This window comes from Theobroma cacao, chromosome 5 (assembly GCF_053813885.1).
Source record: "Theobroma cacao isolate CCN51 chromosome 5, ASM5381388v1, whole genome shotgun sequence".
Classification (NCBI taxonomy): domain Eukaryota; kingdom Viridiplantae; phylum Streptophyta; class Magnoliopsida; order Malvales; family Malvaceae; genus Theobroma; species Theobroma cacao.
In genome coordinates this window covers 47480224-47732723 of record NC_142643.1, presented here as the reverse complement: position 1 = coordinate 47732723, position 252500 = coordinate 47480224, and the positions used below count along the sequence as shown (strand labels likewise).

At 36.6% G+C, this 252500-nt stretch overlaps 24 protein-coding genes, 2 long non-coding RNA genes and 2 pseudogenes across 48 annotated transcripts; 17 read left to right on the top strand and 11 right to left on the bottom strand.

Annotated features, from left to right (window-relative positions):
- Positions 1–26649: 26649 nt before the first annotated feature.
- EMB1138 (DEAD box RNA helicase (RH3)) lies at positions 26650–34080 on the bottom strand. Its single transcript, XM_088806742.1, has 10 exons — positions 33479–34080; positions 32964–33103; positions 32448–32862; positions 31538–31636; positions 30156–30380; positions 28967–29344; positions 28325–28468; positions 28140–28235; positions 27720–27967; positions 26650–27060 (listed from the first exon to the last, which is right to left on the bottom strand). The coding sequence occupies exons 1-10, from the start codon at positions 33881–33883 to the stop codon at positions 26982–26984; spliced, it is 2229 nt and encodes a 742-aa protein (XP_088662868.1). The 5' UTR covers positions 33884–34080; the 3' UTR covers positions 26650–26981.
- Positions 34081–34229: 149 nt separating this feature from the next.
- LOC18600660 (organic solute transporter ostalpha protein (DUF300)) lies at positions 34230–40000 on the top strand. Of its 2 annotated transcripts, XM_007031243.3 has the most exons (7): positions 34230–34500; positions 34622–35048; positions 35177–35250; positions 35461–35610; positions 36788–37073; positions 38873–39106; positions 39220–40000. In XM_007031243.3, the coding sequence occupies exons 2-7, from the start codon at positions 34893–34895 to the stop codon at positions 39583–39585; spliced, it is 1266 nt and encodes a 421-aa protein (XP_007031305.1). In that variant the 5' UTR covers positions 34230–34500; positions 34622–34892; the 3' UTR covers positions 39586–40000. The 2 variants fall into 2 exon arrangements, with proteins under 2 accessions (XP_007031305.1, XP_088662869.1); XM_088806743.1 differs by having other exon boundaries at positions 34230–35048.
- A 140-nt stretch (positions 40001–40140) lies between these two features.
- LOC18600659 (uncharacterized) lies at positions 40141–42081 on the top strand. Its single transcript, XM_018121407.2, has 2 exons — positions 40141–40409; positions 40881–42081. The coding sequence occupies exon 2, from the start codon at positions 41472–41474 to the stop codon at positions 41808–41810; it is 339 nt and encodes a 112-aa protein (XP_017976896.1). The 5' UTR covers positions 40141–40409; positions 40881–41471; the 3' UTR covers positions 41811–42081.
- Positions 42082–55314: 13233 nt separating this feature from the next.
- Positions 55315–57109, bottom strand: LOC148763038 (uncharacterized). Its single transcript, XR_016026194.1, has 3 exons — positions 56987–57109; positions 56254–56337; positions 55315–55418 (listed from the first exon to the last, which is right to left on the bottom strand). It is a non-coding gene; the product is annotated as an uncharacterized LOC148763038 (long non-coding RNA).
- A 38171-nt stretch (positions 57110–95280) lies between these two features.
- On the top strand, positions 95281–95698 carry LOC148763037 (uncharacterized). The gene is made up of 2 exons (XR_016026275.1): positions 95281–95494; positions 95602–95698. It is a non-coding gene; the product is annotated as an uncharacterized LOC148763037 (long non-coding RNA).
- Positions 95699–96933: 1235 nt separating this feature from the next.
- Positions 96934–103096, top strand: PHYA (phytochrome A). Of its 2 annotated transcripts, none has more exons than XM_007031239.3 (5): positions 96934–97563; positions 98324–100376; positions 100573–101389; positions 102012–102302; positions 102562–103096. In XM_007031239.3, exons 2-5 carry the CDS (start codon positions 98330–98332, stop codon positions 102770–102772), a joined length of 3366 nt encoding a protein of 1121 aa, XP_007031301.3. In that variant the 5' UTR covers positions 96934–97563; positions 98324–98329; the 3' UTR covers positions 102773–103096. The 2 variants fall into 2 exon arrangements, with proteins under 2 accessions (XP_007031301.3, XP_017977103.2); XM_018121614.2 differs by having other exon boundaries at positions 98318–100376.
- Positions 103097–103522: 426 nt separating this feature from the next.
- On the top strand, positions 103523–107404 carry LOC18600655 (Glutamyl/glutaminyl-tRNA synthetase, class Ic). 2 transcript variants are annotated; one of them, XM_007031238.3, is made up of 7 exons: positions 103523–103649; positions 103793–103966; positions 104074–104170; positions 104298–104451; positions 104745–105847; positions 105966–106433; positions 106996–107404. In XM_007031238.3, the coding sequence occupies exons 2-7, from the start codon at positions 103812–103814 to the stop codon at positions 107212–107214; spliced, it is 2196 nt and encodes a 731-aa protein (XP_007031300.3). In that variant the 5' UTR covers positions 103523–103649; positions 103793–103811; the 3' UTR covers positions 107215–107404. The 2 variants fall into 2 exon arrangements, with proteins under 2 accessions (XP_007031300.3, XP_017977494.2); XM_018122005.2 differs by having other exon boundaries at positions 103535–103639.
- A 902-nt stretch (positions 107405–108306) lies between these two features.
- On the bottom strand, positions 108307–110054 carry LOC18600654 (germin-like protein subfamily 2 member 1). Its single transcript, XM_007031237.3, has 2 exons — positions 109634–110054; positions 108307–109058 (listed from the first exon to the last, which is right to left on the bottom strand). The coding sequence occupies exons 1-2, from the start codon at positions 109740–109742 to the stop codon at positions 108514–108516; spliced, it is 654 nt and encodes a 217-aa protein (XP_007031299.3). The 5' UTR covers positions 109743–110054; the 3' UTR covers positions 108307–108513.
- A 12139-nt stretch (positions 110055–122193) lies between these two features.
- LOC18600653 (MBOAT (membrane bound O-acyl transferase) family protein) lies at positions 122194–130268 on the top strand. Of its 7 annotated transcripts, none has more exons than XR_001928226.2 (19): positions 122195–123109; positions 123206–123264; positions 123453–123634; positions 123727–123775; positions 123908–124011; positions 124095–124159; positions 124941–125011; positions 125676–125735; positions 125826–125939; positions 126604–126728; positions 126831–126882; positions 127474–127536; positions 127730–127834; positions 127919–128021; positions 128118–128199; positions 128874–128951; positions 129711–129786; positions 129875–129924; positions 130043–130268. XR_001928226.2 is itself a non-coding variant. In XM_018122062.2 (19 exons), exons 1-19 carry the CDS (start codon positions 122977–122979, stop codon positions 130082–130084), a joined length of 1632 nt encoding a protein of 543 aa, XP_017977551.1. In that variant the 5' UTR covers positions 122477–122976; the 3' UTR covers positions 130085–130268. The 7 variants fall into 7 exon arrangements, 4 of the variants coding, with proteins under 4 accessions (XP_088663034.1, XP_017977552.1, XP_017977551.1 ...); XM_018122062.2 differs by having other exon boundaries at positions 122477–123109; positions 127730–127839; positions 127929–128021; positions 128850–128951; XM_007031232.3 differs by having other exon boundaries at positions 122491–123109; positions 127730–127839; positions 127929–128021.
- Positions 130269–130638: 370 nt separating this feature from the next.
- Positions 130639–137125, bottom strand: LOC18600652 (5'-3' exonuclease family protein). 6 transcript variants are annotated; one of them, XR_016026489.1, is made up of 19 exons: positions 136896–137125; positions 136695–136811; positions 136494–136552; positions 136283–136342; positions 136082–136135; positions 135919–135967; positions 135775–135822; positions 135541–135606; positions 135398–135448; positions 135001–135126; positions 134841–134925; positions 134652–134733; positions 133882–133996; positions 133728–133784; positions 133584–133630; positions 133447–133501; positions 132788–132969; positions 131545–131651; positions 130639–130847 (listed from the first exon to the last, which is right to left on the bottom strand). XR_016026489.1 is itself a non-coding variant. In XM_088806891.1 (18 exons), exons 1-17 carry the CDS (start codon positions 136905–136907, stop codon positions 131577–131579), a joined length of 1158 nt encoding a protein of 385 aa, XP_088663017.1. In that variant the 5' UTR covers positions 136908–137125; the 3' UTR covers positions 130639–130847; positions 131545–131576. The 6 variants fall into 6 exon arrangements, 4 of the variants coding, with proteins under 4 accessions (XP_088663017.1, XP_007031291.1, XP_088663018.1 ...); XR_016026490.1 differs by having other exon boundaries at positions 135001–135120; XM_088806891.1 differs by lacking the exon at positions 132788–132969.
- A 2187-nt stretch (positions 137126–139312) lies between these two features.
- LOC18600651 (protein NRT1/ PTR FAMILY 4.5-like) lies at positions 139313–141966 on the top strand. Its single transcript, XM_007031224.3, has 6 exons — positions 139313–139432; positions 139497–139566; positions 139714–139931; positions 140063–140491; positions 140602–140726; positions 140817–141966. Exons 1-6 carry the CDS (start codon positions 139316–139318, stop codon positions 141745–141747), a joined length of 1890 nt encoding a protein of 629 aa, XP_007031286.3. The 5' UTR covers positions 139313–139315; the 3' UTR covers positions 141748–141966.
- A 2294-nt stretch (positions 141967–144260) lies between these two features.
- On the top strand, positions 144261–149654 carry LOC18600650 (Pectinacetylesterase family protein). Its single transcript, XM_018121423.2, has 12 exons — positions 144261–145203; positions 145945–146027; positions 146344–146473; positions 146576–146649; positions 147096–147182; positions 147388–147512; positions 147616–147676; positions 147923–147976; positions 148109–148186; positions 148327–148432; positions 148540–148685; positions 149045–149654. The coding sequence occupies exons 1-12, from the start codon at positions 145017–145019 to the stop codon at positions 149150–149152; spliced, it is 1239 nt and encodes a 412-aa protein (XP_017976912.2). The 5' UTR covers positions 144261–145016; the 3' UTR covers positions 149153–149654.
- Positions 149655–151410: 1756 nt separating this feature from the next.
- LOC18600649 (transcription factor MYB61-like) lies at positions 151411–153542 on the bottom strand. The gene is made up of 3 exons (XM_018121422.2): positions 153187–153542; positions 152944–153073; positions 151411–152813 (listed from the first exon to the last, which is right to left on the bottom strand). Exons 1-3 carry the CDS (start codon positions 153317–153319, stop codon positions 151751–151753), a joined length of 1326 nt encoding a protein of 441 aa, XP_017976911.2. The 5' UTR covers positions 153320–153542; the 3' UTR covers positions 151411–151750.
- Positions 153543–160791: 7249 nt separating this feature from the next.
- PIF3 (phytochrome interacting factor 3) lies at positions 160792–165599 on the bottom strand. Its single transcript, XM_007031216.3, has 8 exons — positions 164592–165599; positions 163234–164464; positions 163028–163132; positions 162855–162920; positions 162482–162547; positions 161867–162367; positions 161216–161337; positions 160792–161127 (listed from the first exon to the last, which is right to left on the bottom strand). The coding sequence occupies exons 1-8, from the start codon at positions 164681–164683 to the stop codon at positions 161121–161123; spliced, it is 2190 nt and encodes a 729-aa protein (XP_007031278.3). The 5' UTR covers positions 164684–165599; the 3' UTR covers positions 160792–161120.
- Positions 165600–170586: 4987 nt separating this feature from the next.
- Positions 170587–173794, bottom strand: LOC18600644 (putative pentatricopeptide repeat-containing protein At5g52630 pseudogene; annotated as a pseudogene).
- Positions 173795–175184: 1390 nt separating this feature from the next.
- On the top strand, positions 175185–176489 carry LOC18600643 (hydrophobic protein RCI2B). The gene is made up of 3 exons (XM_018122381.2): positions 175185–175432; positions 175546–175654; positions 176218–176489. Exons 1-2 carry the CDS (start codon positions 175343–175345, stop codon positions 175630–175632), a joined length of 177 nt encoding a protein of 58 aa, XP_017977870.1. The 5' UTR covers positions 175185–175342; the 3' UTR covers positions 175633–175654; positions 176218–176489.
- A 3256-nt stretch (positions 176490–179745) lies between these two features.
- LOC18600642 (agamous-like MADS-box protein AGL80) lies at positions 179746–180902 on the top strand. Its single transcript, XM_007031211.3, has one exon. The coding sequence runs from the start codon at positions 180134–180136 to the stop codon at positions 180755–180757; it is 624 nt and encodes a 207-aa protein (XP_007031273.3). The 5' UTR covers positions 179746–180133; the 3' UTR covers positions 180758–180902.
- A 15221-nt stretch (positions 180903–196123) lies between these two features.
- Positions 196124–197279, top strand: LOC18600640 (agamous-like MADS-box protein AGL80 pseudogene; annotated as a pseudogene).
- Positions 197280–204784: 7505 nt separating this feature from the next.
- LOC18600639 (D111/G-patch domain-containing protein) lies at positions 204785–208265 on the top strand. Of its 2 annotated transcripts, none has more exons than XM_007031208.3 (8): positions 204785–204909; positions 205714–205795; positions 206085–206280; positions 206662–206816; positions 207063–207206; positions 207336–207439; positions 207584–207731; positions 207995–208265. In XM_007031208.3, the coding sequence occupies exons 2-8, from the start codon at positions 205724–205726 to the stop codon at positions 208070–208072; spliced, it is 897 nt and encodes a 298-aa protein (XP_007031270.3). In that variant the 5' UTR covers positions 204785–204909; positions 205714–205723; the 3' UTR covers positions 208073–208265. The 2 variants fall into 2 exon arrangements, with proteins under 2 accessions (XP_007031270.3, XP_017977347.2); XM_018121858.2 differs by having other exon boundaries at positions 204798–204909; positions 205709–205795.
- Positions 208237–212269, bottom strand: LOC18600638 (aspartic proteinase-like). Its single transcript, XM_007031207.3, has 14 exons — positions 212033–212269; positions 210901–211244; positions 210759–210819; positions 210546–210640; positions 210328–210440; positions 210084–210252; positions 209946–209985; positions 209804–209868; positions 209552–209665; positions 209406–209470; positions 209031–209187; positions 208813–208932; positions 208635–208723; positions 208237–208543 (listed from the first exon to the last, which is right to left on the bottom strand). Exons 2-14 carry the CDS (start codon positions 211228–211230, stop codon positions 208459–208461), a joined length of 1503 nt encoding a protein of 500 aa, XP_007031269.3. The 5' UTR covers positions 211231–211244; positions 212033–212269; the 3' UTR covers positions 208237–208458.
- Positions 212270–213585: 1316 nt separating this feature from the next.
- Positions 213586–216666, top strand: LOC18600637 (Pyridoxal phosphate (PLP)-dependent transferases superfamily protein). The gene is made up of 2 exons (XM_007031201.3): positions 213586–215365; positions 216357–216666. Exon 1 carries the CDS (start codon positions 213733–213735, stop codon positions 215359–215361), a length of 1629 nt encoding a protein of 542 aa, XP_007031263.1. The 5' UTR covers positions 213586–213732; the 3' UTR covers positions 215362–215365; positions 216357–216666.
- A 614-nt stretch (positions 216667–217280) lies between these two features.
- Positions 217281–221539, top strand: LOC18600636 (uncharacterized). 2 transcript variants are annotated; one of them, XM_018121331.2, is made up of 5 exons: positions 217281–217498; positions 217744–217821; positions 218174–218523; positions 218610–220568; positions 221061–221539. In XM_018121331.2, the coding sequence occupies exons 3-4, from the start codon at positions 218177–218179 to the stop codon at positions 220558–220560; spliced, it is 2298 nt and encodes a 765-aa protein (XP_017976820.2). In that variant the 5' UTR covers positions 217281–217498; positions 217744–217821; positions 218174–218176; the 3' UTR covers positions 220561–220568; positions 221061–221539. The 2 variants fall into 2 exon arrangements, with proteins under 2 accessions (XP_017976820.2, XP_007031260.3); XM_007031198.3 differs by lacking the exon at positions 217744–217821.
- Positions 221540–221887: 348 nt separating this feature from the next.
- LOC18600635 (uncharacterized) lies at positions 221888–222910 on the top strand. The gene has a single exon (XM_007031196.3). The coding sequence runs from the start codon at positions 221986–221988 to the stop codon at positions 222736–222738; it is 753 nt and encodes a 250-aa protein (XP_007031258.3). The 5' UTR covers positions 221888–221985; the 3' UTR covers positions 222739–222910.
- Positions 222911–223193: 283 nt separating this feature from the next.
- On the bottom strand, positions 223194–227468 carry LOC18600634 (uncharacterized). Of its 3 annotated transcripts, XR_016026310.1 has the most exons (4): positions 227365–227468; positions 227077–227253; positions 224136–226990; positions 223194–223773 (listed from the first exon to the last, which is right to left on the bottom strand). XR_016026310.1 is itself a non-coding variant. In XM_088806354.1 (3 exons), the coding sequence occupies exon 3, from the start codon at positions 226518–226520 to the stop codon at positions 224337–224339; it is 2184 nt and encodes a 727-aa protein (XP_088662480.1). In that variant the 5' UTR covers positions 226521–226990; positions 227077–227253; positions 227365–227468; the 3' UTR covers positions 223194–224336. The 3 variants fall into 3 exon arrangements, 2 of the variants coding, with proteins under 2 accessions (XP_088662480.1, XP_088662481.1); XM_088806354.1 differs by having other exon boundaries at positions 223194–226990; XM_088806355.1 differs by having other exon boundaries at positions 223194–226990; positions 227080–227253.
- LOC18600633 (nuclear envelope-associated protein 2-like) lies at positions 227438–232036 on the top strand. 3 transcript variants are annotated; one of them, XM_007031191.3, is made up of 6 exons: positions 227438–227579; positions 228303–228646; positions 228804–228911; positions 230412–230873; positions 230999–231100; positions 231598–232036. In XM_007031191.3, exons 2-6 carry the CDS (start codon positions 228443–228445, stop codon positions 231763–231765), a joined length of 1044 nt encoding a protein of 347 aa, XP_007031253.3. In that variant the 5' UTR covers positions 227438–227579; positions 228303–228442; the 3' UTR covers positions 231766–232036. The 3 variants fall into 3 exon arrangements, with proteins under 3 accessions (XP_007031253.3, XP_088662482.1, XP_088662483.1); XM_088806356.1 differs by lacking the exon at positions 227438–227579 and adding an exon at positions 228035–228199; XM_088806357.1 differs by lacking the exons at positions 227438–227579; positions 228303–228646; positions 228804–228911 and adding an exon at positions 228920–229438.
- A 675-nt stretch (positions 232037–232711) lies between these two features.
- On the bottom strand, positions 232712–235661 carry LOC18600632 (uncharacterized). The gene is made up of 4 exons (XM_018121333.2): positions 235326–235661; positions 233588–235072; positions 233378–233474; positions 232712–233288 (listed from the first exon to the last, which is right to left on the bottom strand). The coding sequence occupies exons 1-4, from the start codon at positions 235393–235395 to the stop codon at positions 233102–233104; spliced, it is 1839 nt and encodes a 612-aa protein (XP_017976822.2). The 5' UTR covers positions 235396–235661; the 3' UTR covers positions 232712–233101.
- Positions 235662–236332: 671 nt separating this feature from the next.
- On the bottom strand, positions 236333–242516 carry HASPIN (Protein kinase superfamily protein). Of its 3 annotated transcripts, none has more exons than XM_007031186.3 (16): positions 242357–242516; positions 242124–242262; positions 241949–242038; positions 241515–241605; positions 240780–241267; positions 240196–240319; positions 239952–240061; positions 239507–239618; positions 239242–239334; positions 239026–239087; positions 238816–238946; positions 238650–238720; positions 238499–238551; positions 237819–237885; positions 237609–237742; positions 236333–237213 (listed from the first exon to the last, which is right to left on the bottom strand). In XM_007031186.3, the coding sequence occupies exons 1-16, from the start codon at positions 242370–242372 to the stop codon at positions 237066–237068; spliced, it is 1929 nt and encodes a 642-aa protein (XP_007031248.3). In that variant the 5' UTR covers positions 242373–242516; the 3' UTR covers positions 236333–237065. The 3 variants fall into 3 exon arrangements, with proteins under 3 accessions (XP_007031248.3, XP_007031249.3, XP_017976804.2); XM_007031187.3 differs by having other exon boundaries at positions 236333–237150; positions 242357–242515; XM_018121315.2 differs by lacking the exon at positions 236333–237213 and having other exon boundaries at positions 237428–237742; positions 242357–242514.
- Positions 242517–247075: 4559 nt separating this feature from the next.
- LOC18600628 (putative receptor-like protein kinase At5g18500) lies at positions 247076–251832 on the top strand. The gene is made up of 8 exons (XM_007031182.3): positions 247076–247729; positions 248069–248770; positions 248853–248957; positions 249171–249293; positions 249363–249533; positions 249648–249777; positions 250499–250711; positions 251331–251832. Exons 2-8 carry the CDS (start codon positions 248106–248108, stop codon positions 251451–251453), a joined length of 1530 nt encoding a protein of 509 aa, XP_007031244.2. The 5' UTR covers positions 247076–247729; positions 248069–248105; the 3' UTR covers positions 251454–251832.
- Positions 251833–252500: the final 668 nt, after the last annotated feature.

Below are 252500 nucleotides of genomic sequence, written 5' to 3'. Positions count from 1 at the left end.
ACCCTAAACCCTAAACCCTAAACCCTAAACCCTAAACCCTAAACCCTAAACCCTAAACCCTAAACCCTAAACCCTAAACCCTAAACCCTAAACCCTAAACCCTAAACCCTAAACCCTAAACCCTAAACCCTAAACCCTAAACCCTAAACCCTAAACCCTAAACCCTAAACCCTAAACCCTAAACCCTAAACCCTAAACCCTAAACCCTAAACCCTAAACCCTAAACCCTAAACCCTAAACCCTAAACCCTAAACCCTAAACCCTAAACCCTAAACCCTAAACCCTAAACCCTAAACCCTAAACCCTAAACCCTAAACCCTAAACCCTAAACCCTAAACCCTAAACCCTAAACCCTAAACCCTAAACCCTAAACCCTAAACCCTAAACCCTAAACCCTAAACCCTAAACCCTAAACCCTAAACCCTAAACCCTAAACCCTAAACCCTAAACCCTAAACCCTAAACCCTAAACCCTAAACCCTAAACCCTAAACCCTAAACCCTAAACCCTAAACCCTAAACCCTAAACCCTAAACCCTAAACCCTAAACCCTAAACCCTAAACCCTAAACCCTAAACCCTAAACCCTAAACCCTAAACCCTAAACCCTAAACCCTAAACCCTAAACCCTAAACCCTAAACCCTAAACCCTAAACCCTAAACCCTAAACCCTAAACCCTAAACCCTAAACCCTAAACCCTAAACCCTAAACCCTAAACCCTAAACCCTAAACCCTAAACCCTAAACCCTAAACCCTAAACCCTAAACCCTAAACCCTAAACCCTAAACCCTAAACCCTAAACCCTAAACCCTAAACCCTAAACCCTAAACCCTAAACCCTAAACCCTAAACCCTAAACCCTAAACCCTAAACCCTAAACCCTAAACCCTAAACCCTAAACCCTAAACCCTAAACCCTAAACCCTAAACCCTAAACCCTAAACCCTAAACCCTAAACCCTAAACCCTAAACCCTAAACCCTAAACCCTAAACCCTAAACCCTAAACCCTAAACCCTAAACCCTAAACCCTAAACCCTAAACCCTAAACCCTAAACCCTAAACCCTAAACCCTAAACCCTAAACCCTAAACCCTAAACCCTAAACCCTAAACCCTAAACCCTAAACCCTAAACCCTAAACCCTAAACCCTAAACCCTAAACCCTAAACCCTAAACCCTAAACCCTAAACCCTAAACCCTAAACCCTAAACCCTAAACCCTAAACCCTAAACCCTAAACCCTAAACCCTAAACCCTAAACCCTAAACCCTAAACCCTAAACCCTAAACCCTAAACCCTAAACCCTAAACCCTAAACCCTAAACCCTAAACCCTAAACCCTAAACCCTAAACCCTAAACCCTAAACCCTAAACCCTAAACCCTAAACCCTAAACCCTAAACCCTAAACCCTAAACCCTAAACCCTAAACCCTAAACCCTAAACCCTAAACCCTAAACCCTAAACCCTAAACCCTAAACCCTAAACCCTAAACCCTAAACCCTAAACCCTAAACCCTAAACCCTAAACCCTAAACCCTAAACCCTAAACCCTAAACCCTAAACCCTAAACCCTAAACCCTAAACCCTAAACCCTAAACCCTAAACCCTAAACCCTAAACCCTAAACCCTAAACCCTAAACCCTAAACCCTAAACCCTAAACCCTAAACCCTAAACCCTAAACCCTAAACCCTAAACCCTAAACCCTAAACCCTAAACCCTAAACCCTAAACCCTAAACCCTAAACCCTAAACCCTAAACCCTAAACCCTAAACCCTAAACCCTAAACCCTAAACCCTAAACCCTAAACCCTAAACCCTAAACCCTAAACCCTAAACCCTAAACCCTAAACCCTAAACCCTAAACCCTAAACCCTAAACCCTAAACCCTAAACCCTAAACCCTAAACCCTAAACCCTAAACCCTAAACCCTAAACCCTAAACCCTAAACCCTAAACCCTAAACCCTAAACCCTAAACCCTAAACCCTAAACCCTAAACCCTAAACCCTAAACCCTAAACCCTAAACCCTAAACCCTAAACCCTAAACCCTAAACCCTAAACCCTAAACCCTAAACCCTAAACCCTAAACCCTAAACCCTAAACCCTAAACCCTAAACCCTAAACCCTAAACCCTAAACCCTAAACCCTAAACCCTAAACCCTAAACCCTAAACCCTAAACCCTAAACCCTAAACCCTAAACCCTAAACCCTAAACCCTAAACCCTAAACCCTAAACCCTAAACCCTAAACCCTAAACCCTAAACCCTAAACCCTAAACCCTAAACCCTAAACCCTAAACCCTAAACCCTAAACCCTAAACCCTAAACCCTAAACCCTAAACCCTAAACCCTAAACCCTAAACCCTAAACCCTAAACCCTAAACCCCAAACCCTAAACCCTAAACCCCAAACCCCAAACCCCAAACCCCAAACCCCAAACCCCAACCCCCAACCCCCAACCCCAAACCCCAAACCCCAACCCCAAACCCCAAACCCCAAACCCCAAACCCCAAACCCCAAACCCCAAACCCCAAACCCCAAACCCCAAACCCCAAACCCCAAACCCCAAACCCCAAACCCCAAACCCCAAACCCCAAACCCCAAACCCCAAACCCCAAACCCCAAACCCCAAACCCCAAACCCCAAACCCCAAACCCCAAACCCCAAACCCCAAACCCCAAACCCCAAACCCCAAACCCCAAACCCCAAACCCCAAACCCCAAACCCCAAACCCCAAACCCCAAACCCCAAACCCCAAACCCCAAACCCCAAACCCCCAACCCCAAACCCCCAACCCCCAACCCCCAACCCCAACCCCCAACCCCCAACCCCAACCCCCAACCCCAACCCCCAACCCCCAAACCCCAAACCCCAAACCCCAACCCCCAACCCCCAACCCCCCCCAACCCCCAACCCCAAACCCCAAACCCCAAACCCCAAACCCCAAACCCCAAACCCCAACCCCCAACCCCCAACCCCCAACCCCCAACCCCCAACCCCAAACCCCCAACCCCAAACCCCAAACCCCCAACCCCCAACCCCCAACCCCCAACCCCCAACCCCCAACCCCCAACCCCCAACCCCAAACCCCAAACCCTAGACCCCCAAACCCCCAAACCCCCAAACCCTAGACCCTAGACCCTAGACCCTAGACCCTAGACCCTAGACCCTAGACCCTAGACCCTAGACCCTAGACCCTAGACCCTAGACCCTAGACCCTAGACCCTAGACCCTAGACCCTAGACCCTAGACCCTAGACCCTAGACCCTAGACCCTAGACCCTAGACCCTAGACCCTAAACCCCTACCTCTAACCCCTAAACCCCAACCCCAAACCCCAAACCCCAAACCCCAAACCAAACCAAAAAAAAAAAAAAAGTGGAGATCTCTCCCAACTCCCAAGCTTTCCCACCCCTCCGTCAACTTCAAGGAATGGTGGCAGGTCGGCCGCCAGACCCTCCAAACCACCCCCTGCCGGAGTCGTCATCCCCCCCAATGATGTCGACACCAACCCCAAACCTTATGGCGGACAAAAATGGTGGCCTGCAAGCTTCCGACATCCACACTCAGCCGCCAACGTCCCCAAGGTTCCAAAAAAAGTCTTTTCTTTCCATTGCAGCAGGAAGCAAGCCTCCTGTTATCCCACTGAACCGTGACCCCATGGTCTACAAGGATCGGCCTGCTGCCGTCTTTTTTGAGGATGAAATCTGTATTCTTGCAAAGCCGTTCTCGCTCTGCCTGGTGGATAAATTTACGCGTATGCCGAAACTACAGGAAGTCAGATCTGCCTTCAAAGGGATCGGTCTTTCAGGGGCCTACGAAATCAAATGGTTGGACTATAAACACGTCATTATTCATCTCTCCAATGACCAGGACTTTAACCGAATCTGGACAAGACAACAGTGGTTCATTGTTGGCCAGAAAATGAGGATCTTCAAGTGGTCACCGGAGTTCGAAGCAGAAAAAGAATCACCAGTAGTTCCTGTGTGGATTTCCTTCCCGAACCTAAAAGCTCATCTTTATGAAAAATCCGCCTTGTTACTGATAGCAAAAACGATTGGGAAACCACTTTTCGTGGATTAGGCGACTGCTAAAGGATCTCGGCCAAGCGTGGCTCGAGTCTGTGTGGAATACGATTGCAGGAAACCGACTATAGATCAAGTCTGGATTGTAACTCAAAAAAGGGAGACAGGTATGGTTACTAATGGCTATGCGCAGAAGGTCGAGTTCTCTCAGATGCCGGACTACTGCGACCATTGCTGCCATGTGGGGCACAATGAAACCAATTGTTTGGTCCTAGGGAACAACTCTAAGTCATTAGGTTCCATGAAGTCACAGCTGAAGGGACAAACAAAACAAACTCTCAATATGTCGAAGACTCAGACTCGAGAAAAGATAGATGGGGAGAGAGAGGACAAAGCGAAGGGAATAATGGTTGAAGAGATTCGGCCTGCAACAAAACAGACAGATTTGTCAAAACAGAGCATCTGGAAAGTGGTCGGTAAAGCAGGAAATAGTGGGGCAAAAGATGCGTCCGGGAAGGAAATAGACGTTGAAAAGAGAGATGCCGACTCGGTTATTCCAGTTTCGAACAGATTTTAGCAGATAATGGAAGTTGAAAGTCATGAGCAAACACGGAACGCAAAACAGGGTCGCACAGATACAACATACAACAACCTCGAAACAGCGAACCAAGGCAAGCAGAACGACGGGCATCCAAAATCGACAACCCAACACAGCAGCGGTGGCCGAAAAGATACGACAACCCAACACAGCAGCGGTGGTCGGAAAGGAGCTGAACTCGAAACGATGTCTGCTGCTCCTCCCGAGGGTGTTACACGGGTTGCTGATTTCTCTGAGCAGCTGCAGATAGAGAGCAGCGATACGCAGAACCTCTTGCATGGAAATAGAATGCATGGGCAAAAAGGAACTATCGTGGGAGAAAGGATGCAGAAATTGCATGCAATAAGCTGTTCTGACGTGGAAAAAAGAGAACTGACAATGCCTGCCACAAGGGGATACACAGAAGCTGGGACCTGGTTGCAAGAATTACCGCAAGTGGATACACAGAAGAATTCAAAAAATCAATTTTTAAAACTTCCAGCGCGGGCAGAAACTGCAGAGGTGCAGCTTGAGAGTACAGAAAATGTTCTAAAAAATAAAAATAGAAAAGGCCAAAGAATGCAGGATTTAGGGGAAGCAAACCCTAGTCTGCATGAAGCGGGCAAACAGTGCCCAGATAAGACCCCTTTGGACCGGGAGCCATTGGCCTTTGTGCCAACGCCTGGTGATGTTGATGGCACAATGCTTCCAACTACGAGAAGGCAAGACACAACTCCCTCTTCCTCTCTACAGGACCAGCGGGCCCAAGGTAGATCAATCACGGGGGCAAGGGAAAGTTTGATAGCCCCACTTGATGGGACATTGATGCAGGTTTCTATGCAAAACAGTGCAGATGACAAGAATAAAAACTATTTATCCTTCCCCTTGGTGAGGCAAACGGGTACATTGCATAAGGAAAGCCTACAAATATCAGATACTGGGGCGGGAATTCAAAACGTGATAATTGACAGTCCTGCAGTTGTCATTTCAGCGTCGGTGGAAAGCCTACAGGATTTGTTGCCTTCGCACGGTTCAAGTGACGCCTCTAAACAAAGACCTTCCCATGCACAAGCAGAGACGACTTCGGGGAATGAAATTAACTTGCCAAAAAGCACGGAGACTGCCAGTAATGCCTTAAATGCTCCGACGAACGACAGAGCAGTGGAAGGAATGAGAATTGATGATGATCAAACTATCGCTGAAAACGACCAGCTTATCACGGTTCGCAAGCCTATACTGAGGAAAAAAGCCAAGCCAGCCTTGGTTAACTTAGTCTCGGCAATGAATATTGAAGAAGCTGAGGTCGTATTGGAACAAGTGGATCCCACTGCAACCTGTACAAGAATTGAAACAATGGAAGTCGAAGGAAGCAGAGAGGTTTTTTCACGTGTCGAGCCAGGTACTTGTATGCTTAATATGGAAACTGACTCTGTTCCCTCCAATGAAGCTATACGCAGTTACACACAACAGGCAAAAAGATCGGCTGGCCACGTCGACTCCCCCATGCAGTCCCATACAACACCCGAAAGCCAAAACTTAAACACCCATCCATGTGTCCTTCGTAGAAGGAAATCCGACAGCTCGCTCTGCTCATCAAATAATTGGAACTCCTTGAATGCATCAGAACCCTTAGAGGTAAAAGATGGGACAGCAACAGCTGATTCCATCTCACAAACTCCCTCTCTCCATACTTATCCATGATAAACTGTATGCTATGGAATGTTCGCGGCGTTGCTGGTGCAGTAGTGCAACGGAGGTTAAAAAAATTAAAATTGATGCATAACATCAAGTTGTTGGTAGTCTTAGAACCTATGGTGAATATTAGTAGAATAAATTACATCAAACGAAGACTGGGTTTTGATACTGTTCGTGCAAACTGCTCTCATAAAATATGGTTGTTCTGCTCTAACGAAATAAGCTGTGAAGTTATGATGGACCAGATTCAATGCCTTCACGTGAAGCTGTCTTTTCCATGGCTTTCCCATCCAGTTTTCACTTCTTTTGTTTACGCTAAGTGTACCAGGATTGAGAGAAGGGAACTTTGGAGTACTCTGCGAATAATTTCTGATGGCATGCAGGCACCATGGTTTGTGGGAGGAGATTTTAACTCCATAGTGAGCTGTGATGAACGGTTGAATGGAGCTATTCCCCACGATGGATCTATGGAAGATCTTTCCTCTACATTATTCGATTGTGGACTTTTGGATGCAGGATTTGAAGGAAATTCTTTCACTTGGACCAACAACCGAATGTTCCAGAGGCTTGACAGAGTGGCATACAACCAAGAATGGGCAGAATTTTTCTCTTCCACAAGAGTTCAGCATCTTAACCGAGATGGGTCAGACCATTGCCCACTTCTCATTTCCTGCTCGAACACAAATCAAAGGGGTCCTGCCACATTTAGATTTTTACATGCTTGGACAAAACATCATGATTTTCTCTCCTTTGTAGAAAAGAGCTGGAACACTCCTATTCATGCAGAAGGATTGAATGCTTTTTGGACTAAACAACAGCGATTGAAGAGAGATTTAAAGTGGTGGAATAAGCACATTTTTGGAGATATTTTTAAAACCCTCCGATTGGCAGAAGTCGAAGCTGAACAAAGAGAATTGAATTTCCAACAGAATCCTTCAGCAGCTAATAGAGATTTGATGCATAAGGCTTATGCCAAACTTAACCGGCAATTAAGTATTGAAGAATTTTTTTGGCAACAAAAGTCGGGCGTTAAATGGTTAGTGGAGGGGGAACGCAACACCAAATTTTTTCATATGAGGATGCGTAAAAAGAGAATGAGAAATCATATCTTCCGGATTCACGATCAGGAAGGGAATGTGCTTGAAGAACCTCACTCAATCCAAATTTCGGGTGTTGATTTCTTTCAAAACTTGTTGAAGGCAGAACAATGTGACATCTCCAGGTTTGATCCTTCTATTATTCCACGAATTATCTCCACCACTGATAATGAATTCTTGTGTGCAAACCCATCGTTACAGGAAGTGAAAGAGGCAGTCTTTAACATTAATAAAGATAGTGTTGCTGGGCCTGACGGTTTCTCATCCTTGTTTTACCAACACTGTTGGGACATAATCAAGCAGGACCTTTTAGAAGCAGTGCTTGAGTTTTTCAAGGGGACCCCGCTACCACGTGGCATTACCTCCACAACGCTTGTCTTGTTGCCTAAAAATCAAAATGCCAGCCAATGGAGTGAATTTCGGCCCATTAGTTTATGCACTGTCTTAAACAAGATAGTAACTAAACTTTTGGCCAACCGGCTAGCCAAAATTCTTCCATCCATCATCTCAGAAAACCAAAGTGGCTTCGTTAATGGAAGGCTTATAAGTGACAATATCTTGCTTGCACAGGAGCTGGTTGGTAAGATTAATGCAAGATCAAGGGGAGGTAATGTGGTTCTAAAACTTGATATGGCAAAAGCTTATGACCGTCTGAATTGGGAATTTCTTTATCTCATGATGGAGCAGTTTGGTTTTAATGCACTTTGGATAAACATGATTAAGGCCTGCATTTCCAACTGTTGGTTTTCATTACTCATCAATGGATCCTTAGTGGGCTACTTCAAATCTGAGAGGGGATTGAGACAGGGCGATTCTATTTCTCCTTCGCTTTTTATCTTGGCTGCAGAATATCTATCAAGGGGACTCAATCATTTATTCAGCCGCTACAACTCTTTACATTACTTATCTGTGTTCCATGTCTGTCAGTCACCTTGCTTTTGCTGATGATATTGTAATTTTTACTAATGGTTGCCATTCAGCCTTGCAGAAGATCTTAGCTTTTTTACAGGAATATGAACAGGTATCGGGGCAGCAGGTTAATCATCAGAAAAGTTGCTTCATCACGACCAACGGATGTCCACTATCGAGGAGGCAAATAATAGCTCATGTTACGGGTTTCCAACACAAAACACTTCCTGTCACCTACCTTGGAGCGCCACTTCATAAAGGACCAAAAAAGGTTTTCCTTTTTGACTCCTTAATCTCCAAAATTCGTGATCGTATTTCAGGATGGGAGAACAAGATCTTATCACCTGGGGGTCGAATAACGCTTTTGAGGAGCGTTCTCTCCTCATTACCGATGTATTTGTTGCAAGTTCTCAAACCACCAGCAATAGTGATCGAGAAAATAGAAAGGCTTTTTAATAGCTTTCTATGGGGTGACTCCAACGAAGGGAAAAGGATGCACTGGGCAGCTTGGAATAAAATCACTTTTCCATGTTCGGAAGGGGGTCTTGATATTCGGAACCTGAAAGATGTATTCGATGCCTTCACTCTGAAATTATGGTGGAGATTCTATACAAGCGATAGCTTATGGACCCATTTTTTGAAAACAAAATATTGCCTTGGCCGAATCCCCCATTACGTGCAACCGAAGTTACACAGCTCTTCCATATGGAAACGGATAACAGGAGGTCGGGATGTGACAATTCAGAATACTCGATGGAAGATAGGTAGAGGGGAGCTTTTTTTCTGGCATGACTGTTGGATGGGAGACCAACCTCTGGTAACCTCGTTCCCTTCCTTTCGTAATGACATGTCCTTTGTTCATAAATTCTACAAGGGTGATAGTTGGGACGTGGATAAATTGAGATTATTTCTCCCCGGGAATTTGATTGATGAGATACTGCTGATTCCTTTTGATCGAACACAGAAAGATGTAGCATACTGGACACTAACATCTAATGGGGAATTTTCTACAAGAAGTGCTTGGGAGATAATAAGGCAGCGGCAATCTCATAATACCTTGGGCTCTCTCATTTGGCATAGAAGCATCCCTTTATCTATTTCCTTTTTCATATGGAGAGCTCTAAACAACTGGATTCCGGTCGAGCTTCACATGAAGGAAAAAGGTATTCATTTGGCTTCCAAATGTGTGTGCTGCAACTCTGAGGAATCATTGATGCATGTTCTATGGGGAAATTCGGTAGCGAAACAGGTTTGGGCCTTCTTTGCAAATATTTTCCAAATTTACATTTTGAATCCCCAACAGGTTTCGCACATCCTATGGGCATGGTTTTATTCTGGTGATTATGTTAAAAGGGGCCACATTCGTACTTTGCTCCCAATTTTTATTTGTTGGTTCTTATGGTTAGAAAGAAATGATGCAAAGCATAGACACTCAAGATTGAACACTGACCGAGTTGTATGGAGAATTATGAAGCTTTTAAGACAACTCAAGGATGGCTCCCTTTTACATCGATGGCAATGGAAATGTGACACAGATATAGCAGCCATGTGGCAATGTACTTTCCAATTGAAACTACGAGCACCTCCTCAAATTGTTTATTGGAGGAAACCATCCACAGGTGAATACAAGTTAAACGTGGATGGTAGCTCTCGACATGGTCAACATGCAGCTAGTGGTGGAGTGCTTCGAGACCATACAGGTAAGCTGATTTTCGGCTTCTCTGAGAACATCGGTACTTGTAATTCCTTGCAGGCAGAGCTTCGCGCATTACTCAGAGGGCTCATCTTGTGCAAAGAACGTCACATAGAAAAGCTGTGGATTGAAATGGATGCTCTGGCGGTAATTCAATTACTCCCGCATCCCCAAAAAGGCTCTCATGATATCAGATATCTGTTGGAATCTATAAGGAAGTGTCTGAACAGTCTTTCTTATCGTATTTCACACATCCTTCGCGAAGGCAACCAAGTAGCTGACTTCTTGTCAAACGAAGGACACAATCATCAAAACTTGCGTGTTTTCACTGAAGCTCAAGGTAAGTTACATGGTATGCTGAAGTTAGATAGACTTAATTTGCCATATGTTCGATTTTAAAATTGTGAAGGAGTAGTACTCCTAATTTATCGCTCTTCCTCTGTTATTCACATAGAATTTTGTAATATGGTAGTGTTTCAATTTTATGTCCATAGTAAAACATATTGTCATAAAATGAAACACTCCATTCTAGGGATTTTCTTATTTACAGCTTCAGTAATTTAATTTTCAGTAATTTAATTTTATTCTGATTTGATAGATCAATGTAATAGTAATGAATACTTGTTTTATAGTAGCATCAAAAGTTATGCATATAAAATGGGTTTCTTACTCTAAGTATTTCTCCTAAGATTTCATATGAGCATGTAATTTGGAGGTACGGTTCACGCCCCCCTCCTTTGTACCTTTTATTTCGTAATCAATAAAATTTAACAGGGTTGCTGGGCCCTGCGTGAATTTCCAGCATAAAAAAAAAAAAACCCTAAACCCTAAACCCTAAACCCTAAACCCTAAACCCTAAACCCTAAACCTTAAACCCTAAACCTAAAAAAAAAAAATGGAAAACGCTCTCAACTCTCAAGCCTTCCCCCCCCTCCCAAACACCTACGGTACAGTTGCTGGCAGGCCGCCTGACCCCCCCCCAAGACCTCCCGCCGGCAGCAGCAGCTTCCCCATCTGACCAACCGCCGGCCACATCGCCCTCCAACCAACCCCCTGTCTCCCCACGTACTCTCAAAAAGTCTTTTTTGTTTGTTGCTGCAGGAGAAAAAGCTCCTGTTATCTCCCCAAACCGTGAAGTTTTTTGGTACAAATATCGGCCAGCAGTGTCCTTCTTTGACGATGAGCTTCAAACTCTAGCGATTCCGTTCAAACACTCTGTTATTGGAAAGTTCACCAGGATGCCACGCATGCAAGATATACGGCTAGCGTTCAAAGGGATCGGACTCGTTGGAGCTTACGAAATCCGGTGGCTTGATTACAAACATGTCCTGATTTTCCTCACGAATGAGCATGATTTCAACCGTGTTTGGATCAGGCAAGTGTGGTTTATTGCAAACCAAAAAATGCGCGTCTTTAAATGGTCCCCAGAATTCCAGCCAGAGAAGGAATCATCGGTTGTTCCTGTCTGGATTTCATTTCCAAATCTGCCGGCCCACTTGCATGAAAAGTCTGCCCTGATGATGGTTGCCAAGACGGTTGGCAAGCCACTCTTTGTGGATGAGGCAACCGCTAACAGAAGTCGCCCGAGTGTAGCCCGTGTCTGCGTCGAGTATGACTGTCAGAAGCCGCCTCTGGACCACGTATGGATAGTGAGCCGAGACAGAAAAACAGAAACAATGACTGGAGGGCTTTCCCAGCGAGTTGAATTTGCCAAGCTCCCTGAATACTGCCGACACTGCTGCCATGTTGGTCATGCGATAACCGAATGTATGGTTCTAGGAAATAAGCCGGTCGGAACGAAGCCAAAAAAATTGCAACAACCACGTTCAGAGCAAGAGCCGGAGGGCTGCACTGCAAAACAAAACCCACAAACTCAGGAACAGAAATCTGCTGCAAAGAGAGAACAAAGAGAATTCATACCTAACGGTGCCAACCAAACTGATGAGGCTCGGATTTCTGCCCCAAAACAGAGCAAAGTATGGCATGCGGTCAGAACAAGCGGAGCAAACAACTCTAAAAGTGGAGACAAAGTCCTGTCGGGATCAAAACTAGTGCAGACGGCTGTTTCTAACAGTTTCGAAGTAATCCGAGAGGAGAATATGGAGGAACAGAAAAATCCTGAAAAACAGGGACAAACAGATATGAACAGTGACCAGTCAAATGCAGAAAACGTTAGCAGTAAACAGATTATCCGGCGGACCGGAGACACCACGACGACGGCGGACGACAGGCAACCTTTCCCAGTGGACGACTCCTCTGCTGGAAAGTCAAACACTCGCATTGAATGCGTGCAGAAACCTGCTACTGACAGCCAGCAACTCGCAGCAGACAAAGGGATGAGGAACGTACAGGATTTCGGTACGAAAGAGGGACAGAATGACAAGTCGAGTATGCTGATGGGCAAGGATGAATGTCAAAGAAAGGAAAGTTTTCAGTTTGATGGGATGAGACGTGAAAAAAAAATAGAAAATAATGCTACAAAAGAGAGCCAAAATAGATCTTTTGAATTTGACAAGAAAGACAAGACCTCCCCTGGACGTAGGAACATGCATGAAGCCTCGGGCAACAGCATGCAGGAGCTACAGCCTCAACAAGGGGAACGTTCTGCAAGTGAAGAGGATAAAGCTGAAACTGCAGCTCCCAGGTCGATCTTCGGGAGTTGCTCACAGCCTCTGCAGCTATTGCAGGGGGAACGTAAAGCCTCGGGACAAGCCCCCTCCTATGCCTATGACGAGAAAACAAATGAAGAAAAAGGCCATGATGGGGACAATTTAATTGCTGGAAATGACCACCTCATAACAGTGCGGCAACATAAGCTACAGAAGAAAGCGAAGCCGATTCTCTCTAAGCTAGCCCCATCCTTCAACGTGAATTTTGCTGAGATTTCTGCAGCTCTTTTATTCGAAAAGACAAATGACAATGATGGAAGTCAAAAAAGGCCGGCTAAGGAAGTCACAAATGAAGACAATAGTGCAAAATATTACAAAAGCGTGCCATCTGAGCCAGGTATATGCATTTTAAATAAACAAACTGACTCTTTCCCTTCGGGTGCAGAAGCATGTCACAATTCAGATTTGTAAATTTCTGTGAGCCATCCACGTGTCCACAGAAGACGAAAATCAGACAGCTCCCTCCCCACCTCTACCTACTGGAATTCCGTTCACGCCACAGATCCGCTAGAGGTAAAAGATGGATCAGAAGAATTTGATTCTGTCTCCTTTAATCCTTCTCTTCAAACCTTTCCATGATTAGCTGTTTAATATGGAATGTGCGAGGGGTGTCGGGTGTCGGGATACAAAGACGATTAAAAAAATTAATACTAATGCACAACATAAAATTATTGGTAATTTTGGAACCTATGGTGAATCTAAGCAGAGCGGATTATTTTAGAAGAAGATTTGGGTTTGAGAGGATGATTAGTAATTGCTCGCAAAAAATATGGGTTTTTTCTTCTATGGAAATTGACTGTGAAGTTATAATGGATCATACACAGTGCCTTCATGTGAAATTATCTTTACCTTGGCTGCCTCACCCTTTATATGCTACTTTTGTCTATGCGAAGTGTACTAGACAGGAACGCTTGGAACTGTGGAATTGCCTGCGGTCGTTATCTTTGGATATGCAAGGACCATGGATGGTAGGTGGGGACTTCAATACTATTGTCAGCTGTGCAGAAAGGTTAAATGGCGCCCCTCCCCATGGAGGATCAATGGAAGACTTTGTTGCAACCTTGTTAGACTGTGGTTTAATCGATGCAGGCTTTGAGGGAAATTCTTATACTTGGACTAATAATCACATGTTTCAAAGGCTTGACAGGGTGGTCTATAACCCCGAATGGGTTCATTGTTTTTCCTCTACGCGAGTTCAGCATCTAAACCGAGATGGTTCAGATCATTGCCCCTTGCTTATCTCCGGTGCTACTGCTAGTCAGAAGGGTCCCTCCACTTTTCGCTTCCTGCACGCTTGGACAAAGCACCACGATTTTCTTCCCTTTGTTGAAAAAAGTTGGCAAGTTCCTTTAAATAGCTCGGGCTTAACGGCTTTTTGGATTAAGCAACAGCGATTGAAACGGGATCTCAAATGGTGGAACAAACAATTCTTTGGGGATATCTTTGAGAAACTGAAGCTTGCTGAACTAGAGGCAGAAAAGAGAGAGATGGATTTCCAACAAGACCCTTCCCCAATCAACAGAAATCTCATGCACAAAGCTTATGCCAAACTCAATCGTCAACTGAGTATAGAAGAGTTATATTGGCAACAAAAATTCGGGGTGAAATGGTTGGTGGAAGGAGAGCGCAACACAAAATTCTTCCATTCGAGGATGCAAAAAAAGAGAGTGAGAAACAACATATTCAGAATTCAAGACTCAGAAGGAAATGTTCATGAAGACTCCCTCTACATTCAAAACTCTGCGGTTGAATTTTTTCAAAAATTATTGAGAGCTGAACAGTGTGACATTTCCAGGTTTGATTTCTCTCTTATTCCTCGAACTATCTCTACCACAGATAATGAATCTCTTTGTGCAACTCCATCACTTAAGGAAATCAAGGAGGTGGTCTTTAATATTGATAAGGATAGTGTTGCTGGCCCAGACGGCTTTTCTTCTCTCTTTTATCAACATTGTTGGGATATAATCAAGCAAGACTTATTAGAAGCAGTGTTGGATTTTTTCAAGGGGACTCCAATGCCTCAAGGTGTTACTTCCACAACATTGGTTTTGCTTCCCAAAAAGCCTAATTCTTGCCAATGGAGCGATTTTCGTCCCATCAGTCTCTGTACTGTCTTAAATAAGATAGTCACTAAACTTCTGGCAAATCGGCTATCCAAAATTCTTCCATCCATCATCTCAGAAAATCAAAGTGGTTTTGTCAATGGTCGTCTCATAAGTGACAACATTCTCCTTGCACAGGAACTCGTTAGTAAGCTTGATGCTAAAGCACGGGGAGGTAATGTGGCGTTAAAACTTGATATGGCTAAGGCATACGATCGACTGAATTGGGATTTTCTCTATTTAATGATGGAACAATTTGGTTTTAATGATCGATGGATAAGTATGATAAAGGCTTGCATTTCCAATTGTTGGTTTTCCCTTCTCATCAACGGGTCCTTAGTCGGTTATTTTAAATCTGAGAGGGGGTTAAGACAAGGTGATTCTATCTCCCCGCTTCTTTTTATCCTGGCTGCGGATTACCTGTCAAGAGGGATCAATCAATTATTCAGTCGCCATAAGTCTTTACACTACTTATCTGGTTGTTTAATGCCCATTAGCCATTTAGCTTTTGCTGATGACATTGTCATTTTCACTAACGGTTGTCGTCCAGCCTTGCAGAAGATTTTAGTCTTTTTACAGGAATATGAAAAAGTGTCTGGACAACAGGTTAATCATCAGAAAAGTTGCTTTATCACAGCCAACGGATGTCCAATGACGAGGAGGCAAATAATTGCTCATACCACTGGTTTTCAACATAAAACACTGCCTGTTATCTATCTCGGAGCACCACTCCATAAAGGTCCAAAAAAGGTTGCCCTCTTTGATTCCTTAATTACTAAAATCCGAGATCGTATTTCAGGATGGGAGAACAAGACTCTTTCACCTGGGGGTAGGATAACTCTGTTAAGGAGTGTCCTTTCTTCACTTCCTATGTATTTGCTGCAAGTTCTCAAACCACCCGTGGTAGTGATTGAAAAGATAGAGCGTTTGTTTAACAGCTTCCTTTGGGGTGATTCCACGAATGGAAAGAGGATACATTGGGTGGCTTGGCATAAACTCACTTTCCCATGCTCCGAAGGGGGACTTGATATTCGGCGATTGATTGATATGTTCGATGCTTTTTCTATGAAATTATGGTGGAGATTCCAAACATGTGATGGCCTATGGACAAATTTCTTGAGAACCAAATATTGCATGGGCCAAATCCCTCATTATGTTCGACCAAAATTACATGACTCCCCAGTATGGAAACGAATGGTAAAAGGTCGGGAAGTGGTAATTCAAAATACCCGGTGGAGGATAGGCAAAGGCAGTCTTTTCTTCTGGCACGATTGTTGGATGGGAGACCAACCCTTGGTAACCTCTTTCCCGCTTTTTTGTAATGATATGTCCACTGTTCATACTTTTTTCAATGGTCACAATTGGGATGTGGATAAATTAAAATTGTATCTGCCTATGAACTTGATTGATGAGATTTTGCAGATCCCTTTTGATAGATCGCAGGATGACGTAGGCTATTGGGCATTAACTTCCAATGGGGAATTCTCCACATGGAGTGCTTGGGAGGCAATCAGGCTACGACAATCACCTAATGTTCTGTGTTCACTTTTTTGGCACAAAAGTATCCCGTTATCCGCTTCCTTTTTCTTATGGAGAGTTTTTCATAATTGGATCCCAGTTGATCTCCGCTTAAAGGAAAAAGGATTTCACCTCGCTTCTAAATGCATTTGCTGTAACTCTGAGGAGACTCTTATTCATGTTCTTTGGGACAATCCGGTTGCGAAACAGGTTTGGAACTTCTTCTCAAACTTCTTTCAAATCTATGTCTCAAATCCTCAAAATGTCTCTCAAATTTTATGGGCTTGGTATCTCTCGGGTGATTATGTAAGAAAGGGCCACATCCGTACTTTAATTCCATTATTCATATGCTGGTTCTTATGGCTGGAAAAAAACGATGCTAAACACAGACAATTGGGCATGTACTCAGATAGAGTGGTATGGAAAATTATGAAACTCTTAAGGCAGTTGCAGGACGGCTATCTGTTGAAAAATTGGCAGTGGAAAGGAGATATGGATATAGCTGCTATGTGGGGATTCAAGTTCTCTCCTAAAATTAGAGCGGCTCCTCAAATCCTTCACTGGGTAAAACCAGTTTTAGGTGAACATAAATTGAATGTGGATGGCAGTTCTCGGCAGAATCAGAGTTCAGCTATTGGGGGCTTGCTCCGTGATCATACAGGTACGCTTGTCTTTGGTTTCTCTGAGAATATTGGACTTTCTAACTCCTTGCAGGCTGAATTACGTGCATTACTTCGGGGTTTACTGTTATGTAAAGAACGAAATATCGAAAAGCTGTGGATAGAAATGGATGCATTGGTGGCTATTCAGATGATCCAGCAATCTCAGAAAGGGTCCCATGACATACGATATCTGTTGGCATCCATCAGAAAGTGCTTGAGCTGTTTCTCCTTCAGAATCTCTCACATCTTTCAAGAAGGGAACCAAGCCGCAGATTTTTTGTCAAACAAAGGGCACACACATCAGAATCTCCATGTCTTTTCCGAAGCACAAGGTGAGTTGCACGGTATGCTTAAATTAGATAGCTTAAATTTACCTTATGTCAGATATGGCTAATTGTGAAGGAGTAGTACTCCTTATTTATTTTTCCTCGAATTGTACTCCTTTACCTCTTTGTAATAGTGGGAGACCTCCCTTTATAGTAGCATCAATAGTTATGCACATAAAATGGAGTTCCCTACTTTTAGTACTTTCTCACTCTTAACTTATGCTCATGTAATTCTGGAGGTAAGGTATACGTCCCCCTCCCTTTTGTCTTTCATTTCGATTATTAATAAAATAATTACAGGGTAGCTGGGCCCTGCGAGAACTTCCAGTTTAAAAAAAAAAAAAAAAACCCTAAACCCCAAACCCCAAACCCCCAACCCCCAACCCCCAACCCCAAACCCCAAACCCCAAAACCCCTAACCCCAACCCCTAACCCCTAACCCCTAAACCCTAACACCTAACCTCTAACCCCTAAACCCCTAAACCCCTAACCCCTAAACCCTAACCCCTAAACCCTAACCCCTAAACCCTAAACCCTACCCCTAACCCCTAACCCCCAACCCCTAACCCCCAACCCCCAACCCCAACCCCAAACCCCAACCCCTACCCCCAACCCCCAAACCCCCAACCCCAACCCCCAACCCCCAACCCCCAAACCCCCAACCCCAACCCCCAACCCCCAAACCCCAACCCCCAACCCCCAAACCCCAACCCCTAAACCCTAACCCCTAAACCCTAACCCTAAACCCTAACCCCTAACCCCTAAACCCTAAACCTAAACCTAAACCGGTTTTACATCATTTTTTTACCAGCAATGTTGGGAAATAATCAAGCAGGATCTTTTAAAAGCAGTGCTGGATTTTTTCAAAGGGTCCTCACTTCCGCGCGGTGTTACTTCCACGACATTAGTCCTACTACCTAAAAAGTCGAATGCATGCCAATGGAGTGATTTTCGCCCCATTAGTTTGTGTACTGTCTTAAACAAGATAGTTACCAAAATCTTGGCAAACCGATTATCCAAATTTCTCCCATCAGTTATTTCAGAGAACCAAAGTGGTTTTGTTAATGGGCGGCTCATCAGTGATAATATTCTTCTAGCACAGGAGCTTATCGGTAAACTGGATGCTAAATCGAGGGGAGGTAATGTGGTTTTAAAACTTGACATGGCAAAAGCATATGATCGGTTGAATTGGGATTTTATTTATTTAATGCTGAAGCATTTTGGGTTCAATACACAGTGGATCAATATGATTAAAGCATGCATCTCTAATTGCTGGTTTTCCTTGCTTATCAATGGATCTTTGGTGGGATATTTTAAATCTCAAAGGGGACTGCGACAAGGAGATTCGATCTCCCCTTTACTATTTATATTGGCTGCAGACTATTTATCAAGGGGACTTAATAATTTATTCAGTCGCTACAGTTCTTTGACTTATTTGTCTGGTTGTTTAATGCCTATCAGTCACTTGTCTTTTGCTGATGATATAGTTATTTTCACTAACGGATGCCGTTCAGCCTTGCAGAGAATTATGATTTTTTTACAGGAATATGAACAGGTGTCAGGACAGCAGATTAATCACCAGAAAAGTTGTTTTATCACAGCTAATGGATGTGCGATATCGAGGCGACAAATTATATCCCATACCACTGGCTTCCACCATAAAACACTTCCAGTCATCTATCTCGGAGCTCCTCTATACAAAGGTCCTAAGAAGGTATTCTTGTTTGACTCTTTAATCACTAAGATTCGAGATCGCATTTCAGGTTGGGAAAATAAGATCTTATCACCTGGGGGCCGAATCACATTATTGAGAAGTGTTCTATCATCTCTCCCAATGTACTTGCTGCAAGTCCTAAAACCTCCGATGTTAGTAATTGAAAAAATAGAACGGCTTTTCAATAGTTTCCTTTGGGGAGATTCGAATGAAAGTAAACGGATGCATTGGGCGGCTTGGAATAAAATCACCTATCCATGTTCGGAAGGGGGATTAGAAATCAGGAAACTGACTGATGTTTTTGAGGCATTCACATTAAAATTATGGTGGAGATTTCAAACTTGCAATAGCCTATGGACACAGTTTCTTAGGACTAAATACTGCCTTGGCCAAATACCCCACTATGTGCAACCGAAACTCCATGACTCTCAAGTGTGGAAACGGATGATAGTGGGGCGGAATGTTGCAATTCAGAACACACGATGGAAGATAGGTAAAGGGGAGCTTTTTTTCTGGCATGACTGTTGGATGGGTAACCAACCTTTGGTAACTTCATTTCCTTCAATTCAAAATGATATGTCTCTTGTTCATGAATTTTATACTGGTGATAACTGGGCTGTGGATAAATTGATTTTATATTTGCCGAGGAGCTTAATTGATAAGATTTTGCAGATCCCTTTCGATAGATCACAGGTGGATGTAGCTTATTGGGCTTTAACTTCCAATGGTGATTTTTCCACATTGAGTGCTTGGGAGGAAATCAGGCAAAGGCAATCTCCAAATGTTGTGGGATCCTTTATTTGGCATAAAAGCATTCCCTTATCTATCTCTTTCTTTTTCTGGAGAGTATTAAACAATTGGATTCCGGTGGAACTTCGAATGAAGGAAAAAGGTATTCATCTCGCCTCTAAATGTGTATGTTGCAATGCTGAGGAATCCTTAATACATGTTCTGTGGGAGAATCCAGTAGCAAAACAGGTTTGGATTTTCTTCTCTAAATTCTTTCAAATCAACATTTCCAATCCTCATCATGTTTCTCAAATAATTTGGGCATGGTATTATTCTGGTGATTACACTAAAAAGGGGCATATCCGCATTTTACTTCCAATTTTTATATGCTAGTTTCTATGGTTGGAAAGAAATGATGCAAAACACAGACATCTGGGTATGTATCCTGACAGAGTGATATGGCGTATTATGAAATTATTGAGACAATTACATGCAGGCTCTCTCTTAAGTCAATGGCAGTGGAAAGGTGATACAGCCATAGCAGTCAAGTGGGGTTTCCATTTCCCTCCCAAATACAGGGCTCCCCCTAAAATTATTCATTGGATAAAGCCAACAATAGGTGAATACAAATTGAATGTAGACGGTAGTTCACGGAATGGTCAAAATGCAGCAAGTGGAGGGGTACTACGTGATCACACAGGTACACTCGTTTTTGGTTTTTCAGAGAATATTGGACCTCGTAATTCTTTACAGGCGGAACTGCAAGCTTTACTTCGAGGACTACTCTTATGCCAAGAACGACATATAGATAATCTGTGGATAGAAATGGATGCACTAGTGGTCATTCAGATGATCCTACAATCCCAAAAAGGGTCCCATGATATCCGGTATTTGTTAGAATCCATTAGGAAATGCTTACGAGTTATCTCGTATAGAATATCACATATCTTTCGTGAAGGTAACCAAGCAGCGGATTTTCTGTCAAACAACGGATATTCACATCAGGATCTTTGTGTGTTTACTGAAGCACAAGGCGAATTGTTTGGTATTCTTAAGCTAGATAGACTAAATTTACCCTATGTTCGATTTAAATAATTGTAAAGGAGTAGTACTCCTTATTTATCTCTCTAGTTATTTTAATTCTTTGTCTCTCTGTAATAGTAGGCGATCTCTATTTTATTGTAGCATCATTAGTTATGCACGTAAATTAGATTTCCCTACCTTTAGTGTTTTTTCGATTCTATCTCCTACTCATGTAATTCTGGAGGTAAGGTTTCGGTCCCCATCCCCTTTTGTACTTGACTTCAATTATTAATAAAATAATTAAAGGGTAGTTGGGCCCTGCGGGAATTTCCAGTTTAAAAAAAAAAAAAAAAAAAAAAACCCTAAACCCTAAACCCTAAACCCTAAACCCAAACCCCAAACCCCCAAACCCCAAACCCCAAAACCCCTAAACCCTAAACCCTCAACCCTCAACCCTCAACCCAAAACCCGAAACCCCAAACCCAAAACCCGAAACCCCAAACCCAAAACCCCAAACCCGAAACCCTAAACCCGAAACCCCAAACCCAAAACACCAAACCCCAAACCCCAAACCCCAAACCCCAAACCCCACACCCCACACCCCACACCCCAACCCCCAACCCCCAACCCCCAAACCCAAACCCCAAAACCCCAAAACCCCAAAACCCCAAACCCCAAACCCCTAAACCCTAAACCCTAAACCCTAACCCCTAACCCCTAACCCCTAACCCCTAAACCCTAGACCCCAAACCCCAAACCCCAAACCCCAAACCTTGAACCTTACGCAGAGCATCCAACCGAGTCCGCCAAGGCTGTTAAAATTTTGTATACACTTAAAATATATTTTTAGTTTGAGAAAATTACAGCCGTTCTTTGGCATTGGCTGAGTTTCCCTTCACGTGGTGGTTTGACGTGAAGTGAACCCTAAACTTTACCCCAAGAAATACCCTACGCGCCTCTCCGTTCGAGGTAATAATATAATGGAGTTTACCGTGCCCCTTTAATAGGCTGGTCCACGGAATCCCCTCTATAGTAAATAATTAATATATACTCCACCAATTCAATAAAATTCATTCTAGCATGGCATGACAATTTATCGCAATCTAGCATCTCAAGGCTGAATACACAATATAAATAATTCTGACACCAAAATCAGTTTAGCCATTCATGCTCATATATTGTCATAAGCCATTCAATTTAAAACAATAAATTTACAACACAAGCAAGCAGTCTCCAATTACTCTATTTCCAAAACCAATATTTGATTTTTCAGAAATTTATAAAATCACAATTTCTCTTAAAACATAGCAATTTACCATTTAAACCCATTTTCTATAAAATCACACAATTGTATAAAACTACTATAGATAATTAAGACGATAATAAGTTTACTCACAATATTAGGAGTAGAAATACTCCTATCTTCCACCCTCGGGTGCAGTCTCTTACCCGAAACAATTGACTCACCACCTATCCATAATCCATGACACAAAATTCAGTAAATTGTGTCAATTTATCATAAATTATTTCAGGCTCTTATCCATGCGCATGCACTAGATAGGATTTGAAATATCTAGACAATCGCTTAATTGCGGTGTTCGACCTAACTCGCCTATACAAGGTGTAAATTCCTAAAATCTCCAATTCGACTCCAATTCCATCCATTTCAATTTCAATTATCCAATTATATCCACAATACCTCAATGACTGTGAATTTGATCTAATTTATCAGTTCAGACTATAAATTACGCTTTTACCCCTAGTGGATAAAAATTTCAATTTATTGCACCGAAAATTTCCATTTAATTTCCAACCTCATAATTCATCATTTTTTCACCCAATTCTCTTAAAATAAAGTCAACCTCATCCTCACATACCATTGGCTAGATTCGGCCTAGGGAAATTCATGGAGAAGATAAATATTTTTCTTATTGTTTTACTCATAAACATGCTACACTAACACTAAACACTAACATAGCTCAAAATCAAATTTATCTAACAACTTTCTCTCTCTAAACCCATATGACCAGAATTGAAATCATCCTCAAATCACATGATTCAACCATGAAAAATGATGGGAAATGCATGGGAAAGGTAAAGCACAAGACAAATTTAAGAAATGTTACCTTTTTTCACTTGATTTTTGAATTTCAACCTATTTTCTCTTTAAATTTCTTGGCTAGGGTTTTATTTTCTCCTTTCTCTCTCTTGTTTTTTGCTTGGCCGAATGTTGAAGAAGAAGAATGGGTTATGGGCTGATTTTTTTATGCCTTTTTTTTATTAGTTTAATGAATAATATTATTTTATTCATATTTTGAATATTTTATTAATTCATTTTTTTTTTCTAACCATCCACTTGTCCTACTTTTTTTTTCACCATGCATTCCTTTTGACTTATCCAAGACTTAAGTGAAATTTTCAGATTTTTTTCAAAGTTTTGCTGGAGCAAATTTTTTAAAATTACACTTTTGCCCTTAAACTTTTCAAAAATTACATTTTTACCTCAAAAATTGAAAATTTGTCATAATGCATAATTTTCACTCCTCATACTCATTTCACACTCCAAATAATTAAATTTGATCAAAATCCTTTCAAAAATTAAATTTTTGATTTCGGTTGGCAAAATTACCATTTTACCCTTTTACTCCAAATTATACCGAAATTAAAATTTTTCACTTCTAAACCTCAAATCTTACTCCAATAAGTCAAATGGGGCCAAAAATCTTTTCTAAAAATTACCATTTTGTCCTCAGGTGGTAAATGACCATTTTACTCTTGGATAGTGAAAATTTCGATTTGACTCCAAATTGATCCTCGAACTCCGAATTACCATATTAAACAATTCTGGGACATTAAAATTCTTAATTTCATCGTAAATTCTCTATTTGATCTAGTTCGAGGTTTAAATCAACTTTGTTTCACCTCTAGGTACAATACCGATTTTTGTAAATTTTTTTTTTCGGGACTCTCTTAGCATGCAAACATGTTATCCATCACATGCATGTCATGAGAAATATTTTTATAGAGTAGAGCTTGTCATCTTCTCCCCCACTTGAATCAACCATATGATCCTTCTTCATGACTGATTTCGATATCCGGCTAAATATTAATATTTTAATATTATTTTATTCTAAAAATTTTATCTTGTCTCCTTGGTACCCAAAATACCTTATTATGCCTCACTTGACTTCCGAATCGCCTTTTATCTCACAAATTCTCCTCCGATAAAATTATTATTATTTTATTATTATTTTCTCACTTTCGGAATATTTTATCATAAACTACTCTTTTCGTCTTTTATCACTTTTAAACATTTTAATTGACCTCAATTTGCATTCGATCAACTTTGTTTATCACCATATCAAAGTATGGGGTATTTCATTAACTCCCCATAAAAAGACCCTCCACCTATTTAGAGAGTCAGTTACATTGTAAATCAATATCCAAGAGTCTTTAGATTTTCCTCTCCCTACTTTCTTCTAAAACCCGAGAAGCCCTAAGAAAGAAATTCCCATGAAAAAAACTTTTCTTACCCACAAAGTAGTTGAAAAGGGAAAAAGAAAAAAGAAAGCTGATGATCCTCTATCATATTCCCGTAAGAAGAAAAGAAAAATCAAAGAATCTTCAATAGAGAAGAAGAAGAGAAGCAAAAAGAAGGCAATAAAGAAAGGGAAAAGGATCAGTTAAGGCAAGAGCCCCCACAAGCAAAGATAGTGATTCATCCGTCGGATTTCAAAATCACTTTCATGTTGATAGGTTTAGAAAGATTGAGAATTCTACAATTTCTTGTGGGAAGTTTTTTGATTGGGCTAGTTTCAATGATGCCCTTGTAGTGAAAGAGGATTTAGAAAATTATTTTGAAACATTAAAACTGAAGTTCATGAGTACATTTGGAGATAGGATGTTCAGACAAGGCTCCTAAAGGACTTAATGGTCGACAAGGTCCTAGAGGACCCAAGGTTGAAGTAGAAGGTCAGCTCGGTTGTTGACGGGCTTTAAAAGGACCTGTTATGGGTCTCAGAGCCCCGACTGTTGTTGAACAAGGAACTAGAAAAGAATATCAGCTCAGTGGTCCAACACTGCATAGAAGACCCGAGAAGAAGGTCGACTTGGTAGTTTACTAACTCCTTTAAAACCTAAGTAAGGTCTTCGAGCCTCGAAGGTTGTCGGACAGGGAATGGGAAAAAAAGCTCAGCCTGGTCGTCGACGAGCTCTTGAAAGAGTCGACAAGGGTCCTAAGCATCGACAGTTGTTAGATAAGGGTCAAGAGGAAAAAGTCTTCTCAGTGGTTAACCTTAAACCCGAAAGACTCGAAAGGGTCCCAAAGCCTTGATGGTCTTCGGACAAGGGACGAGAGAAAAAGGTTCGCCCCATAATCCACGGATTATTGGAGGAGTAGGTAAAGGTCTCGAGCACCGAAGGTCGTCAGATAGGGACCGAGAGAAGAAGGTCTTTTCGGTGGTCGATAGGCTCTTAGTGGACCCAAGAATGGTCTCAAACCCCCGATGATCATCGGACAAGGGACAAGAAAGAAAGGTTGACCTGGTGGTCTACGAGCTCCCAAAAGATCCGTGAAGGTTCTTGAAGCCTCGACGGTCTTCGGATAAGGCATTAGAGAAAAGGTCGATTCGGTGGTCTACGGGCTCTCGTAAAACCTGGGAAAGGTCCCTAAGCCATTATTGACGATGGAGAGGGAATTGGTAGGTATTTAAAGGCATACACTAACTACACCATCACCACCTAAATAAGCTCCATTGTCTCATCTTGTTTTATTAATAATGTCCACTTTTGTTGTTCATAACCATGGGCACCATTACGTTTATATGAGTTGAAAAGTTATGAAGTTATGATATGAATATGTGAAATAAATGTGTGGCATGTGGTTATTAAGAATGGAATATAAGATATGTATTTAAATTATGAATGTTGAAATTATAAAGGCCAATGGATATGAACTTGATGCAAAATATGAACAAGTTGTAGGCTTGCGTAGGCCTCATGGGTTATATCCATTAGGCCTTCGTGTTTATCATGATCCGATTGTTTGCTAAATCAACAAAAATTTAAATACTATTATTAGTATAAAATTTTTAAAAGATGTTTCATTTTTGTTTGGATTTATTTAATTTTAATATTTGAAATCGTATATAAGTTCGAAGCAGATTTGTTTCACTTTATTTTATTAAATGATTGAAAATGACATGAATATCTTTTATAACAATTTTAATCAAAATTAAAACTTATATAATTTATTTTATCAAATAATTTTAATTTAATTTTAAAAATTATTATTTTATATAAAAATTTTATAATAACTTTTACACAAAAAAAAATTAAGCAAAACAAATGTTAATCAGTATAAATAGTATTTCTGCACCTTTAATATCTACTCCAAAACCTTCTTGGTCATTGTGCTCAACGTCTTGAAAAAGAAAAAGGTAGAACCCATCAGGGACGTGCTGTGCTTGGATTTGCCATGAGAGGGTGGGGGATACCTCCCCTTATATTTAACTTAAACCATTGAATTCACTCCCAAGGACCCACCCAAACGTTTCAAGGATAGTGAAACCGATATTTCCAGCTAGGAGTCTATATAAATAATAATGAATTCATTCTATGGGGAGATAGAGAATTGTTACCAGAGAATTTTCAGCAACAATACCCGTGTAATTGCATGATGCAATCATCCTAAGGTGAGGAATCATAAGTGTATAATAACTCCGAGATTATCTTTTTTTTTTTTAATTCAGTTTTCTCTATTTTTCTCAAGAAACCAGATTACAAAATTTCCACTAACTCTACGGACCTAGCTGTCCTTCATCAATTTGACATCATAGCTAAAAGATCCAAAGGTTGTTGCTTTACTTGTCAAAAATTGTCAAAACACAGAAGGTTGAAGCTGTTAATCAGGATCATGAAATAAAAAAAAGGGTAATGTCTCATAGAATATAACCTTCATTCACGGTACTTTCATACGACACTTCTTCCATTTTGATTTTACACATTTTATGGTAACACGCGCACAAAGCGCGAGAGAACGAGCCCCATAGCTAGCAATTGGTTGATTTATACCAAAGAACAACCACATAATGTGTTTCCCTCGCAGATATATCAATTTTTGCAACTCCTGCAGGGGACCACCTCTCTCCTTGACCAACTGAATGCCAATATCTGCCAACAAGCAAATGCCCGATAACAGCTTTGTTCCAAGATCATCCAGGTTTTGTGGAGGACTGATACCCAAGCAACACACTAAAAGTCTAGCTTCTCAGGGCAGTCTGATGCCCTATGCCCAGGACGTCCACAGTTGAAACATGAACCTCCAAAGCTTCTGTACACAAATTCAGAGGTCAATGTCAATGTTATACAAGTTGTACGTGTTCCTATAAGATTGAAAACTAATTTAATAGCAACTGCCTTATCTGGCTATAAACGCTTCAAGTAATTAGAGCTTCCACCAAAGTAATCAAACATCAAATTACAAAGTTACATGTCAATGACAAAATAGAACAGCACCGTGTTTCTGTCCATGAAGGAAAAATAAGTCTATTGGTTCATCACGCATGTGCCCTCCGCCATGAATGGCAAAATAAGTTCTGGTTAAAATGGACTTTATTTCCATAATTACGTTACCAACTATTCAGCCTTTTTACCTTTCTTTAAGATGTGGACAATAAGTAAGATTTAGAATAAAATCAGGGGAATATGGATCACTCCATCATCCAATACCAAACAGATTTATAAAAGATGTACAGGCAGGATCATAGGCAATTGCTGCTTTGTTACAGAAGAGTCCAATCTGATATTTTCTCCTTTCTCATTTATTACTTCGCCTTTAAGACCAAAAACCATTTATAGTAGTTTGGTGTTCCTTCCTTAAATGATGATTTCTATAAAACAGAATGGCGCATGTATCTTTTCATAAAACTTAGTACAAGTAAAAAGGTTCAAGATAGTGTACAGAAAAACAATTGAAGAGAAGAGACATGCCTGTCATGGGATGATGACCTTTTTGATCTTCTACTACCAATTAGCCAGTCATCCCTACTGCTTTTTGAAGTCCGAGACCAGCTACTTCTTCCACCTCGGACCTCATCATCAGAGTTTCGGCCACTGCTCCAACTCCTGGAGCCTCTAAAACCTCTCCGATCCTTAGATATTCCCCGTGGAGAGCGATCCCTGCTAGAAAATTTTCCATAATAATCACTTGAAGGGCCATCATCTTGCAAAGGAGGCAACTGCCAGCAGAAATAAATACACAAAATCAGCTTAGTTTAGCGCATCAAAACAATGCTTAAGTGGCTGCCAAAGGAGCATAGCAAGATGAATTAGATGACAGTAATGTAAGGAACATGACCATCATGCAGAATCACAATTAATGAGCAACAGTGACCAACATCTAGCATTGACCTTTGTGATCTTTGAGATTGTGTTCCCAGGTGGTGTTTGCTTATTCAGCAACTCTTTAGCAATCTCCTCTGGGAGATCAAACACTGCACCTTGAACCTGATATTAAACACACTCCTTAAGTCTCAAGCAAAGAGATCAATCAAGATTAACAAAACAAAATGGACAGAAATCTTTTGCACACAAACCCTCTCATCTGCGATTAGATATACTTTCCCCACTTCATCAGCAGCCACAGGGTAAACATCAGAAAGAAACCCAGTGACAGACCTGGCAGACAGGAAACCTCTAGAATAAGATGAATCTCTTGTCAATTGCAGTGTTACCAATCCCTGCAACAAAACATCCGATTAAGCACCAGGATAAATTAATTTATTGAAAGAAAATAACCTCACAAACAAAATGAGATAAATCCTATATGGCTGGTGAGATGAGGGGTCTTGGCATTTGACAATTTAGTTGGCAGCATGCTGCCTATACAGACATGGGTTTACGGTTATATAATAAAAATGTATAGGATTTACATAATAGAAGAAGATGAAAAGGGCCGAAGTTCAGTATACCAATAACAAAAAAGCACTGAATTCCCATCATCCTCAGGGGTTTGAACTTAGTACATGGAGACTAAGTTGTGGTACACATGGAGACTCACTAATCTCCTCCCATAAACTCGCACTCCTTTCAAGGGTTTGAACTTCAAACCTCTAAAATGAAGTCCCAATATCAAGTGCTACGTTATCCCCCCACGGGACAAGCAAACTTGAATGTAATATCACAATTAACTACTCCAATTAGGATTAAAAAGCAACATAAACTGTATTATAGTTTACCTGTTCATGACTAATAAGAGAGCGCGATGAAGGAGGGCGGGAAAATCCACTCAGGTGTGCTAGTGCTGCAGCAAGAGCGTTTATCCCTTCTTCTTCAATCAGTCTTTGAGCAGTCGGAGTAAAGAACTCTATAGAGTGAGGATGAACTCCATTAAGAGTAGCAACAATTTGCTCAGCTGATGACTCCAGAACTTCTTCGATAGCTGGAGCACTAATGAACTCAAACTTACACCCGACATCACGTTCAAGGGATCGGACTGTTCTCCTTTGGCTATTAGTAAACATCAAAATTGCAGAACCTTCCTTCCCTGCCCGTCCAGTACGTCCAGAGCGATGCACAAAAGTCTCTGCATCATTAGGAAGCTCATAGTGGATGACCTGGAGAAAAGGGTGATAAGATCCATCTTCTTAGTGCCCTTTAGAAAGCACATTCCAGATTTTGAAGTCAAAGATAGATAAAATATTATGATAGTTTTTCATATATGATAATATTTTTTAGCATGAAAACTGGAAAAAAAAAATAAAAAGAAAAAAAAAGCCAACATTAGCTAAGAAACTTATGATAATCATCAACATAGCATGCATGTCTATTATATATACTTAATTGACACAAGCTTTTCCCAGTTTCACAATACCAAACAATAACTCATCTTCTTTAAGCTTAAGTAACTGATGAAATGGACATTGGATAGCATATCATTGATTTTTGTTAAGTATATAAACATGATAGAACGAATGACTTAAATCGTTAGAGTTTCAAAAATAAGTACTAGCTTATTTTGTTTATAGTTTGTTGAAAAGCACAATATCATCCTTGAACCTTAAAAATAGTATTTAATTGGTACCTTTACTATTGCTTTTTGCTTCCAAAAGAAAAAACTCAATAATGTCTTTTGATAAAAAATAAACAAAAAATTTAATGAGGAACTTAAAAATACCTCAATGAATAGCAAAATGAATGCTTTTAGTTCTACATGAAGAAATTTTGTTTAATTCGTGTAACATTTTAACCATTCACTCATTTTTCATCAAACGTAATTTTGCTTGCGGAAGCAAAAGCAAAAAAAAGTAATATGAAATAACTACCAAAAGTATCAACATGATGGAGCCTAAAGTAGCAATGAAAACATAATGAAAGACCCAAAAGAAATTATAAAGTTTAAAGAACTATAAAAGTTTGGTAACATACTAGCTCAACATTTGGAATATCAAGTCCACGAGATGCAACATCAGTGGCAACAAGCACAGTAAATTTTCCTTGCCGAAAACCATTCAATGTTCTCTCCCTTTGATGTTGAGATATATCACCATGCAATGCCTCGGAAGCTATGCTGTTTGTTAAGGCAATAGAAACATCATCAGCATCTCGTTTTGTTTGTGTAAAAACAATTGTCTTCCCACCTTTCGCATAAACCTGAAAATTAGGAAAAGAATTATTTTCTTTTTCAGTATGGTGGTCAGCTTGTCACTTTTGGTTTGATATAATTTTGAATAATGATAAAATATGGTAGCATAATAACATTGCATTCATGTTAGCATAGCCAAATGATAAAACAATTTCATTTAAAAAATGTTTACAAACTAAAAACATGAAATAATAAGATCTAATGGAGAACTGGGGGTGCAAATAAAAATTTAATAAAACTTTAGGGTTTAGAAAGGCCCTCTAACTTTAGGAAGTTGGTGGTTTTCAGAAAGGCTTACATCAAATTAACTTAGTAGGCCAACCCACATTCTTGCAGCATAATGTAAATATAAAACTACCAAGGACTTAACTAAAGCATCTTTGAGTACCACATGCTTGAAATAAGAATAATAATCCAACATTTGAATGAAATTCCATCCTGAAGAATAGCTAACAGACAAAGAATGGATCACCAGCTGATGCCACAAAGGAGCCAACTTTGTAGATGTTGCTTACATAGAACAATATCAAAACATGTACATTATGTCTTCTGATATACAATATTACTGCATACTATGTTCAACACAAAAAAAAAAAAAAAAAAATCCAATAAGAATGATGTAATAGGCTTTAGAGTTTAGGGTTTAGGCCAACCCACATACTTGCAGCATAAAGCAAATATAAAACTAGCAAGGACTTAAATAAAGCAGCTTTGAGGACCAAAGGCTTCCACTAAGAATAATAATGCAACTTTTTGAATGAAATTCCATCCTGAAGAAACTTTAGCGGAGAAAGAACGCATCAACAGCTGACATGACAAAATGAACCAACTCTGTAGATGTTGCTTACACAGAACAATATCAAAATATTTACACTGGAATAACTATCTCTATTATGTCTTCTGATGTAAAATACACAGCATATTATATTCAACACACACAAAATTATTTCCAATAAAATGATCCAATAGGTTCATGTTTTATATGATAAAATTCTATAAAGAAAAAAACAATTCTTATGTTACTCATTAGTCTTCACCAGAAAGAGACATCTATGAAGGAAAAAGTCATTACATGTAATACACTGACTTCACTGATAGCTTCAATCTATACCAAAAATAAAAGAAATATTGAGACCAAAGAGAAAAAGTAAGATAAATTAGTTACTGTTATAAGATCACTAAGAATGGTCCGCTTTGCAGTTGATGTGGTTGATATTGCATAAAGTTTGATCCCTTCAGCAAGCTTTTCATCTTGATCTCCAACCTGTGAAAGGAGAAAGAACCAAAAAAATAAATCAAGGTTTCTTTCTGCAATAAAAAAAACTCTGGACATAATACTGATAACAGAAATGTGCTACTCCAAGATCAGCACATCACACAGTACTTATTTATACATGTAGATGTGTATAATGTTTTTCTCCAAGTTTCTTTAATAATATAAATAAAACATATGATTCCACTTATTCTTCAAGAAGAAAATTATTATTCTTGAACTTCTCACCAAACTAATTATTCAATTTCAATCTCTAAACAGATCATAATTTTTTTTTCCAAAAGAAAAAGAACACACTTTTCACTATGTCTCAAATGAAGTAATATTTGCCTTGCAGAAATGGTGGAATACAATAGTATGCTGGATTTAGATCTAAGCAGATATATACCACAGCGTTTTTCAGGATGGCACTGTTTTCTCTTGCAGATGAAGTGGTTGAGAAAACAATTTTAAGATGTTGGTACCCACATTCTGAGCATGTTGAGTATCAAAGATTAAATCAACAAACTCAACAATGTATTAATCATCCCAACCCAAGAAAGTGGGTGGGAAGGGGGACAAAGAAAATTTCACCATTGACAATCACCAACAGAGAGTTTTGATCTTTCACTAATGCTCTACAATAACTAGTCATCCATCAAACACGCAGAAATAACTACCTGCAATACTCCAGACTCAAAACTTGTAAGCTTTTGAGTTTAGACATAAACTTGTCCATCATTATCCAATGAAGAAATAGATGTAACATCTCAAAACACCAGCATACATAAGCGTTCTGAAGAATTCGTAGAAAAGAACTTACCAAGTCAATATTCAGAGGATTATCCAAGTATTTTCTTGCCAACTTTTTAACCCAAGAAGGCATCGTTGCAGAGAAAAGCATGCTCTGCCTCTTTGATGGAAGATTCTCTAAAATTTCTTCGACATCTTCCTCAAATCCAACTGCAAGCATCTGATCGGCTTCATCAAGGACAAGATATTCAACTTCCCCCAATTTGAGGTCACTACTTTCTATGAGGTCAATGATTCGACCAGGAGTCCCAACCACTACATCAACCCCACGGGAAAGAGCATTTCGCTGTGTATTATACGATACCCCTCCATAAACACAAACAGTGTTTAAGTAAGGAGCAGACTCTTTAATTTCCTTCTCCACTTGCTTGGCTAACTCCCGAGTAGGGGCCAAGACCAAAACTCTGGGAAGCCGACCAGACATCCTAGAAAAAGAAAAGTAGAAAGGTGAAAACATTAAAAAAATAAGAATAATAAAACTATTGAGAATGGAGGAAATCTAAGTTTGTATTATAAAGTGTGTTACCGCCGCGGACTTGTTTGTTGGGGAGCATCATGAGTAAGGCGTTTGATTATGGGGATCCCAAAGGCTAATGTCTTGCCAGTTCCAGTCTTCGCACGAGCAATGATGTCTCGACCTTGTAATGCCGGTACAAAGACAGCTCTCTAAATCAATGAAAGGGGAAATATAATATATAGAATGTTAAATTGGTATTGAAAGAGAAGAATTGAACCCAACTTAAGTAACAAAACAAGAAAGAAAGGCACAATAACGGCTATGTAGAAAACAATGCCAAACGCAACATAAAGATTAGGAGATGGTATAATAGTCTAAGGATGTAAGATAGAAGCAACCAACTGGCGCATTTGAAATGATAATTAAATAGCATAAGACAAGCAAGTTGCTTACATGGGAATTGTCATTGTCTACTCTAGGACAGAATAAACGAAATAGAGGGATTGGAGTTAGAGGAGCACAAGACTGAAAAGCAAAAGAATCTAAATAGGAAGTCATCAAGTAGAAAAGAGAGAAAATTTGACCTGAATTGGGAAAAGGTGAGTGATGCCTCGCTGGAGTAGGGAATCGACGAGGCGTTGAGGCAAACCCAACTTTGAAATGTCAAGTTCGTCGTCGTGGTTGGAGGAAGCCGCAGCCTCATAGACGTCCTGGCCGTCTTGGTCTTGGTGAAGAGAGAGGCCCTTGAAGGCCTGTTCGCTGAGCACGGAATTGGGAGTGGCCACAGCGCGAGGAACAAAAGAGTGCTTGAAGCTGAGCAATGGCCTTCCAGCTACTACGAGGGCGTTGAACTGAGCCTTATCAGTGAATGGTAAGGGCAAGCAAGAAGCTGCTGCTGTAAACGATGTTATCCTTCTATTAGAGATGGAGAAAGTGTCTAGAGACGGGGTGTGGTGTATGGAGGACGAAAGTCCTACTAAGGAGGCCATCTTTTTCTTTCTGCTTCTTGTTTCGCCTTTCGGTTGCTAGAAGAAGATAGGCTAAGGGGATTTGAGATATTTCAAACGCCGGGTAGGGGGAGTTGAGTGAGGGAGATAAGGCCACACTCCTCCCCAAATGAATGGCTTCGCTGCTTCTACTTATTACCGATCCACAAAGCCGTAACAAAACCAAAGCGACACCAAGGTCCCAAAAAGAATCGCCTCACTTAAATATCAATAAACTAGTTTTGGGTTGAGCCGAGGCCCATGACGCAGGCATCCTCTTGGGCTCTCGTGGTCTCTCCTCTCGGCCCTCCGAATTGAAGAAAACTAAGAAAGGGGAAAGCGATGATGCTGCTGTAGGAAAAAGCAATTATACTGTTGGTTTTTTTATTATTAAAAAAAAACAAAAACAGACTATTTTTACGGAGGAAGAGAGCCGCCATTATTGGCTTCCAGTGGAGCATTCTTCTTTGTAAAATTTGTTAAAGGCCTTTTGTACTTTCTGAGCACACACGACAAGTCGCCAACCGCTGCCAGATCTGCCTTTTCTTTTCCTTCCTGGGTACCTTGTGGACATTATCCACCTGCATTTGATCGTTCTCCATTTTCCGTTCATTTTAAAGGTAATTCTTTTAACTTGGTTGTTGATTTCTACGTGGAATCTTCGTTATCGGTCTCGTTCGGTTACTGTCATCTACCGCTACCGCTTACCCATCCATTTATCTTCTGTGAACAATCCAACAGGCCTCAGACTTTGGTTTTACTCCTTCTCAAGCCTCCAATCACTACTGATTACCCTACGATACTGATTCTTTCTTTTCAAATTTTCCCTAATTCGGCAATTTAGTTGTCGAAGATCGAATTAATCCTACTTTCTGTTTTTGACCGTGGCGGTCGGTGGAGGGTTGGTTTAGGGTTTCCCTCCTATTGGTTTTGGGCAATCTTCCCGTGTACAGCTAGCGAACCACAAAAGGAAAAACAAAAAGAACAAAAGAATAAAAAATTCGCGTGACAAATGGGTGATTCCCTTCCTATTTACCTCAACATTGTGGCCTTTTTGTGTACTGCTGGAGCCATTGCTTTGGCAATTCTTCACATCTACAGGCACCTTTTGAATTACACCGAACCTATTTTTCAGAGATACATCGTGCGCATCATCTTTATGGTTCCGGTCAGTAATTTCTTCTCTACTCTCTTATTTAGTATAGCGCTTTTTTCTTATACTGCATTCATTTTCGTTGTGCCTAAATCTTTTTGCCTTCTCTATTACAATTTATTTCAGTTTCTTGTCGTTGACAGGTTTATGCGTTGATGTCTTTCTTGTCCCTTGTTCTACCACAGAGTTCAATCTATTTCAATTCTATCCGGGAAGTGTAAGTAGGTCTGCCTGTGTTTGAATTCAATCATCAGTTTCTCATTTCCACTTCTTTCCTGAATTCCATGTTCCTCCAACCCATCATCACATTAAAAAAATTATGCTATATATATGTAAATTGATAGATGGATGGATTGATAGAAATGATGTATGTATGCCACAGTATGTTTATGTTCTAACTAACATCTTTCCTCTTTAACTGTTTCAGTTATGAAGCTTGGGTCATCTATAATTTTTTGTCTCTGTGCCTAGCATGGGTTGGTGGTCCTGGAGCAGTTGTGCTCAGTTTGAGTGGTCGAGTTTTAAAGCCATCTTGGTATCTGATGACATGCTGCTTCCCTCCCATGCCACTAGATGGGTCAGTTTTGAATAGAACCCTACTCTTTTGCACATCACATTGCTATGCATGTCAACACATTTAGCATTATAAGCTTTTTCTGCTATCAAGAATATATCTGCTTTCAATTTTAGTTTGGAATCGACATTGGATAGTTTGATTGATTTAGAGTTGCAGATGTTGGGAGAAGTCATGCATTCATAATACATACGCAACAAAAATTTAAAACTTTTCTCTCAAACAAGATCAATCTTTGGTTGTTTAATGTAGATAACCCTAACTAGTTGGTGGATGATTGTTATACTTTTAAGCCTTTCATGTCGAAGTCAAAAGGTCGCAACTCTTTGTGAATGAAATCTTCTAACCGTCAAGCTTAGGTTGTTGCAAACCTCAAGCTGTCAAAGCATCCAGCTTCCAATGATGATCCACACAAAGTAAAAAAACACCAAGGGTGATTGGGGTTTGCTTAATGCTACTAAGCCTAGGAAATAGATACTCTTTGTTTCTCAAATTCCTAAGGTAACCTGAATATGTCAAAGAATCAAGGAGGAAAGAGCCACTGTCGATGTCCAGGGAACTCCTACAAATTGATTTGCACGATTTGCCTAGTATGTTGATATGCTGTATTTTAATAGCCTCTCTTTTCTTGTTTGTGTCATAAGTTTCAAGTGCCTGTATTTATATGCAATTCAAATCCTAATAAGTTTAGCACAACTTTTATGATTATTGTAAAATTGACCCAATATTACACACACACACACACACACACATTCACACACACAGAGGGATCGACCCATTTATTATATTTTATACGAGTTATGATTTATATTTTGTTAATACCACTGTAGCATTTCATTCTCTACTCACCTGTATCATGTAGGCCAAATTTCGAATTAGTTGAAATTGTCTAACTGTTTCTTTGATAAGAATAAAATTTTAATCGTTATATACATATTTGATAATGATTCTATTCTTGACAATGTGATATAGATATTGGATTGACTTAAAATTTTATATGTATGACTAGTGCAGGTAGGATGTAAATCCAACCGTTGATTTTTTGAAATAGTAATTGTATCAGAAGTTATAGGCAGGTTTAACAATTATTAATTGCTACACCAGTGCCAGTTGATCCTTTCGCATTATGCTTCTGAACTCAGCTTACGGATGATTGTTTGCACCTGAAATTGCAATGCAGGCGTTTTATACGGAGATGCAAGCAAGGGTGTCTTCAATTTGTCATTCTGAAGCCCATTTTAGTTGCTGTTACACTCATATTATATGCGAGAGGAAAATATAAAGATGGAAATTTTAGTCCCAGACAAGCATATCTATATCTTACTATCATCTACACAATATCATACACAATGGCTCTATATGCTTTGGTGTTGTTTTACATGGCATGCAAAGATCTTCTTCAGCCATTCAATCCAGTTCCGAAGTTCATCATAATAAAATCTGTGGTTTTCTTAACCTATTGGCAGGTAAAGTCTCATGCTGCTGTTACTTCCTCACATACTTATGCGTGCAAAACAGAATAATAGGAAAAAAACCTTTTGTTTGCTTTGGCTTATAGTAACTGTTATATCTTTCCCTTTTTTCTTTCCATTGTGTCATCCCTTTGTTGCTTTTTGGTCAAGTAGTCATTATTGAGTAATCTTGTGAGCATCTTTGTAAGTGACCTTGGGATGGTCAACTTTAGGTTACCGCAATGTGATCTTTCCTAGCCTGTTTGCTGTGTACATCATCTTTATGTTTCTTTTTAAAGGGGGAGGGGGGAAGGGGGGAGGCTGATTTTCTTATTTCCTGCTTTTAGGATTATATGGTCTTTTTGCTAAAATAGAATTGTACCCATCTCCATAGCTAACTGGAAAATTTGAAGAAAAAGTTAAAGAAGATAGCTGTAGAACATAGTTGTTTTGGTTTACAAGTAGATGTAGATGTGGAAATTAATTGTTCTACTTTGCATATGAGAGTTAATTGCTAAAGAAACAAGTTGCTGATAGTACTTGCCTTTCGCTTTTTTTTTTTTTTTTAAACTCTGATTTGAAATAATAAGAATTATAATTTAAGCTCTGGAAGTGCTGCATTCCAGTCTCTAAAAGCAGCTGTTACATGCTTTATTAGTGGTTTGCTTAGATGCTTAGTCTTTGAAAGGCGTATGCCCTTATCTTTTGATCACTAATTAATGTGTTTTGTAAATTAGAGTCTGTTTGTTTTGACGTAAAATAATTTCTGGAAAATATTTACAAGAGTTATACTTGTTTGGAAGATAGAAATTTTATTCCAGATATAAAACATTTTATAGGTCAACATGAAAAATACCCATTGATCACATAAAATGTCTTACGCCCTTAACAGGTGTAAGACATTTTTCGGAGAATTGAAAAAATGCTCTTAGACTAAGCCTAGTAGTATAAGTTTGATGAATATTAATATTTAACTTAAAATATCAAAAGAGTATTAATATTTAACTTTAAAAATTTTTTGACTTAAAATATTAATATTTAAATTATTCAATGCTATTAAAATTAAAAAAAATTAACGAAATCATTCAATGCAATTAATATTTTTATTCATAAATTGAATAAATCTTACTAATAATTATAACAAAAAATATTTCAATGATAGTCATTTGATGAGTACACATTTATAAATATAAGTTTTGGATGTTTTACACAATTGATGAATATTGATATTTTATAGTGTTATGGTAAAAAATGATGAAATGGAAATTTTTTTTGAAAATTAGAGTTTACTTTCATTACAATATGTGGTTAAATGCTTTGGAAAATATCACTATTGATTTTTCCCATTTTCATTTTCTATCTTAATTTTCATGTGAAAACAAATGACACTATTGTTTTGTAATAAACTCATATTTATGATTTTAACACCCAAATAACTCCACCAATGATGGTGTAAAATATTTTCTATAGGATGATTCAAACAATAAAAAATGTTTTCGACAGTTTATCTAAATAACAAAAAACATTAAATTTTCTTGTAAAATATTTTACATAGAAAAAATTTCCCCCCAGCAAGTCATTTTCCGGTTACTAAAAGGATCCTTAATTTATTGCAAATCATTCAAATTTTGCTCATGTAAGTACCAGGACATAGAAGTTACTGTTGGTGGTTTGATTTTATATCAGCCAAGAGATATTTAGCAACAAGTGCTGTAACAGCATTGTACCATGTATAAAACCTCATCTAGTTGCATCAGTTGGCGAATACATGCCAAAAGAGCTCAAAAGTTCAGTTTACATTTTTCCTTTTTCAGGGTGTTCTGGTTTTTCTCGCTGCTAAGTCTGGATTCATAAAGGATGCAGAAGCAGCTGCTCAATTTCAAAACTTTATTATATGTGTTGAGATGCTTATAGCTGCCGTGGGTCATCTTTATGCATTTCCATATAAAGAGTATGCTGGTGCAAATATTGGTGGGTCTCGTGGTTTGACAGGAAGCCTTGCACATGCCTTGAAGTTAAATGACTTCTATCATGATACTGTTCACCAGGTGAGCCTACTACTTGTTATTATCATTTGTCTGCCAAAATGTTCCTCTATTGGACTATTTTCCCCTTTTTTAGGCTCACATATGGTGTTACTAATTGTTTACTGATTTTACAGTTTGCACCAACATATCATGATTATGTATTGTACAATCATAATGATGGTGATGAGGGAACAAGAAAGTACCGGTCGAGGACCTTTGTGCCAACTGGGCCAGAGATGGATGCTGTGAGAAGAAACAAACTCATGTTTGGAAACAAACTGGATGACATTCAGCTATCCAGTCTCTCATCGTCTGGTACAAGCACTCCCCAAAACCCTGGCTCTGTACCAGATTCTGCACGTGGTGATGCAATAAAATCATCACTGCTTGTGGACCCCTCAAATTCTTATACAGTGCCATATGATATGTCACTTATAGACATGGATTTATCAAATTACCCTCAAAAAGTTCCTGCAGCAAAAGAAACTGAGACTAGGTGACTAGCGTGTAGTAGTATCCTTAAGACAGGTGAGAAGAAGCTAGCATCCTTGGGGACAACGGGGGAGAGCAGATGGAAGGTGAGGAGGAGGGGGGGGGGGGAGGGGGAGGGAAAGGTAGAGTGTCTGACAATGACATTATTTCTGACTTTGGGAGAGCCTTCTATTCAAATTGTGTGCTGCAATTAGTGTCTAATTACTGAAGTGTTTGCTGGAGTCCTCAGTTCCCAGTATTTTCTTTTTTGCCTGTATTGGTTTCAATCATTGTAAATTGTAGTCACTGCTCTTAGGTTTCACACTGGAACTGTGTGGCCCGTCTGTCAATGGTTGTCTGAGTTTGTTGCTGTCTGCTCTGTAGATACAAAGCACTTAGTTCATAGTTGAAGGATCTTAATTTGAGTCATGAAATTTGGTTTCATCTTTTATTCACTTGGCTTGTTTCAAGCTTAATTTTTTTTTTTGCATGTTATTCGAATGATGTCACCAATGGGTATATTGCCCTATTATAGCATTGAAGGGTTTCTCTAGTTTCTGTAGAGTAATGTTATTGATTACTTTCCCCACATTGTAGTTGTTTTTCCTTTGTTAATGACATGGAAGGGGAAGAGGGAAGGGAAATTGGAATTTGGAGAAGGTGAGGACTGATATTTCAGTTGAATGGCATTGGTTGGATGAGTTGCAATGTTGTTATGAGACAAAAGAATAAAGATGGATGCTATTATTGTCATCCTGATGTCCATGGCCTCTAGCTCTATCTTGACTCAGCTGCTAAATTGCAGCCACTGCTCTTACACCTCCCAGTGAAATTGCTTCAGCACCTTGGTCAGGTAGCAATTCCATAGCTGAGCAAGCAATCTAATTTAGTGCAGTTGCAATCTAGCAATATCAATACTGCTAGGTTGCTTGTTATGTTCATTCTGAACTTATGACCTTGAGGTATTGAAGAACCATTTGTTTATTGCTTCTATATACGTTATAGCATTCCAACACGCCTTGCAGATAAAATTAGTACTTGGACTGTATTCTTGTGAATATTTAAAGTTTGGTTTGTGCTTAGTTAAGATTTTCTTTTGCTTCTTTTGATGGTTACATAGTTGAGAATCAATTGTTTATTACCAATTAGTCTTGCTCTTGCTGTACAAGTTGGCTCAGCCGTGGTAAGCTCTATTGGGAGGTCTTAAGTTGTCAAAGTGCAAGGCAGAATGTGGTGCAAATATAGCAGTTAGCTGCACCCGTCTTGATTATCTTGAGTCTTAATTCCTAATCAAACTTCTAATTATAGCTTTGCTTTTCGACAGCGTCTTTCCCGCAGGCTTTACGTCAACTGCTTTGGGTGGATGGACTGAGGAGTTTTAATAAATTGGGGCAAAGTGTGTACATAGCCTCTTGATGTTACGAGAAATAGTAAGTCATAGCTGACTTTGAGTTCGAGTTTTTGTCATGGATCTGAAAGTCAAAAGTTATTTTAGAACCAAACCCTCTCTATCTCTCTCCGCGTCTAGAGTCTTTGGTGAGATAAGAAAAGAGACGACAAGGGGTGAAAGCTAAACACAAAACACAAGGCACGTGACCGCCCATTTTACAACATCCGAGCCCACGTTTTAATGTTTATATAGGAAAATCCAAAAAAAGTTTGGCCCTTTGCCCTGGCTATGACAGTTGCGTCCTGCGGCGGCGCTACGCTCGCAAGCAAACCAAATGCTAAGCAAGCGAATTTCTTCACTTGATATCCACCTAATCTCAAATTCAGTCTTTCGTCTACCTTCCCTTTAATATGATATAGATAGTATCCAAAGAGCTTTGCGTCCTTTATTTCTTGGCTTTATAGTTTAGAGCGGTAGTCTTTCCATCGTATCCTGCTCTAGTCTCTCGCACTTTGCCTGGGTTAAATGGCTCTTCTAAGTGGTGTTGATGCAAATCCAGTATCATCAATATGCAGGACCGAGTCCATGTTATATGGCTACATGGAACACAACTACATGATCATGGAGAAGAGACAGCTGTTCCTGAGGAGCTACCAGTTCTGCAGAAAGAGGAGCCTGGCGGAGAGAATCAAGAGATCCTTGGTTAGGGTTAAGAGGGTGATGTGGTTTAGGCTACGGTCTGCCCATAAACTGAGAAGGTCGGTCTTGTCCAGACTCCGATTCGCCTTGTATCGCAGAAGAAGATTTATCCGTCTGAGGAATAACCATCACCGGCACAGTGGTAACTCCGGCTGCTTCTGGTAGGACTTTGCTGTGGTATTTCTAATTTGGGATTATTATTTGTGAGTGGAACTTGATATATCAGTTGATATAACCCTTAATACCTATTCCCTTATGTTCCTTGGCGCAAGACGAAATTTGCCTCTCTTGGAGCCTTAAAAGAAAAAGGAGTATTGTCCTTTGTGTGATTAGTTGCTTGCTTGCATGTAGTAAATTTGATAGTGGTATGACTAGCATTTCTTTGATCCAACTTGCAGACTTTATGTTGAAATTTAATATACTTGTCTTGTTGAAATTTGATCGTGTTATTGAAAGCTTTAGACTTTTGGTTATATCAATTTATGAAAATTATTGTGAAAATTCAATTCCGAGCCGCAAGTCGGAGGCATAGCTAGGATTGCAAAAAAGTCAAAGCAAATCCGGGAGATCCAAATTAAGTCGTGACTTTTACTTTTGCGCATGCACGTGTAATTGCTGTTGAAAAGGATAACAAACGCCCACCCTTTTCTCCTTGGTGATGAGTCATTCCCAACGCCATGGCACATTCACAGGCTTTCCCCTTTTGCTAGTTGCTGTGACCAAAAGAAATTCGTTACTTTATCCCCAACTCGTGTTGTGTACAACTTGCTTTTTCTCTTTTTTTTCTCTTTTTGCCCTTCTTGTCTTGTGTTGTGGACATTTGCTTTCTTTTTTTTCGAAGATTTTATCTTTGAAATTTATTGATTTTTCACACTTCTGGTGCACCAATTCTAATAGGAGTATCTACAATTGATATATGAGATTTAGTTATTCTTTTTACATCAGTAAATACGTCTAGTATTTGATTTGTTATATTTTACAAATGAATTATCTTTTGAATTTCAAGTTTACATTGATTTTTGCGACGATTAAAAGTAGATAATGATAATGCATTTCAAAAAATTTCTTTTTACAACTACTTATTTTCTCCCCTTAATATTGAAAAAAATTGTTTTATCAAATGACTATAGGTAAATTTTATCGTGAATAAATTTTCTGTTAATGGTTCTGGACATTTAATTTTAGACGGAGATTCGTATCCAATATATATTCTTAATCTCTTTTGAGGAAGCATCTTTGTGCATTGTGGTGGAGCAATTGGGACAAATACGCACATATAAAAATTATTAATTAGGAAATATTTGATTCCTATCATAAATCAATTGTATAGAGAAGAATTTATGATAACCCATTGGCTTGATGCATACAAATGTTGCTACATGCAAAATGGCATGCCCTTCAAGTATAAATGATGAGTTTAGTTTTCATAAGCAAGGGCTTTGTAATCAGTTGGAAGTGTTTAATAAACGATTCTACTAAACCATTTTGTGTTGAACATGAGCAACAAGTTGTTTAAAAGTTATTCCAACTAATATGCAATATTCATTAAAGACTTAATATGTAAATTCACTAACATTATAAAGACAAATAGTCTTAATTTTATAATCAGAAAAATGTGCTCGACAAAGAATGATTTGGACAGGTAATGTTGCAAATGCCAAATTGCAAATTGATAATAAATACACATGTGACAATTTAGTTGGGGAATATAATAAAAATGACCCATTTTGTTCTCTAAATTGTATTACACATCACCCTGAATAGGTTTAAAAAATATAAGAGATTCAGTCTTAACTTTAGTTGGGGTCTGCTTTATAACTAATTTGCCTTGAGAACAAGCAATACATGAAAATTCATCAAATTGAAAAATCTTCTGGTTTTTCAATGGATGACTGCAAGAACTTTCAATAATTTTTTGCATCATATTAATTTGAGATGGCCCAACCGGTTATGCCAAATATTAAAATCATTAGAAACTTCTGGTTTACTATACCATAAGTTTCATTTTAATATTTGTGTAATAGAATTTAGAGAACAAAACAGGTCATTTTTCTAACTCACACTTCTTACCCCAAGATAATAGATGTAAAATAGAGATATTAAATATCTTTTTCATTCATTGTCTCAATATAATATCTTTTGTAACGTGCAAGTTCGAGAACCCGATCGCTAGACGTGGAAAAATGTGTTAGGAGTCGCCACCAATCTTTTTTATCTAGGTGCGATTGGGCACATGTTAAATTTGTTCTATTTGACGGAATCCTAAATTGATTTTAGGTTTATCTAAAAAACAATAAACTAATCTGTGAATTTTTAGAGTTAGGTTCAGGAGTACGGTCACACACGGGGAAGGATTAACACCCTCATGACGTCCATTCCACGAACAGTACCATTTAATCATAGGTTATCCTATTATAGCGTAAACCATTGATTTTATTCCTATGTTTCCCTAATCTTTGTTTATTTATTTTATTATTATTATTCTTTAAACCAAAGTTTGATTATTCAGTTTTACAGATGCATATAATGCAATTGTGAAATGAGGTAATGATTTATCAATTTTAAGTAACGGGAAGCGAAAACCTTGTATTGAAAAATCATTCGTAGACCATCCCAATACTTTGGTGAAATCTCGAAGTTTTCTTCACCTAGGGATGTCCTTAGAAGAACTCATCTCTACAAGTCCTTGAAGGAAATCCCATCATTGGAGTTCTCATCCCATGAACAAAATATGTGTTATATGCTATGCCAAAATAAAAATCATGAATGATGCCAAATGAGCACGTCTATAAATATAATTTAGTTGATTTATAATTTATATACATATTTAATAGTTTAATATAATTAAATATCTCATTTATTTTTACTATATATATTTTAAAGGAAGATTTTATTTAAATTTGTAATTTTTAATTAATATTATAGGTCAATATTATTTTTTTGTATTGAACTATTTTTTGAATAAACAACTAATCTTTTATTTACAATAATTGTTTAAATTGATTAAATAACTATATCAATTTTAATTTAAATAGAATATTATATGAATTTATTTCTCGTATGAATTTCAAGGTGGTTTCTTAAGTTAATTAGAATATCACAATACAAAATTAGGATTTATCCTGACACTTCAGAGAAAACCGTGATTGAAACCCCTTCCTAGGAAAGTCATCCCAAAAATAGCAACTCTTTGCCTTTTGGGATGAAATTCCATCATTGGAATTAATCTAATCAACCACTCTATTTTTAATATTTATAATTTTATATTATATCATATATTTTCATTTACATAGGTCTGTTTTTTAAAAAACTAGGTATTTTCCATTTTTCTACCTAAATCTTCTTTTTTATTTATTACCAAACATTTCTTTCTTTTCTATATATTTACCTTGGTTAAATCTATCACCATGAATAAATTTTATATTTTGACATTTACTTTCTATTTATATATGTATATATTCTAGTTACCTAAACCTAGTTTTAACACTAAATTCTCATCCAGGTCTATGTTCTTTTTATAGCTAAACATACTTAAAACATTTTTATTATTTTGCTATCTTTATTATTATTTCTATTTTTTATATTTTCTGTTTGTTTTAATCTCTTAACACTAAAATATCATCTAAAATTTTTATGATATTTCCCTATAGTGATTTTAATTAAACCTACATCACCAAATTACATTTATTACTAAGTGAAATGGGCCATATCTAAAATAAACCAAACCAACAGATCTAAAAAGAAATAGAAAAAGGGTTTTTACCTTACTGAGATAGATTAGCCTGTGGAAAGGAGCCCAAGCTTGCTGCAGCTCACCAAGTCTTCTCCCCAAAACGCATCGTCTGGTGCCTACAATAGCAGCTCCTTCTTTTCTCTCAAAACTACATCGGTTTAGGCTAAAATCTACTTCCTTTTCACTTTTCCAAAACAACACCGTTTCAACCCATAACCCTAGGTATAAATCCCTTATTTTCCTCATTTCTCTTCATTTCCTCTATTCATTTTCTCTCTCTACTTGGCAGTACTCTCTCCCCCCTCTCTAAACAGATTCCTAAGCCTTCGTTCACCCCAAATCCTACTTCGATCTATGCCACTTCTCTCTTCACTAGATGAAAAATCAAAAGCCCTTGAAACCTCACTTCCTTAACTCCAAAAAGTAAAAAAAGAAACCCCTTTCCCTCATTTTAATGTTCGACTTATCCTAAGGCTTTTTGGGTTTTTCTTTTGTTTGTTTTTTTTTCTATTTTATGTGATTTTGATTGTGATGCGGCTAGTACTGAAAGCCAGAGTTTTTCTTGGTCTTGGGATTTAGCTCAAGGGATTTTTTTTGCAAAGGTTTCTAAATTTTTGTTCAAAAAATGGCTAAGGTAAAAGTCGAGAATTTTAGGTTTCTCTTCAAGGGATTTTTAGGGTTTTTACTCCCTAAAATTGGTTGCTGCTAAGGTTCTTTTTCAAATTTTTGGCTCCCCCTATGAATTAAGACAAAGGCAGCTTTGTAATTGTCTTTTGATGCTGGGGATGTAGCCACCTGCTATCCCTAGCATCATGAGGCCATTGCCAGACATGAATTTTTCACGTCTGGTATAACAAGGGTGTCCTGGGTAGGGTGCATTTGCACCCTACTGAGTTGTTCATTCTCTTTTTTTTTTTTTTTTGTTCTTCATGCTTCCAGAATGTTCTGTAGTTTAGTAAGTTTTAATCCTTGATTATTGCTTTTAATCTTGTTTAGTTTGTTTGATCTAGAATTCTGATTTCAGTGTTTTCTGGGTTTGTTTTTGGGTCACAGACCTAAATAACCTTTGAATGTAATTCTCAGTGAAGCCCAAACCTATGGAAGACATGGGAAGCGCATTTTCAATTATGGGGCATAATATCAACCCACAAAGCCAATAAATGCAATTAAGAAATAAAATAAAGTAAAATTGAAAATAACAACCAGTGACAAATAAAGCTATGGCAATAAGTATATTAATTAAAAATTACAAAATTAAAATTAGTGTCTACAATATCCATTAATGGATATGCAGACTAATATCTTTAAAAATTAATAAATTTCTTTAAGATTTAATAGAAAATAATGCATCTTTTTTTATAATCTTTGTTCTTTCGAGTAGTAAAATATTGGCTCTTCTAGAACCTTCAATTAATCTTGTATTACCATATGAATATCAATATTTGTCTTTAATAAAATGAGATATATAGTAAAAAACTTGCAAGTTAACATAAAAGAGTATTAAATATAGAATTTTTTTTGAAAATTCATTAAATATAAAATTAAAACAAATAATAAGAACATATTAATTAAATATAATGAGAATATATAAACCCCTCTTCATAATAGAGTTATACTAAAATATATCAACAAACTATAAGAAATTTTATTCTTGGATATTTCTATTACCAATCAAATGATCAATTTCCCTTTCAGAGTGGACATGAAAATCAGTAACATCTTGATATATTATATCAACTTGGCCATGATTAAAATCATTTTAAATAAAATTTGTTTCGATTTTTTTCTTTTATCTTTTAGTGATACTTGATAGAGCTCAACAAGATGTTTCGACGTACAACAAGTACATGAACAAAGTCCTTTCATGCCACAATTATGATTTATTCTATTAACTTTTGTCTTTTTCTTATATCTATTCACTATTTGTTAATTCTGGTGGGTTAAATGTATTAATCTAATTTAATTGGATTAAATGTATCCATCCACTCCTAGTGGAAAAAAATATTTATTCACTTTTTTTCAAAAAAGCATATTCATTTCAAAAGAAACTTTATAATCTACTTTTAGAGATAGTGTCAATTGTTGGAAAAATAATAGCTAGACCATGGATCTTTACAAAAAAAAAAAAAGAAGATCAACTTGAAACAATGGTTGTGTATGAGATCAAGATGCTACAGCCCTATCAACATCTCATAGCAACCGAATACCCTCTACAAGTAAGCAAAAGCCTAGACATATACAAAAATCCATCCATCCTATTCCCCTTAAGCAAGCAAAAACCAAACATAAAGAAAAATCCATTAATTCCATACCCCTTTGTGATCACAACTTAGGAGTAAGTCTTGACCCAATAATAACATTCAATAGCCCTCTGTCAATTCAAAACCACAAGAGAAAAAACCAGTGAAAGGCAGACTTGCACATGCGAAAAAGGCACACAACATAACAAGCAAAGGCAGAAGAAAACACAACAAATGCAAGAAATAAGCCAGTTAAGCGTTATCAAATCCATATCCCCCTATACCAATTATCTCCTCAAAATCTTTTTCTCTGCCTACTTTCGGACTTCCATTTATCACCTCATCAACATTGAACTTGACTTCTCCCTTTTTCAGTTTCTTCCATGGGGTGTTAGGTCTCACTTTTTTACATTTCATATTTCTCATCATCATGTTGGGTTGTCTATGGATATCTAGAATTGAGAAATGCCTGAATGGCCATCTTGTATTTGCCTACATCGCCACCTTAAATTTGATAATCTCTTTCGTCCTTTCCCTATTTCATTCCTTATTTAGGAAAACAACTTCGTTCCTTCTCAGACATATAGTCCAAGTTATTACGAAGATAACTATTTTCCATATTCTAAAATCACCTTCCCCAACTTTAATGGTGTTCCACATAACTCTCAACTCCTTGAACCTCTTTAGCATCACCTGAAGTACACCGTAGACATTAAGCCATGCATTCCACAACACCAACCTTTATAGTAGCCCATAAATAAATGGTCCACAGTCTTTTATTCCTTGTTGCAAATTGGACACTTTGCCTTATCTTCGGTTAACATCCCTTTCTTAAAAAGTTCTCCTTTAGTAACAACCTTACAATGGACAAGTTGCCAAACTAGTGCCTTAGTCTTGTGTGCTGCTATGCCCCTCCATAGCCACTTCCACACCTTGTCTCTGTTATCTTCTTCTCCCTTAACCATAAGACAATAAGATTGTGCCATATAAACCTTAATTGGAGTTCTCTTCCATATGACTACGTCTTTCATTTCTTGACAAAGGAAATATCCCCCATGGTGTTCAAAAACAACTCATATTGTTCTTTTTCCTATCCCAAGGTTTGTCTCATAAGCTCAATTCTCCATTCCCACTTTTCACTCACTCACTTACCAAACTCCTTTACTTTCCCCGTCTTATTTTTTGCTAAAACACAGATTTTAGGAAACAGCTCTTTTATAATTTCTCCCTCGACCCAACCATCCTTCCAAAACCTAATACTCTCACCATTCCCCATAACATACCCAAAATTTGTTGAAACTTGTATAAAAAAGGGTTAGTGGGAGAAAAGGGTTTGGTGATATTATTCCAAATATATGAGGCTTTTATATTACTTCCTCCTTGTGGCAGCATAAGAGAAGGGTCTTCCTTGTTTTTCTCAGCCAAAATTTCTCTCTAAAGACCTTTTTTTCCCTTTTGTACCTTTATAGCAATTTGTTGAACATAGTTCTAATTTTGGTCCCCAGATTAACGATATCAATCCTTCTTTTCTCCCTATCTTTGCATATTAAATTCTAGCTACATAATGCACTTTTTTCTTGTTATTATCACCCCTTAACAAAAAATTTTTTTTGGTATTTTCTTAATTTCATTCCTCACCCCAACTGGTATAGTGAAAAGCAACATAGAGAAATTGGGAAGGCTTGAGAAAATTAACCTTAACATAGTGATTTTGCCTCCCATCAAGAGAAATTTTGTTTGCCAACTTGCAATCTTGTTTTGAAAATGCTGAATCATTAGCTACCATATTTGCCAAAAGTGTTGTTTCGCCTCAAGGGGCAGATAAAGTAATAAGAAAAGAAAAGTGTCACACTTGCATCCCATCATAGCTACTCATTCATCTATAACCTTAATAGCAATTCCCATCAAACTATTCTTCAAGAAATTAAATTTAAGACTTGAGATAGCTTGGAACATGCTTTTTATTATTCAACATTTCTTCTAACATTGGATAATAGAAAATCATAGTATCTTCTGCATATTGTAGATTCGATACAAGTAACCTATTTTTCTCAACCGTTATACTTCTACAAGCACCAATATTCTCTATTTTTTTATCATGCAGGTAAACACTTCTACCACTAAATTGAAAAGAAAATGTGAGAGAGGGCATCTTTGACGAAGCCCCCTTGACGAAGCCCTCTCTATACATAGAAGTGTTTTGTCAATGAACCATTTACTTGTATCTAGATCCTTGCCATTGAGATGCACTTGTATACCCAACCCCTACATTTTTTTAGAAAACCCATTTTTGTTATCACTAAGTCCAAAAAACCTCAATCCACACTGTCATAGGCCTTCTCAAAGTCCACCTTGAAAATCAAGCCCCATTTTCTCCTTTATGAACATATTAATAAGCTCATTTGCAACTAAAATTGAGTTCGTAAGCTGTCAGCCTTAGATAAAAGTAGACTGATTCTATCCAATGACATTACCAATCACCAACTTCAACCTATTTGTCAAAACTTTAGCCACAAGTTTGTACAAACGTCACACAAGACTGATAGGCCTATAATCCTTTAATTCTGATGGATTACAAACCTTAAGGATGAGGGTAACAAAAAAGTTATTAACTCTCTTCCCTAACTTCCCTATTTGATAGAATTTTTATATAAAATCTATCACTTTCACCTTAATAGTACTCTAATACTTCTTAAAGAAACTCATATTAAAACCATTTTGCCCCGGTGTTTTACTTCCTTTACACTTACATATAGCATCCCATATTTCCCTTTTAATAATGGGTGCTTCCAATTGCATTGTAGCATCTTGACTCAATGCTCTCAACCCCCAATCTAGCTTTGAAACCTCAAGACCTTTTTATTTTTATATAACTTTTCAAAGTCACTTGTAATAATCTCTTTAACCTCTTCCGAGTCCTCAACAATACCTCCCTCAGATCTAACCTTGTCAATGTAGTTGCCTCTTTTCCTAGAAATCTTGTGGAAATACTTAGTATCTTTATCCCTTTTTTTCACCCATTTAACTTTGGATTTTTGACACCTTTCTTTTTTTGAATTTTGTATAAATTCCACAACTCAACTTTCTTTTCCAACAGATTTTTCTTAAAGTCCTTCTCCATTACCTCAACAATAAATCCCTAATTCAAGTTGCATAAATCTTGTTCCAAGACAGCAATTCTCTCAATCACATTGCCATATTTTTGATTCTACCATTCACAGATCTTAAGCTTCAAACTTTTCATAAAATCCCAAGCTCCACTTTCCCAATTAGTTTCCCTACACTCTTTTCCCCTATGCTCCTCAATCAGCTCCTTAAAACACCTCTCGTCCATCCAATGACCATACAATCGAAATGGTTTGAAGCCCTAGTTAACTTCCATAGAACCAATCTTAACAAGGCTGTGGTCAAATATAGAGCAAGAAAGGCAAGTTTGCAACATATTCTAATAGCAACTCAAGAAATCACTATCCACAAAAAATCGATTTAATCTGTTCAAAGCGGCCTCACCCCAATTATTGCACTATTTGAACTTGGCTCCTATCAACGGTAAATCCATCAGCCCTATGTCATTGATAAATTTATCAAACTACGTTGTAGATCGTCCAATGTCTTCTTACCAATTCTCTCATATTCACATCTAACCTTCTTGAAATTACCCCCTACCACCCACCAAACCTCATCTCTTTTAATCAATATTATTATATCATCGTAGAGCTCTTTTTTTTTGGCTTTGTTATTCGGTGCATAGATGTTGAGAAAATCACATTTTGAATTGATACCTTTCACTATTCTTATTAATAACTGATAGTGTTTTGTATCCCTACTCTCTTCAATACTAAAAAAGTCCTTCTACCACACAATAATAAAGCCACCTGATCTCCTTTCTACTACTACAACCTTTCCCTCGATCCCATCCCTTATAAAGTGTCTTTTTCATAATTTACAGTTTTGTTTCTTACAGAAATACTATACTCGGTTTCTCAACTCTAACAACTTCCCTAATGGCTTTCTTCTTTTCCTTTTGCCTCATGCCTTTCACATTCCATGCAATCACAATCATGATCCTCTAACCCACACATAGGCGACACCTCATGAACATAAACCTTCACCTTGGCTGAGGTCTCCCTTAGACCCTCAACCTTTCATTTCCTTTTTCCATCTCATGGAATCTTTGCATCATTACCTCTTTTCATGCCCTAAACTTCACCCTAACGCCTCCACTTAAATTCCAAGTAACGGTTAATTCTATGAGATGATAAGGCATCCATCGCACACTTTCACTATCCGATTCTATATTATTTCTTTTATTCTTTCTGTACGACTGTTTCTTTCCTTCAAACATGCCTCTGATACCTTCTCGAGCCATCTTTCTCTAAATTCCTAACATACGATTATTGGCTTTGCACAGTTTGATCCCCTTTACATGATCCCGACATTTTAACTATTTTTTTGTCCCTCGATTAATCTCGAATCTCCTTTAAAAATATGAGCTTCTACCTTTTCCCTCCTTACCAACCCCTGTAACCCCATTGGTAGATTTCTTATCTTTTTGTCTACTACCCTCGTTATGCTCTCCCTCTCTTTCTTTTTTTTTCTTTATTTAAATCTTCAGAGTTTATGTTGATCCTCATTTGCCTATTTTTCCCCACTAGTCATCTTATCCATTCAACTCTAAGGCTCTCTACACCTTTCTCTTCACTTTTCTTGTAAAACTCGACCTTATAAATACATGTCATGACATACATGCATTGAGTAGCATGTTATTACGCTAGAAAATCACCTAAGAATAGACGAAACCTGATATTGTACCTAACGGTACACTTAAATTGATTTAACCTCGAACTAGTTCAAATAGGAATTGTAGGATGAAATTTATTATTTTATAGCCTAAGAATGACTAAAAATGATTGTTCGGAGTTCGAGGGTTCATTTGGGGTAAAATTAGAAATTTTGATATTCAATGGCAAAATCGTCATTTTGCCACCTAAGATAATAATTTGATCATGGAGTGAAATTTTTGACCAAGATTAACTATTTGGAGTATAATTTAATGATAGGAAGTGAAAAAGTTTAATTCTGGTGATTTTTGAAGTCTATGGGCAAAATCGTAATTTTGCCACCCACGGACAAAATTTGAGATTTTGAGAGAATTTAGATCAAATTTGACAAATTGGAGAATGGTATGAGTATAAGGGATGAAAAATATATCTATGGGCAATTTTTCAATTTTTGGGGCAAAAATGTAATTTTTGACTTTTACGGGGGCAAAAGTGTAAATTTCAAAAATTACTCCACCGAGACTTTGGATAAGTCTGAGAATTTTATCTAAGCTATGGATATGTGGGACAAGTGTATGGTGAAAATTTGGAAACAAATGGATGAAATTTTAAAAATGGGCCAATGAGAAAGTGACACGTGGTATTTTTAATAAAATAATATTATTTTAATGAAAAGTCAGCCCATTTAAACCCAAATTTTAAGTGCTGGCCGGCCATAAGGAAGAACAAGAGAGGAAATAGAGAGGAAAGGAAGAAAAAAAGAAAAACCAAAGAGAAACAAGAAAATTCAAAGGGAAATTCACAGTTTTCGACCGTTTAAGCGTCTAACGGTAAGATTTTTCGATTTTAGCTTGATTTCTACCTTTCCTATGCCTTTATTTCCATTTAGCATGCTTGAGGAGAGAGATCAAAAAGTGATATCAAGGTCTGGACGAAATTCTAGGGGAGAGAAATTGAAATTTTTAAGTTTTGATTTTTAGTTAAATTGATAGTTTTAGTTAGTTAAATGTGTTTAGAAATTAAATTGGGCAAGAAATCATTAAATTTTCACAATACCCACTCTTGGCTGGATGCTCAATGCTGTACAATGATGATGAATTGATTTTATTCTAAGGGAAATGAAGAGAAAATGATGAAAAACGATTAAACGTGATAGAAAAACAAAGTAGAAAATTAACCGAGTTAATGTCCCATTTTTGGCCGAATTTTCCAAGGAAGGGAGTGAGCTGATTTTGTTGTTTTTAGAAGGTTATTGGCTGATATTTAATGGTTAGAAATGTTGGAGAGAGAATGAGATGATTTAGAGCTAAAATGGAGCGCGTTAGCAATTTATCGGGCAAAGTGCCAAAAATAGGTTAATACCGCGTTTAAGCCGTTTTAGGCTATTGCATTTCATACCATGCATTAGTATAGGATTTAAGTTAATTATATAGTGATTTAGCATCAATGTGATTAATTGTGTAAATTTTTGTAATGTGTCTAGGAGGAGAGCCTTCCGAAAAAGGCAAAGAAGTCGTACCCGACGAGTAGTGATCGGGGCGCTTAGAAAGCTTTTAGTTTGTACAAACGGTGAGTAAACTTATTATTATTGTAAATTATCTAGAGTTTATTTTAAATGCCCTTTATGTATTTTATGAAATGAGAACGAGATTAAAACGAGATTTTTGATGTTTTAGGAATAAATGTGACAAATAAAAATATATTGTATTGATTATGAAATTGAGTAATTTGAGGCTACAAATTGACTTGAAAAATATATATTTTCCTAGGAATGGCTTATGAGAAATGAGTATATGTGGCTATATTTTGTGAATGCATTGGGAAATTTATGTAAGTTGTTTTACTATGCAAGCTGGATAAATAAATAAAAGCCACGTTATACTGTCGAAATTTTATTAAAATTGGTGGGTTAGTCACTGCAGTGACGGATTTTCGTGGACTGCCTATTAGAGGGGCACGGTAAACCTAGTTATATAGTTACTCTGGTTGTAGAGTCGAGGAGGGTAACTCCTGGGGTAGTATTAGAGCTCACTTCACGTCGAACCCCCACGTGAATATGTAACTCGGCCAACGCCAAGGAACGGCTGGTTTTTAAAAATAAAAATGTGTTTCACGTGTGAATATTTTAACACCCTTGGCGGACTCGGTTAGATGCCTCGGTCAAGGTATCCCCGAGGATTAGTTTTGGCTTGAGCCTTGTTTTAATAAAAGACATAAGCCTTAACAATTGTTTTGGTAAATTACAAATATTTTATGGTTTAAGAAAATAAATTGAAAACATTATGAAATGGGTTGAAATTTGTTGTTTAAACTTGCCTCCTTTTTACTCACCTTTAGATATTTATGATAATGTCAGTTTACTCATTGGGATTGCAAAATCTCACCCAACTCCTTTTGTCACGACTCGGTACTCCCCTCGAGCCCGTGACAACCGTGGCGGTGTCCCGGTAGACACTTATTGCCCGGAATGTCAACCCGAAACCCCGCAAGGCTTTACTATCAGTTTCTCTATTCCCTTGTGAGCAACCATTGTCAAATATCGTGTTCTAAAAGATTTTAAGCTGTTTCCAACTTTAAAAAAATAAAATATTAATTTTTCATCTCACAGGGGTAATTTGGTCATTTTTCTCAAAAATTTTGAAACTGGCTAAAACGTAATATACAAGTACAAAACACACAATTCATATTCAAAATGAATTTAAAAGTCTAAAATCTTCATTTAAAACGAAATTATGGTTATTTGAATATAATAAGAAAATAAAAGAAATATTAAGTAAAATATTCTATTTTCTTATAAAACAATATTTATAGAGTTATACGTGAATAATTTTTATAGCGTAAAAGCTAAATAAATTTATACATACTTAAATACAGTAAGCCAAAATATTTAATTTAATTTACAATAACAAGAGTGCCCCCGAATAAACAAAAGTAAAGAGGACTGTGAACCTACGGTTTGGAAAATGCAGATCCCACTGTAGTCCTCGATGAGATCAGCTATCTACAGTCTATACTGAACCTGAAATGGGTGGAAATGAGGGTGGTGAGATTATAAAATCTCAATGAGTAAACAGACATCATCATAAACATCTAGAGTTGAGTACATGGAGACAATAAAGTAAATCATCATAAACTGGGTTATACAATTAGAACACATTTCGTTCAAAATACGTAAAAAGGCTTATGAATATCACAAAAATCTAGGCTTATGCCATAAATCTATTCTCGGGGACACCTTGGCCGAGGCATCCTACCGAGACCGCCAAGGCTATTAAAATTCACATTTCACATAAATCATATTTTTGTTTTGAAAACATAGCCGTTCCTTGGCGTTGGCTGAGTTCCCCCTCACGTGGTGGTTTAGCGTGAAGTGAACCCTAAACTTCACCTCAGGAGATACCCTACGCGCCTCTCCGTTTGAGGTAAGAATATAATGGGGTTTACCGTGCCCCTCTAAAAGGCTGGTCCACAGAAACCCCCTACTGCAGTGATTAATTAATATATAATCTACCATATAATAAAACTCAATAACATGATATGGCAATTTTGTAATTCGTAGTTTTTCAAGGTAACCAAACAATTCGCATTTCAATACAATTGCCAACTAGCCAATCATGCTCGATTTACCATAAGCCAGTTAATTTAAACAATCAAATTGCCACAATTAACAGTCTCCGTGTACTCTATTTTTCAAAATCACTATTAATTTCAAAACAATTTATAATTTAATTTCATTGAAACTCATTTATTCATAAAACATGAAAATTTATCTTTTTAAATTCCTTTTTCCATAGAATTCATGAAAGCATCTAAAAACCACCCTACATAATTAAAATGACAGTAAGTTTACTCACAATGTCTAGAATGCAGACTTTCGAAGCACTCTGTCTACTGGTCCTCGGATGCAATTTCCTTGCCTTTATCGGAGGACTCACCACCTTGACACAGTAAAAAATCGAGAGTTTCACCAAGTTGGTACTAAATCAAAATTAAACTAATTTAGATTACCAATGCATGATATGGAATGCAAAAATGCACTGGTAACTATCTAAACCCCGTATTGGCCTAATTCGTCTTATCACCCAATTAAATTCCTAACGGGTCCGTTTAAACTCCAATTTAATTCTTTACAGTTTCTATACCTCAATTGCACCCAAATTAACTTAATGTCCCTCAGTGTGATGTAAATTATCAGTCCCAACAGTAAATTACCAAAATACCCCTAATGGGTAAAAATTCGTATTTTTGCTCCGAAAATTCCCATTATTTTTCTAGGCTCATAATTCATTATTCCTTAACCAATTCTCCTAGAATAAAATAACACTCATCCTTACTCACTACATGGTAAATTCAGCCATTAATGGTTGGGGGAGAAAATAAATTCTTTTCTTGTTGTTTTGTTTCTAAATATGCTAAACTAACTAAAAACACTAACATAAATTAAAATCAAATAAATCCAACAACTTTCTCTCTCCTAACCCATTTTTCCAGAATTGAATTCATCATGAAAACATGTAATTTAATCATGGAAAATAAAGAGAAATGCTTGGGAATAAGAAAACTCAAGCTTAATAGAAAAAATCTCACCTTTTTCACTTAATTTCCTTGAAAATTCACTCTTTTTCTTTGATTTTCTCTCTCTAGGGTTTTGTTTTTGTTTTCTCTCTCTTCTTGCTGGTTTGGCTGGCCATGGGGTGGAAGATGGGCTGATTTTGTGCCTTTTAAAAAGGAAAATAATAAATTAATAAAGGCATGACACATGGCATCATGTCATTGGCCCGTTTTTAAAATTTTCAAAATTTAAATATTTTATCTCCACCACATGTTTAGTCAAGGGTCAAAGATGAAGACAAAGGAAGACCATGTGCTGGAAAAAATATCCTGGTGGTGGAAAATTACAATTTTGCCCCTGAGGTGGCAAAATTACCATTTTACCCCTATACTCCAAATTATACCGAAATTAAAATTTTTCACTTCTGAACCTCAAATCATACTTCAATAAGTGAAATTATACTCCAATAAGTCAAATGGGGCAAAAAAATTCTTTTCTAAAATTCCCATTTTGTCCCCAAGTGGAAAATGACCATTTTACCCCTAGTTAGTGAAAATTTCGATTTGACTCCAAATTGATCCTCAAACTCCAAATTACCATTTTAAGTCATCCATGAACTGTGAAACTCTTAATCTCACCTTAAAATTCCTATTTGATCTAGTTCGAGTATTAAATAAACTTTGTTGTACCTCTAGGTACAATACCGACTTTTGTAAATTTTTCGGGACTCTCCTAGCATGCAATCATGCTATCATCACATGTAAGTCATGAATAGTATTTTATAAGGTCGGGCTTTACAGCACTACCCTCCTTAAAATAAAATTTTGACCTCAAAATTTCACTTACCTGATTCGAATAAAAGATGTGGATATTGGTTTCTCATCTGGCTCTCGACTTCCCACATCATCTCCTCCATTCGAGTATTCTTCCACAATACTTTCACCATTGGAATGCTCTTGTTCCTTAGCACTCGATCCTTTCGATCTTCAATACGTACAAGCTTCACCTCGAACTTCAAATCCTCACGCAACTCAATGGGAGGTGTCTCTAAAATGTGAGAGGGATCGAGAACATACTTTTTCAACATCGAGACGTGGAAGACATTATGAATCCGATCTAACTCTGGGGGTAATTCAAGTCTGTAAGCCACTGGCCCAATCCTTTCAATGATACGAAAGGGTCCAATGTATCTTGGATTGAGCTTTCCCCTCTTCGCGAATCGAATCACACATTTCCAAGGAGAAACCTTAAGAAAAACTTTATCGTCGACTTCAAACTCCAAATCTTTCCTTCGTTTATCCGAATAATTCTTCTGTCTATCTTGAGCTGTCTTTAATCGCTCTCGGATAACTTTGACCTTATCGTTTGTCAAATCAATCAATTCCACATTCACCAATTTCCTCTCACCTACTTCATCCCAACAGAGCGGAGTTTGGCATTTGCTTCCATACAAAGTCTCGTATGGTGCCATCCCAATACTAGACTGAAAACTGTTATTATAAGCAAACTCCACCAATGGCAAGTGTCTGTCCCAACTCCCGATAAAGTCAATGACACAAGCCCGTAACATATCCTCTAATGTCTGAATAACTCTCTCAGATTGACCATCTGTCTGTGGATGAAAGGCAGTACTAAATCTCAATTTAGTTCCAAGAGCTTCCTAAATTTCGGCCAAAATCGAGAAGTAAATCAAGGGTCTCGATCTGACACAATAGAAATTGGGACTCCGTGTAATCTCACAATCTCATCTATATAAAGTCTTGCCAGCCTCTCAATAGAATACGTGTTATGGATAGCCAAGAAATGGGCGGACTTAGTCAATCTATCCACAATCACCCAAATAGCATCCTTCCCACTTTGTGTCCGCGGTAAACCCAATACAAAGTCCATAGTCACATGTTCCCACTTCCATTTAGGAATCGGTAAAGGCTGAAGAGTACCTGACGATTTTTGATGCTCCGCCTTGATCTGTTGGCATGTGAGACATTTTGCTAAAAACTCTGCTATGTCTCGTTTCATACCCGACCACCAATAACTTTCTTTAATAGTCCGATACATCTTGGTGCTTCCGGGATGTAAAGCGTAGGCGGAAGAATGAGCTTCCTCCAAAATAGCTCGTCTCAACTGATCATCCTTAGGGACACAAATTCGGTCTCTAAGCATCAAAGTACCATCATCGCTGAGTCTAAACTCACTAGCTTCTCCATCTTGCAGCTTTTGAACTTCATGTTTCAACCAATCATCAGATTTCTGCAATTCTCTGATCTGATTCAACAATGAAGGTCTCACGACGAAACTAGCAAGTAGGGTTCCATCCTCACCATTATTCAACTGGATCCCTAGAGATTTCATCTCAAGTAACATCAAAAAATAAGAACTCCAAAGTGTTGCTAACGACGATGAGGATTTACGACTTAAAGCATCTGCTACAACATTTGTTTTTCCCGGATGATAATCAATCACTAAGTCATAATCCTTAATCAACTCCAACCATCGTCTCTGTCTCAAGTTAAGCTCTTTCTGGGTGAGCAAATACTTCAAACTTTTATGATCAGAAAAAATCCGACAACGCTCACCATATAAATAATGTCTCCAAATCTTCAATGCGAATACTACTGCTGCTAACTCCAAGTCATGAGTAGGGTAATTCGTCTCGTGCTTCTTCAACTGTCTGGAAGCATAAGCTATTACCTTCTCGTCCTGCATCAACACACACCCTAATCCCAACTTAGATGCATCGCTATATACCACAAATTCTTTTCCACTAACAGGAAGTGTTAAAACAGGAGCAGAGGTTAACCGGTTCTTTAGCTCCTGAAATCGACTCTTACAAACATCATCCCACTCAAACTTAACTCCTTTACGAGTCAGACGAGTCAGAGGAGCTGCTATCAAAGAAAATCCCTGAACAAATCTCCGATAATAACCGGCTAAGCCAAGGAAACTACGAATCTCTGTAACCGTTCTTGGTTGCTCCCATTGCAAGATTGCCTCTATCTTCTTAGGATCGACATAAATTCCAGCTCCAGACACCACATGTCCCAAGAAAACCACTTCCTTCAACCAGAATTCACATTTAGAGAACTTGGCATAGAGTTGTCTCTCGCGCAAAGTTTGCAACACAATGTGCAAATGGGCAGCATGTTCATCATCATTCTTCGAATAAACCAGGATGTCATCGATGAATACTATCACAAACTTATCCAAGTATGGATGGAACACCCTGTTCATAAGATCCATAAAAACTGCCGGGGCATTAGTCAAACCAAACGGCATCACCAAAAACTCATAATGCCCGTAACGCGTCCTGAAGGCAGTCTTAGGTACATTCTACTCCTTAATCCTCAACTGATAGTACCCAGATCTCAAATCAATCTTAGAGAACACCATAGCACCTCGTAATTGATCATAAAGATCATCTATCCGAGGTAAAGGGTATTTATTCTTGATGGTCACTCGGTTCAGCTGACGGTAATCGATACACAATCGAAGAATGCCATCCTTCTTCTTTACAAATAGGACTGGTGCTCCCCAAGGAGAAATGCTAGGGCGAATGAAACCTTTATCCACCAAATCTTGCAACTGGACTTTTAGTTCCTTCAACTCTACTGGAGCCATTCTATATGGAGGAATAGAAATAGGTGCAGTACCCGGAAGTAAATCAATAGGGAACTCAAGCTCTCGATCAGGAGGTAGTCCCGGTAAATCATCAGGAAATACATCAGGAAACTCACTTACTATTGGGACATCCTCTAACTTAGGTTCCCCCTTTGAAGTATCGATCACGTATGCCAAATAAGTCGGATACCCTTTTTGTACTAATTTCGAAGCTTTGATGGCTGAGATTACACAAGATGGTAATACTCGACGTTCCCCTACAAACACAATCTCTGCTCCCTCCGAATTTCGAAGAACAACTTCTTTTCGAAAACAATCCACGTTCGCCCGATGTGCAGTTAACCAGTCCATACCCAATATTAAATCAAAATCCAAGATCTCTAGAGGAATTAAGTCACCCCTAAATTCTTCCTCACCTACCCTTACCCCACAGTCTCTATAACAAGTATTTCTAATCAACTGTTCTCCTAGAGGGGTATGCACTACAATTTCTCCCTTTAATGGTAATAGGTTTCTATCAGCAATTGATGCAAATGTCGTACTCACATAAGATCTATCTGAGCCAGAATCTATCAAAACATAAGCATCTTTATCAAATAAAGACATAGTACCTGTCACTGCTCCAGGTCGGACCTGTGCCTCATCTTCTGTCAAAGCAAAAACTCTTGTCGCGGTACAAGTCTGTGGTCTCGAAGGTGGATGTGACGGGGTATTACTCTCCACACCGGACCGTATGGCTACTCCCTGTCTCGGTGGTAACCCAAAAGAATCTCTCCTTTGTATATCAGTGCGAGCTGGTGGAGATGATGCAGCTACAGTGGCTCGTCCTAACTGTGGGCAATTACTCCTAATGTGACCCGTCTGTCCACATTGGAAACATCTTGTTGGCCCTCTACATAGCCAACTATGATAATTCCCACAATTTATGCATCTGTCAGAACCTCCGAAACTCTTCCCAGAACCAGTCATAGCAGATCTGCTAAACCTCGAAAGTCTCTGCTGTGATGGTGAAAATGGAGGTCGAGGAGATGTCACGGAAACAGAAGTAGTGCTCCCTGAAGTCATTGAGTCCTTGCCTCTTTTTACTGGCTGACTAGAAGACATACCAGGATTCCTCCTTTTTGCAAAGTCAGTCCGAATCCTCCTATTCTCAGTCGCGAGCTTCTCAGCTCATAAAGCCATCTGTACCACCTCCTTATGTGGCTCCCTACCAGTCACTGTCATTCGCTCTTTAATCTCATTACGGAGCCCTTCCTCGAAATAGCTGGCTGATCCTGCTCAGATTTCACCAGATCCGGCACATATAACATCAACTCGTTAAAACGAGTCTCGTACTCCTCTACAGTTAGATTTTCCTGTTTCAAACTCAGAAATTCTCTCTTCTTTTCTTTTTGATGGAAATAAGTGAAATACTGACCATCGAATTCCCTGAGAAAATCAGACCATGTCTGAGGAGTAGCGGAACGGGACTTCACCGAATTCCACCAAGTACGAGCCCTCTTCTCTAATAATCTTGTAGCCACCATCAGCTTCATGTCGTCATCTAATCCCATATCAGAGAGAGTCTCTGAAACTTGATTAATCCAGTCCTTTGCCACAGTGGCATCCAACTCACCCGTGAAAGATACACAACCCAATTGCCTAGCCTCCTTCAACTTCTTGAAAATGGATACATCCTGTACTGGTGGTGGAACTAAAGGAGTAGTTGGAGGCACTACAGGTGGAACTTGACCAGTCTGAGCTTGACCAGCCATTGCTGCCAAAAAAGCTGCCAATGTTTGTGCTGCCTTAGTAGGCATGGCGGGAATACCTATAGGTGGCTGAGGAGATGGAGGATGTGAAGGACTATCGGCCTGCTCAGCAACAGGTGCTGCCCGAATGGTAGATGCAGTTGATTCCTCCTCTACTGTATTTGGCTGATGACGTTGGGAACGACCTCTTCCCCTCCCAACCGATCTAGTGAGAGGTGGGCGTCCGCGTCGAGGAGGCATTGTAATCTATAAAAAATACGAGCAAGTTTAGGTAACCTTAGGCTCTATATGCAGATGCATGCATTCTATTCAACCTAACCTAACTTAACTTAATCCGGGGCCACACTGATATTGTAAATTTTTAAAACAACTTTAAAACTAAAAACTTTGATCTTTAAAACCAAAAGCTCTGATACCAATCGAATTGTCACGACCCGGTACTCCCCTCGAGCCCGTGACAACCGCCGCGGTGTCCCGGTAGACACTTATTGCCCGGAATGTCAACTCGAAACCCCACAAGGCTTTACTATCAGTTTCTCTGTTCCCTTGTGAGCAACCATTGTCAAATATCGTGTTCTAAAAGATTTTAAGCTGTTTCCAACTTTAAAAAAATAAAATATTAATTTTTCGTCTCACAGGGGTAATTTGGTCATTTTTCTTAAAAATTTTGAAACTGGCTAAAACGTAATATACAAGTACAAAACACACAATTCATATTCAAAATGAATTTAAAAGTCTAAAATCTTCATTTAAAACAAAATTATGGTTATTTGAATATAATAAGAAAATAAAAGAAATATTAAGTAAAATATTCTATTTTCTTATAAAACAATATTTATAGAGTTATACGTGAATAATTTTTATAGCGTAAAAGCTAAATAAATTTATACATACTTAAATACAGTAAGCCAAAATATTTAATTTAATTTACAATAACAAGAGTGCCCCCGAATAAACAAAAGTAAAGAGGACTGTGAACCTACGGTTTGGAAAATGCAGATCCCACTGTAGTCCTCGATGAGATTAGCTATCTACAGTCTATACTGAACCTGAAATGGGTGGAAATGAGGGTGTTAAGATTATAAAATCCCAATGAGTAAACAGACATCATCATAAACATCTAGAGTTGAGTACATGGAGACAATAAAGTAAATCATCATAAACTGGGTTATACAATTAGAACACATTTCGTTCAAAATACGTAAAAAGGCTTATGAATCTCACAAAAATCTAGGCTTATGCCATAAATCTATTCTCGGGGACACCTTGGTCGAGGCATCCTACCGAGATCGCCAAGGCTATTAAAATTCACATTTCACATAAATCATATTTTTGTTTTGAAAACATAGCCTTTCCTTGGCGTTGGCTGAGTTCCCCCTCACGTGGTGGTTTAGCGTGAAGTGAACCCTAAACTTCACCCCAGGAGATACCCTACTCGCCTCTCCGTTTGAGGTAAGAATATAATGGGGTTTACCGTGCCCCTCTAAAAGGCTGGTCCACAGAAACCCCCTACTGCAGTGATTAATTAATATATAATCCACCATATAATAAAACTCAATAACATGATATGGCAATTTTGTAATTCGTAGTTTTTCAAGGTAACCAAACAATTCGCATTTCAATACAATTGCCAACTAGCCAATCATGCTCGATTTATCATAAGCCAGTTAATTTAAACAATCAAATTGCCACAATTAACAGTCTCCGTGTACTCTATTTTTCAAAATCACTATTAATTTTAAAACAATTTATAATTTAATTTCATTGAAACTCATTTATTCATAAAACATGAAAATTTATCTTTTTAAATTCCTTTTTCCATAGAATTCATGAAAGCATCTAAAAACCACCCTACATAATTAAAATGACAGTAAGTTTACTCATAATGTCTAGAATGCAGACTTTCGAAGCACTCTGTCTATTGGTCCTCGGATGCAATTTCCTTGCCTTTATCGGAGGACTCACCACCTTGACACAATACAAAATCGATAGTTTCATCAAGTTGGTACTAAATCAAAATTAAACTAATTTAGATTACCAATGCATGATATGGAATGCAAAAATGCACTGGTAACTATCTAAACCCGGTATTGGCCTAATTCGTCTTATCACCCGATTAAATTCCTAACGGGTCCGTTTAAACTCCAATTTAATTCTTTTCAGTTTCTATACCTCAATTGAACCCAAATTAACTTAATGTCCCTCAGTGTGGTGCAAATTATCAGTCCCAATAGTAAATTACGAAAATACCCCTAATGGGTAAAAATTCATATTTTTGCTCCAAAAATTCCCATTATTTTTCTAGGCTCATAATTCATTATTCCTTAACCAATTCTCCTAGAATAAAATCAAACTCATCCTCACTCACTACATGGTAAATTCAGCCATTAATGGTTGGGGGAGAAAATAAATTCTTTTCTTGTTGTTTTGTTTCTAAATATGCTAAACTAACTAAAAACACTAACATAAATTAAAATCAAATAAATCCAACAACTTTCTCTCTCCTAACCCATTTTTCCAGAATTGAATTCATCATGAAAACATGTAATTTAATCATGGAAAATAAAGAGAAATGCTTGGGAATAAGAAAACTCAAGCTTAATAGAAAAAATCTCACCTTTTTCACTTAATTTCTTTGAAAATTCACACTTTTTCTTTGATTTTCTCTCTCTAGGGTTTTGTTTTTATTTTCTCTCTCTTCTTGCTGGTTTGGCCGGCCATGGGGTGGAAGATGGGCTGATTTTGTGCCTTTTAAAAAGGAAAATAATAAATTAATAAAGGCATGACACATGGCATCATGTCATTGGCCCGTTTTTAAAATTTTAAAAATTTAAACATTTTATCTCCACCACATGTTTAGTCAAGGGTCAAAGATGAAGACAAAGGAAGACCATGTGCTGAAAAAAATATCCTGGTGGTGGAAAATTACAATTTTGCCCCTGAGGTGGCAAAATTACCATTTTACCCCTATACTCCAAATTATACCGAAATTAAAATTTTTCACTTCTAAACCTCAAATCATACTTCAATAAGTGAAATTATACTCCAATAAGTCAAATGGGGCCAAAAAATTCTTTTCTAAAATTCCCATTTTGTCCCCAAGTGGCAAATGACCATTTTACCCCTAGTTAGTGAAAATTCCGATTTGACTCCAAATTGATCCTCAAACTCCAAATTACCATTTTAAGTCATCCATGAATTGTGAAACTCTTAATCTCACCTTAAAATTCCTATTTGATCTAGTTCGAGTATTAAATAAACTTTGTTGTACCTCTAGGTACAATACCGACTTTTGTAAATTTTTCGGGACTCTCCTAGCATGCAATCATGCTATCATCACATGTAAGTCATGAATAGTATTTTATAAGGTCGGGCTTTACACCTTTCCACCAATTTCAAGTTCAGTATAGACTGTAGATAGCTGATCTCATTGAGGACTACCATTGGATCTGCATTTTTCAAACCGTAGGTTCACAATCCTCTTTACTTTTGTTTATTTGGGGGCCCTCTTGTTATTGTAAATCAAATTAAATATTTTGGCTTACTGTATTTCAGTATGTATAAATTTATTTAGCTTTTACGCTATAAAAATTATTCACGTATAACTCTATAAATATTGTTTTATAAGAAAATAGAATATTTTCCTTAATATTTCTTTTATTTTCTTATTATATTCAAATAACCGTAATTTCATTTTAAATGAAGATTTTAGACTTTTAAACTCATTTTGAATATGAATTATGTGTTTTGTACTTGTATATTACGTTTTAGCCAGTTTCGAAATTTTTGAGAAAAAAATGACCAAAATACCCCTGTGTGGCGAAAATTTTATTTTGATTGTTTTTGATCTAAAATAGTGTATATTCTCTAAAAACTAGATATTTAACAACGATTGCTCACAGGAAACGAAAGAAACTGATATGTAAGCCTTGCGGGGTTCCGGTTGGCATTCCGAATAATGAGTGTCAATTAGGGACGTTGCGGCGATTGTCATGGGCCTGAGGGAGGTTTCGGGTCGTGACATTTCTGTAGCTTTTCCTTTCCCTCAATTTCACTAAACTTCAATTGCGTTTCACAACATCAAGTCTGATTAATTCTCCTAGCCTTCATCTTCTCTTTCTTAAGCTTCCCCCCAATTCTCCCCATCCCCTCAACCTCGATTACCACTCTTAGATTTTGATTCGACATGACTGCTCCAACTTCGCCTCCCACACATTTGACCACCTCTCTGATCCTTGATTTGAGGAATACTGCCTTAAGTCCATAAGTAACCCATCCTTGAGATCCTGAATTTAGGTCTCAATCCCTTCCTTCTGTTTTTTATGGACTTCATTAAACAGCCCAACTCTACCTTCCTCTATTGGGCTTATTTCTTTATTTCCCCAAGCCTTAGCTTTTTGGATCTTTTGTCTTTTCTCCTTCTCATTCATGAAATCCAACCTACACAACCCAGTCCTCCTCGGCCCATTTTCTTTGGTGATTGGACCCTTATCCCCCTCAACTTCCCCCCTATGCTCAAAATTTGAAATTTGAACCATATTTCTTTTACACCTTTCAAATGACTTCTCCACATCATCCCTTCCAAGATCCTTACTGTTGTGGTTTCCCAAGGCATGTTGACTATTGAGCTCAGTTTGAGGACTTTGACAATCACTTAGTAAAAAGTATTCATCAACTTCTAGTAAAAAATATTCATCCATTTTTGGTAGGAAAAAAGTATTCTTATTATTAGAATAGTGATTACTATAACCACCACAATTGTAATAATTATAACGACCTTTTCAACATCCATGACCATAATTATTAAATGATGTCACATTTACTTTAGAGAATGGATGGGGTTCATGATTTTTCATTAGTAGCTTATTATTTTGCCCAACCACAAAAAAACATTAGATCCAAAACCAAATGTATTTTCAAATTACCCAAAGTATAGTATATTTACTCGTTTATAATATATATATCATACAAAGTCAGATATCATACAAAACTAATATCATATGTTCAATTCAAAAATGCTTTATGCAAAATCTCATAGTATCAAAATATATTTACATATGTTGAGCAAAATCATAATGGGGGTTCAGCAAATAAATCATATATTGAGCAAATCATATTCCAAAACTAGAACAAAGACATCATATATAATTATATATTTTTATACTCAACCTGATTTAATAAATCAAGGGAGAAAATATGATAAATACATTAAGGTTGATCTTTAAAGAATGAAAACACTAAAGAAATATCAAGTGACTTACATAACTTGTTAAAACAAAAAAACACAGACCAACCATTGAAATCCTTTTGAAGCCTCAAGAAATGGAACTTTGACTTAGAGATAATGATTAAAACTAAATAATACCAAAACTTGAGAAATTAGAGAATCGTTCTAATAACGTGTTATAAAATATAACTTGAAAGAAAAACAATAAGAGAAAGTATTTAGAGAGAATAAAAAGATCTTATTTGAGTATATGTATTTACAAATAAAGTAAGTGTCTTATTTATACACTGATAACCCTTATTTAGATTAACTTTTTAAGATAAAGATAATGTTAAGGGATTTAATTTAAATGGATTAAATCCTAATCTCAATCCAATCTAATCTACGTTTAAATCTAAATATATATAATCAAATATAAAAGTTCAAATAAGATTACACTCAGGGGCGGAAGGCCCCTCCAAAATTTTTAAAATCATTTCTTAATTAAATATATTTTTTAATAAAAGGCAAAGGGTAAGCCATCTTAAATTTTTAAAATTTTTTATTTATTATATATTTTTTAATGGCCCCCTCAACATAAATTTTTTATTTAATAATTAATACAAAAAATAATAATAAAATGACCCCACAAGTCCTACTCAACTTTACCCTAATTCTTAAATTTCTCCACACCTTTTTCTCTCTCCCTCTTTTTCTGTTTCTCTTCTTTTATCCTTTTATTTTACTTTATTCTCTTCTTTGTAGCTCACTACTAAAACACATTTCATTCTTCAAAAGAGATTTATGACCTTGTGAGCTTGGATAAAGATAGAGACCACTAACTACCATTGTGTGAAATTAAAAAGAGGTAAAGTTTTCTTTTATCTTCTTCTTTCTATTTATATTATTTAACGATTTATTTATTTAATCATTTTGTAAAATCTTATATATCATATTTACCTATTTATATTTTATGCATTATAGTTTTATATTTAGTATTTTAAGTTTAAATAAAAATATTGGATGTTGATTGTATTAATTTTCTTTTCATGTTTGATTAACGTATGTGCAAATTGAAAACAACTGACAAATTCTTTAAAAGAAAAGATGCAATTGTCCAAATTATTCTCCTACACTTTAAGCACCAAGCCTCAATTCTTCAACTCATAAACAAGACCAATGTGAATCAAAACGTTCAAAGATCAATCCTGAAAAAATATATGCTTTTCATATAGAACTTGATCTTGGATTACAACTAATGATATGAGAATTTCCTATCAATCAAAGGGATGAAATTCAGCATGCTTATCTCAACTGTAAGTCATGTCCACCTATTCTTAAGAAGTATCATTTATCAGATGATGATCATCCTCGTTGTTTTCAAGCTTCTTGGTTTGAATTATATCTTTCCTAGTTGGAGTATTCTTGTGACAAAGATGCCATATTTTGTTTGTCACGCTACCTTTTTGGTAAGAATGCCTCAAATCATCCAAGTTCAAATGCATTTATTAAAAAATGGTTTCAAAAGTTAAAAGAAAGTAAATAATGGAGAAAATTGTCCACTTTTAAATCAAGTTTGGAAATATCTAAATTCCCCACATATTGTTACTATAAATCTTGTGAGGATTTATTGAAAAAGTCCCAACATATTGATAGGCTTATCGAAAGACAAGTATCAGAAAAGATCTTGAATAATCGACTTAGGTTTAAAGTTTCCATAGATTGTGTTATACGATTAACTTTCAAGCTTATGAAATTAGAAGTCATGATGTAAGTCCATCCTTAAAAAATAGAAAAAATTTCATTGAAATGTTGACATTGTTAGGATCTTACAATGATAAAGTTCATAAGCTTGTGTTAGAAAATGATGCACAAGTTGCTAAGTACACGTCCAATGATGTTCACAAGGAGATTTTTCATATTTAGGCTAATATGGTGAGAAATTCAATTAGAAAGGAGGTGGCAAAAACTAAATTTTGTATCATTATTGAGGAAGCTCAATATGAGTCTAAAAAAGAGCAAATAGTTATTATTTTGAGATATGTTGATGGTGATGGTTTTGTTCAAGATTGTTTTTTTGATTTTGTACATTTTAGTGATACTAGTGCAATAACCTTGAAGAAAGATTTTCCATACTAGTGCAATAACGTGTTTAGGGAATGCAATGGTTTATAAACTTTGGTACTTAACGATTGTCCACATGCATATTATATGCATTGTTATGCTCAAAGATTATAATTAACATTGATTGCAACATCCAGATAAGTAGTTCGTATTTATGAATTTTTTTACATAATTGAATTTTATTATAAATATTGTTAGTGGTTCTTCCAAAAAGCATGACCAACTACTATATACATCTATCCCCATAGACCCTAAATAAAAAATATAATAATAATTAACAAAAGAAAAAAGAAAAAGAGTGCGTGATTTACTCATCCTCCTTCTCCCCACAATCAACTCACTTCAAGCTTATGACCACCCTATGGTTTTCTAATTATCACCAATTACATGGGGCATTTAATGCCCTTTGGATAGCCAAATTTAGAGGAAAGGGAGGCACCTCCGGCTGACACCCCTAGGCTTCCTTTTACTTGGAGCCCTTCACTTTTGGATTGTCAAAAAATTTGGACAATCGAGTTTTATAAGAACCTTCAAATTCATAGAGAAAAAAGGGAGGAAAAATTTTAGCAGTAACCATATCAAAAAAATCCTAAAAACCATACTGAAAATCCTAGGAATCCTTGCAAACCAAAAAAACCAAAAAAGTCAAAAAAAATCTAAACTTTCCTATTCTACTAGCCAGTAAAATACCGTAACAAACAAAAAAAACCAAAAAAACCTTCCTAAAAAAAACCCTAGGTTTCCCTTTTCTAGCAACCAGTAAAATACCCAAAGGAAATCACAAAGAAAAAATGAAAATAAAAGCACAAAAATGAAAGGAAAAGAAAAAGGTTTCGGGTTTTGAGTTTTTAGAGAAAAATCTCGAAATTTTTGGGGTTTAAAGCGTGTGAGGTGCTTTTGGTGTGAAGGATCCATCGTTCAACGGTGAGAAGTGGCAGAGGAGAGAGGGAGAGAGAATGGTTGAAGCTTCGGGTAGAGAGAATGTGGAGAGAAAAGCCGCTGGAGAGAGAAAGTGGAGAGGGGAAATGAAAATGGAAAGAGAGAAAAAAAGCTTAAATACCTAAGTTTTGGGTCTTTAAAACGGCGTCGTTTTGCAACCGTTTGGAGAGGAGAAGGAGCTGCTGTGCAAAGCACCAAAACGGTGCATTTTGAGTAAGGCCCTGTGGGCCTTGGGAAGCAGATTTGTTCAAATGGGCTTGGTTGTCTTGGGTCGCCTCTTGCCTAAGGAAGGTAAACCTTTTTCCTTTGTGGGTTTGATTTTTATTGTATTGTGCTTGGTCTAAATATTTGGTAGGAAAATAAATTAACTTTAGCATGTGATTTAATTAAAATAAAAAAAATTAGAAAAATTGTATAACGTTAGGGTAGGAATATTAAATGAAAAAGCAAAAAATTATAAATAGAAAGTAAATAAATATATAGTTTCAAAGAAAGAATAGGTTTTGATAGATGAAATAAATAGAAAGGCAATAAATGATAATAGACTTAGGTAGGAAATAGAAAATATAAATAAATATTTAGCTAAAAAACAGGTCTAAAAGAATAGAGAAATAAATTTAGATAAAGGGAAAAATATAAAACAATATATATATTTAATTATAGAGAAATTAGTTTAGGAAGGAGGTGAAACTAATAACAAAACATGTGGTCATGAAAAACAGGTTAAGTAAGTTAGTAAAAATAAGATAAAAAAATAGTAATAGAAAAGGTATTTATTTTAGTGAAATAGATTGGTTAAAATATATAAATAAATAATCATGGTAACAATAGAATAGAATATTTGGTTAAAAAAATGGATATAGCTAAAAGGTGAATATTTTATAGAAAAATAGATAAATAGTTGAATTCAAAAAATAGTAAGGTAGAGAAATAATAATGGTTATAATAGTAATATATATATATATATATATATATATATATATATATACATTATAATACCAATAACTCTAGAGATGATATGAATTGCCGATGATGGAATGTTCTTTCGGAACGCGAGAAGTTACAATTTCAAATGAATTTTTTTTAGGTTACGGATTTCGATTAAGACTCCACCGGTATTATGGGAGGGTTTTAATTTTAAGTCTCGATGTTTACAATCTTAAGTGAATAAAAAAACGCATTAACTTAATTACTAATAAAAAAATATAGAAATAAAAAAGAAATAATGAAGTAATGAAAATAATAAATATAATGATCACAATAAATGCAAAAGGGAATAAAGGAGATATAGAGTTCATAAAAATACATAGGATTATGAAAAATAATGATATTCTTGATGATAAATAAATAATAGTAAAAAATAATAAAAAAATTTCCAAAGATGGTAAATTCATGATAATGAGTATAACTAAAATATAAAACAGCAAATGTTTAGTTATTAAAAAATAGATTTATAAGAATATAGAAAAGGGGAGAAAATAATATAATAGTTATTCAAAAAGAAAATAGGATAGGTAATTAAGAAATAGGAAAGATGTTGAGTTAAAAAATATATACACGTCAATAATAGTAATGAAATAAAATATTTTATTTAAAGGATATAATATTTAGGTGAAAAGAGAATCTATATAGCAAAGTAGACAGATGCTTAAATAAAAAATATACATAATAAAATAACATAAAAAATATAGTTCATGATATATATGCATACAAAAAACAATAATAAAAAAGAAATCTCAAAGAAATGACAAAAGAGTTGTAGAAAGATTAAGAAACAATATCGAAATTTATGAGCACTTCACATATCATTGTTGCTGTTGGGATGAGCCTTGCAGCCAATTGGGATTGGTTAAGACTTGATTCCAATCATGCAACAGTATCATTCAGGTTTAATAATTAGAGGTTTTCCTTCATCAATAAGACATCAATTATAATGAGTTATAAGTTTAATTGGATGAAGTCCATGAGATTAATATGCCTTGCAAGAAAACTGTAATAGGTTGCAGTTATGAGATTCCTATGCAGTAAAACATAATCTCAAAATGTTCCTGGTCAATGTATCATTGAGACTGGACATCAATGATGCTGAGGGACATCAAAATATTCTATATTCTTTACTTTGGAAGTAAACAATCGATCTCATAGATTGAAGTGTAGAGATACTTGGAACTAGGATATAGGTGCTTGCCTGGGAGAGCAAGTTCAATGAACATGACCTGCCATGAGAAGTGCATTTGGTAATACACTCTAGTGTCTATGCAACACTTCTCATGTGTTAGTTGTGCAAATACTCCCTAGACTTGAGGCATCTTGTTGTCCTATATATGGAGTGCTATACTTTGATTTCATCCCTACGAATGCCTAACTAAGGATGCCAAAATAAGATGTTTTTGGGTATAGTATGAAGCATGTGAAGGCAAATAAGTGGCCATGATAGGAATCATCACCTCAAGTGTTTTAGAGGACATATCCTATCAGTTCTTGGTTAACATTAGCTTATTGAAGTCCTTGGCCAAGGCGACATGGAGATTATGAAAAAGGCTTCATAACTCTCTATAAAGCTAATGTTATAATTGCAAGAACAAATATAGAGGTAAAAAAGAGTAGACATTGTACCAAGCTCTTATCATCTCCGGGATATATGATGAGCGAATGAATTACACTGATAAACTGTATATTGAAAGATTGTCAAAGAATCCTTTGACTATCCTAACAATTGGGTGGCCATGATGCATTGCTAGATGCCAATCTTGGTCTATGGAATTGATTATAGATTAATTGATTGAAATTTATATTAATCAATTCCATTGCCAACATGTTGAGAACCTAATGAGTCACACACAATGATTGCATTTGAATTAAATTGGGAGAGTGATGATTTAAGTTAGACTTAAATCAGATGCTAGGTAATTCACTTCTATAAACTTAATTAAAAGAGTTTAATTAAGCTTTAGGCATAATTATAATAGTTATAATTATAAGGCCTTGATTGTAAAATATAAAAAAAATTAATTTTGATTTTAATTTTCAAGGACTTAATTAAAAGAGTTTAATAAGTAATGGGCCCAATATTATAATGTCTTATAATATTAAGGGCTTAATTGCAAAATTGAAGTTATTTTAACCTAACTATATAAGTCGCCTTTTAACTATTTTTCATACGAGAGTTTTTCACAATTGAAGAAAATGTAGTTTTTGTCAAAAAAAGAGAAACGTTTTCTTTCTTTGCCACCACTCCTTTTGTGTGAAAAAGAAAATTGCTTATGAAGCAATTTTCGAGAAAAGTTCGGCTAAGATTATGAAAAAGAAGAAAAAGACAATTGTTGTCCTCTTTGCTAGCACAAAGTATAGTTAAAAACTCTTTCCTTTGTTGAAGGTTCAAGTACAATCGTGTGTACTACCATTAGAGGCCAAGCACTTGATTGGCTAGGGTTTTTGCTTCTTATGGTGTTCGCAGGATTACTTCGAAAAGTGCCATCTTGATTACGAAATTACATGGCAAGGTAACTTTCTAAACAATAATTTATTTTGTGCTTTTATGTGTTAAATATCACCAAGATGATCGATGGGTGGAGGCATATTTTGTTGTTTAGTTATAAAGTTTTTTAATTTTCTTTCCGCTGCGTATTTTGAGCATGTCATCCATAGCCAAACCCATTAGTTACATCATTAAATGTTATGACATGTAGACATATTATATGCACGAATCAAAGCCCAGAGGATGGGACTTTTCAAGGGAGCTTGCAAAGGCAAGTTTCTTCGAAAATTTTCCTAAGTGAAAAGATACCTCCGAGTCCCACCAATACAATAGGAGAGCTCGGAGAATCTTTTTAAACAAAAGTTTTTGCCAGTAATAGGTTTGCATTTAAAAAAATATTATTTTCAAATGCGAATGATTACTCCGATGATGGGATTTACTTAAAAGACTTGCGAAGGCAAGTTTTCTCGAGTAATTCTCTAAGTGAGCAAATATCCTCAACTCTCACCAATGTGATGGGCAGATCCAGTGAATGACCTCAATAAAAGGTTTTCATTCAACATTTTGCTAGTTACACCATGCATTTCACAACTGCATCTGTCACGACCCGGTACTCCCCTCGAGCCCATGACAATCGCCGCGACGTCCCGATTGACACTCATTATCCGGAATGCCAACCGGAACCCCGCAAGGCTTACATATCAGTTTTTTTCCTTTCCTGTGAGCAATCATTGTTAAATATCGAGTTTTTAGAGAATATATACTATTTTAGATCAAAAACAATCAAAATAAACTTTTCGCCACACAGGGGTATTTTGGTCATTTTTTTCTCAAAAATTTTGAAACTGGCTAAAACGTAATATACAAGTACAAAACACATAATTCATATTCAAAATATGTTTAAAAGTCTAAAATCTTCATTTAAAACGAAATTACGATTATTTGAATATAATAAGAAAATAAAAGAAATATTAAGGAAAATATTCTATTTTCTTATAAAACAATATTTATAGAGTTATACGTGAATAATTTTTATAGCGTAAAAGCTAAATAAATTTATACATACTGAAATACAGTAAGCCAAAATATTTAATTTAATTTACAATAACAAGAGGGCCCCCGAATAAACAAAAGTAAAGAGGACTGTGAACCTACGATTTGGAAAATACAGAACCAATGGTAGTCCTCGATGAGATCAGCTATCTACAGTCTATACTGAACCTGAAATGGGTGGAAATGAGTTGGGTGAGATTTTGCAATCCCAATGAGTAAACAGACATTATCATAAATATCTAAAGGCGAGTAAAATGGAGGCAAGTTTAAACAACAAATTTCAACCCATTTCATAATGTTTTCAATTTATTTCTTAAACCATAAAATATTTGTAATTTACCAAAATAGTTGTTAAGGCTTATGTCTTTTATTAAAACAAGGCTCAAGCCAAAACTAATCCTCGAGGATACCTTGGCCGAGGCATCTAACCGAGTCCGCCAAGGGTGTTAAAATATTCACACGTGAAACACATTTTTATTTTTAAAACCAGCCGTCCCTTGGCGTTGGCCGAGTTACACATTCACGTGGGGGTTCGACGTGAAGTGAGCTCTAATACTACCCCGGGAGTTACCCTCCTCGCCTCTACAACCGGAGTAACTATATAACTGGGTTTACCGTGCCCCTCTAATAGGTAGTCCACGAAAACCCGTCACTGTAGTGCCTAACCCACCAATTTTAATAAAATTTCGACAGTATAACGTGGCTTTTATTTATTTATCCAGCCTGCATAGTAAAACAACTTACATAAATTTCCCAATACATTCACAAAATATAGCCACATATACTCATTTCTCATAAGCCATTCCTAGGAAAATATATATTTTTCAAGTCAATTTGTAGCCTCCAATTACTCAATTTCATAATCAATACAATATATTTTTATTTGTCACATTTGATCTAAATTCTCTCAAAATCTCAAATTTTGTCCGTGGGTGGTAAAATTACGATTTTGCCCCTACACTCCAAAAATCACCAGAATTAAACTTTTTCACTTCCTATCATTAAATTATACTCCAAATAGTTAATCTTGGTCAAAAATTTCACTCCATGATCAAATTATTATCTTAGGTGGCAAAATGACGATTTTGCCCTTGAACATCAAAATTTCCAATTTTACCCCAAATGAACCCTCGAACTCCGAACAATCATTTTTTTCATTCCTGGACTATAAAATATTAAATTTCATCCTACAATTTCTATTTGAACTAGTTCGAGGTTAAATCAACTCAAGTGTACCGTTAGGTACGATATCGGGTTTCGTCTTTTCTTATGTGCTTTCCTAGCATAATAACATGTTACTCAGTGCATGTATATCATGACATGTATTTATAGGGTTGGGTTTTACAGCATCATTTGTACAATGCCATAATAAGTTGTAACCCTATTTAATAAAATAAATAAATAATGGTTAAGGAAACACATTGAAATAAATTTTAAAATTAAATCTTCAATAGGATAACATATGATTAGATGGTACCGTTCATGGAACGGGCGTCACGAGGGTGTTAATCCTTCCTCGTGTGTAATCGTACTCTAAAACCCAATTCTAAAAATTCACAGACCAATTTATTGTTCTTTAGACAGACCCAGAATTAATTTAGGACTCCGTTGAATAGAAAAAATTTAATAAGTAACCAATCGTACCTAGATAAAAAAGATTGGTGGCGACTTTATAAATTTTCCACATCTAGGGGTCAGGTTCTTGGACTCTCACATTACGACAACTACAAGCTGCTCAAGCAATTGATTTGGCAAACATAATTGCTAGTGATGAACTTGAAACAGGTAGAGGAGCAAATCATGTGGGAACCTTACAAAGAGCTAGAGATACTAGATGGAGCTCACCTTTTCATTCTATTTTTACCTTGATGAGAATGTTTGATGCAACTTGTATTGTTATTGGAAATATTATTGATGAAAGGGCCACTTATTCACCAAGAGATGATGTTTCTGTTGCTAGTAAAATATTAGCATCATTTGAATTTATTTTCATATTACACTTGATGTTTGAGATCATGAGAATCACTAATGTTCTTTGTCAAGCATTACAATTATGCTCAAGATATTTTAAATGCAATCCATCTTGTTTTTACTACAAAATCACTCCTTTAGTAATTGAGAGATGATAACTAGTCTAATTTGCTTGAGAATGTGAAAAAAATTTTGTCACAAACATGAGATAAAAATTCCTGATATGGGTTTACGATATATCTTGGGCAGAGGTCAACCTTGTCAACCAGATGCAACTGTGGAGCATCATTACTGAGTTGATGTATTCTTAGTGGCAATAGATTCTTAGTTACATGAATTGAGTTTGAGATTCAATGAGTTAACTATGAAACTTTTAACAATTACAAATCATTCAACATTGATGATATCTGTAAGTTAGCAAAAAGTTTCTATTCTCAAAATTTCACGGAGCAAGAAATATTTCTTTTCAGGTTACAATTGAGGCATTATGAGAATGATATACGTTATCACCAAGGTTTTGAAGATATTAAGACACTTTTTGAATTGTGTCAGAGATTAGCAGAAATAGAAAAGTCAAAAAATTAACACTTGATTTATAGATTAATTTGCCTTATGCTAACTCTTCCTATTTCTACAGTAACTATAATGAAAGCCTTTCTAACAATGAAAATTATGAAAGCAATACTTCGAATAAAATGGATGATGAGTTTCTTGCAGATAATTTAGTTGTTTATATTAAGAAAGACATTATTAGTCTTTTCAATACAGTGTCAATAATTGATTAATTTGAATCTAGGAAATATCGTCAAGTGCAACTTTCTTAAAAGATTATTGTAACTCTTTTTTTTCTTATTCCTTTTGATTTATATGTTATATATAATTATTTTCTATTAAGAATCTTTTGATTATTGGTTAAGTTCAATGTATTAGTTTTAAAAAATTTTAACCCTTATTCCCCTTTGTCTTTGACCTCCCAACACAAGTTGGCTAGCTAAGTCCCTAATTACACTCTTATATCTAGTCTACTAAACTGTTTGCCCTATCTGAAAGTTGCCCAACCTAGTCTGAAATCGTAAATCATGATATAATGGACATTTATATATATATATATATATATATATTCATAATAAATTTGATTAAGAAATTATTGATAACTGTTTTGTTCGATGGGGTACAAATTAGACCTAATCCTGACTTTTCATTAGTCATTTATCAGCATATAGATTCATAGAATTGACCCTATTATGAACTTAAATGTAATCTTTGTCATATGATAAAGAAACAAATGTTGAAGATGATATATATATATATATATATATATAGCCAGGTATACACATTCCTTTCCTATGCAAATGATTGGATTCGACTTGCATCTGAACATGGCCATTAATCATTGCACATGCCTCCCATATATGTCAAAGTTCCTTTCATCCAAATTAACTAAATTAATAATCGAGGGAAAAGGGAGATTGAACACGTACAAACTACAATCACTGTATATGGATGCTGGCCATGTGTGCAACTGAAGAACTTCAATATGCTGCTTCATTAAATTAAAACGAGAGGCATGAGGTGTAAGGCCAAAATTAGTCTCATCGCTTTCTTTTACTAGCTATACTATGTATTTGAAACAAAACAACGTCCGTTGTTTGTCCCCCGCAGGCCTCTCTCTTCACGTACATATATGATTCACCCGTGACATCATTAAAGTCCATTGAGCTCACAACCCGTTTTCCTGGTTTCCTTTATTTCTCTATTTTTGCCCCACGGCCACCGGCTACCTAGGTGTACAATGCTGCAGATCCATTTCCGACATACTTTGGGCGGGCACCCCGTGCCATGCCGCTACGAGAAGCTGAGGAATGTTGGCGATGCAAGGCCTAGAAGGCGCTGGGTGAAGAAAATGAGCGGAGGTCTTAAGGGCCTACGCTTATCACGTTCCAGAAAGCTCAAGACACTTTGCAGTGTGGTATTTGCAAACAGGATTACAAGGATCTATGCTGATATTGCACATCGACTGAAGATGGATGGTACTCTATGTCCCAATATCATCTTCGCCACTCACTGGGGGCTTCCGACCTTATCTCACACCGGAAGGCTGTCATCTCTCTCAACACAAATTTGACCTGCTTTTAATTAGTGACAAGTTTTGTCCTCCAGGCTTAATTCACTTGTCCTTTTAGCTGCACTTTGTGATTCATGTACGGTAAACCACTATATATCTTTTTATCATGTATATTGAAGGAAAACAAATAGATTTAGCCGTTCAGGGTAACTACTCTATTCGGTTACTCCAATGCCAGTGAATTCTCAAGATTTGTTCAATTGATATTCATTTCGCAAGCTTTCAAGAATTTGTATCTTGATATACTCTTGGAGTAGCAAATGGAATGGCCGACAGTCTTTCACACATAGTTCCATTAAGAATGAGTAACCTAATTAAGAGTTAGATATTTGCGCATGTGAATGTACTAATGAGTTTGGATCCACTTTTCCTACAGTACATGTCAATAAATATAAATATAAATATACATTATATATATAAATATATATGTATAAGCACCATTCAAAATCGGAAGTAATTAATTTACTAATGCTTAGAGTATAGTTATTAAATCGGATTAGGTTGACAGTCAGACTTATCCAACTAGTTATTCAATTATGAAAACAGTTCGGATTTTATATTAGATCTTGTAAGTAAATAATTTGATCCAACTTGACCAAATTCGTGATTCTTTTAAATTTTTGCATTACCCTTCAAACAATTAAATCGATTTTGACTTCCAAGGACTTGGTTAGCTAACATGACCACCTTCGCATCCGCATCACTCCGCCGGTAATCAGTCTATGGTTTTGTTGATTGACTGGTCATTGGACCTTGTTGTATAAATAAGTACAGATTATGAAACAAGTTTACTAATGCCTAGTGTAGGGCGATACGACCACAGGTTGACAAACTTAATTGTGATTCTGTAATGCCGAGTACAAGTACACGGCAGATGTTTGCACAAGGCAGGGGCGGAGCCTAATAGGACTACTGGGGCCATGGCCTTCCTCAAAATTTTTAAAATTTTTTATTATATATTTTTTTATATTTTTATTCTATTTGTTCATATATTTATTGTTTTCATAGATTTTTTTTAAAATTTCTATGAACCATAAACCATGTTCTTCTTCTTTCTTTTTTGTTATGTAAGTTTTATCTTTTACTTGTCATGTTATTCTTTTTTCTGTTATATATTTTTTATTTTATATAATTTTAATTTTTAAAAATTAAAAAATTATTATATAATTTTCAAATATAAGTTATTGTGTTACACTATTGGCTGTTGCTTAAAATTTTATCAATATATTATTTTTTATTAATCTCGCTTGATAGATTAATTCGTCTTGTTTTGACTCTTTTGGTTTTTACAACAACTGAAAAGAGAATCTTTTCATCAATGAAAATTATGAAAATAAGACTTTGGAATCAAATAAATAACGAGTTTCTTGTAGATAATTTAGTTGTTTATATTAAAAAAGACATTACTAGTTTTTTCAGTATAAAGTTAATAATTGATGAATTAAAGTTTAGAAAATATCGTTGAACACAACTTTTTCTAAAAAATTATTATAAGTCTTTTTTTTATTTTTTTTATTTACTTGTTATATAAAATTATTATCTATTATGAATCTTTTGATTGTTGGTTAAATTCAACATATTAATTTTAAAAATTTTTAGTTCTTATTTCTTTTCGTCTTTGACCTCCTCAACAAAAATTGGCTAGCTCCACCCTTGGCACAAGTTTGTGCTTTATGAATGTATATATAAATGTGACGCATTAAAAACATGAATTTTAAAATGGTGAGTACAATTACTTAGTGAAGATAATGGGGGAAACAGCAACAGCCAAAAGATAATTTACAAACAATACACATTTACTTGAAACCATGCACATTTTTTCTATGCAAATCCGTGATGTAAATGGGTCCCATCCACCAAAATACACATTTTTACTTAAAAAATCATCTTTTGGTATTTAATCATGAGCTTTGGCGTCTTACTGAGCTCTCAGCTTACAAATAAGTATTGAACAGCCCACTTTTAGTGAAAACAAGGCAAGAAGAGTATCGAGACATCTTGCTCAAGCCTTGGTACTTTGAGAAACTAGGAGTGTAAATGACCAAATTGCCTGAGAGGTCTTGAGACTTACCTTGCTTGTCTGAAGACCTTATTCAAATATGCAAATTCTTCTGCATGTATGTTATAAATCAAGGCTGTCCAAGCCCTTCCGTTAAAAGAACCCAAGATTTCAACTTATATCACCCTGTCTTACATTTCCATTCCAACACTTATGTCGTTAGAAACCATTTACACTCCTTTGTTCTCCAATTACATCACTTAAACCCCAACATACCATACTAACATAGTTCATTTGTCAACAACAATGCCACAATTAAAATGCATACATAAACATGACAATCAGTGGTATTCCTACCCCACTAAAGACAATGCACATAAGGTACTCTGACGCAAGCACCAGTGCCATTTCCTCCTCACTGTAGGCAATGCATCAAGGGTACTCTGACCCACACACCAGTGGTATTTATACCCCACTGAGGCAATGCACATAGAGTACTCTGACCCAAACGCCAATGGTATTTCGCCCCACTACTGACAACGCTATGCATCACATGACATAATTGTCAGTTAAAATTTTACTATGCAAGTATATGTATCGAATAAATAGTATATAAGCAAGCAGAATATTAATCCTACAGAGAATTCATGTAAAATTTTGCTAAGTGCCTGTTTGGCTTAACTTATTTTTAACTTATCTACTATTTAAAAACAAAAGCTGGGTCAAACAGTATTTCATGAAAAGCTCTTAAAAAAAAGTAACTTTTTTTTAAAGAATAAAATCTAAAAAAAAAGAGCTTAAAAAAAAGCTCAAATTAGGAGCTTTCTCTTCTCTTTTTTTTTTAAAAAAAAAACGTCAACTTATTGGGAGAGCTATTTTTTTCAAAAAGATCCTCTTTAAAGAAATACTCCCTATCCTTTCTTCCTTTCTGCAAATCATCATTCTAGTCTTTTTGTTCTTACAAAAATTAAGAAAAAAGAAGATCCAAAATTCAAAACCGCATTCAGGTATTATTTCTTCTTTTTCTTTCTATTTTGCTTTTTGTTTTATTTTTTATCTTTTTTTTTTCATTGAAAACTCTCTTTATTAGTTGATATTTCTCAGTTTATTATTTGATATGACAATTATATGATGTTTATTTATTCTTAACTTATTTATGATGTATATAATATTTGATGATTATGATTGAAATAATTAATCAAATAGGTCAATTGTTGTGAGATAAATTAGATGAAAATTGAGATAATATTTGTTGATTATGGTTGTTAAGATAATATTATTCATAAAGGTGAACTTTGTTGGTAAGGACATCAATAGCTGAACATGATTTTCCTAAATTATTACTCCCACTTTATACTTCTCTTCTTCTTTTTTTTGGTTCTCCTTTATTGTTAGGGTTAAGAGTTCTAGTAGTCGAACTCCCTACTTTTTTCATCTTTTTTTTTATGATTTATTATTAATTATAAACTTTATGTTATATAAAAATCTTTTTTATATTTTTAAAAATTTATTTTAAATAAATAAAAAAATAAAGTTAATTTTTTTTATTTTGAACAAAGAAATTAGTGATTAATAAAAAGTTATTTATTAAATACCTTTTATAGTAATTTTAATTACAATTAGAGTTTATATAAGTTGTTTTGCTAAACAATTTATTTATAAAACAAAGTTTATAAAAAGTAAATTTACCAAACAACTTTAGCTTAATTTCAAAAGCTATTATTTTTTATAAGAGCTTTATAATGGGTTTTAAGTTAAAAAAAAAAAAGTTAGGTCAAACATGCTCTAAGTACTAAAATTAGAACAATTTAATCTTATCCAAAAAATCAATATCAAATAACTAAATTAACTAACTAAGAATACTTAACCATAATTTAAATTTAAAAAAAATCAAAATAATAACAACTTGAGTAAATATCAAATCAAATAAACGTAGGATTATAATATCCCCACACTTCATCTAAATCTTAGCTTTCTTCCTTAACTTATTTCAATAGGTTGAATTGCTAACCTATAGGCCTAATTTATTTATAAGGGTCTCCCGACTCATCTTATAAAAATATTTATTTTAACCAAAATACTATATCTCTATGTGAATTGAAATTAAAATAGATTCAATAAGTCCAGGCTCTAATATGGCTACATATGGCCTATAGGTATATCCCTATTGTATATACAAATCAATTAATATGATCATATACTATCCCAATTTTAGTCTACACTAAACTCCCTTTCCCAAATTTATTTAGGTTCCTAAATCAATTTAATTGATGGCTAAGCAATTAAAAACATTAACAACAAATTGGAATAAAAAATTTAATTCCCATTAAAGCTAACTAAAAAAGAGATTAAAAATTAGATTACATGTGAGTTCAATTGCAATCATAGAAAAAGAAAATTAGCTACTCATGATTGCAAAAACAAATAATACTATAATAATTTCAACCATTGAGAGTAATAGGAAAAATAAAAGTCAAGGAAGAAAACAAAAGAAATATTTGTCGCCTTCCTCTTCAAGTTTCAGCCTCAACTTCTAGCTTCTTAAATCTCCAAAAGTTATCTCCTTTAATGTTCTTAAAAATATCCTATTCATACTAATAAGCTTAACCTATAGTTCCCTAAGTTGCCCTATGATTTAATTGGGCTTAAAAGTGTAATGAGAGATCCTAAAAAATTCAATTGTCAGCCTTTAAAAATTTCTATTCCCGCCACAATACGTCTAATCAATTTCTGACGTGATTTTCTCTATCTTTGAAGTAGAACTGGATAAAGTGATCTTCAAGTAAGTTGTAGCTCTATCTCTTAGCTCTCCAATGGTCAATGAATTGCATCATTTGGTGTTCTGTAGCACAAGTTATGGCTAAAACACTGAAGTATATGCAATTAAACTTTTGGGTTTTTCAACACTTTACTCTCCAAAATTAAGCCCAATTCCTTTAGTTCCTATGAAAAATATAAAAACTAATAAATAATAACCAAATTAAAAGAAATAACATAAAATTAAAATAACTCACTTAAAATTAAAATAATTATAAAAACAACTAAAAATAAGTACAATATAATTGAAAATTAAGGACTTAGCTAATATTTAATAATAAAATTGAACTAAAATAATTCTATAAAATAGAATTATCAATAACAACGATCTCATTCACAATTATATTCACACCAATATAATTTCAGCTTAATAAATCACTAGGCCTAGCACAATAACACCTAGTCAAATAATCATCCAACTTTAACATATATACACATGTAAGAACATCACACCACATTCAAGGCTTCATACATCATCATGTAATATCAATAAATAAAAGCTTGTTCTTTTCAAAAAAATAAATAAAAGTTTTTTCTTATGCATTTTTTGTAAAATCATTTACATTGCATTATACAATTAAAATCCCATTTCATGCATTTCCAAAATCCTTTATTTGCAACATCCACTCACTTGATAACTGTTTATATCGTAGCTCAGCTAGCAGAATCGAGCTTCTAGCCACCAATTTCATGAGCCCCAAATGCACCCTCGTATCCATAATATTATAGAATTCAATTTCTTACTCATTCTTCCATGTTTAGCAGCTCATACTCACCCAACAACTTGTTAGTGTGCCCGTTAATTACATTCAACATATTCTAGCTCAATTTTCTACCAATTACCCATTACATAACCATCCTTACCTTTTTCATAGCTTACTTCCTTCTTTGGTGAGTCTCCCCTCACCAACCCAACACTTAAAATATGAAATTATCTATAAAACTCAAAATTTCTTTAGTGCATTAACTTGCTTTCTAATTTGAAAAAAAGTGAAGTAAGCTTACCTTACTCAACTCATCTTTCAGCCCAATACTTTCTTTAAGAACCTTTACCAGCTAAATTTAAACCTAACCAAAAAAAAAAATCCATAAGGATTCAAAGACCCTCATAGGGCAGCAAACTTCATTTTTCTTCAAACCAAATCAATAAAGACGCTTAAAATAGCTAAATACTTATTCAATTGACTCATTTTTGACTTAAATCCACTTGAAATTTGATCCTAGAATTTGTCCTTGAAAGAAAAGTTACTGCTACCTTTATTTTCAAAATAAAACCATATGAGCATTCAAACCAAAGAGAAAGAGAGAGAGAGAGAGAGAGAGAGAGAGAGAGAGATATATATATATATATATATATATATATATATATATATAAAGGGGGATCTTCACTTTTCAGAACTACCTTATTCTCACTCAAAGCTTCTCTCTGACTTCTCTATATAATTCTCTTATTCGCTTTAATTCTCTACTTATTCTCTTCCTCCTACCACGAAATTGAGTATTTCAGAAACTTCTTCAATCTTCTTCTCCACTATTTTTGATACATCCTTTACTTGTTTTCAGCACTTTCTCTCCCTATCATAAGAATCCCTTTTACATTTTGGCAACTTCGCTAGGGAGGAGTGATTGCATTAAGTAAAACTCTTACTACCACAACTTTGCGTTACTAGAAGAGATAGAGAGTTCCATTAGCAACCAAGATGCACATGTTCCCACCTATTTCGAAGAGCTGATGAAAATGATCCAAGCTTCTTAAGAAAGAATGCCAACATTGGAAAACAAAAATAGGCAGATGTTGGAGACCATATCTCAACTTGCATCCTCCACTACCACCACTTCTCATGCTCAACTCGTACACCTTAATGGTGATGAGAATGCACCTAATGGATCCACTCCTTTAGTTGTAAATACAAATGGGAATAGAGGGAATGGAGAAAATGCAACCCAAGGCTTTGTGACAATGGAAAAGTTGCCAAAAGTTACTAGATCAGAAAAAAAAAAAAACTTTAGCTTTTTCGAATTTGTTCCTTAAGTTTCTTTACCTAGTAAGTGTAGTTGTTAAGCCATATTCTAAGGACTACACTAGTTCTAAATTTAAGCAATTCAATGGTAAGACTAGTGATCCACGAAACACTGGTTATATTTTCGAATTTGTGCCTACTTAGAGCTGTTAGCAACCTCTCTCGGATGACTCATACCTTATCCGTGGCATCTTAGACCAAATTTTGTCCCATCAACTATTGTTCCCCGACCTTGAACCATTTGATGGGCGACCTACATCTTTGCCCATACAAGACCATGTAAGGTGTCATTTGTATACTAGCTTGATAGCTATTATTGTATGCAAACTCAACTAACAATAAGTGTCAATCCCAAGCAACCCAAAAATCAATTACACATGCCATAAGCATATTTCTCATTGTTTGTATTGTTCTTTAAAATAGCCTATCTGCTTGAGGGTGGAAGGCTATATTGAAGGTCAATCTAGTACCTAAAGCTTTTTGTAACTTCCCTCAGAATCTACTCATAAATTGTGCACTTCTAGGACCCATAAAACCTTATTACCTCGTCTATATAAATCCATGTATACTGAGTAACTCAAAATGTGGTCTTAACCGGTAGGAAATGTGTCGACTTCATCAACCGATCTACTATCACCCATATTGAATCATAGCCTTAATTACTTCATGGCATCCTTGTTACAAAGTCCATCTCAACATGTTCCCACTTCCACTTACGAATGGGTAAGGGCTGTAATTATCTTGCAAGCCTTTGATGCTCTACCTTGACCTGTTGACATGTCAAACATCGAAAGACATAATTTGCTACATCCTTTTTAAGCCCTTCTTACCAATATACTGCCTTTAGATCCTTCTAAATCTTAGTGGCACATGAATACGGTACATAGGCTACCATATAAGCCTTTTCCAATATCTCTATCCTTAGGCCATTCTTATCTAACACATAGATATTGGTGTCATACCTTAATACCCCATCAAAACTTCAAGTGAACATATGGCCTTTCCTCCCCTCAGGGTCTTCCAAAATTTGTATAGCCCATTGATCATTATCTTGGGCTTCTCGAATTCGACCAATCAGTACTAACCTAACTTTGAAGTGTGCCAATAATATGTCTATCTCTAGAACCTTAAAATGCACTCCTAGGTTTCCAACAACACGCATCTCTCATACCAATGATTTCCTCTCTATAGACACATGAGCTAGGATCTTTATGGATTTTAAGCTCAAGGCATCAACTACAACATTCACCTTACTGAGATGATAAAATGTAATACAATCGTAATCTTTGACTAACTCCATCCACATCCACTACCTAAGATTAAGATCTCTCTACTAGAATATGTACCTCAAACTCTTGTGATCCGTATATATCTCACATGTCTCATTGCACAAGTAATGTTGTCATATCTTAAGGGTGAATGCACTTGTTGCCATCTCTAGATCGTGTGTGAAATAATTCTGCTTGTGCCTCTTCAACTACCTCGAGGCATAAGCTATCACTCTTTCATGTTGTATCAATACACACCCAAGTCCAACCCTCAATGCAACACAATACATAGTACAAACTCCCAAACTACATGACAAACGTAATATCGAAGTCGCAAGTCTCCAATTTCTGAAAACTCTCATCACAAGCATTAAACCATATAAACTCTACACATTTCTATGTCAATTTAGTCATAGCTAAGGTGATCTTGGAAAAGTCCTTAACATATCTCCTATAATACTTGGCCAACCTCAAAAAACTACAAATCTTCATCATTGTCGTGGCCTTTAGCCATCTCTCTACTGCCTGAATCTTACTCGAGTCTACTTGTACCTTACCTTTAGACACTACATAACCCAAGAAACCAACATTCTCTAGCTAGAACTTACACTTGGAGAACTTGGTGTACAACTGATGTTCTTTCAATGTTTAAAGCACAATCCTTAAATGTTCCTCATGCTCTGTTTGGCTCTTTGAATAAACCAATATACCATCTATAAAAATCACGACAAATCTTCCAAATAGGCTTTAAACACCCTATTCATTAAATCCATGAATGCTATGAGGGCATTAGTGAGTCTAAACAACATCATTAAAAACTTGTGATGCTCATATCTTATACGGAACGCAAACTTGGGTACATCCTCCTCTATGATCTTTAACTGATGATACCTGGACCTCAAGTCAATCTTAAAAAAGCACTATGATCTCTACAACTAATTGAACAGGTCATTAATCCTTAGGGGTGAATACTTATTCTTAACTGTCATCTTATTTAGTTGCTAGTAGTCAATGCATAACCTGAGCAATTTATCTTTTTTTTTTACGAATAACGACGGCACTTTCCATGGTGAGGCACTAAGGTGAACAGAGCTATTGTTCAACAACTCCTCTAATTGTCCCTTGAGCTCTTTAAGCTTCATTGGTGCCATTCAGTATAGAGGTATGGATATTGGCCTCGTATCTAATACCAACTTAATACAAAATTTAATCACCTGCTCAATAGGTAAACTTGGTAGCTTATCCGAAAATATGTCTAAGAACTTGCTTATTACTGGTACTTGATCAACATTCCCAACCTCTATCTGAATGTCCCATACCACCACTAGGTATCCTTGATTACCTTGTCTCAACATCCTCCTAATGGCTATAGCGAATATCATGCTCATCGGAGCCATTTCGCAATCTCTATACAAGCAAAAAAAAAAAGGTTCTATAGGAAAATTGAACCTAACCAGTTTGTGGTAACAGCTCGCACTAATGTATCAAGGTGATAACTAATCCATTTCGAGGATTACATCATAATCTAGTGTGTCTAATAACACTAAGTCGACGAAAGTGTCATGGTCTTTAATTCGGACTACACAGGACCTAAACTCAAATTCCACAATAAATACTTCCTTTACAGGGGTAGACACAATCGATCTCTCTTCCATACACTTGTTACCTAATTGTGGTGCAAAACATAGAGAAGCAAAAAAATGCATTGACGTTAAATTAAATAATACTCTAGCATTAAAATCACAAATAAAGAGTGTACTTGTAACCATTGCATTCAAGGCTTATGCCTACTGCAACATCAATGCAAATACCTTAGCCTGATCATTATAGGTGGCACCCTGTTGTGTCAGCTTTCATGGCCTACCTTAAGAAGTGGAAGCTATCTTTTTGCCTCTATCCATACTAGTATATTGGCTTGATTGAACTGTGGCAACTAGAGTAATCTAAGTATACTATGAAACTCCATGAGACATCCCCTACATCTATCGAACCTTCAAGCAATTCGTCTTCTTGTGCCCAAATTGCCCACAAGCAAAACAGTTCCCCAATACTCAAAAACATCACCCTCTATGTCATCCACCACAAGTAGCACAATGGGGGATAACTTGACTACTCTACCCTGATGTTGGGGCCTCAAGGGGATAAACATCCTCTACTCAAGTTTGGCACTAGTATTAGACAATGTACTTCATCGATGCGATTCCCGTGAATCCCTCTATGGGCCTTAATGGCCTTGTAATGAGAAGCCTCTACTCACATTGAAATTCCCACAGCCCTGCTAGCCCTTTGTCTTGGCCTTTTTATACCTCTCCCTAACAGCCTTAGCCTCCATAATCCTCGCTTCAATCAATCTGGCACAATTCACTACTGAAGAATATGTAGTAAAGCTTTATGGAGCAACTGCCCTAAATAAGGGCTCCACTAGCCCGTTAACGAATCTTTTAATCTTCATCTCTTCCATAAAGACAAGATATGAGGCGTACCTCGATAGTTGGGTGAACTAAATGTCATATTCCATCACTGTCATAGTAGATGTCTACATCTAGGCCTTAAGCTTATGAGCTTTAGCATCTTGCATGCTTGTCAGCATAAACCTATCCATAAAAGCTATGTCAAACTTTTTTCAAGTCAATGGGGCCAACCCTACTGGTCTTACTATTAGAAACGAATCAATCCATAATTGTGCCATATCTTTCAACCGGAAACTAACCAACTCTTTAAACTAGGTACTAAAGGCATTAAGGGCCTTGCAAATCCTCCGCAAACTATCTAGAAACCTTTATGGATCTTCTGTTGTGTCGAATCTAGAGAAAGTAGGTAATTTAAGTTTCATAAACTTTAATAAAGGTACTTTTTCTGCCTCTTGGATTGGGTTGACTTATGGTTGATCATCCGTACTCGGTGCATTACTGGTTACCTACTCTAGGGGGCATCCCCTCCTCCGTAACTCATCCAATCCAATGGCTAACTCCTCCACGACTCTACTCACTTTCTGTATACCAACCGCTAACCGTTCTAAGGCAATACCCTATACAGGTTGATTACCTCTTGCATCCTGGGACTGTGCTCTAACCTAGCCACCTCTGGGTGTTCCCTCTCTAACGGATTCAACACTTCCTCCTCTACTGCCATGACCTCTAAACATAGAGGTTCGTGGTCCAAGTGTATTACCACTGAGGGCTTCTTACTCCCCAGTCTCTCGAGTGGTGGCTCGTTGTCTGGGCAGCATTTATAACCTAGATAAGAGCAACACCAATTATTATCTATATATATACATGCTAGAAACAGAAGAATGAGAGCAATTGAAAAATGGTTTGTTCTTTTTTTGTGATTTCAACTTTGGTCGATGACTTGAGATTTTGAATATTGATTTTGTCACATGATCAAGATCAAATCACGTCATATGCCACGTGAAAAAAAAAAAAGACAAGTGACATTAGGTTTAACAATGGTTACATTTTCATTAAGTCGAAAGGTTTTTTTATTCAAAATAAAAGTTTAAACATTCATTTGAAGATAAAAAAATATAAAAAAGTTAGTTGAATCAAAAGAATATAATGTAAGACTTTTTTAAGGTTTAAACTTGAAAAGGTTGTATTCCGTAAATTTTATAGGAAGATTTGGGCTACGGCCCTTTGACGTTTGGAAAGGCCATGAGCCAGCACTATCAGGTCAAACTATCAAAGATAGCTCAGGCTTAGCCATCACCAAGAAAATACTAGAAAAGGCCCACGCGCCCTCATTTCTATGACATTCACGATAATAAATTAAGCTTATATTAAAACAACGATAGGGAATTGTAATAACGTGCAGTGGAGCACGAAATATTAGATTAAACTACCATGTAATAAAATATACTTTGATAATGTTAAAAGATCTACTTAATCGATGCTTATAAGTAAGGATAAGCATTATTCTATTAAGATCATATTAACTAGAAAATTTTAGTTTTAACTAATGTATCCGATTTATTTAGTTTTAATTAATTTCAAAAACACTTTCCAGTCTCTATTAGTTTGACTAAATTGATCAGTGCCCATTATAAAATTAGAAGATACCCGTGCTATGCAACTAGATTTATAATGGGTAAATACTTTCATATAATAATATCATGATTTTCTTAAATATTTGAGCAATTGATGTTAAAAATTATGAATAATATTACAGTAAAATTTTTATAAATACTTTGAGACCATGAAAATTATTAATTAATCGATATATTATTTAATCGATAAGTTAATAATTTATTAATTTATACATTAACTAATAAAAAATTAATTTATCAATGTATTCTTTATTTTTTTCAAAAGATTGAACTTAATATATGTATTGTGTATTATGATCAAACCAATATTACTAATTGTAGACAAAGACATAGAACTTAGATTTTCTCCTACTTTCTCACTAACCAAATAAACTTTTAACTCCAAACTCCTCTAATTTATTTTGTCTTGATCCTTTTCTCACCCTTTTGAAAAACCATTTTAGTGAAGGTTTTAGAAACCTTCCTTAAATAAGCCATAGCCTGCCATGCTCTAAATTGGATGAGTTGAGATTTCAAACTACCAGTGCAATGGTTACATAGCTCTAGCTATCAATTTCATACTTAACGTATTCTTAACAAAAGCACCTTCGACTCTTACCAACCTCGCATCCTCACCCATTTCCCCTAACCCTTCCCTTGTCCCTTGTAATTCTCTCATTAGTTGAGAAGGTTTGAATTAAGAATGGGGATGAGTTGAAGGAGAGATGGCGAAAGAGAGGGATGCTCTAATCAGATGGACCAAGAGATGAAGGGAGAATGAGAAAAAAAAAGTTCAAAAATACCTTTTAAATATTGTAAAATTTCAAAATTAAGTGATAAATGCAAATAATTTGTGTAGCTTAGAATCATTATAGTTTAGATTGTAGTTCAATCCACCATAATATTATAAGGCAAATGGTAAAGAGTGCTTAGGCACTTGTTACAACCAATAATTACACTATATATACATGAAATTAAGGTAAAGTAAAAGAGGAAAGAGGAAGAAGAGATGACTAAATCAACTCTTAGCCAAAAAAAGCCATGCTTAAAGGCATAACATGATTGTAATACCTTAGCATTTTAATGATGACATTTAAGTCCATAACCACTCAAAATATTAATAAAAAAATCAAAAAGATTAAAATATCTTTTAATTTATCAAAAAAAGTTTATGATCATAAAATCCTGATTCAATACATTGGTTAAGCCCACTCAGTGGAAGTGGACAAGTGTCATCCATAAAGCGCCTTCGAAAGTAGGAATCAGTATACTTTAGATTGGACGACACTTTATTATTTGTTAATTAGCAATCAATAATCTTAATTTAGTTAGTTCGATTTAGGTTTAGCCTTTTAAAAACAAATTAATGCCCTTTTCATATTAAAAAAAAAAAAAAACTAATCAATGACCTGCAACACAAAGACAGAGTTTGCCCACCCGGCAGGCGCCTCTGGCGAAGAAATCTACGTTAACTCCATCTCTGTTTTTGTGTTCAAAGTTCAAATTTTTCAGGAGATCTCCACTTGTCTATTGAGTTTCCCCCCTGAATTCTGATCAATCTAAAATTTTATCCGCTTTTGGTTTCTTTTTTAAGAATTTTTAGCGCACCGCCAATGGCTTCCCTTGATGATGCTTATCTGAATTTCTCTTGTTCCGTGCTAGACCACCGGCCTTGATCTCTCCTTCTTTCTCTCTCCAATCCCGATAAGTCTATACATTCTTTTATATGTTGACGTCTGAGGCGGAAAGGCAGATATCCCAAGTTAGTGGCGGAGTTGCTGATGATGACGATGATCAAGATACTGGCGGTGGAGCGTCCCACTCCCGCAGAATTGATTTTGATGGATGTGCATGTAAAAGGGATTTCATAGAGGAAAAGGTCCAGCAGGTTGTCCTGTTTCCATTTGCAAAGTCTAAGAAGAAGAAACAAACAAAAACCCGTGCAAAGCTGTCTTCTTTCTCATCTTCAGGTAAAAGGGTTGATGCCGGTGGTGGTGTTTGCAGTGGCTTTTGCTGCACGCGACCCCGTACTTTGGAATCACCTGCTGATTCCAAAAGAAGCGACCCCAATGATCCCACCTTCACATATGAGATGCTCAAAGCTTTGATTGAGAGCAATCATTTCTACTGTAAAGAATGCAATCCCCATTCAGTTTAATAATTAATATATCAATAGTATGAAATTCTTCCGTGATGCCGCTATTATTCTTTCGGTTGTTGCCACTTGCGGTGTGCTTGTGATGGTTGACATGCTTTCCAGAACGGCGCACAAGTTTCAGATTAATTGCAAATTTTTGTTGAAGTCGGTCAATATGTTCTGGAATCGCAAATCATCAGCCGAAAATAGATCAGATATTATAATTTACAGGAGACACCAATTTTAGCTGCCCTGCTCTTGCTAGATATGGCTGAGTTCCTGAGTCACATAAATTTTAAGCAATCACACTATGACAAACCTCGCAGCACGTTGCTTTGTTCCTTGAGAAACCTCTACCGCCAGGTTTTGCCAATTCAGCATGACAAGCGTGTAAAATGGTCGAAGAAAAAAAAAAGAAGAGTGCTTTATTCAATTTTCTTTTGAAGTATGAAAAAGGTGGCTGAAACTCTTCAACTCTTTCAAAATGTAAAGACTTTTTTTATCTGATTATTCTTCATAGCTTGTGAATAATAGTGCCATACTCCTCTCTCTTTATTGCTTCAAAGACCTGATTTGAGTGTTCTATAGGTTATTTTTCAGTGTTCTTTTGTGAAGGAATCTGAAGTTCCTCTTTCTTATTTTCAATTTCTAGTCCTTAACAGTTGCCTCCGTTGTGTTTGCATGCATATTTCTTTAAAAACTGTGTTGAGATATTTGTAGTTTATCAAACTTATATATTCAACTGCTGCAACATGTTACCTGTAGAAGGGTAGTCATTTGTCAGAAAACAACTATTATGCACTTTATTTATAATTATGAATTCAAGTTGCATATAAAAAAAGTTGGTTAATTTCGTTGGGACATATTGTAAGGTTGCTCTTGAAGATTCTCGACCTTGTGGATAAGAGATGAAGGATATATCATCTGATGATAAAACATAGTTTCTTTCTATTGGAAGAATTACAACAGCAACAAACAAAGACTCTTCCCACTTCGTGTTTGTGGCTTTTGGATTTAGTTGTCTTGTGTATGATTGTGAAAATTCTTGTTTTGTTTGTATTACATGTTTCATGGAAAAGTTAGGACTCCTCTAATTGCGTTTGCTATCGTGGTGAAGGAAGCAGTTTCTCTGGTGTTTTGCAGACTTTGATTTGAGTCTTCGTGTTCTTTGTACTTCCTAGTCACTAATGAAGTATATTTTCCTTTTGGCGCTGAGCAAAAGGTAGAAAGGCTTTCTGATGTTACTAAAAAGTTATGTATAGTTTCTCTGCCAATAGAGAAGTTGTGCAATATTTGTATTGCTAATGCCACTTTCTTATTACTTCTTCCCCTCGGATAGATATGTGATCTCAGTGTTGGAATTTTCTAACAATTCTAGATGTTGCAGTGATCACTTAGTAGCAAATCTCACGAAAATGAAGGGAGTAATCCTCATTTCCTCATATAACAAGTATTAAAACATATCCACTGGACGTGCTATATCCTTTATCCTTTATTGGTAAGGAAAAGACATCTGCTGGGCTTCGTGTTGATTCTGCTATCATGATTCTTTCCAATACACTGCCTCGAAAGATACCAATAGTAGAAAGGAGATCGACAGGCCCTGAAGCATTTATTTAAGGAAAACGCAAGTACCTGTTATTACAATAGAATTTGCGCATATACAGTTGTGTGCGCTGTTGATACATCTTGCTTTTGATTCGTGAAATAGGTTGACAAGGAAACATCATATCAACACATTTCTAGCAAGTTTTAGGCGGGTCCTGATGTTATAATTGCATGAGCGGATATCCTTTGATGGAAATTAAGAATTTTTGGCAAGAAATCTGAAGAGGAGCCCATACAAAAAGAAATTTGAAGTTTGGTAGAAATCACTCCTAGCTTCTTCTTTTGATTATTAATCTCTTTGCAAGTAATCTGACCACAGATAAATTGCGGTGCCCCAGTCAGCAAGCAGAATATGAGCTTGTTAAAAGAAGCTTTTGACCAAGTTTAGCTGCGGTTTCATACTGGTAATAACGCAAGCCCATTCGAATAACCTTGTTAGGACATGCTCAGGGTCCTGTTATAATGATGATAGGGCTTACACTGTTGACTGAATTCTTGTGCTTGATTTCAGGATATTCAACCAAATAAATGCATGGTAACCGGGCCAGGCATGATAGATTAGTGGGAAATAAGGAATTTTCTCAACTTTTTATCCCCTAGTGGCATCATGTAAGCATATTTGATATGAAACTAAACAAATTCAGGCACTTGGATGCTCTATTTGGCAGTAAATGTTAAGGCTGTCCGGACTGAACAAGCAAACCTTATGGATGGAATAATTTAAGGATGGAATAATTTAAGGATGGTAGCTATAAACAATTGACAGATTACTGTAACCCTGCAATCATACCGGAAATTGAATCAGTGATGCCTGTAGTCCTATGCTTAAGGACTATAGGCATGCTTTGTAGGTTTTGACATGCCACTTACATTTTGGAGTACGTAATCAGTTCTCGTAACAGGAGGATACTTGCGGAATATAATTATTAGTCTATATATTGTTACAAGCGTACAAGGTACGGGGAAAAGATGAGATGAAAAATGAGGGAGATGTGTGTCTCTGTCCGCTGGCGCTGTTCAAACTAGAAATCCTGTTACCGGATGCAAGCTAGGCTGGCCTAAACAAAGCCAAGTTCTTATTTAATCTTACCTCTCAGCAGTAGAAGCTACATGACCATTCATATTTGGTGTGCGATGCAATTGGGTCTGTCCTGCAGAGCTTCCAGTAGAAACAGATTCCTCCGAAGTCTTATCGAGATTGTTTCTCTCCTTCTAGAACAAACCCTCAATGTGAAGTGCTCAGGATGAGACAGGGCTAAAAGCCTTGAAACACTGTATCCTTCTCTATCACTAGGCGAGATCTTAACTCTGTTGCTCATGCCTTGGCTCACTTTATTTTGAGCACAAAATTTGATAATGATGGCTTGATGAGCAAGTGAGCCACCTGCTTTTGTGCATAATTTCTTCTAGTCAATTAATTTTCACGAAGCTGGCGTTGGGGGATGGAGCCAACAAAGGGTGGTTGAAGATGACAATCGCAAAGGACCCATCACCCATGTATCATGTATGTGGTTGTAGATCAACAGGTGTCCCTAACCGCTCGCAGCTCAGAAGCGCTGTAATGAGGAAATCCTGTTGAAGCGAATAAAGAGATAGAGTTAGGGGGAAGGAAATAGGGCGTGGACCCTACACAGGCAACGAGTCTACCAACCATTTGTATTTGTTTCTAGTTTGGATTGTGGTATGGGCCAAACTCTGTCTAACTCACGTGAATGCCGTAACGCATATTTTTGTTGGTATTAGGTCCAGTTTTGATTAAGGCAAAGGGAAATGGGCACCCAAAGGAAAAGCACAATTGGGCATGGGCTGCCTCTGCGTTGCTACTAGTTGCTAACCAGAAGACACCTTCCTCTTTTCCTTGGATCCCATCTCGGCCTCACGCCTCCTGTACCTCTCTGCCAGTTTCTTTATTTTATTTTATATTTATTATCATCCATAAACGATAATTCCATCATTCCATCATTCCATATCTCCCACTGGTGGATTTTTCCTATTATGTACTATATTTTATGGGGAACAACCAAGTGATCCAATATAGAAACTAGATTTTTTTTATTAAATGAAGCCACAACCCACAAGACTTGATTCAATAAACAAATATGGAAAGCCAATGATAACGTAACTGCCACTGTTATCCTTGTTTTGGAAACCCATACTGCTTATTTTATTATATCTTCGTGTTGGAGGATGCCAATTGCCATGCCACCATGAAATTCGTGTAATTATTATATTGTTATTTTATGTTATCATGGTGGTCCCTGCTAGCTGGTAATGGTAAAGTGCTAGTCTTTCAAGGCGGTGGTCGAGTTTTTTTGTGCGTTGCTTCTATAATGAGATTGGAGATGGATTCTGGGTTTACTGGCCGAGCTTGGGATTCTCATTTCCAAGCTCTTCTGCGAACTACCTCTTCTATTTCCCATCACAGTTACAGATAGCAGTTGCCCTTTTCCTTCCTCTGCTCATATCAACAAAGGTTAGCCCCTTACACACCCTTTTTTATCTTTCTTGTTTGATGAGAGTGTGCGTTCATCACTGAATGAATTAATCGCTACTATTACAGCTTAATAGCTATGTGGATTATTGTTTTGCAATAGCCAGTTTGTTCTCTTACTTTCTCTCTACCATGTCTGATGAATTATGATGGGAGAGATTCCTTTTAGCTGAGCCACTTTTTTCGTTTCTTTTGTTTTTTTGGGGGAAGGGGGGGTGGTGTTGGGGATGATCATGATTAAGGTTACTGAATATTATAGCAACCGTAAGTCTGGAACTTGGGTAATTGGTCTGCTCATATGCTGCAGTTATTGATGGAAGAGGACATCATTTCTATTGAACAAAAATCATTCATAGGGCTCGTTTGCGACTCTCTAAAATTTTGTGCTATCCTAGCTTTTCTCACAATAATTCAAAAAAAAAAAAAATCAGACGGGGCAACTTGCTTTCTGTAATGCTATAGAAAAATCAGGATTATTTAGGGGTTTAGATGTCAATATTCTCGACTTCTATGTTTTCTTTTCATGAATTGGTGATAAAACGTGTTAGAATTTTTGGCATTTTCAGGCTCTGCTACAATTTCAATTGATAAACTTGTTATGATAATGTTCCTGATCCTGATCATGATCAAGAACAGTGACAATAATGTCAATACCTGTTTCTACTTTCAATAGTTTAGCGTTCTTTCCTGGTGGTTGTTATTCATGGAGATCTCTTCTTTTGCTTATATAATTAAGTTTCAGGAGAAAATGTCTTCTTCAAGGCCAAGTCATTCATCTAGCAACTCTGGGAGATCAAGGCACAGTGCCAGGATTATTGCTCAAACCACAGTTGATGCAAAACTCCATGCAAATTTTGAGGAGTCCGGTAGCTCCTTTGACTATTCAAGTTCAGTGCGTGTAAGTGGAGACCAGCAACCTAGGTCAGACAGGGTTACCACAGCTTATCTCCATCAAATACAGAAAGGCAAATTCATCCAACCCTTTGGGTGCTTGCTAGCCTTAGATGAGAAAACTTACAAGGTCATAGCATACAGTGAGAATGCCCCTGAAATGTTGACCATGGTTAGTCATGCAGTCCCAAGTGTTGGGGACCACCCAGTTCTTGGCATTGGAACTGACATAAAAACTATTTTCACAGCCCCCAGTTCCTCTGCATTGCTAAAGGCCCTAGGAATTGGGGAGGTTTCTCTTTTGAATCCAATCTTGGTCCATTGCAAGACTTCTGGGAAGCCCTTTTACGCAATAATCCATCGGGTAACAGGGAGCTTGATCATTGATTTTGAACCTGTGAAGCCCTATGAAGTTCCCATGACTGCTGCTGGGGCCTTGCAGTCATACAAGCTAGCGGCAAAAGCAATTACTCGCTTGCAGTCTCTGCCTAGTGGTAGCATGGAAAGGCTTTGTGATACAATGGTGCAGGAGGTTTTTGAACTCACTGGTTATGACAGGGTGATGGCCTATAAATTTCACGATGACGACCATGGGGAAGTGGTTTCTGAGATAACAAAGCCAGGCCTAGAGCCTTACTTAGGTTTGCATTATCCAGCCACTGATATCCCTCAGGCTGCTCGATTTTTGTTTATGAAGAATAAAGTCCGCATGATTGTTGATTGCCACGCAAAACATGTAAAAGTATTTCAAGATGATAAGCTTCCTTTTGACCTAACCTTGTGTGGTTCAACCCTAAGGGCCCCACACAGCTGCCATTTACAGTATATGGAGAACATGAATTCCATTGCTTCTCTGGTTATGGCTGTTATTGTCAATGATGGAGATGAAGAGGGCGATGGCCCTGATTCTGCACAGCCACAGCAAAAAAGAAAGAGACTGTGGGGTTTGGTAGTGTGCCATAACACCACTCCTAGGTTTGTTCCATTCCCCCTCAGGTATGCCTGTGAATTTCTAGCTCAAGTCTTTGCCATCCATGTCAATAAGGAGATAGAGTTGGAAAATCAAATTATCGAGAAGAATATTCTGCGTACCCAGACCCTTTTGTGTGATATGCTTTTGCGGGATGCACCCATGGGCATTATCTCACAAAGCCCAAACATAATGGATTTGGTGAAATGTGATGGGGCTGCATTATTATACAAGAACAAAATATGGAAACTAGGAGTAACTCCTAGTGATTTCCAGCTGCATGAGATAGCATCATGGCTTTCTGAGTATCATATGGATTCCACAGGTCTGAGTACTGATAGCTTGTATGATGCTGGGTTCCCAGGGGCATTGGCTCTTGGTGATGTAGTATGTGGAATGGCAGCTGTGAGGATAACCCTCAAGGATATGCTTTTCTGGTTCCGGTCCCATACTGCTGCAGAAATTCGATGGGGTGGTGCAAAGCATGAACCTGGTGAGAAGGATAATGGCAGGAAGATGCACCCAAGGTCATCATTCAAGGCTTTCCTCCAAGTTGTCAAGACAAGGAGTATGCCATGGAAGGACTATGAAATGGATGCAATCCATTCTTTGCAGCTTATTCTAAGGAATGCATTCAAAGATGTTGAGACCACAGATACTAACACTAGTGCCATACATTCAAAGCTCAGTGACCTCAAAATAGAAGGGATGCAAGAACTGGAGGCAGTGACAAGTGAGATGGTTCGTTTAATTGAAACAGCGACAGTGCCAATTTTGGCTGTTGATGTTGATGGCTTGGTTAATGGGTGGAATATGAAAATTGCCGAGTTGACTGGTCTTCCTGTTGATAAAGCAATTGGAAAGCATTTACTCACACTTGTTGAAGATTCTTCTGTTGAAACTGTCAAGCAAATGTTAGTACTGGCATTGCAGGGTATGTAATATTCCATTTCTTCATATTTTATTAAGTTGATTTACTGAGTGTGTTTTGATGTACATGAGTTCTGCAGCATGTTAGCTCACTAACATTAATGCTGAATGTGAAAGGTTGTTTCTTCTTGCTGTTTTTTCTGTTTCCCTGTTTCCATCTAGTTTCCTTTTATGTCATTAAAAAAGCTTTTCCTGATCAGGCAAGGAAGAAAAGAACATCCAATTTGAGATCAAAACTCATGGGTCAAGGATTGAGGCTGGCCCCATCAGTTTAGTTGTCAATGCTTGTGCAAACAGGGATCTTCATGAAAATGTTGTGGGGGTTTGTTTTGTGGCACAAGATATAACTGGTCAGAAGATTGTCATGGACAAATTCACCCGGATTGAAGGTGATTACAAAGCAATTGTACAAAATCCAAACCCACTGATTCCTCCCATATTTGGTATGGATGAATTTGGCTGGTGCTCTGAGTGGAATCCAGCTATGACGAAGTTAACTGGGTGGAAGCGAGACGAAGTGGTAGATAAAATGCTGTTGGGGGAGGTTTTTGGGACCCACATTGCATGCTGTCGTCTCAAGAGTCAAGATTCTTTTGTCAATCTTGGTGTTGTACTTAATAATGCCATGACTGGTCATGAGCCTGAAAAGGTTCCTTTTGGTTTCTTTGCTCGCAGTGGAAAGTATGTGGAATGCTTGTTATGTGTAAATAAGAAATTGGACAGAGAGGATGCTGTCACTGGTGTCTTTTGTTTCTTGCAGCTGGCAAGCCATGAGCTACAACAAGCACTTCATGTCCAGCGATTATCAGAGCAAACTGCCATGAAAAGATTGAAAGCATTAGCTTATCTGAAAAGGCAGATCCGTAATCCTCTCTCTGGGATTATTTTTTCAAGGAAAATGATGGAGGGCACAGAATTGGGACCAGAACAAAAACGCCTTCTGCAGACTAGTACCCTGTGCCAGCGCCAGCTCAGCAAAATACTTGATGATTCAGATCTTGATAGCATCATTGACGGGTATGAAAACATCCTGTAAAACATGATCTTATTATTATTATTTTTTAATATCAGCAATAAACAGCTGCAGCATAAACTTTTGAAACATTATCTTACTGTCAGACATAAGACTATGTGTTACAAAGCTTTACATGAAACTATTAACTTAAACTTGATACATTTTATTAGCCTGAATTTTGTTGCTTCAGGATTAATGCGGCTTTGTATTCTTTGGAGCTAAGCCCAAGCATATAGCGATAGCATATTTTCTGAGTCCAAACATTAGGGGTTTCTTCAAACTTGGTTCACCAGCCACATGGATGGCTTTTCTAATATTCTAGACTTGCTCTTTCTTGATGCATAATTTCTCTACATCTTTTCCCTCTCTTCCCTAGAGAACCATAAATCCTTTATGCATAATGACATCAATTTCCTTAAACTTCTGCTATGGTTTCTCTCATCTTGTTCTCCGTCAGAATTGAAATTTTTAACTATATAACCATTTCCTGCTCTCTTGATAAGCCTCTCCGTTTATATAAGTCTTGGTTGTGTAACCCTCAGTACGTTGGATGTGTGATTTTCATAGTCTAGTGCTTAACTTTCTTAACTTTTTCCCTTCTTTCTGTTTTCTGAATTCTAATAGCTACTTGGATCTTGAAATGATTGACTTCACCCTGCATGAGGTATTGGTTGCTTCTATTAGTCAAGTGATGATGAAGAGCAATGGGAAAGGTATCCGCATAGTCAATGATACAGAAGAAGAGGTCATGACTGAGACCTTGTATGGAGACAGTGTTAGACTTCAACAGGTCTTGGCTGATTTCTTGTTGATATCAGTTAATTTTACACCAAATGGAGGCCAACTTGTTGTTGTAGCTAGCTTGACCAAAGATCAACTTGGACAGTCAGTTCATCTTGCACATTTGGAGCTCAGGTACTGCTTTCTTTCAAAAATATGCATTCATACTGATAGTTGGAGATGTCCTAAATCTACATTAAAAAAAAAAAAAGGAGAATGTGCCTGCACACCAAATTAAGTGCATCATGTTCCCCTTTTTTCTTATTAATTCATCAATAGTAAGTATATGTAGCTGGTATATTTATGTGATATGCCTTAGCTTTAGGCACAAGTGAAGTCTTCCTTTTATGAAGTCAGCCAAAGTAAAAGGATTTTGTATATATTTTGGGGGCAGGATAACACATGCAGGTGGCGGAGTGCCAGAAGCATTGCTGAGCCAAATGTTTGGAAGTGATGGAGATGCATCAGAGGAGGGTATCAGTTTGCTCATCAGCCGAAAGTTGGTAAAACTCATGAATGGAGATATCCAGTATTTAAGGGAAGCAGGCAGGTCAACTTTCATCGTGACCGTCGAACTAGCTGCAGCAAATAGGTCCAGAACCTAACTGATATTCTTGGAAATAATGAAACAATGGTTTTGTACAGTGAAGGAGAAATTTGGAGTTTGGCAATGTATCATGCCACAGCATGTGGTTTTTATTTGTTGATTTGCATTTGAAGTTGCAGATAGAGGTATTTGGATAAGTTTTGTGTTAGTGGGAGTGTAGGATTTGTTTTCAGTTATTAAGGGATTGAATGGGCAGTAAGGGTGAGAAGGGTAGTTGCAATCAACTGCTTGCATATTGAGGGCGCTGAAGTTGTACTCTGAAATTGTAACATGTAATTGTTTCAGTGATATCCGATAGGTTGGAGTCATTTTTGTGTGTTCATGCTGGGTGAGCTTGTAGCTGTAGACTGCAATGAGAGTTGGTTGTTAAGTTATGCTTTTTGAGCTGGTGAAGGCTAAGTTTAAGGGCTGATATGAATTTGCAATCCTAAGATATAATAAAAAACACTTGAATCAAATGTTTGGGTGTATGAGTTGTGGTTATTAAATCAAATGTTAGAGTACGTGAGTCGTGGTTATAAAATACAAATTGTTTTCAAGGTCAATTTCCAAAACATGTTGTGGACACAATTACCAAATGGTACCACATGCAAACGTTGACGTTCTCAATTTTCTCCTCATGGAATTGGCAGTCTAGAAGAAAAACAAACGAATGGAGAGGCCACTGTTTTTGACCAATGACCATTGAAGTCCAAATCAGGCAAATGCCTAATGGGCCTTGAAAGAGGAAGTTCACATGGGGTGTGGATGTTTTAAATCTCCAAAAGCATATCCAGTCCACTACCAAAACCAGCCTCGTCTCTTATTTCCTCTCCCTGCTCTGCTTCTTACACTATTCTTTCCTGGCGGCGCCTCAGCAGCTCAGGTTTATTTGGGTATTCAAACCTTGTTTTTTCTCTTCACCTAACCATCAACTTAACTTGGGAATTCATTTTTCCTGTCCTGTCCGATCGCCACTGGTTTTTACAATTAGTCCTTTCTTCTCTCTATAAATAGAAAATTTCCTTCTTGATCGCAGGTGTTGTCGTTCCTTAAATATGGAGGAGCAGGGGTCGAAACAATTTTCATTTCCGCCCGATAGCCCTCCACTCTCTGTCATTGCTGCCGCTAAGATTGCTGGAATCGATTTACCAATTCAGACTTCCTCTTCTTCTTCTTCTTCTTCTTCTCCCACTCTGTCTTTCTCAAACGGGTATACTTTTAGCTTTCCTTCTTAGTTTTAATTTTCAACTTTACGGTTTAGTTTTTTTTTTATAAAAAAAATAAATTCAATCCCTTCTGTCTTTGTGTAATAAATAGGCTCAAATTGCATGGAACTAATGTAATTCTCCGCTACGTCGGTCGCCTTGCTACCATTCGTAATTTCTACGGCCACGACGCTTTCCATGCCGCCCAAGTATGTTCTTTTTCTTCTCTTTTTTGTTAGAAAGAAAGCTCCGTTTGACTTGATGGAAAATATAGTTTTTATTAGAAAGAAAGCTTCGTTTGAGTTGATAGTAATATATTTTCTTTCCGTTACCCAGATTGATGAGTGGCTGGAGTATGCTCCTATCCTTTCATTTGGTTCTGAATTTGAGAATGCTTGCGGTTTCCTGGACACATATTTGGAGAAGCGTACCTTTCTGGTTTCTCATTATTTCTCCATTGCTGACATATCTATCTGGTCTGGTCTTGCTGGTAAACTTTCAAAATTCATCCTTTTTGTTGTGTTACACCATGCCATTTGGTTCATCCAACTTTTTCCCCTTTATCACGTATGCCTTGCAGCTTATATCTCTGTTAATTCCCTGACCACCAACGGAAAATGACCTGCTGCTTTTATATCTTATCCTTCTTTTTTTTTTCTTTGGTTGACTAGCCCATAAAAGATTCCATCTTGTATACCATCATACTATAACTTCATTTTTCTCAATGTAATCTCTCACTGCTTTCCATCTATCCGTACCTAACAAATATTCTATGCGCTGTAGGAACTGGGCTAAGATGGGAAAGCATGAGGAAGTCAAACAAGTACCCAAACCTTGTTCGCTGGTACAATTCTGTTTCTGCAGAATATAGTGATACCTTGAAGCAAGTCACAGCTTTTTATGTTGGCAAAAAAGGCTTGGGAAAGCCAGTGGCAGCTAAACAAAAAGAGCAAAAGAGTGTAAATGGGGATATTTCCGATAAGGCAAAAGTTGCTAGCCGGCCTTCAGCTGAAGTAGATCTTCCTGATGCTGAGATTGGGAAGGTGCGGTTGAGATTTGCTCCTGAACCTAGCGGTTATCTTCACATAGGGCACTCTAAAGCAGCCCTATTAAATCAGTATTTTGCTCAAAGGTACCAAGGTGAAGTAATATTGCGCTTTGATGATACAAATCCAACCAAAGAAAGCAATGAATTTGTAGAAAATCTTATAAAAGATGTTGAGACTTTGGGTATCAAGTATCAAAAGATCACCTATACTTCTGATTACTTCCCAAAGTTAATGGAGATGGCTGAAAAGTTGATACAGGAAGGTAAAGCCTATGTGGATGATACGCCACGTGAGGAAATGCAGAAGGAAAGGATGGATGGCATTGAATCAAAATGTAGGAACAACAGTGTGGAGGAGAATTTGAAGTTGTGGAAGGAAATGATTGCTGGCTCTGAAAGGGGCTTGCGGTGCTGCCTTCGTGGGAAGTTAGACATGCAAGATCCAAACAAATCTCTAAGGGATCCAGTGTACTACCGCTGCAATCCAGTTTCCCACCATCGAATTGGATCCAAGTACAAGATATACCCAACTTATGATTTTGCTTGTCCATTTGTTGATGCTGAAGAAGGCATAACACATGCACTCCGATCTAGTGAGTATCACGATCGCAATGCTCAATACTATAGGATTCAAGAGGATATGGGAATGCACAAGGTACTCATATATGAGTTTAGTCGATTGAATTTGGTCTATACGCTTCTTAGTAAGCGTAAGCTGCTCTGGTTTGTGCAAAACGGTAAAGTAGATGGATGGGATGATCCCCGTTTCCCAACTGTCCAAGGAATTGTTCGCCGAGGTCTGAAAATAGAGGCCTTGATACAATTTATTTTGGAACAGGTGAGTTTGCATGATTCATTCACAATGTGTAAATGAATTTTCTGGAGTACCATAGTTTGCTTTAGAGTATAAGCTTTGATTCCAATGAATATTAATTTTTTTCATCCTTTTGTTTTAGGGAGCATCAAAAAATCTCAATCTTATGGAATGGGACAAACTTTGGACTATTAACAAGAAGATCATTGATCCTGTTTGTCCTAGACATACAGCAGTTATTGAAGAACGACGCGTGTTGTTGACCTTAACTAATGGTCCTAATGAGCCATTTGTTCGCATTATCCCAAGGCATAAAAAGTATGATGGTGCTGGAGAGAAGGCAACTACATACACAAGGAGGATATGGATAGACTATGCTGATGCAGAGTGCGTCTCAGTGGATGAGGAGGTTACCTTAATGGATTGGGGAAATGCCATCGTGAAGGATATCATTAAGGACCAGGATGGAAACATCACCCAGTTAGTAGGAATTTTGCATCTTGAAGGATCTGTCAAGACAACAAAGTTGAAGCTCACATGGCTAGCAGAAACAAGCGAACTCGTTAACCTTTCATTAGTGGAGTTTGACTATCTAATAACAAAGAAGAAGGTATCTTCTTACTATTAACTTACAGCTATACTTTTTGGTTCAATTTTGTCCTTGTTCAAAATTAATAATTGTCACAAGCTAAATAGTGGAATACTGTTCACCATGTGCTCCTGCAGATTTAAAATTAGTACCGACTCATACAATTTGACAGAGAAAACATCCTGTCTTGAACAGGAAATCAATCATAGTTCAGGGCTGTTTCTCTTCCTTTTTATGCCAAAATCAATCGAGGATTATGTTTGTGCCTGCATGCAAATGTACATGTATACCTGTTTGTAATGTCACATGTGCAATGAACATGGCTGCATCATAAATCATATGCAAATGTTGCAGAATGATTGTTATGTTGATTGTTATTTGTTGACAATTATGCAATACGAATTATGTGCTAGAAATTGAACCCAGTGTTGTAGGATTTTTCACCCTGCTTCTCCATGGGAGGGAGTATCATATATTTTAGTTCATTGTTGTCCCAGGATGGTTCGATACTTGGTCAAGGTGCGTGGTGCTTAGTATGAGGATTTACGGGTTTCCTTTTTTTTTTTATTTGTTGTGGATGCAGCTGGAAGAAGGAGAGGATTTCCTAGATGTACTAAACCCATGTACGAAAAGGGAGATAGCAGCAGTTGGAGATTCCAACATGCGCAATTTAAAGCAAGGAGAGATATTGCAGCTGGAGAGGAAAGGCTACTTCAGATGTGATGTTCCCTTTGTTAGAGCTTCAAAGCCTGTGGTTTTGATCGCAATTCCTGATGGCAGGCAGCAAAGTGTGTTGAAGTAGGCAATTTTACCCTATCTTATTCAGATCCTGAAACACTAGAGGAGAAATTATGAGCTCTTGCTATTCTCTCTCTCTCTCTCTGGCTGATATTTGGACATGCAAGTTTACAAGTTTATGAATATTGTGGATGGAACATTTTCTGGTTCGTGTTTTATGGTCATTATGAACATAAGTGTTTTCTTTTTTTCAATTCTTCTGGTACAACTATTAACATGGGTGGGTTCGTTTCTATTCGAGTGACATTCAAAGACATTGATTTGTTTTGGACAACTATTAAGAGTAATCCAAAACAATGGCAAGTGTTGGTTACAATGTCATAATTACTCTAACCGTGATTACAGTTGTTGGTTGGTGGCCACTTTTGGTTATTCCGTATTAGGCCGTTAGTGTCTTGTTTAAAAACAGAAAATAGAGAAAAGATGGGTGCGTTAAAACAAACGAAAAATGTCATAATTGCTATTAAACAGTTGGGTACATCACCAGACAAACAAGGAACAACGTGGTGGTTCATACAATTCTACAAATCCTACTCCTAATCCCTCATCTGTTGGCGTAAAGGCATTACGCCACTTTCCATTTCAATTCAAGCTTACGGTAATAGGATCACACATCTAGGCAACATTTTTTACGTTTGCATACATTAAATGATGGGCATGCCCTGCTGATTTGTCTACTACTGTCAATACAGGTTGTTCATTAGTCTGGAAATCGGATACAATAATGCCATGCCCATCATTTTTAGCTGGCGCCAATAGAGAATCAAATCCAATAGAGTAACTGGAGCAGGGCCCTTGAAATTACCAAAAATGCAGTATTTTAATGATTGTCTTAAACTAATCAGTACTTTAGGATCATTTTATTAGTTTGTGCTTTTAAGATAACATGTTTGAAGTTGAGCTACGCCTTTTTATCTTTTTTGTTTTTCTTTGATCACGTTCACAGCAACCCCAGAGAAGCTGCAATTAAATTAAACCAACAGATGGGGCTGATGAAACATTTATATTCTTTCCCAATGTTAACCCTTGCATCTTGAGTGTTGTTTACTTATTTGTTCATAAATCGTTATTAAACATAAACAATACTACACCAAGGTTTTATCCCATATGATGGAAGGGGTGTACACAATCCATTTATTGCGATATTTATTGGCTTTTCACAATGAAAACAAAGCTTGGAGTTTGAGACATGATAACTCTTTTTCCCCCTGCTTGAGACGAGATTCACATAAAAAACTGCCCACCAATTCTCCTTCTCCAACTATTAAACAACAGCAGCAGCAACAGCAAAGCTTAATTTAGTCTACTTTTTGGGTGCTAACCTGGACTTAATTTTCTGAACCTGTTTTGTACCAATCTGGAATGCCTTGCTCAATACATCGTCAGGCACTGTTGGCGTGGCTGCAAATAGGGTGGCAGCAAGGGACTGTGTTCCGGGCAACTGGCTATTGAAGGCAGCTATAACAGAAGCAGGCATCATCCCAATGTTCTTCTGGAAATGCACCAATCCTTTAGGGAACACAAATATTTCACCCTTCCTGATCGACTTTGATATCAATACGTTGGATGTGGTTATGAAGCCAACCTCCAGCTCCCCTTCCAGCACGAACACTACCTCGGTTGCTCGTGGGTGGGTGTGGGGAGGGTTGAGCCCACCGGGGGCGTAGTCAATGCGAGAGAGGGAGACACCGAGGGTATTGAGACCTGGGATCTTTTCCACATTGGCCCCTGTGACAAGTGACCCCATGGTGTTGTTGGTGAAGCCTGGTTTGGCCAGACCGGCAAAGAAGAAGTCATCTGCTCCTACGCTTGAGGGGTTCTTGCAGGGGAATCCATTCACTTTCACTCCTGTTTATGTCGGCACATATATGTATTTACAAGCACATAACAATAAGCATCAGCGAGCTAGTACATAACTAATACTGTAACTGCAAGCCCATATATTTTTGTTGGAATCATCCAAATATTGAAGCAAAATTCTTCAAAGATTTCATGTTAATTTGATTCTGGTAGAAAAAGAGGTCATGATGAACCATCATGAGGCTTAGCGACTAGCAGAGATCAAATAGAATCCGCTCGTGAAGAGGTCAATTAAGCTGTCAATCGAAGCAACATACGTCATTTCAATTGTGCAGCTGGAGAAGTGGGTTAGTTTTTATCAAAAAAACAAAACAAAAGAAAAAGGTGGATCTAGTGAAAACTGAATAACAGCTACCAAAAACAGTATAGCAATTAGCGGTAGCATGCAACGTTTTCCAAGGCCTTTGTAATTTTTTTTTTTTTCTGGCTGAGCCACTCTCCTTTGAATAGCTGAAACTTAATTGGCTGACATTTTAAAGGTAGAAATGATAGTAGCAGTAATAAAAAGCTAATCATTACGGCAAGTGGCAAGAAGAAAAGATAGAGGAGCATTAGTGCAGTACCAGAGGAGAGATCGGCAACACATATATCCTGAAGCAAGTCGGGGTCAGCAACAGCGGCACCCAACACCAAGGCAAAAGTTGTAAGAAACAGCGCAACGAAAGCCTCCATGGGTTGCCTCTTCGAAACAGTGGATGTTGCTGTTGTTTGAATGAAAGAGAATGAAAAGAGGCAGTCAGGAAAGACTTAAGAAAGGAGATATAAAGAGAAATTATGGTAGGATTGAAGACTATGGATGAAGGAGAGAAAAAGTTGGGAAGCGTATTTATAATTGGTGGGTCGGTTTTGGGTTTTGATAATTGATGGACGGAGACCGTGGCAAGAAGAGCACGAAGCATGCCTTGCCTTGCCTTGCCTTCGCATTTGCCAATATATGCAGAACTGAAAAGTCGTCGCAAGCAGCCAGGCTGTGGCTTCTATTTTGAGCTCTTTGACCTCTTTCCCAGCCCCTTGTGTTTAAATCCATCACATGCCCTCGTATCATTTAATAATTCCTGATGACCACAATTTCATCCTCGTTCACTCTGCCTTAGGATTTACATACTAATATTGCTTACTTTTACTAGGTATCGTGCCATGGACCATGCTTCATGGTTGGTCAGTCCCAATCCCAGAGTCGTAAACAAATTTTTGTTCTGTGTTGGGTGTCATGAGCTAATCTTGTATCGGACTATGATAGAGTTGTCTAAAAGATTGAATCTTTTGTACTTGTAAGGGAAATGTCCATCTTTCAAATATTGTAATAGTTCATGGTAGCATATCTAAAAATACTAGTTAAGTCTTTAAGGGAAATGACCTTTTAGGAAAAGAATGTCTTCATTTTAAGCGTTGTAATGGCTATTGGTAGAATACGTGTAAAATCTCGTGAACTCTTTATAAGTGGTGAGCAGTCGACGGATTGTTGGGCTACTTCACTAGTAAAGGTATATTTGTAGCAAATCATCTAAGGCTTCCCTTATGACCCGAAAATGGCTTGTCTTGGTCCCTTTATAATTATTTTCATATTAATAAAATATTTTTCTATTTTATGACTTAATGGTTGCATATATGGCATTCGGCATGCCCTATAATTTTGATGCGCATTCTCTTAGTCTGATTTGTTGCTATTATTGATGTTTGATGAGACATAGCCAAGTATCAACTGGCTTGAGTGGAAGTGTCCATTCAAGTACTTAGGTGAAGGAACGTAGCTTATGACAGTTAGTATCAGAGCACGGGGGAGATGTGTTGATCTAAAGAGTAAAAATGGTGACCGCGCAGAGTGCACCAAAGGATCATTGGAGGATTGATGAACCAGAGGCCACGGTGGGGGCAGTAAAAGCTCAAATGGTTCCTTGTGAGCGAATAGACAAATTGAGACAATCTAGTAGAAACTGTTTGAGATTATTAATACCCTGAGTGATGAGGTTAGGGATGCGTTGAGCACTCTCCAAGGCGAGATTGGAGAATTGAAAGCTCAGGTAAATCTTTTAGTTATTATTGCAGGTAATGCTAGTGCAAATTCAGAAGATCCAGGTAAATGAGCCAAAGTGTCAGAACCCAAGCGATACGAAAGGTTCAGAGATGCTAAGGAGTTAAATAACTTCCTTTTTGATATGGAGCAATATTTTCGAGTTATGCGCATGGAATCGGAGGAGGACAAAGTTGCGATGGCTTCAATATATCTTTCTAGGGAAGCGAAGTTATAGTGCCGTTAAAAAAATTCATTAATGGTGAGTGTCGCAGCAATATTTGGGAGAATCTAAAGCAAGAATTGAAGAACCAGTTTTTTCATAAGAATGTTGAGTATATAGCGCAACGGAAGTTGCGAGAGTTGTCATAAACAAGATCAGTGCAGGAGTTCGTAAGAAACTTTTCTACTTTATGTTAGATATCAGGAATATAACTGAAAAAAGATAGATTGTTCTATTTTCTCGAGGGTCTAAAACAACGGGTGAGGACGAAGTTACAACGATAAAAGGTATATGATGTTGTGAGACCTCAACACCTATAGGCTCATAACTACGCATAGACGTAATAACACGGATCAGGGGTAGTTTCGTTATTTTCTCCAAAAAGCTTCCAGAAGAAGGTTTTATAGTATTTTAAGGTCTAAATAGGCATAGTAAGATATTTTGGGTGCCAAGGAGACAAGAGGAGGTAAGAGGAAATTTTTTAAATAAAATGATATTTTATTAATAAAATAATATTAAACTATTAATATTTTATTCAGTGTCAAAATTTTTCATGAAGAAGGAGTATATGATCAATCTAAGTGGAGGAGAAGAAGAATGAAAGAATTTTGGAGAAAAATGACGTTAATGGGGCCGCGTATCTTTATTAAGTAAAGATAACGCGGGCAAGTAAATATTTAATATTATGGGAACACCGCGTTGGAGTACAAACTTCATACCTTATTTGTACATGTGTACAAGAAGGTAATAGAAGGTAATAGAAGGAAATTGGAGTTAAATGAGTGATGGGAGGACTAAGTTAAAATGGAAGGAAACAAAAAAGGTAAAATGGTTATTTTGCATCTCGAGTCAAAATTTTAAGTTTTCGTAAACACGAGTAATTTATATCATTGTGGACCTTGTCCCAGTGTCAAAAGAATAAAAAGATTGCATAAAGGATGGAAGAAAAACAAGTTAACTTGCAAAAGGGCATTTTCGTAATTTCTAAGGGAATTGGATAAGCTTGGGCTATAAGCATCTTGCTTCTAGCAGCTTCTCACATTTTTTCCAGCAGCTTTTCTCCTTTTTCTTCTTCTTCTCCTTTTCACGTTGCTTCCATCCTCCATGGAAGCTTGATATCAAGCTTTATAACCTCTCTCAAATTAGCTTAAATTTTCATGCTTTTGGTGCACCTTTTCATAAATCCTTAGGCTCTTCCACTCTCTTTCTTTAAAACCCTTGAAAAATCTTGTTTTTATACTTTTTCTCACTAGCTAGGTGTTTAGAGAGAGAAAGAGAGAAAAAGCCTTATAATAGCTTGGGAATTGTTGGAAAGAAATTCAAAGTGTTGATAAGTAGTAAATTAGTATTGGGTTTTAAGTGTTGATAATGTTTAGTAATTGAATTGTGGGTTTATTGTTGAGATTGTGTATTGACTCTATTGTGACTAGGATAATGGGAATAGATAGCCATTTAAAATGGTAATTGAAAGCTAGCTAAGGGGTAACTTTTAGGGTTTATAAGTATGAATTAACATTATGGTGATGTTAATTTGATGGTAGGTTCCAACGAAGCTCCATTATCCCAATTGGACCATTAGGGAGGTTAGAGTTGGCTAAAGGCTCAACTATTACCGGTGAGTGAACTGCATCTCAAAACTTGTTTTGAGAATGTGAATGAAACTGTACAAAGCATTTGAATGATTTTATACAACTTTATCTTCAAACAAGTGCCTTGGGAACAAGCTTTTGCTAAATAGTTTTATGTTATGATATGTGGTTGTTGTTGATTCATGCACCATTTCATTATGATGATATATATATATATATATGTTGTGCATGATAGTTGATATTGTGTATGATGACTATAATCGTGGGTGTGCACGATGTTGGGGGATGCACATGCCGGTGATGATGGCGGTGTGGGAGATGGATAATGATAGTGCCCGTGTGCATGATGTGGGGGGATGTACACGATGGCACTAATTGTGCATGATGTGGGGGGATGCAAATGATAGCGCCGGCTATGTGCACGATGTGGGGGGATGTACATGAGCCGGGTGTGATTATACTGATATTGGTGTTTATCTATGCATTTATATATATACATCTATGTTTATGAAATCAAAGTTCATGAGTATGGTATATGGTTTTGCATATGTGAATCTTGCATGTTGAACATTGAAAGTTGCTAAGTATTGTCAAATTGGTGTTCATTGCAATAAGGAATTTGGCTGCAGCGAAATGGATTCTCGTTGCCGCCAGAAATTCTCGGTGGTGGTACAGTATTGTCACTTTGACAGCGATTTTGACCACCTTTCAATTAGAACTGGGCAAAGTGGTAAACAGTAAATTCTTAGCCCTGTCTCTTAGCTTTCTAATGACCTAACAAGAATGTCAATTGAACCCATGTAGTGGAAGATATGCTTCAAAAACCAAACCATATGCAAACCGAGAATGCCTTTTTCTACAGTGAGAAACGTGCTGTCACGTTGCTACCTTACTCGGGTTCTGATATAATTTCCTCCACTCCCTTATCTTCATGATTGAGCATGGGTCTTTGCAATACTAAGAGTCCACTGATCAATGTCCAAAACAAGGGGGTTTTAGGAAAGAAATTATACCAAATTGCATTGTTTTCAAAACAAGTGCATCACGATTTCCAAATTCTTCCTTATCAATTGCTTGTTCCCTTCCTTGTTCACTCACTAGATTTATACTCACCATTTTCAACTTCATGTTTTCAGATTACGAGGCAATTGGTAACTAGGTCGAGGTGCCTTTGCAGACACAACTATTGGTAGGTGTCTCGGCATTCAGTAACTGTATGTTCGTCGAGTTTTTTTGCTGGACATCGAGTCTCCTTTTGATATGTATAGATAAACTTAATGTAAATTAATAGAATACATGATGTAGATAATGTATGTATATTTTAAATGAGTAACGCCAGTACGAGTTGGTAATGTCCATCACCATTTTGATCCAAAGTTATAAAATGTGACTTAGCAATATTTGATGGAGTAATGAGCAAGATACATAGTAGGCTTGCTTGGGCTTAGTGGACTATGTCCATTGGGCCCATGAGCCGATCATGGCCTGAAATTTGGGTCGTGACAGATGTGACTTTGACGATGATAGTTACGAAGCGCCTTACTGATTATAGTGAAAACTCTAACAAAATGAAAGACCCTTCATCTAAGACTAGTAGCTTTAGCTCAAACAGTAGAGTAAAATTTTCAAGAATAAGCAGACTCTCAAGTGGGGGAGGTGATAAGAGACCACCTGCTAGAGACTCACCCCAACCGAGAACAAAAGAGCCATGGAACTTCAAGCCACGACCTCCAATATTTTATTTTATATGCAAGAAACCTCATCAAGTATCTGACTGTCCTTACCGAGCAACTCTCAGTACGATATGCACTGTCAATGTTGAGACACCCCCACTCCACACAACAATCGGAGAAGCTGAGGAAGAGCTAGCACTAATGGATTCTATTTGTTTTCTTAGCGCCTTACAAGCGCAATTAGAAAAGATGGAGAAAGAACCCCAATGAGGTCTAATGTATGTAAAGGTGTTTTTGAATGAGAAAAGTACTAAAATCATGCTCAATACGGGGGTTTCAGACACTTTCATTATCCCAAGTGAGACAAAGAGATACGGTCTTAAAGTTGAGAAAGACTTTGGACAAATGAAAGTAGTTAACTCACCAGCTTCAAATATAATGGGAAATGCCAAAGACGTAAAAGTTAAGATTGATTCTTAGGAAGGGAAGATAAACTTGACTGTAGCCACTATAGATAACTTTGATTTTGTTTTAGGCTTGGATTTTATGACAAAAGTACAAGCCATCCCTTTCCCTATTGCGAGTTGTTTAATGTTTTTTTAAGAACGATTATATGTGGTACCGACTACAATTCTACCTAAAAGCGAGAAGAAAATTATATCAGCTACATAGTTTAAGAAGGGGATAAAAAAAGGTGAACCGTCCTACATGGCCATGCCTATCTACAAAGACGAAGATAACACAAATCCAATACCCAAAGAAGTGAAACTGGTTTTGAAAGTATTTCAAGATATGATATCAGAACAACTATCAAAGGTCCTACCGCCTTGACAAACTGTCAATCATGAGATAGAATTACTTCTAAAAGTCAAGCTACTTGTAAAATGGCCATATAGCATAGCTGCCTTAAAGTTAACGGAGCTAAGGAAATAATTATACAAGCTGATTCAAGCCGGATCTATCTGATCATCAAAAGCACCTTTTAGAGCTCCAATACTTTTTCAGAAGAAGCAAGATAAGAGTTTACGATTGTACGTGGATTATCAGGCTTTGAATAAAGTCATAGTTAAAAATAAATGTCCTATCCTTTTTATAACAGATCTCTTTGATCAGCTAAGTGGTGCAAAGTACTTCTCCAAATTAGATTTGAGATCGAGATACCATCAAGTAAGAGTGGCTAAGGTAGATGAGCCGAAAACCACCTACATAACTCCGTATGGCACATTTGAATTTCTTGTTATGCCTTTTCGACTAATCAATGCTATTGTTACCTTTTTCACACTGATGAATCAAGTATTACATGATTATTTGGATAAGTTCGTGGTATCTACTTGGACGATATCGTGGTGTATAGTTCGACCTTAGAAGAGCATCAACTGCACTTATGGCAAGTCTTCCAAAGGCTACGCAACAATCGGTTATATGTGAAAAAAGAGAAATGTGCATTCGCACAAACCCCAATCTGGTTCCTTGACCACATAATTGAACAAGGGCACATTCAGATGGACATGTAGAAAGTAAAGGCTATCAAAGAATAGGCCACCCCTAAGAATACAACTAAGATTCGTTCTTTCTTAGGGCTTACCAATTATTATCGAAGATTCGTGGAAGGATATTCAAGAAGGACAGTAACACTAACAGAATTGTTAAAAAAGAAATAAAAGTAGAGCTAAAAATTGCAGCGCCAAGGAGTTTTCAAAGGCTTAAAGGACACGATGATGACGGATCCTGTTTTATCACTCTTCGATATTGCAAAGCCCTTCAAGATACAGACGGATGCATTAGACTTTGCCCTTGAAGGAGTGTTGCTACAAGAAAGACACCTGATTGCATTTGTAAGTCAAAAGTTGAATGAAGCTAAGAAGAGATACACGACACAGAAAAAAGAACTACTTACAGTGATTCACTATTTACAGGCCTAGCGATATTACTTGCTAAGATCACAATTTGTGGTTAAGATCGAAAATGCAGCCGTAAGTCACTTCCTCACACAACCAAAACTTATAGCTAAGTAGGCAAGATAGAAAAAGTTCTTAACCGAGTTTGATTTCTCCTTTGAGCATAAAGCTGGAAAAGCAAATTGTGTGGCAGACACCCTAAGTAGGAAGGTCGAATTCGCAGCTCTAAAAGTGATCGCGCCAATGATAGCCAGTAAAGTGACCACAGATATCCATAATTTAATTAAGAAAATTTGAATTAAGACCCCCAAGCAATGGCCATTAAGAAGTTGGTGAAGAGTGGAAAGTCAAAATACTTTCGAAGGGAAAATGGACTCCTACTAACAAAGAAACCATGCACATTTGTTCCAAGAGCAGGATAGCTTAGGTAAAAATTAATGCAAGAATGTCACGACACTCCTTAGGCAGGACATCTAGGTTGGCAGTGGATCGTTGCGCTATTAAAATAGGGTTACTATTGGCCTCATATGCGACAGGATGTGATGGATTATATAAAGACGTGCCTTATTTGCCAACAAGACAAAGTAGATAGATAAATATAGGCAAGAATACTCAAACCTCTCCTAGTGTCGACCAAAACATGAAAAAGCATTTCTTTAGATTTTATTGTAAGATTTCCTAAAGTGGGAGATATGACAGCGATCTTGGTAGTGGTGGACCGGTTTTCCAAGTATGTGACGTTCATTCTAGTGCAGAAGTTTGGCTTCACAGAAGAAACGACGCACACAATTTTTAAACATGTGGTAAAATATTAGGGTGTTCCTAAGAGCATTATCAACAACGGAGATCCATAGTTTATAGGCTTTTTGTAAAAAGAGATGTTCAAGCTATTGGGGTCAGAACTCAACATATCTTTCAGTTATCACCCACAAACAGATGGTTAGATAGAACGTTTCAATGGGTTATTGAAAGAATACCTATGACACTTTATACAGGCGAACTAGAAGAATTGGCCCAACCTATTAGATGTGACTTAACTATGTTTCAACTAACAAAAAAGCTCAACCACCAATAGAACCCCTTTCGAGGTCATCACCAAACAATAACCTAGACTTCCTCATACTTCAGTAGAATCGTATAGCGGGAAGAGTCCACGAACGTTCAACTTTGCTAAAAAATGGAGACAAAACACTAAAATCACCAAAGCTTATTTAGAGAAAGTCTCCAACAACATGAAGAAGTGGGCAAATAAAGGTCGAAGGGAGCAACATTTTCAGATGGGAGATCTAGAGTTGGTGAAGTTGGTACCTGAACAACTTCAATTTCTAAGGAAGAAAGATTGAAGATTAATACGAAAGTATGAAAGTCCAATACCAATTATAGCCAAGGTAAGAAGGACTTCCTACAAGATTGATCTACCCAAGTAGATGAAGGTACAACTCGTGTTTCACGTCAGCAATTTGAAGTCGTTCCATGTAGATCTAGTAGAAACAAACAAGAGTCGAGCCACAAGAGCTGCCATCAGCACCAAGCCACCATCACAGCTCCTAGTGGAGGAGATTTTGGCAGAAAGGATGACGATAATCAACCGACGACCGACACAAGAGTACTTGGTGATATTATAAGGTTTAGGGCCAGATGAAATCACCTAGGAGAAAAGAACCCGATCTCCGTGACTTTCAGCAAAAGATTGAAGAATTTCAAGCCAACCAGTCAATGAGGATGTTGACAAATTGAGTGGGGGAAGATATCGTGAGCCCACCTTGTATCGAATTATGATAGGGTAAAGTTGTCTAAGAGATTGAGTCTTTGTTCTTGTAAGGAAAATGTCCCTCTTTCAAACATTGTAATGGCTCGTAGTGACATCTCTAAAAATACTTGTTAAATCTTTAAGAGGAAAGACCCTTTTATGAAAAAAATGTCCTCATCTTAAGCGTTATAATGGCTATTGGTAGAATACATGTAAAATCTCGTAAACTCTTTATAAGGGGTGAGCAATCGGTGGATTGTTGGGCTGCCTCACTAGTAAAGGTATGTTTGTAACGAATAATCTAGGGCTGCCCTTATGGTTCAACTATAGCTTGTCTTGGTCCCTTTGTAATTATTTTCAAATTAATAAAATATTTTTCCTTTTTATGACTCAATAGTTGCATATATCATATTCATTATGTATTGTAATTTTGATGTGTATTCTCTTAATCTGATTATTACTATTATTGATGTTTGATCAGATATAGCTGAGTATCGACTAAAGTGTCCACTCAAGTACTGCACAGACTATTTCATACTTAGATAAAAAAAATGTAATTCGTGACACTAGGGGTTACTTTTTCTCTGCCATTACATACTGCTATCATTTTGGAGAATGATTGTCTATGGTGTTGAAGCGACGCACTTTCGAATGGAGCAAAAGCCCACAAATCAAAACAACTTGGGCTAGAGGGGGAAGATAACCCATGATAGCAAAGTTTAGAAATTTTGGGGGAAATGCAAATGAAGGAGAAGAACAAAATCAGGAGTGTCGTAACATGTCAGGTCCGAGAACCCGACCACTAGACATCGATGAAAATAATATAACTAGGAGTCGCCACCAATCTTTTTTATTTAGCTGTGATTGGTCACCTATTAACTCAATGCTAATCGACGAAGTTTTAAATTAATTTTAGGTCCATTGAAAGAACAAGAATTGGTCCACATTTTTTAGATATGGGTTCGGGAGTGCGGTTACGCACCGAGAATGGTTAGCACCTCCGTGGCGCCCGTTCCACGAATAGTACCATTCAATCTTAAGTTATCCTATTGTAGCTTATCCTTAATTTTATTCCTATATTTTCTTAATCCTTGCTTATTAATTAATTCTTTATTATGTCAATTGATTGAGTTTTTTATTCGGTTTCACGGATGCACATAGTGCGATTGTAAGATGATGTTACAATTTGTCCAATTTTAAATGATGAGGTCGGTAATCTTTTATTGAAAAATCATTTGTACACCATCCCAACGTTTTGGTGAAGTCTCAAAGTTTTCATCACCTAGGGATATCTCGAGAAAGACTCGTCTCTACGAGTTCTTCGAGGAAATCCCATCATCAGAATTCCCGCCCCATTAACAAGATAAACGTGGCATGCTATGACAGAATAAAATTATCGATGATATCTACATGAACGCGCTTAAACATGGTTTAATTAATTTCTAATTTATTATTTTCTTATAGTTTTCCATTTAAATCTATATTCTTTAATTAACATTATTGATTAGTATTTTACTTAATTATATAGTTTATCAAATAAACAATTAATTTATTTTTATTGGTTAAATGAATTTTATTTAGTGATATTTATTTAAGCTAATTAACTAGCTATATTAATTTAAGTTTAAATGCAACATTATGTAACTTTAGTTTTCTTCTAATGTATATTTTAAACAACGATTATTTGAGTTAATGAATATTGGAGTATGAAGTTCGGATTTATCCTAACGCTTTAGTGAAAATTCATCTCGAACTTCGTACCTAAGAAATCCACCTGAAAGAGGCAACTCTTTGCCTTTTTTTTAGGTGAAATTCTATCCTCGGATCACTCAAAATAATCATTTCATTATTTTTATAATAATTATTTACATAATGTATTTTATTATTTATTATATTTTGACAACGATTATTTGAGTTAACGGGTATTAGAGTTTAGAATTCGAATTTATCCTAACGCTTTGGTGAAAATTCGTCTTGAACTTCGCACCTAAGAAATCCTCCAGAAAGAGGCAATTCTTTGCCCTTCTTTTTAAGGACATTGGCGTAGTGTGACTGTTGGCAATGTGCCCATCTTTTTTAAACTCATTATTTTTTGTTTTAAAATGAGAAAGCTATTTGCAAAATTAACATACGTGATTTAGTGTTTACTAGTGCGAGAAGTTAGCTATTAATTTTTAAACAATTGAAATGTTTCATTGCTATTTCATGAAGCAAATTGCAAGAAACTAATAGGGTTTTATCAACAAAGACTTTAACAAAAGAATATTTTCGTTAATGTTATTCTCGAAGTTACGAACAAATTGTTGATAAAATTTTTACTGATCAAATTTGATGATATCATTGATGGAGTTCATATTCAATTAAACATGTTAACTATCGCAATCCACATTTCATATTGGAAACAAGAATGTAAAGCAATACTAGAAAAATAAAGACGTTATGTGATGAAATGAATGGATTTGGGTCTATTTACTTACACCTTTCTTTTCTAATTAATGAACAATGCAAAGAATAGAAATGATAAGGTAGGACCCTGTTGCGCTAAATTAGTTATATATCCGATACCCTAACTGCACGTTTGGTACAGGGAATAGCTAAGCTATTCCCTGTCTATTCCCAAGGGAATAGCTTACCTCCGTTTGGTATGGCAATATCACAAAAAATAGCTATTACCTAGTAATAGTTATTCTCTCAAAAGGGGTAAAACTCAGGCATAGCTAAACCTGAGCTTCCCCATGGTTTTTGCTATTCCGTGACCATAGGAATAGCTCTGAATTATGATAATACTAAAATGCCCCTTATCACTTAAAAATATTACAACTCTAGACCTATATATATATATTTTTTTCTTCTCATTTTCCCTTCTTCTTTCTCTCTCTTCTCATGTTCTTTCCTCTCTCATTCTCTCTCTAAGTGGCACCAACATCGGAGATGATGTTAGTGGCGGCGGCGACGGCAGCGAAAATGACGGCGACTGCGACGACGAAGGCGACAGAAGCGGCTACGACGGCGATTTTATGACCGAATATGGTCGGATAAGATTCAAACGGAGGATTCAGCTAGATTTGGCACTCAACAGCCAGATCTAGCAACAGGAAGCACCGGATCTGGTGCTTCCCGACCAGATCCCACAGTTGGATCTGGCCACGTGGTGCGCCAGATAGGCGTTTTGTTATACCGATCGCCTTTCCAGCGACCGACCCATGAAAAAGAAAAAAAAGAAAAAGGAAAAAAATAGAATAAAAAGAATAAATTCTTTATAAAATATAAAATATTAATATTTTATATATAATTTAAATATTATTAATATTAATATGATTAAAATATTAAATATTAATATTTTAAACTATTAATGTTTTATTTATTAAATTATTAATATATTAAATTTTGAATGAATATAAAAAATAAAAATTATTAATATTTTAATCATAATAATATTAAATTATAAATAAAATATTATTAATTAAAATATTAGTAATTAAATTATATTAAAATATTAATATTTAAATTATTAATTATATTAAAAAATAAAATAAAAAAATAATTATATATAATAAAATATATTTTTATCTTTTTATTTTCTATTCTTTTCTTATTCTAAAGCTATTGTTACCAACCAAACACTATAATAAATCATAATAATTATTTCTACTTTATTCTATTCGTCATACTAAACTACGTAATACTTATTCTATTCTATTTTCACTTCATTCTATTTTCACGTAATAACTATTTTATTCTATTCCTATCTATTTCGCGAACCAAATGTACTATAAAGAGAAAGCACATTAATAGTTGAATTAGTTAATAAAAATTTCAAAAACCACAAAGCTTATCATATGGGTTTCCTAATTACAGTAAGTTATGATTAGATGACTCCTTTTGGAGCTTACGGTTTTGATTAGATAATAGACAATAAGGGAAGTCCTACCAACTCTACTGATTTATTCACATCCCACCGTTCTCCAAGCAGCAAATCATTTACCACTATTTCCAAATAGAGACAAGATTTTACAGCTTTTTGTTTGTAGATTTGAATTTAAAACACTTGGATTTGTTACTGCATCACATGCATGATTCATAGCATGGGGAGCTAGAAACGTCTATCAATCTCATTTTGAATCACTGAGCATTTTGCGGACATGATTATCAATTTGAAAGTAAATTTTTTAAAATATTTGATTCAATGATTCATGCATATTTATTTTATTAAAAGAGTTGAATTTAAATTTTTTTAAAATTAATAAAAAAATATAAAAATTAAATTAAATACTAACAAATTAATTCTTTCAACAAATGAGCTATAGAACCCAATTGTCTCTGGTTTTTCTTTTGATCCTTCTCTCTGGTTTTTCAAAATTTCTAAAAAAGTTCTGTTTTTTGTTCCTCCCTCCTTTTGAACCAGGGTTTTAAGGTTCTTATAGAACCCAATTGTCCAACGCAATCATGCTCTTCTCAGCATGAATTCCGGATGGGTAGCCTTCAAGACAAAGAAGATCACTGGGAGGTGACCTTCAGATCAGCTGCCTCAGAGAGCATGCTCTGAAGGCGGTTTGACAATGGAGGCCTCTCTGTTTTTTTTTTTTAATTTTTAATTTATTTAATTATTTATTATTTATTATTATTTTTGTATTATTATAAAAAAAGGTGTCTACAAGGAGAGTGCAGCGGCTGTGGGTTTATTAGTTAATTAATAATTATTACTTGCTGCTTGCTAGGGCAGAGATTTTCTTCACCTTCTTCTTCTTCTTCTTCCGTGAATATGAATAATAACAATAATAATAGTAAGGGTAAATTAAAACAGAAGCAGAACAAAGTGGAGCTGTCCCTTCTAATACTTTATGCAATTGGCTTCTACGCCTTTTGCATCCGTCGTTCTCTTCACCTTTCTCGACGTACTTCTTTCTCAATTTTGAATCTTTTCCGCTTTTTTTTTTTGTTTTTCATATACTACTGTATTATGTAAACCCAATTTGCTTTGATTGCTGCAGATCATTTCTCCAAACTGTACGGTTTGCGTGGCGGATGGCTTTTCCCTCCTCGTCTCAATGTATGTAATGTTTACTATCATCGGTGCTCTTCGTTTACTACATTTTGGGATTTCCCTGCCAATGATAAAGATCCAATTTTGCACTTGCAAGTTCTCGCCTTTTACCACTTGTTTCAATGTTGAGTTTATGATTAATTTCTATTGTTTCAGTCATTAGACCAAAGCTCACTTTGTCTTCTTCTATGTAGGATGTATCTGATGCCCAGTGGAGAAATTTCCGCGCAAATTTACCCCTTCTTACCCTTGTCTTTGGAGTCTTTACCATGCTTGCTAATATCTCAAGACAATGTTTCCATTTCAGAGCCAGAGGGATGTCCATTGTTTGGCTTTTCCTTTCTCTCATTTACCTTTCTTATCTTCATGGAGCTTGGTCAGTTCCCTTCATTTTACTCATCACTAAAACTTGTCTTCTTCTTTTCTTTCTGCGGTAACGTTAACCCTTTTTCCCCATTCTTTTCGCAGCGTCGTCTTTATCCTTTTGATTGCTTCAGCAAACTTTCTTCTAGTAAAGGTTCATTTCCTCCAACTCTTTCCTTTCTAATTCATTTTTCTTCTCTAAATTCTAGTTTGTTTTTGCATCTTTCTATCGTCATTATTGCCTGCAAATGCATCTAATTCCATTACTAGATTTCTGTTTCCACAGATATTTGCGAAGGCAAAGTACTTCCCTCTTGTACTTTGGACTTTCAACCTATTTTTTCTTTTTTGCAACCGTGTTTATCAAGGATATTCGTTCTCCAAATTTGGGTGAGTAGTCTAAGCTACATGATTTTTACTTAGTTGGTATGCTAATCTTGCTTACTATAATTGTCTTTTTTTGTTTCGTGCAGGCAACGCTGGACATATTTGGACAATTTTCGGGGCACATTTAGATGGCACATTTGCTTTAACTTTGGTACATCCTTGCATTTACATTTTATTGATATTGGAATTCAGTGAATATAATGCAATCTTAGTAGATGCACAAAAGAAATGATACAATGTTCCTGTTAGCAAGCTTAGAACCTTAGTTGATTAGCACACTGACATTGTGACCCAATAGCAGAAAAAGCACAGTATTGGTTTTGTTTTCTTTCTTAAAAACAAATTGCTTTCATTTATTTTAGATGAGTTAAGTAAATGGTGTATAGATCAACCAGGAAGTTAGTAAGCCTTTGTGCCTGGAATGGTCCATGTCTGGCATGCTGCTGTTGTTCTTGGATTGACCATATATTCTTTGGGTGGACCATTAATATTAACTCATAAGTTCTATTCCATAAATTGGTTATAAAATATCACGAATTGCTTGTCGGTGGTATCAGCATTCACTAAAATTTAAGGCCTCACAAATAAATACCTTTGATGTTTGAAATTCACCTCTGAAGGACAAATGCTTATGCCGAACCTCCTTAGTGCAGATTGTGTTTTTACAAACAAGGGTCAACTTGATAAGACATGTATAAAGGCGATTTACGCATTAGCAGTCTGTCCTGATTCCAATAATAAGAATTCTGAGTAAAAGATTACTATTTATAACAAAATTATTTAAGGTTCTCAAAGAAGAATGTTCCTCCTATCTAAATCAACGATTGATGTTCATTAACTAGCTTCCTGAATCTTAAGATTGTGTGTGACATTTTACACACCATCATATGGTACATTTTACAAGTATTTATTTTGATTTATTTGTTTGAAAGTTGTTTTGCGCATGATAAGTTTTGGCTACGATTACCACTGGGCACATCAAGATTCTCGTTTTGATCAAGAGGTAGTTTCCTCTCTTTCTCTCCCTCTTCCTCCCCCCCTCCCCTTCCCTTCTGCTGCCACTTCTTGTATCTCCACCATGCATGATTCCTTGGTTTCTGTCAAATTTATATCAATTTGACTATTAGGTCTGTTACTCTATCTGTTGGGCAAATGACATAAAAAGTCACTGAACAGTGGACAATTATATCATAAATAGTCTAGGAATTGTAGCTTTGTACTTCAGAACCTGTCTGTCTTGTAAAAGGAAATAAGCCATTCTTTGCTTCCTTTCTGCATTTCTGGGGCATCCTTTAAACTTGGTGCAGCTATGATTAAGTACAGCATCATCGTTATGTCTTTTTACAAATAAGTTAATCTACTGTCGAAACTCTGGTTTCAGGTGTGTACTGTTTACATGTTACCTAACTTCACATACTTGTCACAAAGATATCTGGCATACTTGTACCAAACTTTCCCAGTAATATTAAGATATCCTGCATTACAGATCTATCCATAAAAAATAACTCTCTATGTCTCCATTTTTCTTTGGAACTTTTCTGGTTTCTAGGTTTATGCATGGCATGTTTGCTTGAGAGTTTTTCTATACACATGTGAAAACTCAGATCTGTATATTTTGTCCAATTAGAATCAAGTTGTCAGGTAATTTCCTGTTTTGGTATTTGCAGAAGCATATCCAAAGATGCCATGTTTGTAAATCAGGAAAAATTTGTTATCAAATTCTACAGGTTAGTTGCTAATTAAATCGGAGGCCATCTTCTTGTTGCTATTGCTTGAAAGTATAACTTTATTTTCTTATAAATATATTTGTCATGCAGGAGAGAAATGTCCATACCAACAATTTCACCTTTACTATATACCTTAGTTATCTGGTGTATGCACCTTTTTACATTTCAGGGCCAATCATAAGTTTTAATGCATTTGCCTCCCAGGTTTGTCACTTTCACGACAGATACTATTGCTTCTTCTTCTTCTTCCTCTTCTCTCTCTCTCTCTCTCTCTCTCTCTCTCTACACACACACACACACAGAGAATTTCTCATTAATGATGAGAGTGTTAGACTTTAGATACCTTTCATTGTAAAATTCTCCTAGTTTCCATTTGGTCACTTGAATTTGAAAGAAAGGGTTTAGTTTTCCAACTTAACATAATTTGTGTTATACATGCAACTCAAGAAAGCATGACTTTCATGATTATTTCCAAATTTATAGATTTGTTAGATCTCTACTTAAGGATAGAATTGAAATACCTAAACTAAATAAGGGAATTTTAAATTTATCTTATTATTCTTTTTCAAATTTATAGGTTTTTCTAATCTTCACTACCTTTTACATAATGCTTGCATTCTTCTTTCACAATTTATATAATAAACTAAATCTAAATCCACCTCTCAAATTTATTTTTCCCAAACACGGAACTTTTACCTTTTATTCTTAGTTTATTTACCTTGCTCATGAAATAGTTGCAAAGTTTCCCAATTTAATAGGTACATATTTTTGTATTTCAGACTGCATATATTTCCATTCAAACATACTTCTACTTATCATTGACATGTGTTATAATATCGTTAGGTCCCCTTTCTACTAATTTTTGCAGTTAGATGTGCCACAAAATCATTACTCAATCAAAGAGGTGACTTGGTACGGGCTACGTTGGGTATTTGTTCTGTCTCTTATGGAACTAATGACTCATTTGTTTTACTTTAATGCCTTTGCTGTCAGGTGACTCTCTTGGAACTCAAAGTTCAAGCTTGCATTTTGATTTAGGAAATCTTTAGAGGCAGTCTTATTGTATGGTAACTAAATTTTTTTCACAATGACCAGTGGTTCGTGGCAAATGTTATCTCCTATGGACATATTCATCATTGGTTATGGGGTAAGGAGTTATAAGTCTAATCTTTCTTGGCAAACTTTAAGATAAATTTCTTTTTTCTTTTTATTAACAGGATATTTTTCATATGATACAAAGTCAGGATTTTTCGCATTGATTGTATGATGGGGTACATGTTCATTGGTTAAGAAAATTACAGAGCCTTAAGTTCTAGTATGATATGTGAACAGAACTACTCCAGGCCTTGCCCACTTTGCCTAACACAGAAAGAAGTGCTCAAATCAATATTACCCTTTATAAAATGTTGCCTTCATTCTCTATCTGTGTAATTGGTACCATTTGGACTTGTCTGGGTGGAAATAGCTCATATAGGGCGATCAGATATCTTGATTCCACATTGATCTGGAAGCACCCAATGTTAAGAAAAAAATCTCATTCTTAAAATCAATACTGAGAAGAGATGTATGGTTGAACATAAAGATGCTAATGAAGCTAGCAAACACCATGCGTAAAAGTTGTTAAGAACAGAGGTCATATTGGCACAAGTTGCTATTTATCTTGTTGATCCCAAGTTTTCCTAGTGTAAATGCATGAAGTACTAAAATTAAGTCTAACACTGTCCACATGCTGCTACAGGTCATAAACTTCATGTGGTTAAAGTTTTTCCTTATCTGGCGCTATTTTCGGTTTTGGTCACTGGTATGTTCGCTTAAAGGATGTGTGTTTTCTGTAGTATATATTTTCCCTTACATGTGGCCGTGTTGATTTCCTTCTTGGATGGTTTAATCCTTGGATCACACCTGTCCACCATTCGGTTATAACTTGTGCCACAATTTTTAGCATTAGTATCTGTACCTGTATGAAGAAATTCATTTACACTTTATAATTGTAGATAGCTGGCATTGAGGCCCCTGAAAACATGCCAAAGTGTGTCAATAATTGCTACAACTTGGAAGGTTTTTGGAAAAGTTGGCATGCGTCCTTCAACAAGTGGATTGTGAGGTTTTCATTTCTGGATACTTTTTCTTTGGTTTTCTTTTCTGCATTTTTATATCTGACGTGTTCGCTTACAAAATGATAGCAATTTTTAGGTACATGTATATTCCTCTTGGTGGATCTCGGAGAAAGCTACTCAACATATGGGTTATATTCACATTTGTTGCTATATGGCATGATTTGGAGTGGTATAATCTTGAGCTTTTGGGTTGTTCTTTTCTTTGTTCTGTTCTATGAGCATGTAGCCTATTCCTTATCTAACTGCATATTGCCTTTGGTCTTAGGAAACTTCTTTCATGGGCATGGCTAACATGTTTATTCTTTGTTCCTGAAATGTTGGTGAAATCAGCAACAAATGCATTGCAGGTTAAGTCTATGTTTTCTACCAGTTATTATTTTGGCATGATTATTACCACTGTGATGAAAATTCTGGCACTTTTTAGCCTTGGTAGTTAGCCTGAGGGCACCTGGCTGGCATCAGTGTCTGGCAATTAATCTGTTGCTAATGTTGAGCTCTCTTCATTTATGCAAATGAAAAAGAGGTTGTATAAAGTACAAATGGTTTTAATCTTGTGTGATTTGGGCTATTGTATCCAACGTTCAGCCTGAAGTTAACCTCACTGGATCCCTTTTAGAGCTTATAGGGGAAAAGTGACACAAGTCTATATACTGTTTGGTTGCATAAGTTTTGCATGTAAATTAGTTGGCATATGGTTAATTTGGTCACCCTGAAGCTTAAAACCTCAGCAACACTGTTCTCATGACCCATGGCCAATATTTATGGGTAGTGAACTGATGATGTTTATCATCCATTGAGTGCATGCACATAATGACATGTAAACTTTTTACATGAGATTACAGGCTTAATCATTTTTTTTGCCATTATCCTAGCATCATATGGTTATAAGGTGTTGAGATGGCACCAGATACTTTTTCTATGCTGTTATTAAGGGTATAAAATAAGGCAACGAATATTTTCTTCTTTTATAACAAGCCTCATGATTGTCTAAGTACAGTGTTCCAATGAAATTTGCTGTCAGGCTGAGGGTGCATTGGGAGGATTCATTTTTCATGAACTTAAAGCAGCTGCTGGTGCTATCACAATCACTTGTCTCATGGTCAGTCTTAGTGTGCATAGAAAATTTAATATTGCAACTTCTAATTTACTCAACATTTTTTCATTCTAGCATTTTATCTACACATGATATTGGTGTTGTGTTCCACTTTTTGATGTATGTTGAGGGGTTTGTTCAGTTCCAGACGTTGTTATTGTAGTTGCTTGCATTTGCCTTCTGTGCAATGCACCTTTTGCTGAACGGCTGGACCAATGAATGCTCATTGGTTCTTCTTTTTGTTAAGCAATGTGTACTCGCAAAGAGAAGCCTATTTTGAAAATTTTACTGGTCAAATTTATTATCATGAATTTGTTGGATAATGAATGTTTTTGATTACTGTTATTTAGGCTCCAATTGGTTGATTGTTTAGTGCTTATTTTTTGTTATTTGCTGTATTAAAAATTGCTATAAAGCAAACGCATAAAAGGCAAAATCATAATATATTTGAAATGGACAAATAATTGAAATGTAACACTAATTATAACGTAATTACTCTATAGAAGTAGAATCATGCATTTTGTCATCTTAAAAAGTTAAAACATATTTTGCTTTTGTATCCAACACACGTTTTGCTTAGTTGCTTCTGGAAACAAAAAGTAAATAGCAAAAATACCAACCTAATAACACCTTATCTAATAGAAAGCAAGCAAAAATTATGATGAAATGGATGCCTTTTTGCAGCTGCAGTTTAGAACCAAGTAGATGCTTCGTATGAGAAATGGTCTTTACATTTGCTATTATCATTCTTTTCTTCGTATGCAGGTTGCTAACCTTGTTGGCTATGTTATTGGCCCATCAGGCATTAATTGGTTGATTTCTCGATTCCTCAGAAAAGAAGGTATGGGATTGTGATATGCCTTTCACCCTGATAAAGCTCTTTCCTGTGTACCTCATTGCTGCCCAATTAATACAATACGTGTTTTCAGGACTGTCTGTCTTGGGTTTTATGCTTCTGTCATTTTATGTGGGAACCAAGGTAAATGGCATGAGGCACCTTCAAATGTTTTCCAGATGCCAAGTATCCTCATGAGGTTTTAACATCTCGAGGGCCTGGCAAGGACAAATTTTAACCTAAAACCTTTTACTTTTTGCAGCTTATGTTTCAAATCTCTGATGCCAAGCAAAGGGTGCAATGAAGTTCATTTCTAGTCTGCATGATGTATCCATATTGAGGCCCTTGATGAAATGAGTAGATTCTCAGCTAGGAATTTTGGATTTTAGTTTAATACTATAACTGTATACCTGTTTATGATACAAAGGAATGGCTGGAGATTAATGTTGCATATGATTTTTGATAATTTCAACGTATCATCGACCTTATGTATGGTGTTAAACTTTTGCATACCGCATTAGGATCAAATTGGATCTGCTCGATTATTTTCTTGTAAGAAGACCACATTAAGAGTTTGTTTAGCTTAATCTTTTTTTTACTTTAAAAGCTATTATAAAACTTTTATAAAACATAATAGCTTTTAAAATTAATTAATAAGTTGTTTAGTAAAATAAATTATATAAATTTTAATTTTGATTAAAATTACTATAAAAAGTATTCCTATCATTATCAATCAATCAGATTTTAGATGCCAAAATTTAAAAAAAAAAAATTTAAATTTTGAATAATAATAATATTATTAAATTTTCATCAACCTAACAAATCACAAGAAAAAAGAGAAAAGAAGAAACAATGTACTTGACATTAAATCTGTTTATTGGTGAAAAAAAGATAGGTTGCACAACACTGTTTTAACAGCCACCAAAGTCTTCAGAGTTCAGATTACACCAGTCTAACACTAGAAACATCTCTCTCAAACTCTTAGCTCAAGCTCATGAAATAACAAGCGGACAAGGCAAGGGCATACGCACCACTTGGAACTTGCAGCATTCTTCCTCCAGAAAAAACTGCATATACAGTTGTGAGAATACTAAATTAACAATATGATGATAAGGATGGTGTAAAACTTGAATTTCAACTTTCAGCCCACCTTTTCAAGTACTATATCTAAATGGTTGGATTTAAAATCTGTTCATTCTCTCAACTTTCCCACATTCAAGAGAGAGATGACCCACCAGATAGCTCTTAAAACTTCAAATCTCAATAATCCAAAAACAATATGCCTAACAGCCATTAGATTGGGTTAGTTCTGATCAGATACTGTAAGATGTTATGAAGATCCTCATACGCTACTGCACAACTCAAATCAGCTAAAGCTTTAATTGTAAATGAAGATTGTTTTGGCAATCATTTCTCCAATCTGCTCAATTAAGGACTATGTCCTCAAAACATCTAAAGATACCAACTACCCTTTCGTTATCTCAACCCCTGTAACATTTTATCCACCTCTACTTCAATCATATCACTCAAATGTATTGGAACCACCCCGTGCACTACCAGCAAATATAACAGTAACATGGAACTCTACAACAAAGGATGAATATTTTTTTTTTTGCTTCTTCACAATAAAGATGTCCATTATGGTCTTTGCATTCCTTCAACAATCAAAGATCATACATCAGAGCTTCCAGTGGACCATCTTTGAAAATATAAAAACCAATAAGTTATAGAAAAGATTCATTGAGAAAAACAAAATAGTCTAACCTGATCAATGCAGTTGCTCATCCACCACTCAATTACTTCTTTTTCTTACCCCCACCAGCCTTCAACTTTTTGTTAGTAGTTTCTTTAGGAATGTTCTGTGGTGTTTCCTGTCATGCCGATGACAAAAAATTCATATAGAGCATAATCAACTCCAGAATTAAGATGTAATTGTAGAAGAAAGAAGAAAAAAAAAAGAGAGATTACATGACATAGAGTAGTGGTGAAGCATTGTGCTATATATTTTCAATAAAACAATTTAACAAGTGAAACTAAAAAACAAAGACAGTCATCACCCACATCCCAAGAAAAAAATTGAGGAACAGAAAAAGAGAAAAAAGGGTTCTTAATAGGCATACGACCAGATAAAAATGCTTTGAGTAAGTGAGATCTAGTTGGAAGGATATGATTAAAGTTCAGCCTTCTAGTACATACAAGTTTGTTTGGCCTCTGACTCGAGTATTGGCCAAACCCTCACAATAAGATAAAAATGGAACAACATGAGAAAAGAAGATTGACTTGGACAATAATGGGAGTATAACAATACAAAATTGTTTTAAACAAAAGAGATCTTATGAGAAGGAAATAGTCGAAGCTTGCCCTTCTAGTCTGAGTTAGTTTGTTTGGACTCAAGCTCTGTTTCCTTTGATACCTCACAGTAAAGATAAAATAAATAACAGGAAAATAAAAAGATTGCCTTGGATCCTAAATTGGAGTGTAACAAGATAAAACTGCTATGAATAGGAAAATCTTTGGATAAGGATAAGGTCAAAGCTTGGCCTTCTGGTAAACTACTATTCATTAACTCAACAGGTTTTCCCTTGAAACTTCACAGTAAGACTTTATGCATGCATACAACCAAATCATAAGAGGCAACTACAAGGTAAACTACTAATACTCAAAGGATTTTGCCAACAAATATTTATAAGAAACAGGAAAGAAGATAATAATAATCGAAACTCAGCTTAGTCAGGGTAATCAATCACTTAATAGATAGAGCTCTAACCCTATACAGAGATTATGTGTCTTAAGACTTTTAACCACCATAAGTATCAAAGTGAACAACCAGACAAAAAGTGGAGTTGGCAGGAGTTTCTTGTACTAGGTTTACATTCCTATTATTAACACTAAAAAACTACTTATGATAATGAGAACAATGATAATAGCACTACATTCACTTTCTCACAATATATAAGAATCTGATGTTCAATAAATAAGATGAGCACAGATTCGCTTTGAGGTTCACCACAGTTTTCAGCTTCACGTGCCAAAGCAGACACCTCTAGAAAATGCCGCTGAGTGCTTGAAATCCGGCCCCAATGTTGGCATGCTGCCAAAACCCTTGGGCCTGGAAAATTTACAAACTTGTGGAGAGAGTATCTTAGACTTGAGCATTGGTTTGGGAAATTGAAGCATGCATTTGGTTCCCTGTCAACCAGTGTACTGAGAAATTATGGCAGCCAATAAGCCTACACTAGATTAGAGCAAGCATCAGAGAATGTACTACTTTTCATACTTTTTCCTTTATAAATTTCAGAGGAAAGATTATCTAACACCTAATATATTGCTCAAAACTCAACAAAGCACCAATCCTTCATACTTCTATATGAACCCTTTCTATTGTTAAAAAAAAAAAACCTTATAAATGACAAAACCCCACATAAGACAAACAAAGTTTTGCAAAGTCAACTTAGCATAATGCAAGTAAAACAATAACCATTTAAAGTACCAAATGAAAAAACAACAACCATTAATGCAGATTTAAAAGAAAAATAAATTCAGATAAAACATGAAATGCAACAAGGGCCAAAATGAATAAAAGTGTATTTCATTAGAATCAGCCACCAGGTAACAAGACAAGAATAAATTAATGATGGTTACTCTAAATGCTTAGTGGAGTCATACCTTCCGTTTAATTGGTATAGATGTGTTACCAACTGGCTTAAAAAATGACTCTAATCTGTAAAGAAAAGGATATAAGACATAATAAGCCGTAGCACAGAAACTTATAGCATCATTCCATGTAACTGAGCACTACTTACCGGCCCTGCGATGACTTGTTCTTGGCTGCTTTAATTTTTTCTATTGCCTAGTAAACATAAGTAATAAAGTTAGATAGCCAATCTTTTTATTAATGCAACAAGAAAGTTTTGTAAGCAGTTTGAGATAACAAAGGGAGGACGCACCTTTGTCACTCTGTCACCGTTGAACCCATTTTCATTCACCAGAAAGGTTATCAACCCCTAGAAAATCGACAAAGCAATGCAACTGTTTTAAACTTGCCAGAGAGTTACACAACCCTTAGAACAATATACATAATTAGGATAAGGAATTGCACACTTCGTCATCTGGAGCATTCCACTTCATCTCAAGTTGCTCATCATCAGTGCAGACTAATGGTTCTTGAAAAAGCTGTCGAGCCTCTTGATATGGCCAATCATCAGGTATTGAGTACCTGAACATGGGAATTTTTATATTAATATCAGAATAAAATGAGTTACTTGCCTATTACATAGGAGAGCAGAAATTTAGTTTGCATGACTTAAATGCCACCATGAGTTAAAAAGTTAAAACTTTTCTTTAAAAAATTATTTGAGCTCAAAAGTGTTACTCTCTGAAGGTGACTACCAACTATTGTTATCAGAATTCAGAAATAAAACAGCAAATCAAGCTAACAAATTATGGTATGCTTACTATATTAACAGTTAATAGAAACTAATATTAGTAAATCACACAGTTGCTCAGAAAAGCAATATTTCGCAAGATCCCCATCAAAGTCATTACACCAAGAATGATACTGACAGAAGAACTGTATAAACACTGGTATTAAATTCAATCAGAAGATTTGCAAAGGAATGGAACTGTACACGAAATATGTGAAAAGTGAAATAAGCATCTGAAACAAATAAATAAATAAAATAAGAAAGAAAGGTAGAAAGGAAGAAAAGAAGAACACGATGAGAGTCATTGAGAAAAATACTTTTAGCGTCTTATTAATTTCACTTAAGGTAACACTTTACTGACTAAAAAAATCATCAAAACTCTCAGGGTGATAATTCCGTGGATATGTATAAGTCATTTCACACGGATAAAAACATAACAATTCACACCTCTCTTTGTTTATGTTCTGAAGAATATGCTCTATAGACCCATGTTGACGAATTAACTTCAAAGCTGTCTGTCCCCCAATACCTGTGGCATAGGTTAATGATGATATCACATACCAACTACAAAACCCAACTTTTAAGTGAATCATGTAACATAGGGGTCAGACACTCTAAAAGAAAATCCCAGAATACCTCGAATGCTGTCACAATAATCACAGCCAGAAAGAATGCACAAGTCAATGAATTGATCCATGGTAAGATTCAGCTCCTCCAAAACCTAATACATATCCCACATCAGAACAGCAAAGTGAAAAAATCAGCAAATTACATCAGTATGTAACGCTCGAAGCACCTTTGCAACTTCAAACTCCATGACCGGAACTTTTCTTGAGCTAGGGTCCATTAAATGGCGAAGAAATCTAGGAGCTCCAAAGGTTAAAGAATCCATATCCTCAGAAGCCACAGCATAAACCTGAAACTAATGGATGCTTAATTACTAGCAAGCATTACTCGAGAGAGATAAATATGAAGGCATGCTTTCAACTCTTAAAGCCATATAAAGCACTAGGTCACCAAAAACAAATGGTGTGAAAGAACTGAAAATTACAATAAGCTGCTTTTTCAAATGATATTGGAAACAAATTTGAACTATTTCAATCTCATAAAGACACATGGGGTTATTACATTTCCATTTTCAGGACTAATAAACCCCTATATAAACAACTTATCTTGATTAACCAGATACTTGCCTTTCCTGATTTGCAAAGTGCAGCACATTGCGCCTCTGCTTCAGAAGAAGCCTATGGAAACAAAAACATAAGTCCCTGGATTCAATTTAGCTTCTAATTGCACCCAAAATCCAAAACCTCACACTTAAATAATGAAAACTCACCTCGATCACAGGTACCCCCATAAGTCTTAAAAGCCGTTTACAGTCTTCATTGTGCTGCTTTGTCACCTGTAATATAGCAAGCAAATAAAGCCAACAACACACTTTAATGCACATTTTCCTTTTATCCAGACCTTTTCTGCTTCTACCATGATTATAAACCCAGAAATAAGTGCCAACTAGACAGTGAGCTCTCATATCTAACATTGGAAGCGGAAGGATGATAAAAGAACTCACCTTTACTGTCCGCTTGCTGAATTTTTCAATGTCCTCCTTATTGCCAGCCTAACATTACAAATAATAGCACCTTGATGTTATGTAGATGTAAAAAAATTAAACAAAACATTATTAATTACTATGCGAGCAATGGAACAAGAGTACCTCCATGGCTTGTTGCAAATCCTCAGTAGCATCTGCCCTCTTTGAGTAACTACATGACAAATTTAGTACAAAAATTATCAAATAGAATTGACAGACTCATAAAATTCCATTGATGTTGAAGGGAACAAGCAATGCGCAAAGTGTATAGACTGCACAAAGGTACCGTTTTGCAAGCTCTTGTTTCTTCAAATCAGGAGGCTGACCGTCAAAAACATAGCTGAAAGGAAATGGCCCAAGCATTAGCAACTAGAAGGACTTTTGGAAGTCATACCATATAGGCAGCACAGGACAGATGATGTGTAAACAGTTGCAAAGTAACTTGTTTCTGAAGAAATTGAAAAGAAAAGGTAAAGAAGCGCATTACACAGGTTTGATCCCAGCTTCGAGAAGCCGAATTGTACGAGTAAACATGCCCTGCAGATGACTGAGGATTAACCCAGTAGAACCCATGTCAACATTTTGTGAACCAAACAAAATTATAAACAAGACTGAAAAGGAAATTGCAAAAATCAGCTAAAGACAATTCTAGAGAATTAATGAGGATAAATGGTTGATGAAAAACTATAGTAACAAACCTGGTGACCTCACCCGCTTCATTGGTGAGCATTTCAGTCCCACTACGACCCACCACAATCTGCACTCACCCAATAACAAAAGAGACCCGTTTTACATTATTACCTACCCCTAGCCCCCAAATGAATATGATAGCATATAGACAAAGTTAAGGGCTTTTTTTTTTCTTTTCACGGAAATAAAAAAGGCACGGATTTACGGACGAGAAACTGGTAAATGCTCATGCTGGCGTCGATGGCGATCTTGCGGCCGAAAAAGCTCTCGAATTTCTGTTCCTTCATGGCCTTGGGTGCATTGTCCGCTAGAAGCTTCGTTAAACCCTAAACATCAAAACGAAATCGGGAAACATGGATCAATATTCTAATAAAAGAAGCCCCAACATAGTAGTGCTTAAAAAACCTGACCTTGATGCCCATTTTAGGCTTTGAAAGAAGAAGGAAGGAACAGCAGCAGTGTAAGGGTTTAGGATTAGCCAAAGCCTCTTTTTTCTTTCTTTTGTTTCTGATTATAGCTTAAGAACCAAAAAGCCTCTTTTATGTTTCCCGCCTGCTCCAAACTCCAGAGTGTGAATGTACATTACATGTAACCCAAAGAGGAGGAAAGAGAAAACGTTTAAGGTCCGTTCGCTTAGCTAGCGTTTCTTTTTTTTTTAAAGAAATTGTAAGAAATGATTTTTTTATAAAAACATTTTAAAAATAATTATTAAAATAAATTTAATTATTTTTAATTATATTTAATCATAATTTGATAAAAATATTTTTTAAATTATTTCAAATAAATTAAATTATTCAACACAATTTCTTTTCATTTCTTTTTATTTGTGCTTCGAATTTCTCTCTCATCATTTAAATATTTCAAATTTTATCGATTTCTCTGTTCTGCATTTGTCTGTTATGCTTTCGATTTTTCTCTCGTGTTTTTAAATTTTTTTTTCTTATGTTTTCAAGACATCAAGCAATGGTTTTAACGTGTTTGAGAGAGTGGTTGTTTGAGAAATTTGATTTTTAAGTATTTTGGATAAAACTAAAACAGTAAAAATAATTACAAATGTATGAAATAACTTTTAATTAAATCAATTCGGGACCTAGATACCAGTAAACTCAAAATTTTAAAATTTATAAATCTAAGTTTTCAATGAATTTTTTTTTATTTTTAGTCAAAGTATGTGTTTTAGCTAAAAAATATTTGTATTTTGATTTATGAAAACATATTAGAAACACTTTATCTGTGTCAAATTGTTAAAAAACATAAAAAATAAAAAAATTGAGAAGATTTGAAGTTTTGGTTCGTAAGTAACAACAACATTTTAGATATTAAAGTATAATACAATGTTTTTGAATATATCGTGTAATAATAATATTTTTTCAACATGACATATAACAATAATATTTTTTTTTTTCAATATGACGTGTAACAACTTTTTTTAATCATGGCGTGTAACATGTTTTTACACATGACATGTAACAACAGTATTTTTTTTCAACATAGCGTGTAACAACCTAACCATAACTTATCACAGGTTTTTGTACCTAGCATGTAACAAGCTAACCATGACTTGTCATAGGTTTTTGTACGTGGTGTGTAACACGCTAACCATGACTTGTCACAAGTTTTTGTACGTAATGTGTAACATGCTAACCATGGCTTGTTACAAGTTTTTATACATGACGTTTAATATTATAGCGTGTAACTTAATTAAAGATAATTTTACCTAATTTAGTTAAAAATAATTAAAATTATAAAAAAATTATTTTTAAAAACATTTTATCTTTAAAATTTTTTTTAAGTTAATAAATGTATAGAGGAAACCAAACTTGTTTATCTCTTAGAAGATAAACAAGCAGTTCAAATCTGTTACTCTTCACTTAGAAAGTAACCTCCCTGAATCAACACCACATGTCTTCTATCCAAACATCTATACAAAAAGGAGGGATTTCTGGCCTCCCCGTACCTGCCCTGCCCAGCCCAGTAGCCCTTAGAAGCAATGTACACAAAAACCCTCCCTGTACGCTTTCTATATACAAGCATAACCTCTTAAGCCTAAGAACAAAGTAGGCAACTGACCGTCCAATACACATCATATTCATATTCTGAACAATCAAAGAAATCCAAAGACAAAAATCTCTACAGTAAACCTGGATCGCATTCAGCCACCAAAGGGTCTTTCTAGCACAGTCATCCCAACATAAGGATGTGAAATCCAAAAAGTCACAGATCCCAAAAACACACAATATCAGGTAACAGCATCTCAAACCTAATAAAACCACCCACTGCAGCATCATGACAGAGCATCCAAACAAAACTTTCGCATACTCATTCCCATCCACACTAGTCCAGCTACTTAATGAGATTTTTTTATCACATCATCGTAAGTTGTAACTAAGAAACCAAGCTAGCCTACCAAAAGTGGAACAAAGATATGTTTTATGCTCAACTTGGGATTACACCAACTGATCAGCTTTAACCTGATGATGGTATGATCACAATCATCATATACATGGAAATGGAATATAAAAACTAACCAGTCTTTATGCAAACTGGATAGAATGCGTACGTTAATGCAGCAGGAAATGGCATATTCTAATCAAAGGCGGGCCGTAGCCAAGTCAGATTTTGTCAGTGAAGACAAATGAAATGATTATATGTAATTATGCATACCGAATACAGAATATGGATTATTCGTAAATCGACAACAGCAAGACAATGATAGAAAGCTCTGTTGGATGATACCTGATATTTTCTAGGAAATTAAAGAGTATCTGAAATTAATAAGTCAAAACTTCTGGGGTTTATAGAAAAACAAATTGGCGGTAAATCTAATGTCATGAGCGTTACAAATTATGTGTTGTGGTGCTATATATTATCGTATTCTGGGCCACTCTTATCTGCTCTACCTCTACCATTTCCCCCTGCTTCAACTTCTCTACTCATCTCCAACATGGTAACTCCATCTCTTCTTTCAATCATTGTTTGTCTATTGCTACTCATGTTGCTTTTGCATGCAGGGGCCCGAGGAGATGACCAAATCCGAGTACAAGGAGAAAGGTGGATTCAGAGCATCCGCGTTTGTATTTGGTAAGCCAATCTTTTTAATGAAATACAAAGAAACACAAGTCCAAATAGAAGAAGAAAGCACACTAGTACTGACTATGAAATCTGTCTAGCCAGCCAGGCTTGACTTCGATCTAAATTATGTATGCATGTTTCTTTTTCTATTTGCAGTGTTGGTTGCATTAGAAAACATGGGTTTTGTTGCCAACATGGTGAGCTTGGTGCTTTACTTCGGCTATGTTATGTACTTCAATATTTCCGCCGCCGCAAACACTCTTACAAACTTTATGGGCTCAACCTTCTTGCTCTCCCTTCTTGGAGGCTTCATTTCAGATACTTTCTTAAGTAGATTTACTACATCTCTACTTTTTGGATTCTTTGAAGTTCTGGTGAGAAATTATCTCAATATCTTTTAATTAGCAGTGAAAATATTTGTTTTAATTAATTTTCTTAATTCCGAGACTCTAGCTGAGGACCCTGCCTATACTAGGATTAGCTAAGTGAAACTAGGTCGTTGCAGGGTTTGGCATTGGTGACAATTCAGGCTTATTCCAAGGATTTGCATCCGACTTATTGTGGCAAGTCCAGCTGCATAAAAGGTGGCATGGCAGTGATGCTCTATGCTTCATTGGCTTTGCTAGCATTGGGCTCTGGTGGGGTTAAGGGAGCTCTTCCAGCGCTTGGGGGTGATCAATTCGATCAAAAAGATCCAAAGGAAGCAAAAGCTCTAGCAAGGTTTTTCAATTGGCTGTTGCTGAGTACCACACTTGGAGCCTGTATTGGAGTCACAGGCATCGTGTGGGTGAGCACTGAAAAGGACTGGTACTGGGGGTTCTTCATATCAACCGTGGCTACCTTCATTGGTTTTGTTGTTCTTGCACTTGGCAAGCCTTACTACCGCCTGCGCGAACCCACACCCTCTGATAGCCCCATCATAAGAATAGCTCAGGTCAATCTCTCTCCTTCTCTGCAATTTTTATAAGACCATAACATATCAGTGCCAGAGTCAAATAGAAACAAGGGTAACACTTCTGTCGCCCCTATTTGTTATAATCACAGGTCATAGCGGTAGCCATCAAAAACAGACGGTTAGCTCTGCCAGAGAATCCAGATGAACTGTTCGAGATGAATGAAAAAGAAAAAGTTTTCAGGGAGGAAACAATCTCCCACACCAATCAATTCAGGTGATGCATGTGATTGCATCTAAAAATATTTAAAGTTACTAACAGCTAGAAAATCAAAATTTGACAAAACCGATCGTGAATCGTGGGCAGGTGCCTAGACAAAGCTGCAATTGTTACAAATGACTCAAAGCTAACACCGTGGACGGTATGCACAGTGACCCAAGTTGAAGAAGTGAAGATACTAACCAGAATGTTGCCTATTTTAGGCAGTACAATCATAATGAACACATGTATGGCACAGCTGCAGACATTCTCAGTTCAGCAAGGCAATATCATGGATCGCCATCTTGGAAAAAAAGAGGTTCCCGCTCCGTCAATCCCTGTAATCCCATTGGCTTTCATGTCCATTCTGATTCCCATCTATGAGTTATTTTTTGTCCCTTTTGCTCGAAAGATCACTCATCATCCATCAGGCATCACACAACTCCAACGTATTGGCGTGGGGCTTGTTCTGTCAGCCATTTCAATGACTGTTGCCGGTGTTGTTGAGGTAAAAAGAAGGAATCAAGCTCTTAAAGACATAACCAAGCCCATAAGTCTCTTCTGGCTCTCGTTCCAATATGGAATATTTGGAATTGCAGACATGTTCACTCTTGTAGGACTGTTGGAGTTTTTCTACAAGGAAGCACCGGTATGCATGAGATCGCTCTCCACATCGTTTACATGGTTATCTCTATCTTTTGGCTACTTCTTGAGCACTTTGTTCGTCAACATCATAAACTCCGTGACCAAAAGAATCACTCCAAGCAAACAAGGATGGTTGCATGGACTTGACTTGAACCAGAACAATTTGAATCTCTTTTACTGGTTTTTAGCAATCCTCAGCTCCCTAAACTTTGTAAACTATTTGTACTGGGCCTCATGGTACAAATACACGCCAGAAGAACCTGATCCTGACACCAAACCCAAGGATTTGAGTACTGGACCGCCTCTCGCCAAGGAAGAAAACACCCTGGATGGTGGAGCAAAAGAAACAAATGACGCTCCCTCTTCCGTTCAAACAGAGGATGCTAAACAATAGTTATACAAGTTGTTGATATAGGCCCATAAGCACATATCTTCAATCTGCTAGAAGAAGCTCATCAGAGCAAAACAGAAGCGGTTGCCAAGAGTTAAAACTTGTTTGAAAGAGGCTGCTAAGCTACTAATGTGTGTTTAGTTCCTGCAGTCTGTTTGTATATTTAATTAGGTTGGCTTTTGGTTTTGGGAATAAAATAACAACCTTCCGAACAATTAAGCAGTGTCTGTACGTGAATTATCAATTATACTTACTAAGTTTCTTTTACGTTCATAATTAGAAATTTGAAATATGACTGCACATTTTGATCAAGAGGGTTCTACCAACCTTGTGCATATCTCAGATATGGCAGAAAGAGGCCACCCTATCCAATTTCCAAATACTAGGAGGTGAGTATATATAGGCAAGGCAACCATCTAGAATCTGCAGCCCAATAACTTGTGTGGCTACAAAACATAGTAGATTCTATGTTTAGAAAGGAATTAACTCACTCCAATGCAATGCAAGCTCACTGGGAAGTCAACGCCAATGCTAGCTTGCCCTCCATGGCTCTTTTACTTTCCATTGTGAAAGAAAAGGAGGGCCACTTAAGCACCACTTCAACTGGGTCTCACAACAAACGGAATCTTATGATGAATAGCAAACAGATGTAAAGAAAATCCAAAACGTCTAAACTAAATGTATGTTTCTGATAGCTGTCAGAGAGGCCTCGGAAAAAAGGAAGGTGGTTTCTTTCTATCTTTCACCATAAGTCGATGATTACTAAGGAAACCTTGTCGGTTGTTCATTTTATCTGAGAATGGTTAAAATAATATTTGAGCTATATATGGAAATTGAAATGGAAATGGCAATGTAGACCTAATGGGGGCGTGGGGGAACGTCCGGTCCGGACATCACCTTCCTAATTTGGGGTCACAAGCGAAAGCCCCAATTGTACACGACTTTTGTTGCTGTCAGCGACCAAAGCCACAAATGTTTTCATAATTGTCCTAAAAGTCAAGTGGAGCTATTGCACCATGATTATCCATGGATGAAAGTTACTGAACCATCAAACTCCACTGTGCTCAGCATCGCTCCCCTCCCCCCTCCGGTTCTTTTTGTGAATAGTATCACGTTCCAAAGTGTTTTACTTTGGTTTGCACTGTGTTCCGAAGGTGGTTGTTTTTAAATCATCTTCCTTTCCTGGTGCTTAATCACATATATACAGTAATATATAATTGTCATTCCACCGACAGCATTTTAATGCCCATAATAATAAAGAAATAAACAAAAACAAATTAGCAAATATTGGTCCACATGCATTATTTTTTTATCCTAATTGTATACTGTATTAGATTATGTGCATAGTAAACGTTGATGCTTGGCTTGAATAGTGTAATTAAATATCAATGGTAGTGGCTTTTCAAGAAAAGAATATTAATGGTAATGCTGAAAATGGAGGTAATTAATCTGAAATCTAAGTGGGGAGTAGTATGGTATGGTATGGTTTAGGGCTTGCAAGAAAAAACACCCAGATCTAGACTATATATGACCATGATCCATCTGATTCTTTCCGCCTACTCAGAGCTGGGTGGACCTCAAAAGCTGCATGTGATTACTGGTCTGAGGCCAAATCCAACTGTCTCACATTCACATGCACTACTCCTCTTTCTGTTAATTGGGAGGTTCACCAGTAAATGATGTTGTGTCTCTTCCACGGGATCCACACTCATTCTTCATTTCTTGCCAATATTACAGGCAGCACAGACATGGATGGTAGTTTTACATATTTTCCTAGCTAACAGATTCAGTTTGACATGGGAGCTCAGAATGTATGTTTACGTGCAGCGAGCAAAAAGTTGCGTGTACGCAAATTAAAGGAAAGGAGCCCCTTGTGTGGTTTTAATTGGTAAGAGAAGACAAGAGAAGAGAAGCATGTAACTATCATATTCCTGCTAACTAACTGATACCAATCGTCCTCGTGTTTGGGACCTAATTTTCTAGGAAAAGGGCAGCCCAACTTAAAAGTAGCTAGCTTACCCAACCATGTATAAAGAAATGGTGAATATATATATATATATATATATATATATATATATAGATAGATAATAAGTTAGAATGATATTCCACCGAGACCAAGAGATGCTGGGCTGTTATGGGGATTTAGATAGATATAATTGGTCCTTCCTAGCGATGGCTGTTGCCCGGTCAGGCTTCATCATTAATTTAATTTGGACTAACAATAAAGTCGACGGGTATGATAACTAAATGGGATGTGAAATCACAACCTCTAAGTCTTGATAAGCATGCATGCCAAATTTTGTATCCTACCATTTATATATTTTTATTAATCTGCTAATCATAGTCGGAAATCTAGATCCAATCTTAATTTGGTTGATCGAGACACTAAGAAGAATCACACATGGAGCATGCAAGGGTCAAGGTTACTGTTGCCCATTTCTGCCTGCCATGCTTAAATACTAATAATAATTGAGAAAAAGTTACATAAGCAGATGAGAAGCATCAAACTGCAATTCTTGGTAATAAATCTTTCTTCTTTACTCAAAACATACAAGTTTACACTTCACTTGCGCCCATGACCATGAGATAAATAACGAGTACCTCCCTTGGGCTGAAAACAGCTGGAAGGCAAAATCCTGTGAGTGTGAGCCGAAGCACCGCCGATATCCATAGCATGGAGGAGACCACAATTATTAATTAAATAAATAACTAGTATGAAATCTGAATTCTCTGTGTACCACTACCGCTACAATTCTTCCAAATCCAATCTCTTTCTTGTATAATATCAAGACATTTCCCCCGACCACCTCCCCTTCATCTTGCTTTTCTTCTAATCTAATCGCACGGTGCTCCAATTGCCTGTTACTTAGGATGCCTGCCAACTCTTGCTCTACTTAGCCCTTCTCTTAGATTCCATACGTGCTCCTCCCAGTATTATAACCTCGAAAAAGCCCGGCAAAAGCACTGTGCTTTGCAATTGGCATCTCCCTCTCTCCAATCACCCCCCAACACACGGCTCCTTGAATTTGCAGATTTACGAGCTGCATTCTTCTTCTTCTTCCGTATTTGGCTCCTTGACTTGAAAGGAGCAACATTTCCTAATCACAACTGTGCACTAGCCATAAATGACCATTTTCTTTTAAACCTTCTCTGTCTTTATTAATCATGTACTAAATTAAGCTTACTGCTACATTACAATTTAAAAACTCATCCGCAAGATTCAAGCTTTGGCTTTTTCCCTCTCAAGATTTGGGGAGCAGAGAAAAGCAAAGATGAAGCTTTTTTGTGTTGGGGTTTTTGCGGCATTTGTTTTTTGCAAAGTGGTTGCTGGGTTCTTAGATTTTAATGAAACAGAGCTGTCTTTTATTGAGGCTTACGAATATGGAGTCTCCAAACTCAACTACAATCCTCTCATGGTTGGACTCACTCTTATTCCAAGTGCCGGCGCTCAAGGAGCTGGTACATTTCTATTTTTCTCATTGCTTTCTACTGTTGTTTCTGCTCATGATTTCTTTCTTATTTCTTTATATATTTCTTCAGATTGCTGGATTTAAATATATTTTTTTCAAAAAAAAAAAAAACTGGGTTTTATGAGAATGACACTAATAAGTATTATCATGCCGTTATTGTATCAGCTTTGAAATTGCTTCTTTTCAGTCAGTCTTTTAATTGAAGTTTGCTTCTGCCTCGTTCCCTTCATCAAATTATTTTTGCCGGTTTATTTGTTGTAGCTTCTATTGTACTTTACCAAAATGTAAAATAATAGTCTTAGAAAAAAGGAATAGTAATGGAGTTATTAATAGTAAGAAAGGATTGATTATTATTTTCCGTTTGACTACCTTCCCTCCAGGCCTCCTTTTGCGCAATAATTTCAGCGGTCTGAGTGAGATAATATATTTTTTTTTCAATTTCTTACCAAATTTATGTTTTATTGGCCACAAAATGCACTTAACAAGGTTGATTCTAATGATAGCTATGATTAAATTATCTTTTGTCATTCTACGTTTTCCCATTATCTTTTGTTGTGGTCTTTCTTGCTTGATGATTTCATCTGCTGCCCTCATCTTCTTCGGCCTGACATACTCTTTGTTTCAAATTTACTTTATACATCTTTTACCGAGAATCAGTGAAATTCATCCTGCTGAAATTTGTCTTGGCATTTTGTCCTAATTTACTTGCTTCTGTCTGTCAATCCTACAGTCTGCCTGGATGGAACCTTGCCAGGTTATCATTGGCATCGTGGATATGGATCAGGAGCAAATAGCTGGCTCATTCAGTTGGAGGTCTGTGAGAGACTATAGAAATGATTTAGCTTGAAATTAAGTATAGAAATCATTGCAACATTGTAGCTATTACTTGTTCGCATTGTCCAACTGATATATTCTAGGATGTTATTCGAAATCCAAGGTCTTTGAGCTATAAGTGACAGATGAATTCTGTAAAAGTTGTATGTTTCTCTAAAATGTTCCTCTTTTGCATTGTTGTTTATGCCTTTTTTTCTGTTGCGTCTAGGTTAGTAAGCTGACTATTTAAGTCCAATTGACCCTTTTAGATAAAAGTTTGGATGGATGGGTAACTTAGACATTTATCTTGTCTCAGGGAGGAGGATGGTGCAATAACATTAGAACTTGTGTCTACCGCAAAAAAACCCGACGTGGATCATCCACTTACATGGAAAAGCAGATACCATTCACTGGAATATTGAGTGAAAAAGCTGAAGAAAATCCTGGTTTCCTCTTAAGCTTTATTTTAAAATAAATATTCCATACCAAGCAGACTTTATAAAAACTACCATTTTTATCATCTGATTTTATTTCATATTAAATTGCAGACTTTTTCAATTGGAACAGAGTAAAGCTTCGTTATTGTGATGGTGCCTCTTTTACCGGGGACAGCGAAAATAAGGTAGAAACCAATTTCTTGCATTTGCTTTCACCCATAGAATGTCATCTTTGATTTCTTTTTGGTTTTTAATGAGATGAAGCAGTACAAAAGAAAACTGGGACCTTAAGTAACCATTGACCACCAAATCATGACCTTGGAAAGCCATTTTACATTACTCAGAAGAAGCTGTTTCCATCCATTTTTTAACTTTCCGTGCACACTTTTCCAACATAGAGCTGGTTGTAGAAACAAATACTACAAGATTTTTTACAAAAAAAAGTAGTAACTCATGGAAGAATATGAATTGCTTCAGCGTTGGATTAAGCTATTGTTTCCAAGTGATTGAAATAATTGACTCTTTATTTATCTTAGATGTTTAAACAAGCATCTAGTCTTGAGAGGTTATCTCCAAATTTATTCTTCTTTATGTGTAGCATATGTTAAAAATTAGGCTATTCTGTGTTTAGGCTGCACAGCTGCAATTTAGAGGACAACGTATATGGTTAGCTGCAATGGAAGATTTAATGTCAAAAGGAATGCGCTATGCAAAGCAGGTTCGTATATATCTTGATTATGACCTTTTTTTTTTAAAAAAAAAGAAGTTCCCCTCTACGTGGTCATTTATATATTTTATAGTTGGAAGAAAGGGGGATTTGAACTTGGGATCTCCAATTTCGAGGTAAAGTATGGCCACTATTAGGCTATGCCTTGCCACCCTTTCATATTTATTTTTTGTAACAAAAAACTATTATATTTCAGGCTCTTCTTTCCGGCTGTTCTGCTGGGGGTTTGGCAGCAATTTTACACTGTGATGAGTTCAGGAACTTGTTTCCAAGAACTACTAAAGTTAAGTGCCTTAGTGATGCTGGTCTATTCCTTGATGCGTAAGTATCAATATCCTTCGTGGGTTTTGTTTTAAGTAACAGTAAGACATAGATTGTTCCTTATTTCTTAATATATTTTCTTTATATCCTCTCTGGACTGTAGGATTGATGTGTCTGGTGGTCACACGCTTAGAAGTTTATACAGTGGTGTGGTCGGGTTGCAGGTTCTGTATTAATATTTGTATTTACATAGATGTGGGTTTATTTATATATGCCTTTTTCTATCGTCTTTCTATTGATGCCAAGGATTTGGATTCGCAAAAGATCTTAAGCAGATATGATGAAGAGCACATGCAGACAGATGCAAAACAAAATATAAATAATTAAAGAAAGGAAGGAAAACCTTAAAATTTTTATGGCTTCACTAAACTTTGATTATTTATTGTGCAAGTTTCTTGTTGATATCACAGGGTGTGCAACATAACCTTCCTCGTATATGCACCAACCACCTTGATCCAACTTCGGTATTATCTCCTTTCTTATTTCTTTCTGGCTCATATCTAATTCGAGTGATTAAGAAGAAACATCACGTGATATCGACACATATTTTCTTGCTCTACTCAGTACTCACTTGCCTGAAACTCCCTTCTTTACAGTGTTTCTTTCCTCAAAATCTAATCAGCCACATCCAAACTCCACTGTTTATTCTTAATGCAGCTTATGATTCATGGCAGGTAATAATCTGTCTCGAGAATAGCATTATCAATTTATAAAGGAGGACATGATAATACATACTGCTATGCTATATTAGAGAACTCTACGAAGTTGATTAATAAACTAGATGAATAAATTGGTTTTCCTTTCTTGAAATCAGATACAATCCAGTATAGCTCCACCATCGGCAGATCCACATGGTTATTGGCATGATTGCAGATTGAACCATGCAAAATGTTCTGCATCTCAAATCAGGTTTTTACAAGGTGATTTATATATGTGAAATTGATTAAGCTTTCAATTTTACATGCAATTCAACACATGATAGACCATATTTAGCCACCTTAAGGGAATCTCTTTTCTTCTGAACCAGGCTTCCGAACACAGATGCTTAATGCTATAAAAGGGTTCTCAATGTCTAGACAGAATGGATTATTTATAAATTCATGTTTTGCTCACTGCCAAACAGAGAGGCAAGACACATGGTTTGCTGATGATTCTCCTGAAATTAGAAACAAGGTATGTCCAATAAATAATTCATATCAGATTTTGTGAAGCTTATGTCATACGAATTCGTATATTAGATTTCATTCTGTTATCACATTAAAAGGGGGGTCATCAAAGAATACATAAAAAAGCCTATATCATTCCTTGCAATTCTATACATGGAGTTCTCAATGTCCTTCCCTTACCCAATTGTAGCCTAACCTTCCTTCTACTACTAGGGAGAATAGTGGTTTTAATAGTAGTTTATTACTAAAATTTATTAGTTTGGTCCAGTTTTATTAGATATTGTCTGGCCTTTTCTTAATTTTGGCAACTGTGTTTATTGTTCTTTAGTTAGATATATAATGACTTTGTAAATGATAATGTGCCAGCCAATTGCAATCGCTGTTGGAGATTGGTATTTTGACAGAGCAGGCGTGAGGTCCATTGATTGTCCATACCCTTGTGACAAGACTTGCCACAATCTGGTTTTTAGATGAGCCAATGATAAATATTAGTTGGCTGATATACATGGTGAGGTTAGACGTAGCAGGTATCTTCCTATCCGCAATTCAATGGAAAGTGGATACAAGACAATAAAGAGGAAGGTTGCTGAGAAATGCAAATGCAATCAGCAAATCTTCTGCAATGTTTTCTAAGCAAAATTGCATTGCTCAAATTTTTTTCACCCCTCTGCCCAAGGTTAAGCTTGATGCATGTATGTCCTTGTTAGCGGTTATATTCCCCCATTGAATTCTATATTTCCGTAGACAGCGTGCTGATCATTGTTTTAACTTTGCAACTGTAACTTTCCAAGCAGACATATTTTTGAGCAAGGGAAGGTTTTTTTAATGAGCTTCTTCTCTATTATCAATGCAAAAACATGTAGAAAAGCCCCTATAACCATGAAGGGTTGGGTTTGAGTCATTTTTAGCTCGATGAATTTGGGTTACAAAAGTTTGGATTTAAAAATAAGAAATCCAGTTGTTGTGCCATTTTTAATTTCAGAAAATCTCATTGCAAGTAGACAGAGAGTTGTATTAATCATATAATGTCATGTTCCTTCCATAAAATAATATTGTGATGTGTGAAATCATTATACTAATAGGGCAATAGCACTATGCATTTAGAAACAACTGGTCGCTGTTCACATATCTGTTGACTGGGACAAGATTTCCAAATTTCCTTCAAATAGGATGGAAGAAGATTCCTCGTCTGCTGGCTGCACAAAAGCTACAAATGAATGAATGTTATGCCATCTGGCTAGTCCTTTTACGCATTAATCCCACAACTTAATTGTATTCATGGAACCTCATCCAAAGGGATAGGGATAGGGATAGGGATAGGAATAGTTGTCGATTGCAATCATCCTGAAAGAAAATCAAGCTCTACCGTCCCCGTCTTCTGATTGAAATGCAAGTTAACCTTTTCCATCTTACAAGAAACCCAAAGCAAAGATTCGGAAATTATTGAATTTGTTAGAACAACAGAGTTTCAGAAACCTGATTGGGATAGGAATTTGCAAAAGCCTCGTCTCCTCACCATCTCGGTGTCCTCATGCGTTTGAAATGCATTACTTTTTTGTGTTCTTCCTGCATTTATGATTGTAGGGCCCCAACCAAAGGCCAATAATTCAGATCACATGTGTTTGAGGTATGCATGTATATATTAACAAATACATTTTTTTTTTTGTTTCTCTAAATTATAATTCATGTATTGGACACACATATATATATATGCTTCCTGCCATGAATGACTGGAAATATTCTTTACAGAAAGCGACTGTACTTTTTTATATTCTGTGGCTGAGGCTCATAAACATCACCATTTATAGAGCAGACTTCTGTGCCTTGGTGTTAATTTATGGCTTTTCGATTATGCTGTATATTCAAGTTATCAAATCCTGGACCATATTTCTTCCCGAATGGTACCCCCTACTCCCCAAGTCACCTTTCAACACAACCCTCCAGTTCCAATTAATTCAAAGAAATATAAGACTAGTTAGTGATTCAGCTTGATCTTTGTCTCTCTAAGAATAAAACTTCCCTAGATGCCGACTGGAGGGACCCCTATCTGATATTTCTCTTCCACCCAGATGCAGTAAGAGTTTAGGCCCACCCCAAGCCCAAGGACACCAAACACGATATCCCTCATGTTATTCGTGTGTGGATTTTGTCGCCTCGCAATTCACTCTGCTCAGAAATATCCTCATTTGCTTCAACAGACGGAATTGGAAGTTTCTAGCTTCACCGTGCCCTTGAGATAAAGTTCGTGAAGCAGAGAATGTATATATAGCCTTCATCAGATTCCAAGTCCTTGTTATTAGTTTTCTTTCTCGTTGACTAGTTGGGGATAGCTACTTGTTATAGCTAGCTGTGGGGCTTTTTCCGGCCATGTTAGATGGATCCATCGGCCATCCTGCGTTACTGAATAGCTTTTTTACGAGGTGAAGCCTAGTATAATTTCTTGCCTTAAAAGACTGTCAAAAAGGTGAAAACTATCTCCATCTATAGGAGACAGTGATGGACCTCCATTCAAGAAAAATGGTCCCCTAACTTTTGCCTCAGAAAAACACAGAAATGGAATTTCAACTTAATTCGTGCTGCCAAAAAGAATCAATATGGTTAGAGGTGTATAGTATGAAAAAAAAGTGTCGTAAATATTGATCCTGGGAAAGTGAAAGATTTACATGGATATCCAAGGGCTACAGTCACAATCTCTCTGGACTTCGCTTTCTATACAGAAAAAGGCGACAACGTTGGTTCAACCAAAAATCTATATCCTTGGATTGTTTACAGATAAATTGCACTCTTAGAGACAAAGAAGTTTAAGAAATAATAGTAGTAAAACAAAATTAATCCGTTGGAGCAGGCCTTATTCTGAAATTCTAACGTGTTTCCTGGTGACCAAGGATGACAGTATTCTGTAACATTAGGACAAGAAATTTTGTATCAGGCACATTTACAAAACAACAAGACAATTCTATAGCACACACCTATAACCAGAAGGCTCTTTCTCCCAAGCCATTGCCAGCTGAAAAACTTCACATATTTCTCTCTTTGCTTGAATTAGACTGCACATGTTATAAATTAAAGAAGCTAGAGGGTTTGTCCAAAGGCCACAGCTAGTCTCTGGAAATCCTTAGCATACATATCTGAAACCCGTGAAGCTTGTTGGTGCTGATTCTGAGGCCAAGTGTTACTTGACCCGTCCGTTATGAGTTGTGCTTGCGGTTTCACCTCATTGTACATGGCTTGAGAGGATTGGTTCAGCATTGGCGTTCCTAGGAGAAATGGGCTATTCAGATATTCGGACCATTTGATGTCATCTGGATCACCTTCTAGTGAGCGTATTGGGACACCTTCACCAGATTTTCCACAGTCCGCCAGTCCCCATGAGAAGAGGTTGCTCTCAAACAAGATACTGTTGCTTTGCAATTCTACACTGCCACTGCTTCCATTGCTGCTACTCGCATTGTTACTGTAGCTGCTGCCTTCCCAATTCTGGACCCCATTGACATCGCAAGAAGGATTGTCGCAAGGAAGACTAACAGAAGGCTTTACACGTATTGGCGTTTGGAAAATTGAGCTTGACATGGTTGGCAGAACAGTTTGTCTCAAACAGGAGTTGAACTCTGAAATCACTTCAGAGGAACTGGAACTTGAATTGAAGCAGAGTGAAGTACTTTGACTCACCGACAGCCCAATATTGGGGGCATAATCCAATTTCTGGAAAGGGAAATAGCTCACCAAATCAGATGGCCTGCAACTTGTGGTGGTGTTGCTCTCGTGGGTGGTTGCAAACCTATCTAGTAAGAATTCCTGAGTGTGAGGAGTACTTGTAACATTAACATTATTGTTTCTGCAGTTACCACTGTTATTCATCTTGGAATGGGAGGAAACCTCAAGGGGGTATTTCTCCATGACTGTAGAAGGTGATTTTGAATCCATCACTTCACCGAGGTTCAGTTCATTGGATCCCGCAGAGGCTTTGTTGCTCGTCGGGAGCTTCTCCTTGTTATCATTCTCAACCTCAGAGAGCGGTTTGTGCGTGTTAGGGTCAATGCCTGTTCGCCTAAGTTTCTTTTTAATGCAGGAATTCCATAAATTTTTTATCTCATTGTCAGTTCTCCCCGGTAGCTGAGCTGCAATCTGAGACCATCTGATGAACAAATATACAGTATCAAAGAATAAACCGATTATCTAGTAAGCACAAGGCACAAAACAAGAACAGGAAAACGAAAAAAATAAAAAAGCTTTGCTAAGAGCTCTATAAAGAATATAACCAATACCTATTGCCAAGGACTGCATGGAGTTCAATTATCAAATTCTCTTCCTGCTGCGAGAAAGCTCCTCTTTTCAAATCAGGCCTCAAGTAGTTAATCCATCTCAGCCTGCAGCTTTTGCCACATCTTTGCAAGCCTGTAAACATCCGTGAAGAATACACAGGAGGGTTTAATATTCTTCACTCGCTATGTTTTGCAATCTGCTTAAAGTTAAATACAGGGACTAATATTGGAAAAAGGATACTAAACCTGCCAGTTTAGGGACAGAACTCCAGCAGCCATGCCCATGCTTAGTAATATAATTCAGAAGTTTCTCATCTTCCTCAGGAGACCACAGGCCTTTCCGTAGCTTCTGCTTATAACAGCAAGAGTGTCTCCCCATGTGGAGTGCAACTCACCTGCAATGCTGGGAAACTTATCAAGTTTTCTCAGAGCGACCTTTGAAAAACTGTCAGCAAGAAGAGAACAAGTTTTAGAATGGATCCTAGGCAGGAGGGAGGTGTTATATGTGGAGAGAGAGATGGAGAGGCGATAAGGAAGTTAGGAAAAAAAATTGGCAGCCTGTTAGCTAGGGAATCAAATTAGTAGGAGGAGATCCCTCAAGAGAAAAGTCACCTTCAAGAAGGTGATTGGAGATTATGGTTTTGAATTTATATTTGATTTTGCCCAGTTGTAACAACGTCTCATGCACTGGTTGGTCCATGTCAGCTTCTGGGACTAGATATAAGGCGGGCTCCTCTACATATGGACGGTCCAGATGCAACTGCGCGTGTACAACTGATGGAGAGGGGCATAGGGTGGGGGCTCCAATAATTTGACTTGCATATGTCTCATCAGAGTTTGGGAATTAAAAGACTTTTGGCAGCAAATGGTGGGGCTGTTGACAGATGTTTTACTTGATGGCAAAACCATACTTGCATACAACAATACTGTGCTCACCAGCCCCGGTAGAAAAAAGTTACGGGGTGATGGAGAGAACAAATGGAATTACAGTGCAACTTAGCAACGAGTATAAGAGCTGTTATGGTTTGCATTGACATTTAAGCAATACCTATTTCAACTAAATTTACCGCTAGATTCCCAATACAAAATCAGCCACAAGAATCAGGAAAGGGAAAATTTCTTGCAGACAAGAAATACCCATGATTAGTTAACATTTGCTGATATGGTAAATTGCAATCAAGTTGGAGATAACATAAGCTGTACACATTCCTTTATAGTCTTGTTTTTTAATGAAGCATAAATATATGATTTATATTGTTATTCTCCATTACTTGTTTCTTTTTCTTGACTAGCTGCTGTGACAGGTACTTTTCAGATGACGCTCAACCTCTCTTCTTTTAGGCTTTTTGGGTAATTTCCGAAACGAAAGATGAGTTTGGAAAGTTTCATAAATTTAAAACAAGAGTATTTTCAACAACTTTGAAAATCAGGGGCCATATTCCTTCTCCCTTGAAAAAGCATTCAAATTCTACCAACCCCCAAATGATTAATCTGAAATGTCCATCTCCTGTTTTCTGTATTTTGGTATGCTGATTCCATCTCCATGCAGGGCAATAGCCAAATAGATGATAAAAGGAAGTAAACTGGTGTACCTTTGTAATATAAATACACCAATCACAATAATGCAGCTGTCCTCTGTTGGACTGAGTGAGCATGTATTCCGGAAGAGCTCCGGACAGGGACAAATTACAGATATACACAATTTGACAATGTTGATTGCACTATTCAATGTCAGCTCTCTCTCGAGAATATGAATCAATGGAACATGATTCTCTTTGCACCAATCTTAATTAATTAACTAATTAATCAATTTATATGTATGTTGTATCATAATCTCAAAAGAAATGGATCCGTATCATTATTCAGTACTGAATTAATAAAGAACACAGAATACAATAATTGGCCAAGGGATAAGTGACAAAAGAAATGTTGACAAACATTATAGAAATGAGAGTGCTAGTTGATTTTGTGTAAAGTATTAATATTGCTACGCAAGGTATGCATGGTTTACAAACATCCAAACTTGCGAAGAGCTCCCCTTCCCTTGATATTTAATTGGTCTCCTTAAGCACGTTCCGGAGTTTAGAAACAGGTACCAGAAGAAATATACATATATATATATATATGTATAAGAATAATTGGAATAATGACAATCATTTTAACCTTCTGCGATGGCCTATCTCCGTGTTCTAACATTATGAAGTTTCCTTGACCTTTAGCAATGTCCTGATTCAGGCATCCCAATTTGATATTAAAAAACACAAGTCACAGAAAGATACTTGTAATCTCCATACCTCATCATGCCCTCATAAACTTATCTTATCATCATAGCAGAATATATATATATATATTTATATTTATGAGCTGTTCCATGGGAAGTCAACCACTGTATAACTTGGTCTTTTTGCCATTCTTCTTCTCTTCTCCAACATAGATATCTTGGTAAATGATGGGACAACTTTGCTGTCATTTCTGTTTCTCCCTTTGTTTAGTCAGCCGACTCAGGCTTATGTGTTAACATCTCTTGCTTTTGATGATCGTTTCGTTTACTTTGATCAACTTAGGGAGCGCTATTCAGGGGAATGAATCTCTGTCTTGTAATTTAATGATTACAAGGTTCGGTTAAAATTCACTAATTGCTGGAAGGGGGCGTGATTGCATATGCTGCGTACCTCGTTGCCCTTGTCTACGCAGAGAGCTCTCCTCTGGGGACAGGATCCTCTGTTGCCTTGATTTAAAGCTTCCGGAAACACGTCCACATATCGATATGTTACATCTTTTTTCTTTCGCTTGGGGAATGTATATTCCCAAATCAGGTTTTAAGCATCGTTTTTGGATCTTTTTACCAACCTGTTGATCTGGGATTCCTTTGCTCTTGGCTGAATATTACTGGAAAAGCTATTACATGGAGGATGGAGCACCTTTCCCCAAGAGTTTTTTTTTTTTTTTTACAGAAAGGCTAAATTAAATGGGACTTGCATTTAAACAGCATAGTTTGACAGAAAGCACATAGGCAATAGCAGTTCATGCCAGCCTGCAGAGGTTTATGAATTAGGCTTTGAAGCAGATTTCTTGTGTGATTGGAATTTACACTTATCGCACATGCAGTATTTGGTTTCTGTAAAAGCTTTGTAATTAATCAAACGAGATAAAAATAAAAAAAAAAATGATCCGAATTCTTCTTGAAGTATAGTTCCAACTTGTTTGAGTGGAATAGAATTACAGAAAGAACTCAACTTCCTTGCCTTCACCTAAGAAAATCATTCGGCGGCAGGTCTTGACAGCTCCCATCACCTTACCAATTATTGTTAAGTCAGACATTTGTCAAATGACAACACATGAACACACTTGGGTAGAACAAACTATACTTAACAAGCCTAATCGTCTGTAAAGTGTGGAGTTGATGGGAAATCTATGACATAATTAAATTGATGATGAGGAAGATTCGCAGGATGATAATCAAATGTCATTTGAAAAATGAGGGGACACAATTCAAATGCTCTTGAAAATAGAGAGGCCTCTTTTCATTATCTCTAAAGTTATCCTCCTGCTAAGCTAACCAAGGGACAGACAACTAGTTGACAAGAAAGAGAAACTGTTTATGCTAAATAATGGAATCGTCCTCATTGCTTAGTCCATATTAGCATAATTACCAACTATTATGTGTTTCAGGAAGAAAAATAGAGGAAAAAGTACAAAGTAACTCTTGGAGCAATAGTCAAGTCCATCAAGGTAACTCAGGAAGGTCTGGTCTAGCCTACACTATAACCTGAAGGCCCTCTATCAGAAGCTCAGTTTAACTTCCATTAGATGTCAGAAATGGATCACTGACAATTCCAATTCAACTGTCAATATTGTAGGATTGCAGGTTTCCATTTTCTATTTAAAGTGTTCCTATCATTTTGCTTGTAATTACAATCTGACTCGGTACATTATGAAAGCATAGTCCAGCTTTTCCATCCTTACAACAAGGTAAAGATTTCTCATGTAGTCATTTTGGATTCCAACCTTAGCCGCTTTCCATAGGGCAGAACCCAATTTTTTCAGAGATAATGCTGTCTTTCAGCATCTTCATGATTTACATGAGGACAGTGCCATTAGATCCATGATCAGATAAAGTTGTTGGAAACATCCCACATTTTTTTCCCCAGACAGCTGAGTGATAAAAGGTCGATCCATTCAAGTTGACCTTAATGCATACGCTTTAATTGGCCCATTAACATTAGCCGGAAACACAAGCACATGGATATCTCATAAGTTTTAGTTAAATCACAACTAAACTTACTTGTCTTTTGTCTTGTCAGTGCAATGAGTGATGATGACTGACAAATTAATGTCTATGTCACAGCATTGCTCGCCATACATGGAGCTTAAGATCTTAATAACAATCATTAATCGTCAGTTAAACACTACAGTTGCTTCCACTTTGAAGGATGTCCTGGAAGAATTATCTAAACGCTGTTAGCAACATGTGTAAAGGGGAGAGTTGTGGCGTTTGATTTTTGTAAAGGTGGAGGGTGATTGACTTTAATTAGAAGGCAAAATTATGAGAAGACTAAAAGCTCTTTAACTCCATCAATTATCGAAAGCCTTAAGGCCTTTAACCCCATCAATTATCAAATGCTTTGTCTGGTTGAAACGTTCCTTATGTGCCCCATCTTTGAATAATTACATGTTTGCTTTTTGCTTTGTAGTGGAAATGATAGTCAACTTTCTTCCCGCATTAACATCATTGCTTTTCATGCCCCTAAGTGAACAGTCTAAATACTCTGATTGGAGGACTCTCATGAGTTGAGTCTTCTCAATCAATATGAGCAGAGCTTGGTATGAAGCATTAATTGGATTGGAGCATGCTTAACCCAGTTTGATTAAAGGTGTCCGCTCAATATTCCCAAAAAGTAGAATCCTCAGGAAAACCAGCAGAGGAACATGAATTATTCTCTTTGGGCCAATTTGATAGGCACTTTTTCAGATTTTCTCCACCTATTTGATCGCCTGCTGTTTTTTTTTTTCATTCTGATTGCCTATGGAAACTTCTGCAAACCATCATACCTTGATTATTTTATAGGTTAGGGAAGGGAAGACAGAAGCAGGAAGGAGATTTTCATTTTTCACCGATATATAGCAAGTAAGCACACTTATTGTGTTAGTTTATGGATTGTGATAACAGAACAAAATTTAGGACAGAGATGGTCCCGTAAGTAGAATAGTGTCTTTGTGAGAAGCCTCGAGCTAAGGTAGTGGGCTTGAGATTTCAAGGGTTGAAGGGGGAATTCCATTGACAAGTGACACCTCCTCCTCCTCACCTCACCACCAAAAAACATAAGTGGCAAACAGCGGGCGTTTTGTCTCTGCCTTTTAGATTCCGAATAAACCATACAATACAATACAATGCATCCTTAAGTTTTGCATGGTCCCCGTAAGCTTTGTTTCTTTTTCTTTTGTAACATAGGTAGCAAAAACACAACATTAAATAACTAAGCAATAGTTGGATACCATAAGCTTTGTTTCTTGGTCATAACTATCGAGATTATATATAACAGATTCAACTCTTCCCTCTCCCTTTTTCTCTGAAGATAACATTCATGCATCTACTATTGAATCAAATGACTGGATACAATATAGTGAAATTCTTTATCACTCCTTCAACTTTTCATTTTTCACTTTGGAAAAATCTGTCTGCTCATGAATCTTCATATAAAGAATTTGCACAGTAACAGTTGTGCAGCTGATATTAAGGCGTGATTAAGCTTCCTAGTTTCGTTCTCTTTTCTTCATCTTGTCGCTTTTAATTCATGGATTAACAAAGCAAGCATGGACATGAAAATTTCTCTATGGAACTTGTATTTCTCGATCCCCCATATATTTCTTAAATCAAACTATCCAACATGATACAGCATCTCCCACCAAAGTGCAGAAGAAAACACTCCCAATCAAGGCAGATTAGTGTTCTGTAATTGAGGTTCACAAGCAATGGTGTTATTAGCTAGGAAGGTAACAGGAGAACCACCAGCTTATACCTTTAAAGGAAAGTCGGTGTCTTCTGATGGAATCATCAGTTGCACTGCAATTAGAAACCAGAAGCAATTGTAATTTCTTCCTGCAACGAATTCATAACAAGTTGGGCATAAATATGTGGATGAAGAAGTGGTATCCACAAACATAGTTGATGAAGTAGAGGTCAAATGATATTAATAGAGCCTGAATGAATGGCAACGTCACTGCAAGCTGCTGTTAAAACCAATGAAGATGCGAAGGTGTACAAGTAGTTAAATTAACTGATCAAAGAATGAGGAGCCTCTTTAAGGATTGGACTGTGACTTGAACATTAGGCCATGCCTTCCCCTGATAATGGTGACCAAAGCAGATCATGTCTCGTGACTGAGCGTAGTCTTAACAATCATTGCGTCCACAAAGCTGGCGCAAAAGCATTCAAACGCATAAAACCAATTAGTCAGTGCTGCATTTAAAGCCAAATAAAGGGGTGTAGACAGATGCTGTGTCTTCCGCCGCTTTTGTGATTTATCAGTCTAGAAAAGTTCACTAGCCTCATGATACCACAGCACAAACATGCTGCGCTCCAAGTTCTGAAACCCGAGGAAAAGCTTTTCTTCTTTGTTATGTATAACTTCATTTAGCTGTATGTATTACATTACTATTTCTTCATGCTTCATGCTTCATGCTTCATGCTTCATGCTTCATGCTAATAAGAAGAAGAAACGTTTTCAGTTGCACAAAGTTTCCTTCCTTTCTGCCATTTATTGTCTGTTGGTTTAATAGACCAAACAAATAATTCAGTTGGAAAAAGACAACTGATAAAACAAACGATTGGAGTAAAAGATGATGAATTTTGGTCAAAGTGCTGCACTGAATGCGCAAGAGATCGAATAGAAAACTAACAAGCCAACACAACAAAGGGGTCCAAAGCCGATGAAGGGAAACCTATCTGAAAGCGTGGCATTCTTTATATGTGATGGTTGAATTTTCCAAGCGGACTATCAAATTGAGTATCCTTTTATCCGTAAAATGGAAATTTCCTAGCAATCATTATGAGTATCATCATCTTTGTGCTTATCAAGTCAAGTATATCCATGCTCACAGCAGCACTACAACGAATCCTAAAAGCTAATTACTGCTGGAATATCACTTCCAAAAAGCAAGTTGCACCCACAGGCTAGGTATCAACGCAAGGAGGAAGTACCTTCATTCTTTCAGCATAATAGAACAATGACTATTAGGATAAAGAAATTTTTATGACAGCAAGGATATTGGGGTCATGCTGATGGAAACAGGCAGGAGGAATTCCATGACAGATTGCAAAGGTAATTATAATGCTTGGAGATATAACTTTGTCCACAAATGATGACCGTGCATACTCCAATTATGAGCTTTTCAGCAATGGAATGCAATGCGTTCATACCATCCGCAATCATTTAGAGACAGCTGAAAATGCCCTGCATGAAGCTATTTAAAGATGGATTGAGTTTTAACATAATCCTTCTCAGCCTTTCGGCCACATCCGTGAAGATGGATCCATTAATCTGTCCACTGTTTTCACACTAGCATGTAAAGTTTCATTAGCATTATTGGTCCAGAGAACTAGATGAAAATGAATATATTCCTGACGTAATTGTCTACTTCACATGAGATGATGTAAGGCAGTTGCCAAACAAAATTAAAAGTAAAGAAGACTGTCAAGTTTATGGTTTTAAGCCAATCAAGAACAAAACAACATAAGGTTTATGACTTTAAGCTGACAAATATGATACTGGATGATTACACCACACTATAACTCGACTAAAATATGTATAGAGAGAGAGAGAGAGAGAGAGAGAGAGAGTACCATATATGTAACAGAAGATAATTATCATTTCATCAATTCAAAGAATTAGTTACCCAGAGGTGTACAACGATTTGAATACATACTATTAGGTATTTATCTCTTAGACAACATTGCATTATTTGCATGGATCATATAAATGAATGTACATATGCAAGAAAAGATTTCAAGTCTCCTCAACATACCAAAATCTGTGCAAATTGTAACTGTATTATCCTGAAATTAGTATTCAGCTGACCGTCATTGAGGTACAACCTCATCAGGGAAAAAAAGCTTCGGTATCCATCGGAAGCAAAATGGATTCCTCTCCTCCAATCAAAAGGACCATAATAGCTACCAATTATGACCTGCATTTAAAAGAAAATATTAAGTTCACACTTCTTCGAACCAAAATTTAATGATGCAGATCTCGATATAAAGTTAAAAGTATCTGACCTATCAGGTACTTTTTCATTTCCATCGGCTGATCTAAAAGGTACACTACCAGTAATTTCTGATGCTTGACCATTCTCTTGCACTGCAGCTGGCTGTTCAAAACTTTGATTTGTTGTTGGACACTGGCATCACAAACAATATTAGATTTGATTAGATTGAGCCAGGGTAATGGCAGGAGGCAAATCCATCAAAACATACAGCAAAATATTCAGATAGGTGACTAGTTAATTTACAGGAAGTTAATAGAATCTAACACCCTTTTTCTGTCATCCTTGTCTGCGTATGTAGAATAAAGCCAAATGTACAATACATAAAAGTGTCTGTGTGTTTGTATGTGTATATTACAACTTATTCTGCTATATTAGAAGCGAAAAACTTCTTCATTGATGAAAAGAAAAAGGATTTCTCTAATCTAACCCCGACAAGAAACAGTCCACAGCTTTATAATGAACTTGTCTGCTTGACTTGGCAATAATTCAGCATCAAAATAAATAGTCATCAAGGGTATGCTTCTATACCATGTGAAATAGCTAATTTGTCATTTGCCTCTGGGAGAAATACAGCCTCAGCAATTAAGTCCCACTTCAGAATATACTAAAAATATTCTTTCTTTTTTCAAAATGTGACTTACAGGGAAAAAAATCTCCTTACCTGACTAGGTGTCTGATTCATTGAGCTATTGACATTAGTATTCTGTGCCACTTGTGAATTGATATTCTGCACTGGATCCTTTGAACTAGAAGCTGTAGCTGAACCCATATTATCCATAGGACCTACCAGTCCACAGGCACTCAATCCCATGGCCGGTTTCATGAGATGCCCACCAGAAATAGGAATCAATGGTGTATGCGGCATTGACATGGGAAGTCCTTGACCTGGAAGCCCGAATAGCTGGAGGTTAGATCCTGCCATCCCTTGGAGAGCAGTGGGGCCAGGGCCTGAAAAAGGTGCTCCATGGATTGGAGGCACCTGAACCATAGGTCGAGCAGAAGATCCAGCATTCATGTCAGGCAATGGCATCCCAAAACCCATACCCATTCCCAGTCCAACACCCATGGGTGAAAAATGCGCCATATGAGCTGCATGCATGTGTTGCATTCCAGTTGGTAACATCATTGGTGGCATATACAAGCCAGCTCCCATGGACATAATCTGCATAAGGTTGGTAGTTGATAAATTGAACTTATTCAGTTACCTTTCAAAAATCAAAAACCAAATATACACCAAACAGAAGAGTTGATTTGGGAGAAATAAGAGAGATCTTACCTGCACCTGTAGTTGAAGTGTCTTAAGATATTCAATTGCCTCATCAAGCATCGAAGCTTTGTCCACCTTGTAATGTCAAAATGTAAAAGTCAACAGTATTTAAAATACAAAGGCCATCAGGTCTTTGTTGGTCTGTTTTTGGTTTCAATCACAAATCCATTTAACCAATGTCTAATGAAATTAACAAAAGCTGCAGTAAACATCAAAGATAAGAAATACGAATAAGCTATCTGTTTTGAACTAAAAATAAAATACACAATGATATGCCTGAGCTCATTCTATTTCCATAATCAATCTGTGTCTAAGCAAAATGCCTTAATTTGGTTAAAAAGATAACAAAACATAGCAACCAAAGACCCAATGAGTTGCCAACCTTATTGCAGTTTGGTATGAGCTCCTGTAAAGCACGCATCTTCTCATTAATCCTATCCCTTCGCCTCTGTTTGTGGAAGTCCAGTTGAGTATCAGTCCAGATCTTATAATTCAGAAACAGCCATATGGAAGACAAATTACAAATTAACAAATTTATCAAATGTGCTTACTCACCCGTTCAGATAAATTATGCACTTCTGCTGCTCTGCTTCTCTTGGACCCCGAACCTCCTCGAGCAGGAACTGCTTTTTTCACACCTACAGATTCTTCCTCAGCATCCTGCACATAAGTTGGTTACTTAGCTTATTGGTTAAAGGAAAGATAAATTAAAAGCAAAGCAGGACAGAACACAAAACAAAAAAAAATGATATAGAGCTTACTTCACTAGGACATTCTGACTCCTCATTATCACGACTTTTTCTCTTCAAATTATATACTGGATCATCAGAAGCTCTCTCTACACTATTTCCAGAGCAAACAGAAGAAGCAGCAAGCACAGGCTCTACAGTCTTATCACCATCTGGCAGTCCTTTAGAAGCACTTTCACCAGTAACTTGACTAGGGTTTTTAACATTCTTGGGGGCATTTTCTTCACAGATGGCATCAATTGGTTCAGCAGTAACTGGTTCATCTAGAGACTTAGCTTTGGATTCTTTTCTATCAGTCTTCATCAGCACTATCGTAGGTTGGCACTGTGAAAACTTTTCCTTCTGTAAATCAATACTTGAATCAATGAACGTGGTATCAGCAGGGTCACTAATACTGGCAGCAGACCCCTTTTCCTTGCTTCCAATCCTTTCAATGCTAGCTATAGCACTTATGTTCTGAAGACTAGCTTTAACAAGAGCAGCAGGACGTGAAAAATGGGAAAAATTCATCAAGACTGTGTTATTGCAAGGCGCTACTTGATCTTGTTTCTGCATCTTAATGCCAGGCAAACCACCATCTGATGCTTGAACTCCAATTGAATCTCCACCAATGGCATGGTGGGTGGAGGTATGACCCAGGCTGTTACCAATATTCTCCAAAATTCTTGATCTTAAAAATGGAGATGACGTTTGACATAACTGTGATGGCAGCGTGGATAATTGACTGGTACCACTTCTAGGCCTAGCTTCTCCATCTGCTGGTGTAGGAACCTTTGATGGATTTCCTTGTTCAAAAACCGCACCATTATTTAGAGAAACAGTGCAGGAATCTCTAATGGATTGGCTTCTTCTATCAAATGATGCAAAGTTACTATGAGTAGAAGTCTCATTTACAGCGACCCCAGATAATTCAGGCAAGAAATCGGAATATTCACTCTGTAGAGATTGATCCACTGGATAGTTTAACCAAGGCACCACTTCATCATCTTGATTCAAACTCATTTCAGCAGAAGGCACCGACATTGGGATTTCACTCAATACAGAGTCAATCGTCCCAAACTTTCCCATTTTTGTATTAGTTCCCCCATTCCCTGTATCTTTATCTCTGGTCTTAGGTGTGTGCGATGGTAAACAATGAGATGGTAAGCTGTTACAAGCAGGAATCCTTCTAGCTTTACTTGCCTGACCTTGCATCAAAATTTGACCATTTTCCAATACAAGCTCAACAAAGTCATTCTCAGGTCTGCATTCAAACACATAGAGAGAAGGGGAGACAACCAAATTAGAAAGATTTCATATGATACAATTCCATGAACAAAAGAAATTTAATGTTTGAAGTGATTGAGGAACTAGAGTAAAACTGAACTTACACAAAAGACAGATCAGTTGAACATGAAGGGTTCTTGTCTTGAGATGAATCAAGCTTCCCCCTAGCCATTCGATATAGCTCAGACAAAGGCATGATGAAGGGCTGAAACAGCGTTTTGCTTACTCAGAAATAACCCAACTTCAAGCACTTAGCCATTGCTAGTACCTCCCATCACTATTCTTAACTCTTCATGCATGGTTCAAAGAATCCAAAGAAACATACATGAATGTAGCCATCAAGGATTCAAGACAAATACGCCTGACCAAAAAAACCACTACAAGACAACCTACTACACTTTTAAGGCGAAAAATAATGGGAAAAAGAAAAGGACGAAAACCGCTATTTCAGTAACTATAATTTACAGAATAAAATCTTCCTCCTTATCAGTAAGTAATGGAATAAAAAAGTTTACATTGAATTTAAAGATAAAGAATCAGTCAAACCAAATTTTAATGGCTCCCAAAGGCCAAAGTGAAGAAAAACCTCCAAAATAAATTAAGCTCCTTTACTTAAAAAATTCAATCTTTTCCACTTTTCCAATCATCATTAGATCAAAAACTACCCAGAAAATCAGGGATCATGGCTCCAAATAAGAGGAAGTCCTCAAAAATCCTGTTACTTGAAGAAGAGATGAAATTTCAGACGAACCCAGTGATCAGGCTAGAGATTCAGAAAAATGCATCACGATAAAGAAGAAAAATTGTTGAGGAAAACAGAGTTCCTCGAAGCATTCAAACGACGCTAATCCAAATGCATTAAAACTGACCAATTTGGTTTAAATAAAAGATTTTCAAAAGCACAATCGTTAAAGCTCGAGCAAAGAGAACCCAAGTTTTCAAGAGAGTGAAAAAGCCAAAAACCAAGTGGACGCAGAAGACGGCGTAAGGCTTGCACAGTTGCAGGGGACCAGGCCAAGACAGAGATACAGACAACCAGTCAGTCACCATTAACTCACTCCTCAACTAAAGCCAACCTAAGCTAAACGCCTTTCAGCTACAGGATACCACTCCTAGCATAGTACTAGTAACTTTTCTTTTCTTTTCTTTTTTTAAAATTTACAGTTTTCACCTTGTAATTAGTAATAATCTTAGCCCCCCTTTTTTTTTCCTTCTTTTTCCAAAGTAGGGCCTTCCTCTATAGTTTGCTATGTCAACTCACCACGACTCCTTCGATTCTAATCCAACGGTTGCCCGACACACTTTCGGAGTAGTTAAAAGTTTACAGCATTATCACTCAAAACTTTACTTTGATAATCAAAGTTTTTTGCCACTTGAAATGATCAAGAACAGATGCTGTGTCCTCTTCCTTGTATTTGGATACTTTGATATTATCCTTTGCTATATTATACTAGTATATATTATCCAATGTAATTGGGTGGTTGTGGGCCTTTCTGTTTGTTTTCATAATGGAAAACAACACCATCATATCTAGACTCTAGACCATTACAATATGTCTTGAGGATGTTTGTCTCCCTTTTTTCTGTTTTTACAATTAATCAAGGTTTGAGGAAGGGATTAGTAAAGTTATTGACTTTGCTTGTGATGGGGTTTTTAAAAATCTTCTTCCCCTTCATTCTTGGAGAGACTTTAACACCCTCGACGAGGATGAGAGACATTAACTCTGCAAACTAGTGGTCCATTCTGTCACTGTTTTCCTTTCTTTTTCCATCAACTAATTCAAATTCGATTGTGGATGAAAATAATTAACTAGTCAGTGAAATGGCTATTTTAGAGTTTTAGTTAAAACTTTTATCATATCACAGATTTTCACAAAGTCCAAAGGGAGTATGTTCAAATAAACCAACTCAATCGAAAGGCATGGTTACTTTCCAAAGAGATCATCGCAGCTTCCAATTCCGCCTCCCCTTGATCAAGGTAACCGAAATATCCTGGTTGTCCTGATGAATGATGATATAACATAACATGACAATTGAGGTTGAAGTTGTCATTTACTTGAATGCATTTCATTGGAAGCTAAGCCAGTGGACACCAAAATATTTGACTTCATATTCTTAGAAATGGCCAATGGGACCCGCTAAGGCAGAAATGTATTAAGAAAAGAAAGAGTTAGCAGAGTGATTAGATTAATTAAGAATCTGAGGCTTAGTAGATAGTAAGAAAAATACTACTAGTATCAATTAGTGCACCAAACAGAGATAGATTTGGTGGCTATTGGGTGTTTCATGTCTGTCTGCCTTTCATCAAAGGAAGGAATAGTTTTTAGATTAGATTGGATATGTTAGATTAGATATGCTTAAAAGGAAGGGATATATATTATTATGTGCTTTTGTTGTTGAGTTGAGACTTTGTTGAACTTAGAACTGGGGGGTTTGCCATCAATATCATGCTAATAATCAACAGTGCCATTGCATTATTAAAGCTTTTCATGTGCAGTTCACCGAGGGGGAGAAGATTGGGATTTGCAGGATGCTGGTGGACCCCAGTGGCCGGGGAAGGAGAATGGGGCAATGTCCACGTGGACCCTCGCCGACCCAGTAAGGGATACGGCACTATCCAAGTGGACCCCCAGTTTCTTGGGGCATCTTTCTCCCTTGGCTCTCTCAGCCTCCCAGCCCCAGGTGCATGCACAGTTGCAGGTACCGTTGTTTTCAGTGAAGGGAACTGGAAAAGGATTACGTGGTTGACTGCTTTTTATTTTTACTTTGTTACTGTCTGCCTGGGCTCTGGTTCTTGCTCTGGGGAAGATAAATCTTAAGGGCCTCAAAGGCTCAGATTGACCTTAAATCATGTTCACAGAAAGGAGTGTGGAATTCACGTGTTCATATTCATTTCACGTGACCCTTTGTCCTGTGTCCATGGACGTCATCCTTATGTATTGTAAGGTAACCATGACTTATTCTTTTGCCTGCATCTTTAGTCTTCCGTGTACATCACATGCCTCTACATCAAACAATCAATCTCAGCTTTTGCATGTTAGCATAGCATGGTATCATAATATCAGAATGGCTCTGGCCTAGCTAGTACTAAAGTGCATACGTAATTTGCTAGTTTTTTGTGTTTCATGACATTAGGTATCCTTTGAAAAATTCTAGCTAAATTTGTCCTTAATTAGGCTCCTTGGACCAAATCTGTATACCCAACTACTGTTGCACTTAGAATGCCTCTTTTTTTGAGACAAAAAAAATAGTATTCTTCTTTGGCTGTAAATGATAGCATCATGTTTCCATTAAAATAATAATGCCACTGATATAATTAATCCATGGTAGATAAGAAGCTAAAATAATAATTTACCATGTGATTCTATTGGAATTAATGAAGCCTTGGGACAAAACAAATTAGAAAATAATTTTGCCTAAGCATGTAGGTGGGCATAACCTGGAAACCGCAAGTACATTCATCAGAGACAGAAAAATATTTTTGAGGTAAGTTGTAAAAGAAACATCAGAGCTTCTGATACAAAGTTGTGGGAAGATCAACGGATCATTTAAATAAAAGAATATGACCCTTCATAGGATGATAAAGATAATATATTTTAATGTCAGAATGGCTGCGGAGCCTGCCTCATCTTTATATTGCACCCACGTATGTTGGAATCATGCTCTCTCTCTCACATCGCATGTTCTAACAACTTGTGCAGCCCACTGTCACTGGCTCCCTGCCGCCCTGCAATCTTGCACATGACCAGACCAATGACCTTACTATTGCAACATGCACAGATATATTTCGACGCTGTGAATCTTACATTGGCTTGGCAAGAAGAGCTAGCAGGTGCATAGAGCCAAGGTGATCAAAATTTCAAGTGTCGAGATTTTAAGCCTGTCGCACTGCTCATCTTATCAGATTAGTTTTTGGGAGAGAGGATAATGATCTCGTGACAAAAACACCAAACAGCCTGTTTTTATCTTTTCTCCTCAATTTGTGCAACCCTGAAATGAGTATTTGCTATATAACCGCTGATATCAGTATTTAGAGTTTCTGCAATGCTAAAAACTGCCATTCAGAGCCTGTGTTTTGCTGTTTATTAATTACAGTAGTAGTCTATATGTTTAGTAAGAAGATGCTAGTATCATTTATTAGTGCTATAGCGTGTTTGTTTGTGTTTGTATGTGACTAAAATATAGCGTTTTTCAAGCCTGTGAAGGGACCACCTCATTGAATTATATCAGGTTTGCCCATGATGTTTTGTCGCTCAGGAATCAGGATGATATAGAAATATTAAAAGCAGTGATAATAACAACAACAACAACAACAATAATGTTCAAAGTCAAGTGAGTAAATTAAGAATATCAAGAAGCACGCGCAAAAGTAAAGAATGCTTCAGGCCAAGCTTAACGATATTGATACGGGAGCCCACAGAAATGAAGTTGGAATTAAAGAAATATCGAGATTTAGGAATGGGTTTCTGCAGATATAATGCACAGACGTTTATACTTTTATGGGTCAAAATGAGGAGTTAATGCATGCGGTGGTTCTCTCGGCAGGTTTGCCCATACCCTGCCAGATTAAAAACTAGAGCATCAGCCCCGCCAAGGCAGGTGGTACAGTAATTTGGCTCTGTTGCTGTCATGTTCTTCTTGTTGCTAATGCTATGTGTACTTTTTTCCCGACCCAGGTACATTTTTATTTGGTGAAACTTCAGCATAAAGACCATGTTTTTGGATTTTCTTTCTCAAAATCATCACTTATAATAGCAGCTGTATGTGTCAATATCCAATCAATAGTATATAGTAGTAGTTAACTATTCCGGATTTTATATGAGATTATCCTCTTGTGTTCTGAGCAAGGACAAATCTTAATCCTTGAACAGCTATCGGATGGATATGCTGTAGCTAGCTAGATGCAACTTGATATGGCATGATGTTACAGCAGAGGTCAAGGACAAATCCGTTTTCTTCTTCTTTTTTGATGGCAGGGACAAATTAATTAATCATATCTAGTAGTAGGTAAGCGTATAATCTGATACACGTTTGCCGTTAATAGGCACTTCTTCCCCACTCTAGGGCAATTTTACTTGGCAGGTATGCAACTTGATATCTGCAGACATGACCATATAACTTGATCTGTCATAAGATTACAACATAGTATTAGTAAGTCTTTTTTCGTTTTTTCTAGCAAGAAAAATGCAACAAAGAGTAGAATATGCAGCCATCAGGACCCAGAGCGAAACAGACCAAGTGAAGCTGGTTCTTCAGCTATAACAAAAGTGCTGAACCACTCTCCTTTATCACCATAGACATAGGAAAAAGGAAAATCCTCCTTTTCGGCTTCGTTTAGGCCCAAAATCTATATTGCCCTTTTGGGCTAATACTGTCAATCAAGCCCAATTATTTATTCTGGTACGAAAACCAAGAAATGAATGGGCAATATCACATGGGTTCTCCCTTCGTGGACCAATAAGCTAAAGGTGCTTTAGGGTTTACACTTTGTCACACTATATAGGTTTGTGTAATCAAGATAAGATGCGTGGTGGCCGCTTGGTGGATGTGAAAGTGGAGAGAGCATGGAGATGGAGTTCGGATTTTGGGAAGCACATGGGGTGGGTGGAGGGGGAAGATAAACACTGGAAAGATTTTTTCAATGTTTCTGTTAAAAGAAACAAAGAAAGAAAGAGATGTTTGTCTTCCCTACTCCACCCATCCCATCCGTTTCCTACTTTTCCTCCCTCTCCTCAAGTTCTCTGATCTGTTGCTGCAAAGTACATGCCTCCCATCATCCATCTATGATATTGGTTTGTACATGATCTGGAATTCTATTATCCTGTATGTTTCTTTCTTTCTTTTTGAATCTATATGTATCCAAGCATGGTATTGATGCATATATGATCATGAGGTTAGTTCAGAGCTTTTTCTCTTGCGTGCTGCTTCTTCTGATTGTTAGGTGGGCGTGGTCTTGGTTTCTACAGGTGGTGGATTCTCTGTAAGTTAGAACTTGGCAAAAGGGGAAGTTCAGACTGAAGTAGTTGGGGTCAACTGTAGCTCGATCGACCAACATTAGATATATAAGTTCCCAAAAGTAAAACATAGTCATGCTAAGATCTGTAAATGATTCTCCTCTTGAAAACTGTTTTCCTCTAATTGGACAGAGACAGTGAGAGAAGCTGCTAAGTATATGAATTGATCTAAAAAAACTGAAATGAAAAACCTGCTGAACGCACTTATCTAAGCCAATACATCCGGGTAACAAGATTTAAGACAGGTCCAACTCAAGGCAAGTTGAACACCGGCTGTCCTTGACTTCATTTTGCCCTCACTTCTTAATTGCTCATTTTCAGGCGACTCTCATATGAGGAAAGTGAAGAGAAATATAGGGTGTGTGTCTTTCCTTTCGAGCAAATATAGGATCATGCTACAACATTTGAGAACGGAGCGGCTCATATAAATAACACAAAGTTTTGCATAGGGTAATCAAGGGTTACTTCTTTTCTTTTAGGACTGATGAAAAGACAAAAACAAAACGGAAGCTAATAGAGAGCTTGACAAGATTCTAAAATTTGGAATGAGGTTGCTGCATGGTGCATTTTCCTAACTTTAGGAGCTAGCAGCGATAGGCAAATAGCACAAATGGTTAAAGGATGGTTCACTATATTATGTTTGTAGTTTGTACAGGTTTCCATCATATGCATCATTGTAGACAGCTTATGAAGGGGACAAAAAATTTCATTAACTAACCCGAAAAAAGTTTAATTTCATTCCAAGGAGTTGCATGGCAATACCCTGCAAAAAGAGAGGGAAAGAAGACACAAAAATCTCTTCAATACCCTAAACAATGCCATGTTTCTAACTACAAAACTTACTCAAGAACAATCACCAATAGTCGCTGCAGGAACACAAACCATTCCTGAAATGGTGAAACCGATTGATATCCCTTAAAATAATCTCTCTCTTGAAAACTTCTGAAGCAAACTTCATAACCATATGACAATCACCACAAGTCCTTAAATTTTTCTTTATCCTAATTGGAGCACCAGCAGGGAGTGCTAGCAACCCAAATGCAAAAGCTATTTTCTCACTATGATACCACAAGCTCTGTTCTTTATCCACGTCAGCACTATTAACAGCATACTGTTTTTGAGGCACATATCCTTTATCCTTCACTAACTCCTCCACTTTTTTCAACATCTCATAAATTTCATCCATCCTAGAATGTGATTTATCATGCACTGTAAACACAAAGGTCTTATTTTTGACATCAATCCAACTACATCCAGGTTCCTTTCTTACCCTATTGATACCCATCAATCTTCTAACTTGATCGGCTTCCCTCAGTTTTCCTTTATGTGCATACATGTTGGAAAGGAGCACATAGTTACCTGGATTATTAGGTTCCAACTCAAAAAGTCTCCCTGCAACTTCAATTCCCAATTCAAGATTGCCATAATTTGCACAACCACCAAGCAAAGCTCCCCAAACGGATGAGTCAGGTTTGATCCGCATTTGTGCTATAAACTTCTTAGCTTCATCTAGCTGACCTGCACGACCCAGTAAGTCAACCATGCAGGCATAGTGTTCATGACCAGGGCTTATACCATGCACCTTTTCCATAGAATTGAAGTAAGCATACCCCTCTTCAACACGTCCTGTATGACTACAAGCTGATAAGACACAAACAAAAGTGATATAATCAGGTTTTAAGCCATCTGCAAGCATTTTTTCAAACAAGTCAATTACTTGGTTTCCATTCCCATGTTGTTGGCAAGCAGCAATCATCGCTGTCCAACAAACCACATTACGATTCTTGATTTCTTCAAACACACGACGAGCATCATCCAAGCTCCCACATTTTGCATACATTGTAATCAACGAACTAGCAATGCATGTATTCTTTGAAAACCCTGTTTTTATAATCTGATTATGGATCAAAGTCCCTTGACCTAGTGCAGCAAGATGGGCAGAAGCATGAAGGGCTGTAGAGCATGATGCCTCATCTGGCGATATACCTGCCCTTCTCATGACCCAAAAATAATTGCAAGCTTCTTCAAAGTTTTCATTGTAGACACACCCCATTGACATGACGTTCCAGGTAATAACGTCTCTAGCGCCTACAGTATTGAACAACAAAGCACCCTCATCAAACAAGCTGCATTTGAAGTACATGTCCATAAGCGAATTCTTCACATAGGACAAAGCGAGTAAGCCGTGCTTAACGATCATCCCATGGATTTGCTTCCCAAATTCCAAAGCCCCCATATTGGCGGAAGCACTTAACACGCTCGAAAAACTCACTTGATCAGGACTAACAAAATCCTCCCTTATAACCTCCCTAAACAGCAAAAGTGCCTTGTCATGCAAACTGTTCAACAAGCAGCCAACGATCATCGAATTCCAAGAAACAAGGTTTCTTTCAGGCAAAGCAACAAACACCTTCTCGGCAAGGCCCATATTATGGCACTTTGTGTACATATCCGCCAAGGCGCTGCCGACAAACACATCAGTATCATACCCGTGTTTGGAAATCAAGCAATGCATCTGTTGGCCATGAAGAAGGATGGTGGTACTCGCGCAGGCGGGCAAAACAGCGGAGAAGGTGTAGTGGTTGGGGTATACACCATTGCTCCTCATGTGGTTAAACAACGTTAAGGCCTCAAAGGGTGTGTTGAAACGGGAAAGATGGGAGATGAGAGTGGTCCAGGAGACTACGCCCTTGGGTACTCGATGGGCAGTTGAGAATAGGAGTAGGGAGTGAGAAATGTGGCCACACTTGGCATACACGCTGAGAAGGTTGTTGAAGAGAAAAGGGACGGAAAGGAAACTATTTGTGACGAATTGGGAGTGGATTTGAGCTGCATGTCTGAGGCTTTTGGTTTGGGCGGTGGTGTTTAGGAGGTTGTTCAGATGGGTGACAGTGTGACTGGGAAACAACTTGGATGTCAGCAGAGATGGTGCTGCTGTGCCACCTGTTTGACATTTTTGAAGGAAGGGCATTGGTCTCATCTCATAATTCTTGCCACTCGTAAGCCCAACCCTTGTTCACAATTCAATCATGATGCACAAAGCAAAGCGGTTGGCCCAACTAGTGGCATATTGACACACAGTTCGGCAGAGCAGATGATGTTGTCGGACTCGGGAGAGAGACACTTGCTTTCCTTGATTGAGTGACCATACATGCATGTAGTTGGGTTTCAGTGGCACTGGAGGCTCGGACTTCTCGAAAAGCGGGCAGGCAGGGCTCAGTTGTGCATGTCAGCCTGCTACACCGTAGAGGACCACTTTACTCTGCTCCTTGTTTATTCCTCCTAGTCCCAAATCTAATCTAACACTATTATCTATTCCTACATCCTAATAGTCTAATACTACATCAAGTTTCAATTTTTATATATTACTGTTCTAATTTTTAGGTTACAAAATAAAAGCACTAGTCTCTTAATTTGCTATAAGTCTATTAGTTGTATTTTAAATTCAATATGTCTACTATTCAAACAAAGTTTTAAAAATAAAATATTTTATTATTTTTATCAATAAAGTGTAATTCAACATAAATCACATTTAACTTACAAGAAATGTTTCCCCTCTTATTTGTATCAAGGACAATAATGCAATGGCTCCATATATAGCTCTCATAGCTAAAGATGTGAACAGGTAAGTACTGTTTAATTTTGAGGTATTCGATCTCAAATTCAAACTTAATTAATAAATATGACACTCGAACTCTTCAATTATCTAAATATTTTTAAAATTTACTGTTTAAATTTAAATCTTATTACCATCTCACTAATAGCTAATTATCTAAATTTCTTTAAAAATTTGATTATGTAAAAAAAATTATTATAATCTTTATAAATATCTAATTACTCAAATCAAAACCCTATTATTATATCACTATTCAATGATTACTCAAACTCATTTAAAAATTTGACTATATAAAAAAATTTATTATACGGTAGCCGTAGTTGAGCAAAGTGTTGATGGAAGAAAGGATCTATAGATCTTAGCAATTTTGGATTCCGCTCGGAGGTGAAGAGTCAAAAGATATTCTACCCAGCTGCAAATCATAAAGCTTCTAAAAGGACGACTTCGTATAATTGGTGTAAACTGACACAAAGGTGATTTAGATCATACTTGCATTACACGGTGAGATGGAACGATATCTTGACATGAGCATATCCAGTCTGGCACACGTGGGTGTAGGGATGGCTGGGACGTGGCCACGAGCGAGAGAGGACGGTTAACACATTTTCTTTTTCCAAGGGGCAGCGACGATTATGTAATGTTTTTGACTTGTGGGTTAAGATAAGCCTCACACGCAAGGAGGGTCCAGGGCGGTTTATTTCACATGCGTGGATCAATCCCAGATGACGAGACTCCCTTACAGCCACTGTTCAAGGTTTATGCCGCAACCTCCGAGCCGTCGGATTCTGTCACACCTCTCTGAATGCCACGTGGAGACGTGTTGTGGTGCAATCCAATGAAAAGCAGGCACATGCGTTATTAATGGAGTGAGCTGTAGGATTCCGGAGCACAAGGATTCAGCATAAAGCCATAAACCCAATCGAAGAAATCAATCATTTTAACTTTACAACGTTAAAGAAGGAACAATCATGAATCATCAACGTATCAACTAATCAACTGTCTGCCTTAACTGACACGTGGATTCTTGGGGGTCTATATATCAGTACCACCATCTCCCATATCTCTCTCACACCCAAGGCCGAGTAGTTATCTTCTTGTCAGCTCTTGGTCCTCCTGAATTGTGCGTGCTATTGGAAGTTAGAAACCCTTACTCTTGAATTTCTTTTCTTGGCGATTTCAATTGTTTTAGTTATTTGAAAGAAAGGGTTCTAAGAGCAACAAGAAACATGGCAGATGATAGCACAGCTACCTGTGTAGATATCCTCTTAGCCATAATCTTGCCTCCTCTTGGAGTCTTCCTCAAGTATGGTTGCGAGGTGATAATACCAACATCATCTCTTATGTTTTTCTTCCTTTTACTGTCAATAAAGCTTATATATAAGTAGAAAGTAATTAATCTTGGGAAGATTTTGTTCGATGATGCATGCAGGTGGAGTTTTGGATCTGTCTTGTACTGACCCTCTTTGGCTACATCCCTGGTATCATTTATGCTGTCTATGCCATCACCAAGAAGTGATCCAATTCCATCTTCTGCAACTGTAAGCAACCTCTGCCCTCCCTCTTTTATATTCTCCCATCCTGAAGATGGTATCACTAATCAAGAAAGGCAAGGGAGGAAAAAAAATGATGGCACCCTGTGGTTTAGTTATTAGTAGTTTGCAATTTAATTATTTGTAAATTAATCTAACCATTTGCTTAAATCGAAAGTTTTCCTTGTCTTGTTTTCTTTTCTCTTAAGTTAGTAATAAGCGGATCAAAAGTTTTTCCCCTCTTCCACATTGATACAAAAATGCAAAAATAAAGTTTACATTTATGATATTCAACATATCTATATGTCCTGATGTGCATAGCATAGCCATGAGCCCCATTCATGGAAGGGGACAAAAAGTAAGGTGAAGAGTATGCATCATGCATGGTCCCATTTGATATGACTTTCATTAAAAGTGGCCTTGCAAACTTTAATTGCAATTGCTATCCACCCAAGCGAACCATTTTGCTTTAGGATAATCCAGAATGCTTCCTATTCTTAAAATTGACTATGCTAGTTTCTTGTCACTCTTTAATCACCCAATTAAGTCATTGTTACCGTTGTAATTTACAGGTGGAGACGCAATGAAGAGGTGTAAGGTGGTGATTGGGTGTAGGATTCTTGCTTCGATGTGTGTCGGTTGTGCCATTCTTACTGTTTTTATTTCAATATTTTGCTTGTGAAGTTGATGTAAAGCTGTTTGATTTCATGATTATGATCATAAATGGAGATTGTCACGTTGTGATAGTTGTATGTCTCCAAAGGAATGATGATGTAGTCCATAGATAATATGTGGATTGTTTATTATTCATCTAATTATTTATGGAGTTAATGACTTTTATCAATGTGATGTGAAACCATTATTTCGCTTCTTCAATCTTTTTCTTGCTAGTCCCTACCCCAATCCTTATTAAACAATTCAATTTCAAATTAAAAGACTATCTATGATTAAAATATATAAGTTAACATATTATACAAGACTAATTAAACCAATTTAGTTGACACTTTCCTAGTGATTTAACCTAAATTCAATTCAGTGTGGCCCTAATTCAAGTAATTAGGTTTTTCATGATAGAATTGGCTAAGTTCCTCAATTAAAATTGGTGTTTCTTTGAATGCTTATCTTTCTAAAAGAAACCACAAAACAAAAGAAAAGGAAAGTAGCCAACCTAAAGCCTCTTTATTCGTGCTTTCAAATAATTTTGGCTTTACCTTCCCCCATCTCCATCAACCCCAACCGACCGTCTCCACCATGCCCCATTCTTTCTTCCTTAAAAATTTATTTTCTTGGCTAATTGAAGCATTTGTATTACCCAAAGAAAAGCCTGCTAAGATATATGCAGTAGACCAGCTCCCCTGAACCTGTCGAGCAGTCTTGTGCCGATTGCGTGCCAAAGCACCTCCCCTTTACTTGCCCAATCGCTTTACCTATTAAGAATGCTTTATTAACGAATCAAAGGCAGCCATTTGTCAACAATTCCTGGTGACTTGGAAGCCTTCTGATTTCACGACTATTGACAAGTAACTAGTAGAGTTCTACTTGTGTCTTCAAACTGTTCCTTGATTTCACGTTGGAAAATGCAGAGCCGAAACCCGAAATTTCTTCAAAATGCTCCCTTCCGCTTCACTTGTCTAACAGTATAGCCAGCCACTAGTATCCAAAACAGTCACATCTGCAGATAACATAACGTTACATGTACATACAAACACAGGCAACAATTATCCAAATAATATCTCTCTGGCTATTAACGGTGCAAAATTAAGCTGGTTCCATATCGCATTAAGTTTCCCGAAATCATATCGATCAATCAATCAATCAATATGATAGGGAAGAGCCATGGACTTCATTCAACGTCAAGGATACATAAGAGCACTCTTTATTCACAACAGACAAAATAAAAGCAAAAGGTAGCATAAACCAGAACGTGACCTAAGATCAGAGGGATCGGCCATAGTCGTATTTTTGTGCGTATATATATATATATATATATATATATATTAAAATTCGATAATTGAAAAAGACAAACATTCGTCATTCTATGCCGGGCAAGGGAAAGAAAGAAGAGGCTATGCAATGCATGTACGATGATAAGAGAAGGATACACAGCAGCTTGATTCTCATCTTCCAACTCACGAAGTCAACGCCTTGGGCTCATAACAGTGCATTGCAATAGAATATATGAAATTGGAAATTATGTAAATAACTAAGTTAAAAATTTCATGATTAAGGATTGGTTTTCTAGATACGAACAAAATCAACAATGAATCAAAATGCATAAGAAACTGAAAATTAAGAGCCACCTTTGATTATTCAGCGTAAAGTTGAAGAGTAGAAGTAAACTAAACATTAATAATGTCATGTCTAAAGGTTGAAGAGTGGGTTATATATTTAGTGAAGAAAACAGTAAAAGAAAAAGTTGTACTGACACGCGAGCATTTTGTTCATTAGTTGATACATAATCTTTTATCTTAAAAGCAAGATTCTAATCTCCTCCCCAATTATATATAAAAAAAGGTTGTACTGACATGTGTTGAATGCTAGCAGTTAGTGAATTATGGATAAGAAATTTTTTGGTCCAAAAAGAAAATAATTAGTTAAATATAAATTATTTTAATTTTCAATATGTATTGAATCCAAGCAGTTAGTGAATTATGAATAAGAAATTTTTTTATCCCAAAAGAAAATAATTAGTATAGAAGATAACCATATGTATTTTATAGACATAGAGTTAGTTAGTAATCGTTTTTCTTTTTGGAAAGATAATGAAATTTATTAAAATGTTGAGATATAAGTTTTTCAAATTATAACTAAAACTGGATAAAAGTAATGAAAAATCTGACAAGTAATAAGTATTACAAAATATAGAAAAATCTTTAGTGTAAGATACTTTTATTTTTGCTAACCCATTAGTCATAAAATCTACCTTACCAGTTTTTCTTTCCTATTGCTGGTAGTCTAACCTAGTCAAATTTCCCTTTGCTCATCAAAGTGTCCTTTTTAAAAAAAAAATTTCATTCAATTCATAACACTTCTTTTACTCTATTTTTTTGTTTTTGTCTTGTTTGAATTGTGTCTAAAGTTGTGATCAATAAGTTTTTATATAAACTTACAAGTGTCTATTCTTTAAGGAAACAATTTTTTCCTTAAAACACCTTTTTGTCTTAAACACAAGTTCTTCAAATTATAACCTAAACTGGATAAAAGTAATGAAAAACCTAACAAGTAAAAAGTATTACAAGACATAATCTTTGGACAATGTTGTTTTTTCAATAGTTACAAATGAAAAGATAACTTTTCATATGATAGATATAACTTTTAAATCAAAGTGTCTTTTCAATAATCACTTTATCAATAGACAATTTCTTATATGAAAAGATATAACCTTTTAATCGAATTGTATTTTCAATAATCACAATTTTTCACGTGAAAAGATATAACCTTTCATTTTGAAAATATACTAACAAGATGCACTTACCATTTAAACCAAAAAAAGATCCACCTCATATTCCTTAATATATTACACTAATTAATTTGCAAATATTATAACATGGTAATGTATATGCTATGTACTATATATGTATATCCAATGTTTTTCTTTATATATTATACTTGGGTTTCTCTTTTTCTTACTTTTTTTACATTTCAAATTTCCTTTTTACATTTTAAAATTAAAATTAAAAATTTATTTAAATAAGGGTAAAAAGAAAATAAAGTGAAAAGGTATTACCTATGAATTAATTCTTGTAACATACATTAATAATTTAACTTTCCCCTCAAACGTGCAACAAATGATGCTGCTAAGTTAGACGGAACTAACCAATCTTGTTTAAACTAATAATGGATCTCTAGTTTAACTCTTTGATACTAGTTACATTCTAGAATTGACTTATGAGATCAAAATTTTCTATTCATCACGTGCACACACACATAAATAAAATTAAAATACAAAAAATCAAATTAAACACACATAAGGCTAGTAAGGAACAATTAAACATTTGTTTGGTATGTACAATTGCTGTCTAAACAACATCTTTTTGCACTATGGGATTGACATTATAGATTTTCTTGTGCTTTCCTAATTATCAACCTTAAATGTGTTATCTGTAATTACCAAAATTAGTAATAAATAATCAAAAAATCATATGTGAATGAATGAATAAATAAGACCAAACGCATTCTCCAACAAGAGATGGTTATGATTCAATGCTTGATCCTATTATGGAAACAAGAATCATCATATCTTATGTTAAAGAAGCCAGTCCAGTCCCAACCAACTCATCTAATTGAATTTTGATGAAATTCAAGAGGTGCCTTGATAGCTTTTCCTTTCCTTTTAAGTCACCATTAATATGTCCAGCAAAGACCAACACCACTAGAATCTTGCAACAATAACAATGGAATCCCTTCATCTTTATATATAACATAGGCTTTTTGGGTAACAAGTGCATAGAGAGCTTTCAATTCCAATTCTTTGCTTTCCAGGCAACCATGACTAGAAAAAAGGTGCAGCTTGCCTACATCATCAATGATTCTGCAAGGAAAGCTGCCTTCAGGAAAAGAACGAAGGGTTTGTTGAAGAAGGCGAGCGAACTAAGTACCCTTTGTGGGATAGAAGCTTGTGTGATTATCTACAGTCCTTATAACGCTCAACCTGAGGTTTGGCCATCCTCTGCAGGAGCCCAACGCGTGCTCTCAGAGTTTAAGAAAATGCCTAAGATGGATCAAAGTCAGAAGATGATCAGCCAAGAGAATTTCCTTAGGCAAAGGATCGCAAAAGCAAACCAACAACTCAAGAGACAGTGCAGGGACAATCGCGAGAAGGAGATCACACAAGTCATGTTCCAATGCCTAGCTGAACAAGGGCTGGAGAATTTGAACATGATGGATTTGAATGACCTCGAGTGGTTGCTTGAGCAAAACCTGAAAGATATTGACAAGAGGATTGATATGCTTACCAAGGCATCTCATTCCCAAGGGTTTGCAACAACATCATCAACAACAATCGCAATGCCAGAAGTGATGCTGAAGAATGGAGAAAAGGTGCAAGCAGAGAGTCCAAATCGTGAGGTTAGCTTGGAAACAGTGCAAAGGCAACAGTTGATAAGGACCTGATGCACCCACCAGAGCACGTGGAACTTGGTTCGCTACTCCCATTTAGGGATAACAACCCCACTACTTTTTTCCCCTTAGAAAAAACAACTTTATGTATCATAGTTCCAGTGTCTATCTGCTTGTGTTAATTGTTATGTCTAAGAGATGTTCTTATTACATGTTTTTATGTTCTAATTTAAGTTATTTACATTTACTTTTCTTATTTACAATCACCCCTTGAATTTAATGTAACTAAATAGATTCCTTAGGTTTTAATCATCATGATTATTATCTTCATATCAATTGATATCATTGTACTCTCCATTTCTGATTTCTAGGATCCGATTATTAGACTATTCATGTAGACACATTTACATTGAAATTACATATTACTGTCAACTTTACAATCAAACTTGTACTGCATCCAGTACAAAAGAATAAAACAACTATCCTATTTGGATGTTAGGTGCTATTTCAATTTTGTTGTTTTCGTTGCAATGTGCAGGTATGGAACCCGTCCGCCTTTATTTGAAATGGAGTCACCACCAATATTTTTTTTATAAGGTATGCTTGGTCACTTATTAGATTCATTCTATTTGACGAGGTCTTAAGTTGATTTTAAGATTGTCTAAAACACAAAAACTTAATTTGTGAATTTTAAATTTAGGTTTGGGAGTACAGTTACGTATGAAAAATGGTTAGTACCCTCGCAACGGCCGTTTCACGAACAATGCCATTTAATCATATGTTATTCTATTTTGACTTTTATTTTTAATTTTATTCTTGTATTTCCTTAATCATTGTTTATTATTCTATTTTTTATTTTATTCGTGACCTAAAGTCCGCTATTCGATTTTATGGGTGCACATGATGCAATTATGGAATGCATGGCATAAATCTTGATAATATTAAATGAAAACCTTTTATTAAGAATATTTCTTGTATTCACCGTTATACTGGTGGGACCTAAGGATATATACTTTCTTACCTACGAAGTTACTTGTGAAAACTCGCTTTCGCAAGCTTATCAAGCTAATCCATCATCAAGATAATCATTTACGAGTAAAAACATTTTCATGTAATGCAAACCCTAATATAAGTAAAGATTGTTTATAAAGAACATTCTTCGAGCTCTCCTATCATATTGATGGGACTTAAAATATTCTTTCACTTAGGAATTTTCCAAGCAAACTTGCCTATGCAAGCTTCTCGAAAAGTCCCATCATCGGGCCTTAACTCATGTACAAAATATATCTAAATGAATGCAATGACAAATAAATAACATGATGGTGACATGCAATAAATTTTGATATAAATTGTCCTTGATACCATATTATTATTATTATTATTATTATTATTAATTTTATTAATATACTTTTTATCAATATTTTAAAGAAACATATATTTGGATTAAAATATTGAGATTTACGATTAAAACCTTCTCATCATATTAGTGGCGTTTAAATCATATCCCTCACCTAAAAAATTAACCCTAGATTACGACTTCTTACATCTTGGATAAAAATTCCATCATCAATTGAATTCAAGTAAAATATATTTAATTCATTTCATACTAATGACACTAATGCAACGCAACATTATAAAATGAAATGGACTTAAAATAAAAAGAAGTTGAAGAGACTCATTTTTAGTAGACTAAGCAAAAAAAAAAACAATTTTTATCACTATTGGGCCTTTATAGGCCTAGACCTTCATTGTTTTCTTTTATTGGGCCACTTGATCTGTTAGACCACAGGATGGACCACCAAATGAGCTGTGAGTTGGGTTTTTTTCACGGGTCGCGTGGTGGGCTTCCTTTTTGGATTGCATAATGAGCCTTCCTTATGGACTCCTCTTCCCTTTCTTTAGTAAGTTGTTCCCACAAGTCACTCAATGGGCTGTAGCTTTCTCTTTTCTTCCTTTTTTTTTTTTTTCCAAAAATTGAATGTGCTTGTTGGGAGTTAATCTCCGAACCTCCCAACAAGTCAACTGCAACTTTCCCATCGTGTTTCCCTTTTCTATTTTTCTTTTTCCCTTTTTTTTTTCTTTTTTATTTTTTATTTTTTATTTTCCTACAACTCTATTTTTTTTTATTTCCTTCTTTCTTTTCTTTTCTCTTTATTTTTTTCTTTTTTTGTTTATTTTAAAATAACTTAAGATGGTGCCATTTTGGAACGCTTCACATCAAAACCCTAATTATAAAAGCTTCATCTTCATTCACTCTCCTCATTTTTCTACCTCACTTTTTCTCTATAAGCGTATTTCTCTCCCCTTTTCTCTAAAAGAAATCCAACCACCTTCTCAGATACTAAACAATGGCTATTGTTGTTACTGCTATTGTCGATAATTGACAACAGCTTGCTGATGTAAAAAAAATTCTCTAAAATTTAACAAAAATCACTCTTTTCACCCTCTTTCCTTTGATCGAAATACTTTTCCCAAAAACTCAATCCATTTTCTCTATTTTGAAAACCTTTGGGTGATAATTTCAAATCCTCTAAGTGATAATTTTAAATCCTTCGAGTATAATCCTGAAATCCTTCAAATAACAATTTCAAATCCTTTGAGTATAATCTTGAAATCTTCTAAGTAAGATTTCTAAATATTTCAAGTATAATCTTGATATCCTCTGGGAACAATTTTCAAATCCTTCGAGTACAATTTTCAAAACCTTCGAGTAACCATCATCATATCTTCCGAGTAGCAATTTTGAAAACCTCCAAGTAATTAGCATCACGACTTCTTTTAAGTTTTATAGTCTCATTTAAATATAAAGAGCAAAACCTCTTTTCGCAAAACCTTTGGTTACCTTATTAAAACCTCTAGGTAATCACCATTAAATCCTCTAAGTAATTATTTTGATAAACTTCGGGTACATCTTTAAGACCTCCAAGCAACAATTATCAAATCCTTTAGGTAATCATTTTGAAAACCACCTAGAAATCACCTTCAAAAATACTTTTAAGTTATGTAGCCTCATTTAAAGATTAGGAGCAAAACTTTTCTTCATAAAACCTTTAGGTATATTATCAAAAATCTCCAAGTACAATATGAAAAACTTATGAGAATATCTTTAAAACCTCTGAGTATCTCTTCAAAACCTCTAGGTTTATTTTTAAAACCTCCAAGTACCACTTTCAAAACCATAATGGGTAACATTTTCCAAAATCCTTTAGTCAAAAAATAAAGAATCGAGCTTGTTATGAGATAAGACAAGTCTTGGTGGCCTTAAATTGCCTTTTCAAACAAAATTGTTGTCTATGTATCTTCGCACAATCCCTGATTCTCAAAAAACACGCAAAGATGGACAATTGTAAACACCTCATTTTGTCTAAGTCAATTTAAGATATTCTTTTTTATTTTTTATTTTATTTTATTTTGTTTCATTTATTCACATTTATTTATTAAACTTTGGGTCAAGTAGGGTGTGGGTCTAATTGAATTGGGTCATTTTAAGATTGGAGTCCAAAGACACTTTAGGTCCTATTCCATAATAGAGCTCTAGGCTTTTAAAGCCCAAAGCCTATTAAGCCCACAAAATCATAATAGCAAAAAAGAAAAAAAGAAGAAAAAGAAAAAAACAACAAAGAAAAAAAAGTTGTGGTAGCCCCTTGATAGATTGCTATGGTAGTTAGCTAGGCGGTTACTGCCTTGGTTGCCTAGAGCCACTTGTGGTTGCTTTTCAACCCACCTTAGCTTAGAAGCACTTGATCACCTTCTTTCATAAGTCCTAGAAAATCGAGGAATAGGTTCCATGAGAACCATCAAAAATCACAAAGACATGAGGATGAAAAGGGATCCACAACCAACAAAAGAAATCTTTCAAGCCAAATATACGGTCAACAAAAAAAATCAAACACCTAAATTTTGTTTTCCTTTGACAACTCAAACCCAGAAAGAACTATTGAAAACCTAAATAACCATGCAACCCTAAAACAATACCTTTTTTTTAAAGCAACCTATCACCACAAAGGAAGAAAAAAAAAAGCAAAACACAAGAAAAAAAAATGTATTGCTATTTTGAAAGTTATTTTTTCTACTCTTTTTAGGTTTGGGATTTTGTAACTCTAGAAAAGTGAGTTGAGCTTTTGGGAAAAGTATTATGATCAAAGGAAAGAGGGTGAAGAAAGTGATTTTTGTTGAATTTTGATAAATTTTCCAACAATGGCCAGTAACAGTAAACAATCGGTGACAACGACGATGACAATGGCCATTGGTCGATTTTTGGAGAGGGTGACCGGATTTTTTTTAGAAAAAGAGGGAGAAAATGACAAATAGAGAAAAAAAAAGTTGAAGGAAATAAGGGTGGGGAGAGAAAAAAAAGTTTAAATAATTAAGGTTAAGTAAGAAATGACACCAAAATGGTGCTGTTTAAAGAAAGTGAGAGAGGAAAAAAAAGGGAGTGGAAAAAAAGGAGAGAGAAGTAGAAAAAAAAAGAAAAAAAATATAATAGGCAAGGACAAGAAAAAAGAAAGAAAGAAGAAAATAAAAAAAAAGAAAGGCTTGTGTGTAATGGTAAGGGCCTTGGTGTGTTTGTTGGTGGTCTCAAGTTTGAACCTCATGAAGCACACTTATTTCTGGAGAGAAGAAAGAAGTTAGGGCCCAAACCCATGGAGGCCCAATAGTGATGAAAATAGTGGACTCTTGCCTAGTCTACTAAAGGTAAGTCTCTTGGGCTTCTTTTTATTTTAAATCCATTTCATTTTATAATGTTTTATTAGTCTAGCTAGCATGAAATTAATGAATTAAATGTATTTTACTTGAATTAAGCCAATGATGGGATTTTCACTTGAAATGTAAAGAGTCACAATTTCAAGTTAATTTCCTAGTTAAAGAATTTGATTAGGACTCCACCAGAATGATGGAAGGGTTTTAATTTTATGTTTCAATATTTCTTAATGCAGGCGATTGTATTTTAAGTAAATAAAAATTTTTAGAATAAAAAATATGACTATTTAGAAGAGGTTAAAAATTATAAAATTATTGAAAGTAAAAGAATAATAATAAAGTTTTATTATAAAATGAATATATAAAAAACAATTAATAAATGTTTTGCTCATTATGTATCAACAATATTCATTCATGAATTGCAATTATTTTGGATGTATACTTTTGCGAATGAGTGGAAACCCCAATGATGGGACTTTTCAAAAAGGTTGCGAAGGTGAGTTCGCTTGAAAAATTTCCTAAGTAAAAGAATATCTTCAGAGTCTTTTTAGTACGATGGGAAAGTTCAGAGAATGTTCTTAATAAAAAATCTCTACTTGTATTAAGGTTTGCATTACATAAAAATAATTTTACTTGCAAATAATTACTCCAATGGTAAGATTTGCTTGATGAGCTTGTGAAGGTAAGTTTTATTGAGTAATTCCCTAGGTGAGGGAGTATCCTTGACAACATAAGGTTTTCATTGGACATTTTATCAAGATTTATATTATGCATTTCATAATTGCATTACATCCACATTATACAAATAAATCGAATAATGGACTTTAGGTCGTAAATAAAACCAAAAATAAAAAAATCAATCAATAAATTATGATTAAGGAAAGTAGGATAAAAATCAAGAATTAAGACCAAGTAAGGATAACGCATGATTAATTGGCACCATTTTTTAAACGAGCGTTATAAGGTGTTAATACTTTTCTCATACATAACTGTACTGCCAAACCTTAACACTATTTCGTAGACCATAGTCTATTTTGTTAAAATGAACTTAGGTTAAGTTTAAGTAACATTTTAAAGAAATAGACTCAAATAAGTGGTTAATTGCACCTCGACAAAAAAGATTTATAACGACTCTATTTCACATGAAGTGGTTTGGATCTCATACTTGTACGTGTTGAAAGTTTGATGACTCTGACGTGAAATGAAGTCACCACCAATTTTTTTTATAAGGTGTGATTGGCCACCTATTAGATTCATTTTATTTGACGAAATCCTAAATTGATTTTAAGATTATCTAAAGAAAATAACTTAGTCTGCGAATTTTAAATTTGGGTTCAGGAGTATGATTATGCCTGATAAAGAATTAGCATCCCTCTAATGCCCGTTCCACGAACAATACTATTTAATCATATATTATCTTATTTTAACCTTAATTTTTAATTTATTCTTGTATTTTCTTAATCATTATTTATTATTCTATTTTTTATTTTATTTGTGACTTAAAGTCCATTATTCGATTTTATGGGTGAATATGATACAATTATGGAATGCATGGCATAAATCTTGATAATGTCAAATGAAAATCTTTTATTAAGAATATTTCTTAAATTCGTCCATCATACTAATAGGACCTGGGAATACTCTCCCACCAAGCGAATTGCTCGAGGAAACTCACTTTCACAAGCTTATCAAGCAAATCCCATCATTAAAGTAATTATTTGCAAGTAAAAACATTTTCATGTAATGCAAACTCTAACAGAAGTAATGATTATTTTATTAAGAACATTATTTGAACTTTCCCATGGAATTAGTGGAACTTGAGCCTTCATAGGCTCAAACTTTCCTTTTTTTTCCTTTGTTTTACTTGGCCACTTGATCTGTTGGCCAACAAACAAGCTGTAAGTTAAGCTTTTCTTCACAAGTCGGGTGGTGGGCTTCTTTTTGGGACTGCACGATAGGCTTTCCTTATGGACTCCTTCTCCTATTTTTTAATAGACCATTCCCACAAGCCACCCAATGGGCTACAACTTTCTCATCTCTTTCTTTTTTTTTCTCCAAAACTTGAATGTTTTTATTGAGAGTCAAACTCTATAACCCCCAACAATTCAACTACAAACTTTGCCGTGTCTCCTTCTTCTTGTTTTTCTCCTTTCTTTCTTTCTTTCTTTTTTATGTTTTTTTTTTCTTTCCCACTTCTCTCTTGTTTTCTTTTTTCCTTTTTTCTTTTCTTTTCTCTTTCTTTCTTAATTCTATTTTTTATTTTGAAATAACTTAAGACGGTGACATTTTGGCACCCTTCACATTAAAACCTTTATTATAAAAGTTTCATGTTCATCCCCTTTTCTCATTTTTCTACCTCACTTTCTTTCTCTAAGCTCATTCTCTCACCATTTCTTTAAAAGAAATCCAACTACCTTTCGTACATATCGACCAATGGCCATCGTTGCCACCATTACCACTTATCAACGTCGAAAATTTCTCCAAAATTCAACAATAATACTCTCTTTACACTCTTTCCTTTGATTGAAATATTGTCCTAAAATCCCAAGCACAAAAAGAGTAGAAAAAATAACTTTCTAAATAGCAACATGCTTTTCTTTCTTGTTGTCTTTTATTTTTTTCATTCTTTGTTACCATAAGTTGCTTTAAAAAAAAACAAGGTTTTGTTTTGGGGTTGCACGATTGTTTGGGTTTCAAAAGCTCTTTTTGGGTTTCGGTTGCCAAAAGAAAACAAACTTTATGTGTTTGATTTTTTTTTTGTCGACCATATATTTAGCCTAAAAGATTTTTTTTTATTGGTTGTGGATCCCTCTTCATCCTTTTGTTTTTGTAATTTTTGAGGTTTTAATAGAACCAATGTCCAAATTTTCTAAGATCTATGGAAAAGGGTGATCAAGTGCTTCTGGACTAAGGTGGGCTAAGAGGCAACCACGGGTGGCTTTAGGCAATAGAGACGAAAGCTACCTGGTTAATTGCCATGGCAGTCTGTTGGCCGCCACAACTTTTATTTCTTTTTTTTTTCTTTTTTCCTATTATGATCTTGTGGGCCTAGTAGGTTTGAGGCTTTAAAAGCCTCAAGGTCTAATGTGGAATTGAACTTAAGTTGTCTTTGGACTCTAATTTTAAAAAGATCCAATCCAATTAAACTCACACCTAACTTGACCCAACGTTAAATAAATAAAAGCTAATAAATGAAACAAAATAAAAATTAAAAAAAGAATGTCTTGAATTGACTTGGACAAAATAGGGTGTCTTTCGTTTTTTTATGGTTTTGGTTGTTTCTTTCCTGTATTGAGTGTTGTTTTAGTTATCTTCTTATGTTGTGCTATTGTAAGCTTTAATATGATCTCCTTCGTTTGATTATATTTTGTATCAATCATTGATATTCAATAAAATTGTTTCTGATTCAGGAAAAAAGAATAAGAAGAAGATGTTAGTCAAATCAACATGAATGTAAATTATTGATTGTTTGTATTGCTTGTTTCAAATCAAAATTGTTAATTTTTTTCAAGTTTGAGAAATATAAAAATTAAAAAAAGTTATTAATTTAAAGTTTTCAAATGATGAAAGAATACAAACTAAAATAAAATTGAACAAAATAGCTCAATTTAAAAGTCTATTGTAACAAAAACCTTATCTACCTACACATTGCATACACAAAAATAAATTGTCGGTGTAAATTAAGAAGAGCAAAATATGTTTTAATTAACAAAATCCCATCCTTTACCATTTTAGCCAAAAAATTACACCACCTTGCATTCCTTATTAATATATTAGATTAATTAAGGTGCAAATGTTTCTGGTTGATCTTTGTTTTTTTATTCTTTTGTTTTTGGTATTCTTTGTTCCTTGTTCTTGTTCTCAAGGTTGAGTTTTTGTCTTTTCTTTTCTAATTTGTTGTTTTTGTCCTTTGTACGCTTAGTGGAACCTTTTCTTTGGCTCTATTTTTTGTTCATCAATAAAATACCATTACAAAAAATATATGTGCTACATACAAGTTATGTATTTTTGAATGTTTCAAAATTATATCATTTTTTCACCCTTTTTTTAAACTTTTTTTACATTTTAAACTTACTTTTTACTTTTAAATTAAAAATAATAATTTATTTAAATGGGGATCAAAAGAAAATAAAGTAAAAAAAAATCTATAAATTAATTCTTATATGATGTTATATATTAATAATTCAACTTTCTCCTCGAGGTGCGCAAATAATGTTTCTAAATAAGACGAAACCAATCAATCTTTTTTAAACTAATGATGGAACTCTAGTTTAACTCTTTAATACTAGATCAAAGTTTTTTACATGTCGTGCACACACACACACACACACACATCAAATTAAACATTTGTTTGGCATGCATTTATGTTTAAACCTTGGGTTAGGTTGACCAATTCGCTTCACGGTGAGCACTGGTTGACTCAACATGAAAAAACTTACCAAGTTCAACCATAGTAAGGATTAACAAACTGATAGCTTTTTTTTATTCTATGAATGGTGGTGCATGTCTCACAACACGTGATTTCAGTCTAAAACAACCGTGGGTTGTGTATGCAATAGTAACCCATCAACAGCCCATGTGTATGCAAGTAGCCTAGACAGCTTAAACCGCTAGGTAGGCCAATAGTCTACAACCACATAGACCAAATATCCCAACAACCCAACAACCTAGATAGCCTAAGCAATCTGGGTAGTCTAACAGCCTAGCAAGCTTTTGACATGAGGTGTAGCTTACATATGCAAGGCGTAATAGTCTGCACACATCTAGGAGTTTGTTTTGAATTGGACTTTTGTAAATGTTGATATATCTTAATGTAAATTTGAATAGATTTGCATAAATTTGGTTGGATTTGTTTAGATTTGATTAGGATTTTGATTTAAATCTGAATATCCTTTTCAAATTGATATCTTATATTTTAACCTAATCATAATAACACACTTAAAAAATATAAAGTTTCCATTTCTCTAATAAAAATACAAGGCGTATGCTTGGTTTGTGAAATCGAATATAGGAAGAATAGAATTATTATTCTGTAATAATGAAATAAAGTAGGAATAGTTATTATGTAATTTAGGTCATGAAATGGAATATGATAAGAATGGCTATTATAACTTATTTTAATGTTTGATTGGTAAAAGTAGCTTTGAAATAGCAAAGAAATAGGTGATAAAAAAATAAAAATGTCTTTTGTTATAACATTTGATTTTTAATTTAAAATATTTATTTTTAATAATCTATTAAAAATATTATTAAATTATTATTTAAAATTTAATATGGGTTTAGGGATTAGAATATTAATAATTTATATTTCACTTAAAATTTTAATAATTTATAATTAAAATGTTATTATTATTATTTTATTCTTTATTTATAAAAATATTAAAATTTTATAATTAAAATTGTTATTTAATTTTTAAATTTAAATATTAATTTTTATAATTTATATTAAAATTTTAATTTAAAGAGAGGAGAAAGGGAAATGGGTTAAGAGAGAAAGAAAATGTGAAAAGAAACAAATTACATCTTATATAAAGGGTAATTTTTAAAATTGATGAAAAATAATTTTGTATAGTAGTATTCTTTGTCTATTCCCTAAGTGTGGAATAGGCATTACCAAATAGCCATTATCAAAGGAGACTTTGGTAATGGCTATTTAGGTTTCTAAAAGAATGACCATTCCATGAACTAAATGCAAGAATAGTTAGGTAATAAGAATACTAGGGAATGACTATTCCATTCTCCCAACCATACACATTGTAAGGGATTGACATTATAGATCTTCTTATTCTTTCCTAATTACTAGACTTAAATGTGTTATTTATAATTACCAAAATTAGCAATAAAAAAAACAAAATACCAAATATGTAGGAATGAATGAATAAGATAGCAAAACATTCTTCTACAAGAAATAATTATGATTCAATGCTAGATCTTATCATTGAAACAAAAATCATCATGTCTTACGTAAGAAAAGCAAGACCAGTCCCAATTCATCCAATTGAATTTTGTTTGTTACATTATAGCTTTGATATCCTCAGACAGCTCAGACAGAGATCTCTTCATATCCTTTACAGCTAAAATTGCATTACTTTGAGCACATTTTCACTTCTTCCATATAGATATTTCAATGTTTTCGTCAATCCACTTTAAATAAAAGACTAGATTTGTATTTTTTTGGTGAAATCTAAGGGGCGCCTTGATAGTTTTTTCATCCTTTTAAGTCACTATTAATATATACAACAAGGACCAACATCACTATAATCTTGCAATAATAACAATGGAATCCCATCATCTTTATATATAGCATAGGCTATTTGGGTAATTATTTACGGGTGAAAACATTTTCATGTAATGCAAACTCTAATAGAAGTAGTGATTTTTTTATTAAGAACATTATTTGAACCTTCCCATCGCATTAGTGGAACTTAAGCCTCCATAGGCTCAAACCTTCATTTTTTTCCTTTTTTTTACTTGGCCACTTGATCTGCTAGCTACCAAACAGGTTGTAAATTTGGTTTTTCTTCACAAGTTGGGTGGTAGGCTTCCCTTTGGAATCGTACGGTAGGCTTTCCTTATGGACTCTTTCTCGTTTTTTTAATAGAGCATTCCCATAAGCCACCCAATGGGTTGTAGCTTCCTCATCTCTTCCTTTTTTCTCCAAAAATTGAATGTTTTTATTGAGAGTCAAACTCTAGAACCCCTAACAAGTCAACTATATCTTTGCCACTGTGTCTCTTTTTTCTTGTTTTTCTTCTATCTTTCTTTCTTTCTTTTTTTCTTACTTTTCTCGCTTCTCTATTCTTTTTTTTCCTTTTTTTTATTTTGAAATAACTTAAAACGGTTCCATTTTGGCACCCTTCATATCAAAACCTTAATTATAAAAGCTTCATTTTCATCCCCTCTCCTCATTTTTCAAACTCACTTTCTCTCTCTAAACCCATTCTCTCACCCTTTTTTTAAAAGAAATCCAACCACTCTCTGTAGATATCGACCAATGGCCATCGTTGCCACCATTGCCACTTATTGAAGTCAAAAAATTTTCCAAATTCAACAATAATACTCTCTTCACACTCTTTTCTTTGATCGAAATATTTTCTCAAAATCCTGATCCCAAAAAGAGTAGAAAAAAATAACTTTCTAAATAGCAACATGCTTTTATTTTTTGTTGTCTTCTATTTTTTTCTTTCTTTGTGACTATAAGTTGTTTTATAAAAAAATAAGGTTTTGTTTTGGGGTTGCACGGTTGTTTGGGTTCCAAAAGCTCTTTTTGGGTTTCGGCTGTTAAAAGAAAACAAACTTTATATGTTTTATTTTTTTTATTGGTCATATATTTAGCCTGAAAGATTTCTTTTGTTGGTTGTGGATCCCCCTTCATCTTTTTGTTTTTGTAATTTTGGGGGATTCTAATAGAACCAATGTCATAATTTTCTTGGATTTATGGATAAGGGTGATCAAGTGCTTTTAAGCTAGGGTGGGCTAAGAGGCAACCACGGGTGGCTTTAGGCAACAGAGACGAAAGTTGCCTAGCTAATTGCCATGGCAATCTATTGGCCACCACAACTTTTTGTTCTTTTCTTTCTTTTTTTTTTCCTTTTTTTCTTTTTTCTTATTATGATCTTGTGAGCCTTGTAGGCTTCGGGCTTTAAAAGCCTCAAAGACTAATGTGGAATTGAATTTAAGTTGTCTTTGGACTCCAATTTTAAAAGGACTCAATCTAATTAGACTCACACCTAACTTGACCCAATGTTAAATAAATAAAAGCTAATAAATGAAACAAAATAAAAATTAAATAAAATAAAAAATAAAAAGGGAATGTCTTGAATTGACTTGGAAAAAATAGGGTGTTTTTCGTTTCTTATGGTTTTTGTTGTTTCTTTCTTGTATTAGGTGTTGTTTTAGTTATCTTCTTATGTTATGCTATTATAAGCTTTCATATGATCTCCTTCAGTTGATTAGATTTTGTTTCAATCATTGATATTCAATAAAATTGTTTCTGATTCAGGAAAAAAAATAGAAGATTTTAGCTAAATCAACATGAAATGTAAATTATTGATCATTCGTATTGCTTGTTTCAAAAAAAGATTATTAACTTTTTTCAAGTTTGAGAAATATAAAAATAAAAAAAAAGTTATTAATTTAAAGCTTTCAAATGATGAAAGAATACAAACCAAAATAAAATTGAACAAAACAGCTCAATTTAAAAGTCTATTGTAACAAAAACCTTGTCTACCTACACATTGCATACACAAAAATAAATTGTCAGTGTAAATTAAGAAGAGCAAAATATGTTTCAATTAACAAAATCTCATCCTTTTACCGTTTTAACCAAAAAATACACCATCTTACATTCCTTATTAATATATTAGATTAATTAAGGTGCAAATGTTTCTAGTTTATTTTTATTTCTTTATTTTTTTGTTTTTGGTATTCTCTATGCCTTGTTCTTGTTCTCAAAGTTGAGTTTTGTCTTTTCTTTTCTAATTTGTTGTTTTTGTCCTTTGTACGTTTAGTGGAACCTTTTCCTCGGCTCTATTTTTTGTTCATCAATAGAATGCCATTAAATGTATATATATATGCTACGTACAATTTATGTATTTTTGAATGTTTCAAAATTATATCATTTTTTTTCCTTTTTTTTAATTTTTTTTACATTTTAAACTTACTTTTTACTTTTTAAATTAAAAATAATAATTTATTTAAATGGAGATCAAAAGAAAACAAAGTAAAAAAAATCTATAAATTAATTCATATATGATGTTATATATTAATAATTCAACTTTCCCCTCGAGGTGCGCAAATAATGTTTCTAAATAAGAAGGAACCAATCAATTTTTTTTAAACTAATGATGGAACTCAAGTTTAACTCTTTAATACTAGATCAAAGTTTTCTACATGTTGTGTGCATACACACACATCAAATTGAACATTTGTTTGGCATGCATAATTTATGTTTAGACCTTGGGTGACCAATCCGCTTCACGGTGAGAACCAATTGACTCAACACGAAAAAATTTATCAAGTTCAGCTATAGTAAGGATTGACAGACTGAGAGCTTTTTTTTTATTCTATGGATGGTGGTGCATGTGTCACAACACGTGATTTCAGTCCAAAACAAACCGTGGGTTGTGCATGCACTAATAACCCATTAGCAGCCCATGTGTACGTAAGAAGCCTAGACAGCTTAAACCGCTAGGCAAGCCAATAGTCTACAACCACATAGACCAAATATCCCAACAACCCAACACCCTAGACAACCTAAGCAATCCACGTAGTCTAACAGCCTAGCAAGCTCTCGACATGAGGTCTAAGTTACATACTCTAGGAGTAATAGTATGCACACATCTAGGAGTTTGTTTTGAATTGGACTTTTGTAAATGTTGATATATTTGAATGTAAATTTGAATAGATTTGCATAGATTTGGTTGGATTTGATTAGATTTGATTAGGATTTTGATTTAAATTTGAATATCCTTTTCAAATTGATATCTTATATTTTAACCTAATCATAATAACACACTTGAGAAATATAAAGTTTTCATTTCTCTAATAAAAATACAAGATGTATGCTTGGTTTGTGAAATCAAATATAGGAGGAATAGAATTATTATTCTGTAAGAATGAAATAAGGTAGGAATAGTTATTAAATAATTTGAGTCATGAAATGGAATATGATAGGAATGACTATTATAACTTATTTTAATGTTTGGTTGGTAAAAGTAGCTTTGAAATAACAAAGAAATAGGTGATAAAAACAAAAATGTCATTTTTTATAACATTTGATTTTTAATTTAAAATATTTCTTGTTAATAATCTATTAAAAATATTATTAAATTATTATTTAAAATTTAATATGGGTTTAGGGATTAGAATATTAATAATTTATATTTCACTTAAAATATTAATAATTAATAATTAAAATGTATTATTATTATTATTTTATTCTTTATTTATAAAAATATTAAAATTTTATAATTGAAATTGTTATTTAATTTTTAAATTTAAATATTAATTTATATAATTATATTAAAATTTTAATTTAAAGAAAGGGGAAAGGGAGATGGGTAGAGAGAGAAAGAAAATGTGAAAATAAACAAATTACATCTTATATAAAGGGTAATTTTTAAAATTAATGAAAAGCAATTTTGTACAGTAGTATTTTTTGTCTATTCCCTAAGTGTGGAATAATGCCAAATAGTCATTATCAAAGGAGACTTTGGTAATGGCTATTCAAGTTTCTTAAGGAATGACCATTCCATAAACCAAATGCAAGAATTGCTAAGTAATAAGAATAGTGGGGAATGACTATTCTATTCTCCCAACCAAACACATTGTAAGGGATTGACATTAGATCTTCTTATTCTTTCCTAATTACTAGACTTAAATGTGTTATCTATAATTACCAAAATTAGCAATAAAAAAAAACAAAATACCAAATATGTAGGAATGAATGAATAAGATAGCAAAACATTCTTCTACAAGAAACAATTATGATTCAATGCTAGATCTTATCATTGAAACAAGAATCGTCATGTCTTACGTAAGAAAAGCCAAACCAATCCCAATTCATCCAATTGAATTTTGTTTGTTACATTACAACTTTGATATCCTCCGACAGATCTCTTCATATCCTTTACAGCTAAAATTGCGTTACTTTGAGCACATTTTCACTCCTTCCATATAGATATTTCAATGTTTTCATCAATCCACTTCAAATAAAAGACTAGATTTGTATTTTTTTTTGTGAAATCTAAGGGGCGCCCTGATAGCTTTTCCATTCCTTTTGAGTCACCATTAATATGTACAACAAGGACCAACACCACTATAATCTTGCAATAATAACAATGGAATCCCATCATCTCTATATATAGCATAGGCTATTTGGGTAACAAGTGCATAGAAAGTTTTCAATTCCAATTCTTTGTTTTCTAGGTAGCCATGACTAGAAAGAAGGTGAAGCTTGCCTACATCACCAATGATTCTGCAAGGAAAGCTACCTTCAAGAAAAGAAAGAAGGGTCTGTTGAAGAAGGTGAACGAACTGAGTACCCTTTGTGGGATAGAAGCTTGCGCGATTATCTACAGTCCATATGATGCTCAACCTGAGGTTTGGCCATCCCCTGCTGGAGCCCAACGCGTGCTTTCGGAGTTTAAGAAGATGCCTGAGATGGAACAAAGCAAGAAGATGGTGAGCCAAGAGAGTTTCCTTAGGCAAAGGATTGCAAAAGCCAATGAACAACTCAAGAGACAATGCAGGGACAATCGCGAGAAGGAGATCACACAAGTCATGTTCCAATGTTTGGTTGGAAAAGGGTTGCAGAATTTGAACATGATGGATTTGAATGACCTCGGGTGGTTGCTCGAGCAAAACTTGAAGGATATTGACAAGAGGATTGATACGCTTAACAAGGCGTCTCATTCTCGAGGGTCCGCAACAGCATCATCAGGAACAACAATGGCAACGCTAGATGCAAGGCTGAAAAATGGAGAGAAGGTGCAGGCAGAGAGTTCAGATCGTGAAGTGAGCATGGAAACAGCGCAGAGACAACAGTGGATCAAGGACCTGATGCATCCACCAGAGCACGTGGGACTTGGTTCGGTGCTCCCATTCGGGGATAACAACCCCACTGCTCTTTGGTCTAATGCTTTTTTCCCTTAGGAAAAACAACTGTGTATCACAGATCCAATGCCTAGTTGTGTGCTTGTGTTATATCTAAGAGATCTTCTTATTGCATGTTTTTATGTTCTAGTTTAAGTTATTTACATTTTCTTTTCTTGTTCACAATCACCCCTTGAATCCAATGTACCTAAATAAATTCCTTAGGATTCAAACATTATGATTGTTATCTTCACATTAATTGATATTATTATTCTCTTCATTTCATATTTCTAGTATCCGATTATTAGATTGTTCATGTAAGCACATTTGCAAAGAAATTACATATTAATTTTAGCTTTACAATCAAAACTTGCACTGCATCCACTGCAAAAGAAAAAAACAAAATCAAATCACACATCCTGACTTTTAAATTGCTGCATACAACTATCCTCTTTAGGTGTTGGGTGTTGTTCCAACTCTTGTTTCTTATGGTTTTTTTTTTTTGTATATATAATTGGGGAAAAGGAATTCAAACCTTACTCTTTAAGTAGGAAATCATCCACCAACCAATTACTCAAATGCTCAGGTGCTTCTTATGGTTTTTATTGTTAGGTGTTGTTTCAGTTCTCTTCTTATGGTGTGTTGTAAGCTTCAATTTGATCTCCTTTTGTCGATCAAATTTTGCATCAGTCATTGATATTCAATAAAATTGTTTCTAATTCAGTCAAAAAAAAAAAAAAAGAGGAAAAAGATAAAAGCCAAATCAACATAAAATGTAAATCAGTGATGGTAAGGCCCTTCAATTTTATTCTTTTATATAAACACGAGCAATATATATAGGCTTATCAAAATCATTTTATCGCATATCTTTCTTCAATTATTCAAAGAGATGATATATTAAATTAAACATATTCAGCACATCAAGGAAAATTAATCTTTGCAAACCATTTGCAGCACATCAGAAAAATTTACAGACCTTCCCCTTAGTATGCAGTACAGCATCAAATATATATTAGCCATTTGCTTGAATATAAATCCAAGAGAATTATATTTCATCACGCAAAGACAACAAGGGCTTTAGAATTACTTACATATTTGGTTAAAAGTTAAGTATGTTATAAATTCAAATTATTCATTCTGGGATACAAAAAGAGGAGTTAACATCATGAATAAATAATTGGATGAAGAATTGGTTCCTACAGTTTGGTTTTGTTTACTTATGCGTAATTATTTTTAGATTTGGTGAAGATTTTGTTCAATGATATTACTAATGGGATGCTGATTGTGTATAAACTTAATCCATATGGATCAATGGATTAAATTTCTAAGGTTGGCAATTTATTGCCATTTAATTCTAGCCAAGGCTGTAACAAACCAAGATTCATTTTTTGGTGATTATATATCCAGATATTTCCTGTTGATACTCTTAATATGAATGTTTTGAAAGCATATTACTGAAGATGTTGGTCATATATAGCAGCTTGGTCATGATACGATACTTACCATTTAATTCAACACCAGACGGTATGAAACCAAGATTTGTTTCTTTGCGGTTATCTAAATAGTTTTCTGTTGTGCCTTGTATACATGAATGTTGGAAAATAGGTTAATGAATACGATGCTGATCATATTGCAGCTTGATGATGATTGAATTTCCAAGTTATGCAATACTTACCATCTAATTCTATAGCCCAGAGTCCACAGAATAAATCATTTCATGGTCATTACTAACCAAATCCATTCCTTGAAGTGTGACAGATCACGGGCCGGGGTTTGAAATAGTAACTCTGCACAATGTGTGGTGTGATAGTGATTACTGATAAATCATATCTGTGGTGATTGAAACCAAATGATTAAGACTCCTAAGATTTCCGGACGGAATCTATTTGGCCTAGTGCAGATATTTGTAAGACAGATATACTAATTAGAAAAGAAAAAGAGAGGCTTTGCTTCTTCTGACCAAATTATACGTGCTTCCTCCGCTAAGTGTAAAAGCAGCTGCGAATGGAAAATCTACTGTGCCTAACTTAGGTCGAAAAGGGGTTTAAATAATTATTCAGATACCAATTCAGTTCAAATGTAGGGAACACAGGGAAGGCATTATATGGTATAAGACTGGTCAAAATTCATGCTCTTGACCTGGATTCTGGTTCCAAGTTTTGAAGCCCACCATAGTGGGCTTGACTTCGACATTTGAATCTCCTCCTTTATACTTAGCAGTGAAGGAAGGGAAGGGAAGGGAAGCTTCCTTTCTATCTCCATTTGCTTGGCTTTTTGTTTTCTTTGTGGATCTTCAAGCCTTTACCCTTTTCATAGTTTGTAGAACCATTATCAATGTACCATATGAATCCAAAGTATTCTTCTTTTGCAACCATTATAATTCAACTGTTATGAGAGAATCAACTGGCTTTGAAAATTTGACTCTCCTCCCATTTACTTTGAGCTGTGAAAGGGAGGTAAGTTTTTACTAATTTATTATTCCCAATTGCTTGCCTTCTCTGGTCTCTTAATCCCAGTTCCATCTTGACTCTAGTCTTTTGTTAATACTGTATGTGGGAACACATTGATGAGTGTAACCATCAATCCAAAGTTTCTCTTTTGAATGGAGGAGGTGAGAGCCTTAGGGTGAGAATCAATCAGCTTTGAAAGATCATATAGTGGAAGAATAATTTATAAGGAATACAATTTGTTTTAACATCATGTAGGTATGTGCTCAAATCAACGCAGACCTGAAATAGTACTAGTTCAAAAAAATTAAGCAAATTTGGATTTATATAAAAAAAAAAAAAGTAGGATGATTTTATTATACCCTAACACGAGTGCTTAATAACACTGTTACTTTCTATATTCAGAAAACCTATCGATAAAGAAAACACAATTAAAAAATGTTCATTTGCATGCTCTATATACAAGCATGCACACAAAATCAATTGCACAATTTTTTTTGCTCCCAAAAATGATATACAGAGCCATTAATATTCTGCAATATCTGTATATATGTGTAGTTATGTTGAAGTGATAGTCATAAGCAGTAGACAATTCACTGAATTCCTTAGCCGGCAAGCCAGATATTTAGTTCCCCACTTTAGATGGATTAGCATAGTTGTAGTGAAAGCATCGAAACTATTACATTACAGTGCGGGAATCTGAAACACGGTAGTGTATCATGCAAGCAAGGCGACCTATGTAGAAAATCAAACCTGACAAATATCTAGCTATAGAGTACTGTTACAAACAATATTCCTCAAACCCAAGCTTTCCCTCACCACTAATTAATTAAAATTTCTTCTGATTAGCTGTTCAACTAACCATTATTCAATGCTAACTAACGGAAAATTCATTCTGACAAAACTGGGGGAAAGAAAGGAGAAAAGAAATGCCCGGAGCTGGGAACCATTAGTTGTCTTCGTAGAGTGGGGTACAAATGAGAATTGGAAAGTTTAAATAGATCATCAGTTGTACAGGGGCAGCACATGAATGAACCATCAATCATGGTAAAGGTTCCCAGGGGATCTAAAGGAAAGCAGAAACTTTTACCAAATTTGATGGTCACCGTTCCATACAGCTGTACAGGGAGGAAAACAAAAGCATATCTACATGTAATGCCTTTTAGTCTGTCATCTGTGTTTTACGTGGTTTGACCAGCAACCATTATGAGGGAAAGAAAAGCCAAAAGCTTAAAACCCACCCTTTCTTTTTCTTCTATATGTCTAAAAGCCCACGAAGCTTTTTTTTTTTTTATAATTATAATTGAGAGAAGCGGGATTCAAACTCTATTATTTAGGTAAGAGATCATGTATCAATCAATGAATCAAATACTCAAGTATATAATCTTAAAACCTCACCTTGAAGCTTGAACTTAAGGTTTGAGAACAAATAGTTACATATGGATATGGATAACTTAAGCCAAGAAAAACATACTGTTTTTTTAAGTTGCTTAGATATTTTCATTAAACAGTCTTATACCGAAGGAAACACGTGATTATAGGCATTGAACCAACACATTGAGCTTTTAGTAAAGCATCTAATTGTGTTGTTTAAGCAATATTAGAAAATAAGAGAGTGCCTTTCAAGAGCAAGATTCCTTTCTGGAAGACATGGGGTCATTATATAGGGGAAAGTGCAAACAAATAGATTCTACGCTCAAGCATTTGCTGCAAAGGATGCCAAATGCTTGTACATTCTCCTCAAACGAACGTATTCAGGAGGTTTTAGGGCGACCCTCGCCATTGGTTTTCAAGTGCTTCACACTGGTCTGATTCATTATTGTACGGCCGGACCTTTTCTTGTTACTACCAATTAAATAAAATTGCTCTATTCTTTGTAACTATATTAATTTCCAGATTTTATTGTGGTTTTCCTCTCTGCCATGCTTATGCAGGAGAATATATAGTGGCTTTGATTGAAACAAGGCAACAAGGAAAGGAAAGATTGTGCTAAAAAAGGAGCTAAAACTTAGAAGGGAGGGAATTAGAAAGGATGTCTGTGACCTGTGATGGATGAAATGTTTAACTTAAATTAAAGCAAGAGCGATGAGAGGATATGTACGTCATGTCGTACATTTGTTCAGAGCAAGCCATAACCCCTATTCGTGGAGATTTGTCAGATTCCACACACATGGAAGTACCAATTATTTCATATGCTGTCTGAAAGCGTACTTGCTTAAGCTTAACCAACTAGCAGGCAGTAGGCAGCAGCAAGGCAGGCCATCTTTCTTGAACCAAAACTGCAGAAAATAGCTTCAATTTCGCAGCTCAGTGTACCCGTCAGATATATTAATTCTTTTATAATTCAAACTGCTGAAATTTGCTCAAGTTTCCGAGTTTAAGCAACTCTAATCTTCATTGCTGTTTCATCAACCAGGAAACTGCTAGCTAGCCTAGTATACATCTTCATGAATTAACTTAAATTAGTACCTTGGAGCTCCATTTTCATTTACTATGTCCACTAACTGAACCTCATGAACTGACATTGATTCTATCCCAGAATCGAAGTGTACTAAAAACGAGAACCCCTGCAACTTAAACTATTCATTTTTTCCATATATGCCTGCTCCTCTAAATGAAACTTTCAAGCCAATGGCTAGGTAGCTTTAAACATCAGCTTTTCTCTGTTTATCTGGATATGGTTGCGTATGATTCATAGGTAGAATTAACTTTAGTATATATAGGAAGTAAAAAGCAGGGTGCTTACAGGATACAGGAGTGAGATTGTCCATGTTTTTTGTACTATGTAAGAAGGAAACAACCATGCATAGAAACTTGAACAGAAGCAATCCTCCCTATAGAATAAGAATGTTTATTCACAAATGCTTATTTTTTCACAAACTATAAACAAACTGATCATAATTAACTATTTGCTGCTTCAAAAAAAAAAAAAGAACATTAATTGGAAAGAAATAAGTCGCTAAGTAGAGTGGTCTCAAGGAGAAGTGGCTTTCATATGAGGTCCTCATATTCAGACTGCGTGCTGGGGATGAACTGCTTCTGAGACCAGAGAAGCACGGAAATTGGCAATGAAATCAGAGGCTTTCTTGTCAATACCAGGCTCAGCAACCACCCTGTGTGTGCTGTCTTCATCACTTGGATAGACCTTTCTTGTGCTCCAAACGTCTTCCCCACCTGAATATGTATAATGATCCTGATCCAAACGAGTACGACCCTTCTTACCTTTGAAAAAACCGAAGAAAGAGAAGGATTTCTTCTGCTTGTTCCCACCCATAGCTATGTATCTTGTTTTTCTGCTTACTCGGAAACACACACGAGCTAGGATGAGTTGTACACTTGGCACTGCACTCTCTGATTTCCATGCGGAGATGAGACGTCCTATTTATAGTGGCGACCGCTGTATTACGAAGGAATCGAAGAAAATTGAAGAGGGGTATGATGATGACAAGTGTATGGCTTGGATGGAAATCTTAGACATGGACCGAGCATTCCCATGTGTTGTGGTCCGTTCCTTGCATTGCCAATTTGCTATTGCGCCGCCTTGACTCGAACAGAAAAGCATTGGTGGGAGTTGCTCACCCCATTTCTTGGGTCTTTGCCTCTATTTGTTCCTCTCCCGAGAATTAAATCATTGGCAACTTGCCGTGAACCTTTCTTTGCCTTTGTTGGGTTGGTGGCATTTGGTAATGGTATTTGTACCTTCTTTTTAACTTTACAAAGTGCAAAGAAAATCCTCGATACCTTCCCTTGGTAGCTGCTACCAGCTAGTAAGTAACAGTACACTGTAACCATGAACCTTAAGTTCATCGAAGCCCCAAATACAACATACTAGTCCTTCCAGAAGCAACTAGCCACTATGAACTTCCTGTTTCCTCTTCTTTAATTCCCACCAAACCCCTTGCCCCTTTTGTTTTTTTGTTCTTAATTTTCATACTGTTCAATATGAACGACTGGTTTGAGCTTCCATTCTTTTTCATTTTTCGTCATCAACTTATGCACGCAATAGTTAAATCCATAATTAAAAAATTAGCGTACATTTTAAGAACCCACAGATACTATATATTTTTTTTTTCGACATCAAACGCTCTCAAGGCACGTTTTGTATATTAATTTTGTATTAAAATACAATACAATTAATTATATACATATTTAGCCATGCAATGTGCGTTTAATTTGTTCTTACCACAAAAATAATAATAATAATGAAATGCCATATATATTATATTATATTATATATATCTTGATTCTTTACTAATGATAATTATATTGAGGAAAATAATATATAATTAGATTAGATGTAAAGAAAGAGTCAAAAAGCAGATTGAAAAGTTTGATTTGATCTTGTGGAACTGGGGTTTTGCTTGGTTTGTTGTCTTGTTATTTAAAAAAGAAAAATGAAAAAAGGTCCCTCCTTTTCAGTCATATTATTATAAGTTTATAGAATGAGAAAGTTGTTGTGAGTGTTGAGGAATACAATCAAGGGGCTCCTTTCATTACAAGATTTTGGCAGCATATATTGCATGCAAGCTGTATCAATTAATTAAGTTTGCTTTCTATGACAAACCCTTTAAATATATGAATGTTGTATCTATGTACAATATTCCATCTTGTCTTTTTAGGTTATATAATATGACATATTTATCTATCTTCTTCTTTCTTCTGTTTCCGTATAAAAAGCCAAAATCTAAAAAGTGAGTAAAAACATAATATATTATGTGTTTTGTCTAGCTGTCTCACATTATTATGTAATATAATTATGAATTATAAGCTTTCATCATTTGTTAATAAATTATTCATTACTCCAAGATTTCAATCCCATATACAGGGTTAGGATTATCATTTTCATAATGATAATGATAATATATACATATATATACCTAATTAACACTGTTAGGTTGGATACGTATCAAAAAGGGCATTCATTTCTTTATGCTACAGCCTAGAGGAATAATGCATACATACATGCATTATTTTAATTATATATTTTTTTAAAATGCTTTTGGTGTTAATTTGATATATATTGTTAATTAATTATGCCTTAACTTTCACATTCTAGCTAGGACCTCAAGTCAAGCTCCATTCCATTATCCTTGCCCATTGCATTGCATCAGACTTGGAATATTTTCATCTAAGGGACACCACAGGAGAACACACAGATGTAAAAAATAAGTATATTTATATTTTTATAAAAATAAAATAAATTTGGGCTTTGGTGGATCCAAGTACATCTGGGCCTACTGTATGTATCATCTGGGAGGGCAAGAGTGATCCAAATGATTATCGAACAAAGCCCATAGACTGTTTGTAGCTTTTTTACAGTTAAAATAAACTAGTAAGAACATCACCATTATCAATCCGCAATGACTGCATCGACACACAGACGGGGGAAGAAGATCTGAGGAACAGCACAGCATCTTCCATTGTTAGATTCATTTATTCTTCCTTCTCTTCTCATCTGCTCTGGTAATTATCATTTCTTTTTCTTTTCATTTCTAATATAATTCCTACTCTTCCAAAAATTAGTTTTTGAATGATAATAAGAGCAGATTAAATGCTTTTTCACTTTGCTAATTGTTGCCTTGCCTGTGTACGTTAACGTTCATGCCATCTAATCAGTTTTCCTTCTTTTTTTTTTTGTTGGCGTGGATTCGGTTGATTTCTTCTTTCTGACGGTTCTTTGATCCGTAATGACTCTCAAAGTTTCTATTTTTTCTGATTGGATGTTGAATTTTGAAGAAATTGGGTGTGTCATAAATATGTATGGGCATAGGGATAGTTTTATCAGCTTGGAAATCGAATTAAATTAAAACCCTAATTCCTGGGTGGGTCTAAAATTTATACAATTAACCGCGTTTCTATGCATATGGACACCCTGAAAGGTGTTTCTGTTGCTCTCTTTGATGGATTTGATAAGTTGCTGATAGTTTGGAGTGCATATGAGCTCAACTTTAATAGCTGCTCGGATCACCATTGCTTTTCTCTATTAAAAAGAATTATTTTTTTAAACAGTAAATCCTTTTGCTTCTCCCACCATGTGGATTGGGTTGCATTAATGTGACTATTTGGATTGAATATGCTTCAAATCACACGATCGCAACTGTAGTTATTGCATAAGTTTTCTTAATCACTAAACCAAATGCTCGTGGATTGATTCCAAGGGTCATACTTCTCATTGAGTTGTATCTTTGTTTTCTGTTGTGATTTCTGATCCTACTTCTTCCACTAATGATAACACAGTTGGTTAGCTTATCAATTCTCATAGTGTAGGTGGTAAAAAATGGACTACCGGCGATACAACAGTGCTCAGGAGACAAACATACGAGATAAACAGCAACAGCAAGATGACCTGGTAGGCAACCCTTTTATATGATTTTGCATCTATTTCAGAATGAATCTCCTCGATAACTGTTTTAATTTGTTGTTTGATGTGGTGGCTCTAAATCTAGAAAATCAACCCACTCATCTAATTCCTTTGTTCTAAAACAATTAATCAGAATATTCTTAAAATATTTCTTCACATGTAAATATAAATTGACTGTTTTGACATTTCTACCTACTTTTTCGTCAAGCCTTGTAAATGCATATAGCTTTGTGATTGTTGATGTATTGAGCTGTGTCATCTGCACTTTCTGGCATAGGCATACCAAGATTCTCTTATTGAGGATTTGGCTGAAGATTTTCGCTTGCCGATCAATCACAAGCCAACAGAGAATGTCGATCTGGAGAATGTGGAACAAGCAACCTTAGATACAAGGTTGAATTCTTCTAATATTGGGTTTAGGCTTCTTCAGAAAATGGGTTGGAAAGGAAAGGGTCTTGGGAAGGATGAACAAGGTATGTTGGTGTTAAATTTCTGGCATTTTACTGCATTTGCTTACTGTATTATGTGGTCTTTTTTTTTTTTTTTTTGTAATTTGACATCTAAGTTTTTCCTGTCTACACAAAACATAGTCTGGGATAAATAATATGAGACTGGAATTTAACATGTACATACTGTAATACTACCGGTAATTACTATATGAGGAATTTGTTAATGCTGCTTAGGTTTCATTTTCTCAGTACTGGGCTTGACATTCTCCAAGATGTGACGTAATCTTGTTGACTCTTATTTCTTTGGTTTTTTCATTTTTGGGCACTCCAAATCCTTACTGCCTGTCCATTCCATTGCTCAAAGTTATTTTCTGTATTGCTTATGATTATTTTCTTGGTTCACAGGAATAACTGAGCCAATAAGATCTGGGATTAGAGACCCAAAATTAGGGATTGGAAAACAAGAAGAAGATGATTTCTTCACTGCCGAAGAAAATATCCAGCGTAGGAAACTTGATATTGAAGTTGAGGAGACTGAGGAACATGCAAAGAAGAGAGAGGTATGACTTTAAACTTGTAGATGATCACTTTAAGTTTTAGTCGATAGATAATAATGAGGTTGATGCTTTACATTTTCGAAACCGTCCTCCAATAGCAGAAGGCAGCATATAGCATATATGTGTGTCTTTTGATCGGAATGGTATATCATAGGGGAACATCAACCTCGGAAGCTCTTGTCAATTTCATGCAGTTTTTATTACCTGGTGGCTTCTACTGCCTGCTTCGTGCACATTATGAAAATCCAGGTGTTAGCAGAACGTGAGCAGAAAATTCAAACAGAGGTGAAAGAAATACGTAAGGTGTTCTATTGTGAGCTTTGCAACAAGCAATACAAATTGGCTATGGAATTTGAGGTCCATCTGAGCTCATATGATCACAACCACAGAAAGGTAAATGGCTGAACTCTCTCTCTCTCACGCACACACACACACTCTCCCCCTTTTTCCAACCTCTTCTTTTGATGTTTGGGTAGTTTTAATGTTGTCTAGTCTACAGCACCAATTGTTATTTGCTTGCAGCGCTTTAAAGAGATGAGAGAAATGCATGGTGGTAGCAGTCGTGATGATCGACAAAAGCGAGAGCAGCAACGTCAAGAAAAAGAGATGGCTAAGTTTGCTCAAATGTAAGTACTTCTGTTATCTGCGTGGTTTTGAAGATAGTTTTTCTGTCCCACTTTATTAATTGAAAGCTGCAGGTTGTAGGGCTGCTAATCATTTATTATCCATTTTCATGTCTTATTCTTTTTGTATTCTTTAATGTGTCATAGGGCTGGTGCTCGTAAACAGCAGCAGGAGCTACCTGAAGAATCTGGGCCTGCCATTGCTTCTGCTCCTGTAACTGCTACTGCACTTGCTGATCAGGATCAACGAAAGGCATTGAAATTTGGTTTTTCTTCTAAAACTAGCACCTCTAAGGTATGCAATTATAGGATAAATGCATATAAATTCGTGTAGACTGAGTAGGATCATGTTGAGAACAAAATTGTGGAGCAAGGCTGACTGTACGTGTGAAGTGATGTATTTCTGATGTTGCTTGCGACCAGAATTACTTAAAAGGGATAGCATTGTAATGAACAACCAGCTGGAAATTTGAATCCTCTATCTGTTGCCAATTTAAAGTTATTTGACTGATGAACATGCTTGCAACTAACTTGTTAACTTTCGCCCTCATTTTGCAGAATGCATTTGGCAATGCAGCGAAGAAACCAAAATTTCCTGTTGCATCGGTTTTCGGAAATGACAGTGATGATGAATAGAAAAAGTTAGCTATGTTATCTTATATAATGGTTGTGTTATCCTTGAGGTCATCACAACGATGATGGCAGAATCTGAAATTTTCAGTATTTTGTGTTGTCTATTAAACTATGAAAGAATGTTATGTTCTATTTGTGTAACAAAAGATAAATTAAAACTTGCAATATTTGAAAGGAAACTGGTTTATTTGGTTTACATATCAAGCAGTAGTACATGCGAATGTTCACAGAATACATTTTTCGAATGAATCTCTGCAAATTGTCATAATAATGAAGAGCCATAGTGCAGTGCAGTAGTAATTTACATTACAGTCATCCATTCTATCTATAATGTTTGTTTGGCACTAATTATCACCATACAATAGTAACCTACAGAATCAGAATGGGAACTAAGCAGCCTCAGCAAAACCAATTTCAAGATTACCGTAGTCGAAAACAGTGTGATATACCCCCATGAATACATCTCCAAGAATCCTGCATGTATGTAATTTCAGCATATAGTGCAAGATAACTTGAGCAAAGAACCAGGAAGGGGCATAGTGTCATAGCTACCACCATTACTTACCACAAAGGACCTCTTGGTGGGGGCACATCCAAAGCAGTAAATCCACTCAAACAGACTGTGGTAATGTCTTCTCCAGTCTTCAGAACATACTGCAGAAGTGAGTCAATTGAATCTTTAAAGTCACTGAATTCATACCAGGAGTATTATCCTATGTCAAGAGAGCAAGGAGAAATCTAACCTGCTCCGGAGTGAGCTTAAAAGGCTTATCTCCGATTGTGAATGTAATGTGTGGCATCTCTGAAATTTTAGCACAGTCGATTGCTGACTCTCCCATTGGACTTGGTAGGCTCTCGCAGAGCTGTCAAAGACCGAAAACCACCTCATCCTCATATATAATCATACTGTATTGCCTCTTCAGGCTTCTCCAACAAGGTTAAGTTTTCCAAAGTAAATTACCTCATTCACGTAGTTGAGAACTCTGTCCTTTGTCTCCTTCTGTCTAAGCTGACTCTGAATCCAAATAACAGTCATCTCACAGGCAGTGCACAAGACTTTGTCCCCGGCTGATAATCCCTCCATGTTTTTCTTGTCAACCACTGTTTCAATCCCAGTGCTGCACAGAAATTGAAACTCAGCTAACATCAGGTCCAGCTCCTCAAATTTACTTCTACTAAGCCTCTTATTAGTTTAATAAAAACAAAGCAGCAGGGAGAAGTGATCCATCATTTTTTACATATAAATCTTACCTCCTTGTTAAATGTTTGCGAAACTATGTATGAAGTTTTCAAGACAAGAGAAAAAGAGAATGTGAAGCAGTGTTAGGTTCCTTACCTCATGGACTGAACCCCTTTGAGAGGACATAAACCAATCTGAGTACATACTTTGTCAGGTAGTACCTGCAGACATGATTAATACTTGGTATTAATTGAAACTGTGCAAAGTTTGTGGAGATTGGAAAGAAGACAACATAAACGCACTCCGGATACTAAGAGCTGCCATATCAGGTCTCCATACTGAGAGACAACTTCTTTACATTCAGCACTAACAACTCCACGAGCTCCAATAGCCTGATTGATTTCAGCAACAACAGTCTGAAACGTATGATTGAATATTAGTACCAACTCCTCAGTTACAAAAGAACTTTTGACTTGGTCTTTTTGGACATTAACAAATTGAGTAATTAACCAACAAAAACTTATACCATTGAATCTTTTAGTGAAAGGTCATACCGTGGGGCCAGCAAGTAAGGATGTTCCTGAATCCACAATAGCAGCACAACCAGTCTCACAAACACCTGCGAAATATGTTAGATATTCAGACCCCTAGCAGAAGTTCAAGAGTGGCAAAGAGTAAGAGGCTCTAATAGATCACCTGTTGAATGGTTTCCAATAAGAAAGTCTCCCATATCAAACTGACAAAAGACGTTGAAGATTAAGCTTCCTTCCACAGCATATATATAACAAGGAAATTTTGACAAGTTTTCCGGAAGAAGGGTCAAGTCTCATTCACCTGCCAATAACCTTTTCGACTGACAGGAACATAAGTATGCTTCCCCTTGTAGTGTTTCGGGTCAACCCCACCAAAAACAATCTCACCTCCCACTTGGGCTAATGGATCCCTGTTAAGCCAGAATGAAAAGACGTCCTCTCTTACAAGATCTTGGTTCAACATATTGTACCTGGACCCTCCTCATGCATTAGTGTATCGAGATAGGAAGAAAACCACGCAAATTGAAGTTGACAAAGAACCATACCACACTGGAGTAGCATTCCCTACTGAAATCTCCTGGAATCCAAGCCCAAGGATTCCATCAAACTTTGCCAAAGCAAAAGTGAGACTTCCTTCTCGGGTAGCCTCGATGAAAACCTGCAGATTGCAAAAAAAAAGAAAAGCAAGTGCCCTTTCACAATTGCAGCAAACAAAAAGCACAAACAATTCTCAATTACAAACTCAAAAGCAGACGAAACCCACTTGATCCTTGACAACAAGACCGCCAACTTTAACATTATCTTGACTGAGGAAACCAGATATTGAACCAGATCCATAATTTATTTCACAAGATTTTCCTGAAGATACACCAAACAAGAAAAGTTATACGACTTTGATTCCAAGAAACAAAAAGGAATTCCATTTTGTTTCCATGATCAGGATAAAACAAAATAATTATAGAATAGATAACATTACCAATCTTGGTATATGTACTGGATCGACTAGACTTGTACTTTGAATGGAAATAGCAAGCAATCTGCAAAACAGTTATAATTAACAGCTAAAATTAGTAATTCTAGCATAGCATCAACAGCAATAAAATTTAGGAGAAACTTACAGAGAAGTAGCATTTTGAAGACGGAACCCAGAGATTGGAACTGCCTGTGTCAAATATGACAGTGAAGTTCTGTGGAGGTGAGCCAATGCCAATTACTCCATAGTATTGGGCATCCAAATAGTTTTTTAGAGGCATTACTTCTCCATCTGAACTACCAAAGTTATGAAGCATATCCTCTCCATGCATTGCGATTCTGGCAGCCTTAATACCCTGAAGATCCAATCTTTGCTTCTTCAGAGTAATTCTGGATAGGCCAACAGAGGGAGAGGGGAGGAGTAAACATGTAATAGCCCACAAACAGAAAGTCATTTGAAGAAGTTTGTGTCCCATGTTTACAGAAACTCCTGATAGATGACAGAGAGAGTCAAATTGAACAGTCATGTAAGCCAGAACAAGGAGAAGAACAAAGAATCAAAATTTGTTGTCTATGGTTTGAAGAAATATTACATTTCGTGAAATAATTAATTAGGACAAAGCTTGCAGCTAGATCAATCACAAGTATTGATACTAGACACCGTATGAATATGATAAGGCTCGCAGAAAAAATGAGAACACTTGGCTATTTGCTGTGAAACTGTTAAAAGAATCAATTGAAGTTTTATAATTTTCTTTTCTTTTTTGAGATCTCCCACATATAAGTATGCGCAAACAACCCATGCACGTGAACTAAGAAATCAGAAGCAGCAGGAGTTAATCGGAAGCAGAAAACAATCAATATATACCCTGAAATTCCCGAAGATTACAGAAAAGTACATTAAATCCATGTCTGGAAACCAAAACTCTTTTTTTTTTTTTTTTTGTTTAAATAACTTCAACAGCTCGACCAAGGAGGGCCAGGGATGATAATTCAATTTGAACAAAAGCGGCAAACTAACTTGTTAGGGATGAAAACTTAAATATCTGTTGTAGAAGTCAAGCCTACCATTTATTACCAGGAGATGAAAAAGGAAAAATTAGAAACAAAAAGGTATAGCTGCTCTTGTGCTCCATCAAGCCTAGCATACATGAAAGATGAAAGACATGCACGAGTCACATGAAACAGCCAAAGGAACAAAAGGTTGATATACTCCTATACTACGTATATGCTGATGATGATGCATAGAAAGAAGGGGAGAAGGGAAGTGGAAATTACCTTTGCTAAGAAAAGCTTTAGTTGATGCAAGTAATTAAGATGCTGGTGTGTGGCTGTGGCTGAGGTTGAGATGCAAAGGTTCAAAACGATGAGCTCTGCACACGCTTACACTTGAGAACTGAGAAGAAAAGACTATGCATAATAATCAGTGCTACTTCCAACGACTAGGGAGAAAAACTACGTGAGAGACAGTTGAGACCCTTGGATGTTCATCAATCTACAGGTCGGGACTTAATTACTCTGTCTGCATCCACTTCAATATCTGCATGCGTAAGTTAGCGCGTGCAATCGACTTTGAAAGAGTGTATGCTATTTCTAGTTTCTACGTTTGAAGATTAACTAGTGTAGGATTTGTAGAGAAGGTGAATTCCACGTGAAAATGGGGCGATGAAAAATGCACCGAAGCAATAAAAGCATTACAGACTCTGACGAATTAAAGAGAAATTACATGGAAGCTTCCACATGATATTTGCTGAAAAGTAAGTAGCTTCGTTGGGACCCCACCTCCGACCTTTTTTCGCACTGCAGTCTGCAATTAAACTCCATGGTTCATTTCTTCCTCTGGCTAAAGCTAAGCTAGCCAATAGCCAATATACGACACCTACGTTGTTGTTTTGTACCTTGTTGGAGTGATTTGTCTCCGACAGAGAGACGGAACACAAAGGCATGAACCGGCCTTCATTGCAGCTAAGCTAAGTTAAGCTAACTCCATACTTACAACGTGTCTTAACTGGTAATAAGACCCGCGGAAACTATACTTACTACAAATATAATACTATACATAATACGTACGTACCTTATTCATTCGCCTTCAAGTTCCATTACCTCGATAGAAACCCCAAGCTTAGTAATTACTGTACTGCAAACAAAGGCATGATCTCCATCTTAATTTGTAAATTGCAGAAACTAATTGAAACCACAAGCTTAATTGGGAAATCTCTGGTTCTTAGTTTGTCATTGAGTCATTGGTTAAGGGTAGGTAGTTCTGATGATTTCAGACTCCAGAATATCTTTATTTGATGCATATATAACTCAGTGTCATGACACTTATTTATTAAGAAAGAAATATGTACAGTACTATGATTAACCACACCTCTCCCCTAATTAAGAAAGAAATATTAAGCTCAATACTCTAATGCTGGTTAACCAAAGTGTTACATGACCAAGTATGAACTCATTTTCAACGTTATGGCTCATAGCTTATCTTGATTTGAAATGTTAAAGAAGAACTTGAAGTAAACCTTGTCCCAAGAGCACAATAATAAAGAGTAATACAAATAGAATGTCCTTTTCAATTTCGTTTGGTGGATTAGTGCTAGAAACAAACCAACCAAACTATATTAAAATGATATAGTTTTGTCAAATCCAAAGACGTGATGTTGGCACAGAGATTAATAGCCACAAATATAATTGCAAGATGAAACAAAAAGGATGGGGTAAAGAAATTAATCCTAATAACTATATACCAATATTATATGTAATTTGTAGCTTCGAAATATGCTCCTTTAATTTGCTAGCACTTTCAACTCTTCCTCCTGCTTGGAGTCCAGTGACGATGGAAATCAAAGAGAGTTGGTCGAATTGATGGCAATTGGAGGAGTGATGCATAACATGAGCCTAGCCTGGTAGTACAGTCGAGCAGAAACCAAGCCTATATCACTATATCCGAGAAAAGAAAAAGGAAGTGCACGTGTAGGTCAATGAGCGGGAGAGTCGTGGCCTCAGGGCTCAGGGCTGTTGTTGTAGGCATCGCCAATCATTCATCCTTCATCAGACATCAGATTAAGGCGTTCAGTGCTGTCCGATACTGCGGCACACATCTAACAAAAAAGCTTTTACTTTATAATTTCTTACATATGTCACTTAACCATTCTTTTTCTCACTCTTCCTGCTTACTTTCCTCTTCCTCGATCCTTTCACCGTTCCTCATTTCCATGGCCTCTTCTCTACATACCCAAACCCAAACCAATACCAACGGCACGAACGGCGATTCTGCCTCTGACCCAAAGTCCCACCTTTGCAAGAAACCCAGATTGCAGTCGCATGCCCCTGTACTCTCTCAACCCTTCATCACTCCCTCCGATATCCTCTCTGAGTTCTCCCACCATGACCCTTCCGTCGCTCGCATCAACAACGGCAGCTTCGGCTGCTGCCCTTCTTCTGTCCTTTCCGCCCAGCGGCAGCTCCAGCTCCAGTGGCTCCAACAGCCTGACAACTTCTATTTCAACCAGCTGCAGTCCAGATTCCTCGAATCCAGAAACATTATCAAGGAGATCATCAACGCCGATCATGTTGACGAGGTGTCGGTTGTTGACAACGCCACTACCGCCGTCGCCATTGTGCTGCAGCAGATGGCTTGGGGGTTCGCGGAGGGGAGGTTCCACCCTGGGGATGCGGCTGTCATGCTTCACTACGCTTATGGGGCTGTCAAGAAGTCCATCGAAGCTTATGTCACGCGCGCTGGCGGGTATGTGATTGAGGTCCCTTTGCCTTTTCCTGTTGACTCTGTTGATGAGATAGTGCAAGAATTTAGGAAGGCTTTAGAGAGAGGGAAGCAAAATGGCAGGAGGGTGAGATTAGCTGTTATCGATCATGTGACTTCCATGCCTAGTGTGGTCATTCCTGTTAAGGAATTGGTTAAGATTTGTAGGGAGGAAGGTGTTGACCAGGTATTTGTTGATGCTGCTCATGGAATTGGGTGTGTCGATGTTGATGTGAAAGAAATTGAGGCCGACTTTTACACTAGTAATTTGCATAAATGGTTCTTTTGCCCACCTTCTGTCGCCTTCTTGTATTGTAGAAGGTCTACAAAAAGCTCTGATTTGCATCATCCTGTGGTTTCCCATGAGTATGGCAACGGGTTAGCTATAGAAAGTGCTTGGATTGGGACGAGGGACTATAGTGCTCAGCTGGTGGTGGCAAAGGTTTTGGAATTCATCAACCGGTTCGAAGGCGGCATCCATGGAATCAAGAAAAGGAACCATGAAGCTGTTGTTGAGATGGGGGAGATGTTGGTCAAAGCATGGGGAACTCACCTCGGCTGTCTTCCAGAGATGTGTTCAAGCATGGTTATGGTTGGTTTGCCTGCTTGTTTGGGAATTTCCAGTGATCAAGACACTTTGAAATTACGAACATACTTAAGGGACAAGTTTCGAGTTGAAGTTCCAATATATTATCGAGCACCAAAGGATGGTGAGGTAGGTCCAGTAACAGGGTATGCCCGAATTTCTTATCAAGTGTACAACAAGGTTGACGATTATTACAAGTTTAGGGATGCAATTAAGCAACTTGTTGACAATGGATTCACTTGTGCATCTCTTCCCAATTGATAAGGTTTGTGCTGTTCTCATCCATTCAGCTCTCCTTCTGGCTATTGGTTTATGATTATAGAAACATTTAAATGCGTTATATAGCTAACCTATGAAGAATGCCAAAATTTCCTACGTGGACATATTGAGGACGCATTTCGACACTACATCTTTTGTTTCATATGATTAGGTGGTTAATCATCTACAACTAAAAGAAAAGCATCTTGTAGAAGATAAGCTGTTGGTCATTTCTTCCCTTTGGTTGCCATTCCTGAACCAAGTACTTCATTGCTCTGCCTTTGTCTTGTGTTACGCTTTGCTTTGATCATATTAGATCTAAGTCCCTTCAGAATTTTCTCGCTAATATATGAAATTTTCCTGATTAACTCATGTTTATATTGTACTTAGCAAAGCCATAGACATTTTAACCGCAGAATGCATTTTTAGAGAGGATGATGCACTCAGTTATGTAGCTGAAGTCTAAACATGGATGGTGGAGGTGCTGAGTGACATTTAATAATTTTGTAAATAACCATTTGTTGGTGAGATAATTGGTGGTTAGACATGAGTCAGAGCAATGTTTACAGTGACGTTGGTTAGTGGCAGTGCACTCTGATTGCTCTCCATTGTTTTAACAATCTTCATTTATTAGGTGATAATGAATAGAGGTAGGTCGTTCTCAAGCTGTTAGGCCTGATTGTAATGCTTATCTGCATTTGAGGTTTCAAAGTTATTCAAAAAATTATGGCTGCATAGCACATTATTGTCATCTTAACGGGATGACGGATAAGCAGCTAGTTTGTTGAAGCAGGGCTCTTCTCCCATGCTTTTTATATTTGAAGGCACAGAATGTGAAATTAATACTACTTTAAGCTTATAAATTTCAAGTAGCTTCAACTCTCTGTGTATAACATCTCTTTATCTGTTTGCCTGATACATGGAAAATGGGAATCCTTACCTGACTCGATTCCTTATTTAGATAATTTGTTAATATGTAGTGCTCTACTCGTGTGCAGCTAAACAAGGTGTGGTAACGGTGTTTGGAGTGAATAAGAGATAAAGAGGTACGGGTCATGAACATGGCTTGGTTCACTTGTTGTCATGGTTTCGGTACCATGACTTTCCAGGAATGCCAAAAAGAAAGAAATGGCAAGTAGAGACACGGTTGGGAGCTCAGTTTAGCATTTGGTTTTTTTATTTTGATGTATCTAAATTGCTCAAGGGGATAAACTTGTGGAGCATTGTTGTACATGTTTAGAATAAAAGTTTTAACATCATGTGCAATCCATGTGCAAATGATGTATATAGCAACCAACTTGACATTTACAGCCCCTTCTTCAACATTCAGCTTCTTTTAATTTCAAGTGCTCGTAGTCTAAATAATAATAGTAATAAAATCATAATTATTTGTGAAAACAAAGTAAGATAAGAATATAAAATTTATTTATTATTTCATTAAAGGAACAACTGAATGTAATGTTTATGAATAGAATCAATTTCAGAAATTAAAGACAGATTTATGTGGAAGTAATGTTTAAGTCTTAAAAGAAAAATAGGCGTTGGTTTCTACGCGACACGAGGATGAGAGGTTCTGACATTAGACACACGGAGAAGAGACACAGCCAGCGTCGGAACTGAAATCAAGTGGATAAAGAGCTGCCTGCCTAGAATAAAAGACAAAGATTCGTGCCCCGAGCACACACTGCTTACAGTTGTGCAGAGGAGGGAACGTACTAACACAAAGACAAACATTTTCGACACCTATCGATCTGTCTCTCTCTCTGACACTTGTGGTCGTTGGTGTTGGATTGGATTGGATTCTGGATTCGTTGATAACCAAAGTTCTGTTCTTCTTCTGCCGCAAGTGGGACCCCCATTATAGCTGACGTGGCATGCAACTCACCAACCGCATCCTTATGTTGTATATGATTGTCATGTTAGTAACTAACATGTAGCATGCCACTTCTGCTGAATTTACCTTTTTACCCTCTTCTCGTCCCACCCTCTCTCTCTCTCCCTCTCTCTGTGATTTTTGTCTTGATGGTGAGACCGACGAGAGAGAGTCCCCAATTGCTTCCATTTCCAGAAAGCCCCAATAACTGGGGATTTGGGGAACCCTATCCCCCTTCCGCTTAGCTCCAATTCCTCGCAATTCAAGGTAAGCCCTTTGCGTCTTTTTCCTTTTTTATTTTTTTTTTCTCCGACAAATTGCATACCTTTTTTGTTAGGGTTTCTTCGTTCGTTAATGCATCAGAGTTCTGTGCCTTTAAAAAATTATGGGTTTATTTTTTGCCCCAATGCTGGATTACAACTTCTCTCAATTTCATACCTTTCTGTTTTCTTGCAATACTGGTACTGTTAGTTCACGACTTGACGCTCTGCTTGGTTATTGACAAAACTCAGCATCAAGGTTCGAAATTTGGGGGAAAAAAACTCCATCTTGGATTTCTCTTTTCACGTTTTGGACTCAGAGTTTTCAATGTATGTTGGTCTAGTTATAAATTTGATATTTTCCAACTTCAATGTTTCTCACTGATCAATTATAGCCTTTTTAAATCCATATAGGTTCAATGTGGTAGGAATAGGAAACAACAAGTAAGCCAAAAAATATATCAGTCAAAGTTTCTTCTTTTCTATTATAATACAAATTCGTCTTTGTTTTCTATCTATTCTACTTTAGTTGATCAGCATGTGATCACTGAATTCTAGGTGTTTCTCGTTTTTTACATTTCATATCAAGTTTCCTAAGTATATCATTTGAACTTTTTTGCTCTACTTGATTAGTTTCTATGGACTATCCAGAAGCACTTATTAATTCTCAAATGATTGCCAGGTCATGGCTTCAAAAAAGATCATAGCAATTTGTCAATCTGGTGGTGAATTTGAGACTGACAAGGATGGCTCGTTGTCATATAGAGGTGGGGATGCTCATGCAATAGACATTGATGATCAAATGAAGTTTAATGACTTCAGGATGGAAGTAGCAGAAATGTTTAATTGTAACATTGAAACAATGTCTATTAAATACTTCCTCCCTGGTAATAAGAAAACTCTAATTACTGTCTCCAACGATAAGGATTTACAGCGGATGATAAAATTTCATGGGGATTCTGTCACTGCGGATGTTTATATCATAATGGAAGAAATTGTTGCTCCTGATGTTTCTAACATGCCAGCCAGTAGGTAGTTTTCTTCATTTTTAAGCTAAAGCTTGATTGCAATTCTTGATTTATTGACATAATATTGAGAATTTTTTATTTCTTTTACAGGTCTAGTAGGACAACTTTGTCTGAAGCAGTGCCTCCTCTTGATCCACCTCTAGATGTTGTGGACAACATTGTGGATGATACCACTCAACTCCATCTTCCTATCGGGGCCTCTCTTGATGTTGTTGACACCAATCATATCGATGCACACATTGATTTGCCACCTGAGATTTCTTCTATTCTTCCTCTTGCTGTTTCTGTCAATGAGAAGCATGCTAAAGGTGCTCAGCAGTGGCAGAATACAATTACAGGGGTGGGGCAAAGATTCAGTGGTGTTCATGAATTTCGTGAGTCATTACGTAAATATGCCATTGCACATCAGTTTGCTTTTAGGTATAAAAAGAATGATAGCCATCGTGTGACGGTAAAGTGCAAAGCAGAAGGCTGCCCTTGGAGAATTCATGCATCAAGGTTGTCAACCACCCAGCTAATATGTATCAAGAAGATGAATCCAACGCATACTTGTGAAGGGGCTGTTGTGACAACTGGGCATCAAGCAACTAGGAGTTGGGTAGCTAGTATAATTAAGGAGAAGTTGAAAGTTTTCCCAAATTACAAACCCAAGGATATCGTTAATGACATTAAACAGGAATATGGGATACAACTGAACTACTTTCAGGCTTGGCGTGGGAAAGAAATTGCCAAGGAGCAACTTCAAGGTTCGTATAAGGAGGCATATAGTCAATTACCATATTTCTGTGAAAGGATAATGGAGACCAATCCTGGCAGTTTTGCTACGTTCACCACTAAGGAAGATTCAAGTTTCCATCGCCTCTTTATCTCATTCCATGCCTCTTTGTGCGGTTTTGTACAAGGTTGCAGGCCTCTCCTTTTTCTTGATAGCATACCTTTGAAGTCCAAATATCAAGGCACATTGTTGGCAGCAACTGCTGCAGATGGGGATGACAGTGTATTTCCTGTTGCTTTTTCTGTCGTGGATGCAGAAACCGATGATAACTGGCATTGGTTTTTGTTACAACTGAAATCAGCTCTGTCAACATCTTGTCCTATAACATTTATTGCAGACAGACAGAAGGGTTTAAGGGAATCTATCTCTGAGATTTTCAAGGGTTCATATCATGGTTATTGTCTGCGCTACTTAACTGAGCAGCTCATTAGAGACTTGAAAGGGCAGTTTTCCCATGAGGTGAAACGGCTTATGATTGAAGACCTTTATGCTGCAGCTTTAGCACCTAGACCTGAAGGCTTTCAGAGGAGTATTGAGAGCATCAAAAGTATTTCGCTGGAAGCTTACAATTGGATCATACAAAGTGAACCCCAGAAATGGGCAAATTCTTTTTTCCAGGGTGCTAGATATAACCATATGACATCAAACTTTGGGGAACTCTTTTATAGTTGGGCATCAGATGCACATGAATTACCTATAACACAGATGGTTGATCTCATACGGGGAAAGATTATGGAGTTAATTTATACCCGGAGGGCTGATTCTGATCAGTGGTTGACAAGGCTGACTCCATCCATGGAGGAAAAGCTGGAAAAAGAGAGCTTGAATGTCCGTCCCCTTCAAGTGCTACTGACTAGTGGTAGCATATTTGAGGTTCGTGGTGAGTCTATTGAAGTGGTTGACATGGATCGTTGGGATTGCAGTTGTAAAGGTTGGCAACTTACTGGTTTACCATGCTGCCATGCTATTGCTGTTATCAGTTGCATTGGACGAAGCCCGTATGATTATTGCTCCAGATACTTTACAACTGAAAGCTACAGATTAACCTATGCTGAGACTGTACAACCTATTCCAGATGTGGACAGGGCTCTGCAGAAAGATTCTTCCCAAGCTTTAGTGACTGTAACTCCTCCACCAACACGTCGTCCACCAGGTCGACCTACCACAAAGAAAGTTGGATCACAAGAGGTAATGAAGCGTCAACTCCAATGCAGTAGATGCAAGGGTCTTGGGCACAACAAGTCCACATGCAAAGAGCTCTTGTAGAGGACACTGTAAGTATGAGCTTTTTCTCATATAAAGCTTGCACCACTTATCAGTGGAATACATCAATATTTAGTGGCATGGCATTATTCCTCCGCGTATAGGATCTAAGACTGGATTTCATGGTCAGAGAGCATGTTTCTTTAGCAAGCTTGTGTGTATAGCATTTTGTTTGCATTTGCTTGCAATATCCATAAGTGTATCCTACTGTTTGTGTGGCACATGCTTGTATCTATGCTGCATGGGACCCTATAAGTTTTTGTTGAGTTTCCACATACCAGTTGGTAGATCATCCACAGTCATCACCTAACTGTATACGTACAAGGATTTGCTTTCCTCATATTGCTGTCTATAGGGATTATTTTTGATGAGTTAGCTGAATTCTGTGGATGCTGATAGCCATTGATAACTGAAAGATTACTTTTTAGCTTTATCCTGTTTTTAAGGTTTGTTGCTATTGCTATTCAACTAACTAGTCCTCCTATATACATTGTGTTTTATAGGGATCAGATTAAGGATCAAGTGCATCAGATTCTGTACATCTAACAACTATTTGGAAGTAGTTGAAAGACACGGTGGGAGCAGTGCTGTTAATATTAATAATGAGATCAATTGTTAGTGATGTATCTAATGGTAGTTATTCTATGTCATTTATTCTTTATTAGGTGTACTTCTAACTCCATTTGGTTCCTAGTGAAAGGTTATGATTAATGACCATGGCAATAATTAGTATGAAAACAATGGTTCTTAAAACTAGCTATTCCTACCTTGTTGATGTACATAGGTTGATAATTGGATAAGATGGCATCTGGTTTTTTGACACCTGCTTTATGTAATGCTGTTACAGTAGAAACAAGCAGCCAATGTTCATGATGGAAAATCAAAGACTGGGGGTTCAGAGCTGTACACTTGCTTAGAAATGTATATGAATCTGGGTGGTGGAATGCTAGTTTAGTTACTTGCTTGTCTCCTTCCATCGCAAGCAACTGTAAATTTGTTTTGCTTTCCTGTTTAACATAAATAATAATGATAATAATAATAAAAAGGGACAGAACGGAAATGACAGGGACGATAGTGAGGAATTGAGGTTGATGTCAACCAAAACATGCACAGGGGTTGGTTTGCAGTTGCAGTTAGATTCCCTCTGGTTTTAACTTTGTACAGGAAAAACTAAAACGAGATTTAAAGTTTTAATGAAGTTGTTGCTTGTTTGATAGAAAAAACGACGTCGGTGTGCTTGTTTAGTATGCATGCGTAAATCTACTACCGATACTATCAAATTGCTGTATTACCCTATATATATATATGTGTACATTTTGGAGTACAAATAAAGTCGGGGGGTATGGTGCTCTCTCATAAACCCTAATAATAAAGCAAAAGAGAAGGTGTAAAACCTCAGAGACCAGAGGGCAGAAGAAGGTAGACGCTATGACTATGACTCTGGGTAGGAATAATTTGCGCATGAACCTCCCCACCACCTCCACCAAACTCACCTGCCAAACCCTGGGCAATCCATCCAAAGAATGCAGCAATTGCGGTGCCCACGTTCCTCACTTTCTCCACCAGGTTCGCCTTCTCGGCATCCAGCGCCGCCTCTGCACCTCCTGTGTCCTCCGACTCCACCCAAGCTCCTTCTGTCCTGCCTGCTTCGCCTTCTACGGCGGCACCCTTCCCCACCCTTCCAAGCGTATCGCCTGCTCCAACTGCTCCTCCTTCACCCACTCTCACTGCGCCGGTGACAACTTGCTATCGTCTTACCTCTGCCCACCCTGCAAGGACTCCTCTTTCTCTTTCTTTCCTCTCAAGGACAATAAGATTGACAAGAAGCTCGCTCTCGCCTTGCTCTGTGCCGCCAAGATTGCCTCCTCCTCCATGGGGAAGGCCGTGACCGTAGCGTGGGCCGAGGCTGACAGGAAGGTAAGGGAGGCGGCGCTTGCTAGAAAGCGGGCAAGGGAGGCCCTGGAACATCTCCTCTATATTACTCGTGAGGAGAGGGCCAGAAAGGAGAATGATAATGTCTCCGTGGACCTCTCCGATGCCAATCTTGCCAAGGTTGAGGACTTGGACTTGGACATGGACAACGGTGACGGTGATGGTGATGGAGATATCGATGTTGATCTTGTGCGCCAGTTGGAAGATAGTCTTGTTAAGGACGAGGATATTGATTGTAAATTCAATTGAGTTTCTATTTCATTTTTCTGGAGGCATCAAGATTGAAAACAAGGCTGTACATTGATTTGAAATTCTGATTGGTTTTCTAACTCTGTTTAAGCCACGACTGGTGGTTTGCAGATGGTTTGATACCAATGAGTTTTTGACCATGAGATAGAAAGACGACTCCTGATTGTCTCTACCCTTTTTCATGTTTTCCTTTGTGTTTTGATTGCTTCTTCGATTGTTTAGTAGATGATCATACAACTCTATACTGTAATACATTTTTGGTTATGAGAAATGAGGAACCATGCAGATGTTTCTGGTATGGGCAAAACAGATTACTCTGTTACTGTAGTTCTCTTTTTCTTTCCTGCTGCAGCTGATGGCCGGTTCCAACTATTCAGATCTTTGGTTGTTTGTTTCCACTCGACTGCTTTGTTAATTATCCAGAAACAGCATTTGTCAATGTCAGGGCATTGATGTATTGAATTTTGAAACCATGTCACATAGTTAATGAACTTAATAAAGAGTATGTATGCAATTTCGCATTACTCTTTTCATGCCAATTCCCAACACTAGTCTCCTTAAATTTACTATTTATCTGGCCGTTGCCCGTATGTGAGCTCGGTTTATTTGGACAAAAACAAAACAACATACAAGAACACAAAACAAACCCTTTTAGAAGAGAGTGCATGAAAAAGGCCATCTCTTTTTTAGCAGCATTGGGGTGGTTGCAGGTGATCAATGATGGGCCAGACCCAAGACAAAAGGGACTATTATGCACATACAGAGGGCAGTCCCAGCCCAATGCAGGTCTGCTATGTCATGACTCAATCTTGCACGCAGGCTCATTCTGCACTGACCTACCATTCTAGTCTTCTACTACGGAAAACTATATCCCCGGTGACATTGGGAAGAAAGAGGAGCTGGAAAGAACTTCCATCCATCTTCATCGGCAATGGAACTAATCAACGGTATATGGCCACAGTAGTCATGCCATGCTGAGTGCTATATCTTTGAACAGATTGAATCCATTGCCATGTCAAAATAGAAGCCAGTCACCTGCAAAGGAGAACGGAATGAGGTTAAATTTCCAGCAGTTGGAGGAGTGAAGGCTTATGATCTTCAACAATTTGTCCCGCTCCCTACAAAATCCTGGGTTTGCATTTTCCCCCAAATATGTCCTGCCCTTCTGGATCAATAAATGGTTTCATATAGAATCTGTACTTCAGATACCATAATTCTCTACTTGCTGGTAACCAATATCTAAAAGAAATATTATTCTTTCGATGTAAAAACAGGATGTACATAGTTATCAGTCCCTCCCAACAGTGCACACATCAAGTACTTCTGAAGATTTTGAAATATGTATGTTCATTTGCCATGCACAAGGACATCATAATGTCTACTCAAGACTAACTAACCTCGCATGACCACAATTACAATGCCATTGAAGAAAGATCCATCACACAATGCCTATCAGAGCCATGAAACTAGGTCACGATTTAGTTTTGGTCCTCCTGGGGGTGAGAATGAAGGCACAACCTGCAAATTTAGAGTTGGGACTGAATGTACCATGGGCGCATGGCACAATCAAAAAAGCATACTGAATATCAAGCTTTTGATCACTTCCCCAATCCCTCAGCAAGAATGTTGCTAACATTATCTTGTTCCATTGAATTTTCATGCATTGTTGTTCCCCTACTTGTTACCTCTTTGACATTGGATCCAATCAACAATGTATGAGTTGTAGCATCTGGGACCCAACCCTTTTCCAACATCAAATCTAACAGAAGACAAGCCTCACTCTTGCAACCTTCTTTCCAAAGGCCATTAATCAGTAGATTATACATAGCTGATTCCAGAATTTCCATTCTAGAAATAATTTTATTAATATCTTTTGACAGCAAATGCAACTGAGAATGGTTAGCTAAACAAGACAAAAGATCATGCATTGCCTCGGAATCAGGCATGAGACCCTCATTAAGCATTAACTTGAAAAACAAGGCACATTCCTTGAATCGATTCAGGGTACTCATACTTCGTATGAGGATGCAATATGCTTCTGCATTAATAGCACAACCCCCTATCAGCATTTGAGAAACCATTACCAAGACATCTTTAGCCCTTTCTGATTTATGCAAGCCAAGCATGATAGTGGTGTAAGTCAAACTAGTGCAAGAAGTACCAGAATAATAAGCCAAAGATCTCATCTTGATTGCTTCATCCACCTTTCCTACATCACATGCAGCCTTGATCAACATATTGAATGCGGTGGCTTCAAGGAGGCATCCACTTTTAGACATGTAGTAGTATACTTCAACAGCCTCTGTAATCTTTTCTAGCCTGCAAAGGGCTTCAACTAGCCTAGAATAACATATAGAATCCAAAACCCAGCATTTGGAATGAATGTAATAAAATAGCCCTAAAGCATCCTCATACTTGTTCAATTTACAATTACCAACAACAAGAGCTGCATATGTGCCACAATCAGGAACTAATGACTGTACAATCATTCTTCCAAGAAGTTCATTAGCTTTCTTGATGCCTACTTTCTCACAAATCCATCTTATAAGAATATTCCAAGAATCACAATCAGCTATGCCCCCTTCAGACATCTTCTCAAGCAAATCTTTTCCCAGAAAAAATTTACCAGCCCTACAGCAACCTTCGAGCAATGCTTTATGTGGAGAAGTCAAGTTACCACAGTTATTCTCCAAGAAATGTATTGCCTCAATATATTTTTCCCCTTCACAAAATCCATTCACTATATCCACGAATGAATCAGCAGGAGGAATCTCACCAATTTCTATCATCTCTTGAAGAACATTAGTTGCATCATCTAAATGAAGGTTCATACATAAACAACGAATCAATTTCCTGCAAATTAGTGAATCTGGCACTAAATTAGATGCTCTCATCAGCCTAAATAGCTGCATTCCCTGTTCTAGTCTGTTCTCCTGACAAAACAACGGCACAATGCAGGTATAGAAACCCATATCTGGCGAACACCCAAGCTCCAACATTTCATCCAAAATGAGCACTGCCTCATCGACTCTCCCATTCACAATAAGACCTTTTATAACAATCTCAAAGGTCCTACCACTAGGACTACAGCCCTTTTTCCTCATCCTCCTAAACTGATCCAAACCTGACTCAACCCTATTGGTCTCAAACAAAACGTCCAACAAAGAGTTCAATGTATCGACAGTGGGTAAAACTCCTGCTTTCACCATCTCCTTGTAAACAAACAAAACATGTTGGAAATCTCTTTTCTCTTTAACAAAAGCACCCAATAAATCATTAAATACATTAACAGAGGGATTATAGCCACCTAATGTCATATGCACAAGGACCCGACTCGCCTCATTTAGCCTAGAATGCCTAACGAATGTATCAATCAAAACAGTAAGAGCCTCCTCCGTACCTGCACATTTATCTCTTGCCCAATTCAGACAAAAATGGTCCATTTCCGTAATATTTCCAGCCAAACCCAGCTTCAAAATGATATGGTAATAGGTATTAGCGGTGTGGTTAAAGCGTTTCTGTAAGGCAGCCCATTTGAAAATCTTGAGAGCTGAGTTCAAATCTTGTGTTTTATCCAAAACCCGGATTAAGCTATCTGGGTATAGATTATTCCTCAAAAACTTAATCTTCGCTTCAAAATCGTCAACATATGGGGGGTTGGGGTCGGTTTCAGAATTCAGTAGGACAGTATTGGCGTAAGAAATGGAGAAATAGCGGCCACGTAAGTTGAGCCATCGAGGGAGTTTGCTGGAAAACTTCAAAGTTGATAGCTTTAGAACCATCGGATTTGGAGGTACATATCAACGGCTAAACAAGATGGGGAAAGAACAATAGACGAGACGACTGACCTGAGAACCGATGCACCAAAGAGCTATAGAGAGAAACTGAGTTTTCCCTGGCCAAGATGCCAACTTGGTACTCTTGAAGTTGCTCAATTGTCTCTCAGTTTATGTCAATTGGTTAGAGTTTAGTTGCCCTTTTAAAGTTGCCTGAGACCTCAAACCTGGAGGCAGAGCTCCTTCAACCATGCCATTGCCAAGAGAAGTTATCACGTTAGCTCGGTTAGGCTAAGGCCGAACAACAACGAAACAAAAGCCCATCACAGGCCGAGCCCAATGCACCAACGAAGTGGCCTGGATCCGAGATAGACGGGTTTGAAAATTCCACGTGGCAAGAACCCACTTGGCCAGGGCGAAATATTTGGATGTCGGCCTTTGCCGCGCTTGATAGCTTGGCTGGCTTTGACTCAGAACTTCAAAAAATAAAAAAAAAATGTCAAATCTCAAATCTGAAACCCAAAGCAAGCCGGGAAAAAAGAGGAGGCCAAGGGGAACGCACCACCTAAGACAGCTTAGGATTTTGTCATAATCACAAAACCCCAGGTTCGGAGTTCCCGAACCAAACATAATAAACCTCAAAATCGAACCTAACCCCTTTCTCTCTCTCTCCTCTGTCTGCGACTGTGGCTATGGGTGCAAGGACATCTCGCTTAAACACTGGGATGTACTAATAATCCTACAAAACGACAAATATTTAATATGAGTGGGGAAAGAAAGAAGCTTTTCTTTTTTTCTTTGATTGATTGAGATTAAAATAAAAGGCATTAATATCGCCCTTGGATCTTACTCTGATTCCATTTTAGACCGTCTGATCCCATCTCTTGCTCCATTACCGCCCTCTGATCAGCCCCCGGCCTCCCCACCCCTTAGAATCCACATAGCAGAGCACCAAGCACAAGCTTTAAGCTTTTGCTTGATTGAGAATTTTGAGATTCGAAAAACGCAAACTCAAAAAGTCATTTCTGCTTGCTTAGAGCGAGCAGAGGCTAGTATGGTGTATTGGTAACTCTCTTTCTCTCCCCCTTATGATCCTCTTTTTCTGTTTCTCCCTTTAGTAGATTTGTTTTGTTAAAAGCAATACCGTTTCTTTTCTTTGGCTTTTCTCTCTTTTCTAGTTGTCACTTGTGGGTGAGGCGTTTCACCTGTTTGTTGTTTTCTGGAACTCGAAAAGAATTCCACTTTCTCGAGAAAATTTTCCATTTTGAAATTCTCGGGGTTCCCAACTATTTGAAATTTGAATTTTTTCCCATTTTTCACGTTGTAAAAGCTGTCTCTTTCTCTTTCCCTCTATCTACCCTGCCCTCTGGAGGCTTCGGAATTACTGTAGTATTTATTTATTATGGGCTCTGAAATAGATTGATCAAGCTTTACGTGTTTCTTTTTCTCTCTCTTATCTTCATAATAGTACTAGGCAACACCCTCTATCTGCTGCCATAAATGATAGGTGGCTATTTAGCCTTCTCTTCTCCTGGACCAGATCTCCCCACAAAAAACCCTGCTTTGGTCAAAACAGTTCATTGCTTCAAAAATATTCAACTTTGAACTCAAACAGTGCTACCAATTGGCCTTTGCTACCCTTCCCTCTCTCTCTCTCTTATATTTTTTTTTTAAATCTTGCGATTGTGAGCATTATTAGTATTTAGTTCTATCTTTATTATTATATTCTGAGCCTGTTGCTTGGAGTCCCACTTAAAGTAAATGCTCAACGACCATGTTCACATGCAGATATCACAGGGCAATACCTTTCATTTACTGCAAGGACCTCTAACTTTTCTTCAAGGGTCTTGATCCTGTGGATGCACTCAGTATCAGATCTTTAACAACAACAGCATACTCATCGTTGGATAAGGAAGGCGCTATTCCTGATGTCAGTTTCCGATCAGTCAGCCGTGTCATCGTCATCCCAACCCGTTCTGCCAAGGGATTTTGATCCACTATTGAAGGATTTGAATGAGAAGAAACAAAGCTTTAGGCGTAACGTGGTGTCGCTGGCGGCGGAGTTGAAGGAGGTTAGGAGCCGTTTGGCTTCACAAGAGCAGTCTTTTGCTGAAGAAACCCTTACAAGACAGGCATGTGATTGCTGATGATATCTTCTTTTTGTGTTGTTTTGAAATTGAATAATTTCTCTCTTTTTGGGTCATTGCCTGTGGGGTCAGCTGGAATTTGCTTACCAATTGACTTGGGGTGTGTTTTTCTGTGTGGTTTTTTTCGTCTCTTTTAAATCAGGAAGCAGAGACGAAGGCAAGGAACATGGAAGAGGAGATTTTTAGATTGCAGACGAGGTTAGAGGAGAGGAATGGGCAGCTTCAAGCTTCAGCATCTGCTGCTGAGAAGGTCCCACCAACATCCCAGTTCTTGAATTTTGTCATTTCTTTTGCTGATTAATTAGCCTTAGAGTACTGTCATTATGTTTCTTCATCAAACTATCATGCCCTAATGATGGTATTTTGTGCTATGTTGATTGAGTTGCTCTGTCCTAAAATGGCCCCTTTTTTGGCATCTTGATCTCTTAAAGTTGTTAATGATGCACACATCTTTTAGCATGTCTTTTGGCTTTTCCTCTTTGGTTATTTTTGGCGGAGCCCATCAAAGGAAAGGTGACCAGGTGTTTCTGATCTTATTTTAATGTTTGCTCTTTATTGTAACTTAAGTAAGTCAGGAAATTGTTGTCTATACACATGAGATGAGCTAGGTTGGTCACACAATCATACTTTATGCAGCCATACAACAGTATCATATTTTGCCAACTAATAAATTTATTTGTTTGATGCATTATTCGAAAGCTGGTCTTATTGACTTATAAATTCTTCCCCATCTAAGAAATTTGAAGCATGATGGAAACTGCTTCCACTTTTCTTAAGGTAAATTTACTAGTTTAACTGAGGAATGTTTATGACTCTAGTGTAAAAGCATTAAGTTCTTTTTTCGTAACACTCTTGATTAATTTTTAAATTCCTGTTTTTTTGTCCAGGTATTTGTAGAAGAACTTGAATATCATTTTACTTAGTAGTATGATTATCTGCTAGAAATTCTTTTCAAGTGTGATCTGACTGTGTGCTTTTTGCATTATATTGGCCTGTGATCCAATTAACATTCTGCAATTTAATCTGGTCATTATATTGAATGGTAAAGCCAAAATGATATTTGAATGAAGATGCTAAACTTTAACCTCATGTCTAATGATGTCTTGATTTGATGGTAACATTGCAGCAATTGAGACATGTGCTGGTATCCCCTTCACTAATTGCTGTCAAGGAAACCTCCCTTTATTTTGTCTAAAGTTGGAGATTATAATTCCTCTTCATTGTAGATAATGGTCGAGAAACACAGAACTTGGAAATAAAATCTTTAAACAACTTGACATATTTTATGGATTTTGTATAGAAGGCACCAAATGAGGTAGCAATTTTATTTACAACTTGATAGTTTCCATCCCCGGAGATCTATTTTTACAAGTGTGCTGTCAGATCATAATTGGATTTTCACTAATTTCATTCTTAAAGAAAATCAAATGTCTTTACATATTGACAAGAAAATTATCTATTGTGAAATGCACGGTGCATGAAATGAAATGCAACACTGTGAAGGGTATTAGCACTAATATGTTTCCTTCAACTTGGATGGCTACGAGGCTTAGCACTAATATGTTTCCTTCAACTTGGATGGCTACGAGGCTATCTTGGGCCTGCATTTATAATCTTTTTCTACTTCATTATCTATTTTAGCTTTCATGTTAAAGTGTCTCTTTTTGTGTTACTGCTTTAATGATTTTCATTTTTGTTTAGCCTAATCCCTTTCTAGGATTCTAATATGAGTTCATAATGTAACTCTCAGTACCTCAGCGAATTGGATGATCTTAGATCACAGCTTTCAGTCACTCAAGCAACTGCTGATGCCAGCGCTGCATCAGCTCAGTCAGCACAGCTCCAGTGTTTATCGCTTATAAAGGAATTGGATGAGAAGAATAGTTCACTGAGAGAGCATGAGGATCGTGTAACTAGGTTAGGAGAGCAACTAGATAATTTGCAGAAGGATCTCCAGGCAAGGGAATCTTCCCAAAAGCAGCTGAAAGATGAGGTCTTGAGAATTGAGCATGATATCATGCAAGCTGTTGCTAAGGCAGGAGCAAACAAGGACTGTGAGCTCAGGAAACTGTTGGATGAGGTTTCTCCCAAGAATTATGAAAATATTAATAAACTTTTAACTGTTAAGGATGAAGAAATAGTGAAACTGAAAGATGAAATCAGGATTATGTCAGCCCACTGGAAGCTTAAAACCAAGGAATTGGAATCTCAGGTATTTTCATGTATCTGCATAAGTTGCCTTAAAAAAAGCATCCTTTGAATTTGATAACCATGTTACCTTTTTTTATTTATATAATATTTTTTTTAACGATTGATTTTGTCTATTTCATGGAGCAGTTAGAGAAACAGCGACGAGCTGATCAGGAACTGAAAAAGAGGGTGTTGAAGTTGGAATTTTGTCTCCAGGAAGCTCGTGCTCAGACACGAAAACTCCAAAGGGTAATTTTAATATCTTGCTTCTTAGAGTTCTAGTGATTGTCTGCTGCTAATGAGCTCTCCACCGCTGTGCTGTTTCTTAAATATTCTTTGCATCAAAATTCAGAACTGAAACTGCTTGGATTGCTAATTTGTTTAGATCCCTGTTTGAACTAACTGTCCATTAATGGACTGCACCCTCTGTTCAAGTTGGCCCATTTCTTATGCTGAATCACTCATGGTTACTGAACCAAGTGTACCAATTTTCCTTCTAGTAAAAATGGCTTCTAATACAATTTTCATTGCATAAATAATGGTTGAGGGCTCTATTGTTCACTTTAAACATTCTACTACATTACTTATATATATCTGGCCAACTCTGAACTCGGATAGCCTCTGCAAACATATTCCCCTTTGCATGTTGAATTTCTTTTTTTCTCCTTTCACAAAACTACGGCTCTTTTCTGGAGTCTTCTTCAGTTGCATGTTGTACAATGTGCTCATCCTACCTGTTTTGGCAGATGGGAGAGCGCAGGGACAAAGCTATAAAAGAACTTCGAGATCAGCTGGCAGCAAAACAACAATGTGGAGCTGTGGGTGCTGAGAAACAGAATATCTGGGAAACCTCTGGTTTCAAGATTGTAGTTTCTATGTCAATGTTGATCTTGGTGGTGTTTTCAAAGCGGTGATTTCATCTTGTTATGTGGGTGTTGTGTATAATGAATACCTGAAGAGTTTAGGAAAGCCGTAGAGCCATTGCCCTTGTAGAAAGGCTTGTAGATGTAGTACAGAATCTCAGTATCAGTCGAAATACCATCTATCCTTATTGTGGTGATTTCACTGTTAGGCCGACAACATGCATGAGAAGTTTTCTTCCTTTTTCCTGTATCCCCATTATTGCTCACTGGCTACACTGCACGTTATCATGATGACCAAACAGTCCCAATTCTTCATGCTTTATACTGTGTTGCAAGGATTACATTACATTAAGGAACGTCACTCCTGGCACCTGGCCTGGAACAGGAAAAATCCCCTGGCATTATGTTAACAAAATAACAGTAACATGCATTATTGCTGTTATGAATGTGATCTGGGTGCTGAGGTCGTTGATCTGAATTATTATCGAAGTCAAAATGTTCGGTACGAGAATGATGGGCTCTTCTTTTTATATGGAATTTGATGGGTTGCCATTACAACTGGAATCCAATGCCAGAATGTAGCCGTTAGGACTATGTTTCATACGAAACAAACAATATGTTGTCTTTAATCTGAATACCATTTTTTTCATGCTATAATTTCGTTAGTTTGCTATCAGTGTTTTTGACTTCTGGGCTAAAAGCTTTTTGATTTTTTGTAGTCCTAGTGCCTGCCAGACCAGCTACGCTAGCTGCTATATTGGCATAAGGAAGGGAAATAAAACGGGAAAATAATATGCAATCATGTTCTTAATTTTGCCTCTCTCTAAGCTTATGTTTATCTCCACAAATCTTGCTTTATGTGCATACTCTTTTTTGGGACACAAGGGATTGCTGATAGTAGCAGAGGGTTGAATTTCAGATTTACTCTAAAAAGTAAAATGGATTTTAATGGCCTCGTTTGCACTCAATATGGTTATACCTTAAGGATACTATACTATTTCAGCTACTAATGCCATCTGGTGTTGAGATTTCTAATAATTTGATCAAGCATCCTTCTCAAACCTACAAATTCTACTTGATAAAGATATACAAGATCGTCAGTACCCATTCTACATGCCTGCAACTGTAGTTTCCCTAAACAGCCCCTAACATTAAACTTAATAACTTGTATGTTCCATGTGAAAATTGCTTTATTCCATGAGCAAGAAACATCTCTACATCTTGAGCAGCTTATGTAGGGCGGTGAACATCTTCAACAGGACCCGGCTTGCTATGATCGGTCACTTTGGAACTCAAGTCCTGTTTCTTTTCCCCAGAAAGATGATTTGTAAACAGCTTGAAGCATGAGCTTTCTGACCTGTTTATGTACATGGCTAGGTGCTCAATTCTACACGTCTAGGAAGATTACTCCAGCAACAGAGGATGTCAGCAGAATGAAGCAGCTCATAAAAGGTTGTAAACCAGCTGACATGGATGTTGATGTGTTGACACTGGGAGGTGTATCGGAACCAAAAACAGTTGTGGTAGCTGAGCCAGGGGTACTTGAATTTAACACAGAAGGTGGGGTGACGGAGCTGCAAAATACGTGCAGGGTTACTTCTCCAATTTAAGCGTACATAATTAGCCATATGATATTTCAAAGCAATCAGAATGAAATATTTACCCTGGTACGCCTGCCCCTGCTGTGGATGAACTTGTTGCTGGTGTTGCAGTTGGAGTTGATTGTGATGCAGAAGATGGGTAAATGCAAGATCCACTGCCTATTGAATGTTTAATTAGGAGATTGTAAGCTATATCATTTAAATATTTGAAGGTTTCAAAAGATAATTGACTCAACAAACAAGCAAGCAAGCGAACAGAAGACTGCTGTTACTTGGATTGGTATTGACTATGGTCGCTGTCCCCCCGAAGTCACAGCTGGTTGGCGCTGGGTTCTTCTGATAATAGCTGTTGAAAGCATAGGATGCATGGTTTTGTGGAGTATTTGGATTGTAACAGTTGGCCCCTTGCTGGATCTGAGAGCAGTCAGCTCCTCCCATTCCACAGGCATAATCCAACGCTGCCTGGAGTGAAGTCTCCGATGCTCCAGTCCTGGCCACACACCAGCTCTGTCCTGGAATTGCAGGAGCATTTGTAGTTGCAGGAGGGGTCACTGGATTTGTTACTGGTGTGCTGACTGGGACACCTCCTGTTGGGGCGGGATAAGTTGTTACAGGGTTAGTCACTGGCTGTGCCCCTGGCACTGTGATGGGTGCTGGCGTTGTAACTGGATTGGTGATTGGTACCGTCGGATTGTTGGGATTTGTGGAAGGTACTGTGACCGGTGTGGTGGTGGGAATTGGCGCTGGTGTGTCTGCAGGATTTGTAGGCGTTACGGTAATAGGATTGGTTGAGGGGACAGTGACAATTGTTGGTGTGGGATTATTTGGAGGGATGGAGACTGGTGATGTTGAACTTGGAGCTGTAGGTAAGGCTGTTGTCGGCGGTGGGATGATAACGTCATGTGTTGTTTCTTTGACGCTACTAAGGAGTTCTCTACGGGAAGAAAGAAAGATCTGCTCTTCTTCCCCCTCATGTCCGTTTTGTACAAAATCTTCCATTGTTGATACTTCTGCATATAATGCAGCTACCCGAGTTGTAATCTCAATGTTGTTTGCTAAACATCGTTCAACCTTAGCCGTAAATTCAGCTGCTTCAGTTGGGCTAGGAACAGCAGTGCTTTTCATTGTCAGAACTATAGGAACGCTGTTGTAAGGAAGAGCAGAAGTAGCAAGAGTGGCTCCTTCAATCACAGACTGAACAAATTGATCTCCCATGCTCATTTCTCCATCAACAACGGCTTCTACAATGACAGAGGACCCAGTTTTCTTGATAAAACCAAAAATCCTACGCAGATCTCTTTCGAATGTCTTGCTCTTTATATTTTGTAAGAATGATGATGAAAATGCTACTGACACCTTTACTTCTCTGTGAAGGTTAAAACTACTGAGGAGCGAATGAATTGATTTCAAGGTGGATAACAGCTTAATTAACTCAGTTTGCCCTCGAAAATCATCATTGATTCTGGTTACAACAATGCTTTTGATGTCCACATGTGGGAGAAGGGCAAGCAGGTGGGTTTTCAGCCATGAGATGGCAGATAAGTTGGAGCTTCTCAAATTCTCAACTAAGCTCTCATTTAAGTAGAGATCAACAGACACACCAGAGTTGGACAGAGGACTCAGTACCTTATGATCTGCTACAAATACTCGAATCTGAGATGGGGACACCTTGTTCATCTGGAGGAATGACATGGTTCTTCTAGTTGAAGGAGCTGCAGTTTTTCCTCTTGCATGGTAGGAGAAGCCAACTAGAGTTCCTGGGGGAGACAGAGAAGGTAACTTCAAGAGTTTCGCTGATTGTAAAACATGCAACGACAAAAACAACAAACTAAACATTTATGCATATGAATATAGATTCGGGAAGGTCTAAATTCTTCCTTAAACAAGACATAAACACAGGTCCCCATGACAGTTGTTTCCGGAGTACAAAATGAGCCTGTTATTTGGCTTCTTCCCTGTATAAATTTGCAAGAAAGTAAAGAGAGTAATCAGGAGATTGTGGTTACTTACCAGAAGAGCAGATAATAAGAAGAAACAAAAGGGATAAGAAGAGGCAATTAGAAGCCCCTTTAGCCATCATAACTAATGAGAGGTTTTTCTGGGTTTAGGTAGAGACCTAAATGTATTTTAGTTGTGAATCAGACAATGGTGGTGTACTGAGCAAAAAAAAAAAACAATGGTGGTGTTTAGATGAGAGGTTTTTCTGGGTTTAGGTAGAGACCTAAATGTATTTTAGTTGTGAATCAGACAATGGTGGTGTACTGAGCAAAAAAAAAAAAAACAATGGTGGTGTTTAGAAGACAGTGCATAGAGAAATCTTAGGAATATAAAGTTCTAAGAGAGAGAGAGAGAGTTGAAGATAAAGGGGAAGAGAGAAAAGGAAATAAAGCAAAAGAAAGGATCACTATGTTCCATGTAATGATAAAGGAAAGATATTACTTTGTCATGAAGAATGGGGTTGTAAAATGTTCTGTCTGTCCACTGTAGAAAGGATCAACCATGCTTTTTAGCTTCTTTATCTTTTTCCAAAGCCGTTTAGGCTCAGAATATAAAGCAGCCTGACGAGGCAAATGACATGTGCACATGCATGTACAAACCATGAATATGCCCCTTCTATAATCTAAAAAGAGTTGCAGATAGCATTGCCATTATCCATCATGGAAAAAAGTGAAGCACACTGATGTGTTTCATCTGGTTCCAAGTTGAAAGCAAACTACAGTCACTAAGAAAAGATGGTGCTTAATGGTATAATCCTGCATATTCCCATTATTCCAATTCCAATCATGTTTACCAAGTTACTCTGTTGTAAGCTTGAGGCAGCTGCCAATGGATTCAAGGTTTTGGATTTGATGAAACCAGCACAACATGTTTTCAACTTACTGACTAAGAAATAAAAAGTAAATGAGAAGAGTCGAATGCATTTTCAATGAGTAGCTTAAATTAATAAGATTTGAACTTGGCAACAATTAATCTAATCCCAAATGGGCTATTAAAGATTTGAATTTGGTTGGACAATCTAAAAGAGTAAATCAAGGTCAATTTGGCTTAGCTCAGCAAAAACCACACCAATTAATTAATGTAGATAAAAAAAGAAGGGAAAGGCAAAGGCAAAGGAGCAAAAGGGTTCCTGTATTTTTCAGGCTCCAAATGCTCTTTCTTCTTCAGATAAGATCTCATACAAATATGATGTCAGAAGTCAATCGATGTCTGCAAACTTCATTGAGATTCTTGGGCTGCAGTGCTTCTTGACAGCTGAGGGTGTTGAAGAAAAGAACCAACATTTGTTAAACAAAACAAATTGGGGAGCACCACATTCTGCAAACTAAAAAATTGTATGTACAATTGGCAAATGGATTAGCTCTCCTGTCAGCAACTAGCAATGGCAAGGCCTTTACTGGTACTGAGTGATGTTTTTGGCTACAGTTCCTTTCGACCCATGTCATTGGTGCCACCTACTAGTCTCTTTTTTCTTGAGATATTCTAACACATGTGAAGGAGTGGGGACAACCCATGTGGAAAAATCTATTGTGCTTCTCTTATTTCAAACCTATACAATCAAAAGCACCTTCTCTGACTAGATCTCAGCCGAAAGCAAACAAGAGGGAGAAAGAAAAACTTTCACTTGTCATGCCCATGATAAGGTTTGTAGATTTATACATCATCTTTAAATATGTGATTCTGATAAAAACAGCAGCTAACATGGTTTAATGTTCTCTTACTTTCTAAAACGCTGTAATGTTCTTGTTTCAATCAGCAGTGCAAATTTAGACTTTGCAAATAGACCCATGTCATGTGTATATATGTCGGCAACTTTTGGAACATATCATCCGAATTCCTGGTCAGAAGATAGAAAGCAATTTGTTGGTCATACACCACCGGATGGCTCGTGGCTCGGGGACTACAATTTTCAAATGATAAATTAAAAAGAAGACAGAATTATAGTTTGTGGTGAAAGAGAAAGAAAAGTTTAGAATATCCCAGTAGGGTGTGTGGTCTTGGAAAAAGGATGTACAACCCCCTTCATGTGAATGTGACAACCAGCATAGGAAGTTCAGTATTCAGTTCCATGATAGATTCAAAACTTCATTAAGTGTCAATTTCCCATACTACTATAAAAACAAACATTCTGATTCATATTCACCCAAAGGTTTTGTCTTATCTCCATTCACAACCTTTGTTAGCAGATTATCTCCCAATCTCAAGTTGAACAGTACAAGGGAGAAAGCATTTTCTTTTTTTTTTACTTCCAATTCTAGCAAACACCACTTTCCCATCAGTTAGTGTACTACTTACTATTCACAAGGCGTTGTTTGGGCCACCAGTAAATCCCCAAAGAGAGGGTCAAATATTGCTTCTCGAGCTGAATTACATTTGTCCAAACGCTTCTTCAAAGACCTCAACTCCCTCTCATTCGTTGAAGAACGTGCCTGACAAACCATTAATTACAGTAAATACAAAACTATAATGACTACTTTCCTAATTTATGGGAAGAAAACCACTTACAAATGTTTTCTTCAGCAGCAGTATATCCACCAAGTACAACAACCATAACACATTTGTTCTGGGAAAACTGCACAACGACAAAAAAGAAGTAACAGGATGAGAATACTGTGATTTACTGAAAAGGAGGACCAAAACCTTGAAGATATGTCCAATGCCCTCCTGGGATATGCGCAAGGGAAACAAAGAAAAAAATAAAGAACTCGAAATGCCTTAAATGAGTCTTCCTTTCATCACCTCCTTTCTTTAATGTATGGTATAGGGTATTCATGAACAGCCTTATGGATCTCATTCTTGCCAAGAAATTCTACTAGGACAACCATACAACCGAAACTTGATTTTACAGGTTGACTTGCTTTACTCAGGAACAAAATCACTTCTATTTTCACCCTAGGCACATAATAACTGGTAGGAATAACTAGCCTAAAAGTTACACATAACAACAGATTGAGAACTATTAATAATGACTGGAACACCAAGAAAAAGAATAAAGATTTTATGAAAAAGGTAATGATTTAACGAAAATTGTCAAGCTGCTGTTAAATCCAGCTCATTCATGACAGGGTTCACTTTGTTCAGTTAAACTAATGTAGGAACAGTAAGACAGTGCCAACAGCCAAGTGCTGGAATGGATGAAACAACAGAAGAGACCTATGTTCAGATGTGAAGAGATAGAAATATACCTTCCTTCCCAGTAATCTTCTGTAACCTCCTTCATTTTCCGATATGTTTCAGACTGCATATGATAATTCATTAGTACATGGATTTTGCTAGATTAGATGTGCATTGTATGTAACTATGAACGGAAATTCACAGCTTGTTTCAGTTTCTTACTTGTTTATCTCCTTTTGGACCTTTGAAAAGATAGGGGTCCATTGATAGATCTAAAAAGAGTATGCTTTCTCCTGAATACAAAAGCCTTTAGAAAATTTTACCTAACAAAGCCTCCAATGTAAAAAAATGCTTTTAAAACAAAAAAAAACGGAAAGGAAACTTTCACCAGTGTTTATTCTCGACAGTGTAAAATCAATTATTGATATCGATAACCCAAATGTCCTAATGAACATTTGCTTGCCCTCAAGAATAAACTTCGAGGTGACAGAGTCATTTCGGCTCAAAAGTATGTTTCCCCTGTAACAAAAAATTTATCCATCAGTCAACTACAGTCAAAGACAGAATATTACCATAAAAAATGTGACAGTAAGTAGACCAGTGCAGGTCACGGTGTTCAAACTCATATGCAGCTTCAGCGACAGCCAGGGCAGCTGTAACCTGCAATGCACAATGAATAAGTCAGCTTTAAGCCAGTAACAACAGATAAAAAGATCCATGAATCAAAACTTGATTTTTTTTCTCTAGAAAATTACTTTTCAAAAGAAGTTTATTTGTTAATAATTTTGCATCACAAGAAAAGTCTTTGATCTACCTGAACCAATAAACTTCGTGCTTCATCAAAGTTCTTGAGTACAAAGCTTTCAAGATCTTTACCCCCATGTTGTAGAACAAACACGACATAGCACTGAATGCAAATTCATCAGGTACAGTACATAAATATTAGTAGAGGACAATTTAACTTGTAAGATTTGCATTGTCCTATACGTGCATGTAAAATGGAGTATTAAGTTTTTCTCAAGTGTTTATTAATTACTTTTGTGCATATACATTCATCAGCAACATGGAAAAGAAGATACCTGTTTCTCTGGAAACTCTTTGGGGTGATCATTTTGTGAGTCATTCTTTTCATCCCATTTTTCCCAAGCTCTAATCAATGCTGCATCATAAGAACCTTGGCAAACCTTTAAACTGCCAAAGAAAGAGATCAATAAGAAATGATAGACAGGTAAATAAATTGACACTGACATGCAAATTTTATGCCCTGCATGATATTGATGGATGATGTATTTGACCATGGCAAGTTTGTCTACCTTGTGCCAATATTTTAGTTTCAAGCATTGACTATTGAGCTTGACCAATTGAAAGCATAAAATTATTCATGCATTATTAGGTTCATATTTCATGCATTATGGCTTTCTCTTGAACATGACCCAAATAAGCCAACTAGGAATAAAAAACTGCTTCTGATTGAAATGTTTGGTTATCAGAATATTAGAGAAAAACATGATGTGAAATACATACTCAATTGTTTCTATAAAGGTCGTGCAAGCATTAAAAACACCATTCTCAAATTCTCGTAAACTATTAAGAGTTTGTGAAAGTACAGCCTCCTCAAGTAATTCTTCTGATTTCTGAAGCACAGGAAAGCATATGGATTAGTGATAAAAACAAGGAAGTCAAGAATTTAATCCAAAACAAGTACACATGGAAGGTAATTAAACTTGCAAACAACTTGCAGAAAAAATAACTTCATTAGCATAAATACCTTTTGTACTTCTCCATTTACTGGAAAATCTCCATCAAATGGAACTATTTTGCAGACAGTATTGCCTGCTCTGAAGGCTTCTCCATAAGTACCTTCACCAACTTTAGTAATGCTTTCCGGATCACTGAGTCAAGAAGGTTTAACCATAATCAATTCAAACAGGAATCATGATCAATTAAATTTTGTGCAAAGAGGTAGTAGAAGAAGAAAAATGCAATGAGCTAAAACAGTATTGAAACTAATGCCACAAAGAATTGCAATCATGATATAGCTGGACCACAAAGATGAGTGAAACCCTTAACATATAAGCGTGCTTTTCTGATATCTGACAATAAGATAGCACATCTACTAAAATGTCCGCTTATATGATAATATAACATAATCAGTAGCATATACATGGAGGCAATTTTTGTTGTCCACTTGCATGCTAAAAGGGGTGGCTAAAGCAGGAGGCTTGTGCATTGTGGGATTTGAGTAGGGTCAGATTACACAACCAAACCATTGCAACGAGTGCTAAACCGCAGAAATAAAAGTGCAGTTTGCTTCTACAGGAAAAGGAAAAAATTAATTGGATAGAGACTAACCAATATTTGGAGAATAATTCAAAAAACCTTAGAGGTGCTAACTGCTGACAAATTTCAAGCAATGCAGAAAACGGATCAACACCATCAAGATCTGATGACGTTACCAAGGAAAGCTTCTTAATGGCAGCATTTATATCTTCACAGCCTCCATCAACAGAACTTGCAGATATTTGAATGCTCTTTTCTGGAGTTCTTAACCTTGAAGAATCCAGATCATCACTATAGATGGAATCCAAGGGAGCAGCTGGAGTTTCTAATATTTTAGACAAGGTGCTAGAAGGCCCGCAGCTGAAGTTTAACTTCTTTGAAAAGAGCCACTTCTCTAATCTTGACGAAACGAGTGGAACAAGATCAGTGACACTTTGATTGCCCATGGCCCAGGTCCCAAAGTTCTTTGGTGACGGGCTCTCCTCCAATAACTCAAAGGCATCAACCTCTTGAAAGTATTCTCTCTCCTTCTCAAAGCTTGGAGGTTCAGCAAGCTTTCCCTGTAAACAACAAGAATGTTTCTCTCCTGTTAAAGAAATGACCTTGTAATGACAAAGTAACCAATGCACCTATCTCAAGACACTTAACAGGTTTTAGACAAAAATTTGGACATAAGTAGTTGTGTAACAACATAACAAATCAAGGAAGGAAGTTGAGATGGTATGTGGCATCAAAGTTAGAGAAACACTATGCACAAATGAGGTGCGAGAAAGGAAATAGGAAACAGTATCGGTGTCAATGTCATACTTTAGGAACAGGTGGTTTTCCCCTCCTCTTGGCCTGCTTTTGTTGTGGTTGATTCTTCACACAAGGAGCAACAGCAATACTCGTTCTCCCTCTAAAATGAAGCAGCAAACCGAGTTACAAAGGAATAATAAGAACTAAGCTAAAAAGGTAACCTTTTATGCAACCCAATGGCAAAGGCAATGACAATTAGGCAATTTGGAAGACGGTCAGCCACTCAGTGAGTCACAAGTGACAATGTTTTATCCTTGTGATGCAATCCATGTACATTGAAATCAGAGTTCCAGCCTTCATAAGAAAAGATTCCATTTTTCCTCATGTTGTTCTTGTTCATCATAATGGGTGTTTGAATTTGCAGGTAAATTTGATGGAAAGCTCAGAAAAAGGAGGGTTGATCAATTGAAGCAATCAAAAGGGGGAAAAGAAAAAGAAAGAACCTGGTGGAAAGCGAGCGATTCCAACTGACCCGCTTGTTAGCAGCAGCCAAACTCAGCCGATTGCGGTTATTGGGTGCCACCTCCTCCACCCTGCTCCGTCGAACAACAGCGTGACCCGTTTCATTCTAGTAGAAGAAATGCAACACAAAAAGAACAAAAGAAAAACGAAACATACAAGAGAGTTTCTTGAGGGGTGGTGTGACCGTGAGCGCTAGGCCGTCTTCTCTGATAGATAACTTGGACTCTCTTTCTCGACTGATGTTCCTCCGACTCCGATGCTATGATTTCCGACCAAATGCCAACCTCCCCTGACGCTGTTCCATTTTCATTTCAGAAGAAACAAACTTACTAGCAATACTAGTATCAAAATCGGAACCCAAAAATTACTACAAGTATCCATTTCCTAACCTGCTTTGCGATCCATATTAACTACTTGAGCAAGCAACAGTGATTCACTGAGACGGATTAGACAGAGAGACGGTGGTTCATTCAAGTTTGAATCTCCGTCGACGCGGGAATTACTACTTCCTCGGGAGTCTGGAATTCTACACACATGGGCTTTGCTCCAATCATCCTTCCCTGGATTGATAGGCCCAATTTATTCAGCCCACATTTCCTCTTTATGTATGAGAATAAAATATAAATATTTTATTTGTTTCATTTTTATAAAAATTAAGATAAAAATATTTTGATTTAAACGTTTTTTATATAAATATTTTTCAAAAAAAAAAACCCTAAATTAATTTGAAGCTTATCCTAAACCAACAACTTAACCACTCAATTTGATTTACTACCAATATTGGACAAATATTTCCCAATCCCTAAAACCCAAAATCCCTCTTCCATCCTCACCTCTTAATCTCTTTGAGATAAAATTAAAATTTATCAAGACGAGATCAAATATTTCGTTTATCTTTAACTGGGTATTCGATCTAGATAAAATATTACAATATTTATTTATTAGTTATGTACATATGTCAACATCCACGACCTAATTAACAAAATGTGAAATTTAGAATGTCACGTTTAATCATTTTAATTGATTTTCAACATATGATCAAAATGACATATAGTATACTTAAGATTAGGTTACTCTCACTTTGATTGAGACTTTACTAATTTTTGTTTCCAATGTTTTCGAGTTAATTTGGATTTTTATTATTATTATAAAAATAAAAATAAAAAAAGAAGACAACGTTCTCTTTCAAATCAAGTCTTGTTAAGATTTCATTATCATAATATCAAGGATTAATAGACAAACCAACCTACTTTTCTTCTGATTAGACCATTCCATTATCATTATTATTACTAATACTAATAATTCTCCTCGTGCATCTTTTCCATCAACAAAAAGCCAAATTGGCCCCTTCATTTCTTTGATCCCTAATCTTTTAAATATATACATATATGCTACATTTAATTAAAATAAATAACTTATCATAATAAAAATATTTGTTCATTGTGTAATATGATCTACGTTTATATTGAATTTTTTTTAGAATATATATATATATATACATGATATTAACTTTAAACCAAACAAAATATCTTATAATTTTGAATTATATGCTATTTAAACAATATTATAGTACCTACTTGTTATTTGTAAATGATTCAGATTGAACATGCATTGTGTTTCTTATTTAACTATGATTGTGTCTTGCTTAATTTGTTAGGGGTTTGTTGATTCTTGGGTAGAACACGACCCTTATGAATGTGATAAACAATGGGTCCACTCCATATTCCGAGTTTAGCGCACAAGATTAGTACGAAATGAATGTCCAAAGTGATGAGCATATGGCTAATAGCTAGCAAGTAGTAATGATTAGGATGCTCTAATCACAATTATCCACCGGGATATTAGGAATCAAATGCAAGGTGATTTTTCAACATGAATCGTCTCACGGGGGCTAATTGCTTAATCTAAAAAAAAAAAAAAAAAAAAAAGTAGGAATCCACAGTGAATTAAGGAGATGGAAATATCAAAAATGGACTTGCAGCCTGTGGCTGTTTTCATGATTTCATCAGGTGTCACATGTTGTTAAGCTAGAATTTAGCAGCCAAGTCAAAGGGGCTATATCCTCTAGCCTATATATGGCTATAATCATCACTTATATAATAATAATAGTAATAATCAGCCAGGAATGCTTCGAAGGAAGCTAACTCACAAATCCCAAATGAGAGTAGTAAAAAGATATTGTGAGTTTGGAAGGAAACACAATAAAGGGAGTCATGGCAAGTTGGTCCTTTGGATTGGGTAGAGGGAGGGAAGAGGATTTAATAAGGACCGATGCAGTTATGCAGCACCATCCTCAGGGCTTCAACCCCACTGCCCACAGCCACTCTTCTTAATACCCCAACCAAAATTTTCCATTTTTCACAGGACGATTTGTACTGATTTTGATCAACATATAATGTAACCACCTGCCTGTTAGATTCTCAGCCGGTGATGATATTTCTTTTTTTGTAGCCACTGGTTTCACTTCTGTCCTTTGCTTTCAAGTACAAGCACCCTCCCCCCCTCCCTTGTGACAACACCCCCCTTATGGCATTTCATGTAAAACCACATGCCTTCCAATCTCATGTAAAATATCCATCCAAGTTTAGTAGGAATTTCATCTATACATGACTCTCCATTTCTACTGATTTATTTCTCTATTCACTTATAGATTCAATGTTTGTCCTCGTCCCCTAGGCATTTTCCACTAGTAATCATAGAGAAAAGCAAAAGCAATCGAATTTAGCTTCGTATCAGAGTCAGACAGGGGATAACAGACAAAATTAATAAAAGCAGACCAAGCCAAAAGCATGGAGGGGTCACAAGGTCTAATTGAATAAAAGATTATGAGGTCCCATAAGCATGTCTGCCCTTTAACAATAGGGCATAGGATCCCTTCAGCACATAGGGGACATAACAGGAATCCACACCTATATTATAATCTGCATATTGTATTAGTCTAATTTCTAATTCAAGTAAGCCTCAAACTTTCTTCTAATACAAGGCAGTGGTTTGAATTTAACTTCTACAAAAAACGAGTTTTATATTTTTGGGTTGGGTATGGTTTCTTTGTCTAATCACACCAGCTGATGGGAAATTGCCAGATAAGTCTTCTGTAATTACCTTTGCATCCCTCTCTCCTGGACCATGGTACCTGCAGAACCCGGAGCAATGGTCCCCAAACCCCATTCCCACTCATGGATTTTGGTTTTTATTTTGATTTTAATATGAAACTAAGATCAGGGGGAGGCAGGAAATATACCGGAAGGTTGACAGCTTATATCTGGTACCAATATGCCAGCAACTAGCAATGGCATTTATGCTCTTTCATAATTTTCCTTATTGTTTTTCTACCTAATCATTGCATTTTTTAGCTGATTAATTACTCCTTGATTGTTCTTTCCATTGCTACAGGAGCTAATTAAGTATCACAGAATGTTCATGAAGCCACCATGTTTCTTTCCAGTGTAAGGAAACAAATCCCCAGACTGCTTTTGAATTGCCTTGAACATGTTGGGATTCTTAATATCAGTGCGAATAAAGAATAATTCTTTGTGAAATTAATACATCTAAGCGCAACTGATTTCATGGTAAAAAACTAGTGAAAATTAAGACAGCAAACTTGATGTACTGTAGAAGGCGGTGCTACTGCAAGATGTACAACCATACAATTAAAGACTTGAGGAGATATTTGGTTGAAAACATGGCGGTTGCTGCTGCTGGCACCACATGCCGTGCATTCCGGCTCATTGCGTGTGGACCGCCACCCTTCACCCTCTCCCTACGTTTTGCAACAGTGTTGCAACCCCACGTTTCCCGCTGCCTAAACTTGATCTTTCCTACATGCACTTTAGGTTTCTCTCATTTTGATGATCCTTCATTGCCACATTCTCCAGCTCCTTCATGTGCTGTCTCATCCGTTGCTAATGCGAACATAATTGCATGTAGTACATCATGTTTTCTTCCCACGTTCCAACCAGAAAGGACAATCTTGGGTAGGACGTATTGTTGGCATTTAACACAAAGGTGTGACCATGGATCAGTTATGATTTCTGCTATGAGTGTATGATCCTGTTTTACTACATGAGCTGTAGCCATGTTCTGCTTCGAGTTCTGTCCAGGTGAGCCCGGCTGGTTGCTGCACTGCAACATTGGGTATCACCCCTTGAATTTGATGCAGGGTTCAATCTATCAAAATCAATATAACCAAAGACTCAACCTCAGCTTTTTGTTCATCTTGCTTGGATGCTGAGAAATTGAATTTGGAACCGTAAAAGAGATTGTTGTCTGTGTTACTACTAATCAAGCAAGCAAAAGTGCAAATGGAACAATGTACAAGCTAAAGATTGTGATTGGTACATTGAAACTAGCTTGATTAATGGGGTTAGAGAGCAGTATCAATTTGATGGAAAAGACCCAAAGCAATCAGCTCAAGCGTCAATCGTGTGTTAACTGTTTATTTTGCCTGACCAAGTTTTTGAGAATTGGAAATGGGCCAAATAGTTAAGCTAATTAAAGTGCAAAAACTGATCACTACATTGATAGTTAGATCTGCCCTGTATTTGATGTGATCTACCAATACAACATCAAATTTGGGAGATAACGAAGTTTTTGTTGCATGCATCCCTTCACTGTTTAGTGCTTTTCCAAATTATAGATATATTTTTATATATGATTAAAGTGATACACGGAATTTACAATGAAATCAATGAAAAAAAAGAGTCGAAGATTAAAATATAATGTTTCGAATAATTTATAGAGTAATATGATAATATTTTTTGAGAAAAATATCATAATAATTAAGAGATCACCAACCCTGATGGTTGCAAAAAGAAATTCTAACAGGGCTAGCATAACTTAATATTGGTAGACGTGTTTGAAGATGGAAACTGATGGGTGAGAATTCTAATTAGTAATAACCTTTCCTATTCAATTTGACCAGCACTAAACTCTATACATCACATTAATTGCTCATTACCCATCATAATTATCCTTTTCTTTTTCCATTACTATATCTTAATTGAGATGTTTGACTAACCACCCTGGAGTAAAAACAAAAAAAAAAAAAAAAAACCCACAAGTAGACTAGAGTTACAACTGTTAAGTAACATCCTAGAGTTTAGTTGGAAACAGGGTGATTCAGAACACAGAATTTTTGAGGGAAGAAAGAGTGAAGAGGAAAAGAGTAAATTACTGATAAAGAGTCATGTTCAAAGCAAAGACTAAAGCGAAGAAGAGGGTGTTAGACAATTGTTCTGCAAGATGCATGCTTGTGTTTTACTGTATGTATTAGTAAACATGTAATGTGGTGTAAGGCATCTAAACTCATCACCTACCACTGATAACTCCATCCCTTCTTCTCTTCTCTTATTATCTTCCCCACCCTTCGCCCCATTCACCATTCCATGTCCATCCACTTCTCTCAGTTTCGGGCCTTTCCTTGTCATTTCTGGCTTTGCTTTTGCCTTTGCCTTTACACGGAGCCTCATTTCTGGTACCAGATAGCTCCATTCCAGCTTAGATTCACCTCCACATTTCCCCAGGAAACAAATCATCTCTCTTTTGCTATTTAACTGCCTTTTTTTTTTTTTTGGATAAGTGGGTGCATTTGCAGTTTCGTCAATTGGCTGCTGTTGTTTCTGGAAAGTGGCCACATTTTTGGGCTTCCTTATTTGGCTGCTTTCATTCTTGTTAATCTGAGATCTGGGCTTGTTTATTTGGTTTGTTTCTTGTATGAGGAGTGGGTGTGCCGAATTCAAAGATCTGAAATTTACAGCGGGAAGGTAAAGATACCAAATTCGTTTAATTGGTTTTTTTTCTGTATCAAAATTTTTACTTTTAAGCTGCACAGAAAATCGTTTCTCTGTAGCGGGGACCTTAATTGTTCTATCATTTTGTCTGATCTGTTCCTTTGGTAAAATAAAAGTTCTGTTTTTCCATAGCTTGATGCTTCTGCTCCTTGGTTGCTTGTGTGGAAATGCTGAATGCTAAGTAAAAGATAAAATTTGGAATGGATATTGTAATACTGTCGCATGGATGATGGAGCAATAAGTGCCTTATTTTTAGTTTATGTTTATGTATTAATCAAATTTCGTTCCTTATGTCTTGTGTCAATCATGTAGGTTCTGAATATCTGAAAGTAAATAAGGAAAAACAGACATGGCAACTGATCTCAACGCAGAATTATCCCAGAAGACTGCCATTTTTGGTCTTAAGGTCTGGGAAGTTATTGGGATTGTTGTTGCATTATTTATCATAGTCATCCTTTCTCTGCTTTCGTTTTGTTTAACTTCCCGGAAGAAATCAAGAGCTAGAAATAAGATTCCTCTTACCCAAATCCCATCTGTTTCCAAGGAAATTAAGGAAGTCAGGGTGGAGCAAGTATCAACCAATGAATTTGTTCCTCGTGATGGTATTCTTCTAACCATTCATGACAAATCCAGTGACAAAGAGTCAGATAAGGTTCTGGTTCATCTGGGGATGGGAAAATCCAAGAATGGAGACAATAGTAGTCAGTCAGGTTCATTTCACCATTTGGATAAAGATGGTGCAGGGTCTCAATCAGGAGAAGAAGGGAGTTCTGGCACAGTAACTGTTTGTAAACCCTCTTCTTCACATCCCATTACTGCTCCTTCTCCTCTAGTTGGCCTGCCTGAATTCTCTCACTTGGGTTGGGGTCACTGGTTTACATTAAGGGATCTTGAACTTGCCACTAACCGGTTTTCAAAGGATAATGTTCTTGGAGAGGGTGGATATGGAGTTGTTTATCAGGGCCATTTAATCAATGGGACGCCAGTGGCAGTTAAGAAGATCCTCAACAATGTGTGAGTATATATGTGTAAACTTTTAAAATGGTGTTATTTTCTTGTCCTTGTTTAGCTGAACTTCTTATCATCTTCTCTGTAGGGGCCAAGCAGAGAAAGAATTTAGAGTGGAAGTAGAAGCCATTGGGCATGTACGCCACAAGAATTTGGTTCGTCTTTTGGGTTACTGCATTGAAGGAACAAACAGGTGTAGTCTTGTTTTACTTTGTTTTTTCATGGTTTAAAATTTGAACAGTTACCTAGATAATGCGTTATCCTTAGCAGTAATAAAATTAAGAGACCATGGAAAAGCAGTTTGGGGCTTAAATATTTTAGTAGCAGTGTCGATTCTGCTATCTGGATATTGGTTAAGTTTCTGGCTTGCGGCTTTTAACAAAAGGCATATGATTTAAAATTTCAGGATGTTGGTTTATGAATATGTCAACAATGGAAACTTGGAACAATGGCTTCATGGAGCTATGCGTCAGCATGGATATCTTACCTGGGAGGCTCGCATAAAGATTCTCCTTGGCACAGCTAAGGCGTAAGTCAATATATTTATATACATTTTCATCAGTCTGGTTCTCATTTGGCATGATGGCTCTTCTTGCAGTCTTGCCTACTTGCATGAGGCCATTGAACCAAAGGTGGTGCACCGAGACATAAAGTCCAGCAATATATTGATTGATGATGACTTCAATGCCAAGGTTTCTGATTTTGGTCTGGCCAAGCTGCTGGGTGCTGGGAAAAGTCATGTCACAACCCGAGTTATGGGAACATTTGGGTATGTATATTCACTAGTGTGTGTGATTTTCATATATTTAGTACTTTAAGTCTCTCTCTCTCTCTCTCTCTGTGTTTCTTTATCTGATTGTTATCTTCTCCTAAAATCACACAGATATGTGGCTCCAGAATACGCAAATACTGGCCTTTTGAATGAAAAGAGTGATGTCTACAGCTTTGGGGTTGTACTATTGGAAGCAATTACTGGTAGAGATCCTGTAGATTATGGTCGTCCTTCCCATGAGGTACACAGTAATCATTTATAAGATCTTTACTAAGCTGCTGCAAACTCAAAGGCTAGTTAAGTTTAATGCTTTTGTTACTAAACCATAGAAATCTGTCAGTTGATTTAGGTCTCCTTACTATATATTAGGTGTACAGCTTGTTCCCTGCCCACCATGGCGTACTACTGGAATTAAGTTAAGGATTGCTTTTCTTCTGTTAAAAGGCATGCCATCCTGTGTTCTGAATTGATGAATTAGTTAACTGGCTGTGTTTGTTTCTGTCTCTTTAATATGGTGGACCAAAATACATAACTAAGTAAAATTTTAATATTTATGGTGCTAAGAGAATAGTACCTGAAAATTAAATAGCTAAGGCTGTACAACTGGCAATTAGCAGTTGAGCGCTTCTATGCCCCTTGTGTCTCGGGAGGTATTTCTACACTGTCCTGAATTATAATCTTCATTCTAAAGTACTAATATTTCAGAATTCAAAATTATTAGAGCACCAAGGCTTCCCCCTAACATGAATATATAAAAGTTAACAGCATTCTGCACCTATACTGCGGTCAAGCTCTTAATATTTCAACTTGGTGGTCATGGTCAGTCAAAGGTCTAATTCAAATTGATATAGCTGCATTGAAATTGTTTTCTCCAACATAACTATTAGTGATGGATTTCTTGGTTTTTATATATTAAGATTTTTTAAAGCTTTATTAAGCATGATATATCTTTATGGTTACAGGTAAATTTGGTTGATTGGCTGAAAATGATGGTGGGAAGCAGGAGGTCAGAGGAAGTGGTAGACCCAAATATTGAGGTCAGACCATCAACAAGAGCTCTAAAGCGTGCCCTTCTCACTGCTTTGAGATGTGTTGATCCGGATTCTGAAAAAAGACCCAAGATGGGCCAAGTTGTGCGAATGCTTGAGTCTGAGGAGTATCCCATACCAAGAGAGGTTAGTGTTAAATTCATTTCTGTAGCATAGTGGATTCAATTTGGACTTGTCATTAAAGAAAAGAAAAGAAATGAAGATAAAGGAAACTTGAACTATCTGACTTGACTGCTTCTTTAGGTTTTTTGTCTAATTGCTTACTTTTTGTGGCATTTTTCTAACTTTATGACATATAGCCAAGCATTTCTCAGTTGTATAGCCAAGAGTATTACTTTCTGACTCACTTGGTACTATCTTAATGTGGCTTTACCTTTATTATGATAAGTACATCTATTTCTTCCCTCTCTCCATTTCTTACCTCTCATCTAGTGCTTTTATAATGAATTCCTCACTAATCTATTCTGCCAAAATTGTATGATCAAAAGCTGTGTACTGTAATCAACTTCTGCCAAGGAATAGTATCTTTATGTTTATCCCCTCTTTTCTTTGTTGTTTTAATCAGAAAGCTTTCTTTCCTACCAATATTAACATTTATATCACACTTTTGGATGCACTTAATCATGCTTATAAATACTGTGATATTCGTGAAGTGTATGCTGTTTTCTTCTGAGTAGCTAGTATATCTGCGGTTCTGTTTCGGTGAACTTAAAAGAAATGATTGGATAAAAATTTTGAAATTCAGGATCGAAGGCACCGTAGGAATCATGGAAGTAGCTTGGAAATAGATTCACAAAGGGATAATTCTGACACTGATCGTAGCGATTATCCAGCTTCCAGATCAGAGAGCAAGCGGACGCAGTCTTAACATAAACTGCAAACAGGCCGAGGATGAACGGTGGAATTCTTAAAATTCTTTCAAACTGTTAAAATTTCTTGGGTTTGTCTCCATATTAGTTGTCGATAAGTAGGGCATGGTGGTAAAGAGTGGGGAAGGGGACAATGATCGCTTATTCTTTTGCTTTTTTTTTTTGGCTTCTCCTTTTGTTTAAATTCTTAATATAATTTGTAGATGGAAGAGATGACTTGTTTGTGTATGGAAATTGGCGTTGTGAAGAACCCAAGATTACTGGGGGTGTGTACAGAATCGGGGAGCTCCTTTTTAAGTTTTAATATTGTTTTGAGGAATTGCTCCCCACATTCCTTCTTGAAGAATGGAGGTGACAAGGTGGTCATGAACTTTTTTAGATTATCTTTCTTTCTGCTTTCCCCCCCTTCACTTCCACCCCATATGTTTCTTCTAAAAAGAAGTTAGACTAATATGCAACAGTCGACAGCCCATGCATTAATGTAAGCTGCATGGCCACATTGAGTTATCATTTTGGTTTTACTAGCAAGTATCATAAATTGGGGTTTGCTTCAAATTGGTGGATTTGAGTATGTAGCATGCCATGTTTGGGACTTGGGATGGTCGTGTTTGCTTTGATGCAGTGAGGATTGATGTTCATGTTAACTTTTAGGTTCGGATCATTTTGAGCCAGGTGGAGATTGCATTTTGCTTTTGTTGAAGGTGGTGTGTTATCTCATTCTTATGGTAAACCTCTTTGTTAAGCTTTGGAGACAAAATAGTTGAGTAGTCTCCTCTCCCTCTGGTTTTTCAACCTGATCTGGGGGCCCATATCATTATTAAAGATGTTAGCTCTGAAGTTCAGCAAAGTCAAAATTAATTAGAACAGCATTCTGTTTCTGTAGGTCTGCTTTTATGGGTTGAAATCCAAACAAAATTACTTATATTCCTTGATCTGCATTCAGAATACCATTGTTTGGGGTAGCTATAGACTTTAAACATGCAAGTTTAGAAGCTTAAACTGTCAACCTGAAAAATCTTGACTGAAAATTGTTGTGTGGTTGTCAT

Bases quoted from the DNA above. Each gene is read 5' to 3' on its own strand.
- EMB1138 (XM_088806742.1), bottom strand. From the start codon at position 33,883: ATGGCCTCCTTAGTAGGACTTTCGTCCTCCATACACCACACCCCGTCT. The intron at 31,637-32,447 runs GTAAGTTCTTTT...CTCCTTTCACAG, and splicing joins ATCCTCTGAATATTGACTTG to GTTGGAGATCAAGATGAAAA. The intron at 28,469-28,966 runs GTAAACTATAAT...GTTTTGTTGCAG, and splicing joins CTCTTATTAGTCATGAACAG to GGATTGGTAACACTGCAATT.
- LOC18600660 (XM_007031243.3), top strand. From the start codon at position 34,893: ATGGGTGATTCCCTTCCTATTTACCTCAACATTGTGGCCTTTTTGTGT. The intron at 35,251-35,460 runs GTAAGTAGGTCT...TAACTGTTTCAG, and splicing joins TTCAATTCTATCCGGGAAGT to TTATGAAGCTTGGGTCATCT. The intron at 37,074-38,872 runs GTAAAGTCTCAT...TTCCTTTTTCAG, and splicing joins TTTTCTTAACCTATTGGCAG to GGTGTTCTGGTTTTTCTCGC.
- LOC18600659 (XM_018121407.2), top strand. From the start codon at position 41,472: ATGGCTCTTCTAAGTGGTGTTGATGCAAATCCAGTATCATCAATATGC.
- PHYA (XM_007031239.3), top strand. From the start codon at position 98,330: ATGTCTTCTTCAAGGCCAAGTCATTCATCTAGCAACTCTGGGAGATCA. The intron at 100,377-100,572 runs GTATGTAATATT...TTTCCTGATCAG, and splicing joins GTTAGTACTGGCATTGCAGG to GCAAGGAAGAAAAGAACATC. The intron at 101,390-102,011 runs GTATGAAAACAT...GAATTCTAATAG, and splicing joins CTTGATAGCATCATTGACGG to CTACTTGGATCTTGAAATGA.
- LOC18600655 (XM_007031238.3), top strand. From the start codon at position 103,812: ATGGAGGAGCAGGGGTCGAAACAATTTTCATTTCCGCCCGATAGCCCT. The intron at 103,967-104,073 runs GTATACTTTTAG...TGTAATAAATAG, and splicing joins ACTCTGTCTTTCTCAAACGG to GCTCAAATTGCATGGAACTA. The intron at 106,434-106,995 runs GTATCTTCTTAC...TTGTGGATGCAG, and splicing joins ATCTAATAACAAAGAAGAAG to CTGGAAGAAGGAGAGGATTT.
- LOC18600654 (XM_007031237.3), bottom strand. From the start codon at position 109,742: ATGGAGGCTTTCGTTGCGCTGTTTCTTACAACTTTTGCCTTGGTGTTG. The intron at 109,059-109,633 runs GTACTGCACTAA...CGACATAAACAG, and splicing joins TGTTGCCGATCTCTCCTCTG to GAGTGAAAGTGAATGGATTC.
- LOC18600653 (XM_018122062.2), top strand. From the start codon at position 122,977: ATGAATAATAACAATAATAATAGTAAGGGTAAATTAAAACAGAAGCAG. The intron at 127,840-127,928 runs GTTTTCATTTCT...AGCAATTTTTAG, and splicing joins TTCAACAAGTGGATTGTGAG to GTACATGTATATTCCTCTTG. The intron at 129,925-130,042 runs GTAAATGGCATG...TACTTTTTGCAG, and splicing joins CATTTTATGTGGGAACCAAG to CTTATGTTTCAAATCTCTGA.
- LOC18600652 (XM_088806891.1), bottom strand. The intron at 136,553-136,694 runs GTCCGTAAATCC...GGGTGAGTGCAG, and splicing joins TGAGCATTTACCAGTTTCTC to ATTGTGGTGGGTCGTAGTGG. The intron at 133,997-134,651 runs GTGTGAATTGTT...TCCCATGTTCAG, and splicing joins CAGAACATAAACAAAGAGAG to GTACTCAATACCTGATGATT.
- LOC18600651 (XM_007031224.3), top strand. From the start codon at position 139,316: ATGAGCGTTACAAATTATGTGTTGTGGTGCTATATATTATCGTATTCT. The intron at 139,567-139,713 runs GTAAGCCAATCT...TTCTATTTGCAG, and splicing joins AGCATCCGCGTTTGTATTTG to TGTTGGTTGCATTAGAAAAC. The intron at 140,727-140,816 runs GTGATGCATGTG...AATCGTGGGCAG, and splicing joins TCCCACACCAATCAATTCAG to GTGCCTAGACAAAGCTGCAA.
- LOC18600650 (XM_018121423.2), top strand. From the start codon at position 145,017: ATGAAGCTTTTTTGTGTTGGGGTTTTTGCGGCATTTGTTTTTTGCAAA. The intron at 146,474-146,575 runs GTTTCCTCTTAA...ATTAAATTGCAG, and splicing joins AAAAGCTGAAGAAAATCCTG to ACTTTTTCAATTGGAACAGA. The intron at 146,650-147,095 runs GTAGAAACCAAT...TTCTGTGTTTAG, and splicing joins CCGGGGACAGCGAAAATAAG to GCTGCACAGCTGCAATTTAG.
- LOC18600649 (XM_018121422.2), bottom strand. From the start codon at position 153,319: ATGGGGAGACACTCTTGCTGTTATAAGCAGAAGCTACGGAAAGGCCTG. The intron at 153,074-153,186 runs GTTTAGTATCCT...GGATGTTTACAG, and splicing joins TTCTGTCCCTAAACTGGCAG to GCTTGCAAAGATGTGGCAAA. The intron at 152,814-152,943 runs GTATTGGTTATA...TTTGTTCATCAG, and splicing joins CATGCAGTCCTTGGCAATAG to ATGGTCTCAGATTGCAGCTC.
- PIF3 (XM_007031216.3), bottom strand. From the start codon at position 164,683: ATGCCTTTGTCTGAGCTATATCGAATGGCTAGGGGGAAGCTTGATTCA. The intron at 163,133-163,233 runs GTAAGCTCTATA...ACTTATGTGCAG, and splicing joins AGTCAGAATGTCCTAGTGAA to GATGCTGAGGAAGAATCTGT. The intron at 162,548-162,854 runs GTTGGCAACTCA...TGACATTACAAG, and splicing joins TCATACCAAACTGCAATAAG to GTGGACAAAGCTTCGATGCT.
- LOC18600643 (XM_018122381.2), top strand. From the start codon at position 175,343: ATGGCAGATGATAGCACAGCTACCTGTGTAGATATCCTCTTAGCCATA. The intron at 175,433-175,545 runs GTGATAATACCA...TGATGCATGCAG, and splicing joins TCCTCAAGTATGGTTGCGAG to GTGGAGTTTTGGATCTGTCT.
- LOC18600642 (XM_007031211.3), top strand. From the start codon at position 180,134: ATGACTAGAAAAAAGGTGCAGCTTGCCTACATCATCAATGATTCTGCA.
- LOC18600639 (XM_007031208.3), top strand. From the start codon at position 205,724: ATGGACTACCGGCGATACAACAGTGCTCAGGAGACAAACATACGAGAT. The intron at 206,281-206,661 runs GTATGTTGGTGT...CTTGGTTCACAG, and splicing joins TCTTGGGAAGGATGAACAAG to GAATAACTGAGCCAATAAGA. The intron at 207,440-207,583 runs GTAAGTACTTCT...AATGTGTCATAG, and splicing joins ATGGCTAAGTTTGCTCAAAT to GGCTGGTGCTCGTAAACAGC.
- LOC18600638 (XM_007031207.3), bottom strand. From the start codon at position 211,230: ATGGGACACAAACTTCTTCAAATGACTTTCTGTTTGTGGGCTATTACA. The intron at 210,441-210,545 runs GTGGGTTTCGTC...TGCAATCTGCAG, and splicing joins GTCTTGTTGTCAAGGATCAA to GTTTTCATCGAGGCTACCCG. The intron at 209,869-209,945 runs GTGATCTATTAG...CATATTTCGCAG, and splicing joins TATTGGAAACCATTCAACAG to GTGTTTGTGAGACTGGTTGT.
- LOC18600637 (XM_007031201.3), top strand. From the start codon at position 213,733: ATGAGCGGGAGAGTCGTGGCCTCAGGGCTCAGGGCTGTTGTTGTAGGC.
- LOC18600636 (XM_007031198.3), top strand. From the start codon at position 218,177: ATGGCTTCAAAAAAGATCATAGCAATTTGTCAATCTGGTGGTGAATTT. The intron at 218,524-218,609 runs GTAGTTTTCTTC...TTTCTTTTACAG, and splicing joins TCTAACATGCCAGCCAGTAG to GTCTAGTAGGACAACTTTGT.
- LOC18600635 (XM_007031196.3), top strand. From the start codon at position 221,986: ATGACTATGACTCTGGGTAGGAATAATTTGCGCATGAACCTCCCCACC.
- LOC18600634 (XM_088806354.1), bottom strand. From the start codon at position 226,520: ATGGTTCTAAAGCTATCAACTTTGAAGTTTTCCAGCAAACTCCCTCGA.
- LOC18600633 (XM_007031191.3), top strand. From the start codon at position 228,443: ATGTCAGTTTCCGATCAGTCAGCCGTGTCATCGTCATCCCAACCCGTT. The intron at 228,647-228,803 runs GCATGTGATTGC...CTTTTAAATCAG, and splicing joins AAGAAACCCTTACAAGACAG to GAAGCAGAGACGAAGGCAAG. The intron at 228,912-230,411 runs GTCCCACCAACA...TGTAACTCTCAG, and splicing joins CAGCATCTGCTGCTGAGAAG to TACCTCAGCGAATTGGATGA.
- LOC18600632 (XM_018121333.2), bottom strand. From the start codon at position 235,395: ATGATGGCTAAAGGGGCTTCTAATTGCCTCTTCTTATCCCTTTTGTTT. The intron at 233,475-233,587 runs GTAACAGCAGTC...AACATTCAATAG, and splicing joins CATAGTCAATACCAATCCAA to GCAGTGGATCTTGCATTTAC. The intron at 233,289-233,377 runs GTAAATATTTCA...CGTATTTTGCAG, and splicing joins GCAGGGGCAGGCGTACCAGG to CTCCGTCACCCCACCTTCTG.
- HASPIN (XM_007031186.3), bottom strand. The intron at 241,268-241,514 runs GTATGACATTGA...TGTTGTTTACAG, and splicing joins GAAAACCACCTGTTCCTAAA to GGAAAGCTTGCTGAACCTCC. The intron at 239,335-239,506 runs GTATCTTCTTTT...ATTTGCATTCAG, and splicing joins AAGAGTTTCCAGAGAAACAG to TGCTATGTCGTGTTTGTTCT.
- LOC18600628 (XM_007031182.3), top strand. From the start codon at position 248,106: ATGGCAACTGATCTCAACGCAGAATTATCCCAGAAGACTGCCATTTTT. The intron at 249,294-249,362 runs GTAAGTCAATAT...CTCTTCTTGCAG, and splicing joins CTCCTTGGCACAGCTAAGGC to TCTTGCCTACTTGCATGAGG. The intron at 250,712-251,330 runs GTTAGTGTTAAA...TTTGAAATTCAG, and splicing joins AGTATCCCATACCAAGAGAG to GATCGAAGGCACCGTAGGAA.